Below are 264,420 nucleotides of genomic sequence, written 5' to 3' on the forward strand. Positions count from 1 at the left end.
GGTACAGGGATTCAAACCTTGGCCTTGATGTTAATCAGCACCAGGCTCTAACCAAGTGAGCTAACTGGCCAGCCCCCAAATTTTATTTTTTTAAGGATTTGTCTGCAGTTATGTCTTTTGAAAGGTAAAGTGAGAAGAGGAAACTAAAGAGTTCTTGTTCCTCATAATTTACAATTAAATGTTTTTTTTTTTTTTTCAAAATGACCACAAGACTCAGGAATGTGAGACAATCAAATATTTATTTGGTTGGGCTGTCAAGGTCAGGGGTTGTTGTTTTGCCTCCCATGGTTTTGTCACCCTTTTTCCCCTGGGTGACAGAGCCACCAAAGATTACTCAAAGCCCATCTCTTCTGAGCAGTGAGAAGCCCCCAAAAGGGGTTAATCTCCCAGAACTCTCAAGAGAGAGGCATTCCTTCCATTTGGGAAATTAACTAGAATTGGGGTTCTCTTCCTGCATTTATTCTCCAGACCAGGAAGTTACAGGAAGAGAACATAGGTGGGGTTTTTGCTAAGTATAGTTTAACAAGTTTAACAATAGAAGCTGGTAGCATTCAGTAAGACAAGCAAGGTGACATTCTATAATACAATTAAGTCAATCCACTAACAAAAGCTTGATTTTAGCAAACATTTTCTTCTTACAGCAATTTCCCAGTATCTTTACATATCCATCAGTAACCTGTCTGTCTTTGAGCCAGCAACCTTGCTGTGTTACAATTCTTTATCTTACAACAGAGACTATAGCCTGGGGAGAATTTCCAATCCTTTTCAAGGTCAATATTTGAAACTGCAAGCCTTTGGAAAACCAGGCCCTGTGAAGTACATTTGCTTTATGCATACTCTACAAGGGGTTCAGATCCTTGTACCGGTAGACACACACAAAAAAATTTATTTGGGAGAGTTTAGAGAAATATGATACTTGGTTCCTTCTAATAACCGACTTGCTTGGGTTTGCTCTTACATGACAAACATTCTCAAGTTCTTAGCACTATTAACATACTTCAATCTGTATTTTGTTTCAGTGTATATAAATTTCTTCAACTCCAGGCTCAAATGGAAAATTTATCACAATTAATGAAGAAAGCATGGAATCCTTTGACAAGTTTTGTTGGTTAGTAAAAATGTATATCACATTAGTAGGTATAGTGCAAAAGTGTAGGCATGTTTATTTCTCCTAATTTCTACTTATACACACCCACTAACTGTGATAGTTCCTTAACTGATTTGCTATTACAGCATTCTGTATAAATGGTCAATTATTTGCCTTTTCTTTTTGTTTGTTCCTAGGAAAGATTAATTCCTTGTCTCTTTTTTAATAGAAATTCCACTTTGACTGAAACATAGACTTGTAGAATTGAAATCTTCTTGAGATTCTTGTTAAAACTTACATTTTCAGATGAGGCACAAATGGATGAAATTACTTTTTCAGATCTCTTGATAGCCCTCCATCCACTACGGTATTCTGCCACACAATATGCTTCCTTATCCATCTAACACATTTTTTTCCACCTTCACATCATTATCTGGGGAGATTTAGAATTTTTTTATTTCCTTGGTCACATGTTATTTTTGACAGTCCTTACTAGATAGTTTTTTATATAATCAGCTGAAGTAGGAATTTTTAAAAGAAAGTTGTTCAGCATTTCTGGGGCAACAAAAGAATAGTTGTTTTCACAGTAAATTACCAGTATAAGCATTTTCAAACTGGTTGCTAGGAGTGACTGGTTTGTGTGTGTGTGTTGATGGTATGTTTAGATAACACTTGTATTGTTTAAATGACTCTTTGCTGATTTCTGGTAAAAATGGAATTTATGTGGCTAAATGACATCTGTTAACACTGACTATCAGATCAACATAGTAAGTATGCAATGAATGCATGAGCCCAAGTATAAAAGTAAATACAAAATGATAGAATAGATGCAAACCCAGTGTTTGCGCTCAGAAAGCAACACCCAAAGTGAAGCAGCCTCAAAAGCAAAGTTTTACTCTGATTTTCTGCCCTCATCTCTCAGCCTCATTCACCCTTGAGGCAAGCCATAGAAACTAGAATCCATCATCCCCAAGGTGGGTGCTATGGGTTAAATTTGTCCCCCATACATTCATGTGTTGGAAACTTAATCTCCAGTGTGACAGAGTTAAGAGTATGGGAAATCCAATTTTAGTATTTGATAGGTGGGGCCTTTAAGAGGTTATTAGATTGTGAGGACCGTCCCTACTGAATAGATTGATCCCTTCGTGAAGTAATGGGTTGATGGTTAAATGGGTGGCCAAGGGTGTGGTTCTAATGGCTTTATAAGGTTAGCTCTCTTGCTCAGCTCATTCTCACCATGTGATACCCTGGGTCACTGTAAAAGAAGGCCCTGCTCAGATGTTTTCCCTAGATCTTGGTTTTCCAGGCTCCAAACTGTAAGAAATAAATTTTAATTCTTATATATTACCAGTTTAAGGTATTCTGTTATAAGGAACAGAAACAGACTAAAACAGTGGGTCATAGAAACTGGAACCCCTTTCCCCAAAGCCAGCCATAAAGACTAAAATTACGCTCTAATCTCCCTCCACCCCTCCCCACCCACCCTTTCTATCTTGGAGCTGGCCATAAAGAAATTCTCTGATCTGCTTTGTCTGATGGTAGGACATAAGACCCCCATTCCAGAAAATGTCCTGCCCCATACCCTGGCAGAATGAATGTTACACAGAGAGGCCAAGAAGAATCTCAACAGACAGGTCTTGCTGGGTTTCCCCACTCAGTCTATTAGCATTAGATCATATTTTTCTTGTTCAATCACATTTCAACATGGCTGTGTCTGCCTCATAGAACCTAAGCATAAAAATGGACAGTTTTACTTATATCTTTGGGTCTTCATTCTGAAAGATCCTGAATCATGTAAAACTATGACATGATAAAATTTGTTATGCCTTTTTTTTCGTATTAATCTGTGTTTATCAGTTGATTTTTCAGAGAAACCTCAGGGGGTTGAAGGGGTAGTCTTCCCTTGGGCCCTAAACCAACAATCTGATAAGGTATATATATTTGGCTTTTGGAGGGGAAGTTTTATATAATTTTCATTTTTTAGTTCAATTACTGTGTTATACCACTGAATTAGGTAAACAGAATCATTGAAGAAAAAAATAGAGAAGAGTAACTATTGGATAATGTAAGGAATGAGGAAGAGGAAACTGAAACTGGTCTTTTTACTGTTTAGCCAAAGTGCCACACAGATTGATTTGCTGGTTGGGCTCCTTTGATGTTTAGTGCTACTTTAGCTCTCTGGCTTCTAACTATATTCAAACCATTTCATTCACATCTGTAACTTAAGATGTTTAGGAAAGTTGATGGCTCAGAAATGTGCCATAGTATTTACCAGCATGAGTTTCAGAGAAAGTTCTTAGTGATTGGAAATGGTTTGAATTGTCTTCAGTGACTGGGTATTATTTTTGCCTGTTTATTTTTGCAAGGAAAAAAATCTTTTCTTTCCTATTAAGTTAACCATGGCAGCTTAAAAAACTTTGGTGGGACTAGACAATAATCATTTTAAATTACCTCAGAGGACTTTTAGGAGAGTGTTGTAGACTTTGTATAATACATTTAATTTCCTGTATTTATTGCATCAGAAATTGATTCAAACTAATTTTGAAAAATTACTTTTTAAAATTGATCTTTTACTCATTTTTATGTAGTGTATTTATTGAACTCTCTCAGTTATGCATTTAAGAAAATCCTTCTGTTTTTACATTGAGAGGTTGTCTGATTAGCCTGAGGTCATTGGTGTTGTGATGAAAATTTTTCATGTTCTTGAATAGACAACAATCAGAATTACAAGCAAAACAGGATATTGTGATGGTCAGTGTCATTAGAGGAAAGAGCAATGACATCAAAATTCTGTAGTAGACAGGCTAAGAACTTTTGGGAGTAAAATAAGGTTTAATTTGTCATAATTCCACACTTTTAAAAGAAAGAATATGTCTTAATAGACCTCAGACTTCATGACTTCCACTGCATAGAATCTCTCAGTTGATTATATCCCCACGGCACATATTTTTTCAACTGGTGCCATCAATTATGAATCAGGTCTTTCTTTCAAATATGTTGCCATCCCTAGGTTGACAGCCAACTGGCGTATGTTACATGTATAACAGTGAAATTTATTATTTTTAGAAGGGCGGTGGAGTAGGAGAGTGTCTTAGCTTACCCCACGAGAATCATCAAGATACAGGAAAGTAAATCTTAAAACAAAGTTAATCCTTTATAAATCATACGTTTGGAGTATTTTTAGACTTATTTTAAACTTACATTTTTCTATTTTTCTGAATTTTTAATTATTGGAAGTCCTGGGGGTAGAGAGCTTTCATCATGATTTGTTTTTTTTTTTTTTTTTTTTTTAAAGATGACCGGTAAGGGGATCTTAACCCTTGACTTGGTGTTGTCAGCACCACGCTCAGCCAGTGAGCGAACCGGCCATCCGTATATGGGATCCGAACCCGAGGCCTTGGTGTTCTCAGCACCGCACTCTACCGAGTGAGCCATGGGCCGGCCCATGATTTGTTTTTTGAAACACGTGAGTCACCACTACCTATGAAGTTATTCATTTATTTCTTTGAAATAACTCCAAGATATTCTTGAAGGATGAACTTCACAAAATGGTCATCCTTAAATGTGAAATTCAACTTTCAATGTGCCTCAGAAGTGAAACACTGGGTTTTTTTTGTTTGTTTGTTTGTTTGTTTATGACTGGCTGGTCGGTATGGGGATCTTTACCCTTGAACTTGGTATTATAACGCCATTCTCTAACCAACTGAGCTAACTGGCCAGACCTTGAAACACTTTTTTTAGGGAATGGAACTAAATATTTATAACAACAAAGACCAAGACCGCTTAGGACTTCCCTCTGACCAGCACACCATGAGGCACAAGGTAGAGGTTCACCAAACTGTTCCACAACATCATTTCTATTGTCACTGAGTCTTCTAGGAGAATAACCTATACTTACTATCTTTTTTTCTTTAACCCAGTCACTCAGCAACTCACTGCTCCCTGACTACAGATCCGACCTCCACTGAAACTTCCTTGCTAGCTAATTCCCATTCATCCTTCAAGATTTAGGTCACTAGCCAATTTTAGGAATATTTCTTTGACCCCTTGCATAGAGCTAAGGGCTGCTCTCTGAGCTCAAGGCAACTTACAGCTACCTGTATCCTTGCACTTACCATTTCGTATTGAAAAATAACCACTTACATATGTCTTTCCTATGAGACAAAAGCTTTCAAAGGTCAGAGACTGTTTTTATTCATTTCTGAAATTCCAACACTTAGCAAAGTGCCTAGGACATAAAAGGTACTGCAGAAGTCTTGTTGAACTGTCCTGACCTACTCTCAATTAACTCACATTTTAGTGGGAGAGACAACTTGCCAACAAATAGTGAGGTCAGTGCCATATAAAATATGTGTACAAAGGGCTATAGGAGCTCCCAGGAGGTACCACACTTCATTCTCTTTGTGAGGTCAAAAACTAAGCTGCAAGAAATGGGTCATAAGGTCAGAGTGATATTGTGGTTCTCTATCCAGGAGAGAATAGGATCAAAAATGAAGGAAGATGAGAAAGTTGAGCCTTACATAGTATAAATGCTTTGCCACACTGTGTACCCTGGGTGATCATGTTCTTTTTCTCAAGCAAGATTACAGCAGGTTGTGGTTGCCATGGAAACAGACATCTCTAGTACCTTCCATTTCTGGGAAATATTTGGTTTGCTCATGCAGTCCATTTGTGCAATTGCCTGCTCACAGCAATCTTCCATGTGGGAACTAATGCATGGCCTCTTGGAGAAGTGAAAATGGATGAGCACACTTCTCTTGTTAAAGTAGTGTGAACCATCTGGTAGCCTGATGAAGAGCATATCTTCCTTTAAACTAATAATTATTGAGTGTCTTTTCTTGTTTAATCCAGACAGTCTGCCTCTCAAACCTTCAGTGGGCAAGGAATTTCTGCAAGGGCAGCATCAGCAACTAGAACAATTTGGTGAAGATCTGGCACAGAATACTCCAACTGAAGTACTATTCCTGAAAGAACAACCCTTCAGGGTTAGGAGTCAATTAGGCGCCTACAAAACACCCTGCCATCTTGGCTAAATATATGCCTTGCTATCAAGGAGGAGAAAGAACTGTGCACTGAGAACCAGAAAGGACAAAAAAAAAAAAAAAAAGAATGTGGTTGTGGTCATGGAAAAGGTGTGTGAATATTCATATTGGGAAAAAAGAGGGCAGCTGAAGGAAGGGTGAGAAAAGGCCACTTCCTAGCAGGAATTAGTTGTTTTTTTACAAACTATTATTTGGTATCTTGTGTTCACTGTGAGGAATACGCAAGTCCTGCTTTTAAGAAGCTTACAAACTGGGGAGTCAGCTTTGTACACCAGTGCCAGTCAATAAGGCAAAATGGAACAAATGGGCTACTGAAGAGAAAAAAGTTTTTCTCCTAGGAATACTTATCTCTGAAAGAAATACTGGAGATAATACCAGGGAAAACTAAAGGATGGCTCGTTAAAAAAAAAAAAAAAATCTGTGAACTCTAGAAGCTGGATTTCAACACATTATCTGTGAATCAGGTTCCTGTGCTTGGAACAACCAAGTCAGTAAGGGTTGCCCCGAGTAATCCACTTGAAGGGGAGCCTCAGTCTTTGACATCTTTCGTAGGTTCCTTGGGATATCATTGAATACAAATTTTAAAAGTAGATTTTAATGTGTTTAAATATATACGTGTGTGTGTGTATGTGTGTATATATATGGTGCAACATGCCCTATTGCCCACAAGCATGGGGCCCGGGGGGAAATCTGTTGCTCATTAAAGGTGACTCTAGCCAAGGGCTCAAGGGGAACAAATCCATTTAAGCAAGTATGGTGTACAGCCTGAGACTCCTTCTCTTGGGTAATCATGAGATTAACCAACGATGACATTCGGACAGTGCTTTTAACCATGTGCACCAAAGGGCTTCACTCCTCCAAGAGGAGAGGCCACAGAGCTGCCCTATGGGCAGGAACCCTTAACATCTGCTACTTAACAGCAGAAAGCATCTTGGTTTAGACATCATCTTTGCCCACTTTTTGGATAGGTATATCTTTAAGTATAAAGAGAAACCCATTCCTTTGTCCCCAAAAAGGCAAAGATAAGTTAGAATTAGATATGGCTATGGACCAACATTTTTTGGACAGGGCAGATAAATAAAAGGGGTCAGAGCAAAACCCACCCTTGCCTCCAATCCCACTATGTGCAAATCATTACCCAACTGCCTCGTAGAGGCTGGGCTGTTGACTGTTGGCAAAGCCTCAGGAGCATTTGCCCTACTGGGTGATCTGACTTTAGACTGACAGCAGAAAGCAGTGGAATAATATCTGAATGTTGATTGGTGACACATTTGGTGAGAATAAAGGGGTGAGAGAAGCCCTTTAACTAGTTTCCATTTCTTGATTTCTTATAATTTTTATCTCACTAAAAAATCAAACTACGGCATAACTCAGAGGAAAAGTATCCCTCATTTTGGCAGGCCTGCTGTGCCACATCTGCTTATCCATACTGAAAGACACCGTATTTTTAAGAAAATACGAAGTACTAAGTGAAAACGATTTTAGAGCAATAATTTTAAATAAAAATAAGGTTGCATATTCATTTTAAATGATTTTAATTTTTTGAATATTATATTCCAACTGAAAAAAGAATATTGCACAATGCTTTCATATTACAATTGTTATTTTTCTCACTCTCTGATGAGAATTTGATAAGTAGTTGACTTTGGAAGTAACACAGAGAATGTCTTAATTGGTTAAATAATTTCAATAACCTGTGAAGAACTGAAAGCAGGATATTGTGTTCATTTAAAGTAAGTGCATATCCATAAATTCACTTGGCCTCAGTGAAAAATAATAAAATTGTCATGTACTTAATAAAACTTAGAGATAAAATTAATAATGGTGTGAAAATAGAGTGTATTTCCAAAATTTTTCAACACACTTTTTTTTTTTTTTTGGCTTCTGACCAGTACAGGGATCCAAACCCTTAGACCTTGGTGTTATAGCACTGTGCTCTAACCAACTGAGCTAACTGGCCAGCCCTCAGTGTACTCTTTTGCTTTTGAAAATCCATTAAATCTGCAAGAATTCTAAGAATATCTGATCACATTGTAAGCCTCTTATATTGGAGAAGCTAACACCTAATATTTTTCAAAGAAAATCTAGATTAAATAGATACAAATCTGAACTGTTAGAATAACAAAATCTGTGAATGGTAAGGTAAAATTTCCCAAAGAATGTAAACAAAAAACAATACCAGAAAATAAATGCATCATGTCATGGCATCTATAAACATAATGTTCAAATTTTTGAATCTACAGTTTTTCCCTAGGGAGCAAACATAGTTGTCACCACATCGTTATGGAGTAAATGCTGAAAATTTAAGAAAAAAATTTTAAAAACTAATGGTCAATAGACCAAAGTTAATTCCACCAAACCCTGTCAATTTTTATAAATTTATTATGACAATTTTTATTCTTTTTCCTCTTTGCATTCTAATTAGTATTTTTAGCAAAGGCATAGCACTGGGGGCAGAAAGAGGGACATATGCCTCAGGTGTCAATTGTATTTTTCTTTAACTTTTATTTTACACTTTTGCTATTTTTAGATTTGTTCCTCATCAGATTCATGAACACAGCCTACTTTTGCTATGTTTTTCACTCATTTCCAGGAAAATTCAACCACAGCATTAGAAGAAAGGGAAAAACATTACATTTCCTGAGACACCATTTACTCTTGCTCTGCCACTGATTTTTAGAAGCTGCAAATTATATCAACAATGTCAGTGTCTCAGTTAATGCTTAAATATTCTACACCATGAATTTTTTTTTTATGGTTGTCCTAAGATACGATGAATTCTTCACATTTTGTGAACATTTCAGGCATCTGACATCTGGTATATATTTACTCTATCCACTATCTTCATCAAGCCCTAATATTTTATGAAAAACTTGGGGAAAAAATCTCTGCAAATTAATGTGAATTGCAGGAACAAAAAAAGTTTCTGTAGAAGATACCCTTAAAAAAACACTGTCTTATAAAAAAGAAAAAGGGTAAGATAATGGATTAATTCAGTCATTGTGCCTTGAACTGGAAACATTCTGTTTATATTTCAGAGAACATTTACGATTATTTCGTTCAAAGATAATTCTCCTTCAGAATGATAATTGGAGATTTATTTACAATAAAATATAGAAATTATGTGAACCTAGGATAGTACCAGGATTGCATGTGAGGGCAATTTTTTCAATTGGCTGTGGATGTTGAAATGTGACTATTAATAATCTTCTTTGCTTATTCATTAGAAAAGGATATGACCATTCAGTGTTTTCTGTTTTCCATTAATTTTGCATATTCTCATTTTATTTAAAAATTAATCTGATTAATTTTACTCTTGTCAGTCATATTCCATTTGGGTTTAAATGGAGGACTTAGAGAACAGACAGAAAAAAAGCTCAGCACCCATCCAAATGACTGATTGCACCATCATCTTCACTGTTCTTGCAAGTACCAAATTTCATTATAAACTCAGAAGAAAAAAAAACACTTGGAGCCAAATATACATAAATGACTTGAAATATTTTAAAGTCAAGAAGTATTTAAAACCTTATCTGCTAGGCTTTTCACTATTAGTGTAATAAAATTCCAAGTTGTGAAAAAGTTATTTGCTTCAAATGCTAATCTGTGATATACAGAATATTTTTGCCACCACAAGTATAAACAAGGCAAATATGTAATTTAATTGTGAGTCAAAAATATAACAATACTAAATAAAACTCTTCTGATTGAAAATGTTATTACAGTTCAACATTTTCAGAAAAGAAAACCCAGTAATAACATACACACTATTGTTTTCTTAATTGGTAATCAAAACCCCAAAAGGTTACATGATGCTTTCACAATCATTCAAGCTAGGGCAAGCCTACTACTGTAGCATTTCTTTTACTATAAAAAATCAAAATTAACTTTAAAATAAAATAGTTATTTAATTTATAATGCATTAGTTTAATATGATCTGCCAATTCCACAAGGCATACCTTAAAACCTTCCAAGGTTAAATAGGGAAGGAAATCTGGCATTAATTTTTCTATTCCACAGACTCAGTGTGGATTCCTCTCTGGGCTTATAAACCTGGGTACAACCTGTGGACTGGAGAAATCGGCTAACAGTATTATTTGTGTGGCTTTTAGTTATCCTTGTGACAGAAGCATTCTCTGTTTAATCTCAGTAAAGTACGTGAAAAGCATTCTCTCTTTAATCTCAGTAAAGTTACATGATAAAGTTACTGGTACATCTCCTTTCATGAATTTGTACCATATGAAAATCAATCCATTCAGGATTTCTGCATTCAAAACTGATGTGTCAACTCTTAATTTATCTTTAAAGTTCATCTTTAAAGACCTTATTGAAAACATGTCTACATTAACAGTGTCTTTTTAAAAAAAAAATACATTATTAGGGTTTCAAGTAGACTTCAGGAGCACATCTTCACATAAACTTAAATTCAACAGCAGCTCTGGCACTGGGATTTGAGTAATGAATGTTGTACTTTTTATCTTTAAAGAATACATTCTCCAACCTACCTGTGGTTATGAAAATCTATTTTTTAGAAAGATGCTGACATTATCTTTGTCAGTTTTTATTTTCAAGCTTTCACTGGGATAGATTGTGAGAAATATCTTGATATCACAGTCCTTATAATAAATCTTGTACATATAAGTAAATAATGCAAACAGAAATATAATTGAACTCTAAGTTGAAGCTGTTCTGTTACCGTTACTAGTTAAACTGGTACATCTCCTTTCATGAATTTGTTCCATATGAAAATCAGTTCATTCAGGGTTTTTGGCACAGAACACTAGAAAGAACAATTTTAAAAACTGGTTTTAAGTATTTAAAAGTTAAACTCTTAAGTCAGAGCATTATTTGTTAGTACTGAACCATGACCAGAACCATAGCTTTGTACAAGTGGTAATAAAACCTCTTCCAGAATCTTCTGCTTCTAAGTTTTACCTCTTGAGTTTACCTCAAGAAATACAGTGCTGTATTTTCTTTTCTTCAGAAATAACAAATTGATTTTTAAAAAATTATTATTGGTTACCTTTTAGGGGGGGCTTGGAGGGGAGCTGGCCAGCAGGGGGATCTGAACCCTTGACCTTGGTGGTGTAACACCACGCTCTTACAAACTGAGCTAACTGGCCAGCCCTTGCATTACCATTTTGAAAACAACAATACCAATACTTTGAAGAACTGACAGTGTTTTCTACAGATATATGTGCCATAGACTGTGAAAAAGGAAACACTTTAGGAAAAAAAAATCACATTATGAAATGTATTATAAAAATAAATTACATAGCATGTGCTCATAGACCTGAAAGCTTTGCAAAAGGAAGAGAGATTTCTTTCAGCACAAAGATTGAATTGCTCTTGCTACATATTTTCATGTCATCCGCAAGGCCATTTTCAGCTTTTACATTATATCCTCGAAAAAATATATATCACTGGAAGGAGTAAAATAGTTCCAGTCGTGATCAGTAGCATGGAGGACCTTAGCGGTGATGGAGGGTTGTAGAGATACTATCCATTCAACAAGGATTCAGAGGCAGTACACACACCCAGTATGTGCTTGGTTTACCATTTCATCTGGAGTTCATACGTAACTGGTGAATGATGACGCTTTCTATAAAGAGAAGAAAGATACGGCATTTTCAATTAAACTGAAAGTCAAAATAGTAGTTTATGTGAGGATCAATACCACGTCATCTCACTAAAAGACCGTAGATGTCAAACAACAAAGCAAACAAAAGCAGGTACGTGAACCCAATAGCTCTCCTGCAGTACTTTACTATTCTTGGGCAACTTCCGTATATTGGCATATACGTTTTACCCCCAAAATACTTCAAGCCTTTTAGAGAACATGTCTAATAGTCTAACAATATTAGGTCGATTTTACCCAATGAAAATACTGAACACAAAGATAGTAATTACTATATACAAGCCCCATAAGGAGAAACTAAACTGTTTCTTAGAAGCAGCTCTATTCTCCTGGCCGAACTTTTCTGTCTGAGCAATCTTTATACCCTAAAATTTCTTTCTTTCTTATGTGTGTGGATTGGAGTTTTAATAAGCGGCTGTTCTTTGTCTATTCCTACACAGTCAATTAACACAGATTACTTTTGTCTATGACTGCTTCTTTTTCACAACTTTGTACATGCTTTTAAATGTAAATTCATTCTTATAAAAGTAAATTAAAACTAGATTGAGATAATAATTAGAACAGTCCAGCCACATTATGGGTTTTAATATTTCTATTTATTTGACTGGTTTTGCTTTTATATTAACCTTTATTCTTTCAGGGACATATATCATTTATCACCTTTTTCACTCAATCATTCAAGAACTATTTATTAGGGGTGTATACTGTGCTCTGCATGGAACTACATCGGTGAGCAAAATGAGAGAGTCCTGCCATCATTGAGATTATACAAAGCAATAACTAAGCTCAAATAGCTTCTGCACCTGAAAAACTTATTACCTCTCTGTCAACATGTGGCAATGTTGTGAGTGCAGTGTCAGTGTTTATCAATAACATGAGGACATCTTCGCCCATTATTTTCATTTTAATTTCAAATACCTACTCTTTACGTTTTATTTATATTTATGTAGTTAATATATAAATTAACATTAATTAAATCACATTATGCCATAGACCTATAGGTTCACAGTTATTATGCACAGTGGATGATCCTCTGCCGGAAAGAAAATGTTTTCTGAATTTGGTTTCATTAACTTTACCTCATGCTGACCACTAGATGGAGCTATATCCATTTCTTCCCCTGGCCTTCGGGATTGAATTTAGGATAAAACAGATGAAAGCAAAGTAAAATGAAATATATAAATGTCTTATATACTTAAGAATATTTAGCTATGAGAGCTTTATAAAGCTTTTAAGACATACATATGACTTTTCACTATACCAGAAACTCTTAAAAATTATCTCATTTTTTAATTGAAAAATTTTTCTAGCTTCAGCTTCTCTAAATGACTAAAAATGTATCAAAATCTTCAAGGCAAAATATTAAAAGCACTAATTAAAATATTGTGTAGTTAGGACTGGCTGGTTAGCTCAGCTGGTTAGAGCACAGCCTTATAACACCAAGGTTACAAGTTCGGATCCCCATACTAGTAAGCCAAAAAAAAAGGGTATAAAATATTATGTAGTTAAAAATCAGGATGTAAGTATAAATGGTATTTCTCACTAAATAATTTTCCTTTTTAAAATTGCTGTAATAGGTTTCAGAGAGTGAAAAGACCTAGGTCTCAAATCTGTCTGATAAAGTATATTTAATTTTCCTCCTTTCAAAAAGCATAGAAAAAGAGGGAATCCAAAATTGTTCTTATTATAGATGTTATTCAGAATGCTTGTGCCTTTGTTTCCTTAATACAAAATGAGGGTAGTAGAGATCATCTGTAAAGTCCCTTGAAAGGTTAACATTTTGTGTTACTGCAATACCTTCTTCTTTCCCATTGAGTGTGCAAATATCTTAATTCCTAGAGTTGCCTTGTCTTAATCCTAGCATTTTGCAATCTTCATAACAGCTTTCTAGAATTAGAATTTGGTAAAAATATATATGGCTAAAGGGTCCATACACAGAAAAACAATGTCTTGGTTGGACCATTATGTTTATTATATTTAATTAGCAAACCGGTAATGCACACTGGTATATATATACTAATGCTAATAATCAGATTATGTTATTAAATAGAATGTCTCAGAAATGCTTCATAACGCCAAATAACAGTTTTTTTATATACTATACTTTAATAAAGGTGATATTTAATATTTATGAACATAAACATTATTTAAAAGAATAAAATTAAGCCCAAATCATTTTGTTTTATATCCATAGAGACATATTTCATCTCATTTCTAGAGGTAATATGACAAGATCTATATGATGGTGGCTCTATTAATTGAAACTTTTTAAACAGATTTATTAAATCTATGGTTATTTATTATCTATGTTTTCTCCAAATCTTAGCTGAACTTACTCAGATAAGAATCACCCAGCCAATACACAAAATTGTGAGAAATAAAAAAAGTCACTTTAAGCCACTACATTTTGAACTAACTTATTATACAGCAAAACTATCTGATGCATATGGAGTCCACAGTCATCAGCAAAAATAATTAATGCTTTAGAGATCATTGCCATCCTTTGTGTAAAAAGGGTGAGGCAGAACTCTCAAGTCTCTTTCTGTCTTATATTTAGTACAATGGAATAATGTTATAAATTTTATTGAAGTTAAAAAGTCAGCAAGCAATTTTATTCCATCTCCTACTCTGTCTTTATTTCATCGCAGAACAAGACACAAATATGGTCATCTGGGGCCTATAAAGTAACCTCGGCAAAATCAGGTATATTTCTGTCATAATTTTTTTGTTTTTACAGATATCATTTTTCTGACGTTAGTGATTTGTAGATCATTTAATAGGCAGATTGGGACCAAACACCACAGTTAGTTACCACCTCTATCAGCAAACTCAAAACAGCAAAGCACTTAAATTTGTGACCCTCTGATATGCAGACATTTATTAATATAATTTCCTTTTTTCCTAATCAAAAGGAAAGCACACTAAATCTTAATGAACAAATACATATGGGAAAAATTGGGTTTTTATATATTTTCAACATTAACAATTTACCAAAATGCACTTATAGACATTTTCCCCTATGTATTGCTCTCCAGTGTTATCTTGATGATTTTCCTTAAAAACTTAAGATGACACATTGAATACATTATTTGTTATTATGACATTATTATGAAATTATGCAGCTTATTAATTCTTTTATTACACTAGCTATTAGATAACTTTCATGGAAAGGAAGTTCAACATATTATCAATTCCTAATTACACTTGATTTCTGACCTTACTAAGTATTCATCCTGTTTGGGTGGTATCCCAAAACTACTGGCCAGCCAGATGACTTGAAATCCAAAGCTGTGTGTATGACATGGGATTTCAGGAGAAATTTGGGGGATAAAGTCTCTTGAGTGCTAGAGTGGGACCACCTCACAACAAACTGGAATTCTGTTTCCTCCCAGGAGAGCTTCTTGGCTGTAGAGTGGGAAAGATGTACTCCCGGAAAAGTCAATACCTCCCTCCAAATCAATGCATATGTTTATCTCTGCCAAACTCTCTGCAAGGGAACATTTGAGCTCTGAATTTAAAAAATCTGCTGTAGTAAATGAGACCAGATCACTTTAATAGCCAGCCTCTAAGTTCACACACCAAAGACAAAAACATCAGAAGTTCAACTTATAACGAACTTTGCATCAGCAAAGGAGGGCTGCTTCATTCACAAGAAACTGCACACCAGGTTACAGAAAACATATCCTCTTGGATTTTGCATCAATTGGCTGGCCTATCGCCTGCTTCCCATGTTCTGTGGCTCTCTATCCACCAGGGACTCTGCCGAGAGGTACTGGCTTAAGGCTGTGCTTCCTCTCCTCCAGCTACCAAACCTCAGCTTTGAAATTGCTGCCCTTAGAAAAATTTATCTACTGCAAAAAATGTCCTACATTCTTTACCTTTTAGAAGGAGGATTGCTTAGATATTGTGTACTTTTAAGTTTTTCATTTTCATAAACTGCCTCAGAGTTTAGTCCTGTTATCATCACATACAGAAATTAATCAGAGTTCTGTTAAAACATCTGTTTTAAATAAGAAGTTCAATAAACTTCCTCTGTTGACTTGGACTTGTATTCCTGCTTTTGGATTCAACTCAGCTAATTAAAAATACTTCCACTAATTAGTATTGTCATTTGCTCTAGGAAACTTTTGAACCAGATGATATAAACTCTCTTGGGGTTGCTCAACCACCTAACAGTTTATTTGCTTCCTTCTAAAACATTTTCCACTCTACCAAGAGCCCAAAACATACCTTTACCTCACCTATAATCACAGTTAAGACTGATAACTTCTTAATGAATAATGTACTGGGAGAAACTGAGGAACTGATTTTTGATCCTGGCTTTAGCATTAATAATATGGTTAGACATCTCTAAGCTTCAGGGTTTTTCCTTTTTTTTTTTTTTTTTTTTTTAGTTTTTATTTTGTGAGAGTGTTGTTGTTGTTTTCCTTCTTTAATAACAGAAGTAATTATCCTCCTGATGTGTACAATCTGGTTCAACTCTAACCAGCTCTGTGACTTTGCAATTCTGTCCATCACAACTACATAAAAACATTAGCACAAGTAGAGAGGCCAAAAGTACTTTTACCAGATAAGCAAGTAATCATTAATTCTTAGTAAAATCATTGCGGCAGGATCATGTAAGCTGCTTGCTAAAGAACAGTAAAGTGTATCATATGATGACTTTAAGGAGGAATGCCAGAATCATAAAAGATTATAGCTAAATGCTAAACCATAAGCCAAGGTAAGGAGTTTTGCCAAAGGTTACACAGCCTTTTGGTGGTGGAAGAGAGTATTTCTTCAATGTCCAGGTTTTCAGTCCTCTCACATATCTAGGCCATTGCTCAGCAACCCTCCTTGTCTGGATGTTCACCTTGGTATCTGTCCTTTTTATTTTTTGGCAGCTGGCCAGTACAGGGATCTGAACCCTTGACCTTGGTGTTATAAAACTGTGCTCTAGCCAACTGAGCTAAGGGTCCAGTCACTGATATCTAGCCTTAATCCTGCTGTTGGTGGTATCCTTAAAATGAGAGCCTCTCTGTCCTATTTTGGAGGGTTGGTCCTTCCTGAACCTGAAGTGCATGACAAAGTCATGAAAGAAACTCTCTTTTCCAAGGTGCTCTTTGTGTTCCTCTGGGGGAGTCAAGGTGAGGAAAAGGTTATTTGTAATTCATGCAAATATATTTATACTTCACAGAAAGCTCTCAGGCCTCCTTCGCACACATGGTGATTGCAGAGGTGAGATCTCCCCATTTCAGAACTCCTGGCTATTTTATATCCATTACTTGTCATTGTGCCTTTGGAAGGAAATTGAAGCAACTTTCAACATCCAGATGACAGTGCCCAGATTTCTCTAATTTCAGCATCTCTTTACGTCCTTGTTCTCACATGACTTGTTAGTTCATTCTGTGACATTCTCACAGGCTTGTATTACAGACAGAGGGAGGAATCAAGAGCACCTCTTTCTTGCCCCACTTCCTGCTGTCCTTCAGCCACTAGTTTTGTTTCTCTATATTGAGTGCCGAGCTTTCTACAGCAATAGATGGGCCTTTAAAGCCCAGGTTAGATTCTGAAATAATTGTTTATCTTCCTAGAGGAGGCAATGTTTGTAAAAGAAATTTTGAACACAGAAGAAAATATCCACCAGAAAGAAAAGTAGGAGAAAGAGCAATTCAGGGAGAAAGAACAAATTAAGCAAGTCAAGGAAGGGTGGCATGGGCTGTTATTCAAGCAATTTCATAAGCCTGGAGTGCAGGGGTCCACCTAAAGGAAAGGGACAGGTGCTCAGAAGAGTGGGGAGGTAGAAAGCCCAGTCACAGGGAGCCTCAAGTGCCATACCAAGGAGTTGGCATTGTAGTCTGTAAGTAACGAGGAGTCTTGGAGGATTTTCAAATAGAGGAGTGATATGATCAACTTGCACTTTGGAAAATAGAATGAGAAATGAATCCAAGAGGTTTTGTAGTTGTTGCAACTGGCTGGTATGTCGATCCGAACCCTTGACCTTGGTGTTATTACACCATGCTCTAACCAACTGAGCTAACTGGTGAGCTTTTCAAGAGTTTTGAGGCTGGAGATTATGAGAGCAGTTAGGAGGGAATCAAAGTAACCCAGATGAGAAATAATTAAAGCTGCAGTTTAGGCAGGAGTGGGGGAAATAGAAAGGTGTGTTTGGCTGCTGGAGAAAGGTGGGGTTAGAATAACCAGGATTTGCTGAATGAGTCCACTTGAGGGCTGATGAAGAAGGAGGGACCTAGGTGTCTACGAGGTTTCTACATGGGTGATGGGTAGGTCAGGTGGAGAGTAGTAAGAGAAGGAGAAGACTTGGAGGAGGAATGGGAAGGTGTTGAGAATGGTTTTTAGATGAGTTAAGTTGGAGATAGAGGCTTGGGAGTCATCAGCATATGGGTGATAATTGAAGCCATGAGAGCATGTAAAATAATCAGAGCAAGCACGTAGAGTAGGAAAATGGCTTTTGATAGACGTGGGGAACATCAATCCTTAACATGTATGCATAAAATAAGCAGCCAGTAAGGGAGACTGAGGCAGAGCAGTCAGGGAGGTAAAAGGAGAATCAAAGAGTAGATGTCTTAATCATTGAGGGAAAAGAGCACAACTCAACTCTACTCTCACCCTTACCAGAGAATAGAGGTTTATTTTCTGGAAAAAATGACCTAAGAAGTTCCAGACATAGACACAAGAAGGGGCAGCATAGATTCAATGCAGAGAGTGAAAAGTTTACACACTGAACCGTGAGATTCTCATCTCACCTCCTCTGACCTGTTCCCAGAATGCAGATAGCCTGCCCAAAGAAGGCTACTGGAAGATTTTTCTCTGTAGAAACTACTGGAAGATGTACTTCAAAAGATAGATAGATGATAGATAGATAGATAGATAGATAGATAGATAGATAGATAGATAGATAGATAGATAGATAGATAGATAGATAGATAGATAAAAGATGTAGAAGATAAAGAATCAGAGAAATAGAGGATTCAACATAGGCAAAAGGACAACAGCTACACAGAAGACCTAGAGGACAACCAGTTCAAACAGAGTAGGGAAGCAGAGGGGACAAGTGAGAGGGCGAGATCTTCAGCCATTAAGGCGATAATGGGAAGATAAAAGATATCTAAAATCTAGAAATAAAAAGTCAAAGGGCTGGTGGGTTAGCCCAGCTGGTTAGAGCATGGTGCTGATAACACCAGGGTCCAAGATTCCATCCCTGTACTGGCCAGGTGCCAAAAGAAAAAAAAAAAGAAAAAAAGAGGACAAGCACATTATTTAGAAATATGGAGATAGAAGAAACAGCTAAGAGTTGGAAGTGGTTTTCTCCAGGGAAAAAGCAGGGATAAGGGAGAAAAGGTGAGGAACAGCTGTCTTCATTGTCTTTAAGCACTAGATGATATTTTAATTATGTATATGAATTCCTTTAATAAAAATAAAAAATAATTAAAGAATAAATGTGAAGTGCGAAAGTGAAGGCAGAAAATGTTGAGTGTTCTGTCAGTAGCTTAACTGGACATGGAAGGAAACCAGGCAGTAGCTATAGAGCACTGCACAGTTAAAATAAGAATTTTGCAAAACTGGAAGTGGCCAGAGCATATTTATATCTTGTGTGCAAATAGCAGGTAAAAAGACGTTGAAACAGCAGAGAATGAAGAGATAACCAATGAGGAGACCCTGGAGAAGAGGTAGAAAGGAAGCACTAAACTTTATCTGGGTTGGAGAAATTTTGAAATTATATGTTTCTCTTTACGGGGTAATCTTCTCTATGCCTGTCTCATTACCTCGTCCTCTCTCCCTGCCCTCCAGCCTCCGACATATGATGCGTTCTTATCTATATCCCCATGGTTTTCCCAATTAGAAATGTCTCACTCTTTCCCCAGTATTCTGAATCTGTAAGGGAATGAGAAATTCTAATCTTTTGACATTTTCATTCTTGGGCATGTTTTCATTTCCCTGAAATTATACTCTCCCCACACTACACATCAAAACTATTTCTTCACTTCTTTCTAGAAGACATTCAAGTAAGAGGTCTGGTAACATCCTCAATTAAATACACTAAAATCTCTAGAGAGAGCCCAATTGCCACTCATCAAACAATCCTCACTGGAAATACAATAGAAACACTAGTAACTGAAAACCCCTGTTTAAGCAGATGACTTTGATATGAAGTTCACATTTTCAAGAAATGATAAACACTCTTAGGGCCATGTCCCATATTGGAACATTCCTGGGACCAAGCATGTGATGTTGCCACAGTCATAGTGTGCTAAAATAGTTAACACATTAAAATTATTCTCAGGCAGGGTGGACCAGGGTCTCCTCTGTAACTTGTACTTTACTTCACCCTAGAAGGCACCATCATATTGAAGTCTGTGAAAATGGCACACACCTCCCGCTCTCCAATCCCCCATCCCCTTGGAGTTTTTCAGAGTGGGACCTGAATAGCAGATGTACACCTCAGCCATGGTGAGACCCATTTTTATTATACTACACAATGCATTTCAGGACAGAGAAAAGATTCTAAACTTTTAATCCCATTCACTCCTACAAAGGCACATTAAATTGCATCTTAAAAGCATTATATTCACAAATGGAAGCTGGAGTTGGAGTGCATTTAATCTTCCACCTCCTATCCCCAGTGGATCTCATTTCTCATATATGGTTTAAAACAAAGCTATCCAATAAATGTAGAGTTGGTCGGTTCTAAAATTACAAAGAAAAACTACCATGATGGTTGCTCTTTATCATTTCTGAAAAGTGAATATGTGCTGCTCTGCCAAGTTTTCTTAACAGTTGTACTTTGTAGGTGGCGCTATTCCAAGATCTAGATGTCTAAACATCCTGTACATGCACCGTTAAGCTTTGCAGAGCACTCTCCCTGCAGATGGAGTGGACTTCCCGGAGGAAATGATGGAATCATGGTGTGAGCAGGTAAAAGCAAAAACAGCAGCAAGTGACAATAAGATTATGATGAAAGTCACTGAAGAATGGCAGGTGGAGTCAGAAAGAATGCAGCATTTGGTTCTGGCAGGTGGAGTCAAGAAAGAATGCAGTGTTTGGTTCTTTTGACATCCTCATTTGCTCAAATACAATATGTTATGGTACAGTAACACTAAATACTTCACAAATGCCAGGTAGGCATTAGTAAAAACAGAGAATGTTCTTGTTTTTGAAAGAGTTGGATGTCCACTTTATGAAACAGAAAAAAAAAATCCCCTTTTAAGAAAATGCAAGTCAGTATTCTAAATGGCAAGCTCTCTTGTTTAAACTTGTCCAAAATCATTTTTCATAAATGGCATTTTTTCTTGGTCTCTCTCCTTCAACCTTGAAATTTCATTATTATGGCATTTCTTTAACATGGTTGCTCAATATTTTTTAATGCTTATGCTATTTGATGAGCGGTGGGCAACAGCAATCTGATTGAAGTGAACATGAATACTATAAGGAATCTACATCTACCAACGCTATGTATAATTCAAGTCCAAGTTCTGCAAGGGATAGAAAATCCAGCATGGAAGATAACTCAGAGAAGAGCTTCTTTATCATGAAACATGTTGATTCATGAGCTAAAGACTAATTACACATCTTGTTTTTTTTTTCAATCTCCCTTTTTCCAAATATCAAGAGCAGGTGCTAGCCATATAATTTTGGAACCCTCACAATTTAGAAATAGAAAAATAAAAACCTGTAACTCTGTTATTGTATTTTTTAAAGTTCATCCAGTTGAATGAAAAATTTTGGCAAAGGTGCAGCCTGCATGTGACCTTGTATGCCAAGCTGTGGGTTACTAGCCTTGAGCTCATATGTGGTTATGTGACTACAAAGCACAACGTCCACTTTAACATGGTTAATCTCACAAATACACCTGGCATTTTGCATTCACACTCTGTTTCATGCTTATTAAAACATGCTTGAAAATTAAAGAAAATGATTCAAACACAAGTAAAACTGAAAGGAATGATAATCCACTTCTCCACACCTCATACACACACACACACACACGCACGCACGCACGCACGCACGCACACATGAACTGGTTCTACATTTGCAAGTCAGGTTCACACTTAACTGAGGAAAATATTTGAAATCAATTAATCTATGCATGACAGCATTTTTTTTTCTTGGCATTAATGTATCAGAATTTACTTTCTACTATTTTCTATCCATCACAATCTCTGTTGAGCTATAAAGGGCCATTTGGCAGCTCTATTCAAACTGCTCCACAATTTAAATCAATTGTACACTTGAATAGAGCATTAGTCTGACATTAATGGTTCTAAAATTATTGTCTAAGAAATTCTGGGAATCTTGTGGAAGTGGCCAAAACTTCTACAATACACAAAGACACACACAAATAAGTAAAACTCTGTTTTTAGGATTCTGTATTTCATTTGCATTTTATTAATTTTATTTAATTTTATTTAATTTCATTTGAATTTTATTAATTTATATTAATTTTATTCAAATTATTTTCTGAAATCATCTTAGAGGCTTTCATTTTTGCAAAATTTTAGAGGTTCAAGCCCTGTAATAGATATGAGATGTTTTTCTCCAGCACATAAAGCAATTCAGGATTTGATAGAGGCAAATGACAATTGTTAAACTATGTCCTATTTCATAATAAAATTTTTGAAAAATAAAAAAATTATTGTGGAACAAGGCCTGTTAAATTAGGAAAAATGGGAGCCAGCCTTGGAGAGCATGTGATCCAGCCCCCACATCATACTGATGAAACTGAGGCTCAGATGGGTTAATTGAGGGGTCCACTTGCTAGAAGCAAAACCGGGACTAGAAGCCAGGCCCTGTGTTCTCAACAAACCACATGCCAAACAGTAGTTTTGCTAATTCTGTTCTCCAGCATCAAAACAAATTCACAAAATAGGAAAGACACATGGCTATTAGTTGGTTATTTTATAAACAAGGTATTTAAAACTTAAATTAGTCCATGTAAAGAGTTGGCACAAACAGAAGAAGGTTCGTTTTCACGGCAGCAGTAGCATCTGCACAACATACCCCCTTAGCCACTGCCCTCAGCCCTTCCCCCCTCCAAGAGAGGTAGCGCTGCTGGCTGCAGATTTCTTCAGCTCTATTTTCATAGACTGAGTCTCAGCTCGAGGCTCGAATTTGGTCAGATTTCCTGCTCCTGGGGCTGTCACTACTGGCTTTCCTGCTTTCATACCTTTTGACATAGGAATGCGGGTGGGTGTAGGCCGCTGGGATGACCCGTCTTGTCCTGCCTGTAAGAGAGAAAATACAGACACAAGGGAAATGTCGGTGAGTTCCCCCTGGATATGCCATCAAACTGAATAGTAGCAGAACTATTGCTTTGACCGGGAACACCACAGATAACCCTTCCCCTGATTAGCTCAGTTGGCTTGAGCATGGTGCCGATAACACCAAGGTCCAGGGTTCCATCCCTGTACCAGCCAGCTGCCAAAAAAAAAATTATAAGAGACTTGGAGTTGGTATCTTATCCCCTTTGATTACCTCCCTTTCCCCTCTTTTGAAACATCTGTGCTAAACTTTCTCTTCTCAAGCACTAACCTACCTCCCCTACCCTAACTGAAGATGGTCTTAACTCCAATTTCACAGAGAAAATAAGGCCACCAGAAAAAAACTCAGGCACCTCTACTCCTATTGTCTTCTAAATTATCTCCACTCTCCCTCCTTTCCTCCATTTCAGATAAAATGACCTCAGACTCTTCTCATTTTTTATTGTCACTCTGGACACACTTTCTTTCTTAAAGTGCTCCTGACACTCGCTTGCTGTGATTTGTTATATGAGTCTTACCAATTTACCTCCTGTCTCTGCTAAGCTTTCTAAAGCCTGAATGATGGCCCACTCATTTTAGGTGTATCAGATCCCATAAGTCAAGGACAACAAAAGGTTTGGGACAGCCCTCTTAGAATTTAAACAGTGAGGCTAGTTCATTTGTGCATTTATTCATTCAACATTTGTTGAGTGTCAGCTACACTTTAGGTATGAGGTAAGGCACTGTCATGCAAAGAGGACTTTAGAAGTTCCCATTGTCATTTCTTACTGGCTCCCTGTTCTACCTTGCCAGCCTTCTAAATTTGAATGTTGCCATTTTCCATTCTCAGCCCTCTTTTAATTTTTTACATTCTCTCTGAGAATTGCCTTCATTATTACTCCATGGGTCCAAGCCCTAGGGCCTCTAGGTTTCAGTACTCTCCTGAAATGCAGATCTGTATTTCTAACTAATCGTTGGACATTTTCAGTGTCCCCCAGGCATCTCAGCTATAGCATGCCCCAAATTTTCCTTATCTCCTCCCCAAACAGTTAGTCTCCCTATATTTCTCATCCTATTCACCCAGACAGCCGAAGCAGAAATCCCAGAGTCATCCTCTATACTCAATTTTCAATTTTATCTTCAATGTATCTCTGTCCTTGTTTTCACTACCAAAGTTCAAGGCTACATCATTTCTAGGCTCGAGAATTGCAACAGCATCCCTGTCCTTAACCTCTGTTCCCTCCAACTTATCCTTTTAACTATTTTCTAGACATCTTTCTAAAACATAATCAATGTAATGTTTTTCTCATGATCATTACCCTTTCAGTGGCTCCCTTTAACTACTCTATGAGATTAAATGTCAATTTCAACGGGCGCCATGGGCCCTAGCCCCACCCGTACCACTGCACATACAGGCCAACTAGAGAGCCAGCCCAATGCCCAGGGGGACCTAGGAGACAGGGGCCGTGGGCCTTAGCCCTATCCCTGCTGCACATCCAGTCCAGAAAGGGAAACAGCCACACATGGGATCCTGAGACAGTGGCTGGGCCAGCCCTGGCCCTGCCTGAAATCACATCCTAGAATGTACTTACCAACCATGGGTGTTTCTTTGGGATGTGTGACTTATCTGCTGATGTCCTTTACCAAATTTCTGCTTAGATTTTTCTAAATCATTTTAAAGAGATCCTGTCACAATAAGGATGTTAATCTTTGCGTGTTTAAAAATAAAGTGGAGAGTAGAATAATGGTTACCAAGAGTCTGGGAGGAGTAGGGGTGGGGGGGAAGATCAGGGATGAACTAATGGGGAAAAAACTATGCTGTCTACCCTAAGTGAATCATCGTGCAGGGTATGCATGTACTGACACTGTACCCCACAAAAATAAATAAAATTGAATTTAAAATAAGATAAAGTAAATGTCAATTTCATAATAAGACATGGGCCTCCTTTCTATATCTGACTCCAGTTCGCTTCTCCATTTTCTGCTCTTGCATTTTCTTCCCATGCCCAACTGCAGCAGCACAATGGGACAGTTCACCATTTCCCAAACATGACAGGCTCCTTCCCATTGTCATGCCTTTGCACATTCTGTTCTGTCGATATACTTTTTCCCTTTTCTTTCTTGAAAATCCCTCATCTGTGAAAACCTCCTCTGTGAAGCATTCTCTGGTGGTGGAACCGCTAAGTACCTTCCAGTCCTATCTCTCCCACTAAGTCAAGAACTTCTAAAGTCCTCTTTGCATGACAGCACCTAACCCCATGCCTAAAGTGTAGCTGACACTCAAAAAATGTTGAATGAATAAATGCACAAATGAACTAGCCTCACTGTTTAAATTTTAAGAGGGGTGTCTCAAACCTTTTGTTGTCTGTGATTTTATGGAATCTGATATACCTAAAATAAGTGGGCCATCATTCAGGCTTTAGAAAGCTTTGATACTTGTTTTGAAATCTTATTTGTGTATGGGGTTTAAATCAGTAGTCAAAAATGTTGCTACAAAGGGTAAGACTATGTTGATCTGACCCTTAAAATGGGAATATGTTATAGCAGAAAATCTGCTCTAAGTTACAATGGTTTACACCTCACTATTTTTTTAATAAAATGCAGCAGAAAGAAGCAAGACCCTGCACAACCAAGTTTTGCTCTGTGTTGCCTAAAATGCAGTATTGAGCAATTTGAGAAGGGTGAATGCTACTTTAGTTATTGGCTCCTATAGAGCCAATAACTAAAAGCTTTACTGGCAAAGCAATTAGTAATTCATATTTTGATGTCTGTTTTGAGCTATGTGCTCAGGGAATTAAAGTAAATTATATTGAGGATATGGGAAATTAAGCCACAGTTTCTGTGCTTAAATTATGAGTTTCCTGTATTACTTAAAAGATTTTAATATATGCTGTAGAATTTGTTCAGAGTCTAGGAATCATAATTTAATTAGCTGAAATTAATATCTAAATAGCACATATTCTTCTCTAGTTACATTTACCAATTTGTCCCCAACAAACGAAGACAATCACTGGAAGTGTTTTGAAAAACAGAATTAATTTTTAAGCTCTGGTTTTTGTACTTTGGATGTGCTTTTTTATAATCATTCATTTGCCTTCCAGCAAGTTGTTACATAAATATTTATGAAGCACCTTCTCTCCGCAAGATACGATTACTTGAAATATAGTTTTTAGACATACAAACACTTCCTTTTTACTTTTAAAAAGTTTTTTGTATTAAAATCTTTTAATCTTATTTTTGGAATACAGTATACTATGGCCATACATAATCACATATCAAATATTTTAGGTTATGGAAATATAACCTAGGAATGGTTTTAATTCTTTCTTCATGTTGACCATTTCCCCCAGTCTCCATTTTAAAATACTTTAAACATAAAAATTGAATTTTTTTATCGAAATATAATTTATTATACATATTTGAGTGGTATAAAGATGACTATCAATAGTTACTGTACAAATTTTAAAACTTGCTACCATCTCAAAGAGGCCATCTTGGCAAGTATTTTGAAGGGTCTTCATAACTGACATAAATAAATGAAATTTTCCCTCAAAGTTGGCCCAAATTATCAAAATATTAGGTCTGTGTAGACAGTGTTCTAGGAAACAGCTGTTGGTGGGTTCAGGGAGAGCAAGAGGCATGTGGTTTTGTTTACTGTGAGTGCTGGGTTAGTCTCACCGCTCACTTTTCCCTCCCTCCACTGGCTTGCACTTTGGAACCTCTTCTACTCACCACCGACTGGGTTCCTCGGGTGGATGAGTTTGTGACCGGCGTTATGGTGATAGTGCTTGTCACTTTGCTCGCACCCGGTCGTGAAGAGAGATGGTTCCTGGGGGACCGAAGGACGGTGCCAGTGGAAACCTCCTTTTCAGCTGTCGTGTTGACTGGTCGGACAGTAATGACTGGACTTATTCCTTCAGCTGAAGTCCCAGGGGACCGTTTAAACTGAGAACCTAAGTGAATGTGAATTTTATTGTCTTCCGTGGTTATGATATTGGCATTGGCGTTGTATTTCCGTATTGGAGTTGCCACAGTCTGTTTTTCCGGGGTGACTTTGAGGATAGTCCTTCCTATGGGCATTTCCTGGGATTCAGGAGAAACTGCAATCTCAGCTGGCGCCGCTGATGTAGACACCGTCATTATCTGAATGGGGGATGTAGGCCTGTCCACAAACGTGCCTCGTCCACTTTCTGGGGTCTTCTCTCTGGAATATGTAGTAATTGTGACTGGGGACATGGCTCGTTCTGTGCCAAGAGCAGTATCTCCGGTTTTTGGTTTTTGAGACATAACATTTGGTGATGGAATAATGGTTATCCTTGGTTTCTGATTCCCTAAGGTAGGAATGACGGTGGTACTAGAAAAAAACTCTTCAGATGTCGGGCTCGTTATTTCCAAAGTCGCAGTACTGTTCTCGTGGTCTGGTGTCACGCGAATATGCAGGGGCTGGCCCTGCTTCGGCGACAGGACGAGCTCTCCCGGGTGCCCTGGACTGCAGTTTGTGCGAGGCCCTTTCTCCTGAGTGATTGACGGGCCGTTTTCCCTTTTCCTCATCCATGGAATCCAAGACTTTCTCATGGTGAGCTCATTTGCAGCGGGAGGATACCTGTCTAGAACAGAGGATCGCTCCATGGGTTTTTTCAGTCCCACCTGTCGAAGATTGCTCATGATGTGATTTTCTTCTTGGAAGGACTTGCGAATGAACACAGCGGGCGTTTCCTCCTCCGCGGCGTCGCTGCTGACCGCGTCGGTCTGCACCCCAGTGGACGTCACCGGCACATCAACCATTCTTCTTCCGTTCACACTGGGGCGAAGGGCGCGGCTGTAGCGCTTAGAGAGCTCCAACTCTTTGGTTAGACTGAGGACCTCCTGCCCCATGCTTTTGTTCTTATTTTCTTCTTCCATAAATCTCTGTTGAAGGACAGAATAATCTACTTGGAGCTGGGAAAGCTGATCTTCTTTGTTCATTAATTCGTGAATCTTCTCTTTCAGAGCTTGTACTTCGGCTTTTAAGTCTCGACTCTTAGCTTCTTCCAACCGAAATCTGTGTCTTAGCTCAGCTTCCTGGCTCACGGCCTCACCTTTCTCTATTGCTTTGTTCTTGGCGATCTGGTGCTTGATCTCCTCTAGCTGTTGGGAGAGGAAGTTAGCCTTATCCTGCTCAGTCCTAAATTTCTGCTCCAGCTGATCATACTCATCCTCCGTCTTCATTAAATCCCCTTCGACCACTTCCAATTGTTGGAGACGTTTCTTCAGTCGCTCAATTTCAAGAGTTAGTTCCTTAATCTTATTGTCTTCCGGGCAGGTGAGCTCAGGTCCTTTTCGAGACCTTCCTCTTGTTATTTCTCTTTCCACCTCTTCTATACCATCAAGTCTCTTCTTTAATAAGTCAACACTGCAGCTTAATTCAGAGGATTTTTCTTCTTCACTTTTCAGTTTGCCAATCAACTCATCCCTCTCTTTTGTCAAATTGTATACCTTTTCTTCCATTTCAGATTTCAGTTTTAAAAGCTTTTTGCTTTCTTCAATTAGTTTTTCAGTTACATCCATAACCTTTCCTTGTTCCACCTTAAAATTTTTATTGAGTCCATCCACTTTTCTCTCTTCTTGCTTTATTTTTTCCATCATATTTTTCCTTTCATCAACAAGCATCACAGTAAATGACTTCAACTTTGTAAGATCATCTTTTAGGCTTAATTCAGCCTTTTCCAATCTACTTTCTGAACATTCAAGTTCTTTAACTCGACTCTTGACCACCTCCAATTCATTTAGCAGATCTTTGGTTAAGTTTTTTTCTTTCTCCAGATTTAAATGTAGCTGGGTACATTCAGATTTACTCTTGCTAAATGCTTCTTCCAACTTCTCCAGTTCAGACATTCTCTTCTGTAACTTCTCAACTTCAAGTTTGAGCTCCTTACTATGGTGTTCTTCCTCCTGAAGCTTCTTCCTCAATTCTCTGCACTGGGATTCAGTTTTAGTGATCTCCTCGTCTTTACCCTCCATTTCAAGCACGCGCTTTCGGAGATTTTCCACTTCTGCCATGAGGCTGGAGTTTCCACATTCCCCTTTGGCAATTTTATCTCTTAATTCCTGAAGTTCTTCCTCTGCCTTTTGAAGATTTTTGTTGGTCTCTTCCAGCTCCTCGATTCTTTGAGTTAACCCAACCAACTTGAGTCTAAGTTGCCTGTTGTGAGACTCTTGATTAGCCAATTTCACATTCATCTCTTCATGCTCTTGAGAAAACCTTGATGCCTTGTGTTCAAAATCCACTTCTAACTTGAGCAATTTCTGTCTGTCTTCTTTGGATTTGGAAGTAATGGCTTTGAGCTTTTCTTCTTCTTCCCTCAATTTCTGAGTAAGATCCTGTACTTTCTGGCTTTGCAGGCCAAGTTGCTCAATATGCATTTGTCTTTCATCCACCAGCATGAGTGCAAAGGACTTGAGTTTGACAAGCTCATCTCTTAGTTTATTGAGCCGCTTAGAGTTTTCCTTTTCTTTGCGGGCTTGGTAAGCCTTTTCTTGTTCAAGGAGCTTTTTCAACCTAAAAAACAAAATACATGTTAAAAGAGTAACCAGCAAATAGGTTTAAGTCTGAGATATTAAACAAACAACAAAATGCTTCTACACTAGATCCTTTATCAATTGCTGTAACATCAAGGTTTAACAAATAGCTGTTACTGAAACTAATCGGAAGTCAGGATATTGGTTACCACTAGAGAGTGCTGGTTATTAGAAGTGGGCATGAGGAAGGCTTTTGGGGTACTTGTTTCTGTTTTATGATTTACATGCTGGTTATACAGGATTGTTCAGCTTCGAAAATTTTAGTGAGCTGAACACTTATGAGTACCTTTCTGCATGTATATTATACTTTAATAAAATAAACATTAAGTAAAACTTAAGTTGTACAATAATAATGACTATTTATATAGTGCTTTCTGTATTTAAGGCACTAGTATTTATTTACTTCATAATCACAGCAACCCTATGAGACAAGCATTGCTATCATCCCCATGAGGAAAATGAGACACAGGGGACTTTGTAACCTGCCATAGATCACGGTCAGAAAGTGGCAGGGCTGGGATTCAATGCAGCCAGTAGGATTCCAGCATCCATGTTCCTCACTTCTGCATCATATAACTTCAAGAAAGAAATTTACTTTAAATGAAAGGGAAGGCTTAGAAAAGAAGAACCTTTGGGTTTTCTTATTTAAACCCTTGAAATAAACTATGTAACTATTACCTGATAGGGATAAGGCAAGAAAGGCTTCCTGATACAAAAGCTGATCTACATAAACTGATTTTAGTTTACACCAGAAGTGGCACAGGGTTTTGTTTCAGTTTTTCATTTAAAAAAATTTTTTGATAGAGAACTAGGTAGGGAGGAAATCCGAATTACTAGCAATACAAAAGTGTGGCACCTACAGGAATTATGTTTCGCATGTATTAACACAATTGAATGTGTTTACGTATAGCTTTAAAAAGCAGAAATATAAATATACCAGAGTTATTATTTACATTCTTGTGTCAGCCAAGTAACTTGTACCAATTTTAATAGTTATTTTTATATGCCATAAAAGCAGAGCTAAAATTATAATCATAATCACCATGTTAGTGTAAGAGTGCATTTTAGCAATTAATTTGTTTATAAGAGAAGCAACTTATAAACACACTAACATGTACTTATTTGCTTTAAGTACATTTTACTCTTTCAACATATTTTTCACCTTTATTATTCTGACTGATTTATTTTATATTTATGCCTAGGTTAGCTGTTAGTCAAGTAAATAGAATTTAATAGTCTCACATTGCATTGCACAAGAAATGATTGGACATACGTATAGAAGCCATTTATAATGAATTCCAGAGTCAGATAATTACTATAGAAATGTCTCCGATAATGTCATTAATTTTTGTATAAGAATTTATTTTTATAAACTATATCCTTGTGTCTAAGCATCTCTAAATAAAATGCATAGCTCCTGAAAAATATATATAACAAAACAAAAACAAAAACACAGAAACAAAAACAACAGCAACAAAACAAAAAACAAAAAAAAATAATGACTTCCTCCCTGAAATGGGGAGAAAACATTGTTTTCAAATCCTACAGACTCACATGAACAAAACTGCAATAGCTTCACTAACTGTGGTCCTTACATGTATAAAAGGGTATTTATTGACCATCTTCTCTTTTTACTTGGAGTCAAAACAACTGAAATAATGTCGTAGAACCACCAAGTAAGAGAAAGTTTAGAGGATATTTTCAACATAAAATGCCATTTTCAAATTCCTTGACCTTAACTAGACTGTCAGAGAATATTCATTAAAAACATCACTGATTTCAATTCTAAGCTTAAGATGTTAAAATTTCTAAGAATATATTTTTAGGAATCCTATGCCTTTATGCTCTGAGAGGTAGTGGGTTGGAGTGGCTGAAACACAGGCTTTGGGGTCGGACATAGCCCAACCTGAATTCTGGCTCTGCCACTTTCTAACTGTGTAACCTCTGGCCAATCACTGCAACTCTCTGACTCCAATTTTTTCACCTGTAAAGGAAGGAGGGATGAATATTAATACCTATCTTGTAGGATTATTCTGAAGATTAACTGAGATAGTATAAATAAAGTAACTGATACATAGATTCAATACATGGGTGTAATAAAACAGGAAAACAAATATAAGAACTAGAGAGTATGTTATTCCCTCCATTTGGAAAGACTCTCAGTGCTTTCTATATTCATATTTAATTAGTAAATATTTGTATGTCATTATCCTGTCTTGATAGTAAAACCTGGGACACTAATGTTTCAGCCAGAGAAAAGCAGAAGGCATTTTGATCAATAGGAAATCCTGTGAGCTAGAGTATGACCTTAGCAGGAATTTGGCTTCCAGGAAACCAGATTTTTCAGATTCTCCTAGCTGTGATTATTTCTCCTTTTCTAGTCCCATTAGCTCTCCCTCCTATCCTTTTCTATCATATCTTAAACCATTCCCATCTCATAGTTAAAGTGGTGTGCTCCCCAAACCCAGTTTCCCAGTTGGTGCAGCTGAGGGTCGGATCCAGGATCAAGATGAAGTTGCTGGGCTCAGCTGAGAAAGTCTGTCACTAGCCTTCTGCATGAATAGACCTGCATTCAGACTTCATATAGGCAAGACATCAGGATGGGAATGACAGGTGAATTGTGAAGACTTTGCAAAAAGTAACTGGCATGGGCTTTGTGACTGCTCACTCACTGACAAGAAGGGAGAGAGAGAAAGAAAAAAATTACCTCAAGGGCTTGGGTCTGAATAATTGAAATAATGATTTCATAACAAGAATAGAAAAAACAGGTGGGAAAGGGTTTTGGTAGAAAATTGAGGCAACAGCAAGAGAGTCAAGTTGAAATGTAGAGGCAATTAGAAATGTAGTGCTTTGGATATAAGTCCTATAAATTTCACAGTCCATGTTTATCTTAACCCTATTACCCTAAGGCCTCCCCACTGTCATCACCCCAGTCCAAGCCCTGAGCACCTTTTGCTAGTAATTTTAAACAGCATCTTGACTGGTCTCCTCACATCTCAGCTCTGCCACTTCTTAGTTGTATGATCTTGGACAGGTTAGTTAATCTATCTGCATACCTCAGTTTCCTCACTTATAAATTAGGCACCAAAACAGTACTTGATTCATAGGGTTTGTGTGAAGTGCACATCAATTAACGTATGAAAAGCACTTACAACAGTGCCTGGCCCATAAGAAGTGTAGTTTTAGCTACCTTTATTCTTATTCTTATTATTTACTCTCACCCAAATACAAATGTGATCATGTCCTTCCCTGTTTTCCATGGCTTCCTACTGCTCTAAGAATAGAGGTGTGAAAGTCATAACGTGGCCCAGCATGATTTAATTCCTGACCTCCTTGGCAGGTTCATTTCAAGTCGACCTCTCCCCTGTCTAAGCTCCTATGCTGTGCCCTCTGTTTAGTATTCTTCCCTGCTCCTCCTTTTAATCTGACACACACCTCAACATGGCTGTTCATCCTTCAAGTCTCACTTCAATGTCACTTCCTCCAGGAAGCCTTCCCCGATCAACACAATTAAGTTAGATCTTCTTATAGACCCCCCATAATACCCTGCAGTCTTCCTTTATAGTACTACCAACTCATAATTTTTTAATGTCTGCCTACCTCTGTTAATGCAGGTTCCATGAGGGTCGGTGTCATGTCTGTCTTGTTTGCCCCCTAGCACAATGCCTGACAGATAGGAGGTGCTCAAGAAACATTGACTGGGTACATTATTCATAATAGTCAAGATATAGAAGCAACCTAAGTGTCCATCAGTGAATGAACTGATAAAGTAAATGTGGTATATGTACACAATGGAATACTGTTCAGCCTTAAAAAAGAAAGAACTTCTGTCATTTGCAATAATATGGATGAAACGAGAGGACAATTATGCCAAATGAAATAAGTCAGGCACAGAAAGACAAATACTGTATGATCTCATTTATAATCTAAAAAAGTCAATCCCATAGAAACAGTAGAAAGGTGGGAAAGTAGAAGCTGGGAGGAAAGGGCAGAGAAAGAGGGATGGGGAAAGGGAGAGGTTGATCAAAGGATACAAAGTTTCAGTTAGACTGGAGGAGTAAGTTTTACTGATCTATTGCCCTGCATGGTGGCCACAGTTTGTAATAACGTATATTTTAAATTACTAAAAGAATAGATTTTTAATGTCCTCACCACAAAAAATAAGTTGGTGAGGTGATGGATATGTTAATTAGCTTGACTGAATCTTATTACAACGTATACACAGATCAAAACTTCACAATATACCCAATAAACATATTATTATTTGTTGACTGGATAAACAAGAGAAAGAATGAATAAGTTTGAGCTAGAAATATAGATTTGGAAGTTACCTATAGAGCTGCAAAAGCGAGTCTTGAAACAGGGAACACGGCGCCAGGGCTGCTGTGGATGCAGCCAGGATCCCGGAGGCTGGGGCCGCACTGAAGGCGGCCAGCTGCCCTATTCAGGATTCGAGGTTTCAGGCCGGCATTAAAGAAGATTCCTGGGAGCGCCCGAGCGGCGCCGCGACTGAACAGCCCGAGGCGGCAGCGCCGAAAACACGGAAGGCAACAAACCAGAGACAGAGCGAGCGCCCGACCTGGCACAGCACTGTGAGTGATCCCTGGCACAGCTCTGTTCGGGGGGTGGATGCCCACGCGGCTCCCGCCTGCACCACCAGGCCACTCACTGCCCCGGTGCTGCCTCCATTTTCCCAGGTGCGGGCAGCTCCGCCCTGCTCGGCCATCACTGAGCCCATTTGCTTGGCCTGGCGCGGGGCTTTCCGGACCCTGCGGGCCGGCCTCCTCTCCCACTCCCTCCGCGGTTCTCTGGCGGGGCTGGGGGTGTGGGGCGTCCCGACCAGTGTTGGGAGGGCTAGGAAGTACGGGCGGGCCGACTGTCACTCCACCACACCCTGGACTCCGGCCCCGGTAAACTTCCTGTTACTGGGAGGCAGATACCATCTCTGCGACCACCAGTTTGGAAAAAAGCCTAACGAATTTCTGGTTGGGAATAGTGTGGTAGGAGAGTTCCCAGGTCCGCTTGAACCTGCCGGAGAGCAGGCTGCAGGCGGGCACTAGACTCAGTTTATACCGGGGGGATACAAAGGTGAACAAGACCCGAGAAAGATCTACACAGTGCTACAAAGGCACCCAGAGAGACCGGTCGTCTGTGCCTAGCAGAAACCTGGTAGACTTCCTGGGCGAGGCGGTGCTGAGCAGGGTCTTGAAGGCCCAGCTGATAGACGAGGGGTGCAGAAGACACACCCCAGCCCAGCACAGTGTGCACAGAGGGGGGAGACGTGCGGCCAGGGAGGCAGAGACTCGACAGAAACCACACACCCGGTGGGGTCGCCACTGCACGATCTAACAGCCTGGGCCAGAGCACACGGAATGGGGAGAAGTCCTGTACAGAAAGTGAAAGCTCAACAGAGATCACACACCCTGTGGTACGTGATCCACCAGCCCAGCAGAGTACAAGCTGACCAGAAAGGTGGATCCCCGGAGAAGCCCAAGACCCGAGGCAACCACACACACAAGACACTAGAGGCCAACTGAGCAGTCACGGCGGGAGCCATACCAAATTGACAACCACAGCAACATCCTAGTTAGTCATTAGTCTCAAACCGGTGGACTGTGAAACCCCCTGCCACAATGAATAAACACCAAAAAAAAGACACCAGAAATACAAAAAATCAAGAAAGTACACCACCAAAAGTTAATAAATCTCATACTCTAGATCCTATAGAACAAGAAGCCCTTGAAATAACTGACAAGGAATTTCGAGTGATAATTCTAAGGAAACTGAATGAGATACAAGAAAACTCAGCTAGACATCATGATGAAATGAGGAAAAGTATACAGGATCTGAAAGAGGAAATATACAAGGAAATCAATGTCCTGAAAAAAAATGTAGCAGAACTTGCTGAACTGAAGAAGTTATTCAGCGAAATAAAAAACACAACGGAGAGTTTAACCAGCAGGCTTGTCGAAGTTGAAGAGAGAACCTCTGAACTTGAAGATGGGCTGTTTGAAATAACACAAGCAGACAAAAAGAAAGAAAAAAGAATCAAGGACATGGAAGAAAATCTGAGAGAGATATCAGACAACCTCAAGCGCTCAAATATCCGAGTCATGGGTATTCCAGAAGGGGAGGAAAATGGAGATTCCATTGAAAACATATTCAACAAAATAGTGGCAGAAAACTTCCCAGGTATAGGAAAAATCACAGATCTTCAGATCCAGGAAGCTCAACGATCTCCAAACGTATTCAACCCAAAAAGGCCTTCTCCAAGACATGTCATAGTCAAATTGGCAAAACTCAGAGACAAAGAGAGAATCTTAAAAGCTGCAAGAGAGAAGCATCAAATCACCTATAAGGGAGCCCCAATCAGGTTAACATCAGACTTTTCATCACAAACCCTAAAAGCTAGAAAGGAATGGGATGATATATTCAAAATACTAAAAGACAAAGATTGCCAGCCAAGAATACTCTACCCTGCAAGGCTATCCTTCCGAAATGAGGGGCAAATAGTATATTTCTCAGACAAACAAAAACTGCGGGAGTTCACTACCACAAGACCACCCTTACAAGAAATCCTCAAGGGAGTACTGGGTTTGGTTCCTGAAAAATAACTACCACTGCCATAAAAACCTAAGAAAAATCTAAACCCGCTAGTACAATAAAAATGGCATTCATGAAGAGAAAACAAGCTAACAAAAACACTATCTACAACCTAAGGAACCAACAAACAAAGAAACCAAACAGTAAATCAGAAAGCAAGGAACAAAAGACACCTAAGACAACCAAACAACCAATAAAATGCTAGGAATAAATCAACACCTTTCAATAACAACTCTTAATGTTAAAGGCTTAAATTCCCCAATTAAAAGACACAGACTGGCTGACTGGATCAAAAAGCAGGACCCAACTATATGCTGCCTACAAGAGACCCACCTCACCCATAAAGATTCACACAGACTAAGAGTGAAAGGATGGAAAAAGATTTACCATGCAAACAGAAAAGAAAAACGAGCTGGAGTGGCTATTCTTATATCTGACAAAAGAGACTTTAAACTAAAAACCATTAAAAGAGACAATGAGGGACACTACTTAATGATAAAAGGACTGATCCATCAAGAAGACATAACAATCATAAATATGTACGCACCCAATGTTGGAGCAGCCAGATTTATAAAACAAACTCTATTAGACCTAAAGAAGGAAATAGACACTAATACCATAATAGCAGGGGACCTGAACACTCCACTGTCAATATTAGACAGATCATCTAGGCAAAGAATCAGTAGAGAAACACAAGATCTAAACAAGACTCTAGACCAATTGGAATTGGCAGATATCTACAGAACATTCCACCCAACAACCTCAGAATATTCATTCTTCTCATCAGCACATGGATCGTTCTCCAGGATAGATCACGTATTAGGTCACAAATCAAGTCTCAATAAATTCAAAAAAATTGGAATTATCCCATGTATCTTCTCAGACCACAATGGATTAAAACTAGAAATTAATAACAAACAAAACTCTGGAAACTATACAAACACATGGAAATTAAACAGCATTCTACTTAATGACATATGGGTCCAAGAAGAAATCAAGCAGGAAATCAAAAAGTTTATTGAAACTAATGAAAACAATGATACATCATACCAAAACCTGTGGGATACTGCAAAAGCAGTATTGAGGGGAAAATTTATTGCATTAAATGCTCACTTCAGAAGAATGGAAAGATGGCAAGTGAACAACCTAACACTTCACCTTAAAGAACTAGAAAATCAAGAACAATCCAAACCTAAAGTTAGCAGACGGAAAGAAATCATTAAGATCAGAGCAGAACTGAATGAAATTGAAAACCAAAAAACAATTCAAAAGATCAACGAATCAAAAAGTTGGTTTTTTGAAAAGATAAATAAAATTGACAAACCATTAGCATGGCTAACAAAAAAAAGAAGAGAGAAGACTCAAATAACAAAAATTAGAAATGAAAAAGGCGATATTACAACTGATTCATCTGAAATACAAGGAATCATTCGAGACTACTATAAACGACTATACGCCAACAAATTTGAAAATCTGGAGGAAATGGATAAATTTCTGGACACACACAAGCTCCCAAAACTGAACCGTGAAGACGTAGAAAATTTGAACAGACCAATAACAATAAAGGAGATTGAAGCTGTTATCAGAAGGCTCCCAACAAAGAAAAGCCCAGGACCAGATGGATTCACAGCAGAATTTTACCAAACATTCAAAGAGGAATTGACGCCGATTCTTTACAAACTATTCCAAAAGATTGAAACGGACGCAAATCTCCCAAACTCATTCTATGAAGCAAACATCATCCTGATACCAAAACCAGGTAAAGATATAACCAAAAAAGAAAACTACAGGCCGATATCCTTGATGAATATAGATGCAAAAATCCTCACTAAAATACTAGCAAACAGAATACAGCAACACACACGAAAAATTATTCATCACGATCAAGTGGGATTCATCCCAGGGATGCAAGGTTGGTTCAACATACGCAAATCAATAAATGTGATACACCATATTAATAAACTCAAACACAAGGACCATATGATCATCTCTATAGATGCTGAAAAAGCATTTGATAAAGTTCAGCACTCATTCATGACAAAGACCCTCTATAAGTTAGGTATAGAGGGAAAGTATCTCAACATAATTAAAGCCATATATGCCAAACCCACTGCCAATATCATCCTGAATGGGGAAAAGCTGAAAGCTTTTCCTTTAAGAACAGGCACTAGACAAGGATGCCCACTCTCACCACTCCTATTCAACATAGTGTTGGAAGTACTAGCCAGAGCAATCAGAGAAGAGAAGGAAATAAAGGGCATCCAGATTGGAAAAGATGAAGTCAAACTGTCCCTGTTTGCAGATGACATGATCCTATATATCGAACAGCCTAAAACCTCTACAAAAAAACTGTTGGAATTGATAAATGATTTCAGCACAGTAGCAGGATACAAAATCAACACACAAAAATCAGTAGCATTTCTTTTCTCCAATAGTGAACATGCAGAACGAGAAATCAAGAAAGCCTGCCCATTTACAATAGCCACCAAAAAAATAAAATACTTAGGAATTGAGTTAACCAAGGAGGTGAAAAATCTCTATATTGAGAACTACAAACCACTGCTGAGAGAAATTAGAGAGGATACAAGAAGATGGAAAGATATTCCATGCTCTTGGATTGGAAGAATAAACATAGTGAAAATGTCCATACTACCCAAAGTGATATACAAATTCAATGCAATCCCCATCAAAATTCCAAAGACATTTTTCTCAGAAATGGAAAAAACTATTCAGACATTTATATGGAACAATAAAAGACCACGAATAGCCAAAGCAATGCTCAGCAAAAAAAATAAAGCTGGAGGCATAACACTACCTGACTTTAAGCTATACTACAAAGCTATAATAACCAAAACAGTATGGTACTGGCATAAAAACAGACACACTGACCAATGGAATAGAATAGAGAATCCAGAAATCAACCCACACACTTACTGCCATCTGATCTTTGACAAAGGCACCAAGCCTATTCACTGGGGAAGGGACTGCCTCTTCAGCAAGTGGTGCTGGGATAACTGGATATCGATATGCAGGAGAATGAAACTAGATCCATACCTCTCACCGTATACTAAAATCAACTCAAAATGGATTAAGGATTTAAATATACACCCTGAGACAATAAAACTTCTTTAAGAAAACATAGGGGAAACACTTCAGGAAATAGGACTGGGCACATACTTCATGAATACGACCCCAAAAGCACGGGCAACCAAAGGAAAAATAAACAAATGGGATTATATCAAACTAAAAAGCTTCTGCACAGCAAAAGAAACAATTAAAAGAGTTAAAAGACAACCAACAGAGTGGGAGAAAATATTTGCAAAATATACATCTGACAAAGGATTAATATCCAGAATATATAAGGAACTCAAACAACTTTACAAGAAGAAAACAAGCAACCCAATTAAAAAATGGGCAAAAGAGCTAAGTAGGCATTTCTCTAAGGAAGATATACAAATGGCCAAGAGACATATGAAAAAATGCTCAACATCACTCAGCATCTGGGAAATGCAAATCAAAACCACATTGAGATACCATCTAACCCCAGTTAGGATGGCTAAAATCCAAAAGACTATGAACGATAAATGCTGGCGAGGCTGCGGAGAAAAAGGAACTCTCATACATTGTTGGTGGGACTGCAAAATGGTGCAGCCTCTATGGAAAATGGTATGGAGGTTCCTTAAACAATTGCAAATAGATCTACCATACGACCCAGCCATCCCACTGTTGGGAATATACCCAGAGGAATGGAAATCATCAAGTCGAAGGTATACCTGTTCCCCAATGTTCATCGCAGCACTCTTTACAATAGCCAAGAGTTGGAACCAGCCCAAATGCCCATCATCAGATGAGTGGATACGGAAAATGTGGTACATCTACACAATGGAATACTACTCAGCTATAAAAACGAATGAAATACTGCCATTTGCAACAACATGGATGGACCTTGAGAGAATTATATTAAGTGAAACAAGTCAGGCACAGAAAGAGAAATACCACATGTTCTCACTTATTGGAGGGAGCTAAACATTAATATATAAATTCACACACACACACACACACACACACACACACAAACCGGGGGGGGGGGGAAGAAGATATAACAACCACAATTATTTGAAGTTGATACAACAAGCAAACAGAAAAGACATTGTTGGGGGGGAGGGGGGGAGGGAGAAGGGAGGGAGGTTTTGGTGATGGGGAGCAATAATCAGCTACAATGTATATCGACAAAATAAAATTTAAAAAAAATAAAAAAATAAAAATAAATAAACAGGAGATAAGAAATATAAAAAAAAAAAAAAGGAAGTTACCTATATAGAGATGTGTTAAGTTGCTCACAATTCTGAGTATTAATTTTTGTTGAATGAATATTACAGTTATTATTAGGCCAGTAATTTGATATTAATAGTGGCTATTAGGCAGGGGGTCTCTTCGATCTGCTGAGCAATGGCCTCCCTTGAAGAATGCGGTCATTCTGGTTGTCAGTCTCCTACAGAAGAAGGGTATTCCTCAACTGGGAAACCTTGAAAGAGAGGGCTCCCTGTGGACTGAGCAAGGTAACCCTTACTACCTGTCTACCTTTAATACTGGAGAAAGAAAAACCTCTACTCAACCTATAACATGGCTATGTTAACATTAGAACCCTAAACAATATTTATTTTTTTTTATTTTTTTATTTTTTTTTCTTTTTTTTTTTTAATTTTATTTTGTCGATATAAATTGTTGCTGATTAATGCTCCCCATCACCAAAACCTCCCTCCCTTCTCCCTCCCCCCCTCCCCCCCAACAATGTCCTTTCTGTTTGTTTGTTGTATCAACTTCAAATAATTGTGATTGTTATATCTTCTTCCCCCCCCCCCCGGTTTGTGTGTGTGTGTGTGTATGTGTGTGTGTGAATTTATATATTAATGTTTAGCTCCCTCCAATAAGTGAGAACATGTGGTATTTCTCTTTCTGTGCCTGACTTGTTTCACTTAATATAATTCTCTCAAGGTCCATCCATGTTGTTGCAAATGGCAGTATTTCATTCGTTTTTATAGCTGAGTAGTATTCCATTGTGTAGATGTACCACATTTTCCGTATCCACTCATCTGATGATGGGCATTTGGGCTGGTTCCAACTCTTGGCTATTGTAAAGAGTGCTGCGATGAACATTGGGGAACAGGTATACCTTCGACTTGATGATTTCCATTCCTCTGGGTATATTCCCAACAGTGGGATGGCTGGGTCGTATGGTAGATCTATTTGCAATTGTTTAAGGAACCTCCATACCATTTTCCATAGAGGCTGCACCATTTTGCAGTCCCACCAACAATGTATGAGAGTTCCTTTTTCTCCGCAGCCTCGCCAGCATTTATCGTTCATAGTCTTTTGGATTTTAGCCATCCTAACTGGGGTTAGATGGTATCTCAATGTGGTTTTGATTTGCATTTCCCGGATGCTGAGTGATGTTGAGCATTTTTTCATATGTCTGTTGGCCATTTGGATATCTTCCTTAGAGAAATGCCTACTTAGCTCTTTTGCCCATTTTTTAATTGGGTTGCTTGTTTTCTTCCTGTAAAGTTGTTTGAGTTCCTTATATATTCTGGATATTAATCCTTTGTCAGATGTATATTTTGCAAATATTTTCTCCCACTCTGTTGGTTGTCTTTTAACTCTTTTAATTGTTTCTTTTGCTGTGCAGAAGCTTTTTAGTTTGATATAATCCCATTTGTTTATTTTTCCTTTGGTTGCCCGTGCTTTTGGGGTCGTATTCATGAAGTATGTGCCCAGTCCTATTTCCTGAAGTGTTTCCCCTATGTTTTCTTAAAGAAGTTTTATTGTCTCAGGGTGTATATTTAAATCCTTAATCCATTTTGAGTTGATTTTAGTATACGGTGAGAGGTATGGATCTAGTTTCATTCTCCTGCATATCGATATCCAGTTATCCCAGCACCACTTGCTGAAGAGGCAGTCCCTTCCCCAGTGAATAGGCTTGGTGCCTTTGTCAAAGATCAGATGGCAGTAAGTGTGTGGGTTGATTTCTGGATTCTCTATTCTATTCCATTGGTCAGTGTGTCTGTTTTTATGCCAGTACCATACTGTTTTGGTTATTATAGCTTTGTAGTATAGCTTAAAGTCAGGTAGTGTTATGCCTCCAGCTTTATTTTTTTTGCTGAGCATTGCTTTGGCTATTCGTGGTCTTTTATTGTTCCATATAAATGTCTGAATAGTTTTTTCCATTTCTGAGAAAAATGTCTTTGGAATTTTGATGGGGATTGCATTGAATTTGTATATCACTTTGGGTAGTATGGACATTTTCACTATGTTGATTCTTCCAATCCAAGAGCATGGAATATCTTTCCATCTTCTTGTATCCTCTCTAATTTCTCTCAGCAGTGGTTTGTAGTTCTCATTATAGAGATTTTTCACCTCCTTGGTTAACTCAATTCCTAAGTATTTTATTTTTTTGGTGGCTATTGTAAATGGGCAGGCTTTCTTGATTTCTCGTTCTGCATGTTCACTATTGGAGAAAAGAAATGCTACTGATTTTTGTGTGTTGATTTTGTATCCTGCTACTGTGCTGAAATCATTTATCAATTCCAACAGTTTTTTTGTAGAGGTTTTAGGCTGTTCGATATATAGGATCATGTCATCTGCAAACAGGGACAGTTTGACTTCATCTTTTCCAATCTGGATGCCCTTTATTTCCTTCTCTTCTCTGATTGCTCTGGCTAGTACTTCCAACACTATGTTGAATAGGAGTGGTGAGAGTGGGCATCCTTGTCTAGTGCCTGTTCTTAAAGGAAAAGCTTTCAGCTTTTCCCCATTCAGGATGATATTGGCAGTGGGTTTGGCATATATGGCTTTAATTATGTTGAGATACTTTCCCTCTATACCTAACTTATAGAGGGTCTTTGTCATGAATGAGTGCTGAACTTTATCAAATGCTTTTTCAGCATCTATAGAGATGATCATATGGTCCTTGTGTTTGAGTTTATTAATATGGTGTATCACATTTATTGATTTGCGTATGTTGAACCAACCTTGCATCCCTGGGATGAATCCCACTTGATCGTGATGAATAATTTTTCGTGTGTGTTGCTGTATTCTGTTTGCTAGTATTTTAGTGAGGATTTTTGCATCTATATTCATCAAGGATATCGGCCTGTAGTTTTCTTTTTTGGTTATATCTTTACCTGGTTTTGGTATCAGGATGATGTTTGCTTCATAGAATGAGTTTGGGAGATTTGCGTCCGTTTCAATCTTTTGGAATAGTTTGTAAAGAATCGGCGTCAATTCCTCTTTGAATGTTTGGTAAAATTCTGCTGTGAATCCATCTGGTCCTGGGCTTTTCTTTGTTGGGAGCCTTCTGATAACAGCTTCAATCTCCTTTATTGTTATTGGTCTGTTCAAATTTTCTACGTCTTCACGGTTCAGTTTTGGGAGCTTGTGTGTGTCCAGAAATTTATCCATTTCCTCCAGATTTTCAAATTTGTTGGCGTATAGTCGTTTATAGTAGTCTCGAATGATTCCTTGTATTTCAGATGAATCAGTTGTAATATCGCCTTTTTCATTTCTAATTTTTGTTATTTGAGTCTTCTCTCTTCTTTTTTTTGTTAGCCATGCTAATGGTTTGTCAATTTTATTTATCTTTTCAAAAAACCAACTTTTTGATTCGTTGATCTTTTGAATTGTTTTTTGGTTTTCAATTTCATTCAGTTCTGCTCTGATCTTAATGATTTCTTTCCGTCTGCTAACTTTAGGTTTGGATTGTTCTTGATTTTCTAGTTCTTTAAGGTGAAGTGTTAGGTTGTTCACTTGCCATCTTTCCATTCTTCTGAAGTGAGCATTTAATGCAATAAATTTTCCCCTCAATACTGCTTTTGCAGTATCCCACAGGTTTTGGTATGATGTATCATTGTTTTCATTAGTTTCAATAAACTTTTTGATTTCCTGCTTGATTTCTTCTTGGACCCATATGTCATTAAGTAGAATGCTGTTTAATTTCCATGTGTTTGTATAGTTTCCAGAGTTTTGTTTGTTATTAATTTCTAGTTTTAATCCATTGTGGTCTGAGAAGATACATGGGATAATTCCAATTTTTTTGAATTTATTGAGACTTGATTTGTGACCTAATACGTGATCTATCCTGGAGAACGATCCATGTGCTGATGAGAAGAATGAATATTCTGAGGTTGTTGGGTGGAATGTTCTGTAGATATCTGCCAATTCCAATTGGTCTAGAGTCTTGTTTAGATCTTGTGTTTCTCTACTGATTCTTTGCCTAGATGATCTGTCTAATATTGACAGTGGAGTGTTCAGGTCCCCTGCTATTATGGTATTAGTGTCTATTTCCTTCTTTAGGTCTAATAGAGTTTGTTTTATAAATCTGGCTGCTCCAACATTGGGTGCGTACATATTTATGATTGTTATGTCTTCTTGATGGATCAGTCCTTTTATCATTAAGTAGTGTCCCTCATTGTCTCTTTTAATGGTTTTTAGTTTAAAGTCTCTTTTGTCAGATATAAGAATAGCCACTCCAGCTCGTTTTTCTTTTCTGTTTGCATGGTAAATCTTTTTCCATCCTTTCACTCTTAGTCTGTGTGAATCTTTATGGGTGAGGTGGGTCTCTTGTAGGCAGCATATAGTTGGGTCCTGCTTTTTGATCCAGTCAGCCAGTCTGTGTCTTTTAATTGGGGAATTTAAGCCTTTAACATTAAGAGTTGTTATTGAAAGGTGTTGATTTATTCCTAGCATTTTATTGGTTGTTTGGTTGTCTTAGGTGTCTTTTGTTCCTTGCTTTCTGATTTACTGTTTGGTTTCTTTGTTTGTTGGTTCCTTAGGTTGTAGATAGTGTTTTTGTTAGCTTGTTTTCTCTTCATGAATGCCATTTTTATTGTACTTGCGGGTTTAGATTTTTCTTAGGTTTTTATGGCAGTGGTAGTTATTTTTCAGGAACCAAACCCAGTACTCCCTTGAGGATTTCTTGTAAGGGTGGTCTTGTGGTAGTGAACTCCCACAGTTTTTGTTTGTCTGAGAAATATACTATTTGCCCCTCATTTCAGAAGGATAGCCTTGCAGGGTAGAGTATTCTTGGCTGGCTAAACAATATTTATAGAGCAGGCTGAAATAAATATTTTTGTCTCTCTCATAGGTTTTTCTGTTTCTTTTTATGCCATTTTTGTTTTATTTGCTGGTTTGTTTGTTTTAGTTCTTTTTTTAAAAGTTCTAAGCTCTGCTACAAAGAAACAAGAGAAGGAATTTTTACCCACAGTTGGAGCAGTACACCCCTGGGGTCTAGTGGGAGGAATAGTTGTAATGAAAGTGAGGGGACTCTCAGGAGGAAGGAAAATCGTAGGGGATCGTAGGGCCATTTTGTCAGCCATCCCTACCAGGAAATGCTCATAGTACCAAAAGTTTGTTGATGTTTGAATTTCTATTTCCATAGGGAGGTGACATTCCCTTAGACATAGATATAAATGGGTTCTCCAAAGGAGGAAAAAAAAAAAATATATATATATATATATATATTTATTTATTTATTTATTTAAAAAGGGAAAAAAGGAGAAAAAAATGAATTAGTATGCTGATTCTCATCAGCACTTACAGATAGAGCCCTAAGTATTCTTAAATCAAATTAATTCTTAGCAGGTTTTTAATTTTCTGCAAGCATTTTATTTTATTTAGAGGACAAAGGAAGACAAGAAAATGATCTAATAGATTTTTAAAAATTCTCTCGCCCTTCTTAATAACTATTCTTAAATGTGTTCTTCATTTCTCATTTTATGCTGAATAAAATTATATTTGTATAACTTGCAAATGTGTCATTTACAAGCATGTTCAAAAATTTAATTATTTTCACCTAGAATATTTTAAAAGTGTAGGCCCAAGTGTTCTATAATTGTTGATGGTGTACACATTTGTCAATTCTCATCAAACTGTATAATTAAAATTGGTGAATTTTATTGTATGTAAATTATGTCTCAATAAAAAATTAGAGAAAAACAAAAAGCCCTGGAAACTGTTCCAAGATGTCACATAAAGTCAGAAAGGTTGTAAACAAATATTATAAGAGAGTGACAAAATATGATAGAAAAAATAAAATTGGTTATTAATCTTAAGGCAGAAAGAGGTAAAAGGAGAGGTGGAAAAGATAGAGAAGATGGCTGACTTATTCAGGTGGGTTTGGAAGGGCCAACAAGAAAACTTATTCTGGGGAAGTAATGTTTCAGATCCTAAAAAATCTCTAGTCCTAATATTATTTCAAGAGGCTCTTAAAAAGTGCCCTCTACAATTTTTGCTAATACCTAATTTTTTTTCTTTTTTCTATTTTTTTTTTTTTTTTCTGACCAGTAAGGGGATCGCAAACCTCGGCACGGTGTTGTCTGCACCACGCTCAGCCAGTCAGAGCACCAGCCTCCCTATATAGGATCCAAATCCGTGGCCTTGGGGCTACCAGCGCCGCACTCTCCTGAGTGAGCCACGGGGCCAGCCCCTAATACCTAATTTTTAAAAAAATAATAAGGAACAGAAAGAAAGATCTAGGCAGTGTAAGTGCTTTATTGTTTCATTTAACTTTCACAACAACCCTTTGAGCAAGGTATTACTGTACCATTTTATAAATAAGAGAAGTTATTTGACTTAGTCAAGGGAACATAACTAAATAGGCGCAGGTTGGGATTTTGAACCAGATCTATTTGCACACTGTGTTTTAATAACGATGCTATTCCTCAAATAGATACTACCTGGACAGCTCAAATTTGCAAGACTTTGTTTAGGTTAACTTCATCTTAATTGGTTCATTCTATCCTAGAATTATCAAGATCCCCCTTGAACTCTGTTTTGTCACACAACATATCAGCTTATACTGAGCATTGTGTCAATGTCAAAATACTCCAATCATTAATGAAAAGACAGGTCAATGCACAGAGCCCTTCAAAACACTCTCAAATATCTCCCTCCTGCTGACATCAATCCATTCAGTAGCATGAACATTGTCATTCTATTAGCTATGAGCCCACAGCTGTTCATTCTTTATCTCTTCTGAGCTCCCAATTCTCCCCTATGAACCTGATCCAACCACATCTTTTTCATATGAGTCAACTACAACCACTTCTTTCAGATGCTTAGGCCTAAATCTAGAGTCATCCTTGAGTCCTCTCTTTCTCTCACATCCCTACATTCAATTCCTCAGCAAATTTCATCAACTCTACTTTCAAAATACATTCCAAAACCAACTACTTGTTATCTCCTCTATTGCTACCATCCTGGCACAAGCCACCATCATCTCTTATCTGGGTTAACAGCTAATCTGACTTCCAGCTTCCACTCTTGTCCACACATAAGTCTGTTCTCTTCCCAGAAGCCAGAGCAATCATAAAAGGAAAGGTAAATCAGATCACATCACTTTACTTGTAGAAAGAAGGAAAAACAGGGCAGTGGGCACAAGAGACAGATAGGACAAGATCAATATTTTAATTTTTTTAATATATATATATTTATGCACAAGGGTACTTCAACAAATTCGTGGAAGAATACAATTAAAAGATCATCCGAATCTTTCCATGAACTTTTTGAAGACCCCTCATATATGGGAGAGATATTAACATGTTCCCTCTTATTTTAATACTCTTTATTTTCCTTATAGCAGTAGTCAATAAAGAAATAATGATAGCATGACACTATTAATAAAGAAGTAATTATAGAATATCACCATTTTGCAATGCCCGGTGAAATAACAGATGTAGCTAATGTTCATTAATGTCTCTCAAAAAGAGAGACAGCCAGACGTGTATACATAGGTACACACCTGCACTTATGAAATATTCTTATCAAAAATAATCGAATCGCGGGCCGAGCCCGTGGCGCACTTGGTAGAGTGCTGTGCTGGCAGCGCGGCGACGCTCCCGCCGCGGGTTCGGATCCTATATAGGGCTGACCGGTGCACTCACTGGCTGAGTGCCGGTCACGAAAAAAAAAAACGACAAAAAATAAAAATAAAAAAAAATAATCGAATCTGAATCAGATGACGGTCTTACAATTAATTACTAGTTTACAGGAAAGACATTATGAAATGACATTTCACATTATGAAATCTGTGCTTCACATTATGAAGATGTAATCAGAAAAATCCAAAATATGTGCAATTCTATGGGATAAACAATATAGTTTCTTCAAAAAATAACTGCAAAATGAAAAAAAGAGCAGGGAGGGATAAGATAAAAGAATTTTAGAAGACATATCAACTAACTGTAATCTTTTGGATTCTTATTCAAACTATTTTGTTTTAATGAGACAACTGGAAAAACGTTGTTGAAGAATTACTATTAAATTTTAGGTTTCATAATGGATTAAGGTAATATTTTTTAAAGAGTACTTATCTATTAGTAATACACGTTGAATATGTATAAATGAAATAATTATTTGGTGTTTATATCAAAATAATCCAGGGGAGTGGGAATAGATGAAACCAACTGGTCATGAGTTGATTCATTGTTGAAGCCAAGTGATGGGTACATGAGGGTTCATTATACTAGTCTCTTGATCTTTGTATATGTTTGAACACTTCCATAATATAGTTTTTAAAAATCTTCTTTTATAATCTTTAGCTTCACTGTCTCCCCCCAGGTCTCAGCTCCTCTGGTCCTAGTCATATTTTTACCTTCCTTACAGTGCCATTTAACTCTCACATTTGTCTGTGATTGTGGATGATTCTTTCATTTCTTTCCATGTTTATAAAATTATGTTTGTTAGAGATTTTTACTTCTTCCTTATCGGGATCCATTTGATGCATAGTCAAACTTATGCTTGAAAAAGTATTCTCAATTCTGTTCTATTCCACAGATATTTGTTAATTTAGATATTTGTTAATTTTCTTCCATTGTAGAGTCTAAGGACACACTTTTGGGGGGGGAAAGGGAAGTGGGAGTTTTTTTTAGACTCATCTTGATTATCCATTCTTGCAATAAACACCTCCTCGGAACAGTTGTCAATCTGTGCTCCAGAAGACTCAGGGGCACACATGCCTACATCCATTCTCACTTCTCTTCCTTGGAAAGAAAACAGTGTAAGATTTCATGGGTCCTTTTCTGCAACATTCTTGACACTCCCACTTTTCAATCATTTCTTAAAATCTATCAGAATTAACCTCGGAGAAGCAATTGTCTCTTTGCTTCCCTAAGATGTTGTCACTTGTCACCATCTTAATCCACTGAACTCCATTTTGAAACACTGATGTCACCAAAAGTCATCCTAGGCTTGTTTCTCAGCCAGACCATGCTAATTTCCCTTCTCAGCACACTGTTTTCACTTTTCTTCAACTCTCCCTGTATGTATGCTTCTCTGTCTTTCAATAGAGAGGGCAGGTTAAAACTAGCAAGGGCATGATAGTAATTAAAGATGAATGAACCTCAAAGGAGTCAAGCTTGCATGTATTTGAAGTCTTTAATCACAATGCATTTTTTCCCAACTAGAGCATAGGACAGTGCTAAGCAGCTTGTTAACATGATAGGGCATGATTTTACCAAATGACTCAGGAAGAAGTGTTACTTTTTAATAAGTCACTTCAGTTCCTCAAGACGGTGACTATTTATACTAATTATTCAGAATTAATCTAATGTCCCCAGTATACTGTGCAGGGCTAGGATTAGAGAGAAGTGGATGAGGCTGGGTCATGCAGCTGCAGAGTCAGATTCTGTCCTCATTTGAAATGTTGATATATTCTTCATCATGGATTTTCTGCATTAATTTCGATTTTTTAAAAACAATAAATTAAAATATAGTGTATCTTGCTTACTGAGTTTTTTGGCACCCCATTAAACTTTTCACCCAAGGAGAGAGCCTCACTTGCCTACCCTAGTCCCAGCTCTGATTACTGAATGTTACAGAATCATTTTTTATATATAAAGAAATGGTGGGTCCTTCATAAGAGGACACAAATTTTTGAGCTGTTTTTGTTTTGTATTTAGTAGCAGTGGGAATGAGTTTACAAAAGCCCTTGTACATTCTTTCCTCTTCCACTCTTGTGAAGACCAGCAAGCACTACTTTACAGCATCTGATCTCAAATTTTTTGAACCTAGCTCAATGTGGTGGGACAGAAGGCCTATCTCACCATCCCCACTCTGAAAAGGAACATGGTGATAAAAAATTGAAAGAAAAAGAAAAGAAAATCAGTAAATTTGTTGCCAGCAGCTTTTGTGAACTGCTTTTACTTCATAAGAGAAGACCCTGTAGTCATATTTATGATTTTGTTATAAAACTATACCTTATAAATTTTTTAAAATCCAGTAATTTTATTACACTTACTTTGATAGTATAATCCAAGTAATTCCACACTCAATCTTAGCCAAAAGGCCAAGAAGCAATAATCCAAGTAATTCAAATAGCACACAAACACAAATCTCGGGCAGACTATCACAAATGAAGTATACTCTTCATCATATTTTGAAGGGATTATGTATAATTCTGCTCTAGAATCGGCATGTTGATGATGTGTCTTAAAAGCTAGTTGTTGAAAATTATAAACCAAGGATATGCATTATGTCCCTTCTGTGGGTTAGCCCAACAAACCACAACAAACTAAACTGATTATGAAGTTTAACCCACAGGAATTTATCTTTAAAATGCACAATGACAACAACCGGAAACCATGAAAAGCTCATGGCTGCTAATACATTATTCTTCTTGTATATTATGAGATTTCCTATGACCAGGTGAGCACATGCTTAGTAAGTGTTTGCAAACAGTGGATAGCAGCCAGACTCCACTGTAAAAACCGATTAAGTCTTCAAGAAAATCTAGTAACATACTAATTTAAATTTACAAATGCTATACTTAAAAATAAATTACTTAGTATATTACTTGTAAATAGCTCTTAGTCATAGTGAAAATTAAAGTCTTTAAGGATTGTTAGTCATTTGCTCATAGGAACCGCAGAAATGGCTGGTGTTTTCTGATAATTTGCTGCCCATCAAGAGGCCCATATTTGAGAATTACTGTTTGAGAGGGAGCTCTCTGGTCACATACTCTAGTATGAAGTTCTCTGACTTATATAGAAATATAACCATGAATCATTAATTCATTCAATAATTCAACAAAGATGGGTTGAATAACCCCTCCCCATTGTCAGTGTATTAAATGCTAGGAATAAAAAAATAGACTATGTAAAAAATGCCATTTGTGCTTTAAATATTGGTTATCGAGGGACACTCAAGGGTGGGGAAGTGAATGGAGTTGTTGCTCCAGGCTTTTGCAATTGCCATTCCCAATACTCTGCCCCTGCTGTCAGGGGGACAGCCATATGGCACCTTTGTGACAAGTAGATAAAGGTCCCTCCCTCTCTGTGAAACTAGTCCCATGCTGGGGTGTCTGGCTTGATACACTGAAGAAAAACTGGATTTCAGCCCCTTTCTTTCACTAGTCAGGCACCCAGCAAGCTACAACCTGTACAACTGCAATGGATTAAATGTTTGTATCCTCCCCAAAGTCCAAAATTCATATATTAAGATCCCAACCGCCAATGTGATAGTATTAGAAGGTCATTTGGGAGGTGATTAGGTCATGAGGGTGGAGCCCTCATGAATGGGATTAGAGCCCTTAAAGAGGGACTCCAGAGAGCTCTTTCTCACTCTCATCTGTGAGAAAAGGGAAAAGACTGCAGCCTGCAACTAGGGAGAGGGTCCTTACCAGAACCCGACCATGGTGACAACCTTGATCTTGAACTTCCAGCCTCCAGAAATGTGCGAATAAAATTTCTGTTAGTTACAAACCACCCACTCTACGGTAGTTTGTTAAAGCAGCCTGAACTAAGACAACAGTACAGAATAGCCCTATGGGCTCTTCTTTCTCATCCTTCAGGTTTCAGTTCATATCCTTTCCCCAGAGAGGACAATAGGCCTTTTATTCTGTTTTCATATTTCCTAAGTTGTTTGAAAGTCTTTTCAAATACACTCTCAGATAGATCAGATGAAACATTTTTAAAACAACAGAAAGCAGATATTATTCTTTTTGATGATGTTTTTAAAGAATCATCTAAGTAAATAAATTTACTTAATAATTTTCACAAAGAACAGAAAAAACCATGAACCACAGAAGTTTGTCACTAAATGTGTGGCCTTGGGCTCTCCTGTCCAGGTAGCCCCTTCACCTTCCCTTCCTAACCCAAATAAGACTTGTGTCTCCCATTCCCATGTGTTGCCCAGGTTCATGATACTAATTATGGGATGCTCCATCTAGGAAACACTTGTGCATTACTCTCTCCCTCAGAAAATAAGTTAAATGGGATGGGTTCCCTTAGAGAAGCCAGGCAGCGGGGAGGATACTTAGAGGCAGGTAGGATTTAGGTCCCTGAAATCACAATATGAGGGTATCCTCCCATATGCTTAAGTAGAGGGGCTCTCCCCTGTGGGATGCACTTGGGATCACACAGAAAATGAGGGTAGGAGCTGGCAGCAGGAATGAGATCTCCTGAGACTCTGCCAACGAGCTGAAAACAGTCCACAAAGGAATCATATACCTCATTTTACTCCATACATGCTTTCATAGAGTGCTGGGCAAAAGTCATGGTTTTAAGCTTATACATTATGGGAACTCACAATATAAAAACATATTCTATTGCAAAACTTTTCATTAAGATACTATTAATCTAAGTTGTCTTTCGGGTAAATCTATTTTCATAAATTTGTTTAAAATAATGTAGACATGAATTAAGTAGCAAATTAACTTAAGTACATAAATCACTTATAGTAGTGTATTTTCATGCATTTATTTAGTTGGAAAAGTAAACCTCTCCCTCTTTAAAATGATAGTAGAATTTATTGCCATTGTAGCTAACAGTCTTAAAAAAGCTTTTAAATATAAGTGTATGTGAAATTTTATTAAATATTTTAAAAATTATGTTAACATTTATTTAATAAATATTTTACCCAGTTTTGGAACAATTTTAAAACTAATGTAAAAAAAAAAAATTAAAACAATAAACAAAACTCCAAAATCCCAGACTTAATTTTGTATTGATCTTGACTATTGTTAATTTAGAAAAAAAAAAAAACATGTGAGCGCCCTTCTGTTGTAAAAAGGAGTTTTACAAGTCAAGAGAAGTTCATCCAGTCACATGGAATTAAGAATCCAAGACAATCAATGTAATGAACCCAACATTTTCATCATGATTGAATTTGAGATTTTCACCACTTTAAACACAGAGACAAAACATTATTAACAATCAGTTATACGAATTAAATCTACCCAAATGAAAGCCATATCATCTGGCTTTGTGTTCAAATTTCTATACAATGGGTCATATGAATCTAAAAATCATGCTAGAAAAATTTGGTTTTGGCCAAATGAAGTTCTTTTGTGAAAGACTCACACGGTACCCTCCAGCCCTACTGAGCACCGAATACAAGCTATTTATTTTGATATACTCTGCTGAACTCAGACAAAGTTTTTTTGGCATTTTGAAAAATTACTAAAGTTGAACTTTTTACACAATTGTTTAACATAGTCCAAACTTTAATCTCATTCCCACTTTGAAATAAAACTTCCTGTTTGCTTTATTATTCTTGTTTTCACTGCCACACTGAATGTTTCAGAACAAATGTGGCTTTCTTTGGGTCACTATGCATTCTAACCGATTGCCGACTTTTATGAGCCTTTTCCACATATGTTAAGAGAGATCTGCAGAAAATCCACATAAAAATAATAACAACAACAAACCTTTGAAAATAATATTTTACCTCAAATTAGTTTTTTGCTCATCAAGAAATCATAAATTAGAAGATACATTTACAGTGTATAGAAATGCTGTCTAATATAAGCCTTCAGAACACATTAGTAGGACTGGGTAGTAAGATAAGAGATTTTTCAGTTCTGATACAAACTCCCCAATGTTTCTGTAGGATGAGATTACTTTTCCCCTCGCTAGAAAAACAGGAGCACTCCTCATACCACAACAAAGTGCATCGTGGCTGGTTCCAATCAAGGATTCTGAGGCATCAAAGAAAGTCACAATAAGCTGGTAATTTTCAAGGGTTGTCACCATCCACCCTCAGTAAAACTTGTAGCTGTAAGCGGAAAGGTTATCGAGTTCTTAAAGCCCTTGTCAGATTATTCTGGGTTCTACAAATAAGTGTACAAACCCAGCTTCCAAGATGCTCTCTGCAATCACACTTAGAAATGAGTTTACTGCCAAGAAAGCCTATTAACAAATGAAATGCGCATGGACAAGACTAACATTGCTTAAATCAAAACAGATCTTGACTTCCTTACCTTAATACTAGGAAGCATAGTAGCTTTTGTTTTTGTTTTTGTTTTTATGAGGGGGTACTGAAGTTTGTTCAACAGCAGCAGGCCGTGCTCAGCCACCTACTCCACAGGGAATTAACCGTCACATTCCAGCCCTGTCATCAGAACAATGAAAGGTGAATGTTGTGCAAAACAGCTTGGGACCACTAACTGATGATGTCATTCCTCCCTTATATGGTTCATTATTGTGCAGATTTACTTTGGTCTGTGAGAAGGGGTGGAGCTGCTCAGGACTGGAAGGGAAGGCAGCTCTTAAGAAGCAAAGCAATTGAACAGGAATTATGCTCCACACTGAGGAAAATGCACTGGGGAGAGGGGTGAAGTTGGGGAGGAAGAATGAGATAAAGAAAAGATATGCATAAAACGTCAAATGGGCCTCACTCCTGATTTTTCAAACTAGCTAAACTCTATACGGTTCTATTCAGCACATGCTGGAATTTAAATAGGGATCCCACTAGAGCCCCATCATTTAGCCAACAGGAGAGAATTCATGTTTCAACGGAAGTGCCAGTTAATTTAATTTAATTTACTTGTATCTAAATAGAAATACCATAGTGTGGGCTACAGAATACCAAGTACCCTTTTGTTTAAAGATCATTTTGTCTTTAGAAAAATGTTTTACCTGAATTTTTTTCCTTGAGTGTTTTTTAAAAAACTGCTGTCCACACAAACAAAAATGGTTGAATACATTTAGCCAAATTTCAAGGAGTGCCTATATCACCATTCATACAAAATGTTTTCAGAATCTTCTATCACCTTCAAACTAGTTTTCTCTCTTTTCTCTTATTTCTTCTTCTTCCTTTCTTTCTTTTTTTCCCCTTGTTTCCTTCCTTCCTTTCTTCCTTCCTTCCTGAATGATAAATTCAGTCAAAAAGCCATTAGGTAATTTAAAAGTTCCAATATAATTTTTTCTATCTATGTCACTTATGTTACAAAATTCCATTTTAATTACAGAACAAAAGCATAACACTAAATAAAGTAATCAAATTAACTTTAAGGTTAATAGAATTAAATGTTTGCAGATCATTGGGGGGTGGGGGTGTAGCTGGCCAGTACAGACATCCAAACCCTTGGCCTTGGTGTTATGAGCACCATGCTGCAACCAACTGAGCTAACCAGCCAGTCCTGCAGAGCATTTTTAAATCCTCAGATGTTTTATATCACATAAATATAGGACATTATGTTATGTCAGAGAAAAGAATATAAAGAAAAATAAGTTTGAGATCATCGCTTCCTGCATCCCTAATGTTCAGGCATGCCTTTTGCTTTAAGAATATGTCTAACGGGGGGAGGGAGGAGGGAGGGAGGTTTTGGTGATGGGGAGCAATAATCAGCCACAATGTATATCGACAAAATAAAATTTAAAAAAAAAAAAAAAAAAAAAAGAATATGTCTAACTTCTTAATAACATGAACTGAGTATAATAATTACTGCATGTGGCAAAGTTGCAGTACTGAATAACTGTATTTTTATTATAAAATTATCCTGGTAAAAGTTACATAGAGCAACATTCATGGTTGAGGTAAAATTACAGATAGCTAACCAATTAGTTGTTTGGTTTAATGTTTTGTTTTTTAGCTATTTTAATATGGGTGGGGAAAACAGAAATTGAAGAAGAAAAGAAGCTGCTGCCACCACCTAGTGTCTGCAAGGCTGCACCAGTTTTGGGGGAAGGTGCGTCTTGGCAATTGATAGACTGAATCTGGGCTTGGCACCTACTTGGGAGATAACCCAGGGAATATTCTATAACTCCTCTGGCTTTGGTTTACTGAGCTGTATAATAAGGATTTGGATTTTTAACTTGTGGTGTTTTATGAAGACAAAATAAAATCAACGTAAGTCAAGGTCACAGAGTCTGACATGTAGTGGGACCACAATAAATAATTAATAATATATTTATGTATAGTTTATTCATCTTGATGATGGTGGGCACTTTGCAAAAATACAAATGTGTGGACTAATTTTGACACAGACAAATACATAACCCATGTGAAAAAAGAAAATCGAGGGGTCAGCATTGATTACATAGTCAAGTGATATCTCGCATTCGATTTGCTTCTGGTGATTCAAGCTTGAATTATAGTCCCAGGGTGGCACTGATTATGTCCAAAACCACATTAAATCAATATTTAGAGGCAAATGATAACAGCAAGATGTTTTAATACCTTTGAAAAATCTTTTTTAAAACATACTAGAAAGGTCAATCACAAATGTGGGTTTTTTCCTCCCTGTTTAATACCACTGAAACACTACATTCAAAATTAATTTAAAGCCCCACTATTAAGACTCACTTAAAATGGCTGTATTTATGTAATTAATTAACATTCCCTGGCTAAATAACATTACTTCTTAGAGGCCTCTTGGAACCTAGAAGAGATGTTTAAATGGTGTTGGCTACCCTCTTTAGAGTCACAGTAGCTAGAAATTTCCCACTCTTAGATCCTGAAGGGCAGGGACCACAGCTTTCTGTGTTGTTCTGTCCTCAGGAAGTATCTTCTATTTCCTCATTTAACAGATACTTAATTGGTTCCCCACCAAGGACCAGGCATTGTCTTAGGCCATGAAGATACAGTTTGAGCAACACAGACAAGGTCCCTATCCTGGTGGAGCTCACACTCTAGTGATAAATGCCCTGAGGAAAGGGAGCAGGGTGTTGTTAAAGGGGACTGAGGGCACAGGGTCTGCTCTGTAAAGACCTTCCCTAAGGCACTGACATTTGAGGCTAAAGGATCAGAAGGAGCCAGCCATGCAAAGAGCAGAGGCAGGGGATTTCGGACAGGATTGCGGCAAGTACAAGGCCCTGAGTGTGGAAGGTTCCAGGCACAGAAAAGAGGCCAATGTGACCAGAGCGTGGAGAACAAAGGAAGAGAACTACAAGGCCCATTTGAATAACTCATAGGGGTAGTTAATATGTGAAGTATCCTTATCAGAAGTATGTACTCCAGAGGTAGCTCTGACAAGACCCAAAGGCTTCAATGTCACTACAAGGTTTTCTAGTTAGCACAAGAAAAGCTAGAAATGAGTTTTTTATTGGTGAAATGAGTGATTCAAGATAGGTGGTACTGTCATCCCTGTATGAATAGGGTGTAAGAACCTGGTGAGCCCAGCAACCTAATGTCCTTAGAGTATTGCACTATGTCCAGGCCACAATTTGGTCCTTTGTTCCCCAAACTTAGGAGAGCATTACATCACTTGACTTAACCAGAAAATTAACTGATCCTGCAGCTAGCATATTGCTGCATCTACCTGATTGAAGCTTTCATGAAGAAAATTTGCGGGCATGTCTACAGGACAAGGGGCTGACATTACACCAAGCTTACAAATACTGCTAGCTAATAACTGCATGTGTGGCAAAATGTAGCTGGAGATTTGTTTTCATTGTGACATATCATTTGTCATGAGTTACCAATATCTTCCAATAAGATCTGACATTTGGAAACAAGCAAGTTGACTTGGCCCAATTTGCCCCACCATAGTAATGAGTTGGATTTTATTCTGAAAGATCTGATTTATATGACTAATATGCAGAGAATGTTCTTGGAGGCAGGGAGGTCAAGAGTGGGAACAAGTTGTCTAAAGGAAGCTTTTGTAGTAGCCCAGACAAGCAATGTGATAGTAGCTTGGATAAGACTTTATCTTGGACTAGGGCAATGGCAATTGTTCTGGAGAAAAAAGGACAAATTCCAAATATAATTTGGAAGCAGAATCAATACAACTTACTGCTGGTTATATTTGGAAGGTTAAGAGAAAGAGAAGAATTAAGGATTATTAGGATTTTAATTTGAGTAATTAGATGGAACTAGCATTAACTGAAATAGCCACAGCCAGGAGGAATAGATTTGCAGTAGCTAAGTAATAGTTTTAGGACAAATTAAGAGACTGAGAAACCTGTTAAACTTCCAATGTAGTGGTTAGGTAAGGAAGTTTACTCAATTATCATTTACTAATGAATTACATAAACATTTTTATTTAAGGAGGATTAATATATTTTTTTCTATAAATCATATACAACCAAATGGAGCCTCTCCTCTTAAACTCTTTAGCATGTATTCACTGAAATGTGTACTCCAATGTAATATAATGCATGTGGAAGGTATTATTGTGATTATCGGTCCCTAGGCCGAGTCCTAAGTCCACTGTGGGTGGGGATCTTCTAAAAACAATCATAACTTTTTAGAGCACTAGATCCTAGAGACAGACAATCCAGGCTCCTACCATCCTTTAAGCATCTGATGCCATTGAGCGTCATGACCTGACTAAGTGACACTCAAAACCAAAGTCTTCTTACAATTGCTCCTTATTTAAATTGAGCAGGAAAAGAAGAGATAAAGAGGACATGATTCCTGAACATTTATGAGAAAGATCTACTTTAGCATATGGCAAGTGGGAAGTTTCTCAGTGTGTGGGCGATCACTGGGCTTGCCAATTCAAAGTGCTTTCATCTCAGGAGACAGTTTTTGCAGCAGAGGAGGTGGTGCTCCAGAACTTTGAGAAGTGTATGCACTGGGGTGCTGGAGTGAGCAGGCAGGAAGAATGTCACAGGGTATGCTAGAAGCACTGCACTTGTGTTCCTTAGTTGGGTGAGGGGTGCATTTTTCCAGGATCTCTCCCAGAGGCTTGGGAATGGTATAATAAGTCTGGGCAGTAGTTCTGCACATAATTATGCCTCTTTCCTTGGAAGAAATATAATCCAAAACTTCTAGTATGTTACAGATTCCAGGAGAAGTCAGACAAATCTGAGAGCATCGGAAAGCCAAGCAAATCTGAAAGTATGGGAGTGGGCGATGGTGGGGGGTACATGAGCGGGTGAAGTAAGAACACTTCCCTGATCAGAATACAGGACCTGATGACATTGTAATAAATGATGAAGACTAGGTCAACCAGACCAATCCGCCCCCGGAACAGCACACTGAATGCGTAGCAGCCACGGTTCAACATTTCCTGTTTCCTTTACACTTCAGATCAGACACATGTTTCCTTAAGCCTTTAAGAATAAAATAAATAAAAGTAACTCAGTGAACTCTTGTAGGATAGTAGGAGCTGTGGAGCAAATAGAAAGAAAATTTGTAAGGCACAGCATTTTTGAACTTAAGAGGAATGAGTTAAGTCTAAGCAAAGTTGCCCACTAGCTTGATGGCTGCTGTAGCTCAAATTCAGCCTCTGAATATTATTTGAATAGTTTCTTGGCTAAGAGCTCACATCCAAGAGCTGAATACGTTATGCATTGAGCATGAAAGACCCAACCTTTGATTAATCTTTTCTGTTCAAACTTTTCACCACCATGAAGTACTTTCCAAACACAAGCATTCTTGGAAAAAGAGTGCACACACAGACAAGGAGCCAGAAAGGAGCAACCTCCAAACATTGAAAACACCACCTTCCCAAGTTCCAACTCCCTCTCTGGAGTCTGGGATTTGTAATACTAATCTGAGTACCTTCTTCCATCTTGGAAAAAAAGTGAAAATATAAAAGTAACGTAGTTATTCGTGCTGATGCTAAGAGACACATTTTTCCAGCACTTCCCTTTCTTAACTCTTTCTTGGTATATGAATTTGTACAAAAACAACATTTACTTGGTTTTTATTATGGTGACAAATGACCACCAATTTAGAGCAGCAGTCCCGGGGTTTTTCATTCCAGAAGAGTAATCTGACTTAACACTTTTCAATACCTGATTTTTTCCGTGGTGCTGAAACAAACCATTAGATCAATTAAAAACACAGTCCAACTAGTTTGGAATTTAGGGAACAAAAACTCCCACACACTTGCTGAAAATTTTCTCTTTTAATCCAACTGCTTTTGCAATCTGGATTCATTTGTTCTCTCTGGAATTTATACATCTCACTAATGCTTCAGTTCATTAAAAAAAAAAAAAAATAGGAGACTTTGTTTTTTTTGCATTTTCTGACAGAAAGAATGTCTGTCAGAATTGATCAACTGCCTGGTATTACAATTACTTGGATTACAAGTGATACTATCTGTGTACTGATCAGAAAGAATTTAAAAATCTATCACTACAAAGCACTAGTTATTCTCTATCTCTATATTTGTCATTGGGTAGACTCTGAGGCTGTAATTATTGACTGAAAATTTGTCTGTTAAAGAACCATTCTAGCTGGACTGTTTGTAATTTATTGAAGATTTCCATTGCATTGCTTAAAACTTCTCATCTGTTCTAGTTCCTCAGGGCCCTCTGATTAACAGTGCAAAATAGGCATGAATTTCCATTTTTATACATATACTGTATCACTCACAATCAATTTTTTTATTCAAAAATTATAAGGTAAATCCATAATAGACTTTCTAAATAAGTGAATTTGTATCTGGACTCCACTAAATGACATAGAATAACTTCTGTGAAAAATACACACAAAAAATACATACATGAGAGATTTACATCCCTCAGTTTGGTAGTCTATTAGGTGTAGCTCTTCAGATTTGCTCTATTTCTCATTTAAAGCAGTTTGTTTTATGCAGCTGTTGGAAAAAGCAAATTATTATTCTTCAGATTATTTTAATAAATCAATCCAAGTTGTGTTTAATCTTGTATTCTTTTCAAGATATAAAGTGTGTGCTATCACTTCTTTTTATTTATTTTTTAATATCCAAAGTTATAGAAATACATCAGCAAATTTATGACCTCAGCAAAATTACTATAGCAGTTTTCCTTCCAAAGGATGTGTATACTTTCCACATATTTTACTTCTCATAAAATTTTATGTGGCTAAAAATCATAATATTGCTTTTTTTGGTAGAAAGTAAGTCATTGTTTTCCAGGTATATATTTCACAATTATATTTGAGCCCTCAAATATAATTTTTTTATTACATAATATTTATCTGTCCTTTGGAAATTTAAAAAATAAATGCTAAATTTTCCCCTGACATAAAACACAACTGTTATACAAATGGTTCTCCTGAAATGGTAGAAACCAGATTAGGCCAGAGGAAAATGACCCTGACTAAAATATTGTCAGTTGTTTCCTGTGTTTATGAACAAATTATCTGTGCTATACATTAAAATGACTATAATAACAGCCATTACTAAGGGACTCAACTTTTTCCAACTGATTTGGAATGCCATCTTTAAAAGATATTAAATTTCTATATCTACTATATTCCATTTCCAGAAATTCTATCAGCTCCATCGATGTGTCTCTTCATGTACATTACCACACTATTTTATCAACTTCAAAGTGAGTTTTTGTTTCTGGTAAGAAACTTTTCTCCTCCATTTTCTTTTCAAAATTTGACTATTCTTGCTTGTATATTTTTATATGAACTTTAGAATCACTCCATTTAGTTCCCATACTTGAAAAAAGTATTTTTAAGTCATATTAAATTTGATATTTTTATGAGGATCACATTAAATTTGTCCATTAACATAGGGAGACTCGACGTCTTTATGATGATGAGTCCTCCAGTCCTAGAATATGGTAAGCCTTTCCACCTGGTCTCAGTCTTTTTTGTGTCTCTAGGTAGGATTTAACATGTTCCTTTATGTAGATCTTTCACATTCTTAAGTTTATTCCTAGACAGTTTATATTTAATATAGTTGATATTATTTTTCCACTTGGAAATATGAAAACTATTGATTTTTGGATGTTGATTCCATGTAGTACCTTGCCACCCCACTGTATTGTATTCTGTAATTGTTTGTAGTATGTTTTTGGTTTTCACTAGTCTACTTATAATTAAACACAGAAACAACTGCCCCTAAACAACAGAAGAATTTACTTTTCCAGTACTTTCCATTGTTCTCCAAACGTCTGAGTTTGATAAAACGTAAATTGTGATTAAGTGAAACTTACGTAGTTTCCCTCCAAGTGCTTAATACACGGGTGAGCAGAAGAAATGATCACTTTTGGATATAATATGCTATATTTGGGGGAAGGGGTTTTATATTCATTATCTCATGAACCTAATTCTATGAGGTACTTGATTATCACCATTCTATAGAAAAAGAAACCAAGAATCAGAGAGGTTAAATAACCTATCCAAGGTCACAGACCAGTAAATGGCAGTCAGGATTTGAATTTACAGATACCTGGTTCCAAATGAAATGAAGGAGACTAAGAAAACGATTGTCTTTAGGTTACAGATTTTGAAGGTGTCTGGCACCATGTAGCTAGAATAACCTAGGGAAGGAGCTGACTGCAGTTTAAGGAGTTATACTTAGATCAGATGATCCTCTGAAGGTCACAAGTCACCACCAGTACTCTGGAACCAACCAGTCCTTTGCTATGGACTGAATTGTGTCCCCCCAGAATTAATATGTTGAAGCCCTAATTTCCAATGTGACTGTATTTGGAGATAGGGCTTTAAAGAGGTAATTAATGCTAAATGAGGTCATAAGCCTGGGACCCTAATCTGATTAGTGGCCTTATAACAAGAAGAAGAAAGCTCGCTCTCTCTCTCTCGCTCTCTCTCGCTCTCTCTCTCTCTTTTTCCATGTGCATACACTGAAAAAAGGCCACGTGAGCACATGAGAAGGTGCTCTGCAAACCAGGAAGAGCAGCGTCACCAGACCCTGACCATGCTGGCACCCTGATCTCGGATTTCCAGCCTCCAGAACTATGAGAAAAATATCTATTGCTTAAGCCACCCAGTCTATGGTGTTTTGTTATGGGAATCCAAGCACACTAAGACACACTTGGACTCCAATTGGTAATCCCTTCAGTCTCAAATTCTCCACACCAAATCTGTCCGCAGTTTATATCACTCTCCACCTTTTTATATCACTCTCCACCTTTTGTCTCCCCTGGCCCACATACACACACAAAGTTCAGAATATAGTCTCTTTTTTTGGACTACTGTCTCACAACATAGACCTCTCTTGTCTTCTTACTTCTCTCCTTTCAGGGAAGCATCTTATTTAAGTGGGAGAGAAGAGGAATGATAAACAAAATTTAGATCAACTTAGGGCTGGCCAGTTAGCTTTGTTGGTTAGAGCATGGTGCTGATAACATCAAGGTCCAGGATTTGATTCCTGTACAACCCAGCTGCCAAAAAATAAATTAATAAATAAGAAAATTGGATCCATTTGATTACATATTCTTTCTAATGCTGTACCTATATCCTTGTTTTAGAACTTGAAAGACAAGATATTGACATCTTTCATTTGGCTATGACAACTTTCCCTTGAGGCACTGGTTGCTCTTGGTTGACTGTTCAAATGGGGATGGGTAACAGGAAATATTAGGTCAAAAGTTCCAATTATTATTACATAGTAGTGAAATTTTATAACTGAGCATAGACAAATGGTAATGTCAGAGCTATAACAATTTTATATCACTTTGTCTCTGAGGTTGTAAGGGACAGAGTCACTCAGATTACCTAAGATGATGGGAGTTCTTAGAAAGAGTACCCCCAAAAGTGAATTAATACAGAAAACTGTCTTCGCAGCCAAACAGGCTCAGGGAGAACTGGAATATTGCTCATCATTGTTTAGCATACACCTACAGTTCTAGTAATTCAACAGCAATGTTTATGACTCAAGGCTTCTCATCTCCTCAGAAATAGATGTTCATTGTAAACCCAGTCCTAGGATGTGGCTATTCTTCACTCTTAGAATTCCTATGTTCTGGTGTTTTTTTGTTAGCTTCTGCTGTCTTTCCTTCCTTCTGTTTCCTATGCCGCAAGTGCATGTCACAATGGGTTAGTTGGTCACCATCAAACAGAGCACATTATTTGGCAGGGTTCCCATGCCAGGCTATCTCTTAGGCTCTAGTCTCCCTAATATATAGGCTATCAGAGGTTGCAAACTAGCTGCTTTAGACACAAAAGTGCCAAGAGATGAGTTTGTTCACCATACACTGTGCTATAGGTCAAATGTGTCCCTCAAAAGTTCATGTATTAGAAACTTAACTTCTGTTGCAGCAATGATAAGGTAGTGGGAAATTTGATTATGGTATTTGAAAGGTGGGGCTTTTAAAGAGGTGATTACATTGTGAGACTATGCCCTCATGAATGGACTGATCCATCCATGGAGTGATGGGTGTGGTTCTGATGGCTTTAAAAGGAGTGTAAGTGAGGTTAATTCTCTCTTGTTCAACCCATTCTCGCCATGTGGTAACCTGAGTTGCTGTAGAGAGTCAACCCACGAGCAAGAAGGCCCTCACCAGATGTGTTCCCTGGAGTGTGGACTTCCCAGCCTCCAAAACTACAAGAAATAAATGTCATTTTCCTTATAAATTACCCAGTTTCAGGTATTCTAAGTAACAGAAATGGACTAATAAACATTGTTCTGTAAATTTGAGTCAACAATGAAGAACTGGAATATCTTACCCAAATCAGAGTTCTGTATTTTTCTGAAAAACCAAAATTGGCAACACTGGGCCCACAACCTAAAATGGGGTTAATCCTTCATTTGAAAGTTGAATTTCAACTTCCCTGGTAGCCAAAGCATGGTATCTTCAGTCTAGCTGTGCCTACTACTCATGAAGAACTAGGTCTGCTTCATTCTGTTACTGACTGGCTCTGGAGGCACTTGAGTTTGAGACCTCTGTGACCTTTGTCCAGGACAGCTGTCAGCTTCTCTGTCTAACTGACTGTGACCAGAATTTAAAGGGTCACTCTTTGATTATTATCTCACCCCTTTGTATAGTATTATTAGGGTCATTCCTAGTCCAGGTTCTATTGGTGTTGGTGGTGGTGACAGTGGTATCATAAAAGTCCAAATATATTGAATCTAACTAACTAAAACTCTTAGTTAGCCAGTTTAAGCCCTAAGATCCAGAAAATATTTTCATCATCCTTATCTACAACAAAATGCAATCACAACTGACATCTAGATTTATTGATTGATTGATTTTATTTTATTTTATTTATTTTTGGGTTGCTGGTCAATACAGCGATCAAAAACATTTAGATTTAAATATAATCTAATAGACTCTAAGGTTGTAAGGTATAGAGTCACACAAGTAGCAGCACTACAAAATCCTGAATCATCAAATACGACTTAACCGGAGTTTATGGTATATTAAAATATTTTTTAAAGGAAAGAAAAATGCATCTGAGAAATATTTTCTATAGCAGTAAAAGTAAACTAATTCATAGCACAACGCTTAGTTAATTAGAAATTTTGCTAACTCATTTTTATGGATTTTTTAATGGATTTTAGATAACCCATTTTTCTAGGCATCCCTGTTAAAGTTATATTACTAAGACTCTAAAGAGTCCTAGCTCAGAGGCTGCTGGCTCAATGACCTTGAGAATTAGGGTGCTATGAAGCTGAGCAAAAGATTGCATCTACCCAATATCCAGCACTTTTGTACAGGTGAGATCTGATGAAATGAACCTCAAGGGCATTTTTACTGGGCTCTTTCATATTCAACCAGGGGGTTCCTAGTTAAGGATGAGTGACCTTCTCCTACTTCCAAAATGCTGATAGTAGACGTGTTAATATCCTGGGTCTCTTAAAAGGATCATCTTTTCTAAACCCAAATTTCTCAACTCTGGGAAGCTGTCTTTTTGAATTAGTCTGATTGCCTGGTCCCTTCAAGTAAGATGTAACATCACTTCCTTTGCACTGTCTCCCATCTGCTCTGCTAAGATTTAAATGTCCCCCACAAACCTCATGTTGAAACTTAATCCGCAATGTGGCAGTGTTGAGAGATGGGGTCTTTGGGAGGTGACTGGATCATCATGGCTCTGCTCTTATAAATAGATTAACCCATTCATGTATTTATGGATTAATGAGTTAATGGATTCATGGATTATTAGGGGAGTGGAACTGGTAGCTTTGCAAGAAGAGAGACCTGAGCTAGCACATTAGCATGTTCAGCCCCCTTGCAATATGATGTCCTCAGCCACCTCAGGACTCTGCAGAAAGTGCCTACCAGAGAAAAAGGCCCTCACCAGATGCACCCCCCTCCCATCAACCTTGGACCTAGCCTCCAAAACTGTAAGGAATAAATTTAGTTTTTTAATAAATTACCCAGTTTCAAGTATTCTGTTATAAGCAACAGAAAACATAACCCATCCCCCAAAACATACACTGGAGCTGTGCCCTAGTGTAATACCACATCACCTCAGCCTCCTTTACTTCAATCACATTTTCCAGCAGGAAGTGGGATTTGCATATTGCAAGGGCAAGAGGAATTAGAAGATGGGGTTTGATCCTGTGTTGTATCAGAAAATCAATTCTAAAACATATTCTAACTAGGTTATTGGACCTCTGAATTTTAATTCTTCTCTTTTCTAAAAGTTGTCTATTCCCAGCAATTTTCTTGGTCAGTGTGTAACAGTAGGTGGTATGTCTCAGAACCAAGTTAAGAGTCTGAATTTGGATCCTAAACCTGCAGTAGAATGGTGTGCAGCCCAAGTCACTGACCAACTTTCCTAGTCACCTTTTCTTTCCCTCTTCCATTGGGGAAATGAGATATTCATTTTACTCAAAAGGTAAGAACTTGGAAGTAGAAAAAGTTATTTTTCAAATACTGATTCTGCCAATTAACTACTGGTAAGACACCTTAGAAAGAACTTAACCTCTCTGCTTCCCCATCTGCTAAATGGAGATAATAATTACACATCACATAGTTTCACAAGGATTAAACAAGATGGTATGTGTGTCTAGCTTATCAGGATGTCAACAAAATTAACTCTGCTATTGAACAGCCTCCAGCAGTCTGCTAAGAACAGAGAAGAGAGTTAAGTTCTTTCCTGCTGATATGTTTCACCTATTGATTACTTTCTGCTTGATCAGACTTAAGCATTTATTTACACGGCGTCAACAACCTTTTTCTGCAGTGCTTTAGTGCAATCCTCTGAGCTACCAGTGAGAAAAGTCAATTTTGTCAGCGTGGTTTAGAAATAAGGCAACTAAATCTAAGAAATTTAAGCACATGTGCTGGGGAACCAGATGCAAATCTTCTTCTAAAGTAGATAAAGAACATTTCCAAGGATCTCAGTCCTCTAGAGCAAGTTTTCAAAAACAGTAGGTTCCGACTGGTCATTCCCCCACATAGGCAAGTATACAGACTGTCCCATGGGCCACCAGGTAAATGCCCAACCTCCCTTGCAATTGACTTAAGGGAACAATACCAAAATGGTGCTTGAAAGCTTCCCCTCCATTCAAGCCCCTGCTCCTACAGACTCTGCTTCACAGGTTAAGAGATTTCTCTGGAGATGGTGATCTGTATTTTTAAAACGTGAACTTATACTTGGAAGGCTTGCTGCAATATTATATGATGATGTAATTATTTATGTAGTCACAGCTGAACCTATAAAATCCAAAAGCTTTAAAATCTATATCTACAGTGATAGATTGAGACAGCACTCTCCCACATCATTAGCACACACACAGACACACACACATCCCCCCCAAATATTTCTTTAAGTCCCAGACCACTTTTCGATGTTACTGTGTTCTCTCTGTTTTGACATTCTTGGAGCAGCCCTAAGTGGAGCTTAAGATTAAAATCACAAGTCTTGCAGTTCAGACAGGGAATAAAGTACAAGCTCCGAAGGTGATCTCATGTGCTCAGAATTATGCCTTTAAAGGTCAAGTTGACTTGAAATTTGAACCAAACAGAATATAGCATTTAGGCAAGGGAGCTTTCTTTACCCAATCTTAATTAATGCAGTAAAAGATATTTTCGTCTTTATTATTAATAATGCTAATTAAGCCAATACGTTTTTCCATGCTGTTTTCTCTTTTTAATTTGAGACTATGACTATTTGTAAAAATAAAGTGCAGTAAATAATGGTAATGAATTATTATCACAGTCTGTTGACTTGGAATAAAGGAACCCCAGAACCATATATTGCCAATTTTAGGTACTTAGTTTGTGGAGTTTCTATACAAAATGAATTTAACAACTCCCAAAAGTGAAAAATAGATTCTGCTTCTACCGTTTTTACGTTTAGGGCGTCTAGGTCAGTAGCAATAACCAGGGGGTAGTTGGAGGGAGGCTTTATTTAGCTCCCCCATAAACATCATCAGCTGTCCATCATAACCACTCCAAATAGAATACAACCTAGGAGAAACATTTTGTATGCTATTCAAACTAAGCTTCAAAATAAGTCCCCAGGCTGCTCCTTCCAACAGACTGCTGTCCCTAAGCTTCTACCTTGATAGTCTAGAGACACCACTGCTTCTAAAATCTCTGTGCCTGTATTTTCACAATAACAATCATTCTGCCTTGTAAGATTTTGCACCGTAGTTTGTACATAAGAGCATAGAAGTGGGGAGCCTACAGACACAAAAAGAAAACATAAAACAAATAATTTAGCACAGGGTACTCATTTGCACAAAATCGCTAGATCAGTGGCCTGCATTGTTTGATCTTGGTTGAGCTACATAACTGTTCTGAGCCTCAGTGTCTCCACCTGTAGAATGCGGGACTTGAAAGGGTTGATCTCGGGAGTCTTTTGCAATGCACAGAAGTTCGGATTCCTGGTTTCATCAAATATCTGAATCTGGATTGCTTATCAACACCTACCACTAATGCTGTGTAAAAAAAATACCTTTTTATTGTCTTTAACCATTTGTTTCTGGAGGAAGTGAGAAACCCTTACTAGAGTGGACCAGTATGGAGAATAGAGCTTAGGTTCTCCTGGTGTCAGGAGAGTCCTCCGCTCGGCCCCGCCCTCCACATTACCCCGCCACCACTGAATCAAAGGGCTGTCTGGGGTGGAGACAACTTGCAGAGTCGCACACCCAGCTGGAGAAGCTGAGTGAGTGATTATAAGGAGAAAACCACTTAGGCTATCTTAAGCGTCACTAACTTTACTCATTCTCACAGTAGAAACAACGGGAAATGTTTCCCAAGGAAAGTTCTTGGCTCTGTTTCTTGATCACGAAAGGGACTTTTCGGGAGAAGGGGAAGGCAGTGCAAAACAAAGAAGCAAAGGACTTGGAACAGTCTACACGAGGGCGAGTACTCGTGCCGGTTCAGAAGTGCCGGTTCTTTATGAGCTGCAGCCCAGCTTCCCCTGCAGGTGCAGCGGCCGAGTCGCGCGAGCCCGGCGGGAGCCTCCCAGAGCGCAGCGCGCGGGCCCAGCGGAGCCAGGCGGGATGCAGCACCCGGGAAACGGTCCGTGGTCCGAGCTGGGGAGGGGCTCCCTAGCGACTTGGCCCACGGGAAAGAAAGCTTCAGGGTCAGCATCCTCCCAGCTCCCATAAGTAGATCTGATTATGACCGCTTACTTCAAACAGAGGATTTAACCCAAAGCAGATTTAGCAGGGCAGTTTCCAAAGGGCAGCAGGAATCCCAGGCATGACCTCCGAGAAAATCCTAAAGGCTTCACTGCCCGGGAACTCGGCGACCCAGTCACCGTGGACGCCTCAAACAGCAGTGAAATTCAGAGACGCCACTTCAGTTATCAGGGTCCTAGTGTGGATTTTAATTTAGAATAATGTATCTCTCCGAGTGTGCCCTGGTGCTCAGTCAGCTGAGAAAAAATATTGACAGCAAAAAACAAAACAAACACTAAAGTATAACCCATTCCATCAAAAATAGTATTTTAAAACCTTAAAGTGGTTTGAACGTTAAGTAAGAGCGAAAGGTCTTAGTGGATTCTTATCTAAAACATGAAAGTTCGGTGACATATCCCAGTGGTGCCAAAGTATCAAAAGCACATTAAGGCAATTATTAAATTTTTTTACTTTGAATTTTAAAACTTTCTACATTGTGCTTTGCTCAGAAGAGGTGGTAGTTGTAGTTGTTTTAATAAAATTAAGTGACTCCAAAAGAGGAAGAGGATTGGAATTGTTCATCTAGAGTCGACGATCTGATGTTAGCAAATAAACACATCTGTGGTGGGCTCATGTGCAATGAATATAAAGCCCTTCATCATGGGTTATTTCAATTCCTCTCACAGTACACAAAAATTAGGAAAACAAAAAAGAAAGAAAAAGAAACAGCCTGGATAAGTACAGTCCCTCCACCCTCACGCCTCAATTAAACCAACAACCCTGTAACTGAACTTCTGCCACCTCAGGCACTTGGCTTATGTGGGAAATTGTAGAAAAGACAAACATCTGGTTCTCAACCAAGCAATTTACAAAGTTATCAAAAACAATTCTCACAGGGGCTTTTTAAAATTATTAGATTTCAGATATTTTTTTAAAGTCTATAAGAAACAAGTTGCTACTTTTTTACCTGATCACATTCCAGCACAGAATGTCTAAGCAGATGATTGTCGTAGATATATGTAATTTATACTGTCCTTAGAACCCTGTTTGCAATATCTGTAGATTAAGGTTGGAAGGTTCTCCTAGATTGAGGAGGTGCGGTTTATTCTCACTAGTTGCCCCAAAATGTCAAATCAGATCATCTATTTGTTCCAACAGGAAGCTGTTAAGCCTTAGCTTACAGGAGCTTAAGACAAGCATAAGAAATTAGAAGTTTTGGAATACAGTATGTAACCCTTCAGCTATTATTCTCTTTGCCGTTTCTCCTTCCCCAAGGATGTGCCAAGTCCAATAATAAGTAAGCATTACCAATAAAAAAAAAATGTTTAACACAACCTATTCTGCTTCATGCTTTTATTTACTCTCTTATTGTGATAGCCTTTTCTAGTACGTAAACTAATCTGGGAAAACCAGATCTCTTTTTTGTAACTAAATAGATAATAAAGCTGGAACAGGTAAAGCTGTTCCTGAGTGGCTCTCAATTTGCAAGTCCTAAACACAGAAGCAGACACACTTAGTAACTAGAAGAATCAGGATTCAATGTTGTTGTTTCAATGACTGGGAAATTCACAGACATAGAGATTCAGCTGAGGGAAGGAAAAGGAGAGAATAATTTAAAAGATGCTGAGAAAAACTGGATGGTTTTCAGTTAGAAGAGTTGATTACAAAGCTTTTCAATTTGGTATCTCTGTTTCAAATATGGCAATCCCTGGCCTGAGAAAACTAAACACCTACAGGAAAATTTAATACTTAGTATTAAAAATGAATAGGATTTGGGGCTTGCAGTCAAGGTGGCGGAATAGACAGTCCCCAGCGTCATTCTCTCCCACAAATCAACAAATTTACAATTATTAAAAAGCAACAACAGCCAAGCTGGGGCCACTAGAGCTCAGGGGAAGATGAGGAGAGACCTATGGAGTTCATGAAGTCAGGAGAAGCCACGATGAGAGAAAGAAAGGATCATCCCATCATTTCCAGCCCTGGCCACTTCAAGGCTGGAGCTGGTGAGCACAGGGAGCAAGAGCTGGCAAAAACCACAGCTGTGCCCTTCCTATGAAGTCGCCTGGAGGTGGCAGGGAGAAGAGGACCTTGGCACCCAGGCCAGCAGGATCACTAATAGGGTTCCCACACAGAAGCGAGGAGTCACAGACAACAGAGAAAAGGAACAACTCAGAGGCCAGTGAGTCATCTCAAGGGACAGGTGCATGGCCAGTCCCATGGGCTTCAGCCACACATCCCCCGACATCTGCATCCAGCCCAGCGACAACCCAGCCACCACTGGAAGCTCCCTGGTCTCTCCTGCAGGAATGAGGTGAGGCCACAGGCCTCCATCAGCTCCCCTTCCTCCCCCCTCTTCCCACCCTATTTCCCCTCCCCCTTCCCTCCTCCTTCTCTTCCCCAACTGCTCTGCAACAACATCTTAGAATGAGGCATCGAGCTGGGGGAAGCCGAACCAGCCCGAACCAGGTAAAGAGCACACCAAAAACACCATTTTCACATGGGTAGCCCACCATAGCCACCACAGTTGCCATGGCTGCCACAAAAGCAGCTAGCAGAAGTCACAGCCACCATGCAGATGGCACGTCAGACTCTCAATGGCATTGACACAAAGAGGGCCACCAGCGGAGACCAAAAAAAAAAAAAAGAAGAGATCCTCTTTCTGTACAAAGCACGCTCCAGAATAATAGAAGAAGCATCTGATTTAAGATAATAGGGGAGGACTTGATCACACCTGTCTCAGCACTGGACAGATCATCTAGGCAACAAACCAACAGAGGGACAGTTAATCTATCAGATGGAGAGAACAAATCTATAGATATTAGAAGAGGTAGGGGGAGTGGAAAGGGGAAGGGGTAGGGGGAGAGGGAAGGGCAGAGATTGGATAAGGGGCATAAAGAATAAGTATGATTTGTAACAATGAATATGCTATAAAAAATTTTTTTAAAAAAGAATGAACAGGATTTGGGGCTGGCTGGTTAGCTCAATTGGTTAGAGTGTGATAACACCAAGGTCAAGGGTTTGACCCCTGTACCAGCCAGCCACCAAAAATAAAAAATAAAAAGAATGAGTAGGATTCATTTATAATGGTTACATTTAAGAATTTGCCTTCCTGAAAAATGGATTTCAACCCAAAAGAGAAAAAGTAGATTTCAAATAGAAGGCAATTAGTGGAGAGGCTTTTCAAATGTAGGTACTTCATTGATCAAGTTCAAATGTAAGCTCCCTGGGTTTCTTTCCAGTTTTATGGCTTTTAATATCCCTCTGGAAATGTGTTTATATGCACCCCCAGACATATTCATGTAATATGGTAAAAGTTTGTTTCACAGTCTGGTAACAAATAATTCAGAAACTGGAATTAGATCCTAGATGCCTGTCTGTGGTCCCAGTGTACTGAAGTCTGACCCCTGATGGGAGGGACAGACCTGTAGGGGCTGCAGGCACCCAGACGTGGCTGCTGGCATGTGTGCACATTACCTCTCCCGCTCCTGTTCCAGCAGGTTGGTGAAGTCATCACTCTTGTTCATGTAGTCAGTGTGTTTATGCTTCTCGTTCTCTAACTCATACACGGTGCGCCTGTGACACTTCTCTGCTAGCAGCAGCTGCTCCAGCATGCGCCGGTAGGTTTCTTTCTGTTTTTCCTCGAGTCTGTCCAGCTGAGTAAGCAAACATGGGAAAGAGCTTAATATTCTATTTCTTTTGCATATGACTCTAAATAATTTGTTTACATTGGTCTAGGGATTCATTACCTGAAGAGGAGAACACTGAGTTTGGTATTTTCTGCTGTTTCTCCCATTCCTTCATTTTCTCTATGCCAATTGGCTTTATCAAGTAGCCATAATAATGCTGCAGTAACAGCTGGCCTTCTGGCCCCTTTTCTGTAAACATGTGTATGGTTCCTAAACTTTCAGGAGAACAAACTCTTTCAGTTTTAATGAAATAGCACAAAGCCCTATACTCAGAAAGAAAGAGGATAACATGCCTCCTGATCTCAGAAAAAATAAGATCTCAGCATGTACATTTATCATACTTTTCCCCTGGAAAATAATTATCAACATCCCAATCTTTTTTTAAGGCTGGCAGCTATATACATTTCTAAGAAAATTATATGAAGAATCCAAAGTCCTCTTTTTTTCAAGAGATGCTAAAGATAGGGAGGATTTCAGAGCTTGTAGAGAGTACAAAATAGGTCTTATCAAAGATTATTACAGGGTTTTTGTGCCTCTTTCTCTAGCCAGGCAATAAGATCATTAAGAGATCCTGCTTTGATCATCTTTTTAGTCCCTAGTGCCTAGCACAGTGCCTGGAACAGAGCAGGTTTTCAATAAATGTTAAATTGAAGCAAATCTTACGATATTGGTATTTCCCTATCCTTGCTCCTTCACACTCTACTTCAGGGTTTCTCAACTTTGGCACTCCTCAGGCCAGACAATTCTTTAGTGTGGGGGGCTGTGCACTGGAGGATGTTCAGCAGCAGCCCTGGCTTTTGCCCACTAGATACCAGTAGTGCCACCTCTGGTTGTGACAATCTAACTATCCTATCATTGCCAAAAAATAGCCACCACCTCATTCACCACCACCCCAGTTGAGAACCACTGCTTAAGGTGAAACAGACATATCTAAAATCCATTCTCAATCCCACAATCAACTCCCTAAAACCTAATGGGTTAGCTCCATTGGGTATCAGCATCAGACTATGTTTATCCTTCAAACTTAAAGAGGATTTGAGGTTTCCTCTGTAATTAAATGATATGTTCATTGTGAATGGATCATTTCTGGGGCCCAAAATAAATGAGAAACTCTCACCAACATCCCTGGTATCTTCTTCCCTCATCTCCACTCCCTTTGCTTAGGAGCAGGTGACGAGATAGAGATTGGTGGAGAGCCCATGTTAACTGTTGACTGATAATATCTGAGATCACCAGGGATTGGCAAATTGTAGTTTCACATCTTCTAATAAATTTTCGTAGTGTTGAAGGAACAGTCTATGCAAGAGGTTTTCCCATTGGAACAACTCCCAATTAGAAAATATTCTCCCTAAGAACTTTCCCAACTTCCTACAAATGTGATTTTCACCATATTTTATAGAATTTTTCAAGCATTCTTGAAACATCATCATCATCAAAAATGTAGAATGAACAACTTTTTCTCCTTTTTGATTTCCTACTTTATCATAAAGTAGGACTCTCCATCCCTTTGAAAGTATCTGAAGAACACCTCCTGCCTGTTTCTTCATACCCTCTCCCACTCCTCCCTATGGAAAGAGGAGCGACTTATTTGAGGGTTGTATTTGGAATAGAGGACTGGACATGTATAGCTCAGCCCTTTCATTTTCTATTTTTTTTTACTCTGCCTGACATAGGTTGATACATTGTGCTCCAAAGGTCCAAACTCTCACCCAAGATCTTTCAGTCCATTCAAGAAAGTCTAGAGGGGAAGATGGTGGTATTATTAATTGGATGGTTGACTGAGAAATCTAAAGAGATAGTCATTGTGTGGACATCTGGAGAAAAAAACAGCACACGGGAATACCAAGTGTTCTAGGACAGTCTAGGCAGGGGTAGGCCTTAGCCTTAATACATTCTGTCCATGTGGGCCTTTGAGGCTGGTTGTTCACAGTAGCTACAATCCTGTCCAGTCCCCTGAAGTAGGTTGCTGGGGTCTCTGCGGGTAATGTCCACCTCACCCACACTAGCACAGCTTGACCCCAACAGTAATGACATTATCAGGAAGACAGTCTTTTCTTCTCTTAATGTGTAATTTGCTGAGGCACTGGTGTGTGTAGTGTGTTTCTCAAGCAGAACTGCAGACCCAGACGTTAAACTGCAGAGGCAGTAAATCCTTCTGCTATAAAGCATTAGTGTGTAGGGGTTTAGCTTTCCATTTTAAATTCTGGATATAAGAACTAACATAACTAGCAATAGATCAGCTGTGCCAGTTGCTGTGTCTTGCTATTTCGTTTGGAACCACATCAAGCTCCTAAAAGAGAACTTAGGTGGCCTATCCTTTTGGCTCTATGTGGCTTGTCCAGAGACTCTGAAGACCATCTCCCATAACAATGGACTCTGTAGATTCATTAATCATATATACTGTGTTCATGACTTTTGGTTTTCAGAATCCAAGCTGTGGCTCAGTATAGAGGAATGATTTTATTAATGAATAGTAAAAGTAGAATGGTCACCTACTACTTGGAAATACAGCTTCCACTTGGACAGAATTGGAAGGAAAATTGAATGAGATCATCGTAATGGCAAAGGCCTAAAATTTACTAAGTAAAGAGTGTATCTGGAAGTCTTATTCTAATGAATCAAATTGGTCGAGAAGTGCAAGGACTTGAGACGGGGAGAAATTTTGGCACATTTTAAATAAAAGGATCATGATTCAGGAAGTGGTTTTAGCTCTGTTACCTGCAGAGAGCTAACTGGAGAAGTATTAATGAATTCAGGAAGAGGAAAATCTACTTAAGAGGAAATATGAGGTCTTAAAGACCGAAGTGGATTTACACAAAAGGGAAATGAATCTAAGTGCTTTCCAAGATAGGGTTATATATAAGGGAGGTAATTTTAGTCATTGTTGATCAGAACAAGTGATCAGAAGAGACAGAGACAGGAGAGCCCAGAGAACAGAGCAGTGTGACTCTCCCGATAAACAGCGTGACAGGAAGGATCCAGGAAACAACGGAGGAACACATTATAAATCTGCAGACTGTCATTTATTAGATTAACTGGGGGCCTTCCCTTGAAGTCTGCAGCAGCTATTCAAAGTGGTTATGTAAAATATGAGCAGATTTAGGAATTAAAATCTGAAAAGATCAGGGTAAGATATCTGAAGCATTACCTGGTGAGTTTTAGGGTGTCAGCTGTTGTAGATGGAGTTGCCAATATTGCCTGGTCCCTAAGTGAACATGTCGAGAAACTTTGAGATGAAGGGTTCAAAAAAATGATGAGACAAACAGAAAGGTATTCAGGCGAGACAATAGCAGATAAGTCCAAGCATGGATGTGCCATGATGGGAAAAGACCCCTTGGTGAGAATTATCCAACTCAAGGTCATGAAAATTAAAAGATTTGTTTTAAACAAAGAATACTCTTGGTAGATTCAGAACTCCTTGATTTTACGTCTCTCACTGAGGGAGACCACACAATACAGAACATAGAAGGCAATATTAAGAAACAAATGTCTAGCTCTGAAAGCATAGGTGAAACAGAAGCAAACAAACAAAAAAACTCTGAGATCCATAAATAGTAATAGAGAAAGAAGGGAACACGTGAAGAAACTGGTTAAAATGCCAAATAAAAACAAAACAGCTGAGCCTTCCTACTGCAGAAAAAGTTATGGCCAAAGAAACTATTTTTGTTGCCATGAGTAGGAAAAGTTATTCAAGAGTTGGAAAGTTCAAACATGAGGGCAGGCTAGGTTCTGAGGAAGAGCAGCACTGCGTAAGGGGTGATCCTCTCTAGGCCCCAAGTCACACAGGCCCCAGAAGGGTCACCTTCTGAAGAGATGGGTTTCATAGGCCTGGACACAGGGGCTGAAAAAAAAAGAAAAAGGTCAAAGAGGCTTTAAACAAGCACTTAGGAAAGTAGAGCAGCTAAAATGACACCTGGGCATGAGAAGGTCACCACTGCAAATCCCTAGACTTTGCAAAAAGACAGGTGTGTTTCAAATACCACTCTCTGAGAACAAAGATAGTAGGTGCAAACAGGCTCCTCCACCCAACCTGAGGTTCACCATTTCCCCTAATTATTAACCGTTTAATGGTAACAAGCTCTGTCCAATGTGGATAGCTGCCCCAAACTCACCAGAATCCTGTTTTAGCTGAAGATTTTCCTTATCTACCTTCCTTGCCTCAGACATGCCCTAAGTCTCTACTTTGGTTTTTGGTAGGAGTAACATGCATTATGGAGTCCGAAGGTCAAGGGATATAATGTTGCTTGAGATAAATTAATCTTGGAGCTGGGGACTTTCTTGTATTTTTTTAAATTTATGAGTGTTACATTGATACAGGATAATTGCTTGTGTCCTAATAATTCTCTGAATTATTTGGAAAAAAGTAGGATATAGGGACTTCAGGATGCATTTAATGCAACTTAGAAAATGCTGATGAGTCCAGGACACTTTATTTGAAGGGGAAAACAAACAAACAAACTCTACCCAGACAATCAATCGAGATCCCTCTGGCTAAGGCAGAGCAGAATACAAAATTAGGAAGGAAAGAAACTGAATCCTTAACTGCTTTTTTTTGGGGGGGGGGAATTTTGCTTAAGAATTATGAACTTCGATATTCAGGACTTTAATTTACAAGGAAGTACAGGGGAATTTAATATTTGCTCTTTATTTTTTCCTCAGATGTTTGGCAAGGGAAAGAGGTCCACCATATTGGGTTCACAGCTTAACCTCTAGTGAGTTTTATTGGACAACCTAGATGGGCCTAATTTGGTACGGAAATTATCGTGAGCAGTGATTTTTTGGCTTGAGGTACAATCTGGCTTCTACAACAAGAGTTAAACTACCTGGTCATGGTCCCAGGAGGCTAATGGAACAGTGAAGTATCAGAGTTCTGCCTCATAAATTTGGAAGCAAGACTTCTGCTCCTGGGTAAAAAGAACTTTATTTTTAATCCAAAAGGTTTAAAAGACCAAAGTCTGCAAAAGGTGGAAGAAAACCTTTTCTCTTTCTAGCATTTTGTTTCTCTCACAAAGCAGGACTTCATTTTGGCAGTATTGGGAAAAATAGTTCCTGTCCTTCTCTCTACCTCTTCACCTACTTCTCCACAAGAAAGAATGACTCTTCAGATTGCTGAGATGAGAGGAGAAAGGAACCACGAAGCATGCCCAGCTTAGACAGCTCTGGAAAGATAACTCACAGGGTGGGTGTTTTCTGCTCTGCTCCTCTGTCCGTGAGTTAGGAATATTTGAGTCAGGCCTACTTTCTGAAGGTAAGTCAGAAACTCCTTTCTCAGTGCACTGTCCAAAAAACTCAGTGGACAGGAGGCAGTAATTCTGGGTAAGTCTGTCTGCTCTGCAGACCTGCCTCTTGCTTGAGGTGTCATCCCAAGTTCCAGACTTGGAAGAAAAGAATTGGGAAGCCCAAATGAGACTACTTATCCAAGCTGAGATCTCCAATCTAGGTGGTGATGGTGGTTGTTATAAAACTGATACGTTTTTGACCTCTCATCAAATACCCCCAAGTTTGGAACCAATTAAGGGTATAAGTAATTATCATCCTCGAATCCCAGCAAATATTAATGGCTAATATTTGTTTAGTACCTAGAATGTTCCAGACACTACGTTAAGAGCTTTACAGGCATTGATCCATGTCATTCCTCACAACAGCTCTAAGAGGTTATACACTGTGGTTACTTCCACCTCACAGATGCGGAAACCAAGGCTTAAAGAGCTTAAGTGACCTGCCTAAAGCCATACACAGCTAATAATGGTGGATCTCAGACATGAAAGTAGATCTAGCCTGTTGAATATGTCCTGTCATATAATCATCTCAACATTTTAGGAAAAGATCTGAAAAGACATCCAGTTCATCCTTGTTGCAGAAATTAGAAAATTATGCAGCCATCAATCTTTTGTTAATACTACCTAAAGCAGATCTTGTCTCTGAGATCTGTCAAACTGAGCTGCTCCAAAAGCTTGACATAAGTTTTTTTTCTTTTTTTTTCACACAAAATTAAGTTTTATTAATTTAACCACATGCTGGACCTTCAATATTTTTCTCTTTTCTGGGCTTTAATAGCCTCAAATAGATTTCTCTGTCAGAAAGAGAAGGTAGGGCTGAGCCCGTGGCGCACTAGGTAGCGTGCTGCGCTAGCAGCGTGGCGACGCTCCCGCCGCGGGTTCAGATCCTATATAAGAATGACCGGTGCACTCCCTTGCTGAGCGCCGGTCACGGAAAATAAATAAATAAATAAATAAAAAGAAAGAGAAGGTAAATGGAAAAACATAAAGCAGTTGGTTGTTTCTTTTTTCCAGAATGGTCCTTAATTACCAAATAGGTGTTTTTCTTCAAATCAGAATGACAATTTGGCTGTTCTCCTTCACATGTGGGTCAGGAAAGTATCAATCATCTGGACGCCAGGAAAAATTTCAGTGTTCAAGCAACAATACTAGGAAAGCAAATAAAAATGTCCATTCACAACAGCTGCATATAGAATATGTCACATACTCAAACTCAAATTTTGAGGACATGGTTTCCTTCATTCACTGGGGAAACAAGAAAACCTGACCTTTAGATTCTTACAGACACTCATAAAACACACAGTGATTAATCCACTCACTTTTAAGAATTTAGTCAGTCATTTCAATAAGACCACTGGCCTCTTAAAGAGCTGTGTAAAACAAAGTAATTTTAACACTGAGACAAAAGGAAGCAGCAAAGGAAAAGGCAAGTTAGCACACTATATTGGCTGCCTACCCAGATCTCCCATTTCTTCCACACTCATTAATCTAACCCAGATTTCTTTTGGTGTTTGCCTTCCTCTGAGGACACATGATCAAGAAAAGTGACCTTACTCCCAAGACCTGGGAGATGGACCTTAATTAGCTTAACAGATAGACCAATTGTGGTAATTCTGTTTCCTTTTTGTGACTGGTTTTTGAAGGGACAAGTGACGCAGTCATCACCAGTGAGACATGAGGGGACTTTGCTGGGTAGGTGGCTTCAAGAAAAGGCTTCCTACTGTATTTAAATTTTTTAAAAAGCCACCAGAGAAAAAGGGTGGTTATCTTCTGCTGAAGGTAGTCTTGTGTACAGATGATGCCTGGACTTGAGCAGCATCCTGCCAACGAACAGAGGATGGGGGAGCAGAGAGAATAAGCCTGTATCTTTGATGCTGTGATGCAGACAGTGAATTAGTCAACCTGGATCCTCCCTATCTCTGGACTTCTTGATATGTGAGGTTACAAATCCTCCCTATCATTTAAGCTATTTTGAGTTGAGTTTACTATCCCAGCACACTGACAGAAAGGGTATATTAAGAGAGGTACTATCTGAACCAGATAGAGCCCACTTCTTCTTTTTTTTTTTTTTAAAGATGACCAGTAAGGGGATCTCAACCCCCGACTTGCGTTGTCAGCACCACGCAGAGCCCACTTCTTATAAGTAGAAATAACTGACGGAGAGAGGGATGATAACAATAATCAGTTAAATTTTTTTGAGGCTTACATGGTGCCAGGTGCTATCCTAACATACTTTACTTATCTCATTTAATCTTACAACAATCTTATGACATACATATTATTAATATCACCATTTTATGGATAAGTAAACTGACACACAGAGAAGTTAAATAATTGGATTAAGGTTATACAACTGGTACATGGCAGAACCAGGACTCAAAGCCAGGAAATTTTGCTCTGGTACTTACTTTTTTAACCCTTATGCAATACCACCTCTAACTAAGGGAACAGATGGCCAAAGACCAGAGAATAAAATGAAAAGTCTACCAAAGATAACAAAGGAATCATGGAATCTCATGATTGGAAGGGCAATTAGAAACTTTCTCATTCAGCTCCATCCTGCTACATCCATAGTTCTCATAATTAGGTTCTTGAATCATCAGTAACTCTGAAAAATGGTTCTTCTGTCCCTGCTTGTATACCTCTAGTGAAGGGGAAGTCCTCACCTCTGGATACAAACAATTTCTTTTGGGAATACATTCCTCATAAACAGACAAAATTCGTTTCCTGTTATCTCCTCCCATGGACCCCCATTTAGCTTTCTAAAAAAATATGTTTAATCTTGCTTTCCATGTCAGCCTCTTACAAAAGACAACTTTATCTTATTTCCTTCACTAAACACTCCCAGTTCTTTAAGTCAGGTCTTTGAATCATGTGGTTTTAAGTCTCCCCACCATTTTGCTTCTAAGATAAAAGAAGAAGCTGTCTTGAAGTACACAGAGGCACTAGTAATAAGGAGTCAGAGTTTACTATTCCAGAGTCAAGATCATTGGAAGATACATGAAGCAGAAAACCATATTTCTTAGGCTAAGACTCTCTTTTGCTCTCCAAGAAAACCTTTAATTAAGGTTATTCCTAGTCCTGTAGCAATGTAGAAGGCTCTCCTTACTCTTGGGGCATAAGGATTCCTGGAAACAAAATTTTCTGAGCCAAAACAAAAGCAAAAGTTGCGGCTGAAGAACAAGACAATTTTACTAACTAAAAAAAGCCTTAAAGAGTGAGAATAAAGCCAGTATAAGGCTAAAAGGTAGAAAAGCAATTTCCACTCTTGATGGTTTATTTAGTATAGAGGGAAAATTAAGGGCTTGGTAGGTTTTTTGGTGGGAGAAGAAGAAAGGAACTATTTCATATGTACCGTGACAAGAACAAAACAGAGACATTAAGCTCCCAGGAGGGCCTACATGTGTGCTTCCCTACAACCCACTTGTGCACACTGTACATTTCATCCAGGCAAACAACACTATTTCTAAGGCAGAAGAATGTCTCCTAAGGGCACTCAATGGCTCAAAGCTGCGCACAGGGAACTGTTAGATGGTAGGTGGCAAGGGTCAGGGGGTAAAGAGGGGGAGTGAGGAAATAGGATGATACAGGTGAGGACGATTGGGAGCCAAGATTCGGCTATATTTTTCCGGAGAGAATAATGCATATTCCCCATAAATTTTTTGACTGCCAAGGTAAGTACCTTCCAGAACACAGTGAAATTATATATCCTTCCATCAACTCTATAAACAACTTTCTAGGCATTGGGCCAGAAGGAATACATTATATATGGGACACTCAAAGACAGAAGGACAGTTCCATTTTTTTCCCTTTTAAACGATGGTCAAGTAGGAGAAAGTACACAAGAACACAATGTTTAGGTGCTAAAAATTCTGACCTACCCTGTGGCAGATTCCCTGTAAAGCTTTCCAGTCCTTTACTACCTTATATATCAAGAGTAAATTACTCTCAATTGATACTCACATTTTAAGAAACTGTTCAAAATCTAGGGGCTCAGGATTGACATAAGTTAAAAGTTAAATTTATACTAAGTTACTTCAGACTTTTAATTTCTGTGTTCTTTTTTTCATTCATGATACTAATTTCATGTGTGTAAATTTTTTTACACAAATTCTGTAGAGTCAATGTGGCTAGATTCATAAACTATTACCTTAATTTGGCATCAAACTTCTACTACAATGTGAGATGTGATATCATGGATAATTAATAATAATAGTCAATAGTTGCTAAAACAATCTTGTATTAAAATGAAAAATAGAGCCCTATTAGAATTCCTCTCATCTTAAAGAACTGCCCTAAGCATTTCATTGGGATTTTGCCTCAATCACTATATTTTAGCTACTCACATAAGACCATTTTAATTATGACAGTCTGTAAGATACCAAAAAACATAGTGGCTTTAGAACCATCAGTATCAATAATAAAATCAATTTAATTTTAGGTTACCAATTTGATGATCCTGACAACTCAAGGTTAAAACTGATTAGCACTTCAAATTTGTACACATCATTTCTTAGAGAAGAAATAGAATGATATAGCATGAGAGCATGTAACTATCATAATCACATGGAAAAATACATTTCAGCCTTTAAGTATATTTAAGGAAAAGCTTCTAAAATTCTTATCATTGAAATCTATGTACTATAACCCTTGAATTATTTAATTACACTTTAATTCTGTATTAGTATATTACAACAATGTTGCCTTTGAAAGAAAAAGTTAAAACATGTAAATGGAAGAACGTGAAGCTCTCTCTCCCTCTGATTCCTTTCTAGAGGGACTTGCCAGTGTCATGTTTTTACCTCTGAAATCGGTTTCTCATAGACATCTTCTCCTATGGACTTCTCCTGGGCAAGGATGGCGTCTCGGTGCAGAACCCGCAGCACTTTCTCTGGCTCTGCTGACCCGTAATGAGCCTCCAGAACCTCAGGCTTGGTTTTCTCTGTCTTCAACATGTGGATCACATCTTCTCTGGCCTGTAGTAGAAAGTGCAGCCAGGTCAGATGGTTGACACCGTAAATCACATACTGGGCTCACAAAATCAATATGGAGCTTATTGAATGCATCCCCACCTCTTCAGGTCTATTGGCATATGCACTCCGTATTCTGTTCTTATTTTTTACGAAAAGCAGATTGGCCAGCAGATACTCTGCTGCAGGTTGCTAGGAAGCAGGCAAGCAAAAAACGGGTTTGTGCTAATATTAACTACATAAAAATCGCCTTATATCTAAGTAGCGAGGATGGAGGTTGGGGGGAGGGAAGGGAGGGCTGGTCCTGGGATTCTTAACCGATTTCAGTGCACATGAGGTCAGTGACAATCTACAATTTACCAGTTTTCTATTTATACTCTCAATGTAGAATTCAAATCTGGTTTAAAATAAAACCCTGCTACTTCCATTCTGGTTGTAACTCCATGTGTAATTGACAAACAGCCTTTATTAGTGATTTCTCGTTTCTCATCAAGTGATTCATTTTGCACAGAAACATGGTTGGGAACTCGCATGGTACTGGGCTGGGTATTTTCAATCTAATATATTCATGCTGAAGATGAAATTTTACCTGTTTAACATCCCAACTGCCAATCAGATGAGTCAGGTTGGTAGGGTCAGAGTTGTTCTTTTGGTTTCTTTCTTTCTTTTTTTTTTTTTTTTTTGGCAGCTGGCCAGTATGGAGATCTGAACCCTTGACTTTGGTGTTATAACATCACTTTCTAACCAGCTAAACTAATCAGCCAGCCCTGTTCTTTTGGCTCCTTAGCACAACTTTAACATGTTGCTGAAGTTCTTGAGAAAACCCCTGATTGTAGGTTTTATATCATATTGTCTTTGGTCCCCATGACATAATGCAAATACATCTGGATATACTTTGTACTGGCTAGTAGTGATGATTGTTCTAGTTATGATGGAGCTAACATTTGCTGAATGTACTTCCATCTGGGCATATACTTGGAGCTGTTTTTCCAGTAATGGTGATGGGTAAGAAGTATCCTGACTTTGTTCCAACTTCTACTAAAGAACAAACTGGTTGGGACAGTGGAATAGAGTTTTCTCCTGTATTAATGTTAACCGTAGTTTGAAATTATAAACCTGGTTCATTATCATTGTACTCTAAATGAGAGAGCTAACTAGTTAACCATGAGTATTCATGATATGACTATTAGAAAGTTTGTCTTTCTTGAGGTTTCTCACTTTTATTGCTTTTCAGTCTCCATATTAATCTAATTCCAGATGGCTAAAAACTAATTTATTACTGAGATGTCAATGAACTGGAATTTGCAGATTTGCCATGTCTCTGCCACATACATATGTGCTCATTTCAAGACAAAAATAAAAAATATGAATTTTGAAGAAGCTAGTGGTTTGGAGTATTAGTGAGAATGTTAGAGTCAGAAAATAGTTTAATGGAAAGGCAATGTGTCTCCACATAGGATGTAAGGACATAAGCACAGATGCAGTGTCGGGCTAGCCTATAGTGTCTTTGGGCAAATTAGAAAAAGGTGTCTGCTTCCTCCAGAAGATACAGCCCTGAGTCAGGTTGTAGCTTACCCAGTGAGTGAAAAGTAGGCTGTGTTTCAGATCCTGTTCATTCCTTCTGCGAGGCACACTTGTGCAAGGCATAACTTCTTATCTCTACGTGGTAGCCCTATGTTGAAGGAGCTTCAAGGTATGTGGATTTCTATTGGTCTTCAAGCAGGAAATGTTCCTATGTTCATCTCATACAGCTGAATACATCTTCTAAAATAATGGTTCTCAACACTGACGGCATTGGCATTACCTGTAGAACTTTAAAAAATCCCAATGCCCATGCCATCCGAGACCAATTACATCCAGTTTTCTGGGAGAAGAACCTATGCATCAGTACTTTTTTAAAACTCCCAGGTGAATACAGGGTTGAGGGCACAGGGCTACACTGATCGGTTAAGAGACACAGCAACCAAACTGAATGTAAATCCTTGGCATTATCCAAGCTAAACTTGCCAACCTCAATGCAAGTGCATTTCCTCTTTCTGTTCTTAGAAAGATGTCAGCACCTTTCTCCTTTAAATCACCCTCACACCAGAGGTCAACTTTTTGCTTTGGCCAAAGCTGAAGGAGACAAACTCATATTGAAAGAAGAAACACAGGACTGTGAATTTAGTGATTTATGGAATGACAAGAAAGTAAAATCTAGAATCACATTTGAAAGTGAAAAAATGGTGATGATAGCAAGTTGGCAGGCTGGAAGTCTTGATAACAAACTACTGTCTGTTTTCCATCCTTAAATCAGATGAAGTAAAGGCTGTTTTCTAAAGCTCATATTTTAGCATGTGAAATTTAAAGACTCACAGGGGAGATATAAATACTGTCTTTTGAAAAAATAAATAAATAATTTTTTTTTAATTTTAAATAAAAAATAATGTACTTTTATTTGTATAATTTAAATTGAGATGTTGATTCAAAATGAAATGTAAATATTTCAAATGCTCTGCTCCCCTGCTCTCTAAAACATACTACAGTGGATGTCTAAGAAAAAAATAGAATAAAAGCAGAACTCTAATTCTTCAGAAAGAAAATCATTATAGAAGCTTAGAAAGTAGATTCTATCATATAGTACTTAGGTAATTTTAAAAGTTCTGAAAGAGTAAAAGAAAAAGGCTTAGAAGACAGACACTAAAATATAGTGTAGTGAAATTAAGGGCTGTTTTTATTCTATTCTTTTTGCTTATACTCATATATTTTCTAAATTTTCTACAGGGAATATATAACTAATTTTATAAAGAGAAACAAAGTTGTACTTTTATAAAGAAAGAAGAAATGCTTCACCATTTTTATTTCACATAAATTAAACAAAGGCAAATAATTTAACAGAAAGTTCTTTTTCATGTACCCAATGCTGAGAAAGCCATCTTCATTCTGGCTATAGACAAGCCAATGCACACTATCTCTGGGATTTAACAAAAAGGAGGAAGTGAAACCAAAATTGCCCAAAGATTACTCTACACCCTTGTTTTGGCATTGTCCTGATTCATTTTAGAATTCCAAACACAGCACTGAAGCCAGAGCTAGAACAGCACTGAGCTGGGTAAGTATACTGAAAACAGGGTAGTGTAAGGATCATGGGCTTTCCCACCTAACATTTATCCTGATTTAGTCACATTCTGACTAAACAGTTGAAGGAATCACAGCAGAACTACTTCTATATGGCGTTTCCATAAATGACATTCTGAAAAAGCGTTTGTCCCTAATTATGAATAAAGGTAATCAGAAAGTGGCTCTCAAATGTACACTGTATGAGATAATCTTGAGAGCATCAATTGCACTGCTACTTAGCACAAGTTTGCATGACCTAAGCAAAAAGGAAATTAAATAAACCTTAAAGCTATCAAGCAAATAAGAATTTGAACTAAAACATGGAAATAACATTCATATCATGGTATAGCAGAATGAGCCCAGCTTTCAAGAGACTCAGAATTAATTTCCAATATTAGCTGTGCTACGTGATTTTGCTTTGACCTTATTTTATCATCTATGAAATAGAATCATAATAAATTTCTTATGCAATTGTTAGGATAAAATCCGATACAAACATATGAAATGCCTAATATAGAGAATTTGGCAGACAGTAGATGCTGAGTCAATAGTGACAATTTACCATAGTTTCTGTTAGGTCTCTATCCTTAGATGACTTTTTGCTGCATGGAAAGAAAAGGAATTTTATAAAATACCTTTTTCCCTAACCAAATATAACATGTAAGATTGGTATAGTTTAACTGTCTAGACATTTTACAACTTGCTCTTAAGAATATTTTTTCAAAAAGGAATTTTTAAATCAGAGTAGCCTCTTTCCAGAAGTTATTTAATCTCCCTGATTCAGTTTCCTTGTCTGTAAAGTGGGGACACCAACCCACCTATGTAATAGGGACCTTGTTAGCCTCTAACAAGATAATGCAAATAAAATGCTTTTGAAACTGTAAATAGGTAGCTATTTCAGTTTAATTGTTTAAGCTATTAAGTTTAAAACGATGTAAATATTATTTATATCTATCTTCTTGACCAAATCTTCCTAATTGTCTTAGAAGATAGCTTCTTTTGTTCTAAATGATATGAAACACTTATTACTTCTCTCCCTAAAAATGCACTATGCTTGAAGTGTATTAATTGTGATATGCTACATATACTACATGTTTCATCTTAGCTTAATTTCTTAGACACTAATTACCAAAGAAAAAGAGGCCATGGTGATGTGATACTGTGCATTACATATAGTAAATCAATAATTAATATTGTGGTATCTGTTTAATCAATGGATTAACAAAGATAACTGTGATCATGATAATTTTTTTCACTACTTCAAACATGATTCTATCTATGTAAAAAAGATCCTACATTTTGGGGATAAACCACTTTACATTTCCATTTTATGAAACTTGTTAATTTTTCTATAAAAGAGTGAAATTTAAAATGTAAGGAAGCTTCTGTCCTTGAACATTACTATTTTTACACAGCAGTTTTATCAGAAGCAAGTGGTTAAAGTTTTAGGATACAGAGGAGCTGTTAACTAGACCACTGTACTTAAAAACATGTGAAATGACACAGAGAGAATGCTTTGGAGAGGACTCTAGAAAAGAGTTGCCTTCTTCTGTCTGAAGCGAAGAAGAGGATTGGAGGAGGAAGAGACAATAAAAATGTTCAACTTATTTACTCCTGATGATAAAGGTGAACAAATATAAAATTACAGAATCAGACATAGAGGGGTCACATCATTGTCTTCCACCAGACTTAGTTCCTCTTCGTACCAGTAGAGGCATAAGAAGACCAAGAACAAAGATGTCCCCCCAGAACTGAAACTACACCAGGTGGAACAACAGTTGTCTCAGCTGGCTGCATAAAGGAGCTGATTCAAAACATGTGGGGGCAGCAAAGAGCTATTCTGCAAAGCCCAGGGCCAACAGGTGAGTGAGTCATTCATCTTATAGGAGATCAAGGGGGACAGAATAAAACACAGGGCAGGTGGAGCCCACACAGGTGACATAGGTTCAAAAGGGGGCTGAATTCGACTATGCATTCAATAAATATTTGTACACATCTGCTTTGTGCAATGCATTGCATTCGGTATTGGAGATATAACTGCATCCTCAGGAATCCAAGTCTGGAAGAATACAGACAAACAATTGAAATGTGTTTACAATGGTATATAATAAGCCTTATGATGGAGTAAATACAGGGGACTAAGATCTTCATCTAGAAGAACACTTGACTCGAATCTGAGCTAACAGAGGAGGCTTTCTGGAGGAAGTGAACTGAAATTACACAATGAGTTCTTGAGCAGAGGGGAGGAGGAAAGGTGAGAGTGTACCATTGGAAGACTGTATGCAAAGGCCAAACAGATTTAGATGCATGGGATGGTGCAATATGAGGCTCGAGTGATAAACTCATGAAAAGCCTTTTAAGCCGTGCAGTGAGTTTGCATTTTGTCACGGAACAACAGGAAGCTTTTTAATTTTTTTAAGCAACAGGATAGTGACATGGTCAGATTTGTGTGGTGGAAAGATCATTCATCTGCTGTGTTAAAGAAACAGAAATTCTAAATCAGTCGGTCCACTGGTGCAGCTGAAGAATTGTGTTTTGAAATATCTCTGCGGGTGATTCTAAAGCATAGCTGCATTTTGGAAACCTCTGCTCTAGGACAGATAGACCAATTCAGCACCAAAAGCACTTAAAATTTTTGCTCAAGGTTCATTCCCAGGGACTTGCCTGACCCAGAGGTGTCTCTATGTTCTCCCTGTGTTATCAGTCCCACTGACCTTTCTTCACCAAAGAACCATGGTCACTTCAGACCAGCAATTGAACCCAAGAGGGTCCCCGGAACCCGTTGGAAGTGTTTGCCAGTTCTGGACAAACTAGGGTGATCAACTGTTACAGTTTGCCTGGAACTAAGGGGAATAGAGTCTTACCAATCTGGACTTTTGAAAACCAGGACAGTCACAGTCAATCTGGGACAAGCTGGTCACCGTATGGCAAACACCAAGTGAGAAGGAGACTGGATATTCCATAATATCCCTGCATCTAGGCAGGGAACCCATAAGTGGGCTTACCATGCTGAGGAACTGAATTTCATTGATCATTTCCAAAACATAGCTTTCTTTAAAGGCAAGATGCCGTTATTGACTATTATGTCTGGTGATAATTTTAACTGTATTTTAAACTTGTGGGGTTTTTCAATCTTTAAAAAAAAAAATCATAATAAATAGGAAAGAATGTTTAGTTCTTATGCCCCTGTTACATAGCTTTTCCACATTTCTAAACTGGGGATGTATATGACCCTCGGAGCACAGGGTGAAATGACAACGAGCCTTGAAGCCTGAAGATAAACAAGGTACATCCTCCTAAAGCACTACGATGACTGAAAGATGGGGTGGTGGCAAGTGGTTTACAATAATTTCAGAATATTAATACAATTTTAACATTCACTTAAGTGTTTAGGACATAACACAAGACTTTAAAAAACATTTGCTTAAGGCAGACAACTTAGAACAAACTCTCAGACAATGCCACCATGACCCATGGCATGCTGGTGCACTTACTTGGTTGGAGGAAGCATACCCAGTGGGAAGTCTGAGAAACCTGCCCCTACCTAATGACACTTTAAATAAGGCATTCCTGCCAACAGCTGCAACTTTAAATGAGGGATCCATCTTGAGGCAAGAATAAATCTGTTTCTATGTTTATGGAAGAACCAGAATGACACAGATCCTAAATACTATCACTTCTTTGTATTATTTACTTAACTGCTTAAATGTGGTCATTGCTGCAGTGAGCCAAGATAATATGGTCCTGGAGGATCAACACACACCCATTCTGTGACTGCTTTCCTATTCTGGGAACTCAACTGTGCTGTGTCTATTTACATTAGGTAATTTATTCATTTAATTGTCTATTTCCTTCTTAGGCTGTGAGCTATATCTACAGTGCCTAAAAGAGAGCCTGCCACATGATAGGCACTCAGTGAAGATGTGTTGAAATAAAGAAAATTAAAATTAAGTGATGTGAAGACAGGGAGGAATAAACTAGTACTGAAAATCTCAGAACAACCTTAACTATTTAGCCTTGTTCAAAAGATCTAAACAATTACATTTTGTCATCCTCTTTAGTCTTTCATCTGACATCTTTGTCTACAATTTAGAGTCACTTTGTTCTTAAGTTTATTCCAAAAAGAAAATATGTAAACTGAGTAAGGAAAAACAGTACATTCCACCAGAATGTTGCAACAGGAAATGGACTGTCTTTAAATCTCATCCAAATTAAATTATACTATTTACCCCAGTTAGGTAAATACTAATATTATAAATGAATTAAAATAAATAAAGCCATGTAATTTGCAATGTTCTTAGTTATTACTATAAATATTAAACTCATTTTTTTCTCCTGAATTTTAGAAAGCAAAGTTAACATGGTTAGTAATACAACAACATACAAGGAGAGCATCTGTACATGGTTAGTTTAAAGGACCATTGGAATTAAAAATGTGACTTTTGATTTCTCTGAAGAAATGTTTCTCCTCAACAATTATAGTAACCTAAAAGTCTCTATAGAGCTTTTTCATTAAAGACTAGCAGTTTAGACTGAATATCATCCAAAAGAAATCTCATTAAAATATCAGAAGCACGTGTTATTTATCATGTTAAAACTTGCTTTTACCATCATTATGAAAGCTTGAATTTTTAAAAGTAAATTCCTCAAAATCCCGATGATGTTTTCCTCAAGAGACCCTGAATAGCCAAAACAATCTTTAAAAAGAGCAAAGTTGGAAGTCTCACACTTCTTGATCTCAAACTTACTACTAAGCTACACTAATCAAAACAGTGTGGTACTGTCATAAAGACAGATATATGTCAATGTAATAGAATAGAGAGCCAACAAATAAACCCTCGTACATTCTGTATAGCCAAATGATTTTCCACAGTGGTGCCAAGACCATTCAATGGAGAAATGAGAATCTTATCAACAAACAGTGTTGGGAAAACTGGATATCCACATGCCAAAGATTGAAGTTGGACCCTTACCCTACAGAATATACAAAAATTAACTCCAAATTAATCAAAATGTAAGAGCTAAAACTATAAAACTCTTAGAAAAGTAACAGGAGAAAAACTTCTATCGGATATTGGATTTGACAACTGTTTTTTGGATATGACACCAAAAGCACAGGCAAATAAAGAACAAACAATCTGGATTATGTCAAACCTAAAAATTTTTGTGCATCAAAGACACAATCAACAGAATAAAAAGCAGCACATGGAATGGGAGAAAATATCTGCAAATCATATGTCTGATAGGAATTCATACCCAGAATATTAAAGAACTCAAAAAAAGAGAAAAATTTAAAGCGAGTGTAGGACTTGAATAGACATTTCTCCAAAGGAGATATATACATGGCCAACAAGCACACGAAAAGTTGCTCAATATTACAAATCACTAGGGAAATGCAAATAAAACCACAATGAGATACCACTTTACATTCATTAGGATGACTATTATCAAAAAAACAGAAAATAATAGGTGTTGGTGAGGATGTAAAGAGATGGGAACACTTGGGCACTACTGGTGGAAACGTAAAATGGTGCAGCCACTGTGGAAAACAGTATGGCAGTTCTACAAAAAGTTAAAAATGGATTACTGTATTATCCAGCAATTCTACTTCTGGGTACATGTCCGAAAGAATTGAAAGCAGGGATTCAAACAGATATTTGTACACCCATGTTCATAGCAGCATTATTCGCAATAGTCAAAAAGTAGAAGAAACCCAAGTGTCCATTGACAGATAAATGGAAAAACTAAACATGGTGTATACATAAATGGAATATTATTCAGCCTTTAAAAAGAAGGAAACCCTGACACATACTACTACATCAATGAACCTTAATGTTGTGCTAAGTAAAATAAGTCAGTTACAAAAGGACAAATACTGTATGAATCCACTTATATGAGTATCTAGAGTAGTCAAACTTATAGAGACAGAAAGTAGAATGGTGGTTGCCATGGGAAGTAGGGAGGAAGGAAGGGGAGTTATTGTTTATGAGTACAGTTTCTGGTTTACAAGATGAAAAAAATTCTGCAGATGGATAGTGTTGATAGTCGCACAACAAGGTGAATATACTTAATGCCACTGAACTGTACACTTAAAAATAGTTAAAATTGTAAATTTTATATTGCATCTATTTTACCACAATTTAAAAAAATTAAAAATACATTTCACTCCAAAAAAATTCAAATAAAAAAAGAAAATGAAAAGTATTTCCAATCTTTTATCTAGAGATTATCATTTTTTTAAAAAACTGACGTTTCATGTAATAGATCATAAAAGTATAGTCATTTCCCTGTGATTAGTCACTGAATGTCACTGTTACCCCTGGATTTAAGTGCATTTTATTACTTATTTGATTTTCTTCTTTTTTCTTTTTTACACACATTGGGATATTAATAGTGTGACAGCTGCTATGTCTTGGATTAGAAATTAGATAAGGTCACAGGTTCCCTCATGCAATGCTGTGATCCTACAGTGGATAATTTCTTAAATTCCAAAGACTGAAACTTTTTGTTCTATACCAATAAAGACCTTGGGCAGAGCCCTTAAACTGCCACGTCTATACGTAATCAGCAGATAGGGTCCAGCTTTCTGTGAACCAGGTGAGAAGCTGAATTCTTTAGAACAAAGAAGAAGTCCTTGCTAAGTCACAAGTAGGTATTTTCTCACTGTGGTGGTTTTTCCAGCTCAGTACATTTAATCCCCTCAATAAAAACCAGCTAGACGAAGACCCAGGACAGATCAAGCGTCTCTGGCACAATTCTGCTTCTTAGATTAAATTTTTCTTCACCTCCTTACTTTTTTCTATGACTGCCCTCTGTTACAGTTGGTCTCTAGAAGTTATTTTTTCAGCTTGAGTGAAATCCTTGTGTAATTCCATTTGGAAGACTGACTGGCAGGGTGGTCTTGCCACAGAGCTATTTGCATGAGGGACCGAGGCTCTTCCTGGGAAAGAATTCATCCCAAGGGAGGAAGGACACCATTTTGGTTGACGGACAATGGAGCAGGGTCAGAGGGGAAGGGTGAGTCTAAGTGCAACACAGTGCCCGTCACTCAGACTCTTGTCCAGTCCATCCCCTCCACCCATGCCTGAGTCCCGGGGTGAGGGATTGCCATAAAAGACTCAAATAAAAACCTGAGGAATTGGTAAATTAGAATTCAAGGCATCACAGCTTCAGCAATAAGGGGGGAAGGTGGGGAGGAGCAGCCGTCTCTGTATCTCGCATCATGCTCTCAGAGTAGACATCAGCCTGAGCAGCCTCCCAGGAGACATCAATGATGTAAACAGAAGAGAGCCTGGGGCACACACAGCAGTGTTGGCTGAGCTTCCAGCAAGCACTTACAGGGGCAGCAGTCATGACCACAGCGGGTTGGAGTAGGAAAAAAGGGCAAAATGGCAAGTGCTCATGGTAGCCCAGAGCAGTGTGTAGAACGTGTGTGGGTTGCTCTCGGGGCCTTCCAGGACTTATGAGAGGAATCCAAAGGAGCCTAGCATTCCCACTAAGCAGGAGGGGGCAGAGGAAGGAGAAGGAAGAGATGGCTTTGTAAAGTCTTTGATATTATTTTTATCCTCAGACTGGCGAGGGCTGGGAAACGTGGGTAATACATTTTCATAAGAGAAACTATTTTAACCAGACAAGATAAGACTACCTTGTGTAGAGGCTCATATGAATCATATAACAGTGAGTTCCTTTGGGTTTACTGTATTTCCTTATCTGTTCATTTCAGCCTCTGACCTAAGTGAATTCTATATTTATAGCATACATTTGACCAACTACAGTTGAGTTTTCCAAACAAAAATACAAGAAAATCTCAGCCATTCTGAACCCACAGGAAATGTCACACTGGATATTTACTATTACAATAAAATCAAGAGGTAGCACTTTAAATACTAGAGTTTTTCATGTTAAGGGTTTGGGAATAGGTGCATCATCACATGTATTACAAAGTCCCTTTCTACTTTAAAAGAATATAACATTCAAGTTAATGTCTTTTCGAAAACTCAGAGTGGTCATTATAAGTATCAATTTTCTGATGTACTGAAGATGTGTATTGTTATGTGGTCACTGAATCCACTTGCTTTTTGTTTTTCTTTTTAAGCAAGTTCCTGATTAGTTTCTAACTAGCAAGTTAAAGCTAGTTTTTTGCTTCTTTTCCCTCTTACTCAACAGATGCAATGTGGTAGAAAAAGCATGCACTTTGGAATCTTGTGTTAGAAATATGCTTCTGTACTACTGCTAGTATGACTTGGAATGAGTAAGTTAGCCTCTCTGAACTCAGTCTCTTTCTCTGTAAAATGAGCATAGGGATAGCTACCTCACAGATTATACATGAGCTAATGTATACAAAGTAACTGGTAAATGTTAGTTACCTCACCCCTCGGGAATCAAACAGACAAATTGTGGCTCTGCTGTTTACTGTAGCTATGTGACCTGGGACCAGTCATGTCTGAACCTCACTTTCTAAACCTGTATGAGAATGAAATACATGTATGTGACTAACATAGTGCCTAACATAGTGTACTAACATATAGTAGATGCCCAATAAAAGGCAATCTCCTTTTTTTTTTTTTTCCCTTTCCTAAGAGTGAATTGACTGATGTGGAACAGCTGGATCTATTGGGCAACATAACCAAAAGCCTTTCCACGAACTGAATCAATAGGTTGAAAGTTAAGGCAGTTTTTCTCATCTCTGTTGCTCTCAACAGCCTGTGACTGCCCAAACTTCTCATGACCATACAGTCTCTGTGTTCCCTATGCCAGAAAGCTAACAGACTACTGGCGACCCCAAGTCAGCTTGCACTGCACTTTGGAGCCTCCTGCACTATTTGTTGATGTGATTTGAAGAAGCACCTCAATCTCTAATTCAAGAATCTGGACCACACTGTTTACTCCAGAGTCTGCAGTTCCTTCGTCACCACTATCAAAAGATTATAGCATTGCAGAGATGATTTATTTTTTCTAAACTTTACTTAGTATTCTATTTAAAACCCAGCATTAATAAGAAACAATGTTAAATAGTACATCTTGTGCTAGCACTCATGCTGAAAGTAGGCATTGCCTGTAGATAAAGGATACAACCTAAGTCAAGTCCTCTGATTTAGGAAAAGAAAATTAAAATGAGTCCAAAAAAATGAAAATGTTAAATTTTTTAAAATTGCATCTTTATTATTTCTTTATGACCACATGTGAATCTATAATTATCACAAAATAAAAAGCTTAATTAAAAATAAATTTGAAAAATAAAAATAATTGCATCTTTAATATTTAACAATATTCCTGTAGAATCGCTACTTGGAATGTCCTTTTTTAAATAAAGGAGATCCCTGAAAAATCCAGAAAACTTCTGTACAATTTGTAATTTGCTAACTGCTTTTCACGGGCAATATTTGGCTTTAGATGTCAAACTTACCCTTTCAAAGATAAAGTATAGTCGATTGTATCTACTCATAAAATTATCTTGCCTTTTCAGTATATTGGACCAGAGATAGAGCACATTCAAAAATTTTTTAAACAGGAACATCTCGTGTATTTTTACCTAAGCACTATTGTTTAGGAGTTTTGTGATGCTCTACAATTTGAGAATGGACATAAAATTTGTAGAATTGCCATTTCTGATGCCTGATATTTCCCTAATCTTGGTGGTCATCCCCTTGTAATTACAATGACTCATTTTCTCCCTCCTGGCAAGACTGGGAGCTCAGTGAGGATACGAGCCTCTTGTTCTCTTTTGTGTCCTAGCTCCTACTAAAATGACTGATGCAAGTGGCTGCTCAATAAATATTTGTTAAATGAATGACACGTTTGTGCACGCACATGCATATTCGGCTTATCCATCAACAATTTCTTGTGCTTCTTTTAAAACACGCACATTTTCTCCTTTGAGGACAGAACTGCTTTTTAAAAATCTACCTTTTACCTTTCACTAGAGAAAGTTTAGATTCCAAAAGATATTGGCTTATTACTTTCATTTATGTTCACAAAATCCCTGGAAAGTCTTCCGTTGCATATGAGGAGCAAATAGAAATGAACTACAGTTAATTTTCATTATTCACAGTAGTTATGTTCTGTAAAGTTGCCACAAACAGTGAATTAGTGAACACTAAACCATTGCTCCCAGGGGAACATATTAGTTCATTTTTGTGTTATGTAACAGAATTCCTGAGACTGGGTAATTTATAAAGAAAAGCAGTTTATTTGGCTTACGATTCTGGGCAGCTGTATCTGGCACAGGCCTCAGGCTGCTTCCACTTATGGCAGAAAGTGGCAGGGCGGCAATGTGTGCGAGGAGATCACTTAGTGAGAGAGAAAGTGATAGAGATAGAGAGAGAAGGGAAGACAGAAAGAGAGGGAGAGGGACAGAGGAAAGGAAAAAGGGAGGGATGGAGGGAGAGGGAGGGGAGGGGCCAGGCTCCTTTTTAACAACCAGCTCTCCCGGGAACTAATAGAGTAAGAACTCACCACCGTCAACTTCCCCCCAACCCCAACCATAATCCAAACACCTCCCACTAGGACCCACTGCCACGCTGGGGATCATCAGATTTCTACATGAGTTTTGGAGGGCCAGTCATGTCCAGACTATAGCAAGGAAACACAGAGTTATGTTCCTATGAGTCTCTCTTCACAACATTTTCATCAACCCCTCAATGCATTACCCTTGTTTTATGTGTTTTTTCTGTTTAAAGACACCTTATTTAATATAAATTGTTGTTTAATTAACATTGAACTCACAGTCAATAGCACTATAACTCTGGTCCGAAGGAAGCTTATCCAACACACATTTTCTCCTCAAAGCATATCACAGCCTTCTTTGCACTCAGGAACGCTAGAAAGTATGTCAGCACTATACCTGGGGACCATTTTAAATGGCAAAATCACCAACAAAAAGTAAACAAATATGGAAAATATGGCACTTAATATACCACACAAAGGACACTTGCCTACAATGAGCTGAAACAAGAAGGCAAAGCATAGCCTTATTCTATCTCGGCTGGAAACATGCACATTTTTTGCTGTCCTACACATGTCTGCAAATGGCCATGAAAGTGCTGCAAGTATTGATTTGAGGATTACAAATAAATTTTAGCAAGTAGGCAAATTCACATTACAGAATCTGTGAATAATGAAGATCAGCTGTATTTTGAAGCCATACAGATCATTGTGGGATAGAGGTGAGACAAAGACTATTACTGCTCACCAAATGTCCATGGCATCTCCCACTTCCCAGCCTCCTTGTAGACTGGAGGGGGTATGTAACTAGCTATGGGAGAAACGGTGGGTGAGCTGGTGCACAACTCTTCCACTTTTCTCTTCTGTTCAAACAACTAATGATGTTCATCATGGTGGAAATTACATCAGCCTGGGTCCCTGAGTGATCATATGGAAGAGAAATCACTCCCTGTTCCCACCAATCCAAGATGGACAAGGGTAATGAGGAAGAAGTTTTATTGTATGAAGTAACCAGTATTTGGAGATAAATTTATTATTGCAGCATGTCCCAGTCTACCCTTATTAACATTGAAATTGGCACACCAAAATAGAGGTGCTGCACCATAGAAGCCTAAAATATAGAACTTATAATACGTGGAACAAAACTTGTGACCCTCATTTGAAAGATCAATTAATGACTCAAGAAGTAGCCAGGTTTCTATTTCTTTATTTATACAAAATACATGAAAAATGGCTGTTCAGTTTTGCTATGTTCTTCATACCTGCTCATGTGGTACTCCTTACAGACTTTTTTCCTAAATGCTACAATGCATGATAATGTATTATTGGCACATTAAGCCAGAAATGATTTTAGAGATCATCAAATTTAATGCCCTCATTTACAAATGAGAAATCTGAGAGTCAGGTAAGGCAAATGACTTAAAATATTACCCTTGAAAATGAATTAAATGCTATGCATTTCATAAAGTTAAGTTGCTGTTATTGCCCACTCCCAACCTTCAAGGTTATACAATTAGTTAACACAGGCAAGTCATGGCCAGAACCCCAATTTTTTATTACTAGGGGAAAGTGTAGTTTATTACTCAGTTTTAGAAAATATTGAAAATATGCATCACAGGGGATATTGATTGGGTGTACTGACAACGTTCAGATGCTTTTGGTATGTAGAAACAGGCAACATTGTTCCATTTGCAGCTACTGCTTTACACGGGAGATAAAGATGCCTAACAGGGTGTGTGTCTACCGTTGAGGTACTGGATATACTGCAATGGTCAAACCAAGGCAGAATTATATGGAGAAACAACAGAGACCTCGAGAAAACTTGCTATTAGGGAAGAAGGAGTTCAGCATGGCAAGTCAAACACAGCATGGGACCCAAGTATTGGAGAGGAAGTTGGTGACTTCACATGCACCCTCTCATTACCTCCCCTTCCTCTCCCCTCTCCTTTACCCACACTGGCCTCCTTGCTGTGCCTCTGCCCTGCCTGGAATGCTCTTCCTCCAGATATTTGCACAGTTTGCTGTCCCACCTCCTTCATGTCTTTATTTAAATGTTGCTTTTTAGTGAGGTCTTTCCTGGCCTGCTATTTAAAAGTGCCACTCTCACCTCTGAAATGTCTTAATCCTTTTCTTGACTTTATTTTTCTCCATAGGATTACCTTTTAACATATATGTTTGACTTACTTCCTTTTTTTTTTTTTTTTTTGTCTGTCTCCTCCTCTAGAATGTAACTCCTTAAGGACAGATGTATTTTTCTTTTTTTTTTTTTAAATCTGCTTTGTTTATGTTTTATCACCAGTGCATAAAAATGGTACCTGGCATATAGTAAACACTCCATGAGTATTTGCTGGATGAATGAATGAATGAATACATGGGTGGTTATCTGACTTCTGCATGGGGGAAAGACTTTGTCTGAAATGACAAAGAAAAAGATTAGAGATTCTACCTGTAAAAAAAAAAATCATAGCCAATCAAATGGCAAAAAAAAAAAAGGAAATATTTGTGACATCTATGACAGATATAGCGTAACTATCCTCAATTATAAAGAGTTCACCTATATCAGTGAGAAAAATCCTAAGACCCAATAGAAAAATGCCTGAAAGGTATAAATAGACAATTTGATAAAGAGATATATTTTATATCTCATTAGGAAATAGTTCACTTAACTAATAACTAAAGAAATATAAATTAAAACAGTAATGAGGTACCATTATTCACCTGTTAAATCTGGACAAATTTTAGAACTATAATAATTATCACAGATGAGAGTTCGATAAATAGGCATTCTCATAATTTTGTTGGGAAAACATATGGGTTCTGAAAAAATAACTTGGCAATAAATGCACATGTCTTTAAAATATTCATACCTTTTAATTAAATAGTTAAACAAAAAGGACAAAGATTGTTGCACAAATATTGTATCATTTATAACAGGGAAAATTGGGAAAAAACTAAATATTCTGTAATAAGAAAATATTTGAGTAAAATATAGTATATCCATAGGATAAAAATTATGCAGGGTTTAGAAATGATATTTGAAGGGCTGTTGGATGATGTAGGAAATGCTTACAAAAAAATTCAAAATTGTATGTACACTGTGCTCACAATTACGGAAAAAATACATGTGAATAAAAATACCAAAATATTCATAATTGTTCTTTATGAATGACAGAATTATAGATAATTTATATTTTTCTTTATTAATTTTTCTAAGTCAATTTTTTCAAATTGTTTTCAGATTTTTCCTTCTAAGGAGACTATTTAGATATTTTTTCCCTTATCACCCCCCTTATAAAATTTAATACCACATATATGTGTTTATATACTATGGTCCTTTTGGAGGCCATAAACCACTGTTAATGTAAAGCTTCTTCTCTCTCCAAACTCCCAGAATCAATTTTCACACTCTTAAGAACAGCAGTGCTCTCATTGAGAATGCATGTTCTAAACGATCTATGTTGAACTGGTTTTACTTTAATAATTAGACAAAATATTTTCTTTTTATTGCAACATAATTGATTGGACATATCTGTGTGGTACAGCATTGAATATCAATACCTGTGTGCAATATGTAATGCTCAAATCAGGATAATTAGTATATTTGACTTTACACAATGTAATCACTTTTTGTGGCCCCTTATCAATTTCTTGCTAACTCCTCCTCCCCTTCCCCCTTTCCCAGCTCTGGTGGCCTCAGTTCTGTTCTCTCCTTTTGAAAGTTCGACAAATTATTGTGATTGTTGTATCTTTCTTTTCTTACTTATTTTTTTTTTAGCTCCCACTTATAAGTAAAATACTTAACATAATTTTCTCTACAAAATATTTTTTAAATGTAAGTTCTGGAACAGGTAGTTTCAGCTCAAAGGAATAAATCTCTAATAGCAAAATTTCTGGTCCTCTGGTACCTGAACTTTTGAAACAAGTTCTATTATGACTAGAATTGCTTGTATAAATATTCATTCCAGCTAATGTAAGTCTGGCTCTAGATATGTAATATGAAACTAATGTATTTTGCAGGAAAGGACAGGGTTAAATTTAATAAAAACAAATACACTGTACCTAGTGTGGACAAAATTCTTTTCAGGAGCATTATTTAATTTATTTCTGTTAACTCCATTCTATAGATGAAAAAATAAGACTCAAAGAAATTAAATAGCTTGCCCAAGTAAGAAACAGAGTTTATCTGACTGCAAAATATTCGTTCTTTCCATTTCATGTTGCTGTGGAGGTCAGTAACAGTTTTCTGTGAAAATATGATGTAAGGGGCGGTCCTGGGATGAAACTCGCTGGGTAATGTTTCCTGCACTAACATTCATCCACAAATAGTGCCACCACCATCTGGTCCAGTTTCCCCACACTACATAACTTGATTGGCTTGTCATGATCTTGCCAACATTTTTTGAGCGTTGTCATCTTTTTAGTAACTTCCCTAAGAATGCCTCACTTCGATCTTCAGGCCAGAGCACGTGAGGCAGTGAGCCCAATCCTGTAAACTTTCTCCTCCGACCCTCTAAGACCCCTTGCCAAGCCACTGCTGCTGGGAGACAGCCCTAGAGCATGACTTCTCGCAATGCACTTTGAAGTAGATAAAATATGCACTCATGGACATCTGTCTGTTATTTCCTGCACTCACAGCTTTGTTCTTCTTTATTGCCAGAGAATTCTATGGATGATGTCACTTTTCTCTGAAGAAAACAGGCCATCAGAGCTTTTCACTGACATAATTAATTATCTGTAGCTTGATTCTGGGCCAGAAAATTCTCAAGGCACAGCCCCCGAAAGAATTAACTCTACTGTGCTTGCTTTTCTTAAACTTTTAAAGAGACAGGGTTCCATATCTTTTCTTTTCTTTCTTTTTTTTTTTTGTCCTCAGATACTGATAATGGTATTTTTGTTCAGTGATATCAAGTAACAGAAAGTGAACTGGGGCACTATTCTATGATTTCACAAGGAAGACCTACGATTCAATGGGCAGCAAACTCTAAAGGTCGCTACAGATCAAGTATACAAAGCAAAGCTTTTAGGCTTAGTCTTAAATGCTACAGGAATGCATCACAATTACTGAATAGACTCTTTAGGGGATCTTGTGAATCAACAGCCAGAAAAATAAGATCTCAACCAAAGCTAACCATGTTAAATCGTCTACAAGGTGAAAAGGATTCAGTTTATCGGCCACAAAAGCCTAAAACATCAGTATATTTAAACCTTACAAGAGAAATTACCAGAATGGTGACCGTATATATTGAAAGTTTTCACCTGTTTTTACATAGATCTGAAACAAATTAGCCAGTTCACCACCAGAAAATTTGTTACCCTCCACTCCCCTGGGTTTCAAGATTATGTAAATGAGCTGTTACTTGTCTCTTTAAAACTGGGGCTCAGTGGGGAATGGTAAACACTGTAGATGTCATAAAGCAGTGGAATGACTCTGATGGAATTAGGGCACTTCCACCGACTTCTGGCTCTGCTCTTCAGTAGATGAGCTGTAAGTGATCCAGGAAGCCTCTCAACTTGTTCAACTCTCGTGCAAATAGCAAAATCCTCTCTGACTCAAAGGATTAATTGAGACCATAGGTTTGAATATGCATATAAATATTGTCCCCAAGAAACTGAATTGTTACTTACATTCTTTTCTACTGCCTGATTCTGCAAAAAGAGTTTGAATTGTGCTCTTTGTGAAGAAATTTAGTGTGGTAAATTATCTCTTTAGACCTACTCTCAAAATTTTTAAAGATCTAAAATTACGATGTTATAAATGTTTGTTATTTTTTTAAAAAACCAACATTACAGAAGTGATTAAGGACAGTGAAAAGTGTAAGCTTTTTTTACGTCTTCCAAATTCCACTTGCCAGGGCTAATTCTATTAATAATTTGAGTGGATCATTTCAGAACTGATTTTCTCTGTAGATATATAAATACAGTAGCAACACACACATTCTTTCTCTTTCTTCCTCTGATATTATTGAGCACTTACTATATGCCAGGAAATGTGCAAAGTGCTTTGCAAACTTATCTCATTTAAATCTCACAATAACATCAGATAGATACTATCGTTATCACCATTTTGGAAAAGAGGGATCTGAGGCAGGTATAGAGAAGTTTAGTAAATTGCCCAAAGTCACACAACTAATAAACAGTTGTATCGAGATGCAAATCCAGGCAATCTGACTCCAGAGCTGGCAATTTTAATATACCTTATGATTCTCCATATACATATATCCATATAGAACCTCTCAAATATGTATTACTTTATTTTTTTTATTCAATGGTAGAATGGAAAGGTAGAGGAGAATTAAATGTAATTGATGCTAATACTTATTTTATCATAACTAACAAGTATGCCTTATTTCTTTTTCAGTACATTAATTGAGTCTCCTCTGTTTTTACATGTATGTCTTTCAATGGTATCTTTTTCAGTTTTCTCAATTTATTTTCTTACCTGAATCTACAACCCAAAGTTTAGATCAAGCCCTAGCACAAAAAATAAAAAATTCAAAGGGAAAGACCAAATGTTGGACTGGAAATCCACTGTGTTAAATTTGTTTGAAATAAAGATTCATGATTTTTATTGTGATTTATGCCTTTAGTAATTAAACCAAACCTTTACCAAACATCTCTTTTATTTTTACTGCTCCCTTCTTTAGATGAAAGTTGAAGGACCTGGCTACCCCTTCTCTTTCCTTTTGCATTCACAGATGGAGCAGTTAGTTATCTCTTTCCTACCTCTCTCTCTCCCTCCCTCCAGTCTTCCTTCCCTCCATCCCTCTTTCTTTCCTTCATCGCATTACTAATTAATTCATTTAGCAGCTATGTGCAAGGTATTGTTAGTTGGTGTGGTGGATCCCACAGTAGTAGGATATAATCCTATGCTTACATGACTTTATAATCTAGTAAAAGTGAGATTTGGAAAGGTAACTCCTACAACTGATTGTTCTTCAAGCTACCTCTTGGAAGGAAGGGTGGGGAGAAAGTTCTAGAGTATAAGATAGCACTGGGAAGTCATCAGGAATGATTAACCTCAGTCCCAGTTTTTTGACCAAACTAAAGGGCTCCAAGCCTTAGCAGGTTATTTGATTCGTAGAATTATAGGGGTTTACAGTAGGAGAGAATGTTAATCTCTTAATTTACAGGTAAAGAAACAGAGGTTTAGAGAAGTCGGTGATTTGCAAGGAACATAACTAATTGGTTGTTGATTGTATATTAGAACCCAGGTCTCCTGATTCTCAGACCAGATATCTCTCCATTATGCTAAACCACTAGTAAATACATTGTGACAATCTCGAGTAGGAATGAATTCACATGCTTATTAATTAATTTTTAAAACATGAAATGAGCACTTTTTTGTGAAATCAATAACCATTTGAATGCTATTGGGCAAGCAGCAGTTTATGACTGTAAAATCAATGCTCTAAGGAGAAGTAACTGGCATTTCACTGAAATTTGACTTTGTACTCAAACACATTATTTTTTCATTAATAATAGGAATGTGGCTACTGAGCTCAAAATATTTGATTCAATATTTTTACCTTAATTTTTAGATGAATGCATATATAAAATGTTATTTATATAATGTTTTCTCCCCATATGCAGTTCCTGTGGTCAACCAGGAACTGGTTGATAGGTTTGATAGTCTTCTTGAGGGAAGATGTTGGGAAAACTTCATTTTGTTAAAATCTTATCAACAACTACTTCCAACAATCATCATTCAAAATGGGACGCACCCTGGTTAAGCATATTATATATCATGGTCCCATCACTTATAGCCTCATAAGATTTTTTTTTCATGACAGACTAAGACTTTTATCTGGCAGCATGACATTGATTTTTGTGTTGAAAAATCTCTGCCTTAATAGCTTGTATGTTTCCAACGCATCTGCTTTTTTGGAATAAATGACCAAGAGCTGCTGGCCAAGATTAATATTAATAGCTGGAAACTTTCAGGAAAAGAATTTCCTTCATTACAATACAGCTAATAAAATGGCTCAAGGTGCCCCTAGTTTATTTCAAACTCCTGCTGCTTATTTGTAGTTCCCAAGCTGCCGAGCATTACTGTTTCAGACAATTGACATGCATTGACCTCTACCAAGTTTTTGTGGTCAGGAACCTTATCTGAGCTGTCCTCAACAAGCTTCGTCACTGACAAGTGAATGGTCAGATGAAAGCATGGTGAAAATGACTAAATAGAAGAGACAGGTGGATGAGATCAGTCAACGAGTGTTGCCAGATTTCTCAGTGCTGAACTCATCATTTTATGTTCAACAGTGGCCAGTCTTGTTAAATAATATCATGGGAATATCCATACATTTCTTTCAAATTTCTCCCCCATGGCCTTCAAGGTCAACAAGCACATAGTCTGAATGCCCTCTTTCTGCAGCCACTCTTCACATGAGTGGCTAATCCCAAGAGCTACTTTAGCAAGAAACTATGGAGCTGCAGTAATATGGACACATTTGTTCCAGCTGAAGTCCTAGCAGCTATTTCATGGATGGTGTCATGGATCAATTCTGAAGGCTTACGTCAAAAGGACTTAACCACAGTAAAAACACTTGAAGCATTTCCTCTGAGGTATCTGGCATTGCTTTTTCTAGTCACACCTCCAAAGGATTCACCAAAGCCACAAATGAAGGAAATAATCACATACTTTTGATATTGCAGTTGCTAAAGTGCAGGCACATGGTACTTTTGGCACCATCAGTAAAACCCAGAGAAAACCCATCCCCATCACTTTCTAAATTCAAATATGTGTTTGGCTCTGCTATCATCTCTTCCAGTCCTTTATCTCATCTATCCCTATCTCCCAAAACTCTTCCACTGTGCTCTCTGAAACACAATCAACTGCAAGCAAACTCCCCTAAGTTCACAAACCCTTCTGAGAATGTTCCCTTCACCTCCTTGCTCTAAGGCAGTGATGCTCAAATTTGGCTGCACTTTGGAATCACCTGAAGCTTTAAAAAAAAAAATACCGATGCCTGGCTCCTACCTCCAGAGGTTGTTATTTAGTTGGTTTGGGATGGCTGAGGCATCTGCAGCCAAGTTTGAGAACCACTACCCAAGAGAAACCCTGACTCTCTGCTGAGGACACTGCTTGCCCAACAGCACAGAAGTAGGTAATTTCTCTCCCACTCTCCTTGTACCAGTGAGCCCAGAGGTAGGGTAGATTTCCTTCTTGCTTCTCATCACTGCTTCCAGATCTTTCTTTCTCTCTCCTCCCTAAAATGTCCTAGCTTTGAATCTCATGTCATCAGATAATATCAATTAGTATCCTTTCTGTTTGTAGTCATGTAGCATTCATACCCCCTGGGTCATTCACTCCCCTTCCTTTCTTGATGATTTTAGCTTCTGGGTTGCTGCTATTCTCTCTAACACTACTTCTGTCAAAATTTCTTGATGATTTCAATATTCTCTTAGATGATTATTGTGCTAACCTGACCTCCCAGTTCTCTGAACTTCTCTATTCTAATGATTCTGCCCTTCACACTATCTCAGCCCTCACTTCTATGATCATACCTGGTCCTTGTTATTATCAAAAATTGCAACCATCTATAATTTCAACTCTCTACCACCAACCTTTATATTTCCAGATCAGTCCCTCTGGAACCCCAGATCCAACAACACTTTGATGGCAGCAGAATCTACAATCCAATGACTTTACCATCTTTTCGCTGGCCTTCACTCTCCCTCCCCCCTTGTGCTCACTTTCCTTCTCATCCAGCTTCACTACCCTCAATGTCATACCCCTTTCCTCACTTGATTGTACTCTCTTGGTCAAACTATGACTTTGGTTAAATCTAACTTGTCACCTCTAACGGTTATACCTATAGCTAGAGAAAAGCACATCATGCCAACTGATCTCATTTTATATTCACGGTTACTGGGCTGGCTGGTTAGCTCAGTTAGAGCACAGCATTATAACACCAAGGTCAAGGGACTGGATCACCATACTGGTCAGCTGCCAAAAAAAAAAAAAAAAAATTTATGGTCACTAACCTTAACTGGGCTGTTAATACTACCAAAAAAATTCACACTATATTCTTCTAGTCCATTCTCATATACTTGTACTACTATTTCATAACTATTCCTTCCTTATCAAATCTTTCACACATCTTCCTCTTTGCTTCATAGCTCACCAAGAAAACTGACACAATTAGGAAGGAACTTCCACAATCTCCCACCATCTCCACATATCCATGCATCTTTGTCCATATATGTAATCTGCTCTCCTGTTACTAGAAGTGAACTGTTTGTGTTTCCAGTTAATGCAAACTTCTTACCTTCTACACTAGATCCCATCCTATCTTAGCTGCTTAGGACATTGTTCCAATCCTTTGCCCATCACCAGTGTTTCCCCCCTACTAGCTCATTCTAATCAGCATGCAAACGTATCATATTTCTTCCATCAGAACAAGACCCTCTCTTGACTCCACTTCCCCTACAGATCCCACTTCATTTCTCTCCTTCCATCTCCAACAAAACTCACTGAAAGAGTTGCCTGTACTTATTGACTCCAATATTCTCTCCTTCCAAATGAGTGGGATTCATTTGAGTTCACTCCTATCAGGCTTCTGTTATTATCACTCCTGTGAAACCCTCTTATGAAGGCAAACCATGATCTTCCTGTTGCTAAATCCAATAGCCATTTGATCCCTCACTTTGATCCGACAACAACATCTGATGCTTTGATCTTTCTCTCCACCTTAAAAATTCTCCACTTTGACTCCAGGACACCTTACTTTGTTGATATCCCTCTTACCTCTCAAATTGCTCATTCTCATCCTCCTTTGCTTATTCCTCCTCATCTTCCCAATCTCTCAGTGCTGAATTCTCCAGGGCTCAGTCCTCGGACCTTTTATCTTTTCTATCTGAATTCACTTTCTTCATTATTTCACCCAGTTTTGTGGCTTTCAATACCATCTATATACTTGTGACACGCAAACTGATAACTTCAGCCCAGACCTCTCCCCTGAGCTCCACTCTATCCAAAGGCCTACTGGACATCTCTCTGACTTGAATGTCTAACAGACATCTCAAATTTCATGTGCAAAACTACATTTCTGTTCTCTCCTTATCTGCTGTGCTCGACCTGTAGTCTTCCCCATCTCAGTCAATGGAGACCCCTGTTTTCCATTTGCTCAGCAAACAACCTTGGAGTCAGTCTTAGCTAATCTCTTTCTCACATATCTCACATTCCACCTGCCATCAAATCAGCTCTCCTGAAAAATTTATTCAGAAACTGAGTATTGTTCACCACCACCACCACCACCACTGTCACTACCTGAGTCCAAGCCACCAGTATCTATTGTTGGGATTACACAAAGCCAAAAGCCACCTAGTTTGGTCCCCCTTTCCTTCTAGTGGTTCACATTGGCTCAGAAGCAGAGAAGTAAATAAAGAACGCCTGACAAAGGAAAGAATCCTGTACTTTTTCTATATACCCAATCATTGTCAACACAATAAAACTAAAACTAGTTTGGAGTTTGTAAGGATGGAATAAAAAACATAAGGACATTTTTAAAGGGTGGTGGGAGGGGGATACTGAGAGACTGGTTAACAGATGCAAAAGTACAGCTAAATAGGAGGAATAAAATCTAGTGTTCTATAGCATTGTAGGGTTACTATAATTAACAACAATTTATTGTATAGTTTCAATTAGCTAGAAGAGAGGATTTTCAATGTTTCCAATACAAAGAAATGATAAATGTTTGAGATCATGGAAAAAAAACTCTGTGGTTGCCATGGTTTCAGGGGATAAGGGAGGGAGAGAGGGATGAATAAGTGGAGCACAGAGGATTTTTAGGGCAGCAAAACTATTCTGTATGATACTTTAATAGTGAATACATTACATTATGCATTTGGCAAAACCCATAGAACTGTACAACACGAAGAGGAAACCCTAATGTGAAATGAAGTCAATAATAATATATCAATATTAATTCATAATTGTAACAAACGTACCACACTAATGTAACATGTCAATGATAGGAGAACCTGTATATGTGTGTTGGGGGAGGATACAGAAACTATCTGTACCTTCTGCTTAATTTCTCTGTAAAACTAAAACTGCTATTAAAATAATGGAAAAAAAAGAAAATGTTAATAAAGTTATTCCACAAATATTTATTAAGTACCTAATCTATGGAGGTTCTAATTACCATAAACAATAAAAAATATCCAAAAGATAGCAAGTATTTTTTAATGGGCTCTAATTTCTTAATTCCTTTAAAGATTGATGAGTATTAAGTCACCTTTAAAAAAAGTAAATAAGAAAAGCTCAGAAAATTCAGAAAAAATATGTGAGAACATTTGGCTTTTCCACATTTAAAAACATATTATAATACTGCAATAATTAAAACAGCATGGTACTGGAGCATGGAATAGGCTGAGAAATCTATGGCATAAACTAGAAACCCCAGAAATAGATTTAAACATTATATTGTAGGATAAAAGTGACATTTCAAATCATGGAAAAAATAAATTGCTCAACTAATGGTTATTTACTCATTAACTCTCAGTTATAAAACCATTTATGTCTATTCTACTGTGTGACACTGAGTCTGGGATTCTGCAAATTACAATTCTTAGACTTCTTCTGTACTAGCTGCTTCCTGTTGGATTCTGCTAACAGGAGTCATTAGAGGAATATCAGAAGATGGGAAGGGGCCTGTTTCTGCCAGTGTCACTCCAGCAGTAGCAGTTAGCTGCACCTCCTGGTTCTTCAGAACTCCTGCTCATTCAGCTTCCTGAAGGCACTAGCAGAAGCTGGGCAGCACACCCTCTTCAGGGAGCTTTTTCTGAAGTCCTACGTTCTAGTAATCTATTGTCTTCCCTTAATTTCCCCAGCCTGGGAGGTGGTAGTTGCTTTTTGCAGTTATCATCTCTGGTTACCTCAGCATTCTCTTTTTCTCTTTCAGCCTCCTAACATCTGTGTAACCTAATCCATTTATTAACGTTTTTCTGTTTGAAATATCTAGTGTACTTTCTGTCTTCCTAACAAGACCCTGATTGCTACAACAGCCATCTACAAAAAAAGTAAAGTGGCTCACTTCGAACTCAGATAAATTCCAGACAGATTAAATATTTCAAAGGGAAAACGGGGGAGGGTGGGGAATACTAAAAGAAAATAAGAAAGAAATTTTTCATAATCTAAGAGTGGGAAGGCCTTTCTAATTTTGACCCACATCAGAAGCCATAAGTGATTGACGTCTGACTAATAATAGTAATAATCAATTCTGCATAGCAAAAAGTACCAAAAACAAAGTCAAAATAAAAATGAGATAGGAAAAAAGATTTGATCATATCACAGACAAAGAACTAATTTCTTTACTACATAAAGAGCTCTTATTAATCAATAAAAGACCAATGACCCAATAGAAAAAGAGCACAGGGTAAGAACAGACTAGTCACAGAAAGCAAAATGTAAATATCTCTAAAAACATTTGAAAAGATGCTCAACCTCACTCATAAGACAAATGTAAAACTACTAGGAATTAGTAGTTTTAATTTACCATTTCACCTAGAATTATAACATTGAATTGGTAAAACAATTCATAATGTACTGTGCCAGCAAGAGTGTGAGAGAACAGACCTATAAAGGGCAACTTAACATAATCTATCACAAATTTACATACCCTTTGACTTGGTGATTCCAATTCTGGGAATTGAACCAAGAGAAATTCTCTTACATGTGTGATAAGATATATGTGTAATGGATTCATGCAGCATTAACTATAATAGCAAAAAACTGGATAGAGCTTAAATGTCCATCAGCAGGAGACTACACTGTACACCAACTATCATATACTCTGCAGCCACTAAAAAGAATCAAAAATTTCTATATGTACTAATAGGGAAAGACTTCCAAGGCATATTTGGTCTTTGAAAAAGGTCTGTTTCAGAACACTGTATATAATATGCTCCCAATTGTGTAAAAAGACTAAAAGAATACATACATGCTTGCATACATTATACCTTTTCCTAATTTTCAACCATATGTGTGAATTAACCATTTAAGATTTTAAATAAAACATTTTTTAACATAAAATTTTTAAAATATACAAACTTTATCCTTGTAAGTATATTTTCATGTTTTTCCTGATTTTTGGACTCAGGTTTACTACTGAATCAGAGCATTACACCATCCATCCATTTGTTTATAATTACAATCCATTGTTTTATAATTACAACATGATTCCTACAAATGTGAGTACAATATGGCTTCATCTTGGAAGAGATACAGGAATGACACTTTATCAAAAGCCAAAATCTCTGAACACCTGGACATCACCGTTGTCCTCTTCCATGAGTCTTTGAAGAAACATGCAAGCAAGTTACAACAAATAATGGAATAAGCTTTTAAGCACTAGCCTAACAGTAGGTGTCTATACGGAAACTTGCTTTTCCTGCCTAATGACCTCCACTTGATGTGAAAACAACATTAAAAATAAAGTAGGACAAAAACCAATGAAGCGAATCAATGCACTGCACTCATCAGCCAACCTTGAACATGTAGAATGTTAGTACTTTTTCTTTCAGATAACTTGCACGAATTAATGAAAGAGAATAATCTCCAATAAGAAGAATGTGAAAGAGAATAACCCCCAAAAGGAAGAGGGTCTCAACATTGTCCAAGACAGGAAATATTCAGGGGACTGCAGACAGGTCAGTACAACAGGACCACAGATGGGAGGGATGCAGTGAAAGATGATGTTGGAATGGTGAGCCGGGGCCAGTCCATGAAAACCTCTTGGGGAAATGGGAAGCGTGTTTTAAACAGAAGAAAGACTTGATCAACTTTGTATGTTAAAAGGCTGACTCTTGCTGTGAGATCAAGAATTCACTGAAGGGTGACACCACAAGAAGGGCATACCAGTCAGGGCTGTTGCAATCAACCACGTGAAAGGTGGTGAGGATGGCTGAAGTGAAAGGGAAGCAGTGGAGGTCGTGTCCCTCCAGCTATCTGAGGTCAGGGACACTGTGGCTTATTCTTCCCCCATGTTCCCTCCACTGCTTAGCCATTCCGTAATCGCCTGTCAATTCTTCCCTTGTCGGTTGAATCAATTGTCATACAGTGGTAGATAATCAATGAGAATGACCAGGTCATTGATTTCCTCTCTGCTGTAGGTAGACAACAGTGTGATATCTGTGAAGATCACTGCAATGATGGTGACACTCAGGAGTGGATGGGATTCTACAATTTTACAAGCACCTATATCTTGTCTCACAGGTGACAAAGAGGAAGCCTATATCCCTCCCCACTTAAGCAATTACAGCTCTGGAGAGAAAGAAAGGCAGTGCAATGTTCCCAGCTCAATTCTTGCAGACCCAGAAGTGTCTCTCGGTCAGGATGTATAAGTTTCTTTTCAAGAGAGGTCTTTGCTCAGATATTTTGCAATCAGCATACCTGGCACATTGGACTGACAAGTTGCCACAACCTATAACAAGTCATCTATAAACAAGTCATGTCACATTGTGCAAACATAACAAATACTCACACTCTGTATGCAACATTGTTCTTATCTGCACTCAAATGCTTGTCCTTTGTAAACTCAAAGCCAGGAATTTACATTCCATTAAAGAAAAAAAGAGGCATGCACATTTTGATTATTTCAGAATATAATTCATCTTAAACTTGTTTTCAAGTTTAAAAAGTTTGTTAATTGAATATATGTATGTGTGCATATATATATTATATAGTATACACACACATAAAATACATATAAAGTTGTTTTCATTATACCACGATGACAGAGGCTATAACTTGCCATCGCAGACTAGACCCATTTAAGGTTCAAAAGCAGTTAACACCACTGTTCAAGTATCACTCACTTTCACTGGTATAAGTATGGGTGTTAAGCCCGTGAGACTATTTCCTACATTGGCTTAGGAACATACAAACTTTTGGTTTATCAATGATTTTCCTCCTAAATTAGCTAACCCTCATAGAACCATGAACTTGCAAATGTGCTTTCATCATTACTATTTTTAAAAGGCAGAGGGAGAGCAGAGAGTCTGCTAAAATTTGTGCACAATGTTTAGTGTTTCCTTTCAGGCCCTTGATCAGGAAATGTTCAACATCGGAGTAAGTATTCCTAGAGATTGATGGCTGCTGTTTGGAAAGGTTGATAGAAGTCCTTTCCTGCCAATATAAACATATACTTTGCTGAAGCACAAGACTGTGTCCACAGATAGAATTACATGTTAGCTGAAAAGATCCAAGGAACAATACTCTCTTTTAATCAGAGTTCACGTCCTTTCTTTTGATTATGCTTTAATATCACAGTGAAATGATTTCAACAATTTTCATAAGTGCCCTGCTTTCTCTTTTAAATACACAGTTTGAATAAAAATATTTCTCTGTTGACAGCCATATGACATGAGGCTCTTTGAGTCCTTCATGGTTTTGAGGCTGGTCTTTGGTTGATGTGGTCCTTATGAAGTCAAATTTAAAATCCCAGTTGGGCCAGTTAGCTTTGCGAAAAAAAAAATTCAACCGCCTTGCCTGCACTTGTAACTCCACCTGACAAACCCAGAGATGCCACAGGTCACGAGGTTCAGAACAAACCCTCCATCATCACTGTACCAAGAGAGGGCTCCTTAGGATCGCTGGGGCCGAAAAGAGGGAAGATTATGAGGAAGAAAGCACCTAAGAAAGGGCCGTTCTTTATCTACTAAGTCTTTGTCTAGTCACTTTCAAGAGTGTCACTGGAACTGTTCAAAAGAGAGAAGGGAGTCAAAAAGAGTTTAAAGTCTGAGCTGGGCACCTGTAAACAATATCAAGGTACTAAAATTTGTAAGCAGTGCCGGTACAGTGACGTCTCAGTAACTTGGGCACCATCAATTTAAATTCACTCTGATCTAGACATACTGGCCTGCATTTTATTCCTAAAAACATTTTATAACTGTAAAACATGATTTACGTGAAGTAATAGTGTAAACCAGAAAAATGCACCTAATTTAAAGTGAAGATATTATTTTTCAATGTTTTCAATCACCAATTTGACAATGGCATCAGTGGTTTAAGCCAATATTGGGTTCGTCACAAGTGATTTTATTGTTCAGGTTGTTAAAATCCTACTAAAAAGCATAAAAAAAGAGCAAGATGCAGCTGAGGAGATGATGCAGAACTTTGAAGGGAAACTAAATAACAATTCAAGCTGTGATTTAGAAACCAAAAACGTTATCCCGAGTTTTGTAAATTTCAAATTTTGTTATTTTATATAGAAAAAAAAAATCCTGTTGGAAAATAATTGATGTTTTTCCTCCTTATCTGGAATGGGATTCTCTTTTCCAGTGAGGTGGCTCTTCAGCTTGGATTGCTGAAACAATAGCAATACATTATTTTTCTGCTATACTATAGGCCCTTAATATAGATTTGTTGGTTTAATGTGATTTAAAAATCATTAGTTTTCAGTTTTTAACACAAAGTAGAATTATTAAAAAGCAAAATGCTAAAACAGTGGAATGCCACAGTCTTTGGGGAAGTGTGCTGAAAGGAAAGAGCACTGACTTTGGGGTCAGAAGGGCACAGTACACCTTACAAGGAAGTTTTCTTGGGGGAGTTCACTTAAACCTTCTGAGCCTCTCTTTTCTCCTCATCTAACCATTTAGGGTTATTGCGATTATTAAATAAAATAATAAAGATTCTTGCATATACTAGGCAGCACAGGAAGGACAGATGGGCATATAGACATTATTATTTTTCTTTTGCCATTTCATATGTCGTTTATTTGTGTTTTAACTTTGTATTATGGAAAAGTTTTAAACATACACCAAAGTATATATGTATGTACGAAAAATAGTATCATGAACAGCCTATATACCCCCTCATATACTCTTTTTGGGAGGAGGGGCTGGAGCATTCTAAATGAAATTACAGACATCTTATCATTTCACCCAGCAATCAAGAGATTACAGTGACAATGTTCTCAGGGCAGGCTCCCATCTGGTCCCTGGTTAAGAGAAAACTTTGCACTAATATTGTCCTAATACGTGCAAGGAGAAAATACATAAAGTGATGCAGGGGTTAGGTACTGTGACAGTAGAAAACAAAGTCAGCATGTTCACCACGGCCTGTTGATTCCTTGGAACATTCTCACTCTAGGTCACTATGCTGAAAAGTCTACCAAAGCCAAACCTCTGGGTTTAACATGCAGTGCTTATAGAAAAAATTAAAATAGTAATCCACTTTTTTTTTCTAAAAACAGCCTTTATATTAACCAAGTGGAACTACAAAGTAATTTTGAAAAAACATCTATCAACTACTTTACAGACAGTGTCTATCCTCAAGGAGTTTGTAATTTTTTTTTTTTTTTTTGTGACCGGTAAGGGGATCATAACCCTTGGCTTTGTATCGCCGGCACCGCGCTTAGCCATTGAGTGCACCAGCCATCACTATATAGGATCTGAACCTGCGGTGACCTCGGCGCTCCCAGCGCCGCACTCTCCCAAGTGAGCCATGGGTTCGGCCCAGGAGTTTGAAATTTTAAAGAGTTCTTAGAAAGACGTGGACAAGTAGAAATCTTGTTTCTACTATACCTATGTGAGGATATAGGGATCTGAACAGGGTAGAGGGAGAGAAGAGGAGTAAGCAGGTAGTCAGAAGATTAGGAAAAAGGGGCCTAAATAGTCCATGTCCAGATTCCCTGGGAGACAGAGACCTTGGTGACAATAATGCCACATCTAAAGAACTGTAGGAGCTTCGATCAATCTAGCTCCATTTATATGGAAATCTCCCTTTATTTGGAACGTTTCCAGCGCCTTCGCCGCCTGCAACAAGCTAATCATCCATGGGAGAGCTAGAACTAGAAGGCACAGGGGATAGGGAGATTCAGGGAAGGGGAGGGGAGGGTAAAGAGACACAAATTAGTCTGGGAAGGCAGTGGGATCAAGTCAACTAACCTTGACAAGAGGGACATTTCACTCTTAGTGAAGGGTGAAGAGGAAAAAGAGAAAGCAATGAACAGAGATTTGGGGGATCAAAAGAAGTTGAGAAGACCTCCATCTCCTAAGTAAAATAGAAGATTAAAGCATCCATGGGAGACAAAGAGAGCAAGGGTAGGTCTGGGGACTACGAGAGGAGAAGTCTGTATCTAACATCTACTTAAAAACCTTTTAAGTGTCTCCTTAAAAAAAAACAAAAAGCCTTCCCCTGCTCCTATTATTCTCTCAGATATAGCCCTGCCATTTTTCTCTGCCTGTAAACTTCTCAAAAGTGAAGTCTGCCCAAGCACTTCTGGACACCGGCAGTCTGGTATCAACCCTCACCATTTTTTTCAAAGTACACCTTCCAAATGCCTGTTCAATAAATGGCCTGTTCTTAGTTTTCATCCTCCAGCTTTGCAGCAGCTTTGAGAACTATAAATGTCTTTTCCCTGAATTCTCCCCTCCCTAGCATCCGTGACCCATCATGGTTCTGATCTCCTTCCTTTCTCTTAATGTCTTTTTTCCCTCTTTGGCCAGTTCTTTTCTTTCGCCCCACCCTTAACCACAGGTGTCCTCTGTGGGTTTGTCCTCGGTCTTTTTTTTTTTTTTTTTTTTTTAATTTTATTTTGTCGATATACATTGTAGCTGATTAATGCTCCCCATCACCAAAATGTCCTCGGTCTTAATTTTTTCTTTTATTCTCTAACCCTTGGCTTTAACCATGGTCTCTTCCGATGAGTGCTGTGTTTGTTTCTCTATGTCCTTGCTGTGCAATACAGTAGCCACTAGCCAACATGTGGCTTTTTAACTTTAAATTAATTGGTGTTAAATAAAATTTAAAATGCATTTCCTTAGCCTTATTAGCCACATTTCAAATGTTCACAAGTCACATATTGCCAGTGGCTACCATGCAGGACAGGGCAGATATAGAACATTTCCTTCTTCAAAAAAAGTTCTGTTGGACAGTACTAGTCTAGATCTTGCATCTCCCCTGATCTGTCCTACCTGACATCTCTCCTGCAAGTCCTTCTGGAATCACAAATTTATCATGCCTCAAATCCTACTCCATTTAACATACTTTTCTCATAACACTTATCTGTACAAACTCTAATTTTAATTGAAAATGGCTCCATGTAACAACAGCATGTGCACAAGTAATTGGGAAATATTTACACAGGTAAGTTGGAATATTTAGACATAGTTTTATTTACGGAAATAAGAGACAATTTTCACTGAGAAAAATGCAGGCTACAGCCATTTAGGGGGGACTCTCCATCTTTCACATAATACCCCTATCTAGTATTTTCCCATGTCCAGAGTCCAATAAAATAAGAAAAAGATTTATGGGACATTTTCTTTATTTATATATATATATATACTTTTTTTTTTTGCATTTCTCAATAAAACCAAGGTTCTCCCCTATAGTGCCCATAAATACATCATTCTCACCGCAGAGATGAAAACTTTCTGGTTCTATTAGGAGTACTATAAGTATTCTGCCTGAAACAATGAAAATCAGACACCAAAGCTCTTTGCCAACAAACAGACTAACAATGCTACTGGACACATGACATTCTGAAGATGAGTATTCAACAAAGAATCAGATCTGGTCCTGATTTTAATCAGAAAGCAACCTGTCTCTCCGCTGCCTCCTAATCTTAGCAAAGACATACCATTCTCAGCACGCTGAGCATTTTGGTGGTGTGAGGTTTCACTAGGCAGCCTCACTCAGGGTAACCTCAGCCTGAGAGTCTAAAGATGGAGTAGATTAAGTGTAGGTGAGTCATCAATTTAAAAAGCCATAGAGGATGACTAAAAGCCTCATTCTTCAGAAGCACAGGGATTCTACGGAAGGCCTTACCATGTGACAAATGGAACTCATTTAGGAGAAGAAAACCATCTCTACAGAAAAAAGTGATAAACAGTACCCCTGTAGAGTAAGGCTCTTGTGCTTGGTTGCGGTAGTCAATTCCATCTGAACTGATTATCACCATGCCCAGTGGAGTTATGTTGTCTCTTGTTAAAGATGACAGAAAAGTAGAATCATAGGATTGTAATAGGAATATCATTGTAAATACTTGTGACCATCACTGTTAATTCAACAATGACGTTATATATACTATGATATTTATGTTTTATCTATACAGTTCAAAGTGTTTTGAAGACATTAAAAAATTAATCTTGTGAGTGCTTCATAGGGTGTGTAAATATTAGGACATTCCAAGATTAATCATGAGTTTCCAATAGACTAATAATGATATGCCTAGCCCTTTTCTAGATACAACCGAGATAGAAGGTGCTCAGTTTCCATGGGTTTGGGTTTTGGGACACATCTCTGGATTTCAGGCCACTCCTCAAGTTCTCAGGCCCCTTCTCTAGGCCCTCCCCTAGAGAATTACCATAGCAAGTTGGACCTATTTTTGGCACCAGTGCAAGAAAATTAAGACCTCAGGGGACTGACTTATGCAAATCCAGTGGCTGGGCATACTCAGTAGAGAGGGGTTATATAACCCTAGTTGTATAACCAAGTATGCTCAAGTATGCCAAGTATGCTCGGTAGAGGGGAGTTTAGCCTTTGATGACCTTCCACTAGAGGCACTGGAGAGCACTGAATATTCTAGGTGTTTTACAGTAGGTATGCTGGAATTTGACTAATGAACTGGCTCTAAAAAGAGACCAACTGAGCATTTGCAAGACTATGATACATAACTGGGAACCACCCCCTTAGTTAAATATTCATTCAAAGGTATGAATATGTATTAGATAGCAAAACTATAAAAGTTGAATCTAGGTAGAAGGCAGGGCTGTTGCTGCTTTCTCTCTCTTACCCTGCCCCCCAACTTTGCCTGAGGCGTGTATTTCTTTCTTTTTGCAACAAACTTGCCTTTACCAGGCCTCTGTTCACTCTGTGGCCAGCCCACTCCTTGTCAATAAATGTTTATTTCTTCCTTTTGTCTAAATTTGCTTAGTTGTTGCTTGCTTTCCTGGAGCCCACCCACACACCTCACCAGGAGCTATGTGTATACTCCTGTGTTAAGCCTCTTGCTAATGGGCTGTGCGTCACTCCCTTCAGCCAGCCTACACTTTGTACTAACGTTACGTATGCATTTCTTACTTTCATATTAAACTTGGTGCAGACCCTGCTCAGTCTCTGGAGCTAGGCTGCACTTTCTCTGTGAAGCCGATGCGTTTTCACTTTGTACTGTGACTCTGTCCTTGAATTCTTTCCTGTGGCAAAGTCAAGAACCTAGAGGACGGTGTGAGTCAAGGCCGGCTACCTGGCCATCATAGACCCTCTTCACCAACATCACAACAAGGCATACGAAAGAAGAAGACATAGATAGCATCTTCTCTCAGGAAGTTGCTTGGGGCAAAAAGATATAAATACATAAAACACTTAGGGAATGTGTATGTGTGGGGTACTATGGTCCACACTTACACCAAAATAATGTAGGACATTATTAGGTCCATAATTTTAGGACAGGAGAAAGAAAAGTGTCAGAGAGCCAGTAATTAGAAAAAACTTCACAGAGGAGGTAAGTCTTCAATGGTCTCTAAAGAAATGTTACCTGGTATAGGAGGGAAGAATGGGATAGGACAAGAACAAACACACATCCTGAATTTCCTAGTGAGCCCCAATTTCTTTTTTTTAATTTTATTTTAATTTACTTTTTTTCATTGTACATGTTTGTGGGGTACAGTTTGTTGTTTCAGTACATGCATATATTGAATAATGATCCAATCAGAATAGTTAGCTTATCTATCACCTAAACATTTATCATTTCTTTGTGGTTAAAACATTCAAGATCCTCTTTTCTGGCTATCTTGAAATATACAATAACAATATTAATGGCTATTGTCACCCTAGGGCACCAGAACTTATTTTTCCTGTCTACTTGTAACTTTGTACCAGAGAGCCCCCCAATTTCTGTCTTGTACGTATTCTCAAGGTGGAAGAAATATAAGGAACCGTTAAGGAGAAGAAAAACCCACTTAGGATGGTGATATTATTTGAGTTTGCGCGTGCGCGCGTGCGTGTGTGTGTCAGGGTTGGGGAAGAACATAGAAACTGCCTGATTGGACAGGAACGATCATGTCAAGGAACACCAAAGATAAGCTTTTAAAGTTAAGGGGGAGCCAGTTAATAAATAGCTTTTGCAGACCAGTCAGGGCAATTTGATTTCAATGTGATAAAGTCTAGGGACCTGCTGTAAATTCCTAAGTAGCAGAATGACATGATTAGAGAAACACTTTAGAAAAAGTACTCTGGCAGCTGTTATCTACTGACCTTCTGGTCCCCAATTCTCATATTTGTTAAATGGTACAGACTTGCTCTGCCTTCACTTCCACTCCCAGGACCACGCCCAAGACCTTGCCTTAGTTAAAATTGTGTCCACAGAAATCTTACGTGCAAGTAGCCCAACTTCCAGTCTTTCCAGCCTTCTTTTGCCCATTCTCCCATTGACCTGCTCACTCCTCCCAATATCTCTTCCTTGTTGGGCACTGTCTCACCAGCACGCTCTACTTTCTTGTACCTCCATCTTTTCTCTGCCCCCACTGAACAACTGCAACCCTAGATCCAGTGCTATAAAATGTCTCCCCTTTTACACCCAGGCTTCTAAACTGACTGGTGCCACTGCCAACGCACAGTCTCTCTCCCTGCTGAATCTTAAACTCCACTAATCATTGCTCATATTCCTCCATAAGCACCTTCCTCTAACGTTCCTCTCAGCCACAATTCAGCATATACATAATCATCCTCATGACCACTGCTCAGCCCGGTCTCCTCATTTCAGCAGAACCTAACTTTGTCTTTTCCTTGATGAGAAAGCTAAGACTGTAGGGAGATCCCCCTCAGCTGCCTGCCCATCAGCTACAAATCTTAGCTCCATCCCACCCACCTTTCTTCCTTCCCTATGTCACAGAAGATAAAGGGTCTCCCTCCTTTTCAAGGTCAAAACCAAGGTCAGCCCCAAAACCATACCTTTGATTCCCTTTATCCTATTTTCTCCAAGACTCTGTCATCAAAAATGCTTCCTCTTTCCTCCATCCTTGACCTTGCTTTTTTCTGGCCCTGTAGTCTCTTAACCCATAAAAACACTAAAGTCTCTTTCATCATTAAAAATCTTCCCTTGACCTGAGTTTTCCTCTAGGTACTATCCTATCTTTCTCTGTCTTTCTCATCCAAACTTCTCCAAATAAGAAAAACAAGAAGAAAAAAAAAAAAAGAAACTTCTCCAAATAACATCAATGTTGACTACATTCAGTAATTACAACAACCCCAGAAAGTAGACATATGCTCATTGTACAGATGGGGAGTAAACTGAGACCCAAAGTCAATACTAATAAGGTCGACTACAAAACATTTTGGATTCTGCCAAATTTCCCCATAGGACTTGGCATTCAATTCACACTGTTTCAGCCTTTTACTTTTTAATAATCTCATGTTTCACTTAAGCCCCAAAATAGAGGAAAGCAATGTGGTGATTTCAAGTCAAGAGGTCAACAAATGTGTGCTAAGGACCTACCCTGTGCCAGACAAATAATTTACTGCTAAGCTAAAGAAGAGAGGGAGGTTTTCAAGATGGCGGCGGCTGCGGCGGCTGGCGCGGAGTAGCTGAGGTGGAAAAGGTGGCCACTGGGCCTCAGGCAGCCGGGAAACTTGTGGACCTTCCTCTGGCCATCTCTTAAGGGAGGACTGCTGCTGCTGGCCGGTCGTGGGGGCTCAACGCCACTTTGCCCCCGGCAGGAGAGGCTGCCTCATTTACAGGCAACAGCTTTGAAGTGTGGAGCAGGAAAAGAACTGATTCTTAGCTGCAAAAGCGAGTCTTGAAACAGGGAACACGGCGCCAGGGCTGCTGTGGATGCAGCCAGGATCCCGGAGGCTGGGGCCGCACTGAAGGCGGCCAGCTGCCCTATTCAGGATTCGAGGTTTCAGGCCGGCATTAAAGAAGATTCCTGGGAGCGCCCGAGCGGCGCCGCGACTGAACAGCCCGAGGCGGCAGCGCCGAGAACACGGAAGGCAACAAACCAGAGACAGAGCGAGCGCCCGACCTGGCACAGCACTGTGAGTGATCCCTGGCCCACGCGGCTCCCGCCTGCACCACCAGGCCACTCACTGCCCCGGTGCTGCCTCCATCTTCCCAGGTGCGGGCAGCTCCGCCCTGCTCGGCCATCACTGAGCCCATTTGCTTGGCCTGGCGCGGGGCTTTCCGGACCCTGCGGGCCGGCCTCCTCTCCCACTCCCTCCGCGGTTCTCTGGCGGGGCTGGGGGTGTGGGGCGTCCCGACCAGTGTTGGGAGGGCTAGAAAGTACGGGCGGGCCGACTGTCACTCCACCACACCCTGGACTCCGGCCCCGGTAAACTTCCTGTTACTGGGAGGCAGATAACATCTCTGCGACCACCAGTTTGGAAAAAAGCCTAACGAATTTCTGGTTGGGAATAGTGTGGTAGGAGAGTTCCCAGGTCCGCTTGAACCTGCCGGAGAGCAGGCTGCAGGCAGGCACTAGACTCGGTTTATACCGGGGGGATACAAAGGTGAACAAGACCCGAGAAAGATCTACACAGTGCTACAAAGGCACCCAGAGAGACCGGTTGTCTGTGCCTAGCAGAAACCTGATAGACTTCCTGGGCGAGGCGGTGCTGAGCAGGGTCTTGAAGGCCCAGCTGATAGACGAGGGGTGCAGAAGACACGCCCCAGCCCAGCACAGTGTGCACAGAGGGGGGAGACTCGACAGAAACCACACACCCGGTGGGGTCGCCACTGCACGATCTAACAGCCTGGGCCAGAGCACACGGAACGGGGAGAAGTCCTGTACAGAAAGTGAAAGCTCAACAGAGATCACACACCCTGTGGTACGTGATCCACCAGCCCAGCAGAGTACAAGCTGACCAGAAAGGTGGATCCCCGGAGAAGCCCAAGACCCGAGGCAACCACACACACAAGACACTAGAGGCCAACTGAGCAGTCACGGCGGGAGCCATACCAAATTAGCAACCACAGCAACATCCTAGTTAGTCATTAGTCTCAAACCGGTGGACTGTGAAACCCCCTGCCACAATGAATAAACACCAAAAAAAAGACACCAGAAATACAAAAAATCAAGAAAGTACACCACCAAAAGTTAATAAATCTCATACTCTAGATCCTATAGAACAAGAAGCCCTTGAAATAACTGACAAGGAATTTCGAGTGATAATTCTAAGGAAACTGAATGAGATACAAGAAAACTCAGCTAGACATCATGATGAAATGAGGAAAAGTATACAGGATCTGAAAGAGGAAATATACAAGGAAATCAATGTCCTGAAAAAAAATGTAGCAGAACTTGCTGAACTGAAGAAATTATTCAGCGAAATAAAAAACACAACGGAGAGTTTAACCAGCAGGCTTGTCGAAGTTGAAGAGAGAACCTCTGAACTTGAAGATGGGCTGTTTGAAATAACACAAGCAGACAAAAAGAAAGAAAAAAGAATCAAGGACATGGAAGAAAATCTGAGAGAGATATCAGACAACCTCAAGCGCTCAAATATCCGAGTCATGGGTATTCCAGAAGGGGAGGAAAATGGAGATTCCATAGAAAACATATTCAACAAAATAGTGGCAGAAAACTTCCCAGGTATAGGAAAAATCACAAATCTTCAGATCCAGGAAGCTCAACGATCTCCAAACGTATTCAACCCAAAAAGGCCTTCTCCAAGACATGTCATAGTCAAATTGGCAAAACTCAGAGACAAAGAGAGAATCTTAAAAGCTGCAAGAGAGAAGCGTCAAATCACCTATAAGGGAGCCCCAATCAGGTTAACATCAGACTTCTCATCACAAACCCTAAAAGCTAGAAAGGAATGGGATGATATTTTCAAAATACTAAAAGACAAAGATTGCCAGCCAAGAATACTCTACCCTGCAAGGCTATCCTTCCGAAATGAGGGGCAAATAGTATATTTCTCAGACAAACAAAAACTGCGGGAGTTCACTACCACAAGACCACCCTTACAAGAAATCCTCAAGGGAGTACTGGGTTTGGTTCCCGAAAAATAACTACCACTGCCATAAAAACCTAAGAAAAATCTAAACCCGCTAGTACAATAAAAATGGCATTCATGAAGAGAAAACAAGCTAACAAAAACACTATCTACAACCTAAGGAACCAACAAACAAAGAAACCAAACAGTAAATCAGAAAGCAAGGAACAAAAGACACCTAAGACAACCAAACAACCAATAAAATGCTAGGAATAAATCAACACCTTTCAATAACAACTCTTAATGTTAAAGGCTTAAATTCCCCAATTAAAAGACACAGACTGGCTGACTGGATCAAAAAGCAGGACCCGAGCCGCTGCCGCCGAGTCCAGACCTCACTGCTGTACGCCGCTGACGCCCGCCCGACGTGCACCACCGGTTCCCTTTGGTTCCAAGTCCAGTATGGCAACTCTCAAGGATCAGCTGATTCATAATCTTCTTAAGGAGGAACAGATTCCCCAGAATAAGATTACAGTTGTTGGGGTTGGTGCTGTTGGCATGGCCTGTGCCATCAGCATTTTAGTGAAGGAACTGGCAGATGAACTTGCTCTCGTTGATGTCATAGAAGACAAACTGAAGGGAGAGATGATGGATCTGCAACATGGCAGCCTTTTCCTTAGAACACCAAAAATTGTCTCTAGCAAAGACTATAATGTGACTGCAAACTCCAAGCTGGTTATTATCACAGCTGGGGCACGTCAGCAAGAGGGAGAAAGCCGTCTTAATTTGGTTCAGCGTAATGTGAACATCTTTAAGTTCATCATTCCTAATGTTGTAAAATACAGCCCAAACTGCAAGTTGCTTGTTGTTTCCAATCCAGTGGATATCTTGACCTATGTGGCTTGGAAGATAAGTGGTTTTCCCAAAAACCGTGTTATTGGAAGTGGATGCAATCTGGATTCAGCCCGGTTCCGTTACCTGATGGGGGAAAGGCTGGGAGTTCATCCATTAAGCTGTCATGGCTGGGTCCTTGGGGAGCATGGAGACTCTAGTGTTCCTGTATGGAGTGGAGTGAATGTTGCTGGTGTCTCCCTGAAGAATCTGCACCCAGATTTAGGCACTGATACAGATAAGGAACAGTGGAAAGAGGTTCACAAGCAGGTGGTTGAGAGCGCTTATGAGGTGATCAAACTGAAAGGCTACACATCCTGGGCCATTGGACTGTCTGTGGCAGATCTGGCAGAAAGCATAATGAAGAATCTTAGGCGGGTGCATCCAGTTTCCACCATGATTAAGGGTCTCTATGGAATAAAGGATGATGTCTTCCTTAGCGTTCCTTGCATCTTGGGACAGAATGGAATCTCAGACCTTGTGAAGGTGACCCTGACTTCTGAGGAAGAGGCCCGTTTGAAGAAGAGTGCAGATACACTTTGGGGGATCCAAAAAGAGCTGCAGTTTTAAAATCTGTCAGGCTGGCAGGTTAGCTCAGTTGGTTAGAGTATGGCATTACAACACCAAGGTCAAGGTTGGGATCCCCATTCCAGCCAGCTGCCAAAAAAATAATCTTCTACTGTCATACCACTTCACTGTCTAGGCTACAACAGAATTTTAGTTGGAGGTTGTTTGTGCATGTTGTCCTTTTTTCATAAAGTTAGAAATAGAAATGGTTTGTAAAATCTTATAGCTATATCCTGATGCTGGATGGTACTTTTCTTGTATATTCCTAAACTGGTTAGTGTAAAATAGTTCTACCACCTTTGAGGCACCACTGCCAATGCTGCACATGCTGCAGTTGCTCTATAGACTAGATGTATGTTAACTGTATGTTATGTAACTTCTGGTTCCTTCACTAAACATGCCCACTCCAACTTTTTTCCCAATCATTCACATCATGGGATCCAGTGTAAATCCAGTATTGCATGTCTTGTGCATAACTGTTCTAAATTACCTTATTTTGTGTAATATATGTATCAGAAGTGTACATTGCCATATAATGTAAAAAGAAAGATCTAAATATAATCAGTGCAACCAATTATGTAAGTGTCATACCAACTAAAACACCAAATAAACCTTGAACAGTGAAAAAAAAAAAAAAAAAAAAAAAAAAAAAGCAGGACCCAACTATATGCTGCCTACAAGAGACCCACCTCACCCATAAAGATTCACACAGACTAAGAGTGAAAGGATGGAAAAAGATTTACCATGCAAACAGAAAAGAAAAACGAGCAGGAGTGGCTATTCTTATATCTGACAAAATAGACTTTAAACTAAAAACCATAAAAAGAGACAATGAGGGACACTACTTAATGATAAAAGGACTGATCCATCAAGAAGACATAACAATCATAAATATGTACGCACCCAATGTTGGAGCAGCCAGATTTATAAAACAAACTCTATTAGACCTAAAGAAGGAAATAGACACTAATACCATAATAGCAGGGGACCTGAACACTCCACTGTCAATATTAGACAGATCATCTAGGCAAAGAATCAGTAGAGAAACACAAGATCTAAACAAGACTCTAGACCAATTGGAATTGGCAGATATCTACAGAACATTCCACCCAACAACCTCAGAATATTCATTCTTCTCATCAGCACATGGATCATTCTCCAGGATAGATCACATATTAGGTCACAAATCAAGTCTCAATAAATTCAAAAAAATTGGAATTATCCCATGTATCTTCTCAGACCACAATGGATTAAAACTAGAAATTAATAACAAACAAAACTCTGGAAACTATGCAAACACATGGAAATTAAACAGCATTCTACTTAATGACATATGGGTCCAAGAAGAAATCAAGCAGGAAATCAAAAAGTTTATTGAAACTAATGAAAACAATGATACATCATACCAAAACCTGTGGGATACTGCAAAAGCAGTATTGAGGGGAAAATTTATTGCGTTAAATGCTCACTTCAGAAGAATGGAAAGATGGCAAGTGAACAACCTAACACTTCACCTTAAAGAACTAGAAAAACAAGAACAATCCAATCCTAAAGTTAGCAGACGGAAAGAAATCATTAAGATCAGAGCAGAACTGAATGAAATTGAAAACCAAAAAACAATTCAAAAGATCAACGAATCAAAAAGTTGGTTTTTTGAAAAGATAAATAAAATTGACAAACCATTAGCATGGCTAACAAAAAAAAGAAGAGAGAAGACTCAAATAACAAAAATTAGAAATGAAAAAGGCGATATTACAACTGATTCATCTGAAATACAAGGAATCATTCGAGACTACTATAAACAACTATACGCCAACAAACTTGAAAATCTGGAGGAAATGGATAAATTTCTGGACACACACAAGCTCCCAAAACTGAACCGTGAAGACGTAGAAAATTTGAACAGACCAATAACAATAAAGGAGATTGAAGCTGTTATCAGAAGGCTCCCAACAAAGAAAAGCCCAGGACCAGATGGATTCACAGCAGAATTTTACCAAACATTCAAAGAGGAATTGACACCGATTCTTTACAAACTATTCCAAAAGATTGAAACGGACGCAAATCTCCCAAACTCATTCTATGAAGCAAACATCATCCTGATACCAAAACCAGGTAAAGATATAACCAAAAAAGAAAACTACAGGCCGATATCCTTGATGAATATAGATGCAAAAATCCTCACTAAAATACTAGCAAACAGAATACAGCAACACATACGAAAAATTATTCATCATGATCAAGTGGGATTCATCCCAGGGATGCAAGGTTGGTTCAACATACGCAAATCAATAAATGTGATACACCATATTAATAAACTCAAACACCAGGACCATATGATCATCTCTATAGATGCTGAAAAAGCATTTGATAAAGTTCAGCACTCATTCATGACAAAGACCCTCTCTAAGTTAGGTATAGAGGGAAAGTATCTCAATATAATTAAAGCCATATATGCCAAACCCACTGCCAATATCATCCTGAATGGGGAAAAGCTGAAAGCTTTTCCTTTAAGAACAGGCACTAGACAAGGATGCCCACTCTCACCACTCCTATTCAACATAGTGTTGGAAGTACTAGCCAGAGCAATCAGAGAAGAGAAGGAAATAAAGGGCATCCAGATTGGAAAAGATGAAGTCAAACTGTCCCTGTTTGCAGATGACATGATCCTATATATCGAACAGCCTAAAACCTCTACAAAAAAACTGTTGGAATTGATAAATGATTTCAGCACAGTAGCAGGATACAAAATCAACACACAAAAATCAGTAGCATTTCTTTTCTCCAATAGTGAACATGCAGAACGAGAAATCAAGAAAGCCTGCCCATTTACAATAGCCACCAAAAAAATAAAATACTTAGGAATTGAGTTAACCAAGGAGGTGAAATATCTCTATAATGAGAACTACAAACCACTGCTGAGAGAAATTAGAGAGGATACAAGAAGATGGAAAGATATTCCATGCTCTTGGATTGGAAGAATCAACATAGTGAAAATGTCCATACTACCCAAAGTGATATACAAATTCAATGCAATCCCCATCAAAATTCCAAAGACATTTTTCTCAGAAATGGAAAAAACTATTCAGACATTTATATGGAACAATAAAAGACCACGAATAGCCAAAGCAATGCTCAGCAAAAAAAATAAAGCTGGAGGCATAACACTACCTGACTTTAAGCTATACTACAAAGCTATAATAACCAAAACAGTATGGTACTGGCATAAAAACAGACACACTGACCAATGGAATAGAATAGAGAATCCAGAAATCAACCCACACACTTACTGCCATCTGATCTTTGACAAAGGCACCAAGCCTATTCACTGGGGAAGGGACTGCCTCTTCAGCAAGTGGTGTTGGGATAACTGGATATCGATATGCAGGAGAATGAAACTAGATCCATACCTCTCACCGTATACTAAAATCAACTCAAAATGGATTAAGGATTTAAATATACACCCTGAGACAATAAAACTTCTTAAAGAAAACATAGGGGAAACACTTCAGGAAATAGGACTGGGCACAGACTTCATGAATACGACCCCAAAAGCACGGGCAACCAAAGGAAAAATAAACAAATGGGATTATATCAAACTAAAAAGCTTCTGCACAGCAAAAGAAACAATTAAAAGAGTTAAAAGACAACCAACAGAGTGGGAGAAAATATTTGCAAAATATACATCTGACAAAGGATTAATATCCAGAATATATAAGGAACTCAAACAACTTTACAAGAAGAAAACAAGCAACCCAATTAAAAAATGGGCAAAAGAGCTAAGTAGGCATTTCTCTAAGGAAGATATCCAAATGGCCAACAGACATATGAAAAAATGCTCAACATCACTCAGCATCCGGGAAATGCAAATCAAAACCACATTGAGATACCATCTAACCCCAGTTAGGATGGCTAAAATCCAAAAGACTATGAACGATAAATGCTGGCGAGGCTGCGGAGAAAAAGGAACTCTCATACATTGTTGGTGGGACTGCAAAATGGTGCAGCCTCTATGGAAAATGGTATGGAGGTTCCTTAAACAATTGCAAATAGATCTACCATACGACCCAGCCATCCCACTGTTGGGAATATACCCAGAGGAATGGAAATCATCAAGTCGAAGGTATACCTGTTCCCCAATGTTCATCGCAGCACTCTTTACAATAGCCAAGAGTTGGAACCAGCCCAAATGCCCATCATCAGATGAGTGGATACGGAAAATGTGGTACATCTACACAATGGAATACTACTCAGCTATAAAAACGAATGAAATACTGCCATTTGCAACAACATGGATGGACCTTGAGAGAATTATATTAAGTGAAACAAGTCAGGCACAGAAAGAGAAATACCACATGTTCTCACTTATTGGAGGGAGCTAAACATTAATATATAAATTCACACACACACATACACACACACACACACAAATCGGGGGGGGGAGGGAAGAAGATATAACAACCACAATTACTTGAAGTTGATACAACAAGCAAACAGAAAGGACATTGTTGGGGGGCGGGGGGGGAGGGAGAAGGGAGGGAGGTTTTGGTGATGGGGAGCATTAATCAGCTACAATGTATATCGACAAAATAAAATTTAAAAAAAAAAAATAAAATAAAAAAAAAAAAATAAAAATAAAGAAGAGAGAAATTTGGCTTAGCTGGCTGTGTCCAAAAAAAGAAAAAAGAAAAATTCACACACACACACACACACACACACACACACACAAATATATATATATATATATATATATATATATATATTCTAAATTTCTGGATTTTCAACTGGAATGTTACTCTATATCTTTAACTTCACTTCTCAACCCACTGAAAATGGGCTGAAACTCACTGAAACTGCTCTGGCAAACATTCTTAGTCACTTTCAGATTCACAAACCCAAAGAGACACACTTCAGTCCTATCCAACTAGACCTTTCTGCCAATTTGACTAAACGAACCTCCTTCTTCGTGACACTCTGGACCCCTGACTTCTGCATCACCCTGCTTTACTGGGATCCTCACACCTTTGACTTTTTTTTTTTTTTTTTTTTTGGACCTCTTATTTGTAGTCTCCTATTGACCTTCACCAAATACTTCACTTAAACCAAACTATCCACTGATGAACACGGCCCTTACTTTCCCACCCACTCTGGCCAATTCTGCTCATATTGGTCCCTACGCTCATCTCTATCTATCCAAATCTACCCATTCTTCAAGGCCCAATTTTTTAGTGAAGCATTCACTTATATCCTGAGATTTTCATAATTTTTCTGTCCCATGTATTTCCGTAATTTGTACTGAAATTACCTTATAGAATACTAATTCCTATATATTCTCATCTATCTTCCGGGTCATGAGCTCTTTCTTCATGACTGCTTAATACCTAGTGCCTAGAACCACACTTGGCATATAGTAAGAGCTCATCAAATTTTAGCTACAAGTACTATTATTATTCACTTTTGCATTCCTCAGACCTCTCACATAGCAATGTTTCTTAAATATTGTAAGATCAATCAATTTTGAGTTAATTCATTATTAATTAAATAAAGGCTTAAAAATGAATGAACTCCCCTGGTATTAAGGAAGTGCAAATAGAAGGCTTACCCATAGTATGAGTGATCTTCAAAAATTTCATGGAAAGATTTGTATTATCTTTTAATTCTATTTTTCTACGAACTTTCTGAAGTACCCTCATAGGTGGTGGAGTGGTAAAGAGAAACTAGTAAGCAAGATTTTTAAAAATGGCTAGGAATCCCGAAAGGACAAAATAGAGGACAGCTTCTAACAACCACAGGCATACATCTTTTTGTAAGTTATCTTTGAAATACGATACCTTCTTCTGCCAGTCATCCAGGATGAAGACAGATTTCTCATTGTGTCAATGGCTCCATCTCTGGCTTAGCTAGAGACAGAGAACATCAAAGCCAAATGGAATGGTGGTACATCATCTAGTTGAATTATCTAGTTTTCTCTGTGCCTCCTCATTCACAAGTAAAATAGAATTAACTGCAATGATAAAGGGAGAAATGATGAAATCCAATTTGTGGGGTTTTTTTTCTAAAATGTATTCAAGTGGGTGAATCAAGGGAATTTACTATAAAATGGCTTTTTTTTTTTTGCATCAAGAAAAAATTAATTTTGTGTCTTGTTCTTAAAGGATTTGATGAGAATATCATTTTGCCAAGTCTTCTGTGTTATGGCTTTTTGATGTGAGTACCATTTCTTTTCAACTTTTGTCGTTTTTAGCACGGCCAAGTTAAATGGCTTTTTTAAAGTGCTATTTTTGGACAAATACAAAGGGACATTAATCATGGTGCCCAAGTGATGGTCTGGGTGTACTATTTCATTACTTTCAGTTTAGTCTGGGAAATACGTAGCCAGTTTTTCACCCAGAGAGTAAAAATGTTCCAATTTATTAGAAAGTACTTGTTATTGGAAGCAGTCAATGACAGAAGTGTAATAATGAAAACCATCCCAGCTACTTCTATGCAGGCAATGCCGGCCAGTCTTTGTGCTCAGACCACAGGCCTGCATCTGCTGAGGCGTGGCTTGAAAAGTTTGGACGATATCCTTCTCCAAGACAAGGTTCATGACATTACCACTTCTAGACAAGACTCCTTAAAATGCAGAAATTCCAGCAATGGGCAATTCCATTTCTAATACATACCCATTAAAGGTATGCTTCAAGAGTTCACGGGATACCTGGGCTGGCAAACAAAACAATACATTTGCAAATTTTGTGAAGAGCTAATGCCAGTAATAAAGGTCATGTTGTTTATAATGTTGGTTCAACAAATTCCCATAGGTCACTTAACAGAGTCCAAGGGTAGCAGGACACTGGTGTACCAGAAAACACACAGAATTGTCTACAGTGTCCAAAATGCTAGATATGGAGTTAGAGAAAATGGGAAAGATCAAAAAAGAGTCAGAAAAGGTATGAAAAGCCTGCAGGAGCCTTCGTCTTCTCCTTCCTTCAAGTCACTTGCAAGGTGTACCTCCTACAGGCAGCTTTGATCTTGATCTTATCTCCCCAATTCTATAAGCCCTTTTCTCTGCGTTGCCCTACTTCTTTTGACCTGGAGATGCTGCAGGGGTGTGGATCTACACCCCCCAAGGCTGCACTGTTGCACAACTTCAAGGTACATCGCCCTTGGAGTAGAGAATCCGAAGCCACAGAGTTGTGCAGTGCCCAGCCTGCATGGCCATGTGGCATCCCTGCCTTCCCCCATTTTTCTCACTGTCTAGGTTGCACCAAATGTCAAGGCTCAGATTCCATTCCATCTCCCTGATGTGAAAGAAACCTTCTTCAATCATTCTTACCTAAAAATTCTCACCTTCTCACAAAATAGCTTTGGCTCATGGGTTTACAATGTGAGTCTACTTGAAAGAAATTCTGGAGGCCAAGAATAATTATTAAAGTCTTGGAGCCCAAACCACCCTTGAACATTTCCAGAATGTTAAGTGATATAACAGGAAGCACACTGGACTGAGAGACAGGAAATTTGGATCTAGAGCAACTGTAACTAAATTTCTGTGTGACCTTGAGCAAGTCACATAACTTGTGTGTCGGTTTCACGTTTGTAATATAAAGGAGGTGGGATAGATAGGACACCCTGAAGGTGCTTAAGAGTCCTGATATTTTGGGAACTTTGTAACATCACCTCCAGAATAAGAGCATTTGAGTCACATACAGCCACCAGTAAGTGGAGAGCAATAGGTAGCCTTTGAAGACAACTCACTAAATGCTCCACACATGTCAGATCATATGGCATATAGGCCTGAGCTGAGGGCAACTTACCTCCCAAGGCACATTTCTGCCTCTACTCCCAGCACCAGCCCTTCAGAGAGATTTTTTTTCTTATCTCTAGTCAGTCGGACAAATCTAGCACATGGCTGCCACATTTTTCACCAGCCCACTCACACTTGCTAGCGCCAACTGCTTCCCACGCTAAGCTACAACTACCTGCCCCCCTGGGACAATGCTGATAGAGGACAAGTGTCTACTACAAGAGCATATATCTACAGCTCTAAATATAGGAACACTCTCATTTTAAACAAATCTAATATTGCAAAATGCGCATTTACAAGTGTTTTTAAAATTTACAACTTACATATATGTACTTGCGTATATGTGTGTGCATATAAATATATGTATATGGGACAGAATCTTTGCTTTGCAAATAAATCAACAATGGAATTCCTTAAAATACCAGGTCCTTCATTTCTCTTTCCTTTTGCCACCTCCCCCACAAATATCTTACACTTTTTACTTATTTATAGCTGCTCAGAAATACATCTATTATGTAAGGTCATAAAGATTGATGGAAAGCAAAATGCATTTCTTTGGAGCCTTCTGGCTAATTTCTTTAACGTCCCGGGTGTGTGAGCTTATATTTTGCATACCTAGGATCTGGAACCATATCTAGCACCACTAAGAAAATAAAAGCCACATGAATCTTAAATACCTTGCAGAGTCCACCATAACATGTCTTCTACAAGACTATTCTGCAAGAGCCACAGGCTTCGCAAGAGCTACCATGGCTGGAGGGAAGTGAGCTGATCATGTTTCTTTGTGAAGGTTTCTAAGGCAATGTCATACCTTTCACTCACTCAGGTCAATAGCTGTCAGCTGGGGGCAGTTTAAAACAGTTGGAGTAATTCTGCCTCCTTACACAATAAATGTTAATAGACAAAACACTAACCACATTTCTGGTAAAGCTATTTTTAGTAATGGTGGTGCTCTGGAAAATTTCAGCTTTGCTGTGAAATGCAAATGTGATTTTTCTCAATCTGTAAATGGTAAGCTCAATCATATTTGTTTGTTTGTTTGTTTGTTTAATTGAGTTTTGTATGTTTTATATTTCTCTTCACCCCAGGGATTTCCTTATCTGTTTGCACACACAGTTGAAAACAGGAACAGAGTGGCTCACCCTAGTTTAGGGTAGGTTGCAAATTACCTCTCTGATGCTACAGCACCAGTAAGCCAACCAAAGTTTCATTTCATGCAATTGTTAGTATTCCCTTGGAGGCTCGTGCAAGCTAAGAACTTAATAAAAACAAAAAGGAAAACAGTAACTCCCCTCTTAAGTCATCCTCTCTTCATTAAAAAAAGAAAAAAGAAAAGAAAAAAAGAAGTTATTGTTCCCCTACTTCCAGAAATACGGCTCAGAAACTCAGAAGAATCCCAAATGCTTCCTGGATCCCTAAAAACATAGACTTAATGTGAGGGGCCTGGCTCATGGCAGGTAGATAAGGTCAGTTGGGGTGGAAAGAGTAAAGAGCACTGGACCAAGAATCAGGAGGAGGCCTGAGATGAGATCTGTACAAACCATTTAATCCTTCTAGGCCTCAGTTTCCTCATTTATAAAATACAGATAATGGTACCCAATTGTTACTGAGATCAAATGTGATAATAAACTTGAAAATGCTTTAGGAAATCATTAGATTCTTCACTACACAATGCTCTGCTTATTAGTGTACATTTTAATCCCTATGAGGTTGTAGAAAATTGAGGCTAAAAGTTATTGAAAAAATGAGAAGACTGGGCAGTAAGACTGGTTTTAACAAAGCCTTCTTTCTTTCTCTCTTCCTCTCTCTTTTCCTCTATCTCCCCATTTCTCTTTTACTCTAACTTCTAGAAAAAAAGCAAAAGTAACAATTGACCTTAACTCTCCATGCTAATAATCATTACTTTTCCATGTTTTTCAACCACAGTCAATGTCTAAATTAGATAACCTAATTGATCACCTACTAAGTGCAGGGACCTGTATTAAATTATTACTAAAATCATGTCATGAAGAAATTTTCTGCTTGTAAAGAAAGTTGAAGTTGGAATCAGCCCCTTTTCTTTTATCGTTCATTCAACAAAAATTTATTCACTGCAAACTTGTCCTGAGCACTAGGGATTTAGAAATGAACAAGAAGACATATCTCCTTTCCCCACGAAGTTCACAATCTAGTGAAGAGGATGGATTTATAGTCTCTTATTTTATAGTGTAGGAACTAGAGACACAATGATGAGAAAGTTTGACTCTACCTGCAACTCCCCCTCCATTATACTGAGTAGCTGGATGAGGTCTTCTTTGGATAACTCCAGGGATTTCTTAGTCTTTCGTTCACTTTGTCCAGATGGTTTCAGGTGTCGTTTGACAGTTCCTGAGGCCATGATATCATCCTCCTTTCTATTTGATTTATTTTTCTTTTTTGCATCTTCTGAGAGACTTTTATCATCAGCATTACTGATGATAGAGGACTTGGGGCAGGAGATATGCCCGTTAGGTGAACTTTCACCGCCTTGGTTTCGCGATCTCATTCCCACCTACAACACATGAGAAAAGATAAAATATTCTTTATTACTGCCAAAATTATCTTTGTCTAAATATTTAGAAACATATAGCAGTTTTACAATACCACCAATAAAGAAAAACCAAAAGATCAGTCACAGCTAGCTTCCTTATAGCTTTAATGAATATGTCATTAAAATCTTCAGGAATACACTTTGACGGCCTTCAGGAAAAAGTAAAAACATGATTCTAATCTGACAAATATCTTGGGGCAAATGACCAAGATCAATACTAGCAGTGCTAAGTAACGTCTACCGTACGTATCTTTGATACAACATGATGAGAACGTCACTTTATCTTTGTGATCTTCCTCCCTAAAACGCTTTAACCCATCCTAATAATGAGAAAAAGCACAAGACAAACCCCATGTAAGAGACATTCTACAAAATTCCTGACCAGCCCTCCATTAAACTGTCAAGATCATGAGAAACAAGGAAGATCTGAAAAACTGTCATAGCCAAGAGGAGCCTAAGGACATATGAAAAATAAATGAAATGTGGCATCCCAGATGGACTTCTGGAACAGAAAAAGTAAAAACTGAGGAAATCTGAATATAGCACAGATTTTAGTCAATAATAACCTATCAAATTTTGGTTCATTAATTGTAACAAATATACTAATGAAAGATGTTAATTATAGAGGAAAGCGGGTGGAAGATATATGAGAATCCCCTGTATTAACTTTGCAGTAATTTTGTGAACCTAAACCTTTTCTAAAATAAAAAGTTTATCTGTTTGAAAATTTAAACCTCAAACTCTGCCAGGGACCAATTGCACGTTACAACGTGCAGAAAAAAAAATCCACATAGGGCAGAAGGGCTTGAAGTAGAGAGGAAAAGGGAAAAACAGAGGGAAGAGGGTGTGTAGTTTTTAGTGATATGGAATTCTATTTTTCCATAGTCTCTTTTTCAAAATTGGGCCTTTTTATGTCAGTTATTTACAGTAATAGGAGCACAAAGAATTAAGAAAACAGATCAATTTCAAAATAAAAATTTAAAACAATATTTTGAGGCAAAGAAAGAAAAAAGACAAAGCAGCACTAAGATACTAACTTGTCCCATGGGGAGCACATTCCATGATGAATGCGTTACAGATTCTCTATCAGTCTCTGAGCAAAAGAACTTGGCCAATAGGTATGTTACAAACAAACATACTGAACTTAAAAACTAGGACTCAAAGTGCTGTGAAGAGAGCTCTTATATCCTAGGACTGTACTACAAAATTTGCCTAAACTCTTAAATATAGTAGTTAGGTGCGTGGGCTTCTTTAAAACTCACTGTATAAACAGCCCTTTCCCTGAACAGCTAAGCAACAAGATTTTCATTACTCTGTCCACATAAAATACAGGGATTTTGTTATCTGAAAGGTAAATTTCCTTTATGAACCCAGCCATACTTAAGAAACTAACGAAAGCTTTTTAAAACATTAGATTTGTAACAAAAATAAAAATGTGACGTTTCCTTTCAGTTCTTCTAGTGAATCTTGAAATCTACATTCATGCTCCATTTTTGAACTGAGCTATTATAACGGAATGGACTCTTTCATGTGTTTGTGTGATAAGCACCCTAACTTTGAACAATAGAAACCAAAAAAGTGGTGAATTTTCTTTAAGATCTCAGGGCTCTTTGAGATGATGCATGCCAAGCTACGGCTAATGTCGGAATCCTGCTCTCAGTGCCAATTGTAGAGCCACATGACTACGCTGGTTGTAACGCTCTGGTTCTGCCGGAATCCTGCCCACATGGCCAACTGTGGAGCTAGGGCTGGGTCTGGAGCTCACAGACCCTTCAAGCCCATTTTCCAGACTGGGTCACAGACACCTCACATGCCAGGTTGGGTCCCCAGACCTCTCACACGCAGGTCTATGAGCTAGGTAACCGGCAAACAGGTCCTTGGAAGTCATAGGTTGGAAAAGCACGGCCTCGGGAGGCGCTGTCGGCCCAAGGCAGACGCCAGCGACATCGCAGCGCTGCGCATGCGCACTAACTCCACCCAAACACAACCTATTAGCAAAGAATGCGTGGCACCAACCCCAGCTGGCCCCGGGAGAGGGCCTGATTAAATTGTTCTGTTTTCCCAACAATGCATCAAATATTAATTTGACAACTTCAATTTAGAGCACGAATTAATAAAATCCCAGACAATATTTTCCAAAGCACAGGAAGTGAGGTGGTGATGTTTTAAACTTAATCATACACAGTATTTGTATCTAACTGTATCATGTAGTTGTGCCTTAGCTCCCCGAATCTTCTGTTATCTTTTATAGATCTATAGCTTAAGATATTACTAAGAAAAAACAAATGCTTACCCATGTATATGTTCCATGTATTTACTCAATCATAACTGTATTTGCGAACATAAAGTGGAATCTACTTAACATCAATTCTCTTTATGTTTAGTTCTTTCTAAAAATGTGTCTATAATTAATGTTTTTAAATAAATTTTATTATAGCATCATATTAATGTCTCTCACAGAAAAAACTCCACACATTTTAGAATTATCTAATTATTGTCTATCACTAATCAAATTGGAAGCTTGAGTTTCCTGTTCCATTCCACATTAATTCACTTTGGCAGATGGAAAATCTCATGTGGTAGACCCATGATGTTAATTTTGTCTTAGTAAATATTTTTCCTCTGTGACACTGAAATTTCACATTAATTACTTTTCCTTTGACATGGGTACACAGATTTTAGTCCTTTCTTGTACTAAACAAAGCCAAATAGGGTCTTCTATATCTCCACAACAAAGTCAGCAATCAGCACCTATTCTATCTCAAGAATGCAAAAGAACTCGGCAATAACAAACTAGTCAAGAAATGTTTTAGGAAGGAATTAGCATCTATGAGGGAGAAAAACGTAATTTCTCAATAGCATAACCAAATCTGTTATCAATAATGTCCACTTTATTCTATTTTGTAGGGAGAAAATGTCCAGACAATAACAGACTTCCATGTATCACATTTAGTGACATTCATACTTTTCCCTATTTTTAATAGCTCTCACTTAAACTATTTCTTAAGTGTTACACAGTGTATGAAGTATTTTACATACAGCATCTTGTTTAATATTTATCTCAACCCTGTGAAGTAGGTGTTATTATTCTCATGTCTACAGATGAGGCAAATAAGGTTTAAAGAGATTAAGTATTTTTTCCTGGATCACACAGCTACTCCTAGTAAATAGAAAAGATAGTATTTGAATATAAGTCTGACTCCAAATATCTATGTACTATATAGCTTTCCTCTCAGTTCTTAAACACATGCAAACTGGAAAAAGGAATGCCTGGTAAATCACATGATCATGAAAAATTTACAAATGCTGACAAATGTAATGTTTTCTCACTCTACACTACAGAATTTGAGAAATCCATGGTTATGTCTTCCTCCATAGATATTTGCACTACTGCAAAACTCACATAGCAACTGAAATTAGGTTACAAGCAAAAACACTTTTTCTAACACCATTAACCTTCTGCAAAAATTGTAAAATGATGAATCATTCAAAAACCTTCCTGAGAAGCAACCTGGTGAATTATTAAAGGCACAGGTTATAAAAACAGGATGCAAAGTCTCAACAGGGACCATTACAGACTTATTGTATTAAAAGCCCCAGAGCTGAACAATAGCAAACATTTAATCAGAGTTGGCCAAATCCTGTCTATTGTGCTTACAGGGGCATCAGGCAGGTAAAAGAAAAGGCATCTGGAACACCATAGGCTTCTTAATAGTTGATTGCACAGCTGCAAGTTTGGGACATGTAGATAACAAACTTTCTGAGAGAAGCCAAGAATGCCTTTCCTTCATCTCAGTGTATATCCTTTGAAGAAAGTTCTCCCCCTAAAAAAGGTATAAATAAACTAAAGATTCACATCAGGTTTTATAACCTTTCTTTAAATTAATTTTATTTGCAGCACAGATTCTTCTCTTTAATGAGTAAATTATCCTAACATAGCTCATGAAATAGACTTACTTTTCCTTTCATAATAATTAGTCAGCAATATTTTGCATTAAATTTGCTGACTAGATGTGAAGAAAGGAAAGACCAAATGTTATTCCAGACCTCACTCTTTTATCTATGGTCATCTCTCCTCTTCATCCCTCCTTCCCCCATATATTGGGCAATACCAGAGCATACCGTCAGATGAATAATATCACAGGAATCAGAAAATGCAAAGACTTTGAGTCATTTATGCTAAACTAACAAGTTTTTCTAGGGCATCTGAACAAGTAAAAAGAAAAGAGAAAAAGGTCTACAGCAATTAACCTAGTTCCCAACCTAGTTCCCATGCCTCCTTAGCTCCTGCAAGTTTTAACCTTAAATTTTCCCTAGCACTCTCACTCCTGCCCTCGCTCTCTTTCAGATTTGTCTTTTCCTGCTATGATTCAGCATTGGTCAAAGTACTCCCCATCCCCACAACCAACAAAAACTTCTTTTCTGCATAATTAGGTTTTAGCATCTTTCCTAGGCTTCTCAAATATCCAACCCTGTCTGTTCCTGCTCTTATCTATATGTATTTTCAGGAACCTGCCTAGTACTTAGGATGAGATGCCACAATAATTTTATATACCTAAAATTTCTATTTTTAAATAACTTTGTAAAATTATAAAGAAAAATTATAATACATCATAAAAAGGAAAGCACATAATTACAGAAGAGCCTATATTTTACAGTGTGGCCTGGCAAAAGGCCTGCTGCAAGTGGGGCTTCCAGAACTTTACCACAGACTGTCCTGATTCTTTCTTTTAGACGTAAGTGACAATACCCAAGGCACCCAAAACTGAAGGCAGAAGAAAACATCTGTTCTAGTTTTACGTCATCAGTGAATTTTAAGATGCAAAAGAACAATGAAATCAGCTAGCGTATTCTCTATCAATGCCAGATTATTTCCTGTGTATATCTTATTTACTTGGTTAAATCTGCTTATAAATATCTCAACTCATGAAATGTTCAAACATGTTTCATGAGATTATCATTCGTTCTAATAACACATACTGTTCAGAAATGTTCCTAGGTTTGTCCCTAATTTTTCTTTAAAATTTTATTTCATTCTCCTCATCTTACTTATACAATAAGCCGTGTTAAATGACTTTTCACTTCTCATTATCTACACTCATTAAATTCTCAAAATAACCAAGGTTTTTGCTTACTTAAGGTATTTTTTATTCTACCAGGGCAGATCCATCCAGACAAATTGAAAATTCCTTTATATAATTTCACAAAATGTTAGAATTCAGGAAAGAGGATTCTCTTGGAGTCACTGCAGAAATGTTGTAATCAAAAGGCCAAGGAAAATATTATAACCGTGGCAAAGTAGAAAAATGTTATTCTACCCCAACTTAAAACTTTGGTGAAATATTTTATGAAGTTCTGTTTAATATTCTTCAATATCAGCAGACCTAAAGATGTTTTCCAGAAATAGGATAAAAAATAACAAGAGAATAGGTTAGGGAACTGCCACAAAATAAGAAATCTTTTAAAATGAGCACTCCTGAGTCTAAAAGAATGTACAATTTGAGTTTTAAACTTGAATGGTAAAGTAGGTGACCTCTCTTAGCAAAATTTTGAAAAAAAACCCCAAATTGACTAACTCTTTTATCATCATGTCTCCTAGAGCTGCCCTTTACTTTTCATTCCACCAGCCATAACCTAGTGCTCAAGAGCCTCCACTTACAGAAAAGCTGTATTTCCAGTTTTATCACACAATGCCTCCCATACATTTACTATGCTGGTCTAGTCACTGGCTGCTATTACATCTGGCATATTTTATTTTCATATCTTTGCTCATAAATTTCTTTCCAAAAATGGCCTGTTCTTCCCCTACACTCTTTAGGCCTTATCTGACTATTCCGACAAGTGCCATTTTTCCTTCCTCAGCAATTTTATACACTTACTTATTCTCTATGTTAATTACTTGGCACTTTCATACTTGCTTATACGATTGTTATTGCCCCAAACATACAATCTCCTTAAGGGGAGGGAATAAGACTTCTTTGTATCATCAAAATAGCAATTGATAGACATCATTTGAGGGTTTGAATTTATAACATTTTACATTTTGGAAAATAGTCTTATAAAACTCATTGCTTCCAATAAAAATGACCAGATGAAAATATAAGTAGAATCAAGAAAGATTTAGATACATTTGTGGTTAACAGATGGCCAAAAGCAATTAGTAATATTTGGAGAAATTCCTAACATGAAAAAAATAAAATTTTTATGAAAGTAACACATACACTTTGGGAAAAATTTGGTGATTAAATGTTCACTCTTATTTCCACTCTTTCCTGAAACACACTAAAATAACAATACAGAGAAAAAAAGATGTCAGAGAAAATAGTGTAAATGATAGCAAATGAGAGATGTCAACACAATTTTGAAGGATGGAAAGTGGACAGACAAATGGGTATTAACTTGGACTCCTAATTGCTGGCAGTGTGGGAAGCCAAAGAGATGCAAACAGCTGTAATTTTCCCAGCTAGGGAGGTATCAGCTCCAAAGGGCAACAGGGTCACAAGCATGCTCCAGATCACAGAGCCTGAGAGGTTGCAGTAAGATTCAAATCGGATCCCTCCACTCGAAGCTGGAACTTCTTGTACTACATTCCTGTCACTAAGCTTGACAGGTGGTATGCACAGCAATCATCAGCACCCCTCCTTGCTGCCCCTCCAAAATTTCTCTTCCCTACTCCAGCTCGTACTGACTCTTCCTCTGCTAAACTATATCACACCTAGTTTGTACCACCCATGTAGCACTTAATTATTTTACATCTGCTGTAGTTCTTGAAAGGCTTCTGGTGTTAGTCTTGTTGACCCATCTAGAATACAAACAACTTTGCATAAGAATAGTGTTTTTTTAATAATATAGTATTTTATTTACTTATTTTTATATTTATTTTTGTGGGGTACAGTTTGTTGTCTCAATACGTGCATATACTGCACATTGATTCACTTAGAGTAGATAGCACAGTTTTGTATCCATTAGTCCACCCCTTCTCCTCGCACTCCCAGCCTTTGGTAACCATTATTCTACTCTCTACTTCTATGAGAACAACTTTCTTTTCTTTTTTTTTTTTTTTAAGATTCCTCATATGAGTAAGAACATGTGGTATTTGTCTTTTTGTGCCTGACTTACTTCACTTAACATAATGGTTTCCAGTTCCATCCATGTTGCTGTAAATGGAAGCATATTATTTCTTTTTGTGGCTGAATAGTATTCCATTGTGTATATATAGCACAGTTTTTTTATCCATTCATCCATTGATGGGCATTTAGGTTGATTCCATCTCTTGCTACCATGAATAGCATTGCAGTGAACATGAGCATGCAAATGTCTTTTTGATATATTAATTTCATTTCCTTTGGCTATATACCCAGTAGTGGGTTAGCTGGGTCATAAGGTAGATTTATTTTTAGTTGCCTGAGGAAACTTCACATTCTTTTCCACAATGGCTGCATCAATTTACATTCCCATCAACAATGTAGGAGGGCTCCCTTTTACCTGTATCCTAGCCAGCATTTGTTATTTTCTGTCTTGTTGATAATAGCCTTTCTAACTAGAGTGAGATGATATATCATTATGGTTTTAATTTTCATTTCCCTGATGATTAGTGATGTTGAGCATTTTTTCATGTTCTTGTAGGCCACTTGTATGTCTTCTTTTGAAAATTGTCTCTTTAGGTCCTTTGCCCATTTTTTAATTGGGTTATTTGGTTTTTGTGCTGTTGAGTTGTTTGAGTTCCTTATATATTTTTGATATTAGCCCCTTCTCTGATGTGTAGTTTGCTAACACTTTCTCCCATTCTGTAGGTTGTCTCTTCATTTTGTTGATAGTGTCCTTTGCTGTACAGAATCTTTTTAATTTGACATAGTCCCACTTCTGTATTTTTGCTTTAGTTGCCTATGCCTGTGTAGTCTTGTTCAAAAAAGTGCTGCCCACTCCCATTTCATGTAGCATTTCCCCTATGTTTTCTTCTAGTAGTTTCATAGTTTCAGGTCTTAAATTTCAGTCTTTAATCCATTTTGAGTTGATTTTTGTGTACAGTGAGAGATAGGAGTCTAATTTCAATTTTCTGCATGTGTATATCCAGTTTTCCCAGAAACATTTATTGAAGAGGCTGTCCTTTCTTGGCTCCTTTGTCAAAAATCAGTTGGCTGTAAATGTGTGGGCTTGTGTTTGAGCTTTCTGTTCTGTTCTGTTGTTCTATTTGTCTATTTTTATGCCAGTACCATGCTGTTTTGGTTACTATAGCTTTATAGTATATTTTGAAGTCAGGAAGTATGATACCTCCAACTTTGTTCTTTTTGTTCAAGATTTCTTTAGCTATATGGGGTCTTTTGTGGTTCCATACAAACTTTAAGATCATTTTTCTATTTTTATGAAGAATGTAATTGATATTTTGATAAGGATTGCATTGAATGTGTAGATTGCTTTGGGTAATATGGACATTTTGATGATGTTAATTCTTCCAAGCCATGAACATGGAATATCTTGCCATTTATTTCTGTCTTCAATTTTTTTCACCAACGTTTTATAGTTTACATTGCAGAAGTCTTTCACCTTCTCAGTTAAATTTACTCCTAGGTATTTTGTTGGTTCTTTTTTTTTTTTTTTTTTTTTTTTTTTTGGTAGCTATTTTGAATGGGATTACTGGATTACTTTCTTGATTACTTTTGCATATAGGAAGGCTATTGATTTTTGTGTGTCAATTTTGTATCCTGCCACTATATTGAATTCATTTATTAGTTCTAGTAATTTTTGGTGGAATCATTAGGGTTTTATATGTATATGATCATGTTATCTGCAAATAGGGATAGTCTGATTTCCTCCTTTCCAATTTGGATGCTCTTTATTGCTTTCTCTTGACTTATTACACTGGCTAGAAATTTCAGTACTATGTTGAATAAGAGTGGGGAAAGTGGACATCCTTGTCTTGTTCCAGATCTCAGAAGAAAAGCCTCCAATTTTTGTCCATTCAGTTTGATATTAGCTGTGGGTTTGTCATATACAGCCTTTATTATGCTGAGATACATTCCTTCTATACCTAGTTTGTTGAATGTTTTTATCATGAAGGGGTGTTGGACTTTATCATGCTTTTTCTGCATCTATTGAAACAACCATATGTTTTTTTCCCTTCATTCTGCTGATTTGTGTACGTTGAACCATTCTTGCATCCCTGGAATGAATCCCACTTGATCACAATGAATGAACTTTTTAATGTGTTGTTGGATTTTTTTGCTAATATTTTATTGAGGATCTTCACATCTGTGTTCATTAAGGATATTGGTCTGCAGTTTTCTTTTTCTTCTTGGACCTCTTTCTGGTTTTGGTATAAAGTTGATGTTGGCCTCATAGAATGAGTTTGGAAGTATTCCCTCCTGTTAAATTTTTTGGAAGAATTTGATAAGAATTGGTTTTAGTTCTTCTTTAAATGTTTGATAGAATTTAGTAGTGAAGCCACCTGGTCCTGGGGTTTTCTTTGTTGGGAGACTTTTTGTTACTGTTTCAATCTCATTACTTGTTATTGGTCTGTTTATGGTTTCTTGTTCCTCATGATTCAACTTGGTAAGTTTCATTTGTCCAGGAATTTATCCATTTCTTCTAGTTTTCCAGTTTGCTTACATATAGTTGTTCATAGTAGTCTCTTATGATCCTTTGTATTTCTGTGGTATCAGTTGTGATGTCTCCTTTTTCATTTCTGATTTTGAGTCATCTCTTTTTTTTCTTTGTTATTCTATCTAAAGGACTATTGATTTTGTTTATCTTTTTGAAAAACCAACTCTTTGTTTCATTGACCTTTTGTATTTTTTTTAAATCTCTGAATCATTTATTTCTGCTCTGATCTTTATTCTGTCTTTCCTTCTACTGATTTTGGGTTTGGTTTGTTGTGTTTTTAGTCCCTTGAGGTGTAATGTCAGGTTGTTTTTATTTGAAGTCTTTCTTTCTTTCTTTCTTTCTTTTTTTTTTTTTTTTGATGCAAGTATTGATTGCTAAGACAAAGTAGTTGATGTGATTTCAATTTTTTAAAAATTTATTTAGACTTATTTTGTGACCTAACATATGGTCTATTCTAGAGACTGTTGCATGTGCTGAAAAGAATGTGCATTCTGTAGCTGTTAGATAAAATGTTCTATATATGTTCATTAGGTCCAATCAGCCTAGAGTAGAAATTAACTCTGATGTTTCCTGATTAATTTTCAGTCTGAATGATCTGTCCTTTGCTGAAAGTGGGGTGTTAAAGTTCCCAACTATTATTATGTTGAAGTCTATTTCTCCCATTAGGTCTATTAGTAATTGCTCTATATTTGGGTGCTCTACAGTTGGTTATGTATATATTTAGAATTATTATACCCTTTTGTTGAATTGATCCCTTTATCATTATATAATGATCTTTGTTATCTTTTTTTACTTTCCTTGGCTTGAAGACTATTTTATCTAACAATATAAGTATAGGTACTTCGGCTCTTTTTTGGTTTCCATTTTCATGAAATATCTTTTTCCACTCTTTCACTTTCAGTTGGTATATGTCTTTATAGGTGAAGTGAGTTTCTTGCAGACAGCATATTGTTGATTCTTGCTTTATAATCCATTGACTCACTCTGTGTCTTCTAATTGGGACATTCAATCCATTTATATTTAGAGTTATTACTGATATATAGGGACTTGTTATTGCCATTTTATTATTTTTCTGGTTGTTTTGTTGATCCTTTTTTCCTTCTGATCTTATTGTCTTCCTTTGTGATTGAGTGGCTTTTTTCTAGCAGCATATTTTGATTTCTCACTATTTATTTTTAGTATGTCTTTTTTGTGCTATGGCTACCATGAGGCTTATAAAGAACATGTTATATTTATATCAGATTACTTTAGACTAATAACAATTTAACTTTCATATGTAAGAAAAGATTTTTAAAAAAGAATAGTGTTTTAATTTATCTCCCTCAAATAACTAGTATTTTAGCACCTCTACCCTACCACTTTACAACTGAGGAAAATGAGGCCCAGAATCATGTAGTTAGTCAATGGAATAGTTGGAACTAGGACTCTTATGAGTATGAGTCTCCTTATAAGTATTTTCTAAACACACACAGCCTGGGTATCATGCTTTACCTCCTTATACTCATTTCTAGCATGTATAACAGAGTTTTCAGTTTGGTTTTGGTTTTTTTTTCTTTTGTTTACTTCCTTTAGAGAAATAAGGCTGAGAAAATAAGCCATGAGAGAGAAAAGTATTTAACAATATAGTAAAATATTGTTATATACAATAATGATGACATAATGACATAACATTTTTTTTCTGGCATTTTCAACATCAATGATTCATTCTTGAACCTCAAAAACGTTTTTAAATATTGTATATTTTTAATGCTTTGCTATTATAGTTCTGTCACTATTTCACTTGATATAGTATATAATACATAATCATTGATTACATAAAAAGAGTAAGGCCCTCAAATGTAAACGATTAAGATAATTTTTTAGCCTTCTGGTACTTTTTACCTATATTTTTCCTACTTGACCACTACAATTTTTTCAGACATTTTAATACTACCATTTGGCCTCTGAAGAAAACAGAATGTTACCATTTAATTCAATTAAAGTTGCTAAACATCCGGAAAATTACCAGACTCCTGGTTAGCCAAGATTAGAATTCCTTCCTATATTTCATCACTCCTAAAAAGGCCCAGCCCCAGAATTAAATAAGAATCATCATTTCTCTGCCACTAACAAAATAGGCCTATCTTTGGCCAGAAAGACTTTACGGGCTGGCCAGTTAGCTCAGTTGGTTATAGTGAGGTGTTGTAACACTGAGGTAAAGGATTTGGCCCCACACCGGCCAGCCACCATAAAAAAAGAAAAGACAGATACCTAGACTTTATCTCAGCAGTCTATGTTTGCTGAATTGTTCTTCAATATTTACTTTGTTCTTAAATATTGTTGTGTGAATAACAACAATAATAGCTGACCTTTACCAAAGAGCTTTTTGTGAACTTAGCAGTGGGTTGGGCACTTGCCATATATAGTATCATTTCATGAATGCTGACAACCCAGTGAAGGAGGTTCTCTAATCATTTCTCTTATAAAGGTAAAGAAAGTGAAGCTTAAAGAGCTGAGGTCATTTTCCCAAATAATATGGCCGCTACCTGGGAAAGCCTGAACAAGAACACGGGCCTGTCTGGATTCCCCGTGTCCAAGGAGAGGTTGGAATGGAAGCTTTTACCACCATATCAGGACTACTGCAATACAAATGAATTCATAGCTACCCTAGTTTAGTCACAGGGTACAGCATCCCCCAAAGAGTCTCAAGCAGCAATAATCAATTCAACATTTTACTATTCCAGTAGATTTTTTCTCTAATTTTTGCTGTGTAATACCTCATTCTTCTAAGACCATGTTTTCCTTCCCAGCTGCCACCTCACACTCCTCTCTACTCCTAAGTATCTGAGATTTTCAAAGAAGCTGAAGAGTACCTTTGCCCCGGCAGTCTTAATTTTTGACTTTTTGAATTGGAAAAGTCATTAAGAGTCCAGAAACATAACAATTTTATGAAAACTGGATATGAATTGAACTGATTTTCTTAATTAGCCAAATTAAGAAAAATTCTAGTTTGTGGATTACCTAATTATTACACTAAGCCAACAGTACACTTCCCATTAGAAAAGTGTTTGTTTTTATATAGCATATATTCTCAAATAATTTTACTGAATTTTCAAGAAATGTGAAGCAAATCCCAATTGGTGGTCAATGTTAACAAAACGACTTAACCTCCAAAAGGAGAAAGACGTGCAGTTGTTTGGATGGTATCACTGCTTCACGCCGGCAAGGGAGAAAAATGAAATACCACACAGATCGGCCCATCTGTGTACTGATGATGACTTCATGTGTTCTAATTGCCTGTACACACACGTATTCAGGAATCTTTTAAGCACTTTTCCTTTCAAATCCCCAGATGATTTCTTAACACAAAGGAACAACTTAAAATAAGTCGTAATGTATGGAGTCGGGTTGTATCTGTTTTGAACTCCTCTTGACTTCTCTGTCTTTTCTAATTGGCCCAGAGCGTCCTTGTCTTAGATAGATCAAAGTATAGGGACCCTAAATTGAAAACAGAACATAGCTACTTCATAAGCCAAGAAAGGAGAAAAGCAAAAATTATTCCTATTAAAACAGGTCCTATGAATGCAACTTAAACCACATGATTGTTAAACATGTTTATCTGATGTTTAAAGATGTTTATCACTCTGATACTGTGTTAAGAGGCTCTGGATTCTATATCAATCAACCAATCTTTAAAAACTTAGTTGCTATGGGAATGCAAAGGCTGACAAGAGCCATATAAAGTTGGAGGAGAACTTTGTGATGAGCTAATTAAGGTGCACTAAGAATTTATTTTATCTAAAATACCATGCATGCCACAATGAGAAGTTTCAGACTCATTGCGTAGGCAGGAAATATATAAGATAATGAGTCACCACCTTTTGGAATACTTTTTTCAAACACATAATGGTCCCTAGTCACCTTTCTCTTCCACCCTCCAGCCACCCTACCTCATCCCACCACCCAACCCCACAGTGGACCTTATTCTGTAATCCTGGACAAGTCTCTTACCTCTCCAACCTACAATCTCCTCATCTGTGAAGTGAGGATGACAATGCACAGATGTACTACCCCCTAAGTATATGGAGGAGATACAGAAGTGGCCAAGTGCTCAGCAAGAGTAGAAGGTAGCTAGGAGAGGCAGCTGGCACGCCAACAGGGGAGTCACCAGGCAGAGGGCTTCAAAGTGGACCACACAAACGGGGGTTGAAATGGAAGGCACAGCTACCCTTGAGGGAATCTGCAGCACCAGTGTGAGTTACAGTGACGATCCAAGACAGCAGGAGAGATGGGGCATTTCACCAGAAAGAGCTGTGGATGCTACTTTCACCAAGAACAAGGCTGGGAGATGACAGCAGAGAACACAGTAAGAATGGGCTTCATAGGCTTATGAGCCATGCAGTCACATAGAGTCCTGCATTCAGTTTAATGCTCTGCTGTTGCTGTCCTGAAGTTCTTAATTTTTTTTTTGAACAAGGGGTCCCCATGTTCATCTTGCACTGGGCCTCTAAATTATGTAGCCAATCCTGACATCAGCAGGGAAGCCAATCTAAACCGGATACTGGATACTGGATGTGCCCCCAACCTGCTACTTCCACCAGGTTAATTATGTTAGCAAACTTCCCTCCCACCCCCCATTCCAATGCACAGCATTTGTGTGATACAAAACACTGAGGACAAGTGCATGGGAAGAAGGAAAGGAAGGACTGAAATGGAAATTCGATTTGGTCTAGGATTGAGTTATACATATTGAATGTAACTGAAAAAAAAAAATCACCAGACAAAATTGAATTTACCAGGAAATATCCAGGTTACGTTCTCTATCTCAGGTAGGGATTAGGGTGAAGAAGTATAGTGATTAGAAGTAGAGCAATTAAAGAGCAAAGTTGAATTCAGTTATAAAGAAATCAAGCATTAGAGTTGTGCTCCTGAGTTTCATGGGATGTCTTAAGCTTGAAATATAATATTGGTTACAATTTTATAAACCATGAAGTACTACAGGACCTCCAGGCTACGTATGTAAAGGAGTTTTCCTTGAAATCTCATCACTATTCTTCCTGCTTTGACTCTGAAAAAGAAAAGCAAGAACTAGGACTCATACAGGGCGTGGAGGCAGCCAGAGCTCAGGGACTTTCCAACAATGAAATGACATACTACAGAGAGCCTCTCAAAAGAAGCCGATGAGCTTTCGATAAGAGGAATGGTACAGGGGTATCTGCCCCAAAGCCATCCGTTGCCTCCCGCTGCCGCGCTTCACCTCCCTCTTCCAGGCACCTTTACTGTTTTCCCATCTGTGTGCTTCTCTTACGCTTGTCGCTGAAATTATAAAAATGAGATCCCAGTGATCTCACTCTGTTCCAGGAGGGGCCTTCCCAGCCCTTCAGGTTTGGGCTTGACCCAAACATGACCTCTTACCTATTGAACTCTCACTCTTCCAGAATCTTGAGATGGCATTAAGAAATCAAGTTGGTTAAATTTAAACCACATAGTCACTACCCTAACTCTATATCCCTTGGAGTCATTGTTTAGTAACTGTATTAGCCCATTTTTGTTGCTTATAACAAACTACATGGAATTATGTAATTTATAAAGAAAATGAAGTTTATCGCTTACAGTTTCTGAGGCTGGGAAGTCCAAAGTCCACCTGGTGGGAGCAACAGTGACCCAGGGGTCTCACATTGCAAGATGGTAAAGCAGAGAGAGGAGACTGAGCAAGAGAGACAGACTCTCTTCTTGTAAAACCCTCAGAACCACACCCTGACCACCATTTTTAATCCATTCACTATGGCATGGTCCTACAATCCAATCATCTCTTCAAGGCTCCACCTTTCAATTACCATTAGCAGGATTTCCCACCATCTTAACAGTCACAGTGGGGACTGAATTTCTAATACATAGAACTTGGGGGACACAATTCAAGCTCCAGTGAGTCTGGGGGTCACATAACTCAATCCACCACAGTAATCCTAGTGAATCTTTGAAATTAAAACAGAGTAGCCATTTTTAAGAGACTAGGTTAAAGGTAGGCCAAGGAAGGTGTTTCTTTAAATCATACTGCTGGCTTACTCACTGTCTAAAATAAGCCCTGGGAGAGGGAAGGCAAGAGGAAATCTGGAGACATTTGTTTCCCTCCTCTTTCCTTTCAACATGCTTATTCCCAAATCCCCTTTTCTCCACTCAGTGCCAACTTCCTCTTTTGAAACTCAGTCCAATATTTCTTTCTTGGAGAGTCAAGTCGAACCCAGGGCTCATGTATTAGACATTTCTTGGTTCCTCAAACCTGCGTTTGAGGCTGAGGGAGTAGGATCAGGGTTATACCAGCCTGCCAGGGCTTCAGGAGCACATTGCAGGTGAAAAATCTCCCTCTGAAAGCTTAGAGCAGTGGTGCTCAAACCTGAGTGTACACCAGAATCACCTGGAGGGCTTGTTGACACAGATTGTTGGTTCCTACCCCCAGCCTCTCTGATTCTGTGAGTCTGGGGTGGGACCTGAGAATTTGCATTTCCAAGTTCCCAGGTGACAATGATGCTGTTGGTCCTAGGACCACACATTGAGAAACAATGCTCTCTAGGACAAAGTAGGACAGACAGGCCCCAGAATATCTACCTATTTCAACCAGCAAGACCATGAATTTATTACCACATTTGCACTATGTTTTTCATATAACAGAGAAATTCTTCTCTGTACCTAAGGGGAAAAACAAAAGACACACCAAGAGAGTTTCATGTTTCTATAAAAAAAAGAGAGAGGATATTTAGTTCCTAGGGGTTTAATACGCAACTGCTCTGCCAGCTTCACCTGTTTATGATCCACCTGGCCTCTGAAACATTTGAGTTTGGGTCCAGGAAGCTCTTCCCAGGCTGAGAGAAGAGCATAAACAAAGGCACATAGCTGTCCAGTGGCCTGATGTGGACCTAGGAGGACACACTCAAAATGCAGGACAAGCGCAGCAAAACAGTGATTATGTGTGTCACAAAATACAGCGGATTAATTCACGCAAGTTGCATATTATAATCCATCTATACTCTGTACAATTTCAGCCTTCAGCTTGCTCTTCATATGGCACTGTTATCCTTTCACATCAGAAAGAGAAAAATAAATAGTGAGCTTTGGTGGTAGCCATGGTAACTAAATACTGGGAGCAAGGGCAGAGGAAGGTCAAGGAATGTTCTATAGCTACACATCAAGAAAGTATAAAACACAGGTTATTTTTAATTTTGGCTATGTTCCTATAATTTTTAATGTCTAAAAACTAAGATGTACATAAATAGTAAAGTCTGTTTCTCATGTAGCCATGAGAAAAAATACTTTCCCAGTAATTCAATACTACCTTCTTATTTTGTTGACATTTTATTTTCATCAGCTGCCATGCAAGCCAACGAAAATGCCCAAAGTGAGTATTTTGCAAATTTGTGACCAGGGAGGGTGTCCTTTACCCTTCCTCCCCTTGTTTTCTGTCTGCCTCTCTTCTTAGTATACTAGCATGACTCACCATCCACAGAACACAAACTGAGAATTGCTTTTCCAGAAGTGCTGATGTGTTTGCCTTCAGTCACCCATATTCTCTCATCTAATGACACTGTGGCCAAGGACAAAGATTTGCCAAGCAGCTGACAAACCAGAGTAAGGGTGTGGCATAGCCGGCAAACAAAGGGCTTTCCCTCACTCTGGGCACAGCCAGCTGTCCTGGGCAGGCCAACTGAGGTAACAGGCCTAAAACATCCCTCTGTCCTCTCTGCACTTCCACTCTAAGGGAATGTGCCCAGTGACTGGTGGGAAGATAGGAAGAAATATAAAAGAGAAAAACCAAAAAAAAACAAAACTTCAGAAAATAAGCGAGACACTTTTTAAAAATCTCTTATAGTGCCCTGTGCAAAAGATACTGATATATGTGAATTGTGTGAAGTAGAGCTTCTCTTCTAAGGATTATAAATAGCTGGATTTTGCTTGAACAAAAGTCCTAGCCAGGACCCCAGACTCAGAGGTTTTCATTAGTTTTGTCACTTGCATATTTATAAATACCATACCCTACATGTGAATGTATCATTGAAAAAAAATTTTTAGAATAAACCTTTCTTCATCACTTTAAAATTTATTGTTCAAAATTAAGTTTGAATATAGAATTGATGTAACTATTATTTATAAAATTGTTTTCAGGATCCACTTTATTACTTTCATTCAATACATTCTTACTGAGGGATTTCAAAGTTCCAGGCACTTGGTAAAGAAAAGATGTGTAGGTGGTTTGTGTCACCATGGACCTCACAGTCTAGTGAAATTGTTCTAATTGAAAATATAAGTCCTGGAGGGAGCTGGAGAAACTAGTAAGATCTTTTGCCTTCACTCGCTGATGGGCTGAATATGTTGTTTTCAAGTCAATTTTTATTTTAGTTTATTATTTAAAAAAAGAGTTGATATTCCTATCACAAAGCCAATTCCATAAAAATATTACTGAGCACCTTTCCTATGCAAGGCATTATATGTTTTGTCCAAAATGGCTCCAAGAGAGTGAATTTTTTTATGTGAACTTTTAAAAAATTGAAAATGTACTCTGTATTCTGCCTGTTGATTTTTTCAAAGAACGAAATTATATCATATGTACAATGGCAAGTCAGAGGCCCCTACAGCTTTGTTCACTTTTCTTCAGAGAGATTTCTTTTTTTTTTTTTTTAATCTTGGAATATGAATGAATGGGTAAATGATTGTTAGGGACTTAACTAATAGTTAAATCATGTCTGATTCAATCCAGATTCCACATTTTTGCGCCTCTGCTATTTTGCAGAATGAGAACTCAAAATCAGGTTTCCTGGAATACAGTAACCTGGAAGTAAAATTATGGCCTCTCAAACTCTGCTCCCATGCATGACTGAGGACCTGCAGACTCTCCTCAAAGACCCTCACTCAGCTATTTCCAGAAGTTCCCAAGGGGGAGGGATGAATTACTGTGCTCCTAAATGCTGTCATGACAGCTACCAAGAGACATTCTTACATTTTCTTCTCTCTTGCTCTTTCTCCACATGGTCTCTCCAGTCATCCTTGAAGCTGCTCAGATGTTATAAAAGGCACCAATAAAGAAAATCCAATGAAGGTGCAGAAGCCTCCAGAGTTTAACCCTCAATGCTCAGATACCACCCAAACTTCCCCCACACTAAAGGCAATGGTCGGGCCAGATTCCCAGATGCTCTTGAAGGCCTTAGGATGACAGAAGCCATAAGAATTGCAGAGACCACTGCTGCAAAAAGCTTCTACTGCAACGGTGGATGTTCCAAAGTTGGGAGCAGGGGTGGCTCCTGAGTTTCTACTGGGCACTGGAGATCTAATGGGAGTAATCTGGTAGAAAGTGGGAGCAAAAAATCATAGATTATCTTGAAGCTGCATATGCTTAGAAAGCACACTTTTGTGAGATATTGATATTTATTTGGAGGAGTTTTAAAGGGTTGCTCATGGAGATTATGGGACAGATAAAGCCCTGTCACCAAGTGACTCTTGATGACACATGTGGAGAAAATTAATCTCTCTTCCTAATTTGTTTTGGGCTACCATCTTGTGTTGACAGTATGTCAGAAGTTTGGTGAAGTTTTACTGGACATGGCCAGAAATCCTTCAGGTATAGGTCAATAAGGACAAAGGGCAATGATGTGCGGGTAAGCCAATTCTCCAGAAAAAGAAAAAGAAAAAAAAAAATCTTTGATTGGAAGCATTTGCTGATTTCCATGCTGTAAACATTCCCATCAGAGCCAGTTTCAATCTACCAACGTGACATCACTGAACACAGAGTTGAGAAGAGATGAACACCATCAGGTCCTACAAGCCAGCGCCTGTTGGCTCCAGCATACCTCTGAGAAAGAGCCAAGTAACTCCTGTGCCTCGACTCCCTGCTCTTACTTTTCCATACAGCCAGAATCAGAGGAGAAATTTCCCTGCATTCCTAAATGAAATATTATGAAGACAGAACTTAGAAAGACAGACATATCAGATAAACCTGGCATCACCTGCCACATCATTCATTTAACCCTCTGTCTGCCTGAGAAGGATAAAGCACATTCTGACCAGCCAAGCCTCTGTCCACAGTATGATGGCTGTTGTAAAGCAGACAGAATAGCATGGAGAAGGAGGAAAAAATCAGAAGGAAATTGTTTGTCTTCTTGAAGAATGTGACAATAAGCAAGGGAGAAAACATGTGTTTGTGTGGACAAACTTAAAACAAATGGCCTCTGTAAAGAAAACAAGCTGGATTTTGAACTGAAGTCAAAGTTTTGTTCTTGTTTTCCTTTCTTTTACTAGAAATAAAGCTTAGTTCATAAGGACATTGGCTTTCTCATCTTCCTCACACTCCTCATTTCAGCAATGCTCTTGGCCAAAGATGCCTCATGGGAGAGCCTGGGTCTGTGATATTTCGGGTAACAGTTACCGATGTGTTGATGCAGTCAGGGATCTCTCCATGCTCACTATGAGGTAACTGCCTCAAGTACAGTCCAAAAAGATGATGTCAAAGATATACACAAACAAATGGTGACCTTGAAGACTTCTAATGCATCTCTAATAGAACAAGCAGAGCTGTGCTCACGGGTTGGGGTCCTTCATGATTTGCTAAGAACATACTTAAGCTGGGGAAGAACTGTTGTCAAGAACCAGGAATCAGTCATTAGTAATGTTGGCTAAGAGACTAACTGGGCATTCCAAAGAAATTAACTGCTTGCTTTGTGCCTCGATTTCTCTATTGAAGGTGGGAAATCACTAGCTGTTCTCTTTTTTATAGGGGAAAGCTGTAAGGTTCTATGAATTAATTTGTTGAAAAAAAATATTTTAGAGACAAAGTCCTGTTATCATGGCTGTCTTAGCTATGCTGCATTGTAACAATTCCTACATTATCTCTGTTATATTCTATTACTACAGCACAGTGACAGTTGAAAGACAACTACTTTCACCGTTATGAATTCCAGAATATGCTTCTTCCAGCTGTGCTTAGTTGTATGCCTGCCAGTGGATCCTTTTGGGCAGGAAATAATAGTCAAAGAAGGTTAATGCTTCATCATAGGTTATGTATAAATAGTGAAGCTATAAAAGATAACAGTACTATAATTTTCATCGCTCACTGAGCTATGATATAAATCCAACATCTGGACTTCATGCTTTGATGCAAGCCCATTCACAGCAACTGATGAGTATATTCAGCCTGGGGATTTTGCTTTTCTCTTTTTATCCTCCTTTATTCCATGGGGCTTTGATTAGAATGCTTTAGATAAATTTAACCAAAGTAAGGCATAAAAATGGAAACAGAAATTATACTTATTTTGTCTGCATATTACAGCTTTGCTGTACTTACCATTTCTTTCATTCCACAAGATTATAAACTGCGTGAGGACAAAAACTGTCAAATTCACTTGTGTAACCCTTGCAGCAATTAGCACTGGACTTACACATAATGCACAAGCAATATATCTTTATGTAATTGGGTTAGGCTAAGAAAAAAAAAAAGGCACAGTATGGAAAAATAAAATGGACATCAGCATATTCTACTTGATCTCCTGGAAAATGTGGCCCTGTTCTGGCTCAAATAAATTGTAGCACGTAAAAAAATATAGACTAATCTCTCAAAAGTCCTCAGAATCATAAGGACCTTATCATAATGCAACCAGAATGTCGCTTCTATTCTGGGTTCTTCGTTAAGATGGAGAATTTACAGGATTTCTTGAAAATTACAGAGAAATCAGGGAAGCCAGAAAGTGATTAAAAGGTTAAGAAACTAGATAAATTTTGAATGATTGTAATAGGAATGACTAAGCTCTGCCAGAGACAGGGTTACAAACAGACTGCTGATCAATTTGATAAGCCAAATAACTTCCAGTGAAATGTCTACAGATCTCTGAATTCTCCCCCTCAGCATGTTAACACAGAGGTCTACATTATACCAATCCCCCCAGTTTGTTGAATGGAGGAAATCTAAGCTCTGAAAAAGGTTAAGTGGATAGTAAGCAAATATTGTCATGACTGGAGTGTGCAAACCCATGTTCTCTGTCTCTTGAAGTATAGAATGGTAGTTACAATGAGCAAACATAAGTAGAAGTCCTTAAAGTATGAAGGAGGGCAGACATGGGACAATGAAAAGTAAGCTATTCTTAACACGGTAGAACACATGGAATGTATTTACCTTTGGGATGAATCAAGCAGCTCAGGTTTAAAACAATTTAGATAAATAAATAGATGATCAATTTATAATAGGATACTAAAATGAAGTTAGAAATATTTATGCACAACACTAGCCTTCGAGTACAGATAGTGTCCTGGAGAAACTGCCACACTCTTCGAAAAAGGTCATTGGGGACCCCTACCCAAAATAAAACTCTGAGTTAGAGAGACTACACATTTGAACTAAATAGTAAGTTCTTCCTGACACCAAAATATAAATTAGTTCATTGCTAAGAAGTAACTCTCGATTAAAGAGGGAAGATACAACAACAAATCTTTCCTTTTATACACAATGAACCAGTGAACAAATATTTCTTGAGAACCTCTTGAATGCTAACGGCTATGGATATCCTACTTCACCTGAGTCAATAGGAAAATACATGCATTTGCATAACCATGTGTTAGGGCTATGATAGTTTGCTTTTCCTGTCAATTAAAAAGTCAATATCTTAGGAATTTAACTTAGTAAAAACACATAATAAATGCATTGAGCAGATGATATAAATAAGACAGAAATGACTTCTCGGATTTTTTTTTAATTCATTTTGAAAATATATTATGGGTTCTTCAGGGAACTTTTTTGTAAATCTAAAGTTATTTCAAAATGAAAAGTTAAAAAATACATTGTGGCAAATATGAAAATTAAAAGCAAATAAGCACTGAGCTATGAGCTGATCTTTTACAATGTCTAACTCGAAATCAAAAAAATCCTAAGGGCCTGGAAATTGAGGATTCCATCTGCCTCCCCTAACATACATCAACTATACTGCCAGGCTTGTAATAGTGCAGGAAGTAAAGGAAAATTGGAAGTGAAGAGAATTTTCATTACGGATGGGCTTATTAAAAATATTCAACATTTATACTATTAAAAGTCATGCAATTGGCAATGGGGAAACACTGAGATCCATCTACAAGGAGGAATGACAGGCAAGATTGGCTTCTTGTGATCAAGAATCACATGACTTCATGAGACCACACAGGTGAGGGCTCATTGGGAACCCCTACCACCACTAGTTTGCCACTAAAGCCTTTGACACCACTAACTTCTAAGAAATGGGTGTGATGGAAGAGTGAAACTTTCTCCCTTCTCCAACTCCATTTCTCTTACATTTCTTCCCCAAACACTCATCCACATAAATCCACATCTGCACACATGCAGGATTCCTAGCCAGCGGTTTCAGAGGAGCAGCCCCTTCCTGACTCTATAACACCCCTGTTAATGCAACACTGATCCCATCAAAAAATCTGTTATTTGCCTCTAATTTTCAAGTACACTTTGTTCAGTTAATACTAAACAGATTGGGATTCCCAAACAAGATTCAGCCAGTGAAAATGAAAGTGTTCTTTGAGTGTCTCTTGTTCTCGTGTTTGCTACTTCTGGTTGAACCAGCTATCAATAATTGATTTCCAATAAGCTGTGATCCTACTTATTGCACTTGCTAAGTACATTGTCTACCATTGGTCACTCTCGTGAAACACATATAACCAGTTTAACAGAGAGCTCATGCTGGGCTTACTTCTCATTCATACAAGAGCCACAAATGAGCCCACATAGGACCCCACAGGAGTTTTGGTCATAGGCGTCCCCACCAATCCAAGCTGCTCTATAGTCAATCACTTGTCACTCACTTGCTATTTCCCCAGCCACACACTTCAGATATTAGATTGCTTTATTAATAATGGAGTTTAAATGGGCCTGTTCCGGTGTGTGACTGGCACAGATTTATCTCTTACACTTTAAAAGATTCATTTCTAAATTAAATTTGATTTGCACATACTGCTACTGTGTACATTGGTAGAGAAAAAAATGTAAGTTCTAGTCCAGCAATACTTTAAATAACAAAATTTCAGAAAATTAAAATAATTTGTAACCCCTTGGATTTTGTTTTTTTAGGATTTTTGTCTGTAATTGTGTAAATGTTACTTATGTCACCTCAGAACTTGTGACCAATTAAAGAGAACAGGACAGCATAAATAGTGTTCCATTGAGTTCCAGTCCAGCACAAATTTGCAACTTAGAAAGATGGGAACAGAACCATAGTAGTCTACATGGTCTAACTTCCAATCCCACTTGCATCCCCTCTCCGCCCACCTCTGTGATAACCACTCTCCCCCACGTTCTGCGCCTCCAACTCATACTCTTCAGGGCTCTCAGAAGATTTTCAACACAGAAGTGTTTTTGTGCAAATCCTCTGCTCAAGTTTTTTAAGTCATTTGCTATTACCCAAAATAACTCTACAGTCCTGCACGACCTAAGCTTGTCGAGCTTTTTATACTCTCTTCCTGCCCTTTCTCCCAAAGAAACCTGGACTCCAACCATGCCCAACTAATCTCTGTTCCCTGAACACACCACCCTTTCTCGAGGCCTCTGGACCTCTGCCTCTCTTCTGCTCCTCTCCATACTGTTAGTCCCACTCTGCTTTCAAGTCTCAGCTCAAACATTACTTTTTCTTCCCTAGTTTCCTTAGGAAAACTTAACTGCTTCTTTCTTTACTGTCCTTGAACACTATTCACATATAACTATGGCAGCTACAATGTTCATTTGCCTACATGTGAGCTTCTTAAAAGCAGGAACCCATTTTGAAATTTTACTCCCAGCACCTAATACAGTGCCTAGCACTTTGTAGGCAACAAAATATCTGCTAAATGTTGAATAAATGGACCTGCTGAGTTTCTATAACCTATGTATTTGCAGATTCCATTCTGCAAAGTCATAAGACTGTTCTTGTTACCACTACTACTAATTAACAATACATTTTTGCACATCTTTCTTTTCAATACATTTTGCTTTCTTCATTTATTGCTTTGGGACAGTCCATCTGTCTATACTCAATGCCTATCAACAACAGTACACTATCTGATCTCACCAATATGGTGAAATCATTATTTTACTGACTTCTACAAATTTTTGAGACTTTCCAAGTATTCATAGTATATTTGTTGTAAAATTTAGAGAGTGACCATGCCACAGACTACTTTGAGAACTAATTTCAAAATTTATAATCAGAGTTATTGGAATACAGAGATAAAGTTTAATATATTTTTACTTATAATTACCCAGTTTTCAAAAATTACAAAATTTTCACTTTCTGAAGCTATCGATTTATTTAGATTCTTATGAGAATAAATCCCTCCTTTGTTCCATTCACCATTCAGATCTTTCTTTTCATAGCTAAAGGCATATACTCCGCTAACCACTATGGAGAGGTAGTGCTTGTAGCTGCAATTATTATAAAATATGACAAATTCTTATACTAAACAAGGCAAAGCCCAAATTCTCTACAGTGACATAACTGTGTTTCTTATGAATTGAATGCTGTGGATATAACCTCTAACCATCTTGGGAAAATCTCCCTCTTGCGTGTTTAGCCCAAAACGTAAATGAGCTAACCTACATCTCACAGCCATTCACAGAGAAGATTGTGGTTGTATAGAATGGCATGCTCCTGTGAATGCGCTATGTACCTCAGTGGTTTCAAACTCGTGGTGGCTTCTTTAGTGGCAAACATTTTGTTTACCTGGGTTCACACCCCTTGACTTTCACTTGGACAAATCTGAAAGCTCAGGGAAGCTAGAACTGCCAACTTTTGCATAGTTTCTACCCACAACCATCAATCTCTCCCTGGCAATAAAAGGAGACTAAACCTTGGTTTGCCCCAGTTCACCTGGGAAGATGATGAATCTTTCATTGCATTTGAGCCAAGGATGACGTCCTCCAGCAAATGTAAACTAGGGGCACAGCGTTCCACCAGTTCTACAATTTGGGGAGTCGGATTCTTTACACACAATGTGGCACATTTCCTGGACTGACTAATTGAGCCAATTGCTTCTAAAAAGCTGATGCCAAGAATCTGCTCAGTCATATAAAAACACTTTCCTTTTTGATTTTTTAATATTCAGTGTTCATTTCTTTGGTTAACATTGGTGTCATATCAAATGAAGTCACCAAACCTCAGGGAAGAGACAGCTTGCTCCCCAAACGCAGCATAATATTCACAGGAGATGTTTAGTCAAAACCGAAAAAGAAATGTCTAAGGCACAAAGTTGGTATGAACAGTTCTACCAACTTATGTGGTATATTAAAAGCCTATACATATTTTTAGCTAAAACAAGGTTTTAATGTAGAAAGAGAGAAAATAGCTATAAACATATAAAGATAGGTTGCTAGATTTCTTTAAAGAGTTCTTTTTTTTCTGCAAGATATGCTGGTCCTAAAACTTAAAATTTAATTCTCTGAAAATCAGTTGCAATATACATTTATCTTCTTCCTTTGTTTTTAATTGGCAGGAAGCATTTTCAGTGAAAACTGTAGCTCACATTCATTTAGCTTGAGCCAAGAACTGATTTTTCAAATCTCAGAAGAACTTTGGATGAGGTCAAGGTCAGTAGATGGGATTCCACCAACCATTTGAAGAGGAGAGATTAGTACTCTCCATCACTGACTTTGTAGACATGAGATTTACTTTGCCAAGCTGAGATGATTTTTAAATACTCATAGTACAGAATGAAAGATGGAAGCTAGTTGTCTATGTAATAAAAAGTTTTGAAAGCTAATGATGAAGACAAAAACAGAGCTGAAGCAATTTTTGCATTTCAGATATATGAGGTTTTGATCAAGGAAACTTTAGAAAGATCTTTATTTTTCAACTGTGGCTCAAGATCTTTCTACTGTGCCCTCAGCTAAATACTAAGGCAAATATATGTGTATTAAGTCTTCATCTTAAAAGCAAACTGTATTTAAAAATCTAAACACACCCAGATGTTGTCACAAATGCAAATCAGGCCTCTTTTCCTATTCTTTGAAGATAGAGCTCTTGAAAAAAATCCAACCAGGTGTCAAGATGGAAGAAAGGAAATTTCCTCAGTATTCTTTATTGGTATTTTTCAAATAGAAAAAAATAAAAGATAATTGCAATATCAAACTATTTCTACAAAGAGCTTTTCTCTACAAATAGAATAACAGCTTCCACGTAAACGAGGGAACAAATCTTTGTAATTTTGCTTCAAAGATGGCATGCCAGACACTAAGTAAGTTTGAACTTTCTGTTTGTATTTGAATTTTCAAATTAATTAAATTTACTTTAACCTGGGTGGTAAACACACAGCATGAATTTTGTCACACTGTCCCCCTATGGTTAATTGTGGCATCCTTCCAGCTACAGAGCCTGAATACATTCTCAGAATCCTTCAGAACACATCACTCAAACTGCCTCAACTGATAGATCAGAATTCTTATTCACAAGGGTATGTGTTTAGCATTTCTGCTCTCAATTTTTTAAAAATGAAATGTGACTAATTCTTATGTGCTATTGCTGTGTAAGGGAGATAGCAAGTAGATCCCTTTAAAAATAAATGCCTAAGTAGCTGTCTAAACATGAAGTTAATCAAACCTGAATGAGTAGAACAGTACAAGAAATACATTCGAAAAATAATAATGTTTATTTGACTGCTGTGGCAAAAATTCTGAGATGTTTACTCCCAGCTTATTTCTAACTTACACTCTAAGGTTATTAGTGTTTATGACTCATTCAAAATAATCAATGAATTCAGAGTCATATGACAACCAGTTAGAAACTAACCATTTTAAAATGACTGTAATTCTGAGAACTAAGTTGATATATCTGATTATTCTAAAAGAGAATATATGATTAATATGAATAATATGATTTCGAATGCTGGTGGACTCCTCATTCCATATTGGGGCAGCAGGGACAGGGCTGGGTGGCAGAGAGTAAGAACGAACCACGTGTTTCTGGACAATTTCAAAAAAACAAGCCATTGACTTGTTTAGGTTGAGGTATTGCTTTGAAATTTGGTCTGTATAAACATTATAAACAAAATCCAAAGGTAAACTACAAAATGAAAACACTATTTGCATGTATTATGTATAAATATACATTGACATACTGATGATTAATCATTAATATAATAATCAAAATATCAATAATTAATGACAATATAAAATGGAACTCATAAATCAATACAAAGCACTAATATAGAGAAAAATAGGCAAAGGGTATCAATAGGTGATTCACAAAGAAGATAAATTTCCACTCTAACATGAAAATATATTTAGCCTCATACATATATGAAATAGTATTTAGAAAAATTAGTAAAATGTACAACAAACAACAATAAAATATTATTAACAAAGAGTTATATAACTAAATGCTGGTCAGAATATGGTGAGATAAGCACTCTCATACACAACTTACAGAAATGCCAATTGATATGAAGTAGTGGGTAAAACAAATTCCTCCTTTTCTTTCTGTGAAGCAATTTGACAAGATGTAAAAAGAGCCTTAAAAACAGTCATTCATTTAGATTCAATAATCCCAACTTCTGGGATTTTATCCTTAAGATACAATCAGAGATGCAACCAGAAATTTATTGACAAGGGTTTTGGGAAATTTTTTACCAAAGTTTTAATAATAAATTGGATTCCAAATTTCACAACATTGGAAGCAACTTAGACCACCAATAATAAGAGAATGGTTAAATAGTTACAGTTTACTCGTTTGATGGAACATTACACAAAAAATAAGAATTAGATACAAAACTGTATCTTCAGTAAAATGCTAATATTATGAATATACTATCTAAGTTATTCAGAAAGACAAAACTTGGAAAATACATCCAACTATTCAGCAGTTATTTATGGGTGGAGAAAATGTGTGATTTTTTCTTAATACTTATTTTTTTCCCAAATAATCTATAATAAATATGTATCACTTTTCATTAAAATTTATCTTTAAAAAGCAAGATATAACACCATTTGATTTGAAGTTGTCACATTTTTATGAGAGAAAGAGACAGATAAAAAAACGAATGGACTGATAAGGAATGTTGATAACTGAAATCCTGGTCCCCAGTGGTAGGTGTTCTATACTATAAAATGTGGGCTGTAATTCCCAGCAATGCCAGAGTCACAGATGATGCAGCCATCTTACCACCACACTCAAGCCAAGACTGGGACACACACCAGTTGTCCTCTTGGATTTCCCTGTGCAGAGTTTGGGGGCTGGCTCTTTTTCTCGTGTACTTCCCCCTTTGCTTTGCTTCCTTAAGTCATCTTCTTACCTGAAGACCTATCTCTGCCATGAAATCTATCTCCACCACAACCCACTGCAATCTCTATCCCTTAGAAACTTAGAGTATGTATTGTCTATTGCTCTCATTTGGCACAAACTATTATTTTCATGTTCAGGGGTTCTCTTTCTACATTGAGATTTGGATGCCCCAACTAAATTTTTCCCCACCATTAGGGAAGGGATAATATTGGAAATTCTTTGGTTGCCCTATTAGTCATTCAAGAAATATCTATTGAGAACATAGTATGTGCTAGACACTGTTTGAGGTGCTAAGGATATATAGGTGAACTTTTAAAAAGAGAGAGAGAAAATCACTGCCCTCAAGAGCTTAAAATCTAGTGGTGGGGCTGGTACTTGGTCTCATGTCATATGTGATGAAAATCCACAATAAGTTATGACAGCAGTGGTAACAGCTGTAAATTGGATGCCCCCCCCCCAACTTCGTTGAGGCTTAATTCCCACTATAACTATTGAGGGTAGGAAATCCTATGATGGTGATTGAAAAGTGGGGCCTTGGGCCGGCCTGTGGCTCACTCAGGAGAGTGCGGTGCTGATAGCACCAAGGCCACGGGTTTGGATCCCATATAGGGATGGCCGGTTAGCTCACTGGGTGAGCATGGTGCTGATAACACCAAGTCAAGGGTTAAGATCCCCTTACCGGTCATCTTTTAAAAAAGAAAAAAGAAAAAAGAAAGGTGGGGCCTTGAAGAGGTGATTATATTGTAGGACCATATTGTAGTGAATGGATTAAAAATGGTGGTCAGGACATGGTTCTGAGGGCTTTAAAAGGAGAGCACATGAGAAGTTAGTCTCTCTCTGCTTTCACCATCTTGCAATGTGAGACCCCTGGATCATTGTCACTACCACCAGATGTGTTCCCTGGACTGTAGACTTGCCAGCCTCCAAAATGTAAGCAATAAATTTCATTTTTTTTTTTTATAAATTACCCAGTTGCAAGTATTTTGTTATAAGCAACAGAAACAGACTAATACAAGTAATGATGACAGAAACAATGACAAAGAACACCATATTCATTTTCTATTGCTGCCATGACAAATTACTACAAATTTCACAGCTTAAAACAACATCCATTTATTATCTCACAGTTTCTGTGGGTCAGAAGTTTGGGGAGACTGTGGCTCAGCTGGCTCTTCTGCTTGGAGTCACGCAGGATGAAATTAAGGTGTTACAGGGCTATGTTCCTTACTGGAGGCTCTGAGAAAAAGTCTGTGTCCAAGTACATTCCACTTGTTAGCAGAATACAGTTCCTTGCTGATGTAGGACTGAGGTCCCGCTTCCTTGCTGGGTGCCAGCCAAAAGGCCCTTATGTCCTAGAGGCCTCTCCTTGATCTTCCTTCACACATGGACTCCTGCATCTCAATACCAGCAACAGTTTGTTGAATCCTTCTCACACCTGGAATATCTCTGACTTCTTTTGCTGCCTCTCTCTTGCCTCCAGTTGGAGGAAATTCTCTGCTTTTAAGGATGCATGGGATTAGATAGGGCCCACCTGCAGATCTAGGATAATCGCCCCATCTTAAGGTTATCTGCAAAGTCTCTTTTGCCATGTAACGTAACATATTCACAGGAGCCAGGGATTAACGTGTGGACATCTTTGGGGGACCATTCTGCCTACTGCAAATAGCAATAACAAAGAACAACTGTATGGAATCCTCCTAACTGAAATTGTAAACTTAATTTGGGTCATTTGATTTGATTTCATGAAGCCCGGTGTCTTTTCTTCTATGAAAAACATTTCTACAGTAAGCCTAATTTCCTGATGACCCGATCTAGAACACATTGACAATCTTTTGCTTGTCAATGTTTTTAATTAGCAGAAACCAATTTTAGCCATAGTTGAGTTTTCTCCTAATTACCCCTTCCATTTTTGTTGGATCAACTAATTTATTCTCATCTTTGTCCTAACATCACTCAGATGTTGAGAAACCCAAGGAACAGGGGATGTTTGTTTGGGGGGATAGGAGAAGAAAAGAAAAAACACAGAGCTGTGCATTACCTCATAAGACCCAAAATTATGCAATTTCTCCACAGGACAAGATCACATCCTGCAGTAAATAGAAAGGGCACCTGGGAGGTGGGAACATTAGAAAGAAAGCTGTCTGGCCTCTTTGGGGATGGAAAGAACAGAGTGGTCAAGGACTAATCCTGTGGCACCACAAACAGACCTTCAAGAGATTGTGGAGGGGACAATGCCAAATTCATATGACAGACAGCTCTTTTAACACTTGTACAGTGCCACTCATTCATCTGAGAAGGCAAAAGGAAATGCTTTCAACCCGGATCCCAGACACAGAGAAGAGCCCAAGTTTAAACGTCCCTTCCTGCCAAAGACAGAGTGCCACTCAACTGTGCCTTTGCCCATGAGGTGAACCAGCTGCCCAGGCCCGCTGATGACATCACATCTTGAGGGGCAAAGAAAATAAAATTGCGGAGGTTTTTTTTTTTGTCATAGCATGAAATGTATTCAAAGCCCATTTTCACTGCAGCGTCCAAGTCATAGTGCTAGTTGGGAAGAAAAATAACTAAAGAAAAAATTTTTTGCACAATTGATGTCGGACTTGGGGCAATTAAATTAGAAAATGTAGGCAAAGGTGCTTTGTAAATTGTGAAACAAAATGATTTTTAAAAGGTGGTTGCTATTACTATTCTTAATTCCAACTCCTTTATCTCAGCTTTCTTTCTCAATATATCATATCAGTCCCTTGCTCAAAGAACCTTCAAGTGCTCTCCATTGCCCACCAGAAAAAACTCCATCTCTTAGATTTTCATTCAAGGCTTTCTTGTCTCAAAACATTTACTTTTAAAATCAAATCACCTATTAATTATTGAACAGCTACTAAGGCTGAGGCACTATTATGTCTGCGTACATAGGTAGAGTCACAAGATATGTTCTATTCCTTAAAGAATTTTACAATCCTACTATTGACCATATAAACAAAAACTATGTAATTAAACGCATCTGCCTTCTATACCCCAAACTTACCTTCAACTTTTGTATTTTGGCGTCTTTATTCACCTAAAATGCTCTCCATCATCATTACCTCTTTTTTTCAAAATCTTACCCATTCTCCCAGCTCCCCTCAAATGCTATCTCTTTTAGGAAGTCCCCACAAACACTAATAGACCAATGGTTCTCAACCAGGGAGATTTTCCTCCCTGGGGGAAATTTGACATTGTCTGAAGACATTTTTGATTTTCACAAATGATTTGGGGGTACTACTGGCATCTTTGAGTGAAAGCCAGAGATGTTGCTAAACATCCTACAACACACAGGGCAGCTTTCCCACAACAAAGATTCATCCAACCCAAAATGTTAGTGCTAAGATTGAGACATCCTGTACTAGAAAGAAGCAGTATCTCCCCTGAACTCCTAGAACACTTAATGTGTGAACAATCTTTCAGCGTCTGGCATATAATTTAGCATAAGTTTATTTACCAGATTTAGCACATAAATATATAGGATGCTCAGATAAATTCAAATCTCGGCTAAAGAACAAATAAGGTTTAATATAACTATGTTCCATTCAATATTTTAAGCATACAAAAAATTATCCTTCTTTATCTGATATTCTCTTTGCCACTTTGTCTCTATCTGCATGCATTCTTTTCCTAAATGATTTAGAAGTCCATAAAAGAGAGAAACAATTTTATGCTGTTCGGTCTTCCTTCATGCGTATAGTTTAATTCCATGCCTATAGTAAGCGTTGAAATAAAAAACATTATCAATAACAGAGACAACATACTTTTTCTATTCTTTAGTTCCAATAAGTACTCCAGGTTTTCAGTTATCACTGCCACATTTTACCAGTTCCAGCATCCTCAAGACTCCTTCATCCTTACACTGAGTCTTCAAATCCCCTGTTTTCATGAAGTCAGGAAGTCGCAATGGGGGAAAAAATGTCAGATCCTAAATGGGTCAGATAATTCTGGCTCAGTTTGAAAAACCAGTGTGTTGAGTTTGGCACAAAACAAAGACATGTACCTAAACTCTGTTTCATTCGATCATCCATTTCCCCACATGCATACTTCTTTACAGTACTCTGCTCTTAATATATAACTTCTCAAGAGCTCAGAGTAGAAAGGGGAAAAGGTCAGCTACCTGTGGCAATCCCTCCTCCTTTTATTATGGCTGACATGGGATAAAATGTCCTCAGATTAGGACAGGGATAAAAACTCAAAAAGATTATCCTTCACTCTACTCCCATTTGGAATTCAAAATAAGTTCAACAAAGTTATAATTTCCCCCATAGTTTCTACTATGCTGGAACTTTTCAAAAATAATTCTTTTAAACAAAATCTCTCTCTCTTTCCCTCCCTGCTCCCCATGCTTCTATTTTATCAATGCCCTCAGCATATGGTTAGTTTTTCCACAGGGAACTCAGAGGTGGCTAAAAGAATGGTCACTGCCTGACATCCCTATCCTAACAATGTTGAAAAAAAATTTTTTTTTGAATAGATATTTCTATGAATGTAAGATTAGCCAAATAAGAACATTTCCAAAAATCTGATCTAATAGAAATTTGGCCTATTTCTATAATTATTCTAATCCAGATAATTCCAGAGAGCACAGAACCATATCTTCCTTAAAATTTTTACCTCGAACTGTGGTTTTCAGGGGGGCGGAGGAGAGAGCAATTCTGCACACACACACACACACACACACACACACACACACACACACACACACACACACACACACACACACACTACAACCACCCCCCACCACCACCACCACCAATAAGGTGCCAGATTTAGTAAATAAATATGCAGGATGCTCAGTTAAATCTGAATTTCAGATAAAGAGCAAATAGTTTTTAAGTATAAGTATGTCCATTAAATATTTCAGACATACAAAAAACTATTCATTCTTTATCTATTGTTCAAATTTAACTTGGTATCTTGTATTTTATCTTGCAACCTAGTCCCAGGGGACATTTGGTGGTTTCTAGAGACGTTTTTGGGTGTCAAAACTAGGGAGGATGCTACTACATCTAGTGGGTAGAGGACAGAGATGCTGTTAAACATCCTGCAGTGCCTACGAGAGACACCACACAAAGAATTATCCAGTCCAAAATGTCAATAATGTTGAAATTGAGAAATCCTAATCTAGATTGACCTTTGAGAACATCTAATCCTCCCTCTTCTTTTTATCAGAGCGGAACAGAAGGCCTGGAGGAGTTAAAGTGGCTTTCTCTAAGCCTCATAGCTAATTACTTTCAAAGGTGGTCAACTTGGAGGAAACCCAGAAAATGGTTCCATTTCTGTGTGGCCCGGAAACGTTACCTACTGAAGTGGATACACTTAAGCCCTCTAAGGGTGGCTTCCTCCAGACTCCTCCAGTAGAAAACATCAATCAAGCCTCTGGGTGGCCTCCGGCTGGGAGGAAGAGAAGGTATAGGGTTTGGGATAAAATTATTGTTCAAATATTTTTCCACATCTTTCCCCCCATCCCTTATTTTATTTACAGGAAAGGAGGGAAGGGAAGAGTGAAAATGCTGCCTTGGAATGAGCGATGGTTATGTCTACTCTCTTCTACTCCCACCTTTTCTTTGACCTACAAAGATATATTTTTTGAGTCTTTGGGAGAGCTTAACTTTCCTTACTCAAGGATCTCCCTGCTCCTGGTTTTGGGAAAAGGGCTTAAATAGAAACCACCCAAAGAAGTTACTAAGAATTACAAAAGGAAAATGAAGGCATTGATGAAACCTACTAGGGATTGTTTGGGGGATGGCCAAATGTCAGAGCTCTGTGAAATAACACGAAGTGGTGTACTGAAAATGTATTCCTACGTCAATTCTTGCCACAGAAGGTTTGCTGGGAGGCCCCAAAGCAAGCAACATGGCTCATCTAAGTGAAGAGCTAGCCAAGATAATCCAATGATCTAAGCATCTAATGACACTATACACTGTCTCTGATCCTGCTTGGTTTTATTTTAACAGACCGATTTTTATTGCTTTTCTTCTGTAAGTGTCTGCAACGATTCTCTGCCGCTGCTTACTGAAACATTTTCTTAAATTATGAGTTGAGTTTTTTGAAATGCAGTTTTAAAAATATTCACTCAGCATGTTATTAATTACTAGTATGAATTTTTGGCAGGAATGGATTAAACAGTAATAATTGCTTTAACCACATTATCTAACTAAGGAGGTACTCATCTTACTAAAAGAATTTTTACATGAAACATAAAAATGAATTTAGGAAAGGCATATCCTATTGGAGATGTTGGGAAAGAGTTTCTCACTTCCTTCTCAGTCCCGTCAGCTCTATCATTCAATCACTGTAAAACTTTCAAAAGAAATAAGACTTTGCCAGTAACATTGCCCTTACCAGGCCCGGCACAACTAATCTCTGAACCAATTACTTTTTAATATCCTCTTGGAACATTCAGTCTATCATTGTTGTTATATTAACATCCACATTCCCTTACAGACACATAATTTTCTGTTGCTTTCTTTGACTCACAGTGTTTCCAATTGTCAAGTAGTTCCTGTCTCCTAATATTTAGGTTACCCACACACTTTGCATTCCCAAGAGAATTAGAAGATAATTTTGAGAATCCTCAAGTCACTTATGTGTTCCTTGGAAGCCACTTTTTCCAAATATTTACATTAATCCCTTCAAGTAAGTTGAGTAATTGTAAGTAACACTAATCAAATGCCATTTTGAGAAAAGAAATGCTACTACCTCCTGGTTCTAATTTTCTTTTTATTTGAGAAAGCACTTAGACCCTTACACAGACAATGGAAATAACAATGATCTTATGACTAGAAGTCCCCAGAATTCCTTCTGCCATTAGTTCTTCACCTAAAAGACAACAGAAAATCTACCCAGCACAGTAATTTGGGGCATGTCTAACGATTCTTGGCTGGATTGCATCAAATATTTGGTATGGTTTCCACAACTGTGACCTTTTTCAGGAAGTGTGAGGCACCATCAAGCTGACTAGAATCATCCAGACATCTTTGCTAAATCTCAGCAAATATGTGAAGATTAAAAAGGGACGAAGACACTCTTCCCAGAATTTAGTAGCACCCTTGGGAGAAAGTCTCCTTTCTGCCACTCTAAAAGCACTCAGCTCTTACACACCTTTTTGATGACTTAAGGTCATTTTATCTAAATTAACATATTTTTTTAAAGAACCTAAATATTGTTTGGGGAAAAATCTATCCTGTCTTAAGGTAAACAGCTGACTTTTATCTAGGAGTAATGTTAGATATTAAATCATTTCTGTATTTGAGAATTTGTGATCAATAAATTATTTCACAAAGTAAATACCTTGGGATTGCAGCTGTCTTAGAGTGCAATAATTACCAGAATTACTAATTACTAATAATAATTTTCATTTTCCATTGAGACTTGATATAATACTCAGGTGAAAAGTTTCTCTTTTTGAAATGGGAATTCATGTACTGTGTCTGAGATTCCAGTGGGAGCCCCAGTCTTAATTATGTGTTTTTGTGCATCTCATCTAAGAAGATAACCAAGACAATATGGCCAAAAGACACTATAAAAGACTGAGATTTTCTGGATGTTACAAAAAAAGATCTGTTGAATTAGAATATTTGTTAGCTTTCTTTTTCCAGCTTTGGCGGACATGATTTGTTTATATGAGAGATAAGACATGCTGATAAAAATAGAATTGGCCCAAACAAGCTGATTTATGAAGCAATATTTAGTACTTCCAAATTTTTCTGTAGCCAAGATGTTGGGTACATAACTCAAGAAGGGTTTACTGTAACAACCCCCCAGGGACCTCGTTTTCTATCTAATCTTTCAATCATCTCAATTCTGATTCAAAAGAAATCAAATCTCTCCTCTTTAAATATGGGCTGTAAAGAACCTCAACCCACAAAAAAAATGTGATCATAAAAATAGCTAACATATGAAGCCCTACTGTGTGCTAGGCATTGCTCTAAGCTAAATCATCTTGCATAATCATCAGACCTACCCTAAAAATAGAACCATTATCATTCCCATTTTACAGATGAAGAATCTGAGGCACACAGAAATTAAGTAACTTGTGAAATATTGCTCTGCTAGAATTTGAGCCCAAGTAAGTCAGGCTCTAGAGTCCATTTTTTTACTATCTCTCATGATACCTCAGAAGAATGTTTATTGGCTTGGACATAAAATTTTTCCTTTGCCTAAAATTATGTTTACATATATATTTTTAAGTGAGATCATATAGATTTTTCATTTAACATAATATTATGAATATTTTTTTAAGTCTTCATAAAAAGAGAAATGTAAGTCCATTGTTCTTAAAGCACAAAACCAATTGAGAAGTTTGTCCTGAGCATAACATAATTTTCCTCAAGAAACTCACAGCTTGAGACCTACAGTATGGTAGGAGAATCATCGCTGGATCTGGGGGACTTAAGGCAATTATTTAGTTTCTTTAGACCCCTTTTATTCTCTCATTTGCAAAATGAGGGTGATAAATTCGTTATCTCCAGATGCTATGCACTAAGGTACTTGGACATGCACATTAGAAAACAAACACTCAAGAATTCTGACTGAGCACCACTTTAACATGGGTAAAGTGTGTGCATGTGATATAGGAGCTCAGCAGAAGAGAAGACGTGGTGCGAGTGCTCAGGTGGGGCAACAGGAAGTATTTCTTCAAAGGCACCTACAAGAACTTCTAAGTGGGGACAAGGGCTGGGCAAAGGCATGGCCTCCCCAGAGGCAATCCAGATGTGGGCGATGTTTGTTCGTAGTGACCTGCACCAGCAGTGTGGCTTGACCTCTCCTCTCATACTCTTCAGTTTCCTTTCTAACATCTCCACTTGTCCACCACCCCCATCAGGACCACAGTGGCCCAAGCACAGTTTAACTGAAGTTAGGAGAGTCCGAATGGGAGGTATGGAGGGGGCCAAAGACTGGCTACTCAGATGTTTATTTATTTTTCATTATCACATGACTTCATCTATACCTGAGATCTGCATAGCAGCAATGAATTAAAAAATGAGCACACGATAAGTGAGAAATGTGAAGTTGAAATGCTTGGCTCTTCATAGAGAGTAAACAAATTAGATTGGTGAGAAAAAGACATACTTGTAGCAAACTGCCTTAAGGCCAAGGCCAAAGAGTTTTTATTCAGTACCGTGTCTCAGGGCACATGTGTATCTTAGAATTGCTGCTCTCAGTGCACAGCTCAAGCTCATTATTGTGCCGCCTACATGTCCCATGCCTCCTGCCCCTAAATTATAGTGCCGTGGAAAGAAGGAATTTCATTTATTCAACATAAACAGTTCTTGGTACCTAGCATCCAGTATATGGAACAGGCAACTAAATCATCGAATTATCTGTTCTATTATAACCTAATTGTTTACTGTGTGCGTGTGTGTGTGTGCGTGCGCGTGCGCGATGGGGGTGAGACTAAAGAGAAAGAAAAATAACTAGCTAGTTATGCTGAAATGTAAACATAGCAAAACATCTTTTCTTTCACATAAATATCCAGTGTTGGATTACTCAATTAAGAAAGCAAATCAGCTGAAAATAAACAGGCTAAATGAGTTTCCTATGTTAACTCACACGGTTTCTCTGAAACTTCCAAAAGTTTTCTGGGTATCATAAAATAAGGGTCCTTAGCAAAACATGGGCCACTACAATATATTAGACCTAGAAAACAGCCAGAGCCTTAACAAGAGAGAAATATAGTAAGAGCATTACACAAGCAACATAGTTAAGCCTAAAATAAGCTATCTACTGTTTCTTATCTTAGTTTATTCATATTTCATGATCCTAACTCTGAGTTGGTAAACTTTTTGCTTATCACTGTTTCCTTATCCAGAGATGTTTGTCAGTTATCATATTTCTGAAAGTGATAATTGAATTGGCCACATTAGGGGTTAACAGGGGTGAAAGCAAGGTAGAAAAAGGGACAGCTGAAAAACTTGCTCTGCTTCTGTGGCTTTTTAAAAAACCCATGCTTTATGAATTAAAACCATGGAAAACTATCATGAGGTCTAAATATTTAAAAGGAAATATTATGGTTTACAGAGGTCATTCTGGCACAGATGTTGGACTGTTCCGTGTCTGCCCTTAAGAATCCAAGACTTTCAGACCCTTGATGTCATCCTTTTAAGATTCTGAAGCGCCACAATTTTGATTAACTTGTTTTTATGAGACTCAGGCCTGACACTCAAGTCCTTAAATTTCATTATTTCATTCTTTTAAATTAACATCAAGATTTTCTTTCCTGTGACTAAAAACATATTATTTATGCTGCAGTGCTAAAAAAAATATATTTAAAGAACAGTAATTTGGGTTTAACTGCTAAAAATATTACAGGCCCAGGAGGAAAATAATAACCAGTGTATATCCTAACAGAGCATTGATATTAACAAAAAATGCTAAAGTGCTTCCTGTGAAAATCACAGAAAATCCCTGCACACCAATCACCCATGCCAGCAGGAAACATTTCCTTTTTTTTTTTTTATGATGCTTGTTCTCACTTTTTTTTTTTTTCTTCCAAATTTTATTTTATTTTGTCAATATACAATGTGGTTGATTATTGTGGCCGATTACCGAAACCTCCCTCCCTCCTCCTTATCCCTTCTCCCTCCCAACAACCTCATATCTGTTCACTTGTCATATCAACTTCAAGGAATTGTAATTGTTGTGTCTTCTTCCCTCCCCCCCTCCCTGATTGTTTGTGTATTTATTTATTTTTAGCTCCCACCAATAAGTGAGAACACGTAATATTTCTCTTTCTGTGCCTGACTCGTTTCACTTAATATAATTCTCTCTAGGTCCATCTATGTCGTTGCAAATGACAGTATTTCATTCTTTTTTATAGCTGAGTAGTATTCCATTGTGTAGATATAACACATTTTCCGTACCACTCATCTGATGATGGACATATGGGCTGGTTCCAACTCTTAGCTATTGTAAAGAGTGCTGCGATAAACATTGGGAAACAGGTATACCTTCGACTTGATGATTTCCATTCCTCTGGGTATATTCCCAGCAGTGGGATAGCTGGGTCATATGGTAGATCTATCTGCAATTGTTTGAGGAACCTCCATACCATTTTCCATAGAGGCTGCACCATTTTGTGGTCCCACTAACAATGTACGAGTGTTCCTTTTTCTCTGCAACCTCGCCAGAATTTATCATTCACAGTCTTTTGGATATTAGCCATCCTAACTGGGGTGAGATGGTATCTCAGTGTGGTTTTGATTTGCATTTCCCAAATGCTCAGTGATGTTGAGCATTTTTTCATGTGCCTGTTGGCCATTCATATATCTTCCTTTAAAATGCCTATTTAGCTCTTTTGCACATTTTTAAATTGGGTTATTTGTTTTTTCCTTGTAAAGTTGTTTCAGTTCCTTGTATATTCTGGATATTAATCCTTTGTCCAATGTATATTTTGCAAAATTTTCTCCCACTCTGTTGGTTGTCTTTTAACTCTGTTAATTGTTTCTTTTGCTATGCAGAAGCTTTGTAGTTTGATATAATCCCATTTATTTATTTTTCCTTTGGTAGCCCATGCTTTGGGGTCATATTCATGAAGTCTGTGCCCAGTCCTACTTCCTGAAGTGTTTCTCCTATGTTTTCTTTAAGAAGTTTTATTGTTTCAGGGTGTATATTTAATTCTTTAATCCATTTTGAGTTGATTTTAGTATATGGTGAGAGGTATGGGTCCAGTTTCATTCTCCTGCATATGGATATCCAGTTATCACAGCATCATTCGCTGAAGAGGCAGTCTCTTCCCCAGTGTATAGGCTTGGTGCCTTTGTCAAAGATCAGATGGCTGTAGGTGTGTGGATTGATTTCTGGATTCTCTATCCTATTCCATTGATCAGTGTGTCTGTTTTTATGACAGTACCATGCTGTTTTGGTTACTGTAGCTTTGTAGTATAGTCTAAAGTCAGATAGTGTTATGCATCCAGCTTTATTTTTTTTTTTGCTCTGAATTGCTTTGGCTATGCATGGTCTTTTGTTATTCCATATAAATGTCTGGATAGTTTTTTCCATTTCTGAGAAAAATGTCATTGGAATTTTGATGGGGATTGCATTGAATTTGTATATCACTTTGGGTAGTATGGACATTTTCACAATGTTGATTCTTCTGATCCAAGGGCATGAGATAGCTTTCCATCTTCTTGTGTCCTCTGTAATTTCTCTCAACAGTAGTTTGTAGTTCTCATTATAGAGATTTTTCACATCCTTGGATAACTCAATTCCTAAGTATTTTATTTTTTTTGGTGGCATTATAAATGGGCAGGCTTTCTTGATTTCTCTTTCTGCATGATCACTATTGGAGAATAGAAATGCTACTGATTTTTGTGTGTTGATTTTGTATCCTGCAACTTTGCTGAAATCATTTATCAACTCCAAGAGTTTTTTATAAGAGTCTTTAGGCTGTTTGATTTATAGGATCATGTCATCTGCAAACAGGGACAGTTTGACTTCATCTTTTCCAATCTGGATGCCCTTTATTTCCTTCTCTTCTCTGATTGCTCTGGCTAGTACTTCCAACACTGTGTTGAATAGGAGTGGTGAGAGTGCGCGTCCTTGTCTAGTTCCTGTTCTTAAAGAAAAAGCTTTCAGCTTTTCCCCATTCAGGATGATATTGGCAGTGGGTTTACCATATATGGCTTTAATTATGTTGAGATACTTTCCATCTATACCTAAGTTGTAGAGAGTCTTTATCATGAATGAGTGCTGAATTTTATCAAATGCTTTTTCAGCATCTGTAGAGATGATCATATGGTCCTTGTGCTTGATTGTATTGATATGGTGTATCACATTTATTGATTTGCATATGTTGAACCAACCTTGCATCTCTGGGATGAATCCCTCTTGATCATGGTGTATAATTTTGTGTATGTGTTGCTGTATTCTGCTAGCTAGTATTTTACTGAGGATTTTCACATCTATATTCATCAAGAATATTGGCCTGTAGTTTTCTTTTTTAGTTGTATCTTTATCTGGTTTTGTTATCAGAGTGATGTTTGCTTCATAGAACAAGTTTGGGAGAATTGCCTCTGTTTAATCTTTTGGAATAGTTTGTAGAGAATTTTTGTCAATTCCTCTTTGAATGTTTGGTAGAATTCTGCTGTGAATCCATCTGGTCCTGGGCTTTTCTTTGTTGGGAGCCTTCTGATAACAGCTTCAATCTCCTTTATTGTTATTGGTCTAATCAGATTTTCTACATCTTCTTGGCTCAGTTTTGGTAGTTTATGTGTGTCCAGAAATTTATCCATTTCCTCCAGATTTTCAAGTTTGTTGGCATATAGTTGTTTATAGTAGTCTCGAATGATTCCTTGTATTTCAGAAGTGTCAGTTGTAATATCACCTTTCTCATTTCTAATTTTTGTTATTTGGTCTTCTGTCTTCTTTTTCTAATTAGCCGTGCTAATGATTTGTCAATTTTATTTATCTTTTCAAAAAACTAACTTTTTGATTCATTGATCTTTTGTATCATTTGGGGGGTTTCAATTTCATTAAGTTCTGCTCTGATCTTATTGATTTCTTTCCATCTGCTAACTTTGGGTTTGGATTGTTCTTGTTTTGCTAGTTCTTTAAGGTGAAGTATTAGGTTGTTCACTTGCATTTAATGCAATAAATTTCCCCCTTAGTACTGCTTTTGCAGTATTTCACAGGTTTTGGTATGATGTATCATTGTTTTCAGTAGTTTCAATAAATTTTTTGATTTCCTGTTTGATTTCTTCCTGGACCCATATGTCATTAATAGGATGCTGTTTAATTTCCATATGTTTGTATAGTTTCCAGAATTGTGTTTGTTATCAATTTCTAATTTTAATCCATTGTGGTCTCAAAAAAATACATAGGATAATTCCAATTTTTTAAAAATTTGTTGCGACTTGATTTGTGACCTAATATGTGATCTATCCTGGAAAATGATCCATGTGCTGATGAGAAGAATGAATATTCTGAGGTTGTTAGATGGAATGTTCTGTAGATATCTGCCAAGTCCAATTGGTCTAGAGTGTTGTTTAGATCTTGTGTTTCTCTGCTGATTCTTTGCCTAGATGATCTGTCCAATATTGATAGTGGGGTGTTCAGGTCCCCTGATATTATGGTATTAGTGTCTATTTCCTTCTTTAGGTCTAATAGTGCTTGCTTTATAAATCTGACTGCTCTGACATTGGGTGCATATATATTTATGATTGTTATGCCTTTTTGATGGATCAATCCTTTTATCATTATGTAGTGGCCCTCATTATCTCTTTTTACGGTTTTTAGTTTAAAGTCTATTTTATCAGATATAAGAATAGCTACTCCAGCTCATTTTTCATTTCTGTTTTCATGGTACATTTTTTTCCATCCTTTCACTCTTAGTCTATGTAAGTCTTTATAGGTGAGGTGGGTCTCTTGAAGGCAGCATATAGTTGGGTCCTCCTTTTTAATCCAGTCAGTCAGTCTGTGTCTTTTGAGTGGGGAATTTAATCCTTTTACATTAAGAGTTGTTATTGAAAAGTGTTGATTTATTCCTAGGATTTTATTGATTTTTGTTTGGATGTCTTAAGTGTCTTTTGTTCCTTTCTTTCTGATTTACTGTTTGTCTTCTGTATTTGTTGGTTCCTTGGGTTATAGTTTAACTTTTTTTTCCCTCTTCATTGTTGGCATTTTTATTTTACTAGTGGGTTTTGATTTTTCTTGAGTTTTTATGGCAGTGGTAGTTATTTTTCAGGTACCAAACCCAGTACTCCCTTGAGAATTTCTTGTAAGGGTGGTCGTGTGGTAGTGAACTCCCGCAGTTTTTGTTTGTCTGAGAAATATACTATTTGCCATTCATTTCGGAAGGATAGCCTTGCGGGGTAGAGTATTCTTGGCTGGCAATCTCTGTCTTTTAGTATTTTGAAAATATCATCCCATTCCTTTCTGGCTTTTAGGGTTTGTGATGAAAAGTCTGATGTTAGTCTGATTGGGGTTCCCTTACAGGTGATTTGATGCTTCTCTCTTGCAGCTTTTAAGATTCTCTCTATCTCTGAGTTTTACCAATTTGACTATAAGATGTTTTGGAGAAGACCTTTTTGGGTTTGATACAGTTGGGGATCGTTGAGCTTCCTGAATCTGAAGATATGTGTCTTTTCCTTTACCTGGGAAGTTTTCTGCCACTATTTTGTTAAATATGTTTTCAACGCAATCTCCTTTTTCCTCCCCTTCTGGAATACCCATGATGTGGATATTTGAGTGCTTAAGGTTGTCTTATATCTCTCTTAGATTTTCTTCAATGTTTTAAATTCTTTTTTCTTTTTTATTGTCTGCCTGTGTTACTTCAAATAGCCCATCTTCAAGGTCAGAAGTTCTCTCTTCTGCTTCTGCAAGCCTGCTGGTTAAACTCTCTGTTGTGCTTTTTATTTCGTTGAATGAATTCTTCAGCTCAGCAAGCTCTGCTACATTCTTTGTCAGGGCATTGATTTCCTTGTACATTTCTTCTTTCAGGCCCTGTATACTTTTCCTCGTTTCATTGTGTTGTCTAGCTGAGTTTTCTGGTATCTCATTTAGTTTCCTTAGAATTATCACTCGAAATTCCTTGTCAGACATTTCAAGTGCTTCTTGTTGTATAGGATCTAGAGCTTGAGCGTTATTATCCTTTGGTGGTGTACGTTCTTGATTTTTCATATTTCCAGTACTTTCCTTTTGATGGTTAGTCATTATGGCAAGGGATTTCACGGTCCACTGGTTTGACACTATTGTCTGGCTAGGATGCTGCTAGGGCTGCCAATTCAGCACAGCTGCCTCAGTGTCTGCTTAGTTGCCCACTGGCACCTCAGGTGCATGGTCGCCTCAGGTTTTGGGCCTCTCCGGGGAGGCGCCTCTCCAGTTGGCGTGCACTCGGCCAGGCTGGGGATGGAGTCCGGCAGCGGCGAGGCCTATCTGCTCGGTCACGTACTGGCACCACAGGGCACATGGTCTCCCTGCAACTTGGGCCTCTCTGGTGGGGGGCACCTCTCTGGTCAGTGCGTGAAACATTTCCTTTTTTAAAGCCAAAATTAATGCCTGAACATTTTGTAAATGTTTGCATAGCAAAATTTATGAACAGGTCTCCTAGCTCATGCTAAGAACAAAATGATGATATTTTTACCCCACCTCACAGGCAACCAATTCACACCTTCTAATGTACAAAGACTTGGAGTTCATTAACAGAGAATATATTTGTTTATCTTTCAATAATACTATCTGCATCCCAGATCATTCTCCCAAATCTGCACTTGCATATCCAGCAGACTATTCAACTTCTCTGCTTCTGTGTTTAATAGACATCTGAAACTCACATGTCCAAAATTAACTTATGATCTTACCCTCAAACTGCACCTCCTACAGCCTTCTCCATCTCCATTAATGGGTACTCCATCCTTTTAGTTGTTAGGCAGAAACTTTGTTACCCTCTTTCTCTCATACTCACATTCAATCCAGAAATGTTATAGTTGCACTGAGAAAATATACACAGGATCTGACCACTTTTCACCACTACCATTGCTACTACGCTAGACCTAGCCACCATGATCTTCCACCTGAATATTGCAACAGCCTCAGCTGGTCTTCTTGCTTCTGCCCCTGTCCCACTACAATGTCTTCTTAACACAAAAGTTAGACTGAGCCTTTTAAAACTTAAGTCAGGCCATGTTCCTTCTCCGCTCCAAACCCTCTCAGAGTAAAAGTCAAAATTCTTTGAACAGCCTACAAGACTCTACCAGATCTGCCCCACCTGTTACCTCTGACTTCTTCCACAACTATCCTGCCCCTTGCTCACTCTGCTCCAGCCACACCTGCCATCATCCTGTTCCTGAATATGCCAAGCATGTCTCTTTGCCCAGATATTCACATGGCTTAGTCCTTATCTCTTTCAAGTCTTTACTCAAATGTCAACTTCTCTGTGAGGCATACCCTGACCACCCTATTTAAAATTATAATCCTCATTTCCCTACTATAATCAGCACTCCTGATTCCTCTTACCATGCTTTACTTTTCATTTTTCATAGCATTTATCACCTTAAAACTTGTGATGTGACTTATGTATTATGCCCCCAACCCCACCATGTAAGCTCCACAAAGGAAGTGATCTTTGTTTACTTTACTGATCTATTCCAAGAACGTGAAGCAGTACCTGGTACATGGTAGGCACTCCGTTAATATTTGCTGAATTAACAAATGGATGAATGATTGCAGTCATTCATCAAATAGTGGAAATTCACTGCTAGTCTTTATTCATGCATCCATTCACCAACAATTTTATAAATTATCAAGTACCTATTCTGTACTCAGCATGTATCCATATTCCATCTTCCCATTAGACTCTCTGACAATTAAGATCCAGGATCAGATTTGATGGCATAATCTACAGAGATAAAAGTATTGGGATGTAAAGCACTGAAATTAAGAGACCATCTAGGTCAGTACTGTCCAATAGCACTTTCTGCTGTGACAGAAATGATCTATATCTGTGCTGTTTGGTACAATAGCCACTAGTCACATGCAGCTACTGAGCATTTGAAATGTGGCAAATATGACTGAAGACTGAATTTTTATTTTATTTTACATTAATTAATTTGAATTTAAACAGCCACATTTGGCTAGTGGTAACTGTACTGGACAGCACAGCTGGGGTTTTTTGGTTTTTTTTTTTTTTTTTTTTTTCATCCTTCTGCCTCTACCTAGGGCTTTCCTAAGATACCTAAGGCAGGTTAACTATACTATGTTGTTTCTCAGAAAAGATGATTAACAGCTAGTTACTGTCTCCTGTTTGATTTGATTCATGAATGTGTCTTCTTTCAGAATTATTGTTATTTTGTCAGCTAAGGTAAAGTTTTTACACAATTTCAACCAATGTATAAAATATAAAACCTACAAAATTTATCCTCTAAATTCAAAAGCACCACTTACATACTTCACTAGTTGCATAATGTAATTCCTTTTACTTTTCTCACTTTATTTTCCAGCTTCATTGAAGTGCATATTTTAAGTGAATGATTTGATGAGTTTTGACCTAGTTATACACCTGCGGAAATATCATCATACATAATATAACTTAAAGTTCATATGACCAGGGCCACAGCGGACCCATAGGACCCCCTTGTGTAAATTAGAAACAAGGGCCCCTCCTGCCTGGCAGTTGCTTTTCTCTGCTAGGATATGCAGCATGGTGGGAAACAGCGAGCTCGGTTTCAGCTCTCACCTACTTCCTCAGCTGGATGCCCTCAAACAGTGAACAACACACACAACCATAAATGGCAGTCCTGCAAACTGGTCTGTTAAGCTCAATTTCAAAACATCCTCCCAAGGTTTTGAAGGTTAAACTCTGGTTTGCATTTCAAGGTGGTAGAATGGACATAGATTATAGCTTCCTCTTGCTACCGCCAACCATTAAAATGTTGAAAGAATTTTTTTTATTCCATATAATTGGAAAATAATATCAAGCTTTGGAGGACCATAAACTTTGAGAAGACACTGGAAGACAGAAAGCAGATGGTATTAGAATGAAGATTTAAGACTCACAGCTCAAAACAAGAATAAGAGAGTACTGCCAAAATCGCTGGAAATGGATACCAAGCACAGGCAGGAGGCTGGTGATCACAGACAGTGTGGTTGTTAGGGGACAGCAGCAGGAACCGCCAGGAAAGGTGTGCGGCTTCCCTCTACTAACCTAGGCCACATTTTGAGTCAAAGAGCAGCAACAGGATTAGGTGCCTGCAGCTGAGAGCCATGGGTGTGGAAGGTTGGGTCAGAGAAACGAAGTGCATTCCTGGGTGACCTGGATGCCCTGGATGGCAGGAGCTACCCAAAAAGAACAAGACAATCTCTCCCCACCAGAATCTGGCCTCTGAATCACCCTGCTCCGTGGCATCACCATCCCTCTCACACAATGTTGAAAACAGACTGAAATACGAGTTCCAACAGCAGAGACTGCCCCTCTCTCTAAGCAGGCTGCAGGCACACACAGAACAGTCACCTAATAAGGAGTCTCAGCTACAGGATAAACACTCAGTGAGGAATCACCAAGCACTGAAGGAAGGCCCATACCATTAAAAAGAGATAAAACAGGATTCTTTGTTTTTAAAAAGTGAGGAACTTACACCCAGGATCCAGAATTAACAAAGAAGTCAGAACAAGACTTTAGAATAATTATAATTCATATCCACAGAGATACTTAAGAGGATATTAAATCCATAGAAAATAATCAATTTGGAAGTACAGCTATTAAAATTTTGATCTTTTAAATAGAGTACTCAATAAGAAGGTCAAATAACAGAATGAACATGAAGAACAAATTGCTGAACTATAATATTAAGCCAAAAATTTCTTCCAAAATGCAATGAAAATAATGAAAAGATACAAAGTAGGAATCCTGTAAAATAAACCCAAATGTTCCATCATTCATCTAATTGGAGTTATTAAAAGAAATATTAGCAGGAATGGAAGGAACGTAATATATACATTAGTTTAGTCACAATTTAAGGACCAACCAACCAAGTTCTGAGTAGGATACATTTAAATGAAAACCCACACCCAGATATGATATTAACATTTCAGGAGACCAAAAATAAAGAAAACGAATACTAAAATCTTTGTGAAAGAAAATTCTACAAAATCGCCTCCAGAATGTCTTTGATAACACATGAATAAAAGCAAGCAAGAAGAAAAAAATGTTAACCTGAAATTTTATACCCAACCCATCATCAAGTATGATAAAACATGAAGGATCCAGAAAGTTCACCATCTACAATAACTCTTTGATATAATTATGCCAGCCAAAATAAAAATTAATATAGTAATAAGGAAATTCTGAGAAGCAATTGTGAACAAAAAATCCATTTAATTATATTAATAATACTAGATAAGTGTTGATTTTTAAAAAACAACAGTGATAATAATTTTTAAAATAACAATGTGGAACTAAAATTCTATGTCAATATGGGAGGTAATGAGAATGGGAAGGAATGCTTCAAGTAACACTGAAGCATACAAAGATTTCGTCTTTGTTTAATGAATGTAAAAAGACACTGATCCACTCTGGATATTAGTAGAAAATATATTTAGTTATATGTGCTAAAAATTTAACAGAAATTACTAGCAAAACACAAATACAATTTATAATTTTTATACCATCAGAAAAAAAAGTGGAAAACTCAATCTAATAAATTTTCCATGAAGTTCTAAAATAAAGGCAGAAAAAAACTTTAAAGTATTCAAATATATATTTTATATATATATAAAAACTTTAAAGTATTCAAAAATTTATTAGGTTCACAAAATTTTGTAGGCAACTCTTACCAACCCTTTAAAAAAATAGAAATTCATATTTTAAACAAGCAAGCATGGAAAAAGATGAGAAGCTACCAAGCCTTTTAAGTATGTATCATAATCTTTCTAAAAATTTCAAACGAGACTGCATAAGGAAAGAAAACTGTAAGCCAATGTCACTCACAATAATGGCACCAAATTGCTAAATAAAATACTAGAAATTTAAACCCAGCAATCAATTAAAAGAATGATGAATTATGGGCTGGCCGGTTAGCTGAGTTGGTGAGAGTGCAGCCTTATAACACTAAGTTCACAGGCTCAGATCCCCATACTGGCCAGCTGCCAAAAAAAAAAAAAAAAAAAAGAAGAATTCCTTATGATTAAGTAAAGTTTATTGCAGGAATAGAAAGATAAGTTTATTAATAGTGAACAACAATGTAATTTGCTGACTTGGGAAAAAAATTATTTCAATAGATGTCCCAAAGACTCAATTATGATTGCATGTGTACATGTAATGTGCTTGTATGTGTGTATGTGTGTGGGTCTATGTGCGTGTATGTGTGTATAAAAACTAAAAACAACAAGAAACTTCCCTAATTTGATAGAGAGTATCTACCTCAAAACACAGCAAATGTGACACTTATTAGAAATGTTGTTTTTAAGGTCAGGAACAAAGCAAGAATGTCCACTACCGCTGCTACTCTTCAACATCAGACTACATTCTAGCCATATTAAGTGGCATAAACAGTGAAAAGTAAAAGACAAACTGCTGTTACTTACAGAGGACATGCTAGAAAAAGTCAAGATAATCAAATGGAAAACTATGATAACTAAGAAGAGAGTTCAGCAAGATAGCAAGATACAAAATTAACATTAAAAATCAACAACTTTTCTATGCATTGGCATAGATAGTTTTTAAAATGTTACTGGGGGGGGAAATCACATCCCCAAAAGCAACAAAAATAATTAAGTCTTTAGGAATAAAATTAATAGAAATAAATAAAGCTTTGTGGGGAAAAAACTTAACTGAAAAAACTTAAAATTGCCTGAATAAAGGAAGAAATATAGTGCATTCATGAAAACCTCAATATTTTTAAAATGTATATTATCCTTCAAATTACATATATGATTTTAATGCAATCCTACTCAAAATACAAATAGAATTTTCCATGAAATTCTAAAATTTATATAGACAATTGGATGAACAATGGTAACTAAAGTCATTTTTTCAAAAAAGACAGAGAAGGAATTTGTCTTAATAGAGACCTGCTATGGTTTGGATATGGTTCATCCCTACCAAAACCTATGCTGAAACTTAATTAACAAGGTATTGGTGTTGGGAGGTGGGGCCTTTAAGATGTGATTGTTTGCTAAGATAGATGAATGGCTTACTCATGAGACTGGATTAGTTCTAGCAAGAGCATGTTGTTATAAAGTGGGTCAGGCTTCTTTGGTCCCTCTCACTCTGTGATGGCTTATGCCATGTTATGATGCCCATGAGGCCCTCACCAGAAGCCAACCAGATGTGACCACTCAACCTTGGACTTCCTAGCCTCCAAAACTGTAGGAAATAAATCTCTTTTCTTTATAAATTAGCCAGCCTCAGATATTCTGTTATGGCAACAGTAAAAGGACTAAGCAATACCAAACATAAATCTTATGTTTGTGGTAATTAGAACCATGAGACATAAATGCAACAATATACAAGCAATTTGAAGAAATAAAAGAGAGTCCAGAAACAGACACAAATACAAACAGGAATTTTATAGAGAGTGTAGCTGTTAAGATCACAGACTAAATCCAGACTCCTGAGTTTGATTTCTTGCTCCACGACTTCTTGACTATGTGTTGTTGGTCAAGTCACTTTATATTTTCTGTGCCTCAGTTTTCTTTAACGTGAAGTGGGGAGCAATCATAGAACCAACCTAATATGAAGATACTTCAAAAAGCTCATGGAAAAATAGAATTAAAAGATAATATGAATCTTTCCATTAACTTTTTGAAGTATCCTCATATGTATATGTGTGTATGTGTACATGTGTACATAAAACATATATACTTATGAAATATGATACAAGTGGAATTTCAAATCTATGAGAAAAAACAGTATGGTATTTCAAATCAATGAGAAGAACTAGCTAACCATTTGAAAAAAAATAACTTGGATTTTATCTTACATCACTCACAAAAGTATAATCAAGACTTAAATTTTTTAAATGATAAGAAATTATTAGAAGAAAATGTAGGCAAATATGTATGAACTGGAAGCCAGGAAGGCCATCTAAAATAATATGACAGAAGCTATAAAAGAAAATATGATGAATTTAACTACATCAAAATTAAGAACACCTGAAGGACCAAAGCACTATAAAAGTGAAAAGACAAGTAACAGGAGACGATATTTCAACATAAATAACAACAAAAGATTATAATCAACAAATCATTTAAAGAAAGGAAAAAACCAATCTAATTGAAAAATGGGCCAATGACATAAACTGGTAATTCATAGAAGCAATAATAAAAATGGCCAAGATTTGTATAAACTGTACTCAACCTCAATTTAATGGAGGAAATTCAAATTAAATGAGTATAGTCATACACTACTAGAGGAAATATAGGTACAAGTATAGACACTTTAGAGAACATTTTGCATACCCCATCATCCCAAAATTCTCTTATTAATATCTACTCTAGAGTAACTTAACCATGTGCCCAAGGAGACAAGTACAAGGATCTTCACTGCAATGTTATTTGTTAACAGCGAAAAGTTCAAAACTTCCTAAATATTCATAAAAACATGAATGGCTAAATAAATAATCCTTTCTATGGAAGACCATGCTGCGATTTTCTAAAATGAGATGGACCTATTTGTACTGACATAAAACATTTTCTAAGCCATATTGTTCAGTGGAATAACGTATAAAAAATCATTTATGTTAAAATGTATACACACAGATATCTTTTCTATGGGCAATGCTATGGAGAAGTCTGGAAGTACACACATTGCATTGTTAATAGAGACAGGACTAAGATAGGGGGCACTGGGAGAGGGGAATAATCAAATGGTACTTCAGTTTGATCTGTAAAGTTATAATTTTTTTATAAGAAGAATCTATTACTAAGGTAATTAAATACAATTTTTAATGTACAAATTATTTTTATATGTCATAAGTGTGAAAGACGAAAAGTGATGAAGTTATAATAAAGCACTGTAAACAAAATTGCTTTAAACTGGTGAAATCACTGAAACAATACTCTTTATAAAACCTAAGCTATTTTTTCCTTTCATTAATACTAGAGAATGCAGAGATGCTGTATGACACACCATAAGAGTATCATGCTTTACCCTCTTGACTTACAAAACAAAAGATAATCTTGGATGGGCTTTATTTTTTTGTGGCTTTTTTTGAATGAAGTTTGAATTACCCACCCAGGCTTGCTGTGACATAAGTGCACTTTAATTTCTAATGTTATTACTCTGGAAACAAGAGTTACCCTCTTAATACAATTATAACATTTGCATGTTTAATCGAAAGAAAAGTCGTCCTCAAGTCTTAGCTTAATATTCATTGGGAGAATGGTTTTATAATCTAAGAATTATTTATTTTTTAAAATTTTCATTCCCACCTTAATGTTTTGAGATAAGGTGTTAAAGGACTCACTGAATTTGGCTTTTAGTGTGAAATATAAGCCTGTGAACGCCAAACATAAAAAGTTATTTCTTGATAACCACAAATGACCTATGACTAAGATAGAACCTGATAATTTAAGGAAAATTAACTTGTCTAAAGTAAGAACAGAGGATAATTCATGAATGTACCAATTTTTCTTTCTCCTTCCCTGTTAGTCTACACCGGTCTTTAGCTATGACATGTACAAACCAGTGGGAAAACATTAACTATGGTTAATGGACTGAATGGATTTATTTAAGAAGAAATATTTAAAGAAGTAAAAGCATCAAATTATGTCCACAACACATATATTGGTCACAGAGACATAATATAAAGTACATCATAAATTTTACTTCTTCCAAAACCCCATCTTTAGCCCCATAAAGATTGAAACAGCACATTTCCAAATCTCAAAGTCTCTTAGCCATATTTTTACTTTTCTCATCATCTATTTCAATATTTTCCTGCATTTCTAATTAAGGTCTATACTCTAGAGGGAAGACTGTGGGCATAGTAGAGCCTAGGCTTTTTCAGTCTGAAATCAGATCTGGCTACTTTCAAACTGATTAAACTTGAGAAGATTATGGGTTGTTTTTTTAGTTATACTTTATGGAAAATCTCTGAGGAAGGATAATTTGGTTTGATACCTTCAAGTACCTATTTATGATACACTAACATCGTAGGTCCTTAAAAATATGTGTAAATAAATGAACAATGAAAGCAAAATCCAAATGAAAATTACTAAATATTCAATGGAATTTTAAGAAGAAACCTCTTCATCAGTAATGGAAAAGTAATAGAAAATTGATTTTCAAAATTAAAATGAGAGCTGGCCAGTTAGCTCGATTGGTTAGAGCATGGTGTTATAACACCAAGGTCAAGGGTTTGGATCCCCAAACTGGCCAACCACCAAAAAAAGAAAAAAAAAAAAGCTAAATTTTAAAAAATAAAATCTAGGTATTAGAGAGAGCATCTTGATAGAAGATAAAGCAGCCAGCTCTTAAAATTAAAATGGAAGCACTGAGTTCCCCACGTTACATTCAAAGGAAAATAATGGAGTCTCTCTCGAAAGCCAATTCTATGTATGAGGGTACTTCAAAAAGTTCATGGAAAAGTGGAATTAAAAGATAATATTAATCTTTCCATGAACTTTTTGAAGACCACCTCTATAACAGACAAAAGCCAAATATGAAATAGGTAGAAAAACAGTCTTAGGTGCTTTCCTGACTTAATGCAAGTGTCCCAGAAAAATCTGAATCGCTACATAAACCACCAAATGTGGAGGTTGATAATGGTGGGAGATCTCGATAAGTATAAGGAAAGGATTCATAGTTTCTTTAAATCTTTAATTTTCTTTAAGTTAAGAATTCAAGAATTGAAGAGCTTGAAGCAGGGCACCCAGAAGCTCTCCCAGAGACGGCACCAACCTTCCTGGTCTTTGGTCCCAGCGTTCTAAGGGTCATTTAAGACCCTCCAACTTGCTACTTTTAAAGGTGTTTAACATTGTCTTGCCTTTAAGCCCTTCCCTTGGGAGTGTACACTTTAATTAGAACGGTAAGGAAATATTGGAATAGTTGTAGAAAAACAAAAAGTAAAAATACAGCCTGAAGACTGAATTTGGCAACGTGGTGTTTCTTCCGATCTGTATGTTTTGGAGTCTTAAGTTAGTACTTACCTATATACAGGTATGACTGGTGACAATACCAGCATGTTTCTCTGAGTTCACTGCAAGGTGAAGTGAATGGAAGAACAGTTTTCCGGGAATAGCACTGCCAATGAGCCCAAGCCCCAAGCCTGCCCGAGGTATGTTTCTGCCAGTTTTTACATGCTGTAAGACCACCTTTCTATTGACATGATAGGTAGAGTTCCATTTGCTTCATGAAAATATTAAGGCAAATGACTAATAAATAAAATACTAGGAAAGATATATTTTAGTGAATCTCTTTTTTGTCCTTCTGGGGGTAAGCTTGGTGGGAACCTGCCATACTCTAAAATACTCCATTTATAACCACTTTCAGCACAAGCAGTTGAATTGAATCCAATATTTATTGAGTATCCACTCCTAGTTTAGCCATATTTCCAGGTTGTAGGGAACAGAAAAGAGGTATCTCTCTCTGCTTTTGAGATTTTCCGGGGCAGGGTGGGGGCTGTCCGGTGGGGGCTGTCCGTCAAAGCTGCAGTGCGGCAGAGGCTGCTGAGTGCATGGTGGTGGCCTGCAGTCCCGCTCAGGCCCACTGTCTCATGGGCGTGCTGACAGGCCAACCACTGGAGGGACCTGGCAAGTGCTGGACGGGCCGGTAGCCAGCTGGAGCGGGAGCCCGTTCAGAGAGCTAGGCTCCATGACCACCCGTCTCCAGAGCAGCGCCTTCCTCCCGCCAGTGTCTGACCCAGGCAGTGGGGGAAGCCTGCCTGCAGCGCTGCCTAAGAATGCCCCACCATGGACCCTGCACCTGTGCCCTCCCACCCTGCGTGGCTTTTGCTGTCATGGTTGGTGCCGCCTGGGAGACCCCAGCACAAAGCAGTATGTTCTGTGGAAACCAGCAGGACAAAAATTTTGTCTGGACTTCCAGGCCAGCAACAGAGCCAGCCCAATACCCATGGGTCCTGAGTTGGGCCGGGCCATCCCCGACCTGCTCACAACCAGATCTTAGAATGTAGTTACTAACCACATGTGTTTCTTTGGTCTGTGTGACTTACCTGCTCATGTCTTCTGCTTAGATTTTTCTAATTCATTTTTTAAGAGTTCTTTTTGCAATAAAGATGTTAATCTTTATGTGTTTAAAAAAAAAAGGAGAGAGTAGAATAAAGAATAATGGTTACTAGAGGCTGGGAGCAGTGGGGGTGGGGGAAGATTAGGGGTGAAACAATGGAAACAAAACTATTATCTACCCTAAGTGAATCATTGTGCAGTATATGCATGTATTGAAACAATACACTATATCCCACAAAAATAAATATAAATAAAATTGGAAGAGAAAAAATGATCTTCCAATTAAGAATAAAAGCAACAAGATGAAAATGAAGAAACATATAAATAAATGTAGAAAATCAAGTGCTAAATGGAAAATAATTCTTTATTGTAATAGAGTGTTACAACATGATTGGATTCATATAAAATGTACAGATGGAACAATAAGTGCCCTTGAGGAACGGACAGAACAATGGAGTCAGAAAATTCCATTTATTGTGGAATATATATACAATGCAATACTACTCAGCCATAAAAAAGAATGAAATTCTGCCATTTGCAGCAACATGGATGAGCTTGGAAAAACTTATGTTGAGTGAACTAAGCCAGGCACAGAGGAAAAAATACCACATGTCCTCACTCATAAGTGGGAGCTAAGAGAGAAAGAAGGAAGTAAGAAAGACCACAGTGGTGTGTTGAACTTGCAGAGGGAGAGAACAGAACTCAGGTTGCAGGTGGGAGGGGAGGGAGGGGGGATAGGAGAGAGGTTGGGTGGGGGACACTACACCAGGAATAATTGCAGTTTGAGGTGTCGGGCATGCTGATAGTATTGATCTGCTCACATCTTGGGCACAGGTGCTGATGGTCAGCTCTATGCCCAATGAATATGTACAATCAATTTTTTAAAAAAGGGTTTTTTAAATAATAAGAAAAGAGAATTCCATTTATTATGTAGGAAAATGGGAGGTATCTGTTTTTGTTTTGTTTTTGCTTTTGTTTTTTAAATAGACTTTGAAAGATGAACAACATTTAAAGAGATATAAACACCAAAGATTTTTTTGAAAAGGTGTTCGCCAAGACTGATGTTTGCTAATAAAATGCACACTGCACCGTAAGTCAAGCAAGTCACAGCTTGTTTGTGACACACACACATTTTTGGTTGTCACAGCTTGAGGTGTGGTGAGTGCCACTGGTATCTGGTGGGTAGAGGCCAAGGACGCTGATAGATATCCTTCACAGGACAGTCCCCCATAAAAATGAATTATCCAGCTCAAAATGTCAATCATGTAGATGGTGAGAAACCCTGAGCTCCACCAGGGCAGTCAATGGCAAAACTGTCTGTCACAATTCATGCAACAAAACAAGCAGGGTTGAGGTCAAAAATGATGTTAAAGTTGGAAATAAAAGATGGAATAATATGGGAAGTCAAATTTATATTATGGCCTTCTTGTGTCAATAAAGTTATATTTGGGGCACCTTTTTTGGGGGGCATTAAAAACAAATGCTTTGCCAAAGAAGCATAACCTAACCATGAGGAAATATCAGACAGACCCAAAATGAGGGACATTTCTACAAAATAAATGTCCTGCAATCTTCAAAAGTGTTAAAGAAGGACTAAGGAAATGTTACAGACTGAAACTGAAGAGACACAACTAAATGCAATGTATGATTCTGAAATAAATCCTTTGTCTATAGAAGACATTGCTGGGACACTTGGGAAACTTGAATGAGTTCTGAGAATTAGATAGTAGTAATGTATCAGTGTTAATTTTCTAATCTTGCTGCTTGCATTGTAGTTATACAGAAGAATATCCTTGTTTGTAGGACATCCACACTGAAGAAATGATGAGACATCAGGTCAGAAACGTTCTCCAATGGTTCCGAAAAAAGTCTTTGTACTGTCCCTAGCTTTTCTATAAATTTGTGATTGTTTAATTTTTAAAAAAATAAAACAAATGTGTTCTTGGGAAAGCAATATGTTAACCAAGAAATGTTTTATTTAAAAATGTAGAGACAGTTTTATTTGGGACAATTTATAACAAACCCTACCAAATCTACATGAGAACCTTTACATCTTTTGTGGAAGAAGGTAGGGTATAAATATATACAAGGGTACTTCAGAAAGTTCATAGAAAGATTCATATTATCTTTTAATTCTACTTTTCCACAAACTTTTTGAAGTACACCCTTATGTACATACGTATAATTTTGGCACAATAACCACCAGAGAATATCTTATTAAGTTAAGAGTTTACATGGAATATTCCTTATTTGGCCATGGAATCTAATCCACTAAACTATTTTAAAATAACTTCAACTTTTCCTCATTTTTTTTTAGATATTTGCATAACCTTTTGATTTGTAATTTTTTTCAGTTTATTTTTTGAATTGAAACATAATTGATTGCACATATTTATGGGTACAGAGTTGACTATCGTATTTGTGTACAGTACGTGATGATCAAATCAATATTAGCATGTTCATCATTACAAATTATAATTATCCTTTGTATTCCTTACCCCATTACTCCCTAAATTCCCCTCCTCCCCTTCCCACTTCTAGTAACTATAGGTCTGATCTTTCCTTCTGAAAGTTCAATGTTTTATTGCGGTCTTTCTGCCCAAAGGCCCCCCTTTCAATTACCATAACAGGATTTCCCACCCTTTTTACACTATCACAGTGAGGAGTAAGTTTTATTGAGCTTTGGGGGCTATTCAATCCACAGCATTCCACCCCCAGCCCCCCCAAAATTCATGTCCTTTTCACATACAAATACATTCATTTCACCCCAATATCCCTAAAGTCTTAACTTGTCCCAGCTCAAAAGTCCAAAGTCCTAAGTCCCATCCATGAAATCAAAACCAGTTATCTACTTCCAAGCTACAATGGCGGGACAAACATAAGGTACACATTCCCATTCAAAAAGGAAGAAATAGGCCAAAAGAAAGGGGTAACAGATCCTAAACATGTCCAAAATCCAGAAAGGCAGGCTTGATGTAACTCGACTCCATGTTCGACTTCCTCTGCACACTGGTGTGGGGGTTGGGTCTCCAAGTCCTCAGGTAGCTCCGCTCCTATGGTCTCAGGTCATGCTTCAGATCTCTCAAGCTCGTGTTGCATGCTGGTAGCTCTACAGTTCTGGCATCTCCATGGTGGTCCTGCTCCCACAGCCCCACTAGGCATGTCCCTGGTGGGGGTTCTCTGCTACAACTCCAATCCCACACTTCTGCTCAGCATTGCTCTAGAGAAAGCTCTCTATGGTGACTCCAGTCCTGTAACAGATCTCTTTCTGGGTCCCCAGGCTTTTCCATACATCCTTTGAAATTGGGATGGAGGTTCCCAAGCCTCCATAGCTCTGGCATTCTGTGAGCCTGCAGATTTAACACCACCACTTTGACACTGCCAAGGCCTCCAGCTTATATCTTCTGAAGCTGTGGTTCCATTAGTACTTGGAGCCAATTTAGCCATGGCTGGAGCAGCCAAAGCAGCTAGGGCAGCCAGGGTGCCGAGGACAGCATCCCAAGGTGACCTTGGGCAGCGAGCCTGTAGAAGGCACTTTGGGCCTGTTCCCCAAAACCACTTTGCCTCTGTAGGCCTCTGGGCCTGTGATGGGAAGGACAGCCTAGAAGATCTCTGAAACATCTTCAAGGTCGTTTTTCCATTCTTCTCTTAATAATCCCTTCCTTTTGTACAAATCTCCTTAGCAAAGAGTTGCTGGGCTACATGCTTGGTTTCCACTCTCAAACAGCCTTTCTCACTCTTTATGCTGCCATGCAGAGTTTTCCAATTTTTTACCCTCTGCTTCCTTTTTAATTATGAATTTTGGCTTTACTTCATGTCTTTGCCACCATAACTCAGTGTAGGCTGTTACAAGTACCCATGCAGCTTTGTGAATACTTTGCTACTTAGAAATTTCTTCTGCCAGATACTCCTGGTCAGCACCTTTAAGTTCTATATTCCATAAATCTTTTGGGCATGAACAGAATGCAGCCAAGTTCCTCACAACTCTATAACATGGGTGACTCTTGCTCCAGTTTCCGATAACCTCTTTCTCATTTCTATCTGAGATCTCCTTAGAATAGGCTTTACTGTCCATATTTTTATCATCATTCTGGCCACCATCATTTAACCAGTCTCTAAGGTATTCCAAACTTGCCCTGGTCTTTTTATCTGTTAAGCTCTCACCAGCAACTAAGCTTTTTCTGGCCTGCTCCTCCAAATTCTCCCAGCTTCTGCCCAACACCCCCAGTTCTAAAGCCACTTCCACATTTTTCAGTATTTGCTATAAGGAACACCTCACTTCTCTGGTACCAATTTTCTGTATTAACCATTTCTGCTGCTTATAACGAAATACCTGATACAGGGGAATTTATAAAGAAATAAAATGTATTTCATATAGTTCATAGGCTGGGAAGTCCAAAGTCCAGGGAACAGATCTAGTGAGGGCCTCAGCGGTGGTGGCTCTACAGTGGCCCAGGGTATCACATGGCACAATGGCTGAGCAAGAGTGAGCTGAGCTTCTCAGTTGCTCTCCTTTTAAAGCCATCAGAACTATGCTCATTACTCTGTGAATGGATCAATCCATTCACACGGGCATAGTCCTCACAATCTAATCAACTCTTAAAGTCCCCACCTTAATTACCATAATTGGATTTCCCACTTTCTTAACACTCTTACAATGGCGATCAAGCTTCATTGAGTTTTAGGGGGACATTCAATCCACAGCAAGTACCAAATTCCAGAATAGAAAAATAAATGTTAAAACCTATAAAGAGAATCAAGTCAGACCATCTTTCTATTCTCAGGGGTCTGACTTGACCTCCATGTTGAACAGTAGTTTGTTTTTCAAACTCTGCTCTGTTGTACAACAATCAAGAAGAGATGGCAGATCTCCCTTCCAAGGTGAATGTTTCTCAGAGAATGATTAAGGTTAACAATTTTAATTGGAAGTCAATAATAAATCTTGAGTTTGAAGGTTAATTATTGGTAAGAAATCATTCTTTGTGAATAACAGCTTTCTCTAAGCATTGATAAAAGTGTCTTGGTTTGTGCAGCTTCCACATATATTAATGTTGAAAGATGTTCTAAGACGGGCTGAAGCAGAAGAAATAACAGAAAGAGGGTTTGGAAAAGAAGGGGTAAAGGAGATAATAAGGCAAAAGCCCATAAAAGCATGGAAAGTTTATTAAAAAGCCTGACAGAAGGTCCCTGAGGAAGGGGGACAAAACTTGCATATATCAAGGCCTGAATCCAGAGGCAAAGGAAAGACAGGGAAATGGAATTCCTACAAGTCACAGTGTGATTATGTAATCACTGAGGGGTGATATGAAACAAGAACATGAGACTATTATTGGCTAGACTATTTTAAAAAGTAAGGGAGCTACAAACGGACAATGTGATGAATTTGTTGACTAATACATGGTTAGTTAAATTACATCACCAAATAGAGGTTAGAAATAAAGCAACAACTTTTGCTATTATTCAGACAAATTGTAATTAACAGAATTATATGCGATGCTTGGGCTCAGCCCTCTTTACCTATGGGTATGAAAGAAGTAAAGAGATCCCCTTCCCTCATGCCCAGTATATGAAAAAGAACACTTGGAAGGAAACGGAAGTGATAAAGCAGCACTCCTCACCTCCACCCGTTCTTTGCAGGACGAAACAGCAAAAGATGACCCGCATGGCCAGCTCAGCTTAAAATGCTTAGTGCCTAGCTTACTCCGGGTTCCTTTCAGGAGTGGCTTCTTGCAAAAAATGGGTTTCCCCAGAATAAAGCAGAAGAATGTTAACACACAAGGTCTTGAGTGAGATTTCACTCATCACTACTCTCTACCTCTTCACAGAACATCTCTGCTCTCAGCCCATCCAAAAGCACCTGGGAATCATGTACCACCCTCATGAGACCCCTCACAGGACACACCCCACACACCACTCTATGTCTAGGGTTTAGATCACTTAGCACCAGCCTCTCTCCATCTCCCGGAATAACAGGCAAGACTGATGGGTGGCGAGCTGCGAAAATGCCCAACGCCTGATGGTGCCAGATAGGGGATGCTCTGGATTCCAGGAAGGTATGCAGCACAGTGCTGTGGCTTGCCTGTGAATTCATATACCTGAATCAATAAACTAGGTGACCTTGAGAAAGTCAAGCTCTCTGGGTCTCAGCTTCATCATCTCTCATAAAAAAGGGTTGGAGTCAATCATCTCTTAGCATCTATCAGTGTCTACAAATGTTATAGTAAAACAATTTTTTTCAGAGTAATTTATTAACTTAGATTGTCCAAAACTTGAACCTTACTACCCCTTTCCTGGATCAGTTCAACCTTAATGAGCCTGAGCAGTTTTACGCTCGTAATGATCAAAGGTGAGGATTTCCTTGCTCCTGTGCCCATTTTATACATCTGCTCTCTGGTCCCTCACCTGCATGATCTAGTCATAAATGTGTCCATTTTGGCTATCAGTTTATGTTTTGATAATAATATTACTTAGGAAATGAGTTGCTATTAAGATGTACTTGACACTTCAATGATTAGGCAGAACGCACCACGCAGCCTTGTTTCAACTCTAATCCAGAAAGGTCCCTCCTAGGAAATCCTATCACACAACTCAGGAAGAAGTATGTTGGCTTTTTTATTTTTTTTAAATAAGAGTCTCTAGGTCTGCCCAATTTTTAGAAGTCAATAGGCCAAACGTGAGAACAATAGGAGGAAGAGAAAACAATGCACTCTCAAAAGCACTGCGTGTTTCGACTCCTGTTTTTCAAAATGGAAGTGCCCTTATTTTTCTTCTGATTATAAGGATTTTTGCCACGTATTGTGGAATTGCTTTTCAGGAAGTTTGTCCCAGCTGATTTTCCCACCAGCAACATACAGCTCAGTGTCTACTTCCTAACACCCTTGCCTACTGAGTACTAGATTTTTTTCAGTCTTTGTCAATGTTTTGGTTAAAATACTACCTTCTTTTTAATTAGAATCCTCACTTACTAGCAAAGTTAAACAGTTTTTCACATTTATTGCAAAATACTTATGTCATTTGTCTTTTTTTTTTTTATTGTTGGGTCTCTTTTTCTTTATTCCTTTAAAAGAACTCTTTATATTAAAAGCTCTTTTAGTTTTATATTATTATATTTGTTCTTGATTATTTTTCTCGCACATTGCTGTTTAAATTTTAACTTTGTTCATGAGGATCACTGGGTTCCATTGTCTTTTTCCTACATAAAAGTTTCTGTTTAGTTTTGATGGAGTCAAAATTTTGGTTTTACTGTCTTTGGTTTTACTGCTTTCTTGTCTTGCTTAAGAGAGTCTTCCCTATACCACGTGTGTGTGTGTGTGTGTGTGTGTGTGTGTGTGTGTGTGTGTGTGTACTTCACTTTTTTTTGTTGTTTTTTTGGTTTTTTGTTCTTTTTGGCAGCTGGCTACTACGGGGATCCAAACTCTTGACTTTATAACACCACACTCTAACCAACTGAGCTAACTGGCCAGCCCGCACTTTTATTTTTTTACATTTAAATTTCTAGTTTGTTTAGTATGTATTTCAGTATAAGTATTTAATTTCATTTTTTTCCAGTTATTTCAACCTTGTTGATTGAATAATTAATATTTTCACTAAGGATTTGAAGCATCTCTCCTTTTTAACACTAAATTTTTAAATATAGGGGTATACTTTTCTGGAATTTCTACTATTCTCTCTTGATCTCCTCATCTGATATGAACTGATTCTGATACCACTACCAAAGTGTTTTAATTCATACGGTTTCAAAATTCACTTTAATATGTTGTAAAACAACACTCCCAAATTGTGCTTTAAAAATCTCCTGGCTCTTACACAGGTTTATTGCCTCAGCAGCAGTTAGGCACTTGAAGTGGAGTGGTGAATATATATATTTTTTCGAAGTGCACAAACTTTTAAAAGTTCTAAAGCAAATACTTTTATAGCAAGCATTCATCACCCCTTTTTAGACATATTGAGAGTGGTCACTGTTTTGAACGAATACTCAGCAGTGTGGGTGATGAGGGTCAGGAATTTTCTAGCCCACAAGACACATATTTGGCTGGCTCATTACAGCCACTAAAGATTCAAGAACGATGAACATATGCTTGTATGAATATAGTGAATATGCTTCATCATATTATTTTTTAAAACATTAAGATTATCACATAAGTGAAAGAATGCAACTTACTAGTTCCCCATCATTTGTAGAGCTATGTAGACTTGTTGCAACAGATCAGATATTCGAGCCTTTCAATCACATTCATTTCTGCCGCATTCCCTTACAGTCTGTTTCTCAGGTTCTATCTTGTTTTCAGCCTTTACAATCTCCCCTTACCAAAGCAAGAGTCATTTTATCCCATCTATTACCTCTGGACCAAACACTGACCACCCAAAACCAGGTGAGTGGTCCCACTTTTGTGCTCCCTTTTCTCACTAGTCACATGGCATTGAAATTGCATTGTTTTTACCTGTGACCCCTTTCGGAGAGGAGGGATAATATACTATTCACCATTGCATCCCAATCCCTAGCTCAGTGACTGACACAGATGAATCTCAATAAATATCTAGTGAATGAGTGAATGATGCACGTTAAATGTGGAGCAGGAGGGACACAAAAAGCTCTAGCCCAATCCTCAGATTTAGCACTGTCTCAGTTGTTTCAATGTTGTATTGCAATTTTGGCATCTCACTCACAGTCTCCAGGACTGCTCCTCCACAGCTATTCTGTTCCTGAATACCACCTCCCTGCTCTCCTTCCTGTTCCTGCTGCCAAGCTTGCCCAAAAGCCAACTCCCTGCCTGTGTCAGAACACAGCCATTCTCTACCCCCCTGCCAGGGCACCCCATAACCACATGGTAGATCTTCACATGCCAGCTGCTAGCTTAGACCACTCTTTGCCATCTAATGCCATACCACCTGGATCCTGTGTTCTGCCTTTTGTCCCCCACTTCAGCACCAGGCCAGTCCCTCTTCCAGCTACCCTGCACGGGCCTTGCCTAACTGAGCCTCAGGACATGATCTTCAAGATAGGTAGACTGAGTGGATCTCACTCTATAATCATTTACTGTCACATAGCCCAAATCACTTTACAGTCTCACACACTGTTGAAATCTAACTCCTATGAAAGTGTCTGAGAACAGAAACCGAAATAATGATATAACTCAGTTATAAGTCAGATTGTAAGATTTTTAACTTTCATTAACACTATGTGGAAAAACAAGAGCTCTGTTTTTTCTCTAGTCTCTCTCTCACAAGAACAAAATTCTTCACTTTCTGAGAAACCACAAGTCACTTTCATCTGGTTTTCCCCCTTGTCCTCTCCTCCATTTGAGCTCAGCGTTTCACGTGCTCATTTTGGTGAGATTCCATTGCAATACATCACCAGGAACATATGTGTTCCATTGGGACTTTATTCCCTGAAAGATGTGAATGGTGATGCAAATAATGGCATCACTGGAATCTGGAGGAAGTGATGCGGGAAAGAAAGCTATGGTAAAAAAAGGCAAAATCAAGCAACTGTAATCAGTATTTGCTTCTGAAATAATGTGGCTAGTATTGATGCTGATAGGGATATTCAATGGTATTCATCAGCTGGAAATATTGGTAAAAACATTAATTAAAAGGCAGCTGTTGCTTTACCACTTGCAGGGGAGTGGAGCAATCCTAACTCCAAAATAGATTTCCAAGGATGAGAGCATTCCCAGCTAATGAACTCCAGTAAGAGCATGGTTGTGTTTTTTTCATGAGCTTCAGTGAGAAGATGAGAGGCAAATATTGCAATTAGACTTAGTTGTCTTAGTTGTGTCAATAGTTGTTTTATACCACTGTATTGTAAAGTAAGAGTTCTAGTCTGTTAGTGAAATTACATATGTATCATGTTAATCAGAGCTACAGACTCCAGCTCCTACTCACTTGGTTGTGAATTGGTTTTTCTGTGGTATTCTAATGAACCTCAAAACATCTGTTGGTTTTTAACTTCTATTGTGGGAAAAGCAATACATGACTATTAGAAGTTTAGAGAAAACTGAGAAGCAGAGAAATAATCACCCGTGGCCACTGATTAATATTCCCATGTTTATCAAGGAAAAATTACATTCAGTTCAATCCATGGAATCCAGTCAGTAATATTAACTTTCTCGATTTTATAACATTTAATGGATTCAGCATAACAAACACTTATTGAGTACCTGAATTGTGCAAAGTAATTCTGAAAACAGTCCCAAATCTTAGCTGAATCTATTTATTACATTATTTTTAAAATTTACATGTAAATATTTATCTCAAAATAATTACAATAATCTCTATTTTTGTTTAGTGTCTATTGCTTAGAAAAATCCATACTACAGTATTTGTCATTGGTGATTCTCATCTTAGTAAGGTTCATTTAACCAGACAATGCATATAGATTTTCCCCTAGGTGTGAAAAAGCCTGTTCTGTGGAATTTCAAACTTACAGAATCAATCAGAAAATTAATTCCATACATACTATTTTAAAATGCAGATTTTAGAAGTTCTTCAGAGTGCCTTGACCCACTGACTTAGTTTCACAGAACAAACCAGCTTGTTTTCAATGCACCTGCTTCTATAGGAGAAGGGAAAAGATTAATCCCTTCCTGTTGTTGTGGATATCATGAGAGAAATTAGGGGGTGTGAAAGTCCACACAGGGGAATCCCAGGAAAAATTGGAAACCCAGCCAAACTCACAGGGCTAGGGAAAAAGCAAAGGGCATAAACAGGACAGCAAAGTTTGTGGTTAGAATGTCTGTGGAAAGGTAAAGAGAATATGTGCCCAAAAGTAAGGCATAAAATATTACATTGGTCCATCCATAAGGACATAAGAAACAAATTCACTGGAGGACATGGAGCACCTTTGAACGTCTTGAAAAGAATAGATTGCTTCTAATTGGCCCACTCATTGGCAAAATAGAGGGGAAGGCAAGAATCCAATCTCTAGGCAAGAAGAAAACCCAGTTAGGGAACTAAGGGCACCAAAACCAGCTGCCATGAGACCCATGATGCTGAAACAGGAGCAGCTGCTATTCAACACCTTATATTCTCATTGTGGGCTCCAGAAGAGCAAAGTGATTAAGAGATTACAAGACAGGCTGAGGAGTCCAATTGCCTGTACTCATCCCAGACCTGCCACCTGCTTGCTTGGGTGAGGGGTGCGGATATTCCCTCAGCCTCCTTATTTGTAGAATACAGAGTATATGAGTACCTACCTCATGGAGTTGTTAGTGCCTAATACATAGAAAACACTCATTAAATATTAGCTACTCTATTGTTTATTATGCTTGTGTGATAGAGTAATAGACAGGGACTCAGGAGACTTAAGTTCTGGTCCTTGCTCTGTCTCTTGTTCCACCTATGTGACTCTTGTACAGACTGAGGTGCAGTCACAGAAATGAACCCAGGAAGCAGTCAAGGATCCTTAGTCAAGATCTTAAAAACAAAGTCAGGCAACAATCCTGAGGGTCAGATCCCTTGAGACAGGAACACAGCCACTGCCAGGTGGAGAAAGTGCCCACTAGCACAGGTTCAGTGAATTCAGCTCCAGACCCAATTCTATCTGCAGAGGACTTGGTAACTTCTGCTGAGTCATTTCTCTTCCCTCATCCTAGTACTGACTGTAAAATGATGAGGTGGTACTAGATAACTTGTTCTCAACCCTGAATGCCAATTAAAATCACACAAAAGCTTCCAAAAGAGACCAATACTAGAGCAGCCTCTCAGGCCAACTTGAATCAGAACCTTTAGGGGCATAGCCCAGGTATCTGCATTTTTAAAGCACCCCCAGGTGAGTCAGATGTACAGAGAGTGTAGAGAACTACAGGACTAGACAATCTGATGGTTCTAAGTGAGCTCAGAGTCTAGAGGCTTCCTCACTCTTTAGTTTCCTGCTGAGTGTGGGTGGCCCCAGGACCAAAGCCATGTAATCACTGACAGCGTGAGACTCAGAGCCCCCATTCCTGCTCAAAATCAGACCGGATGAGGAAGTGCCAAGAGAACTAGGAAATCTTACATAAGTCTTAATAACTCGTGAATGAATATGATAAATTCTTAATTTCTTCCATTTAAGAGGCATTAGCTAAAGACTAATGTGGAACTTTTCATTCAGTCTTGTGCCAAGAAAAATTTAGAATAATTGAATGAAGAAAAAAAAGAAAAAAACTTCCAGAAGCCAATCAGTCAAGCCCTTCATCTCCAAAGGAAAGAATACTAATTCATTCCTTCCTTTGACACTGTTACACCCTTTTACTTTAAGACAGGAAAGAGCAAAAAAGGAAATTCTTGTTTATTGCAAAGAAATCAGGAGAGATTATATCAACAAAACAGAGAGCCTTAATGAAATGTAATACATCTCTGCCTTCATTTTTTTTCCATTGGTTTGCATTAAGTAAGTCTGTGCCACACAGCAAACAGTACATTTGCTTCAGGAAGAGGTTTAGCCTGTCAGTAAGTAGTAGGATAAATCCTGTGCATTGACCAATAATGAGTGTGTACATGTGCGTTGGGCGGGTCAGGCTGTGCTAGTATAGTTGTGACAAAATACTATTTTCAACTTACAGAATAGAATTTCTCAGAGGGTGGAAATTCATTCTGTTACATGTGTTCATTCTACATGAAACAGTCACCTTCTTGGGATATTCAACCCCATCAGCTGGGACATTTGATACACTGGAAAAGTAGAATCTTTATGGCCACTGGCATAAGAAAAAGCAAAGCCTTATCTGGTCCATCAAAATTTTATTAGAACTGCTCTTCGTTTACTTCAGACAATCCAAATAGAAACCCCAAAACTTCAATATTTTCAAGTAGTCAGACATTTAGCATCATGAAGGCAACTCTTGCAGATAAAGATAAAGGAATTAAATAAAATAGCCAATAAAATCTCTTAATCCTCTGCTCCATAGTAGCAAATTACTGGCTGAAAAGCGTCAGGCAATTTTCCTTAAACTATAGCAAGCTCTTAGTTTTGTTTTGTTCTTTTAAGGAACAACTAACTTGCTGCCATATTTTGACAACTCACACCTAAACAAAGTCACTGGAAGCCAATAAGAAGCCAAAAGGTGGAACGAGACTTTTTGTCCCCTTCCTCACTGCCTCCTCTTACCAATACACCACCCCCAGCCCCAAAGGCTTCTTCAAGGAATATTACTACCAAAGCTAGGATAGTATTTTGGAAAACTCCCTCTTGAACCCACTCAAAACTGAATGTTTGTGAGCAAGGCAGAAACCTATAGAGCATTTTAAATGTTACAATAGAAGGTGAGGTTCTGAATTGTCAACAGGAGCAACAGCAAACCCAAACCGGAATGGTATCAAAGGGTGTGGCTGTAACAGTAGCCACAACATATTAAAAAATCAAATGCTCCACAGCATCCCCTCCCAAAGAATCAACTCAGCAGTGCAGAAAGCAAGAACCACATTGCCTCATGAATAACTGGAAGATTCACTTCTGCATTCCAATGCCTCAGGCCTAGCTCTTCATGGGTTGCCCAACTCCACTGGTCACTTCTGGTTCCATTTTGGAACCCTGGAAAAGAGTACCTGTTGGCTTTTTGACCCTAAATCTCCTTATTTTTTGCGCTTAGTGAATCTTTTCAGATTGCAGGGGCAGCTGACCACCTGTAAGGTCACATTCTATACCTTTCATTGAAACATCTCACAGTCATCTAGGTGGAGGTGTTCCTTGAACAACTGCCTGCATTACAAAAAAGTGGTTGAAACTATGGGATAAACAAGGTCAAATTGCCTGGGTTTGAATTTCGTATCTACCATTGGACAACTTACTTAGCATCTATAAACCTCATTTTCCTAATCTGTAAAATAGGGATAAAAATACCTTATAGTTTTGTTATGACAAGCATATAAAATCATCCATATAAAATGCTTGGCACAATGTCTGACACATCTTGAGTACATGCTAGCTGTTATTATCATCATTTTTATGTAGTAAATATATTACATATAGTTATATAGATTATATACATTGCATACAATTCTTATCATTGTGTTATATATTATATCATTATGTAAGACTTGGGTTTAGGTGTCCCAGACATTGGTAGGAACACCTGGTATGCTGGGAATGAGCAAAATGTAGAAGGTGGGGCTCTTACCCAAAGTTGAGGGGCCCCGGAGATGTGAACTCTATCAGTGCAGCTGGCTTCCTTAAGGACCAGAACAAACAACAGGCTGTGACCAAAGCAGTTGGTTTGGTGGTGTCCAAACCAGAAGACGATATCTATCAAGAGAGCATGTGAAAGTTAAGCTTATATGTAAGGCCACTCCCTGATCCAAATACCAGGCTGCTCTTCAAGCATGTGTCACTTACTAAACAGTTAATGAAACACAAAGAGCCTTGAATACCTCCAGTGTCACATTTCAAGACTTATAGAATAATTAGGAAAAATCTGAGCTGGCAAAAGTCTTACTGGCTTGCCCTCGTGAGCAGACCATCTTTGTTTTCCATTAGTGTGTGTTGTCGTCACAGTAACTGCAAAGCTCCAAATACAGGCCCAGGGTGTCATTTCCTCATGTACTTAGGCTGCCACACTGAAATAGCATTATGAACTCAGCAATGCTTCTTCCTTTCCTGTTGTGCTGTGGTACCTTAATCAAAGCAGCAAGCCCTAAAATGAGTTACTTAAGACATAAGTATATTAAGGAAAAAGAAAGTCCATTTATCCTTATTACTGTATCGCCCATGATTTGCGTGTGTTTGTGTGTGTGTGAAAACCTTATTTTAGCAAAGATCTTTTAGATAAACAAGGCAAGTTGGCAGTAACCTGATTGTTTTAGTGATGTCAGCTGTCTACTGTTTTTGATCAAATTGTCTTTTGGCCTTAAGTCTTTAGAAAACTATTTTTTAAAGAATGCATTTGGCCAATTCCGGTATGTCCATTTCATGGCTTTCTTGTACCTTTCCATGGCTTTCTTATACCTTTTCCTTACAAAGATAAGCAGCAGGTAATTCATTTCTTCAAAGTAACTTGGGAGGATTTCAGTTACACTAATTATAAAAGCAAAAAAAAAAGACTAATTTCAACTGTAGACGTATAAAGTCCTTGGCCAGTCAAGCAGCAATCATCATTTTCCTCTATGTTCTGGTGAAGAAGGTAGGTGAAAGCATTTAAGCAAGAAACCAAAAACAGAAAAATTCTTAAACCTTAAGGGCTCAATTAAATTCAGATCATCTGAGATAAATTCTGCATTAGCTTTAAAAATTCTTTTTCACTTGTCTTTCACAGGCCTAAGAAACACATAAATCACCCCATATTATGCACATTGACACCATTTCCCAAAAAGGAAAAGTAACACAAACCTTTTTTGGACTTCTCAGTGTTGCTGTAGCTTAAACAAAGCTGTCAGGAACAGAGAAGAATGGGGGTGCTGGTTAACATTGCGTTACTTCATTTCTCTGCTGGGAATTTCTCAAGTTCTGCAATCAGCTGGTTAACAGCCAGCTAAAACTGTTCAATTCGTGTTTGACTTTCCTTATTTTAAGTTCTTCCACAACAGGCTGCTTGGCCTTCGAAATTAAAGTGCTCCAACTACTACCACAGAGTAAGCTGTAGTCTTCCTGCAGCCTTGTCCCTTCTTTCATTAGCTAAAGAGTAGCACTGACCATTTAAGGAAAAAGAACATAATTCAATATATTTTCCCAAGGTTTCTATATTTTTGCCCTAGAACTTCTATAATGTATACTACAAAACGAGGAAAAGTTCTTTCTTTTTTATTTATTTTACTTTTCTTTTCTTTCTTTTTCTTTCTTTCAACAGCAAAGTTTTCATTAGAGAATGACAATTTTAAAACTCAGTTTGACTCGGGCCGGCCTGTGGCTCACTCAGGAGAGTGTGGTGCTGATAATACCAAGGCCACGGGTTCGGATCCCATATAAGGATGGCCGGTTAGCTCACTGCGTGAGCGTGGTGCTGACAACACCAAGTTAAGGGTTAAGATCCCCTTACTGGTCATCTTTTGAAAAAATAAAAATAAAAATAAAAAATAAAACTTAGTTTGTCTCATCTTTGAGAAATTCATCCTTTCAACTGGGAAAAACAAAAGTAAAATTGACAGGTCTATACATAATTATCCTGCATAAGGTTTGTTGCTGCTAAGGCTACTAAGAAACTTCCCTGCTTATAAGTGTGCTTCATATATTTTTGTTAAATTAAGTATACAGAATATTAAGCATCCCAGAATATACACACACATCTTTATAATATAACACTTTTTTGTTTGTTTGTTTGTCTTGGAGTGTACTGTTCCTGCCATGTTCGAGAAGAATAAATAGGATTAAGGGCAAGGAATAGCAAGAATTCATTTCCGTTTGATAAGGTTGAAGTTAGCATGAGATGACCTTTTTTGGTCTTTTCATTTTTATCTGTTACTAGGTTAGTAAAACAAAACAAATCATCTAAGGGAAGAAATAAAGAATGACAAATTTAACGAGATATCCCTCCAGAGAGGAGGAAGTCTCTGTTGCTATACATTACCCAGAGTAGTCAGCTGTAAAAGAGATACCCAAGCACTACATATAAACATACTTTATCTCCAAGTGCAAATATAGAAACCATAGAACAGTGTACGCTGTGGGTGATTTCTTAGTCTTTTTAGTAATGGTTCTATATGACAGCAGACTGCTGAGTGATAAGGGAGGGTTTGAAACATAAATTCCACACTAAATTATTGGCTGCCATTCAAACTATTTCTGCTTAGAGTACCCAGCAGCAAAGTATGTCTCCAAAGGATTCCAAATTTAAACAATACATTCTTCTGCCTTTCCTGTGATCTATGAATTTGAATTCACAAACTATCTGAATCCAAGACTTTTGTGTGCAACAAAGATTAAAATAAATAACTACATTTAAGGTGTGGTAATAAAACACTAATAGCTTAAATTTATTGAAGAAACTACCAGGCAACTTTAAATTGCATTAATTCAATTAATCTTCAAAACAATTCTGTGAAAAAATAGCATTATTATCTTCTATTTTACAGATGAGGAAACTGAGGCACAGAGAGTAATCTGCCCAAGGTCACAGTGAGCTGAAATCCACTATCCTTTCCTCCCTCCTCTTCCATGAACACATCCTTGTTATATCCTCAACTCAGATTTAGGGAAACAAAATGCATTTTTATTATGTTATCTTTCATTCTCTTGCTATATGTATGTTAAAGATAATTAATATATAAACAAACTTGTTGCAGGCTTTTAGATGTCATTTTTCTAACAAGTTGTTGCCAATCTTTTTTCTATTAAATTTTTCTGTTGAAATTGATTTCAAGCTCGCCCCTCGCTACTCATGCTGCTGTCTTTTCTAAAACCCACAAGTTTAAAGAAATAAGATAAGTGAGTGAAAAATGTGGATTAAACAAACTATAAAATCATATATTTTAAGGCACCTGTTCTATGAAGAAATGAACATCTGCCAAAGAAGAAAAACAAAATTAGCATTATTTAGAACATGTAAACCCCAAAGTTTCAATTCTAAAGAATAAGTGAAACTATAGCCACAGGAAACCATTGCTTAATGAATATGCAACTACTAAATATTTCACAAATTTTATTGAAAAAATTCCCATAGAGATTCTTGCTGAACACCCATTTAAAAGAGTAAGTTTAACGTCTATGACCATCTTAAAATTAAAGAGAATGTTTTTCTTTTGGAGGATACAGAACAAATTGCTTCAAAGCATTAAAGAGAATGTTTTTCTTTTGGTGGATACAGAACAAATTGCTTCAAAGCATGATTCACACTTTATTTCACACAGTAAGACTAAAGGTTTCGAGAGCGATTAAAGATAATACTGAGAAATGTCTCTTTTTTAAATATCTAGAAAAAAAAGCTGGAAAAGGATCATAACATATTTAAATGTTGTAATGTTCAAGGCCAGATTCTAATCCATGACCTGCAAATAGAAGGAACCATGTCTTAAATGAATTGTACCAAAGGTAACTATAAATAGAATCTGAAACCAAAAGAAGATAAAAGTATATGAGTTATAGTATTTGGAGGTCTAGGTGCATACATAGGAGATATATATCTCCTGTTTTTGATATATCCCCCTTTCTATTCCATTCTTGAGAGATACAACACCATCTCCATAATCGGTACCTAAGTGTAGTTATAATCACTTGTAATTTTTCTGTGTATGATAAAACTATGAAGACTTCCCTTGAGAAGTTTTTGAGGTTTTGCTATTAATCATATTTATAGTTGCTTTTCTTGATTTTATACTTATCCATAATTTCTCATATATTCATCATCAGAAATCTAGGGCCACAAATGTTCATTTGAACATCCACGATGTGGGGCTGACCAGTTACCTCAGTTAGTTAGAGCCAGCCTTGTGATACCAAGGTCACGGGTTCAGATTCCCCATACTGGCCAGCTGCCAAAAAAAAGAACGTCCACAATATGCATGGGGCTGAGAAGCTGCCTTGCACCTAATAGACTTCATAAAATTGTTCTGAATTTAATGAGGCAAACCAAACTCCAAAGTATCCTAATTCTAACAGAGCACCAAACTGTCTAAACTAAGAAGAAATCACTTCTAAAATGTGTGGTCTGGAAAATCATTGTGAAAGAAGACATTGACCTGAGTCTTCCAGAGCACACAAGGTCTCTACAGGAACAGGGAGGATATATATTCCAGGCAAGGGGAATAACATGGGCAAAGGTGGGGCATTGAAATGTTCACTGTGTATGTGTTTGGAGGATGGTCCATAACCTGAAATACCTGAAGCAGAGGGACCTTGTTGTTGAGTAGTAGGAGTGAGACTGGAAAAGTTAAGTAGGTGCCAGATGACGGAAGGTTTTCAAAATACCCAGCCTAGGTGTTTGGCAGCAACTAGGAGTCCCAGAAGATAACTGAAGAGTTGACAGAGGAGCATAGCAATGCTTAAGGAAAATTAATCCTGTGGTCATGGGCAGAATGATTTGGATGGCAACAGGGAGTGGAAGGGGAGCAATTGTTACAATCTAGACTAAGGGCAAAGAGAGCAGGCCTTAGTGTGGTGGGGGGCATGGCAGTGGAATCTAACAACTCTTAGGGTGAAGTGGAAAGGGAGGGTTCCAGAATGACACAGAAATGTGAACTTGAGTGAATAGGAGGACAGACCTGCATCGCCATGGAGAGCTGAATTGTTCACATAGTGGAGGAAACCATGTGGTTTAACCTGAGCTGTTCTTGATTCCCAAGTAAACTTACGACCATAAAGACAATTAATGATACTCAAAAATGCATTTCATCAGCAAACATGGTTTTCACTCTAGGCCAAATGATGTACTCAGTTATCTACACATTGTCCCAATGACTCCAAAAGAAATTACATGCCTAGAACTAACGGTATATTTTGGCGTTACATGCATTTGTTAGCCAGCAATGTGACCCTTCCTACAGTAAAAACAAGAAAAATGTAAAGCATTTAGTTCTGACTTTTCAAAACCCTTTCAGGACGAAGATATTTCATCTCCACTAAAGCACCAGGAGTTTTCTCCAATACCAAGGATACCAGAGTGCATTGTGCACTACTATTTGTATATTTTCATTTTAGATGATTAACCACATTTCCTTTGTAAACTAATGAAGTAGTCAGAATTATGAAACATAATGCATACCAAAATGTGTGTGCTATTTCATTTTCAGCCTGAACATATATAGATATGTGCTTTAATTGGCTTTACATTTTTCATTTGTCAACAAATAATTTGTTCAAAAGTGGTCTTGGGTAAATTCTTTCTTGACAAAATAGACTCAAATAATTTCTTTTAAAATGTGCTTTTGTATCTTCTTTGATAATGTTCTTAGATCAAAATATTCATTCAAATTATCATGTTCCCCCATACCAGCCAGCCACCAAAAAAAAAAAAAATCCTGTTCATTTAAAGGAACAATCTTCTTATGCAAATCCAGCCTAACTACGGACCATCAGGTGTCAATAATAACCACATCACCAATATACAGCCCATAACTTGTCAGATTCAATATGAAATTGATCATTGTAAGCAATTCTGATAAAATTGTATGGCAACTCATGGAATGGGAGACAATATACCATCAGATGAAAGGAAAATTTCCTTCACACTGTAGTAAATACATTTATATACAAATACATGCAACTTAAGACAGGATTTTTTCCTAATAAATTCAGTCTAAGTTTTAAAAACAGAATCTGTTATATCTATATACAAGCGATTACTCAATTTAGTTTTTAAAAACACAAATAACATTCCCCTTAACTATATATTCAACAGCTACAAAAGGAGTGATTTAACATCAGACATATTTTGTGCCTAGTCGGAAGCATTTGGGGTGACTGTAGTGTAATGAGGTCAGAACCAGCACGAGGTGTACCAGTGTAATCAGAGAATCCAGCAAAAGGAGACATGTAAAGCAGCAAGTCAAAAGTACAGCAATACAAACACCATGCGGGACTTTCCTCTCATTTACCACACAAGCTGCTTAGCTAGTTTCAATAAAAGAAAGTTATCTATTTTGCTTCCAGGGAACATATCTCTTCCATTGCTTAATACACCTAATTGTGAAAGAAACTGTGCAATTGTCCTTTGTCATATTTCTGTTACCTGCCAAAGAGTGATAACTTGGCAGAAATATGTTCATGGCTATTAAAACTTCATGAAATTCTTTGTGTTTAAAAAGTACTCGGTATAATTTGGAGAAAGAGATGACGTTTCTGATTTTTAAAAAATAATTCACAATGATTAGCATAATTCCTAAATGTGTTATCACATAGTAGAACAGGAAGAATCAAAGGAAACTGAAAAACAAAATCGTAGAGAACTCTCTTGTGGAAACAGAAATTTCTTAAGACAGTAAGCAGCATTTATTTTGGTCTTACCTGACGGCAGCTCGTCTAACCAAGGGTATGTCCTTTATGGAGGTAGTTTATCCTTTGAAGAACCCACTGACTTGTCCCACAGCCCAAAACAGACTCGAGTCCTGGAAAACTATCCAGCCCAAAAGAATACAGAGGAAAAAGCTTTTCCCACTTTCTTTCCTAAGACTAGCCAATAGCTGAAGTCATGCAGGAAACTGAGAGAGGGGGAAAGCAGCTTCTTCTCTCTGAAATCCCGATCAGCAGAAATTGGAAGTGGTTGTATATCTCCCACCCAGACTTTTGTTTAAAAGTTTTTTCATCTGTTGCTAGGTGTTGCTGGATTCTGAGATTAGGTTTCTCCTCTTCTGCTCCCTTCACAACACTGTCAGAGCAATGACTTTGTTGAGGAGCTGAGCTCGCGCGTGCTATATTTAACCAGTGTTCTCAGCAAGTCAAGCCTGTCAACAGCTGAGAAGTTTGGAGCCGGCTTTACTCAGTTCCTAGGCAGCTGGGTTATCAGTGGATATAGCGCTGCTCACCCTGTAAAGGATTGCGGGAAAACCGGCAGACCCTTTTAAGGACTTCTGTTCCTTTCAAAGAGGTAATTACTGTTTGAAGCTCTTAACTACAGACCGAGATTTGGGGCGTAGGTTTTAGAGTCTGAAAAGAAACAGAGCAGCAGTTGTCTTGGGCACAGCAATTTACCAATGCAATATTCTTCTCAATTAGGCTCTCTCAGATAAATGTTCTGAAATAAAAGTGCTTTTAAAAGTGTATCACAACTGTTGGGAAGATTCACAGAAAGAGATCGTTTCCATACAGCTTTTGATATTGTTGTGTTACATTTATAGCTAGATCACTCACCCAGCCATATCAGACTTGACCGCCTTATGTACCCAAGTGTTATTAAAATAAGGTTACCATAAAGTAATGTCTATAACATTATGATTTTGAAAGGAGTAAGGTTAAGAAGGAAAAGCTTAGCATTCTCACTCAGGTCATTCATTCAAAGTAACACAGGGTGAACACTCCAGGAAAACCGGGACTTATGACACTTCTGGTTGTTGACAGGCTTGCCTCATTACTAACCTCCCAGTCTCCAAAACCAGAGAAGGGTCACTTCTATCCTGAAGTCCAACATGAAGAATGTCTTGAGACATTTTATCTGCTTCATTCTGTATCATAAAACAGTATAATCTGCCAAGATTAAGACTCATAAAAAGTGTGTTTAACTAACTAGTACTTTGGACTGTTTTACTGAGTACATATGTTAAATTAACAGTAAGGGAACTGGTAAAGGTTCTTTCAGCCATTGGTAAGTAGGAAGGGAGAAACACACAAAGAAAAAGAGGCTGAGAGAGAGAACATTATTGGTTAACAAACTAGAATATTTCCCTGACAAAAACCTCACCAACACCATTGTAAAGGTTGACCCCCTTCCTGTCATCAATCTATCAGTTTAAAGATACCCTCTTTTTGACATGCAAATGGAAGCTGGACCAAGGAGATATGTAAAGGCACAGATTTAATATTTTGAGAGTTACATACTTGCAATAAGTAGCTGATGTGCTGAGTAACCCTAATGTCCCTCTGGGAAAGCTTGCCTCTTTACATAGAAGTGTGTGTGTGTGTGTGTGTGTGTGTGTGTGTGTGTGTGTGTGTGTGTGTGTGTGTCCATGTCCTTTTTAAAGAAATGATCCTCACTTCCATAGAAGTGTGTGTGTGTGTGTGTGTGTGTGTGTGTGTGTGTGTCCATGTCCTTTTTAAAGAAATGATCCTCACTTCCAAAATTAGCTGACCCCCACACCTCAACCCGTTAGAAAACAACTCAGCACACTGACAGCATGCATCCCTTCCTTTTAATTTATTTACTGCTTCTTGTACACACGTCAAATTGCATTTGTTCAGACTCAGTCTTTCTGGGTCTGAGCCAGCCTTGATTTAAAAAAAAAAAAAAAAAAAGACTTCTATTAAGATGAAAGAGCTCTCATGTGAAATTGACTCTTCTAGAACACTAATGGATCTTTTAAAAACTTTATCTATTCACAGTCCCTAAACGTGGGTTCTGATAGGGGTGGAAAGTGTGTGATTGGGTTATGGGATAATTCAGAAGCACCAGGAGAACTTTTAAAAAATTATAAAAGGGTGGAGTATGTTTCAAAATCATTGAAACAGTAATTTCAAATTATTGTCTGAAAAATTCACACACTACCCACACACACAGAGCAAGATTGAAAACCACTAAAGAGAATTCTGGGAATGTATCATTTCACCCCTACTGAGTTCACTTTATGGATGTCTCCAATCCAAAATGAAGCAGAAAAGAGTGTAGAGGCAGATGTCAAGATAACCAAGCAGAAATAAGCCACTTTGCCTTTATGGGTCCAAATAATTCCATCAAAAGGGTGATAGAGTTATTTCTTCTGCAACTATCCGTATAATTAGAGTTTTCAGTTTTGTTTTATTTTATTTCAAGAAAACCTCATCCCCCACCATTGTTTTCTTTAACATATGGATTCGCTGTCCATTATTGCTGTTAGTTTATTTTTAAACAGTGGTGACAAGCGACAGCATACAGAGTATTTCATAGAATCAGATGCCGTTGCTACCTTCAAATTATGTTCTTTAATTATACAAGGCATAGGTGCATGACTGACTCCGTATTCTACAGTAATCACTCTCTTTCACACACACACTCACACACATGCACACTCTACAAAGTGAATTATTTTGAGGGCTTCCCCCTCCCCCTGAATGATTATTCAGACTAAAGCATTTCCTACATAATCTGCAGAGGAAGTAGTGCCATTAGGAACTATTAGAAATTTGTGTTTTGTATACAGTCATCAGGGAACTGATTTTTCAGCACATATTGTTAATATATTATTGTTCAGCTGCATCCTTTCCCACAGTCTTAAGTGTGAGCATTCTGAGAACCTCTGATAAACTTACAACTGAAGCTGAATTTCCCAACTTCAAGAATGTCTTTGTGTGTGTGTGTGTGTGTGTGTGTGTGTGTGTGTGTGTGTGTGTGTGTGTGTGTGTGTGACTGGCCAAACGGGATCTGAACTCTTGATCTTGGTGTTATTGGCACCATGCTTTCCCAAGTGAGTACCTGCCGGCCCTAGGATGAGTCTTTTTAATAATAAGATAGATTAATGCTATCAGTGGGGAAAAGGCAAATGAATTAAATGAGTGCTGACCCATTATCTTTACACCAATTTCTAAAACCCAATTTTCCCAACTCATTCATTTGAAAAAAAATCACTACGCTTTTTAAAATCAAAAAGTTAATAAGTTATTTAATATACTAGTGAAGAGGAAAAATAAACATTTGCTTCAAAACAATTTTATGTTGACAATGTTTGGGGGTGGGTGGTTTCAAAACAAATGCCCTATTAACAGTTATCCCTGGTCCTGAGATTTGAATATAAGCTCCCAAGTAACAGAGAATTTTTCTGTTTGCTCCTTGCTGAATACCCAAGCACTATAATAACTGTTCAATAAATAGGAATGACATTATATGAGCAAAGAAACATATGACTGAAGAAAAGAGAAAGAAAACTTTAGAGCATACAGAAAATGCTTCCAGTCTCTCTGGAAAGAGTTGAGTCATCATTAGCTACACATTAAAAGTTGCAGAAAGAAATTCATAGATTACAAATTAATTATTTTGAATTTTGTTTAAATTTCATAGGAAAGTAATACATTTCAGGATAATAATAATATATATGCAACATTTACTATAAGCCTGACAGAGTTCTATGAGCTTGACATATATTAACCTACTTAATTCTTACAATAATTTTGTGAAATAGTTATTATTGTACCCTATTTTACAGGCAAGAAAACTGAGGCACAGAGACATTAAATAAGTTGGCCAAGGTCACATGCTAGTTAGGAAGTAGCAGAACTGGAATTTGAACCAGAGAGTCTTGTTCCAAAAATTGGTGTTCCTAACCATTTAACTGCCTCTTAGATTCAATAGTCACAGTAGCCTGTTCTCAGCAATCACTGAGAGTTAAAGCATATAGACTTTGCTGTCCCTGAATATATATGTTTGTGACCAAAAAAATACGGATGCATTTAAAATTCCACAGCCTTGGAGGCAGAAAGAAAAAAACTTGTGGGATAATTTCATGATCGGCATAGTAAAATAAACTCATTGGAACTGAAGTCCTATTGAATACCAGAGAAGAGAAAATTGGACTGAGAAGATAATTGCCTTAAGGAAAAAAAAGTCTATTTCTAAGCAAAGGATATGAGCTATTCAGTATTCTCTCTAAAAACAGGCAATGCATGATATTTTATGATGAATGAATTAACTGCTTAATGAAATCTAAAATTACATTCTAAAAATATACTTTTGGTCTGTGATTTAGCAAGCAATTTAAAAATGTTTATGAGCTTAGTATTCAAAACCAAAACTTCTCAAGGATGTAACCAATAACAGGAAAAAAAAAAAAAAAAAAACAATAGAGGGGAAATCATACATTAGCTAGTTCTTTGGCATCAAAATAATATTGTGTTAAAAAATAAAATAAAAAATAATAATAATATTGTGTTACATTGATGTAATCAGGTTTTACTGGTAGAGCTTTGAGAATGAACACAGCTTCATGGAACAATGTAGATAAATTTCTCAAACAAAACAATAAGTGAAAGAGGCCAGACTCAGAAAGTACACTGTATGATGCCATACATATGAAGTTCAGAAATAGACAAAACTAATCCACAGTGTTGCAAGTGAGGACAGCAGTTACCCTTGAGAGGTGGGGGTACAAGTGGAAGGGAGCGTGAGGAAGGCTTCTGTGGCTTCTGTGGTAATGTTCTGTTTCTTGTTGGTTGTACCAGTGTGTTCAACTTGTGAAAATTCATCAAGCTGCACATTTATTTGTATATTTTTCTGTCTGTATGTTGTAATTTTTAAAAAAGCCAGAAATCAGAAATAACTTAAAATATATAATGCCTAAGAGTCCTTACCTTATGAAATAATATAATGTCTGGGATTTGCTTCAAAACAATCCAGCGTAGGGAGAGGAAGAGCAGTGGTGAGGGTATAACGAAACAAAATCGGCCTTAAGCTGACAGCTGTCGAAGCTGGGAAATGGGTAATTATTATACTGCTCTTTCTACTTTCATACAGGTTTTAAGTTTTCTATAATAAAATGTCTTTAAAATAGTGCTTACTATTTGGTACATAAACAGACAATAAATGACAGCTACTATTTTATTTATTAATATAATTATGACTATCTCAAAATATCTGTGAGCTGAACTCTTTGGATCTAACTAAGTCTTTAAAAGGAAGTCACATCGAATTCCATTAGTGTTAGATAATTCAGAAGAGAATTGGATTTATATTAATATACACTATTAGCAACTGATATCAAAAATTGAACAAGAAAAATGTAAGGAAACTAGAAAGGTCTACCTGAGGAAATTTGTTCAAAAAACCACTGGAAAACAGGCTTCACTCTTGCTTTTATTAAGAAAATTTATCAGCATATTGTTCTGGCCTCGCTGATAATTAAAGGGGAAAATATCAAGAAAATAAGGCATCCGGGCAGCAAAAGCTGCAGGCTAACAAGGGTAGTTATTTACAGGAAATGTTATCCAAAGGTCAAACAATAAAGATGAAAAATTCAGAAATTCTTGAATTTCGTATCCACTTTACAACTGAGCAGGCCCTCATACACTTCACACGTGCATTTTTTACTTCCTTCATCTGAAAACAGGGTAATAATTCACCTCCTGGGAGAGGTGGAGCAAATAATCGGGGACAGGAAAGTGTTTGAAATGATAAAATATTTGAAAACTGTGCCTCGAAGATTTCATTTCAGTCACCTACCTTGAGGACTATGAAGTTAGTCAACCACATGGTGAAATGATAAAGAAAGTTCTTTTAAAAGTCTTATGTTAAATAAACTTAATGTAAAAATGAATGTGGAAATTGGAATCATTGAGTAGAGCAAGACAGTATTTTTTACTGTAAATGAAAAGTACAAAGTAGAAATTTTTTGGAAAACAAAATCGTCCTCTGTAAGATAATTACAAGTTCCTTGTTGACTCTGTAGCCATTAAAAATAACATTTCAGAAGAATATTATTTAATGAATTGGAAAGAAATTCACTGAGAATTGAGTGAAAATAGCAGGTAATAAAAAACAGCATTAAATGTATTATTGTACAGTTGTCCCTCGATATCCATGGGGGATTGGATCCAGGACCCCCCAAATACCTGCCAAATACCGAAATCCATGGATACTCAATTCCCTTGTATAAAATGACATAGTACTTGCATATAACCTATGCATATCCTCCCATATACTTTAAATCATCTCTAGATGACTTATACCTAATACAATGTAAAAGCTGTGTAAATAGTTGTTATACTGCATTTTTTATTTGTATTCTATAGTTGTATTGCTTTTTTAAATTAATTAATTTATTTCCATATTTTTGGTCTGCAGTTGGTCGAATCCCTGGATGGGGAACCCATGGCTATGGAAGGCAGACTGTACTAACTTACTGTACTAACTTACTGGGAGATGACTAATATAAATATAGATATACATGTACATATAGAAATAGATATAGATATTCCCTCCCCACGCTATGCATATGTACAGCATTTCTAAAGAAATACATAAACACACATGTGTATATGTGTGTGTATGTGAAATACATAAACCATAATAATTACAATGGTTATCTTTTCTTATGTTTCCTAAACTTTTTATATTTTTGTTTTCATAATAGAAAAATAAGATCATTTAAAATCATTTCTCATGGGGGTGGTTTTCCAGTGTTTTGCTGAGGTGGAGACTTGAAGACTCATATGTGGTATGGTTTGCCTTTCTTGTTACTACTCAGGATTTCAACGAGTTTGCCCCCAGATCATGTAATAATTAAGCAAACACCTTTGAATTTTGTCTGGTGAGGGTCTGGCATTCAGTTTCACTAATTGAATCCCTCTTAATATTTACTCACAGGAAAAATAAAGAGGTCTTCCCATGGTTCCTCAAAATGAACTAAGGTTGCTTTGCTTTCCATGCTGTATATGGGGTTTTCTGCTCTTTTATCCTTACAAATGTCTTAACTCTTCGTGACATTACATCATTGCATTTGCTTCTGTAGCTTTCTCCTGTGACATTTTTCCTCTAAGCCATAGATTGTGTTTGGTTCTGCCTGGAAATTCTGCATGGTGCAGGGAAGAAATATTTTCTTGTTTAGGGCTTACCTGAGGAAAGGTTCCAGTCATTCTGCTGCTGTTGACCTTAAGTAATAGGGGACAGAGAAACACTTTGGCAGTTCTTTAGCAATAGCTGGAACATGACATCACTATCTGAATATGTCCTGGGAAAAAGGAGACTTTGCTCTGACCCCAACTGTTGAGACAATTTTAAAAAATGATTTAATCCCTCTGAGCCCATTTCCTCAATTGTCAAGTGGGGATATGGAGTTTAATCTACACACCCCATCACCACTCTGCACCCTCCACCACCATCAACACCACTGCTCCCAGTCATGGTACTTCAGAGGGTGAGCCAATGCCATTAAAGTGGGAATGGAGCATGAGAGGAGAGAGAAAGCAATGGAGCTGCTGGGTTCACCCTAGTCCATTTCTATTACCTAAAATTACTTTCACTACCTAAAATGAGTTACTAGTTATAAGCTTTGTTTCTAACATAAACATCTTTTTTACAAAACATATTTGATTGGTTAGGTTTTTACACGTAATTCTAAACTGTTGAAAACACTGTTAAATTTGTGAAAATAAGAAAATTTTTTTTTCAAAATTTGCTGTTTTAATTAGTTGCAGCCTTGCTAAAGTGAAAAAAAAATGTACAGTTATAGGCAAATTTTGCTCATTTATGCCAACAAATAATATTCTAATCTTTTGTTTCTATGTGTGCTCAGGAATTCTGTCATCTGTAAACAGGTGTGTTCAAATGTCAATTATCAACAGCGTTGGTCAGAAAATGAATACATGCGTTATGGAAGCAATGGACTTAAGTTGTACACCAAAACTATAAACCTCCAGATGTTTTCAAACTGCAAATAAGTAGATGAGAATGAGAGGACAGGCTTTGAGGAGGGTAATGAGCGGTGAGGAGCATTGCTCATCTTAGTGTCAGTTCAGACCTGCATACAAGGGGGCTGACACAGCACTAGATGAGCTTCCTCCAGAAAACATGAATCCCATGTTTGCCTTTCTGGGAGTCAATCAAAATCTGCTATAGAATTTATGTAATAAACGATGTGAAGCACTTACTCTGTGCAAGCCCCTCTAAAGCAATGGCTCTCAATTGAGGGAAATTTCATCCCCAAGGGGATGTTTGGCAATGTCTGGAGACATTTTTGGTTTTCACAACTGAGGGTTGGGCTGGCATCTAATGGGTAGAGACCACGGATACTGCTAAATATCCTACAATGTACACGACTGCTGCCCAAAACAAAGAATTATCTCACCCAAAATGTCAATAGTGCCAAGGCTGAGAAACCCTGCACTAGAATATTAAAATAATAATAATAATCAGGCAAGAACTGCCCTCAAAACTTACAGTCTAGCAATGAAGATGACAGATAAACAAAATGGGCAAAGCAAGAAGAGCTATAAGAAATGTACAGAGGAAAAATGACTTACAGCTTCAGGGATCAGGGAAAATTTTGAAAAGTAATACTATAAATATCCATCTTAACGTTTCTAAAATAGGCTGACCAGTTAGCTCAGTTAGAGCATGGTATTATAACACTAATGTCAAGTGTTTGGATCCCCCTTATATCACCAAGGTCAAGTGTTCAAATCCCTGTACCAGCCAGCCACCAGAAAAAACCAAACAAAAGATTTTCTAAACTAACTAAATTTAAAGGTGCTAGTGATTGTTATAATTCCTTTTTAATATAAAAAAGGAAAAATTAACCACTAAATATTTATTAAAATAGACACTCTGCTCCTGCATCTGTATTAAATTCTCTGGGAAGACAAAGCTGAGTAAAATAGAGTCACTATTCTCTGGAATTCGGAGCAGAGTTACATTTCTAACTTGACATTAACATTATCAAGATTCATTCCTTCAGAGGTCATGAGGAACTGTTCAGTTAGGTCAGTTGGTCAAAGAGATGCTGATAACATCAAGGTCTAAGATTGCATGATCGTACTGGCCAACCGCAAAAAACAAAAAAGATATCATGTGTGCTAATTATGTTCCAGGTGCTTTGTGAGGCACAGGACTTAAACAGGCAATGCTCTTGCTCTCGTGGAGCACATTGTCTTTGGGGGCAGACAGACAAAAATCAAACCAGCAAATGCATGATTTCAATGTGTGACTTCAGTTTTCAAAAATATTGGACCATGGTCCAATAACCCTGAAAATCTTCTCACCACAGAACATAGAAATTCTAGCTAAAATAATAAAAACATTCTTTTAGAAACCTAGCTAAGCATGAAGGAAACTACAGGAAACCCCTAAGGGCCCAATACTGAGAGGGAACTGAAAACCAGAGCAGTGAATGTAAACTAACAATGAGGTTCCTGGAGGATGGGAGTGTGTTCCTCTCAGAAACCAACAGATTTTAATGGCCAGATAGGGATAGGATATGAAGCCTCAGGCCCATAGAGATTGGGATCTGGAACTAAGACCCCTGAATAAAGTTAGAAACCTTGAACTAAAAAAAATAAAATAAAATTACAGGCACAAGAAAAGAAGGAAGCTTATCCATCCTGGCCTGGTTCTGGATGAGTCAAAAATAGCCTTTGCTGAGAATTTATTACCACAAACCAGGTTTCGGTAGGTTTGATGAGCAAATATACTCCACCCATGTTGTCTAAGAATCCCCAATCCAAGATGTTAAAATAAGAAGCTCCAGGTTGGTAATTCCTAACAGAAGCAAATGCTTATTCATACAGTCAGTACCTTGCAACCTGCTGCATCTCTTCATGGCTTACCATGAAGTAGTGGGCGACATTGTAATGCTTCACCTGGCATTGCTTCCAATCCTTCCATCCTTCTGCATTTCCTTTTTCTCTTAGTCTCACTGCCCTTTCATCCTTCTGCATTTCTCTTTTCTCTTAGTCTCACCTCCCAAATAAAGCTTACTTTATTATCCCAATACTTGTTTGAGCTTCTGCTTTCTAGGGTTCTTGAGCTAAGTTAGGGATTCCCATAAGAGAAGGCCTATTTGAGGAGCTGCCATTCTAAACTGAGACCTGAAGGATAACAAGGCTATGCAAACTCTAGAGAGGAAGAGTAATCCTGGCTGAGGGAATAGCATGTCCAAAGGCTCTGTCCGAGAGCAGAGCACAGAAACTTCAAGAAACATAAAGAAGGCAATGGCAGAGCATGGAAGAGAGAAGTTTGGAAAACTACATAAGAGCTCGCTCATGCAGAACAGAGCTCTCAGGCTTGGATCTGGTCTACAGTTGTAAGTGCGTTTTCTTAAATTAGTTGCCGAAAGTTGAAAATAAGGAAATATCATATAATAACTTCTGGATTTTGAAATATGTCATAACATCTGTCAGCAATGGGCCTGCATTCTTAAGTGGCAACAATCAGCTGGATCCACTCCCTTGAGACAAGACATGTGACTTCATGTTCACCACTGTCCCAACCCAGACTTTTCACTCATTTATGTTACCAATTGGACCACCATGCGCATTTAAATTTCCAGTTCCTAATTTAGGATCTTATAGGTTATGGTAAAAAAAAAAGTTGGATTTTATTCTAAAACAAAGGATAGCCCTTGAAATATTTTAGGCAAGGGAATGATGTGGTCTGCCTTATACATATTCCATACACTATGTGAAAAATAGATTGTAGAAGACCAAGAATGGAAATAAGGATTCAAATGAGGAGACTGTTGCAGGATTATGGTGGTTTGAAATAGAGTGGTAACAATGGAAATGGAGAGAAGTAAGTGTATTCAACATGCATTTGGGAAGAAAAAAATGCAATATTTGCTGATAGATTGATATTGAAGGTGAGAGAGAGAATAAAAAATGGCTTGCATTTTATTATCAACAACTTGAGCCTTGTGTGGTCAACAAAAATGGACATTTATTGATAATCCTTAGTACATGGAGAATTTAACATGCGTGGGTTACAAATGAAAGAAACTCTAATGCCCTCAAAGAGCTCGAATCCTATAGATAGAGGTAAGATTGATGCAAATATAAGTACTTATAAGTGACCAAAATTAAAAATATATAAAACTGTAAGTTGAAAATAATAATGACAACAGTTAACATTCATTGAGGGTATACTATGTATTCAGTACATACATATCATTTAATTCTCAAAAGAAATAGAGTTGGACATTATTATCACCCCCATTTTACACATAGAAAAATAAAAAGTTAGGGAAGTTAGGCAATAGTCCAAGATCATATAGCTTATAATTGACAGAACTGGCATGTGTAGCCAAGCAGACTGACTCCACTGCCCATTTTTTAAATTGGTACTCTAGACTGGATTAATATATACATAGAGGGGTCACAAATTTACCTGCATACTGCAACTTAAATATTCAAAGAAAAATGTAACTTCTTTAATTTGACTGAAACTGCTCCATCAGATGGTGAGAGAGGAGGGAATTCACTTTCCACAATATTGTTAAAATTTAGCCCAATTCAGAGCCTGGATTAGCTGGAAGCCAAAAGGGACTTCTCCCTGTTGGGGAAAGGTAAGCGAGAGGACCCCAGTGTTACCAAGCAATGGGCTCACTGCCTGATGTGCACAGAAAGCCAAACTCTGTTACACCAGCTTTTGTGAGAAGAGCTTTATTTCATGGCTGACGAACAAGGGGACAGAAGGCAGTTCAAATCTATCTTCCTGATCAGGGTGGGGATGGAGGGACAAATTAGTATGCAGAAGCACTGGTGGAGCAGGTTTTTATTGGGAGGGCTTTAAGTTTGGCACTTTATGGTAAGATGTGGAATGGTGGGTTTCAGCACCAGAACTGTCAGGACAATAAACCCCCACTTCTGAAAGGGTTCCAGCATTTCAGGTTCTGGTCATGTCCTGGTTTCCTTGGTTCTGTGGAAAGGAATGTGGGTTCCAGATGTTATTTGGAAGTCAAGACTTTTTCTACTGCACATGCCTGGACTGCATGACTTGCAATTTTGGCTCTGCTCCATCTGCAAGAAAGCTTAAGAAATAATTAAACAGTAGGCCAGCTGAGTTGGTCACATAGTTATACCTGCAGCCCCTATCAACACCTTAGACACCTACAGTCCTAACTACTGGGGACTCTAGCAGTCCTCACAGACACTAAGCCCAGCTGAGGGAGCTACCTGGAGTCCACGCTGCTGTGCTCCCACCAAAGGAGCCAACACTGCACCCCATCCTCTGTGGCCCACGTGGCTACTGTGCCAAGCTATTTTAGAACTAGAACTACTGCTGGAAGGCATCTTGCCTCAGTGGTGAATAGCACCCTTTCATCCCAGAGGCTAACATCCCCATGCCTAGCCTCCAGCAGCTGATACACCCTACTCTGAGAGGCAAAGCAGTAGTGGAGCTGTTCCACACACCTCTCCCAGTTGCAGCTGTGACCTTGCCCTTCCTGACTGAGTTAAAGCAGCACATCGCCTCCTGGGGAATTGGTTCTTTGGCCAATAAGCTACTTGGCCAAGCTGAGCAGCTGTGCATCCCAGGGCTAGACTGATGTAGTGGGTATCCCAGGAAAACAGAGCACTGGCCAAGCTAAGACACCCTGCCTTACAGGCTAAACAATTCTAGTACGCTGTTTCCCTGGAGTTGGACTAGCCCCCTAGAGACTGAGCTCCTGAGACATCCCTGTCCCTAAGGAGTGGCATCAGCACCATGCTGCTCATTATCCACAGGGCCCAAACAACAACTGTGCCCTACCATTCTGGTTCCTTGCTGCCATTACACCTGGCCTCACGGAGACTGAGATATTGCCAAGTGCCATGGTTCCAGGGCCTAGAGTCACCAGTATAAGGTGCCTCAGTCCCTGGGATCTGAGTGAGAGCTGATTTCCATTTGCTCTGGTTCTCAAATTTCAGCCATACTCTGCTCCCTGGGTTCAAATCTCCAGAAAACCCCTTCCCTCTCATGGTTGAGCCAGTGCTGTGCCCTGCCCCCCAGGGTCAGAGTCACAGATGCAACCCAGCCCAAACACGTGTACCTGGAACCCAGCACAGCTGCAGCTGGCTGTAGGTTAGGTCAGACCCAACACCAAGAGGAATCCTCTTGTCAAAATCTCACTGTGGGAAAACAAGTATAGGAGGACCCCAAAAGCCCTTACCACCAAAGACCTTAACAACTTATGCTGCCACCAATGCTGGCACCTACAGTTATCAGTGACATTGATCATAGCTGAAGAAGCTGCCTGGAGCCTATACCGTGGCATCTACACAGAACCAGAATTACCACACCCTTCCCAACCAGGACTCAAATGCAGGTGAAAGACTCTTTCTATGAAAGCTGCTCTCTAAAGTTTGGAAGAAGAGATTGTTCCACCAGATGCACAGATTTCAACACAGGTACACAAGAAACATGAAAAAGCAAGGAAATATGATAGAACCAAAGGAACACAATAACACTCCAGTGACAAACTCCAAAGAAAAGAAAACCTATGAACTGCCAGAAAAGGAATTCAAAGTAATGCTCTTGAAAAAATTCAATGAGATAAAAGAGAATACTGATAGACAATTGAACAAAACCAGGAAAATAACTTATGTATGAACAAGAAATTTAACAAAGAGATAGATATCAAAAAGAACCAAACAGAAATCCTGCAGCTAAAGAATTCAATGAATAAAATAAAAGAAATACTATGGAGAGGGCTAGCCAGTTAGCTCATTTGGGAGAGCAAGGTGCTGATAACACCAACATCAAAGATTCAGATCCCCATACCAGCCAGCTTAGAAAAAAAAATTTCAATGGAGAGCTTCAATAGCACTAGAGCAAGCAGAAGTTAAATCTGAACTTGAAGGTAAGTGATTTGAAATTACCCAGTCAGAGAAAAAGAATAAAAAGAATGAGAAAAACTGAAGAAAGCCTACAGAAATTGTGGAAAACCATTCAGCAAACAAATATTGAAATTACGGGTGTTCCTGAAGGAGAAGAGAAGGGAAAGGCACAGAAAACCTATTCAGTAAAATAATAGCTGAAAACATCCCAAGTCTTGGGAAAGATACGGACATACAGATCCAGGAGGCTCAAGGGTCCCCAAATAGATTCTAACCAAAAATGTCCTCTCTGTGGCATATTATAGTCGAATTGTCAATGAGAGTATTATAAAATCAGCAAGAGAAAAGTGTCAGGTTACATACAAAGAAATTCCCATCAGACTATAAGCAGATTTCTCAACAGAAACCTAACAGTCAAGGAGAGAATGGGATGATATATTCAAAGTGCTGAAACAAGCAAAAAAAATTGCCAGCCAAGAAAACTATACTCAGCAGAGCTATCCTTCAAGAATGAAAGAGAAATAGTCTTTCACAGATGAGCAAAAATGGAGCGAATTCATCAGCACTAGAGCGGCCTTTCAAGAAATGCTCGAGGGAGTCCTACATCTGGAAGTAAAAAGATGATAACTACCATCAAGAAAACACGTAAAAGGATAAAACTCACTGGTAAAGCAGGGCAGATAAACAAGTGGGAAAGAGAAAGCAATCAAATCTTATCACTACAGAAAACCACCAAAGTGCAATAAGAGAGGAAGAAAGGAACAAAAGATATTCAAAACAACCAAAGAACAATCAACAAAATTACAGGAGTAAATCATCACCTATAAATAATAACCTTGAATGTAAATGGACTAAATTCCCCAATTAAAAGGTATAAACTGGCTGGATGGATAAAAAAACAAGACCCAACTCTATGCTGCCTACAAGAAACTCATTTCACCTGAAAAGACACACATAGACTGAAAGTGATGGGATAAAAAAAGATATGCCATGCAAATGGAAACCAAAAGCGAACAGAAGTACCTACATTTATATCAGATTTTAAGTCAAAATCTATAAATAGAGACAAAGAAGGTCGTTATATAATGGCTTTGTTTGTTTTTTCTTGTTTTGTTTGGTTTGGTTTTTGGTAGCTGGCACTGGACCTTGGTGTTATCAGCACCATACTCTAACCAACTGAGCTAACAAGACAGCCTTCATTATATAATGTTAAAGGGGTCAATTCAGCAAGAGGATTTAACAATTGCAAATATATATGCATCCAACATTTATGCACCCAGACAAATAAAACAAATGTTATTAGCTCTAAAGGGAGAGGTAGACTCCAATACAATAATAGTTGGGAACTTAAATGCCCATGAACAGATGAATGGATAAAGAAAATGTGGTATAGGTATCATACACAGTGGAATACTATCAGCCATAAAAAAAGAATTAAATTCTATCATTTGTGGCAACTTGGATGAGCTTGGAGGACATTATGTCAAGTGAAGTAAGCCAGGAATAGAAAGAGAAATATTGCATGTTCTCACACATATGTGGAAGCTAAGAAAGTTGATCACATAGAAGTAGAGAGTAGAATGGTGGTTACCAGAGACTGGAAAGGGTAGGAGGAGAGGAGATAGTGAGAGGTTGGTTAACAAATACAAAATTACAGCTAGATATGAGGATACTTCAAAAAGTTTGCAAAAAAAAAAGTGGAATTAAAAGATAATACAAATCTTTCCATGAGCTCTTTGAAGAGCTCTCAGAGGAGGAATAAGATCTAGTGTTCTATAGCACTACAGGGTAACTATAATTAACAACAGTTTTCTGTATACTTTCAGTTAGCTAGAAGAGAGGATTTTTAATGTTCCCAGCACAAAGTAATGATAATCGTTTGTATTAGTCCATTTCTGTTACTTATAACACAATACCTGGAATGGAGTGATTTATAAGAAAACAAAATTTATTGCTTACGATTTCAAAGTCTGGGAAGTCCAAAGTCCAGGGAGCACATCTGGTGAAGGTTTTCTCTGGTGGTGGCTTTACAGCAATGCAGGGATCTCACATGGCAGAAAATGGTGGAACAGAGAGAGAGAGAGGCTCTCACGTGCTCTCCTTTTAAAGCCCTCAGAACCATGCCCTGACCACCACTATTAATCCATTCACTATGGCATGGTCCTACAATCTAATCGCCTCTTCAAGGCGCCAGCTTTCAGTTACCATAATAGGATTTCCCACTCTCAACAGTTACAGTAGGGATTAAGCTTCTAACATATGTACTTTGGGGGACAAAGTTCCATCAATCCACAGCAATGCTTGAGGTAATGGGGGAAAAAAAAACAGTAGTTACCAGGGTTTCCAAGGAAGGAGGGAGAGAATAGTGGACCACACAGAAGTTTTAGAGAGTTGAAACTATTTTGTATGAAACATAATGGTGATTACAAGACATTATGCATTTGGCAAAACCCATAGAACTGTACAACACAAAGAGGGAACCCTAATGTAAAATTAAGTTAATAAGAATATATATCAATATTGGTTCATAATCATAACAAATGTACCACCCTCGTGGAAGATGTTGATGGCAGGAGAAACTGGTGGGGGGTGTTAGGTGAACTATCTGTATCTTCTGCTCAATTTTTCTGTTAACCTAAAACTGCTATAAAAATAATGTATATTACTTAGAAAAAAAAAACTAATGAGAAAGCAAGTTTTAAGTTATGTTAATAACCAAATCAATAGATTATAATGATGGGCTAATAGGTTTTTTTATACATCTATATGAGATACGCAAAGAACATTTTGGGGAAGACATCCTGTTGCAAATCATAAATATCTATGTGAAAAGGAAAAAAAACTTAACCCAATTCAATAATTGAAAGTCCCTTTAGGTAATGCTCTGACCTATCTAGAGAATAAATGCAGATGCCTCAGATTTCTCAGGCTTCCACCACATCCATGGGTGCAGCACATATGTACATACATACACACCTCGGCTCTCCAAGATGGTGTCCAGACGTATAAGGGGGGGTTGTGGTTTATTTGTAAGCAGAAAACCATTAAAGTTCCCCAGTCTAGGCTTGATGTCCAGGCCCATCTGGTGGCTTCTTGTTCTGCTAGCACTCATAACTAAACTCCTTTCCTGAAATAATCCTTGATCTGATCCCTAGCTTGCTAAAAGCCTGTAAGCATGCCCTGGTTAATGGAGCCTCAACTCAGTTCTCAGCAGTGCTGTGGAGCTCCCCACATCTGCGACATTTTCTGTATCCAACAATCTGGCCCCACCTCCTACCTCTGCTTCAGGATGACCCCCACCTCAGCAGGCCACTGGCTAGGCTGACAATATAATTTATCAACCAAATGGAGATTCTTGTGAGAGTGAGAGGAAGGTCTACTGTGATTATGCTGGAACAACACGGGTAACTAGCACAGTCTCAAACTGGGACATAGAGCAGGCCCACTGGTTCTCAACTGCTCAGCTTGCTGTCTTGCAAGTTCCCCTTCCAGAAGTTTCAAGAACTCCTGGATCCTATTTATGCTACATGGGATGAGAAAGTGGCCCAGGAAAGCTAAATGATGAGGACTTCACCCAGCCACACTGCATAGCCAAGTTCAGTTTATTGTGGTTAAGTCCCAGGGTGGTCTATGCTAGCCCAAAAGGCAATGCCTTTCCAATCCAAAATAGCCTCCCCAACAACTATTTAACACACCTCCTCCTCTTCAAGCCAAAGTCTATAGGGGGAAATGGCTGCGATGCCATAGGGGAATGGATGTCGTCTTTTCACTGTGGGAAAACTCTGTGACCTGAGTTCTCCAGACTTTCGCTTTGTCAGGTAAAATCAAAGCTAAGAGACTGGGAAAAAAACTTTCTACTCTATGAAGCCTTAATTTCAACCCTATTGTCTTGTTAAAGAGGTTCATTACCTGTCTTATCCTAAAACTGTAAGCCTCAAGGCCCAGCTTTGGAAGTAGAAGACTGAGTAAAAAATGATTTCAGGGAGGAGGTGGAGATAAAATACATTGGTTTAATTCTTGCAAAATAAAATAGCTGTAACATTTAGAAAGCTATTCATTCTTTGTCATGTTCTTTTTATAGTGAGAGAGGTATTCAAAAGTCATTCAAAATTAAGATTCTTAACACAGACTTGATAAGCAGAATAAACAGATGCCCTTTGTGAGATACTCTGTCAGAATTGTTAGATCTTCAGAGGTCAAGATTCAGCTGTTTTTAGATCTAAGATTCTATTCTAAATACTCTATGGTTCTGTGATTTTATCTTTGAAAGGCCAAAAAGTATTACATATCAAGTTTCCACTCAGAGCTTTGCTTACTCATTCAAGTGTCTCAAACCTAAACTGCAAGTCCTGATGTTTTAGAGTGGCTGAAATGCTTTTCCAATATTGAGCAGGGATTATTGAGAGGTCCCCAAAGCTTGTGATGTTTCACAAGGGCATTCTAATGGGTTCATTGTTCTATTCACTTCATTTAGTGTCAGGCAGTAGCAACAAATGCATCTCAATGTATATTGTCATTTCAGTTGATGTTAGATAATCCTAACCAAAAAAAGTTCTGTATGCCAATGTGCAGGTTTCCTCACGTAAGCAGAAACATACACAAATGCTAAGTAATCAAGATTATAGAAGAACCAAACAAGAAGAAGCCAGGTGGAGTTTGTCTGGAAATGTTTATAATGCTTTTATGATTAATAAACCTAAGGAAAACATCTGAAGCTTCTTTGAAATGTTAAGAATGAACCACTGAAGAACAACTGTGCTTCAAAGAGCAGCACAGCATGCAAGGCAGTGTCTCACTGGAGGTGGGGAGGCAGGGGAGCAGGCAGGAGTCCTATATCCCCACTAAATTAGTTAGAGAGGAGAAGAAGTTTGACTTCTACACGTTTAAAGAATTTGTATTAACTCATCAAGTCAAGCTACTTCCTCCAAACACTAAATCTCTGAATTTACTAGATAACTTCTTGGGAATTTGTGTCACATAACTGAATATTACCAGAAATGAAGCTCCCTATTGCATATCCAGATTAGATGGGACTCAGCAAAAGGAAACTGTATGGAAATCTGAATAGTTTTATAACTATTCCAGACACTTCATCTGAATGAAAAGGGGCTTAAGAAACTATGTAAAAAAGAAGAAATTGTTTCATAAATTATATCATTATCAGTACACACTCATTGAGTACCAACAGTGAGCAAGGCTTGTTCTTAGGAATAAAAAGTTATGTTTGTCTCTCCCTTCAAAAAGTTTCATCTAGTTGATGCGATAGATATATAATCAGAATACACACACCATTCATATTCCTCTCTAATGCAAGATCTTAATGTAAGGAAGAGAAATCCTTTTTCAGAAAGGTCTAGGTAAATCAGAGATGAAGATAGATGAGTATTAGGCAAAGAATATACCACATACATAAAGCGAAGATTAGCCAATTCTCAATTTTTCATGATTATAGGGATGGAAATTATGTAGATGATTAAAATACATCTGTGAGATTCTCAAGTTTCATACATTCAAATTTCAAAAATCTCTCACTTTTTTACATCATGCATCAATTTCTCTAAACCACAGGACCAAGTCAGAGTTTGACAAATCACTTGACTAAAATTATTTTAAGCTGTCACAAGATAGTACTGTGTGCAATCTGTTGCTGCTGGGAGAAGAGGCCTGGTCTCCATCAGAATGGCAAGTAGAGAGTTGCTCACTGGCTCATGTTTGTGGGAACTGACCTATGAGTTTAGAAGCATCTCCAGCAGCCCCCACATCTGATGCCTGATGAAAGTCACATGTCCTGGGTTAGGGTTCTCCAGAAAAACAGAACCAATAGGATGGATGGATGGATAGATAGATAAACAGATAGATATTTATTATAGAGATTGGCTCAAAATCACAAAAGCCAAGATGTCCCATAATCCGCTGTCTATGAGATGAAGAACCAGGAAAGCTGATGATGTAAAATAGTCCCAGTTCAAAGTTCTAAGAACCAGAGGGATGGGGTGGTGATGGTGTTAATACTGATCTGAGAACCAGGAGTGCTGATGTCCAAGGGCAGGAGAAGATGAATGCCCCAGCTCAAACAGAGAGTGGATTCAACCTTCTTCTGCATTTTTGTTTTATTTGAGTCCTCAATAGCTTGGTGGATGCCCACTCACATTGGTTGAGTATGATCTTCTTTATTCAGTCTACTGATTCAAATGCTTATCTCTTCTTGAAACACCCTCACAGACACACCCAGAAATAATGTTTTACCAGCTATCTGGGTATCACTTAGCCCAGTCAAGTTGACACATGAAATTAACTCTCTCAAGTCCTCCCCTTGTCAACTTGGAACCCATATACATCATTTAAAAATATTCTTAATTTCCAAATAAAGACAAAAACAAAATCATAATTTCACCTAACATGACACAGCTATCTGATGTACAATCAAAACACAATAATTACTTCCCCAGAAGAGGAGCTAAAATTTTTTGAGGAATGCTTACTTTTCTCCTGATTTCTCATAACTTAAATGTAGTCATGTGCCACATAATGACATTTTAGTCAATCATGAACTGCATGTAACATAGTGGTGCCATAAGATTATAATGGCTATACCATATAGACTGTGTGTAGTAAACTATACCATCTATGTGTAAATATGATGTTTACACAACAATGAAATTGCATAGCAATGAATTTCTCGGATCATATCTGATATGGATTGTGTCCCCCAAGTTTTATATATTAGTAGCTTGATCCTCACTGTGACTGTTAAGAGAGTGGGAAATCCTATTATGGTAATTGAAAGGTGGGGCCTTGAAGAGATGATCAGATTCTGAGGACCATGCCTATTGAATGGATTTAAAAATGGTGGCCATGGTTCTGAGGGCTTTAAGAGAGATTAACCTCTCTCTCTCTCTGCTCCACCATTTTCTGCCATGTGAGACCCTTGGGTCACTGTTGCCACCACCAAGGCCTTCGCCAAATGTGTTCCCTTGACTTTGGCCTTCCCAGTCTTCAAAACTGTAATCAATAAATTTTCTTACAAATCACGCAGTTCCGGGTATTTTGTTATAAGTAACAGAAATGGTCTAATACAGTATCTTTGTTATTAAGCCACACATGGCTGTACTAGAATGTAATGATACTCAAATACTGATATAAAATTAATACATCTTATGTTACATGATAAGGGATTAAGAGAGAAAAAAGATATTTATTTAATATATTTATATATACACGCAAACATACAAAACAAGGAAGAAGTATTTATGACAATTTTAATCCTTTTTTCTGTATCTGGTCCCATTATCATAGCTGGTATATATAACTACTTTCTTCTACTACCCATTCTGATTTCCTTTTGCCTTCAGCAAGCACCTAGGCTGGTCATAGTTCTTTATCTGGTGAGAAGATTCAAACCTTCATTCCTGAAGGGTCTGGGCCATTAGTAGTCCTGATGGGATTGAGGGGTTTTTCTTTTGTAGTTTTCCATTGACCTTAATCACAGGGCATGGTAATACTAGGAGACACCTTAAAGGATCTGTATTCCAGATATACTCTTCCTTACCTCCATTGTGGAGTAGTAGCCCAATTTTCCTTGGTATTCTGAGATCACTCACCCAGCCAATACTCTAAGTCCCTTCTTTGCCTGTTGACTCAGAGGCATGAGGAGCCCAAAGTGGCCAGATGGCAGTCTGTATTAGTCCATTTCTGTTGCTTATAATGAATACTGGGTATTTGTAAAGAAACAATACTTATTGTGTACAGTTTTGGAGGCTGGGAAATCCAAAGTCCAGGGAAAACATCTGATGAGGGCCTTCTTTGGTGGTGACTTCAGTGAAGCAGGGTGTCGCATGGTGGATGGCTGGGCAGAGAGAAAGTTAACTCCTCATTCCTTCTCCTTCTAAAGCCCTCAGAACCATGCCCATGACCACCATTAAACCATCAACCAATTAATCCATTTACTAGAGCATGGTCCTTACAATCTAGTCACCTCTTCAATGCCCCACCTTTCAATCACCATAACAGGATTTCTCACCCTCTTAATACTGTCACAATGGGGTTTAAGTTTCTAATACATGGACTTTGTGGGACAAAATTCAATCCACAGCACTGTTTTAACTTCCACTTCAGTGGAATCATTATTGTGTCACCTGGTAGAAATATTTCTTCCTCTGGAACTAAGACCTCTAGGCCAGCAGGACCTAAGGTTGCAGGAACAAGAAGCATAAATTTTGTTAGTGGGTCACTAGGGGTAATAGTAGGTGGTGCTGCTACTATATACACCCCATTGACTCCTGGACCTATGAATCCTGGCTACCAGAGAAATAGTACTACATATTAAATACTGATTTAGAGCATATACAGCCTTCTAGAGAACCTTGCCCTGCTGCTGTAGCTGAGTTTTCAAAAAGCTTTTCCACCATTCTATCAAGCAAGCTGCTTCAGGATGGTGGGATACATGGTAAGAGAGTGAATTCCATGAGCCTAGGCCCACTGCCACACTTCTTTTGCTGTGAAGTGTCCTTGATCAGAAGCAATGCTGTGTGGAATACCATGATGGTGAATAAGGGATTCTGTGAGTCTGTGAATGGTAGTTTTGGCAGAAGCATTGCAGGAAGGGAAGGCAAATCTGTATTGAAAGCAAGTGCATATTCCAGAGATTCGCATTTGAAATGGTAGACTGAGGGAAGAAGCAGTCCAATTTAATCAGACTGCCACCAGGTAGCTGGCTGATAACCCTAGAGCATGATGTCACAAAGGGGGTTCAGTGTTTTTCTCTGCTGCTGGCAGATTGGGCACTCAGCAGTGGCCATAGCCATGTTGCCCTTGCTGAGTAGAAATCCGTGTTGCTGAACCCCTGCATTACCTCCAACCCTGCCACCATGGCTGCTTTATGAGACCACTGGGTGATGACAGGAGTGACTGTGGAAAGAGGCTGACTGGTAGCCACAGAACAATCAACCTATCCACTTGATTATTAGAATCTGTCCCTGCCTAAGTCACCCTTTGATGAACATTCTCATGAGACACAAATATCTTCACATTTTTGCCCATTTAGAGAGGTCTATCCATATCCTTCTTCCCCAAATTTCTTTGTCACAAATTTTCCAATCATGTTTCTTTCAAGTCCTGACCATTTAGCCAATAAATGTATAAATACACATCTAGCCATTTCTCCTTCCAAACAAAGTGCACAGTCAGGTATACTGCCCAGGGAGAGGCTGTAGGTTGCAGCTGTCCACTTTCAGGTGGTGCCTGCACATCATGTAGAACCATCTATAAACCAAGCCCGAGTCTTCCTCTTTCCACTGATCATAGGGTGCTCCCCATGGGGCTATTGGTGCCAGGTGGGAGAAAAAAGGCAGTGTAGAAGGAGTGGGGACCATGGGCATTTGGGCCACTTCATGTAACTTACTTGTGCCTTCAGTGCTTGCTTGGGCCTGATTCCATATATACCACTTCCATTTGATGATGTAGTGCTTCTGCGCATGCTCAACTCTATGGCTTGGTGAGTCAAATAACATCCCATTTGTAATGGGAATCTCAGGTTTCATGGTAACTTGGAGGCCTATGGACAAGGGTTCACTTTCTACTGAGGCCCAGTAATAGCAAGAACTGTCTCTCAAAAGGAGAGAAGTTACCTGTGGATGATGGCAGGTTCTTTCTCCAAAATCCTAAAGGTTTGCACTGTGATTCACCTACAGTAGGGGCCTGCCAAAGGCTTAAAACAGCATCCCTTTCTGCCACTGATACTTCAAGCACCCTGGATCTGCTGGATCATATGGCCCAAAGGGCAAAGCAGCTTGTATAGTAGCCCAGACCTGTTGCAGAGCCTTGCCTTATTCTGGGCCATTTGGTAAATAAGCTAGAGTAACACAAACAATGAGAAATATGTTGCCTCCAATATCCAAATAGGCCCAATAAGCACTGTGCCTCTTTTTTGACTGTAGGAGAGGCTGGACGTGACAACCTATCCTTTACCTTAGCTATGCTTAGATATCATCTTGATATGCTCCCTGACACTAGACTCTGAGAAACTTTACTGAGGGAAAAAGCCCCTGAATTTTAGTCAGATTTATTTCCCACCCTCTGACATGCAAATATTTTACCAATACCTCTGAAGTAGTTACTATTTCTCATTCGTTAAGTTTAATCAGCATAATGTCATCAAGGTAATGGACCAGTGGGATATCTTGTGGAAGGGAAAAACAATCAAGATCCTTGTGAATTTAATTATGACATAGGGCTAGAGAGTTGATACACGCCTGAAATAGGACAGTGAAGATGTATTGCTTGCCTTGTCAGATAAAAGCAAACTGCTTCTGGTGGACTTTATGGACAGGTATGAAGAAGAAGGCATTTGGCAGATCAGTAACTGCATACCAGGTACCAGAGAATGTATTAATTTGCTCAAGCAATAAAATCTGGTGCAGTGGCCGCAATTGGAGTTACCACTTAGCTAAGCTTACAATAATCCACTGTCATTCTCCAAGATCCATCTGTCTTTTGTAAGAGCCAAATAGGTGAGTCGAATGGGGATGTAGTAGGAATGACCAGCCCTGTATCTTTCAAGTCCTTAATGGTAGTCCTAATCTCTGCAATCACTCTAGGTATGTGGTATTGCTTTTGGTTTACTATTTTCACAGACAGAGACAGTTCTAATGGCTTCCATTTGGCCTTTCCCGTCATAATAGCCCTCACTCTACAGGTCAGAGAACCATTGTGGGGATTCTGCCAGATGCAAAATATGTCTACGCAATTATGCATTCTAGAACTGAGGAAATAACCACAGGATGGGTTCAGGGACCCACTGGACCCACTGTGAGATGTACCTGAGTTAAAACTCCATTAACTACCTGCCTCCATAAGTCCCTACCCTAACTGGAGGGCCACAGTGACACTTTGAGTTCAGAGCCAGTGACCTACCATCCCCAAAAGATTTGATTATTTTCTTTTCCTTGATGCACAGCTACCCTGGTAAAAAGCCATTGGTCCCTTTGAAAAAGGCTGAGAGAAAGATTAAGGGTATAAATTTTTAGTGGTGTGCCAGGATCATTCCTTGAGAGGACCCAGCCTCCCCTTCATTCAAGGGGCTCTGGATCCAGAAAATAACTCAAGTCTGTGTAGGGGAGAAAAAATAATTTCTCCCATCCTTTATGACTTCTTAGCTTGGACTCTGTAACAAAAGACAGACTAACAAGAGAAAAACAGAAGTTAATATCATATATAGGGCCGGCCCGTGGCTCACTCGGGAGAGTGCGGTGCTGATAATATCATATATACCTCCTGTATACAGGGGAGATAACCCAGAGAATAAGTAAATCTTTAGTGTAGATCTTAAATGGATAGTTTAAATTTCAGGCTTAAATAACATCATTTGCTAAAACAAAGAAAGAAGGGTGTGGGAAAAACTGGGTTACAAAGAGGTGATCAGGAAAAGCACAGTAGGGGCCGGCCCGTGGCTCACTCGGGAGAGTGCGGTGCTGAGGAAAAGCGCAGTAAACAAGATTAAGATTTGTTACCCAAATTTAAGTTAATGCCTTCTCCACTGACTTAAGAGTCTCTAGTAATTTAGTCATCCCGCTCTTCCTTGTGCAGAAGGAGAGACACACTTACAAATGGAGATTTCCTTTATAGATATAAATTTCTCTTACAAAAGTGTAACTTGTACTCTGTTTTCAAAGCTTCTCCTATACCTGCAGTTTCTCAAAAATAATCAGCTCAAAATAATTCTTATGCCAAAGAGGCATATTTGAGGTGGGATATTCTGATTTCCTACAGTCATATTTTGGGGTGGTGAGTCCTAAACCCTATCATCTGGGAACTGATTGAGGGGCCATGATTCTCTGTTTTTATGATTTGAGTTAGACTTTTGTTCACTTGACTTAGAACTTCTCTGCTTATATAGATCAAGTCAGAATTTAATAAGTTTTCTATTTCACTTTTTCCAACACCATGATTAACTAGCCAACACCATGGATCTGAGCAAGTCAGACCATTCTGATTGTTGCTTTGACTCTTCTGTCCATTACAGTAACTATGCCCACCTTGTCTTTGGTGGTTGGTTGTCACCACTTGGCCTGTCCTATCCTGGAATCCAGTTATTCCAGTTGTACTTGGAATTTCCAATAGAGTGTCTGTGGTTCCCCTCTGTAAGGTCTGACTTACAGAGAAGAGCCATCACTGAGCTCTTCAAGGATGTAGTGCTCCCCTCACAAATTTGTTTTTCAAAGTATTGGTGAAAGGTTAAGTCTTCTGGACCCTTCCAGGTGAGTGAGTAGGTCTTAAATAACAAATCCACTATAGCATTCCAATCTTTCTAAGCCTTTAAATTCCTTCTTCTACATTAAACCAAGGGAATCCAGGCATTTCCAGTTTGCTCACTGTGAGCCATCTTTTGATTCATGTTTCAGCCAGCCAAACAAACAAACTGTTAGAGCCCCTTCTAACTCCCCAAACTGCAACATTAAGTGTAGAATCTCTGCTTAGTGGGCCTATATCGATAAATTTGGCCTGGTTCAATTTTATGTTCTTTCCACCATATCCCACAGCCCTAATATCTATTCCCACACATGTTCTCTTGATTTCTGCTTGTACAAATTAGAAAACTCAAGTTGTTCTCTTGGAGTATAGCATGCCTGCTCATGGGTCACACTTTGGACCTCACCTTTAGGGGCTTGCTGGGAGTGGAGTTTAGTGAACCATAGGGGCCAAGGAAAGACTTCCCCTTTAACCCCCTGAAGGTTCTCTGGAAAATCAACTGCTGAACAGATTAATATGAAGAAAAGGCATTACAAATTTTAGCATGCTGGGGAGGAGCAATGCATGGGGGAACATCAAGAGAGTAATTTACCAATAATCCAATGGGGTACAAAAGCTTATATACTAGTCTCCATGGAAGAGAGGGGAGGAGGGGGATGTAGATAATTCTTGTGGGGGACAGTAAGTGATTGAGTGGAATCTGAGTAAGCCTGAAAGGCAGGCACTATCTTGTGAAAAAGTCTGTCCAGGTGTAGTGCCCTCCCAGTCTCTTTAGTTCCCCTATGGTTGTTCTTTCCTGGTTATCTGATGAGATTCGGAGGGAGGGGATCTTAAGACAATTGCATTCCTTTTGAAAAGCTTTCTTAAGTAAGAAGTTCCAAAGAAAGACCCTTCCTACCTTTAGGGGGAGAGGGACAAGACAAAGTTAGAGGAACCTTGATTCTGAGTACTATTTTCTGAAGCCTTTTAATTTTCAAAGCACTCAGCATTCCAAAGCACCATATTTGGGGGAATAGTTTTCTGTGCCCCAACAAAACTTAAGTATTAGTATCTTATAAAGAGTAATTTAGCTCCATAGTAATAGGTTTGGAAGCAAAGAGTGAAGGTGGGGGTGGTCCTGAGGAGCACCAGAATAGTTTTGCATGACAGCTGCCTCAGGGATGCCATTACCATTTCCTCAGGCAATGCATGGTTAATCCCCTCAAATGGAAGTGGAAAGGCTGATACCTCTGCGGGTGGGGAGACTCTTCCACCTGCAAAAAAAGACTCATCAAAATTTAGGAGCTCAGTGTCCCCAGCTTCACCAGGGTCTTCCCACACATGCCCATCTCAACTTACAGAATCCCATTCTTTCCCAATCAATGCCTTCACTTTAACATTAGTCACCTTGCAAGGCTGGGAACTCAACTTTCATTGTAATTCAACCAGCTGAAGGATGAGGTCCTGCCATTGATTTTCAGCAGTTTTAGCCCCATGGCTACAGGAGATAAGGCTCTCCTTCGGGGCACACCTAGAAGCTCTTAGGTCATTAATGCAATGCTTGTGCTGGGAATTCGGATTCCCACGCTCATCCTTTTCTTTTACCACTTTGTCCAGCAACATTAAGAGCAATCAACCAATGTCATTATATTCCTTAGTTTACCAAAAATGTTCAAAAGTATCATGTATAGTCACTTATCCCTTTGCTTATGAGTGGTTGATTAGAAGTATCCAATGCAGATATTTTGCATATCTCTATGTTGTAGATTGACTGTCCCCCTGAATTCATTAAAACTTAATCCCCACTGTGACAATGTTAAAAGGGTGGGAAATCCCATTATGGTAATTGATAAATGATGCCTTTGGCAGTGATTAGATTGTGAGGACTGTGACTGGTGAATGGATTGATTGATTCACAGAGTTAGTGGGTATGGTTCTGATGGCTTTAAAAGGATAGTGAGTTAGGAGTTAGCTCTTTCTTGCTCAGCCATTTCACTGTGTGATACTCTGCATTGCTACAGAGTCATCACCAGGAAAAGGCTCTCACCAGATGTTTTCCCTGGACTTTGGACTTCCCAGCCTCCAAAACTGTAAGCAATAAATATTGTTTCTTTACAAATTACCCAGTTTCAGGTATTTCTGTTATAAGCAACTGAAACAGACTGACACACTCTATGAACAGTTCACACCATAGACTCTCGGTGCTTTTTTTACTACTGGAAATAGAGTATTAGTGACTTTAAATCTAATCAGGATAGAGAGCCAATTCTAGAAACCCCAGAATCAATTCAGAAAACATATCCTTAAAATTCTGTTTGTCTAGAACCACTTTGTTTGTTTGTTTTGGCAGCTGGCCAGTAATAGAACCAGACTTTGGTGTTATCACCATCATGCTCTAACCAACTGAGGTAACTGGCCAGCCGTAGAACCGCTCTTGGTACCAAAATTTGTGTTCGCCAGGGTTCTCCAGAGAAACAGAACTAATAGTGTATATATATATATAAAGATTTATTATAGGAATTGGCTCATGTGACTATGGAGGCCAAGAATCCCACAGTCTGCTGTTTACAAGGTGGAGAACCACGAAAGCCAATGGTATAATTCAGCCTGAGTCTGAAGGCTGAGAGTGGGAGCAGGGACAGAGGGGTGATGACGTAAGGCCTAGTTTGAGTCTGAAGTCCTGAGAATCAGGAGTGCCAGTGAGTTCTCCCTTCCTTGGCCTTTTTGTTCAATTTGAGCCCTCAACCAGTTAGTTGATGCCAACCCACATTGGTTAGGGTGATCCTCTTTATTCAGTCTACCAGTTCAAGCTAATCTCTTTCAGAAACACTCTTACATACACACTGAAAAATAAAGTTTGCCCAGCTATCTGGGCATCCCTTAGCCCAATTAAGTATACACATAAAATTAACCACCACATGTCCACTCTAGAAAGCCTAAGACCACCTCTTCTCCTCTCTTGAGCTCCCAACAGATCCACCCAGAAGGCAAGGGTCAAAAACTGCTTTTACCCCATGGTGCCTCTAAAGCAACTTCCCCTCCCACTCCCATATTCCACCTTCCTCTCCTTTCCCCATCTCCAAAGGAACATCAAGCAGATAGTAGAGAGCCTTGTCATGGGTCACATGTGCACCAGTTAGTGGCATGATAGTTGGATGGCAAAAGACTTCTTCCTTCATTCCCGCTCTAGGAACTTGTTGAGACCTGACACTTGGATTGAAATAGTACTGACTGCACAGCAATCTGCTCAGGTAGCTACAGAAAGGCAAGAGACCCATGGGAATGTGGGTCATCCCTAATACAAAGAACAGGCAGTAGAGACCCCCAGCCTCAGACCCCACATTTTTGAAGATTCTTACTTATTATCTGGTTTGCCTAAATATGAAAAAACAAACAAACAAACAAAAAACAGCATTTGCTTGAAATCTATTTAGAGATAGTGTTAACAAATTTTACTGGGAAAGAATTTGGAGATAAAAAGAGACATTATTTTGGTGAGCAGTTTGCAAAGTTTGCAAACTGGGGAGACTCAGTCTTCATTATAAATGAAAGCATGCTCTGCCAGAACAGAAAAGTACCTAATGCAGCAAAAGTTCTCACCCAGGTTCCCATTCTGGTTCTCCTAAGCAAATGAGGAACTCAAACTTGCTCAGCTCTGATTGGCTTGGCCCATGATGCAAAAGAGGGATTCTAGCTTGTTGAGTTCTGGCCACTTGACACTTGACTGGTTGCAGTCCCTTCATCAAGTTCTGGTGATGAAGTGAGGTTTTCTTGCAGCAGTTACCAGAGGCATAGACAGGGACAGGCAGTTGTGAAAGCCTCAGACAGAATGTGTGTGTAACCTCTAGTCAGCAAATGGCTACTCGGCTCCATTGAGAATTTAGACCTAGTTAGCCACTCAGGATCTATCTCAAGGAATTGGCTCTTTCAGGTTCACAGCAGTATACTATTTCTTATGTCTCTGAAAACAGAATCCCTCATATGATATATCAGCATATTGGGGACTTTCAAATGAAGGGAACCAAAAATATTTCAGCCCAAAATAGAATTCCCTGATGTATTTAGAGATGGCTATTCAGAAGGGCTGGAAACACAAGAATAGGGCAAAAGCTGCCTTTTGTGGAGGAGATTTGCATCTGTAGAGAAAATCTGCACTGGCAAAATAAACAGCCAGGCTTTCTATGAGGCCTCTTCCCCCCTCGGATCTAGAAAAGGTTACTTCACAGGAAAAGGAGCTTTCTGAGAGCTGCTGCAGGAGAGATTTCAGCTGCATAGCAAGACCCCAGTTGCTAGCCATGAGACTCCTCCCTACTTCCTCCCCTAACCTGTCTTGCCATGCTCCAATTCTTTAACCTCAGGATGATAGAAAAACTTCAGCCATCTTGTTGGAGTGAGCAAGACTGAAGCCATGTTGAAACCTAAAACCACATGGGCTCTAAAAGATTTTTAAAGGACATGGGTTTTTTTTTCTTGGCATGCATTTCTCTGGGTTCCTGAAAGAAAGTGAGCCAAAATGCCGGGTACTGATCAAGCTTTATTAAAGGAAAAGAATCTGCTGGGCTGCTTTCAAAGTGGAGGGCAGCTGGGACTGCCCTCAAAATTGGGGGCCAGCACCAGGCCTGGGGGTGGGAGAGCTTATATAGACTGTAAGGAAGGCTGACATAATCAGGGAGGGGTTTGGTGCTGATGTGGAGAAGTTTCTATTTCTCAGGAGTCACGAGGCTTCTCGTAAAGGGAAGGAGGGAGGGGTTGGGGGCCACTTTATGTTTATTGTGTGCAAAATGGCACTGGTCACGTCCAAGATCCATCGGTTCCCTCTATTCCCATGATTATGTAATATTTTAAACCTTGGTTATGGGGCAAGATAACATTGTTTACATAAATGTCAAGTTGTTTTCCAGCAGCCTGAAGCTGCAGACTTACAGACTTGCAAGGAGGCATGTACTATCCAGACCCTAAGATAATAGCAAAGATGGGAGCAGAAACCAGATGGAGTCTTGGCAAGACCTTGCACCTGGCTCCTTGCACAGAGCTCTCACAGCCCATGTCCCCCTCCCTCCTGCTTTTCATTTCCCACATTCCATTCCCTCAATCCTCTCTTTAAAAACCCCTCAGTAAATCGGAGTCTTTGAGACAGCTTTAGTCTGGCCATTCCCCCTCAGGTTTACTGGAGAGATGGGTTAGCCTGACATAGCTCCTCAGGTCACTGGTATTCCTGAATAAAAGCTGACTTCCACTTTCACCAATATTTGATTTTAGAATAGTTTGTTTTTGAAAGGGGGCAGGCAGCCAGGCCTGTGCCTGGTAACATCTGGCCCTTTCTTTGAGTTTTCATACTTTATATGACTCCCATGCATGGATGTGCATGTAAATAAATTTGTTATATATTTTTCCCTGTTAATCTGTCTTTTATCAGTTTGCTTTATAGACTCTAATTAGCAAATGTTCAGTAGAAAAATTTAAACTTCCCTACATATTTTATTTTCTAAAATTGCTTTTATGAACTTATTACATATGGAAATGTGGGACTCCCTGCAATGACTTTCATCCGTCCCTATTTCACTTCTCTTTTTTTCGATCAACAAAGCAATAGAAGTTATTCAGTAAGAGGTGGAAGAGAGAGAAGTGCAAAAAAAAAAAAGGTTAGGCAAGCCTCAATTTAAATATACATAACTGATAAATCAAGACATTAAAGCACACAAATGTACATAAATATGAGAGGAGTAGGTATACTTCTAGGTAAGTTTGTGTTTGGGTGAAGAAGAGAGATGAGGTGAAGCTCAAGAGATTGTTATCAGTGTGTAAATCCTCTGTAACTTGGTTTCAGAAAAAGATGCCAGATAGGTTGACAGTGATAGATCTGCAACATAACCAGTGCCACTTTAGACAAGCCCAAGTACAAAATGGCGCTGCCCACCTCCTCCCCTCCTCCCTTCCCTTTAGGAGAAGCCTCCTGACTTAAACAGAAACCCCTTTTGCTTCCACAAGGACGCAGTCCTCCACCCTGATCCACATTAGCATAATGACCCTCCTTGATGGTATCAGCCAGCCCTTGGTGCCAACATACCAATATAAGCTCTACCACCCCCACACCTGGTGCGGTCCCCCATTTTCAGGGCAGCCCCGGGCTACCTGCCACTCTGAGCACAGCCCAGCAGATTTCTTTCTTTAGTAAAGCTTGAATGGTACCAGCATCTTGGCTCACTTTCTTTCAGACAGTTTTATATCCCATCCCTTTTTCTGTGATAAGTGAAATTCATAAGAAGCTGAATGGAGCCTGAAATAGATACCATACTACAAAAATGGGGCAGAGAATGCTAATTGTCCACAAAAACTAATTCTCCCTTTTTCCATAGTAATTGAGTTAGAGTTAGTTACTTGATTACCCAGTTAGCTAGAATTTCCCAGACTCCCTTGCAAGTAGACATGACCTTGCAAGTAAGTTCTCTCCACATGAGCAGGAGTGGTATGTGTCACTTGTGGCACTAAGACAAGTGGCAGACATTCCTCCATACTCTTTCCCTCTTCTCACTTATTAGAACCTAAGTACAGGGCACTCTATTTTGACTGTGTAAACAAAGACATTACCCTGGTGGATTATGTAGTAACAAGACAGAAAAACCCAAGTTTCTGAATGACTATGTGGAGTAGATCTGGCCCACTGACCTCTGTACTATTATGTGAGAAAGTAACTTTTCTATTCTTTAAACTGCTGTGTTTTGGGGGCTTTTTTGTTACGGTAGCTTAGCCTTACACTGATGAATTTAGAAGAGAAATATGTTTTAAAGGGAAGGGTATAGTATTCAATAACTAAATCTTCTAATAAGAGGCAAATTAAATTTCTTATTTTAATAGCTGTCTTTTATTGAGCACTGGGCGAACGTTGTACTAGTGTAGAAGACATGTTCGTGCCTATTCCACCCTCCTTGGGCCTTTCACTGTGCTCTGGTGAAATCCCGACTGTCAGCATCTGCCTCTGGCCTCAGTGCTCTTCCAGCTCTGTGCAGGTGTAGACTAAAGCTCTAAGTAGTTGACATTCCCAGGAGCAGCCCTCAACTAATGACCTCACCTCTTTGTTGGTGTATAAATATCTCAGCTCCTCACTTCTTGGATTGAGTAATTCTAAGGTGTGTGCTTTGCATCATTTTTCCAAAGTTTCTTTACAGAATGAAGCTCCTGTTGCCCCTTGTGGTAGCAGCTCAGCCATGTGCTCTTTATTAGCTGTCACTCTCTCGATTGTTTCACCTTATTCCCTGAACTTCCCAAATAAACTAATTTCAACAGAATCCTTGCATTGGGCTCTGCCTCTGGGAGAACCCAAATTAAGACAGCCAGCTACTTTATATTCACCATCTCAGCATAAAACAATTCTCCATTATAGCTATTATTATTAGCTAGTATCATGCTATTTTTATGGATGAAGAAATTGAATTTCTGAGGGGAGATAACTTGACCCAGGTCAGTGTCAGAACCAGAATTAGCACCCAGGACTATCTCACTCAGAAGTTTCTGCACCTTCCAGAAGACGTGGACCTTCCACAAGAAGTGGAAGTTTTCCATTTTGTTCTGATACAACTTTCAGTAGATGGTGCTGTTGGAAGTTTTATGATTGGAAGATATAGTTCAGGGAAATTTGGTAAAATTGACTCTACAGTAGCCTATAATATTTGTGTGAAATAAAATACCTCTGATGACACTTTTTGTTAAATAGAACATTTTTTAACCTGAACCAGAAAAAAGAGGCACGTTTAGGCCATCTGCTAATGCAAATCTATTTAGCATTGTTTAAATTAGCTAGTCAAATCCTGACTAGAACTAATTCTGTTGAACAAATCTGCTTCTTATGATGGTCTGCATATATTCTTCCTGCCGAGAACCTAGCTCTACTCACTTTCCTATCAAGACTTGCACAGATAAAGGATACTAAGTAAATATACATCAAGGTGTAAATAACTCATAAGGCTTAAAGGGCTCAGGAATTTTTTATTTGAACAAAAGATTCCATCTAACTACCTAAGGAACTGATAGAATTTTGGTCCTAGAATTTCAGAAATCAGTCAACAAATAAAATTGAGATATTTGATGAGACATTTATCCTTATTATATTAACAATTTAATCTATGCATTCCTTTATATTTTAAGTTAATAGTCTGGCAGGAAAGAATTCTGCAAAGTTGTCACACACAGGCAATACATCAGATTAAAATAATGATGTTGTGAATAGCGTGGAAGTATTACAAGATCTAAGAGGAAAAAAAAGCTATCTGTTTACTCTTCACCACCACTAGATATAATCTAAACATTACATTCCTGAAAGGATATGCAATATTACTCACATTCAGTCTAGGCAATTGCATTCCTCTCCTGGTCTTAGCTGAACTCTGCGGCATGATCTTAAGCTTTGGCTATTTGAGGTAAACGAACCCTGTGGTCATGCCTGCTTCAGCTGAAACTAATGTCAATATGGACGGGTATGGAGGAGAATAATAAAAGCCTAAAAACTCTGATTATCTTCAGAAAATGTAATAAGTCAGTTCCTACCCTTACTGATGTCAGATTTTTATAGGGAACATTACATCACATAAAGTCTTAAAAAGAATGGAAGCCAGAATAAGCAGAGCTGTGCATCAAAAAGTCTTAAGTCTCACAGCAGACACAGTTTAGCTAATGTGGTCATGTTCATATGATTTTTATTCAGACAGACTACAGTAATAAAACAGAAATATGAACACTGGAATTCATAAACAGAAATATGCACATTGGAATTACGCACTTATCCACTTATAAAAGTATACAAATTTTACATACACATGTAAATAAAAGGAACTTGCCTGTCTCTAGAAAGGTCCTTTTCACCTTTCCAATGGCCCACACATGAGATATATAAAGACATATAAACTTTGATTAAATAATGAAATGTAGAATATATATATACTAAACGCATTTCATCTTAAAAATCTTTCCGCCTCTTTAAAAAAACTCAATTTTTTTTAACACTCTACAGCATATCCTCATTTTATGCTTTCAAGACTTGAAAGTATTAACTCATTGGGGAATGTCATACCACCTGACTGAGCTTTAAAACAAAGTGACACATAAAAGCTCAAGTAATGGGATAGTGGTATTGTGATTACACTCATTTGGTTTTTTCAAATTCTCATTTATTGACGATACAAACTTAAGTATTTACAGGTGAAATGATATATCTCTTGGGTTTGCTTTTAAAATACTCCAAATACTTCGGAAGATTAAAGGTTGGAGAGTACAGATGAAATAATAATGCAGAATGTTGATAATTATTGAAATTGAGTGATGAGTACATGACTCATTCTCTCCTTTTGTATATGTTTGGAATTTACCATGATAAAAGCATAAAACTAAAATAAAAATAAAATAAGGACATTATAATCTTGATTTTATGCTTTCAAACTACCACGTTACATATTTTCTGTGGATTCAGCATGGATCTAAAAAGTTTTCATTATATAATGAAACTGCAAATTTTTCTTCAATATGTTCAAATTCTATCTCAAAGTACTTATAAAAAATTAACTTTGGGAATAAAAACATGATCATTTTGGAAAAGTAGTGTGTTCTCGTGTTCATTATTTTCCGTATTTTTGGAAGGGGTTTGCAAAGTTGCACAGCCTCTGGGTTGAAGAGGAGACCTCTCCAGAGAAATCCCAGGGAGAAGCACAGCTCAGTAACTCTGTCAGCAGTTCTTTGTATGGGAGAAGTCGGGCCATTTTCCTGATGGAAGATTTTTGGGCACTACTTATTAATATGATTTCAAGCATCTGGTCAATAAAATAAGATAATTATAAAATCCTATCTCTGTTTGCATTGCAGTGTACAAGAGAAAAAAAAAAACCTGTGTATTCATGTCAGATAAGTGATAAAAATTTTATCTTAGTTTAGAGGGATTTTATTGTATTAATTTGTTTACTTTTAGCGGCTGGTTGGTAAGGGAGTCTGAACTCTTGACCTTGGTGTTACCAACACCGCGCTCTAACCAACTGAGCTAACAGGCCAGCCCTCGATGGATTTTAATAATGGCTTTGTGGTACTATATTAGAGTTCATCCGCATGTGAGGAGAAAATTTCTTAAAATTAAGTATTTCTGTTTTTCACCAAAATCGGTTGCTTCACCCATCATGCACTAACCTGAACGCAAATGCTTGTCTAACCTTGAAGAATGGTGCTTGGGCGCCACCTGGTGGCTCTTTCTCTATACAGCATGATTTTCCTCTGATCCTCTGCCATGAGGAAAATGCCAAATTAAATAAGATATAATTTGCCACACAAATAGATCACCTACTCAAAGACTATAGAATCCTAAACCTCATCACAAAGTAAGATCCATATTTTGAAATATATAAATGGCTCTGTTTTATGATGGTCAAACACTCTCTAATAATACAAAAATTGAAAGGCAAAGAAAAATTAGTAGTACTTATTATTTTTAAAAACATGTCATGTTAGCAAAAGAAAAAAATCGTGTTTTAACATCCTTATATGGTATCATGAGTCACTCTCACTCTTGGAGGGACCATGAGATTTGGAATGAGAAAACCAGGTATCACATGTTTAATGTGATCTTTAGGCAAATGAGGAAAATTTTCCATTCTGAGTGGAAGAAAAAATTTTTGAATATTCATTTTCTCTTTTTTCCTTCCTTTCTTGTATTCTCCCTCTAATCAGTAAGAACTTCAAGTCAAGAGAACAACAAAGAAACACTCAATATTCAATGTGGTTCTGGATTGTGGAATGACTTATAAAATAGGTCCTGAGGGGAACAGCGCAGAAAGTTCACACTCTATCAGGCCATTGTAAGAATAGTAGAAGGAAACTCCTGCCTCTACCCAGTGAAGGGAACATGAGGGTCGCCAGGACTATAAGGGAGATGGGCAAGCAAAATCAGAATGCAGAGGTAACCAGCACCTACAGCACTCAAAATAATGGTTTGCAGAATTCCTTCTGTTGAATATTAGGTTTCTTCCTTTCTCATTTGCAAAACAGGAAATTTAATAGGAAGATTAGGACACATTATCTTGTCAGATCATTGCTTTCTCTTTCTGAAACTCCAAACAATCTTTCTGCTGACCCATCATTTGATCAAAACTTTCTATTATTCAAAGTACATCACAGTAGGCCCCAAAACACCTTTCTATCTTCATTTTTTCCACATACTCCTTCCCGTGCATTAGCCACAACTCAGTTGCTCTTGCCCACTTCTGTGTCTTCTTCCTCTCAAAGTAATATTTATCCCCTGAATACTAGTTTAAACCCTGCATGTTCCATGGGTCCAAATACTGCCAGCCCGAGAAGAAACTTTCCATCTCCTACACACCTATTAAGCTTTGTGACATCTACCGTGTTATTTACAAGTGCCGTCATATCAGCTCTCAACCTTGACTACAATTAGAACCACAGTGAGAGATAAAACAAACAAATTTGATGGGGGCCCAGCCTCCAGAGATTCGGATTTAATAGGTCTAGAATGGGGCAACAAATGTTAAAGCTGTCCAGGTGATTCTAATTCAAGACAGGTTACAAGCCACTGGGATGAACTACCAGTTCCTGGAAAGCGACTATGACTTCTCCATCTCTGAGGAAGCACATTGTTTTGAACATGCTATGAACTCAGTGTATGTGGCAAAGTTGAAGTAAGGCAAGAATTGGCCCAATTGTAGGATCTTACAAATAGATCCACAGGCTCTGCTAGGAGTATTCCATTGGCCCGTTTCCCCAGAAGACCAACTAGTTATGCAAACAGCTCCTTTTCTACTCAGTTCAATGCAACTCAATAAAGTAATTCAGCACACGGGTACTTTTTTTAAAATAGAGAACTACACTGCGGCACATCCACATGTATAAAACAACATATGCATAAAGTTATTAATTATAAAGATATTTATAATAGGAAACTATTGGAAATAGTCCAATGCTTATTAATAGTAGACTGGTCGAATAAATTATAGTGTGGAATACTTTGCAAACAAGAAAGGAAAGAATAAAGGAGATCTCTATAAATTGACACGGAACAATTTCTAGGATATATTGTTAAGTAAATACATCAAAATTAAAGAGTTTATTATATATTTCTTTTTGTGTAAGATAAGGAAATATATGTCTGTTTGATTTGGCAAAGGGGAGGAAAAGAAGTATAAATGGGAAAAAAAAAAAGAAAAGAAAATGTTTACCTATGGGGAGGGTGCGGATGGAATACAAAAGGATGGGGTCACACTTCTATGAGCATACCATTTTACATAGTTTCAGCCTTTGAACCATCTAAGCATGTTTACATAATCAAAAATTAAATTAAGTAAGATGGTAAAACAAACCATTAAAGTGAGCACAAGCTCAGACAAATGAATGTAAGTGTATCAAAATTATAACCAAACAGAAAAAAATTAATTCAAGTAATTTTGAACCCATTATTCTAACTATATCCTTAATGGGATATATTTTAAGACCAAAAAGAAAAAAAAAACCTCTTAAACTTTACTTAGTAAATGCATTGTTAGTAGTAATATTGTATTAAAATTTTGAAGCTATTTTATGTATATTATAAGACACTGTAAATAAGTTAACATACTATTGTTACTATGAATCAAGATTTTTATTGTAAAGGATATATACACACATAATTATATATATATATATATAATAAAAGCAAAGAAAACCCCTGAAATATTAAACTTGAATTTTATTATTTTAAAAGCTAAACTAGAAAAAAAAAGCAATCACTAAAATATGAAAATAAAATTATATCCAATGGTGCTATAAACACACAGAAAGGAAGTTTTACACCTGACTTTAGAATACAAAACATGAGGGCCGGCGCGTGGCTCACTTGGAAGAGTGTGGTGCTGATAACATCAAGCCAAGGGTTCAGATCCCCTTACCGGTCATCTTTTGAAAAGAAAAAAAATACAAAACGTGATTGTACATTTCTAGAGGGATATGCCCTAAGGATGAAAAGAACAACAAAAAAATGTTTTTGAAACTATTTTCAGTAACCACGTGATAGTGTTATTCTGAGACTGTTACGCATGTAATTCAGGATAAAGCAAAATGAGTGATTACATGATACGCTAATTTTTTCATCATGGGGTCGTTAAGAACCAGAATTCTGGCATGGAAGAAAAAAATAAAGAAGTCAGGCAGAAGAAGTTAGCAAAAATCCTGTAGTCCTAAATTTGAATTGGTTAGATTAGTATAACTCAAGATGTAATTCATCTTAAAAAGAAATTCTTGGCTGTGTCCATTGAAAAGGCCTAGCAGCAATTATTATCCCACTGGCAAAGAGCATCCTTAGCACCTAGACTGTGTGTATTGAAGGACCATTTTGCACTAAATGAAACCAAGGCTTTTTTGGAGAAGTGGCTGCTTTCACATCTGGGGCAGAAAAAATATAAAGTGAGCCTGAAATAGCTCATGCCATAAGGCAAGGAAGTGCTCACAGTCTGATGAAGTTACATCTTGTTTTGAAGAATTTTCCACTAGCTAAATCTGTGATTATCTTAAGCATCAAAAAAGACTAAAAATAATAAAGGATTATAACATGTCAAATTAAAAATAGAGTCCCTAATGGTACTCAAAGGAAAGAAAGAGAGAGTGAAAAAAGTGGGTGGGAGAGGAAAGACTTCTTGGTAGAAGAATAGCAGCTAGTAATTTGTAAAGTAACAAAAGAATTTTAAAAATAATAACCATTTGGGCTCCCCCAGTGTAATAAGTGATTGAGATAAGAATCATTAATGAATAATAAAACCATTGGTCAAAGGTTAACGGGGAAAAGTATATTCACAGTCTCTAAGTATCACCCCATAAAATGCTTACTGATTTCAGAAAGGAAAATGTACCTTCAAAGCGGAGCCATGTGGCAGACTGCCCTTAACTAAGCAATCACACTTTGTATCACCAATAGTAAGACAAACTGACTTGATGAGCTTCCATACACATCATCTATGAATCAGCTTTGCCGGAAATGTTTAACCTAAACTCAATCAAAGGAAATCGTAAGAAAAATCCAAAATATAAAATATTTAAAATGAGAACTAGTCTGTATTCTTCAAAATGACAGTGTCATGAAAAACTAAACAAGGGGAAAGAAATGTTCCAGATTAAGGAGACATAACAACAAAATATAATGAATGAACCATGATCATATCCTGGATAAAAAATAAAAACAGCTATAAAAGTTTTATATACAGTTGGGTAAAATTTTTGCTGTTTTTGGCAGCTGGCTGGTACAGGGATCCAAACCCTTGATCTTGGTGTTAGAAAGCTGGGTAAATTTTAATATGTACTGTAAGTTAGGTGATATTATGAAAGTATTGTTTTCTGAGGTATGATAATGATAGGAAAATGTCCTCATTCTTAGGAAATGCACACTGAAGAGTCATGATGTTTTCAACTTATTTTCATATGGTTTGGCAAAAAAAAGTGTGTATGTATTTTTATATATGCATATATTACATAAATGTATAGAATTTTATCTACATATAAATTATACATAGATAAATATATATAATACATGCATTTATATACACAATATCTTATATATGCAATTTAGAGATAGATGGTTGTTCATTTTACTTGTTTTTCAAATTCCTGTAGGTTTAAACTTTTCAAAATAAAAAGTTGGAAGATGAAAGGACTATATTATTTACTAAGGATATTATAAAACAAAGGTAATATAAGGCAAAAAAGAAAAACGTTCATAGAGCTGGCTGGTTAGCTCAGTTGGTTAGAGTGGTTTTGTAACACCAGTATCAGTGGTTCAGATCCCAGTACCAGCCACCCTTGAAAACAAGCAAAAAAAAGAAAAGCCCACAAATATCATGACTTTTAAAAGATGGAGACATCACCCTCTATTGTGGAGATTAGGACTTCATGGTAGGAATTTCATCTTAAAATGTAAAGGCTTTGATTTGGGAAGGACCTTGAGAAGTCATCTAATTCAACTCCTCATTTTATAGTTGAGAAAACTGAGTCTGAAAGGCTAAATGGCTTGTCCAAATTCAACAAATATTTAGTGCAAATCTGTGAAATCTGAAACAGAGAATCTGTTGTCATTTTCCACTAATCCGTGTGTGTGTGTGTGTGTGTGTGTGTGTGTGTGTGTGTGTGTGTGTGTGTGTGTGTGTGTGTGTGTCTGGCCAGTACAGGGATCCAAACCCTTGACCTTGGTGTTATAACACTGTGCTCTAACCAACTGAGCTAACCAGCCAGCTGCCCACTAATCTATTTTATCTATTTATTTATTTTAATTGACACATTGTAATTGCACATGCTTATGGGGTACAATCTGATGTTTTGGGGTTTTTTTAAAAGATTACTGGTAAGGGGATCTTAATCCTTGACTTGGTGTTGTCAGCACCACACTCTCCCAAGTGAGGAACCGGCCATCCCTATATAGGGATCTGAACCCATGGCCCTGAGTGTTATCAGCACCACACTCTCCCGAGTGAGCCACGGGCGGGCCCTTGATGTTTTGATACATATATATGTTGTATAGTGATCATGTCAGGGTAGTTAATATATCCATCACCTCATGCATTTACCATATTTGTGGCAAAAACATTCGAAAGCCTCTCCTCTAGCTATTATAAAATATACAAAACTTAACTGTTCACCATAGTCACCCTACTGTACAATAAAACACTAGAACTTATTCCTCCTAATTGTAATTTTGTACCCGCTGGCCAACCTCTCCCTGTTTTCCCTTCCTCTCTCCCCTCCCCAGTCCCTGGTAACCACTGTTCTACTCTCTATCTCTATAAACCACTAATCCTTTTGTTTAATAATCACTTATTGAGCTATTCCCACATGCCAAGCACTTCTATTTCTCATCTGAGATGAACCAAAAACGACAAACTAAATAAGGAAATGTATATAGAACTCCATCACTACAAGTTTCAAAATAAAATTTAAAATTGATTGAGCAAAGAAGGCAGAAGACTTGCTGGCTTTGAGAATGGAGGAAGGGATTCATAAGCCAAGACATTTGAGCAGCCTCTACAAGCTGGGAACACTGTCAGCTGAAGCCAGTAGGAAATGGAGACTTCAGTTTTACAACTGCAAGGAACTGAATTCTGCCCACAACCCAAAGAAGCAAGGAAAAGGATTCCCCCTAGAGCCTTCGCAAAGGCACGCAGCACTGTTGGTTCTTTGATTTTAGCCCAGTGGGATGCATACCAGACTTCTGGCCTACAGAACTATAAAATAAAAATTTGTGTTGTTTGAAAAAACAAGTTATTTGAGCAAACAATAATAACAACAACAACAACGATGACGACCAAAACAGAAGGCAGGGATTTGTTCGCTCATAACTGGGAAGCTCAGGACTGGAGACTGGAGAGAGGTCACTGGAACAGAACTCAAATTATTGTTATTGTTTCTCTTATTGTGACTCTGCCTCACATTGTATGTGGGCCCCAGTATTCATATTTAGAGACAGATTTCCTCCATGTCAGAGTATGGATACAGCCACAGACAACTTCAGAACTACATCTCAATTCAGCGCCTCGGAGAAGACAGAAGACCTCCCTCTCAGTTCCTCTTAGTATCCCATGGAAGATTACTGATTGTTCCAGATTAGATCATGTAAAAAAAAAAAAAAAAATCCCTGACCTGGGGGATGGAGCACCATATCTGGCCAGGTCTGGGTCACAGACTGCCCCAGAGCTCACTAGTCAACTGATGTAACTGGCAGCCCTACACCTGCCCTCTGACCCTGCCACCCACCCAGCCCAGAACCACACGGAGTGAGGGACTAGCAGATTCCTTGAGAAGAGGAAAGAAAAGGAATGCTAAGTGATTACAAACAAGAGGTAACCACTACCGTTACAATAGGAACAAGTTATAAGGGTAAAAGCCACACAAACTGTTCAGAGAAGTGCAAATGGTCAATTCTGGTAAGTCCTGGGGAACAGTGAGAGAAAAGGTACTTGAGACAACACTGTGGGAGTTAGTGAAATGACAGGCTGAAGAAGGTGTTAGTCAGAAAATGAAGAGCCACTGACTTTTACAAGCACAATGGCTTGGTTAGTGCACAGCCTTATAACACTAAGGTCATGGGTTCAGATCCCCCTACCTGGCCAGCTGCCAAAATAAATAAATAAAAATACAATAGCATGATTTAATCTGGGATGTACAAAGATTTATCAGTCATCAGTGTGTAACAATGTTTCTCAAAGTGTGGTCCTTGGCCCACCAATAACAGAAATCACCTGAGGGCTGGCTGGTTTGCTCAGCTGATAGAGCATGTTGCTGATAACTCCAAGGTCAAGCCAGCCACCAAAAGAAAAGAAATCACCTGGGTACTTTGTTAAAAATGCGAATTTCTGGGTCCCACCCAGACTTACCAAATAAGAATCCCTAAAGGTGGGTCATGGCTATCTGCATTATAAACATGCACTACAGGTGGTATTTCTACATTCAAAAAAGCTAAGAATAGAGTAGGATTTTGCAGTGGGGGAGGTTTGCTATCAAGTACAGGAATCCAAGTAGGGTAGGATTTTAATAGGAAAAAAGTCTTTTGACAGTAAACTACAATTTATTTCCAAAATGTTTTCATTGGAAACCTCCCACTTAATCCTCATGCATTTTGTCTATCACTACCTAGCTGTGTAACTGGGTAATAATTTAGCTTCTCTGAGCCACACTTACCCAGGCTGTAAAAAAGTAAAATTTAAACTAGTTAATCGTCCAAGCCTTTTTTTTTTAACATTATGACATCATGATTTTTTTTTATCCTGCTTCTTGAAATATCTATTCCAGTGTGCAGTAAAGAGGTAATTCAGCAGGCTTTGGTTGCTCAAACCTGCACATTCCAAAACAAAGATTGGTTTTTGACCTTGTCCTGGAAGACAACTTCTGAGTCCTTGGAATATCCTGCCTAATAAGTGTTTTTGTAGGCGTTGGGCGCTGCTGTATCAGTTTGGCCTTTGGGGAGACTAGAAAAAGTAGCTAAGGTCAGTCACATGGGCACCATACCTATGTGACTGACCCCTTAAAAATCCTGGATACTAAAGCTCAAGAGAGCTTCCCTGATTTGTAATATTTTGCTCATGTTATCACACATCATTGCTGGGAGAATTCAGGGTCTCCCAGTGCAACTTCACTAAGAGGCAACACCTGGACGCTTGTGCCTAGTATCTCCTGGGCTTCAGCTAATAAACCTTTTCCCAGTGCTGATTTTAATCTGTATCTTTTCACTGTAATAAACCATAATCATGAGTATAACAGCTTTTCTGAGTTCTGTGAGTCCTTCTAGCATATCATCAAGCCTGAAGTTGGTCTTGGAAACCCCTGACACACACCATTTCTACATTATAATACTTTCAACATGATTTTCAATTCCATTAAGCTTAAAAATTAAGTAGGACATTTTGTATTAATTTTTCTTTTTACTGCTCTTGGACCCAATACCTTCTAGAAATTTATCCTAAAGAAATCATGCAAGATAAGGAAAGAACTATATGAATCAAAATGTTTATTACAGTGTAGCAGGAAATTGAAAACAACTTAAATTTCAAACATTATAGGAATGGCTTAATGAATGATGATATGTCCACTTAGTGGAATAGTGTATACTTATTAAAATATTTAATTAAAGAACAATACTCTTACCAAATTGTGTATGTATGTGGTCAAAAACTAAACGAGAACATGGACAAATAAGAGATAATGACTTTTGGTGGTGTTTGGATATTTAAAGAATTTTTATTATGGTAATAAAATTGTTTTTAGAATGTGTAAATCTTCTTAAGTACCAAATTGTAAATTTAATTCCCTAGTTTATAATATTAATTCAATTTTTAAAATTTAAACTTCTGAAAATCATGGATCACTGCCTTATAGATCATCCATTAACCAAAATGGAAATTCTAGGTTCTATGTGGAATCCAAGTCTCTTAAACACAGTATTAGGAAATAAAAGAGAGGAGCACTGTAGAGACAACATTATGCATTGGAAGGGGATTGGACTTTAGAGTCAAACCCACCTAGGTTGGGCACCAGCTTTACCTACTGCTACCTATGAGGCCTTGAGCAGTTTCCTTCACTTGCAGCGCCTGAGTTTCCTGATCTGTGTAATGAGGAAAATAACAATTAACCACTGCTTTATATAGTTATTGTGACGTGTGAGTACAGCCCTTAATACAGTGCCTGACACTGAAGAAAAGCTATGTTCAGTCCCATCTCTCTCCCTCAATTCTACTCTCAAAGATTTCAGATGTTCATCTGTACATTGTTTAAAGTGCTTCTCATCCTGTGATACCAACTTTCAATATTATATAAATTATGAAGCAATGTAGTCTTCATGGCATAAATAATGATGGCCCAATAAATCTGAAAAGAAATCTTAAGTTTTAGGTGATTGATTTAAGAGTTGATAAATGCATACATTACATTTGGGTATTTTTACCACTCAGCTAAGTCATAAATCTAATTTTGAAAATCAAATAATCTCATCCAAACCTCTGTTATTAATTTTCATATCTAAAATAAAGCAGCATTAGCATATTTAAAAGATATCATTGGTGAACCAAAAACAACAGCAACAATAACCAAAAAAAATAAGAGAAATAATGGAATAAAATAATGGATGGGAACTCTTACCACAGCCACTGTCACTGCCTTCCAAAAGCTTCTGGGCATTGTATTTTGCTAAAGAATTCAAAGATGTAAAATTTTAGCAATCGTTTCTCTATTTTTAAGCACACAACAGAAAATTGTGTTCAAATTGTCTTTCCTTGGTTAGTTCAAAAGCAAAACAAAAAATGATAGTGCACAAATATATTTTCCTCCAGTTTGCAGTGTTTCATTGTACATCCAGCCTATCTGATATGTTGCTTTAATTACATTTCTGTGTGGGATGTATTGTCTGCTACCAAAGCATGGTCTTTATTTGGTCAGAAAGGAGATTCAGAGAAAAACAAGTAAGACAATTTTTGTTTTCTTACTAGTGGGAGTCAAGTATGCATTGAGGAAATCTTTGTCATGCTCACCACATTTTTGTCATATACTTGTCTCACAGAGCCAGTGTACAACTTACAAGAAAGAAGAATGGCTGTTGTGTATAATGTTGGAGAAATAGTCCCTGCTGCCCATCTTTCTGCCTACAGGATTACCAGGGCAATTTTTCTAAAATATAAATTTTCAATTCTGAGTCTTACTCAAAATTCTTAAGGTCTCCTTTTTATCTCCTGTCTCACATTCAGGCTCTCCAGCCTGCCTCCAATAATCTTCCCCCCAAAAGCACGGAGATAACATGGCTGGACTAGTCCAACTCTGTACCTTTGCTCATCCTGCCATATATAGAATGACTTTTATCCACGTCCTAATCATCTCTCAAGCCCTCTCTCATTCATAAGATTTTTCCTGGTCCTTATGGCTTCATGCTAACTCTCTTTGAATGCCCATAACAGTTCCTGTCTGAACTCTTCTTTTGGCACTTAATAAAATACTCCTATGTACTCTTGCCATTTCAAATAGCGTTGTCTTCTTTATGATTCATCTTCTACTCCAGTTGTTGGAAAATAGTAACTGTGGTATTGTGGAAGAAAAAATGATGATTATATCTGTGATAGATTGTATTATTATTTGCAATTATTCACTCCCTCCTTCTTTGTGAATAAAACATTTCCCTATGCCATTGACCTTAGGCTTAGATGTGTGACTTGCTATGGCCAATAGGGTATTCACTAAATATCACTTCCAAACAGAAGCTTTTAGAGAGATTACAAGATTCCAAAATTCCCCTAGTTGCTATGCCCTCTGCCATAAGAAAAGCATGTTGTACACAAGACTCTAGTTTAGGTCCCAAATAAAGAGATATAGGAAGCAGACTCACCCTGCAGTCTGGGTAGAGTCTGGGTTCAGTAGCTGATAACATGAACTGGGGCAAGAAATAAATATTTGTTGCATAAACCACTGAGAATTTGAGATTGTTGTACAGTGAAAGCTGACCGATAACATACCCAATATTTTGCAGGTACTATGTCCTGTATTCACAGTATCTCATTAAACTGACACATAATCCTATATGTTATCCATTTTATTATCCCCGTTCTACATATGAGAAAACAAGGATAGAGAGGTAATTAGTCCCAAACACACATTGCTGTAAGATTTTAGAATCAGACACTTCTGGTTTTAAATTAGATCCCGCTGCTCATTTGAACCATAAACAAGATAAAATCATACTAGAACTCTGTAAAATAAAGCGAATACTTCTTTCTCACAGTACATTTCTAAGGGCTGCTGGGAAGATTAAATAATGTGTCTGAATGACCAAATGATTTAATAAATGAGCAAGTATTAATTAATGTCACTCCTAAATTAGGCCCTGAGATAAAGTCTTGGATTTAGGTAGTTTAGAAAGCATACATGAGGAAGTGGAGACAGACAGAGAATGAGAAAAGTCAATAAAATGATCAGGTTAACATTTGGGGAAATGCAGGGCCCGCCTGTGGCTCACTTGGGAGAGTGCGGTGCTGATAACACCAAGGCCATGGGTTAGGATCCCTATATACGGATGGCCAGTTAGCTCACTGGGTGAGTGTGGTACTGACAACACCAAGTCAAGGGTTAAGATCCCCTTACCGGTCATCTTTAAAAAAAAAAAAAAAAAAACATTTGGGGAAATGGGCTCGATCCCACTACAGTACCATGTGGAATATGTCTCAGATGGCCAAGTAAGATCCTACTAGGCCCAACTCTTTCACAAATAAGAACTTATATTTACTTATAAGCTCTGAACAATGACTCTGAGTCACTGGAAAGTGAACAAAAGCAGCAGATTCTAGAAGAATCAAAACTTGGAATAAGGACTTGGATGAGTTTTCCATTATTACAGATTCCAGCTTCAGGGCAGGCTTAAGTAGGCACTGCACACTGTGGCTAAAACTCTTATACAGAGCAGACTTGCTAGCCTGAAGGATTAGAAAATGGAATTCACAACAACCACAAACCCTGGAAAGTGTAGAAGGAAGCTGAGAAAGAAGAAAGCCAGAAAAGGAGAGGCCTGAATTCAGTTTATAAACTCTACTCAAGTCTCTGAACTATAAATGAATGAGGCAGACTCCAAAGTACCTCAGCTAAGGACAAAAAGAATGAACTGAGGTTTGAGCTGCTGGCCACAAAAAAAAGCTTACAGTTCAAGTTTGCTGAAGTTAATTTCCCACTTAAAAAAAAATTAACGCTCTTTGGAGAAATATAATAGAACCTAGAGTCCTAACTACATGACATTCCACAATGTCCAGGACACAATCCAAAATTGCTCAACATATTAAGAACCAGGAAAATGTGACCCATTTTCAAGAGACAAGACCATGAACCAAGATCAACTCCAAAATGATCTAGATGATGAAATTAGCACATATAAATTTTAAAGCTAATTTTATAACTCCACTCATTGAAATAAAAGAAAATGCTTGTATTAATAAAAAATAATGAATCTCAGCAAAAAAAAAAAAAAAAAAAAAAATAGAAACCATAAAGAAGAACCAAAAGTAAATTCTTGATTTTATTTTTAAATGCAATTTTGAAAATAAAAATCTTACTGGGTGGGTTTAATAGCAAAATTGACATGACAGAAGAAATTTTTTTTTTTTTTGGCAGCTGGCCAGTAAGGGGATCCAAACCCATGACCTTGGTGTTACCAGCACTACATTCTCCCAACAGAAGGAAGAATTGGTGAAGTTAAAGACAAATCAATAAAAACTATACACCTTGAAAGGGGAAAAGTTTTTTTAAAGATGCTAAAATCTATCAGTCTTGGAGATCTGTGAGGCAATAACAGAAGATATAATATACATGTCATCAGAGCCCAGAAGGAAAACAGAGAAAAAATGGGGAAGAAAAAAATATTTGAAAATGGCCAAAAATTTTGAAATTTAATGAAAGACATAATTTATAGATTCAAGATGTTCAGAAAGACACACCTGGACACATCATAGTCAAACTGCTAAAAAGCAATAATAAAGAGATCCTAAGAGCAGCCAGAGAAAAATGACACATTGCATATAGAGGACAAATATTCAAATATACACTGATTTCTCATCAGAAACTATGAAGTTCAGAAGGCAATGAAACATCTCTAAAGTGCTGAAAAAAAATCTGTCAACTCAGAATTCTATATCCAGTGAAAATGTCTTTTCAAGTATAAAAGCAAAATAAAGACATTTTTTTGCAATAGAAAAATAAAAGAATTGCACTACAAAAAATGTTAAGAAACTTCTTTAGACTGAAAGAAAAATGAAACCAAATGGAATCTCAGATCTTCAGAAAGAAATAGTTTTGGATGGTTACTATAGGTAAATATAAAAGACCATCTTTTCCTCTTTAAAAATATATGTACTATTTAAAGCAAATATGTTATTGTCTCGTGGGGTTTATAATATATGTAGTTGTAATATATGAGACATCTACAGTAGTCTCCCCTTATCTACAGGAGATACATTCCAAGATCCCCAGTGGATGTCTGAAACCATGAATAGTACCAAACCTGAATGCCATCAATTGAACGTTTTTCTGTACATGTCTCCTACTCACAAATTTAATGCCTTTTCCATCTTAACTAAGAATTAGTACATTGTGGCTGTAACTTTTCTAATTTAAGATGCAACATCAAAACTAGCACAAATTTCTTTTTCCTTCACAATTTTATGGATAGAAGATTTGTTCTTATCATAGGTCTTAGCAACCTCAGTGTACAATTTCCTTTTCTTATTAAGTAGACATCTTTCACCTTTTCACTTAAAGGAAGCACTTTATGGCTTCTCTTTGGCATACCTGAATTGCTAGCATCACTACCCTTGCACTTTGGAGCCATTATTAAGTAAAATAATGGTCATTTGAACACAATCACTGTGATACTGTGACAGCTGATCTGATAATTGAGACAGCTACTAAGTGACTAACAGGTAGGTAGTGTATACAGCATGTATACGCTGGACAAAGAGATGAGTCACACCCCAGGTGGGACACAGCAGGATGGCATGAAACTTCATCACACTATTAAGAATGGTGCAAAATTTAAAACTTATGAAATTTTTTTGTGGTTTTTTTTTAATTGAAACACAAGTATACATATTTGTGGGGTACAGAATTGTGTACAATACTCGTGTACAATATGTGATGATCAAATCATGATAATTAGCATATAATGATGACATTACAAGACACAATCATTCTTTGTGTCCATTAACCAATTTCTCACTAACCCCCTTATGAAATGCTTATTTCCAGAATTTTCCACTTAATATTTTCAGACCACGGTTGACTCCAGGTAACAGAAACCACAGAAAGCATAAGCTCAGATAAGAGAAGACTAGTGTATAGAATGAAGGGTGGAAGAGAAAGTGGCTAAATGATATATAAGTTGCATGGTTTCTACATTTTTACATGAAACAGCACCAAAAAAATATAACACAAAGAGGTCTAACCAAAAAGTCAATAGATAAATAAAAGGGAATTTTAAAAATATTCAAGTAATCAAAGAGAAGGAAGACAAGGAAGAATAAAAGAGGAAACAAACAGAAAACAATACAATAGTAGTTCTAAATCTAAGCACATTAATAACTACATTAAATGTTAATGAAATAGATACTCTAATTAAAAGACTGATTGTAAAATGAATAAAAAAACCACAACCCAACAATATGTTGTCTACAAGAGGTACACTTTCAATATAATGGCACAGGTTAAAAGCAAATGGAAGGAAAAGGTCTACCATGCAAAGAATAAGCATAAGAAGGCTGGAGTAGCCATACTAATATCAGATGAAATAAACATCAAAAATCATCCCACCAGAGAACAAGGAAGGTAGGATTGGTCCTGCCTTCAGTGGAGTGGGTTCCCATAGTGCTGAGAAAGCCCTCAGGCAAAAAGAAAGTGACAAACCTAAATGCGAAAAACTCTGCTGCTGTAGATAAATTTATTGAGCCAAGAGGACATGGGGAAGCCTTCAGTGCATCTGCTACAGAATGAATTAATAAATTAATTAATAAAGAGTGGACCCAGCAAAATAGATAACCAGAAAACTCTTCTGCTACAAGTACCTAGAAACACTAAGCAAATGTAACAAAAATATTCTTTAAATGCATAGCCAGGCTCCCAGAAAAGATACCAGAAATAAAACGTTCAGTGACAATCAAGCAATGTGACGCCACAGCAGCAAGGGAAAATGGTGAAGTTTGCAGGTGAATAAGCATAGATTTTACAACTCATCAGATTCTTGGCTCTCTCACTGATTAACAAAGAAGTTCAGGTCCCGTAACTGCCGAGATTCTGCAAGATGGTTCCTTTCTATTAAGAGAGATAGTCTTGGCTTGTCCAAAGCCCTGTCCAGTTATAAAGATATTCTATGTCTGTTATGTCTCTTTCTGTTTTAAGCAATAGAAAACTGTGTCGGGGGTGAGGGGGGATGAGTGTGGAGAAGGACAGAATTCTTGGCTCATGTAAATGAGACTTAAGGCTTTGCTGGGTTCAGTGCTCAAATAATGTCGGTATGACCTGTTCTCCCTCTGTCTCTCAGCACTTCTCTCTTTGTGTTGGCTTTCCTCATGGAGATCTATTCCACAGGGTGGCAAGATGGCAGTCAGCTTCTCCAGACTTGTCTTTGTTGCTTCTAGTCAATCTGATAAGAAAGTGTCTCTTTTAGGGTAGATAAAAAAGCCCTCGGCCTGGGCCTGACTCTAATCAGTTCAAATGGAGTGATATGCCCATTCCTAAACCAATCACCTAGGGAATGCAATATCCTAATTTGCCAGTTAGATCATATTCTCAATCATGGAACACAGAGTGGATCAAAACCACTTAAGCTACTGTACCAGACTCTTTGGTACCCTGTCTCGTGTCCCCTTGTGCCACCTCTGATTTCAGCTGCAGCTGTGATAGAATGTTCTGTGCATGCTGAACTCATCCCACTCAAGCACCTGCTCTGCATTTCTCTATTTTTCTGCTTCAAGACTTTCCAAAGCTGGGGGAGTTCCCTCAACCCCCACACAGGCATAGGCCAGAAGTGCAGGGAAATTAAGGTCCCTGATGGCAACATTCAACCAAGTAGAGGTGGGCATAGCAGACAATTCCCAGCCTCCCAACCTTCAAAGGGTGATACCTAGGAACATTCTAATGGGTCCTCAGAGGATCTTTGACAGGATTGAGCCCCAGTTGCC

At 37.9% G+C, this 264,420-nt stretch overlaps 2 protein-coding genes across 4 annotated transcripts; one reads left to right on the forward strand and one right to left on the reverse strand.

Moving 5' to 3' along the window:
* Positions 1–7,971: 7,971 nt before the first annotated feature.
* Positions 7,972–212,473, reverse strand: FILIP1 (filamin A interacting protein 1). Of its 3 annotated transcripts, XM_063098142.1 has the most exons (8): positions 212,093–212,472; positions 205,344–205,468; positions 135,443–135,724; positions 83,357–83,530; positions 73,064–73,242; positions 26,737–29,542; positions 22,766–22,989; positions 7,972–11,731 (listed from the first exon to the last, which is right to left on the reverse strand). In XM_063098142.1, exons 3-7 carry the CDS (start codon positions 135,716–135,718, stop codon positions 22,783–22,785), a joined length of 3,642 nt encoding a protein of 1,213 aa, XP_062954212.1. In that variant the 5' UTR covers positions 135,719–135,724; positions 205,344–205,468; positions 212,093–212,472; the 3' UTR covers positions 7,972–11,731; positions 22,766–22,782. The 3 variants fall into 3 exon arrangements, with proteins under 3 accessions (XP_062954212.1, XP_062954213.1, XP_062954211.1); XM_063098143.1 differs by lacking the exon at positions 205,344–205,468 and having other exon boundaries at positions 22,932–22,989; positions 212,093–212,473; XM_063098141.1 differs by lacking the exon at positions 205,344–205,468.
* Positions 124,327–126,038, forward strand: LOC134377833 (L-lactate dehydrogenase A chain). Its single transcript, XM_063096561.1, has one exon. It carries the CDS (start codon positions 124,413–124,415, stop codon positions 125,409–125,411), a length of 999 nt encoding a protein of 332 aa, XP_062952631.1. The 5' UTR covers positions 124,327–124,412; the 3' UTR covers positions 125,412–126,038.
* Positions 212,474–264,420: the final 51,947 nt, after the last annotated feature.

This window comes from Cynocephalus volans, chromosome 5 (assembly GCF_027409185.1).
Source record: "Cynocephalus volans isolate mCynVol1 chromosome 5, mCynVol1.pri, whole genome shotgun sequence".
NCBI lineage: Eukaryota > Metazoa > Chordata > Mammalia > Dermoptera > Cynocephalidae > Cynocephalus > Cynocephalus volans.

What these genes read in the sequence shown, in the direction of transcription:
- LOC134377833 (XM_063096561.1), top strand. Translation starts at nt 124,413, where the DNA reads ATGGCAACTCTCAAGGATCAGCTGATTCATAATCTTCTTAAGGAGGAA.
- FILIP1 (XM_063098141.1), bottom strand. Translation starts at nt 135,718, where the DNA reads ATGAGATCGCGAAACCAAGGCGGTGAAAGTTCACCTAACGGGCATATC. An exon ending in TAATGGAGGGGGAGTTGCAG is followed by an intron (nt 83,531 to 135,442) that starts GTAGAGTCAAAC and finishes TTTCTACTACAG; the next exon opens with GCCAGAGAAGATGTGATCCA. An exon ending in CCCGAGGAACCCAGTCGGTG is followed by an intron (nt 22,990 to 26,736) that starts GTGAGTAGAAGA and finishes TCTCTCTTACAG; the next exon opens with GCAGGACAAGACGGGTCATC.